This window comes from Aquarana catesbeiana, linkage group LG09 (assembly GCF_042186555.1).
Source record: "Aquarana catesbeiana isolate 2022-GZ linkage group LG09, ASM4218655v1, whole genome shotgun sequence".
Lineage (NCBI taxonomy): Eukaryota > Metazoa > Chordata > Amphibia > Anura > Ranidae > Aquarana > Aquarana catesbeiana.
In genome coordinates, this window is record NC_133332.1 from 301,539,483 (window position 1) to 301,798,212 (window position 258,730).

Here is a 258,730-nt window from a genome sequence, read left to right on the forward strand (position 1 = left end):
CTGCACTGAGAGCCACTTTACATACACTCGCAGGTATGTCCGTACTCACGAGTGTATGTAAAGTGAGTGTACTTAAAGCGGGGTATGCCTGTATAACAGACTTACCTTAAAAAGAAGCTGTCACTGCTGTCGGGGATTCCATCTCAACCCGATCTTCCTTCCAGCTTTGCAGGCTTCAGCAGTTTAAAACATGGTCAGCTGTGATGGCGTCGCTCTCGCTTGTGCACACAGGAGTTACGGCACCGTCCATTCAGAGTGCACTGCGCATGCCCCGGTGACGTCACTGTCTGCTACTAAAGTAAATATCTCCTGTTACTATAGGCTTTCCTGTAGGTATAAATCAAACAGGTGACTACCACTTTAAAAATCCCTGATTCCCAAGAATGTTCATTAGCTTTGAATTCCTTCAGCATATTCAGTCCGCATACTATTGCAGTCTTTTCACTGCACATTTGCTTTGCTAAGATATGAGGCAGCTCCTTTTAACCATGACCTGTAATTATCTTTTGACTAGATATACAGTGAAGTGAAAAATTATTCATACCCCTTGAAATTTTCCATATTTTGTCATGTTACAACCAAAAATATAAATATATTTTATTGGGATTTTATGTGTTAGACCAACACAAAGTGGGACATAATTGTGAAGTGGAAGGAAAATGATAAATGGTTTTCAACATTTTTTACAAATAAATATGTGAAAAGTGTGGCGTGCATTTGTATTCAGCCCCCCTGAGTCAATACTTTGTAGAACCACCTTTCACTGCAATTACAGCTGCAAGTCTTTTTGGGGATGTCTCTACCAGCTTTGCACATCTAGGGAGTGACATTTTTGCCCATTCTTCTTTGCAAAATAGCTCAAGCTCTGTCAAAAAGGATGGAGAGCAAGGTGAACCTCCAGCCCAGTCTCAAGTCTTTTGCAGACTCCAACAGGTTTTCTTCTAAGATTGCCCTGTATTTGACTCCATCCATCTTCCCATCAACTCTGACCAGCTTCCTGTCCCTGCTGAAGAAAAGTATCCCCACAACATGATGCTGCCACCACGTTTCACAGTGAGGATGGTGTGTTCAGGGTGATGTGCAGTGTTAATTTTCCGCCACACATAGCGTTTTGCTATTAGGCCAAAAAGTTCAATTTTGGTCTCATCTGACCAGAGCACCTTCTTCCACGTGTTTGCTGTGTCCCCCACATGGCTTCTCTCAAACTGCAAATGAGACTTCTTATGGCTTTCTTCTTGCCACTTTTCCATAAAGGCCAGATCTGTGGAGTGCACGACTAATAGATGTCCTGTGGACAGATTCTCCCACCTGAGCTGTGGATCTCTGCAGTTAATTCAGAGTTACCATGGCTGCTTCTCTGATTAATGCTCTCCTTGCCTGGTCTGTCAGTTTTGGCGGACGGCCATGTCTTGGTAGGTTTGCAGTTGTGTCATACTCTTTCCATTTTCGGATGATGAATTGAACAGTGCTTCATGAGAACTTCTCCACAACTTTATCCCTGACCTGTCTGATGTGTTCCTTGGCCTTCATGATGCTGTTTGTTCCCTAAGGTTCTCGAACAAACCTCTGAGGGCTTCAGAGAACAGCTGTATTTATACTGAGAAAAAATTACACACAGACTCTATTTACTAATTAGGTGACTTCTGAAGGCAATTGGTTCCACTAGATTTCAGTTAGGGGTATCAGAGTAAAGGAGGCTGAATAGAAATGCACACCACACTTTTCAGATATTTATTTGTAAAAAAAAAAAATTGAAAACTATTTATCATTTTCCTTTCACTTCACAATTATGTGCCACTTTGTGTTGGTCTATCACGGGGGGTCAGCAACATGTAGATCACGAACAGGTCACAGGTAGGTCGTGATCTGGGCTTGCTTACCCGCCACCCCAGAGCATCAAATAGAGTGCAATACAAAGGGACTATTTGTAAAGTTGGAGCTGTAGTAGGGAGCAAGAGATGCATAATCCGATGCCTCCTCTGTAGTGCTGCCTCCTTTCCCATGCAGAGTGATAGCAACTGCACTCCACCTCTTATCCCGGCTAGCGGTTTCCAAAGTGGTGCCAGCAGCAGGAGAGAAGAGATCCTCAGGCCAGTGTGAAGCAATACACTGGGCAAAATAGTATAGGACTGCTTTCACACCCACACCGCAGGTGCAGAGCAGCGTACCTGCAGCTTTCCTGCTGGTGTACCGCACTTAGCCATAGACTTCTATTATATCCTGGGGGTTTGGTGCACTTTCTGAATGTAGGGGTTGTGGTGCGCTGTCAGAAAGCGCACCACACCTGCAGGATATAATAGAAGTCTATAGCAAAGTGCAGCTTACCCAGGAAAGTTGCAGATGCACTGTTCTGCACCTGCGGTGAAGGTAAATCGCAGCATATCGGTGTGAAAGCAGCTTTATAGGGGGCTCAGAACACTAAAAGGTTCATTCACATTCAGTTTTTTATCACCCTACCCCAACCGCATCCCTTTTAGCTGCAGTGGGCAGGGGTGTACACATGTCGCAGGCATAGGTGTTTATATGCCCTGTCATGGTTGGTGGGTGTAGCGCCTGCCAAGCATGACCCATTCAAGTGAATGAGGCCACTCTGCAAGTGCCCTGCAACTTTGTGGAGTACAGTAAACAAGAGGTTAAAGTAGGCAGCATTGTGTTGCTTTCTCACCACCTGCTTATACCCTTTGGACCCTGCAAAAGCATGCAGTTGCAGGGCACTTGCAGAGTGGCCCCATTTACTTGAATAGGGCACGATTGGCAGGTGGTAGCACTCACCAACCAAAAGCAACAGGGGGTTTAATTCCTGCTGCGGCATGTGTATACCTTTTGGCTGCTGCCTCAGTAGCTAAAGGGGGTAGGGATTGGGGCGATAAAACCACGACTCAACCGCAAGGTTTTACCCCCCCCCCCTAATTTTATGTGTGAACGAGTCCGATGAGTGCCGCTGCTGAAGGGCTCGTTCACAAGTGCAGCAGGCACTGCTGGTCCTCTGAAAAGCAACCTGAGTGTGTTTAACAGGCGGTGAGGAGGCTACATGTTGCCTCCTCACCACCTGATTTAAACCCATGATTGCCATGCAATTCACACGATTGGGACACGGTAGTACGGCAATTAGGGGTTTAAATCAGGTGTGAAGAGGCAACACTGTGCATGGTGATCTTTGACTTCTCCCATGTACTTCAGGTAGATCTCCACCTCTTTTTACTCAATAAAATACATTTACGTTTTTGGTTGTAACCTGACAAAATGTGGAAAATTTCAAACGATATGAATACTTTTTCAACGTACTGTATTAAAGGAACTACAGAATCATAAACTTTTATCATCAATGTAAGACATTATTTATACATACAGCGGGGCAAAAAAGTATTTAGTCAGCCACCAATTGTGCAAGTTCTCCCACTTAAAAAGATGAGAGAGGCCTGTAATTGTCATCATAGGTATACCTCAACTATGAGAGACAAAATGTGGAAACAAATCCAGACAATCACATTGTCTGATTTTTGAAAAAAATTATTTGTAAATTATGGTGGAAAATAAGTATTTGGTCACCTACAAACAAGCAAGATTTCTGGCTCTCACAGACCTGTATCTTCTTCTTTAAGAGGCTCCTCTGTCCTCCACTCATTACCTGTATTATTGGCACCTGTTTGAACTTGTTATCAGTATAAAAGACACCTGTCCACAACCTCAAACAGTCACACTCCAAACTCCACTATGGTGAAGACCAAAGAGCTGTCGAAGGACACCAGAAACAAAATTGTAGACCTGCACCGGGCTGGGAAGACTGAATCTGCAATAGGCAAGCAGCTTGGTGTGAAGAAATCAACTGTGGGAGCATCAATTAGAAAATGGAAGACATACAAGACCACTGATAATCTCCCTTGATCTGGGGCTCCACGCAAGATCTCACCCCGTGGGGTCAAAATGATCACAAGAACGGTAAGCAAAAATCCCAGAACCACACGGGGGGGGGGACCTAGTGAATGAACTGCAGAGAGCTGGGACCAACCTAACAAAGGCTACCACACTACGCCGGTAGGGACTCAGATCCTGCAGTGCCAGACGTGTCCCCCTGCTTAAGCCAGTACATGTCCGGGCCCATCTGAGTTTGGCTAGAGAGCATTTGGATGATCCAGAAGAGGATTGGGAGAATGTCATATGGTCAGATGAAACCAAAGTAGAACTGTTTGGAACCAAAGTAGAACTGTTTGGTAGAAACACAACTTGTCGGGTTTGGAGGAGAGAGAATGCTGAGTTGCAACCAAAGAACAGCATACCTACTGTGAAGCATGGGGGTGGCAACATCATGCTTTGGGGCTGTCTCTCTGCAAAGGGAACAGGACGACTGATCCGTGTACATGAAAGAACGAATGGGGCAATGTATCGTGAGATTTGGAGTGCGAACCTCCTCCCATCAGCAAAGTCATTGAAGATGAAACGTGGCTGGGTCTTTCAGCATGACAATGATCCCAAACACACTGCCCGGGCAACGAAGGAGTGGCTTTGTAAGAAGCATTTCAAGGTCCTGGAGTGGCCTAGCCAGTCCCCAGATCTCAACCCCATAGAAAACCTTTGGAGGGAGTTGAAAGTCTGTGTTGCCCAGCGACAGCCCCAAAACATCACTGTGATTGTCTGGACTTGTTTCCACATTTTGTCTCTCATAGTTGAGGTATACCTATGACAATTACAGGCCTCTCTCATCTTTTTAAGTGGGAGAACTTGCACAATTGGTGGCTGACTAAATACTTTTTTGCCCCACTGTATGATATAATTATTAGGGTTATTCATTTTTAATGGATGCTCACATGTGGCCCACCAGTGCCCAGTGTGTAGCTTGCAGGTTCTGTGCACCAGATCAGGTTGGCTGCACACCGAGTGCCTATATCACTAGTATTTCTGTAGAGACTACTTTAGAGGTCAAAATGTGTTTCTTTTTTCCTTAAGGTTTTATACTTAATTTTCCATTGCAGATAGTTTTGAGCCATGTTCTGATATTGTAGCGGTTCTTATGTCTGAGATTACATTTACAAAATAAAATACTGTGCATTCCATAAATGTAACAGTAGATGGCAGCAATGTGTTTTTTTATCATATGATTGAGAATCAAACTTAAGGGTCTCCCTAATCAAAAGGTAATTTGTTTTAGTTTTGGATAGAGGCAAATCATTAGAATGCCATTTATGGTTTAAATTGCTGTCCGTGTCCCTGCTAGGGAGATTTTGTTTTATTGTCCTTGTGACCACTGTAACCAGGAAAAAAGTGATTGGAAATAAAAAAAAAGAGGTGAGAAGAAAGCTTCCAATGGGGACACCTGTTCTAGTCACATTAAGTGACACAGCAAGCTCTGTCAGATTGGATGGAGAGTGTCTGTGAACAGCAATTTTCAAGTCTTGCCACAGATTCTCAATTGGATTTAGGTCTGACGTTGACTGGGCCATTCTAACACATGAATATGCTTTGCTCAAAACCATTCCATTGTAGCTCTGGCTGTATTTTTAGGGTCGTTGTCCTGCTGGAAGGTGAACCTCCAGCCCACTTAAGTCTTTTGCAGACTAGCAGGTTTTTTTCTAAGATTGCCCTGTATTTGGCTCCATCCATCTTCCCATCAACTCTGACCAGCTTCCCTGACCCTGCTGAAGAGAAGCATCCCCACAACATGATGCTGCCACCACCATGTTTCACGTTGGGGATGGTGTGTTCAGGGTGATGTGTAGTGTTAGTTTTCCGCCACACCTAGCGTTTTGCTTTTAGGCCAAAAAGTTTAATTTTGTTCTCATCTGACCAGAGCACCTTCTTCCACATGTTTGTTCTGTCCCGCACATGGCTTCTGCAAACTGCAAATGAGACTTCTTATGGCTTGCTTTCAATGGCTTTCCTCTTGCCACTCTTCCATAAAGACCAGATTTGTGGAGTGCACAACTAATAGTTATCCTGTGGATCTCTGCAGCTCCTCCAGAATTACCATGGGCCTCTTGGCTGCTTTCCTGATTAATGCTCTCCTTGCCCGGCCTGTCAGTTTAGGTGGATGGCCTTGTCTTGGTAGGTTTGCAGTTGTGCCATACTCTTTCCATTATCGGATGATGGATTGCCCAGTGCTGCGTGAGATGTTCAAAGCTTGGGAGATTTTTTTTTTTTATAACAGAACCCTGCTTTAAACTTCTTCACAACTTTATCCCTGACCTGTCTGGTGTGTTCCTTGGCCTTTATGATGCTCTGTGTTCACTAAAGGTTCTATAACAAACCTCTGAGGGTGACTTCTGAACGCAATTGGTTCCACTAGAGCTTAGTTAGGAGTATCTGAGTAAAGGGAGCTGAATACAAATGCACGCCACACTTTTCAGATTTGTAAAAAAATTGTAAAAACCATTTATCATTTTCCTTCCACTTCACCATTATGTGCCACTTTGTGTTGATCCATCACATAAAGTCATATATTTAACTAAAATTCCACGCTTTAAACTTCACAAGTGAAGTCCAATTAGTTAATTATAAAAGGAAGGGAATTTGGTGCTGCTTACAACAAATATTTGAAAATCGTGTGGTGTCACCTGGATTCTGCACAAGTCACGTTGGGACTTTTTGAATTATGGACATTTATTGCAAATAGATCTTAATCACAGATTTGGACTTTTATATATATATATTTTTTTTTTTCATTGGTTTTGGTTTGTGAATTTTTTGTGTTACTTGGTTTATTAAGGAATTTTTTCAGGTATCATATACTGATACAACAGACACAAGTTCATCATTTTTTCAGTTTGCTTTTACTTTTAGTTATGATATAAGAAGATTTTTGGATATTCATGTATTTTTTATTTTATAAAATAATTTGTATATGACACCACAGTTATAATTATACATGATTTTTAAATATTTGTTGTAAGCAGCACCAAATTCCCCTCCTTTTATAATTTTCAAGGGGTATGAATACTTTTTCAAGGCATTGTATGTCCTGAAACTTAAGGACCGCACGCCATCGTTATACATTGCTACTTTGATGTTAAATATCGTTGTTATAGCTGCCATAACCCCGGTATTTTTAAAAACGTTCGGCGGTCCTCTTTCAGATGAAAGTGGTCTCATCGGTGGATTCACCACAAGATCACTTTTATCGGTGGCATCAAATGTCACTTCTGCCCAATGCTCTTAAAAGGGGAAATTTTTTTTTTTTTTTTTTTTTACAAAAAAAGAAAGACATTTCATTTTTTTTTAATTGCATTTTAGTGTAAATATGAGATCTGGGGCCTTTTTGACCACAAATCTCATATTTAGGAGGTCCTGTCATGCTTTTTTTTTTCTATTACAAGGGATGTTTACATTCCTTATAATAGGAATAAAAGTGACCCAAACATTTTTTTTTAAAAGGACAGTGTAAAAATAAAAAGTAAAATAAATAATAAAAAAAAAAAAAATTAAAGCGCCCCATCCCGCTGAGCTCACGCGCAGAAGCAAACGCATATGAAAACGGTGTTCAAACCACACATGGGGTATCACCGCAATTGCTAGAGCGAGAGCAATAATTCTAGCCCTAGACCTCCTCTGTAACTCTAAACATGTAACCTATAAAGTTTTTAAACGCTGCCTATGGAGATTTTTAAGGGTAAAAGTTGTCGCCATTCCACGAGCGGGCGCAATTTTGAAGCGTGACATGTTGAGTATCAATTTACTTGGTGTAACATTATCTTTCACAATATAAAAAAAAATTGGGCTAACTTTATTTTTTAAGTCAAAAAAGTGTATATTTTTTCCAAAAAAAAGTGCGCTTGCAAGACCACTGCGCAATTACCATGTGACAAAGTATTGCAACGACCGCCATTTTATTCTTTAGGGTGTTAGAAAAAAAAAATATATATAATGTTTGGGGGTTCTAAGTAATTTTTTAGCAAAAAAAAAATTATTTTAACTTGTGAACACGGAGCTTGAAAAAATAGGCCCAGTCCTTAAGTGGTTAATACGCACTCTAAATAAGCTGTTAATGGTGCCAATTGCTTGGATATACACTACCTACGGCTGTGGGTATATATCTGTTTACCTTACACTGACCTGCCTTTGTTTTTATTGTGTGCTGTGTATGTTGTTTTTTATGTAGTTAAATATGTTGAATTCTTAAAAAAAAAAGAGAAATACATGACAAAATATTCCCAGAGGACTTCGGGCTAGTTAAGGAGAGACAAAACCAATACAGTCCCTTTAAATGCACTGCTATTATAAACACTATCTGCAGTTTGGTGGTACAGCACCAGAGGTTATATTAATTATACAATTTAGCTTAAAAACTTTAAGCCCAATAGAAGTATATAAGCCTTTTTTTTTTTTTTTTTACTGCTGTGCAGTCAGGCTTCATAAAAAGCAGACTATCAGATTATTTTTTTATGTGTTTATTTTTTAGGACGCTATCAAACTGTCCTGTGCAGGCAGTATGCTAGGGTCCTGGATTGCTGCTTTCACACTGACCACAGCAGTCTGAATCTCCAGCGGTCCAACACACACTTTGCACAATGCTCGGATCAACAACGATGCCCAGAGAGCATGAATGATGTTGACTGGGGAATGTGAAGAAGATTGTCAGATCGATGGGGATTTAAGCAGCCCATAGATTAAGAAAGTTTCTTTCCTTCTAACACAGGTGGAAGGAAAGAAAATTACTTGATTTCCCCATCAATACAGTCAGTGTTGATGGGGGGAATCCCTACTGCAGCGCTATAGCAGCCAAAAAATCAGACAGGATGGATCGACTTCAGTACAACAAGTCGGCCCATAGATAGATCGAAACTCGACCAGTCCCTGCGGAACCGACTGAGATTCGATCTATGGCCAGCTTTAGAACTTCTATGCTCTACATTACATGAGAGCAGCTACCCAGATCTAAAGCTTGCTGCCGGCTCAGTACAGTTTAAATAATTTTATTTTGTTTGATCTGTAGAACGTCCTTCAATATGCATCATACTTTAAAAGCCAGTTATAAACTGGGCAGCTGCCATTTTTGTTTAGCCTGACTAAATAACAACAGAAAAAAATAGCTTTGATTTGTCTTGAGATAAAATAGAAGTTTTTGATTTGCACACTGGGAATACACTCTACCTGTTCAGCACTTTAGCTATTCATCCAGGCCAAATTTCACCAGTCCCCTACACTTCCATCTGATGGTAATCTGGTCATTAAGGAATCCATTCTGTTTACAAATCTGCAACATGGAAGAGATATTCTTAAACAAACCAGGGGTCCAATCATAAATGTTTTCCAAGGATCAAACAACTTTCACACATTTTCCTAACTGGGTTTAATTGGGGGGGGGGGGGGGGGGGGGATACAAAATAGGCCTTCTAATGTAGGATTCCTTGCTGGCTCTCACATACAGAGAGCCTGATACATCAAAATGTATGTAGAAAAGAAGTTTCTCCTGGACACCAGATTTAAACTTGCCTTGGATGTCAGATAAAAATTCATAAAGCAGAGGAAGAACAGTACACAATGGGCTGCAGGACGCAGACTCACCCACCAAAGAAAAAGAGGTCTGAATTCTGGAGAATATAGATCTAGAGGTCTGAATTCTGGAGAATATAGATCTAGAGGTCTGAATTCTGGAGAATATAGATCTAGAGGTCTGGATTCTGGAGAATATAGATCTAGAGGTCTGGATTCTGGAGAATATAGATCTAGAGGTCTGGATTCTGGAGAATATAGATCTAGAGGTCTGGATTCTGGAGAATATAGATCTAGAGGTCTGAATTCTGGAAAATATAGATCTAGAGGTCTGAATTCTGGAAAATATAGATCTAGAGGTCTGAATTCTGGAGAATATAGATCTAGAGGTCTGAATTCTGGAGAATATAGATCTAGAGGTCTGAATTCTGGAGAATATAGATCTAGAGGTCTGAATTCTGGAGAATATAGATCTAGAGGTCTGGATTCTGGAGAATATAGATCTAGAGGTCTGAATTCTGGAAAATATAGATCTAGAGGTCTGAATTCTGGAAAATATAGATCTAGAGGTCTGAATTCTGGAGAATATAGATCTTATTTGTTGAATGGTCTTAAATTGTTTCAGTGGAACTATAAGCAAATTTAAAAAAATGAGATATTATACAGTCTGTCACCAACTTTACCACAGCAGTTTTGGCTTTTCTGATTCCCCTCAGGTTCTATTACCCGTTGATCCTGCTGGTAGGCCTGGCATGCACATGTCAAGGACCTTTTGAAGCCACAATCCATACAGTGTTTGATCAAAGTAAGATGAGAGGGGGCTTACAATGACCAAAGGGATAGTGCTGTAAAATGTTGTAAAAGTCACCAGCAAGCCAATAAATTTAATTTCACTGTTTTAATGTGAGAGCCATAATTGTCTCCCTCATTTCCGGGCTTTACAGACTCTCTTGTTCAGGACAACATAGTGACTCATTTTTGTTTTAGAATTTTGGTGATTTTTGCAACATTCTATCCCAGCAGACTTCATGAACATTAGACCTACTTATCAATTATAAACATTTTTATAGTGCAGAAAATGTATGCATAGCATCAGCTTTGCATTCTGTATATTTCACAGTCCCTACCCTCAGGGAGCTAACAGTCTAAGGTTCCCATCACACATGTATACATATAAGTACACACAGACTTGGACTAATTTTGACAATAGTGAGGGGGCGCTAATAATACAATGTTTTTAGCACAATTAAATCGACAGTAACAAATTAATAGTATAACATTGTTAAACTTCATACATTATATACATCAAAGTGCAACTTGCTAAAAATTATTGTGAATATAAATAAATAAAAACGTCATTTGTAAAGTCCATAAAATCTTCAGTGATAAGTTACCAATGTAGTTCTGGGCTGATTCCTCACTGTTCTCATGATCATTGAAACTCCACGAGGTTAGATTATGCATGTAGCCCCAGACCGAGGGAGATTGACAGTTATTGTGTTTCTAACATTTGCAAATAATCACACCAACTGTTGTCACCCTCTCACCAAGCTGCTTGGCGATGGTCTTGTAGCCCATTCCAGCCTTGTGTAGGTCTACAATCTTGTCCCTGACATCCTTGGACAGCTCTTTGGCCTTGACCATGGTGGAGAGATTGGAATATGATTGATTGATTGATTGATTGGACAGGTGTATATTATATAGCTAACAAGCTGAGATTAGCAGCACTCCCTTTAAGGCCCCTTTCACACTACCGCAATTTCAGGGAATGCCTGTGTAAACTTGAGGTCCATGGACCTCAACTCGAATCAAAGTCAGACCTAAGCAGTACAGGGATTACTCGCACAGATATGAACGGTACTCATTGAAAATCATGGGGTACGACTTGTCATGTGACTTTGCAGTCCCAAGTTGCAGGACAAGTCATACAAGTGTGAAAGGGGCCTAAGAGTTCTCCTAATCTCAGCTCGTTACCAGTATAGAAGACGCCTGGGAGCCAGAAATCTTGCGGATTAATAGGGGATTAAATACTTATTTCACTCATGAAAATTAGAATGTAAATCAATTTATAACTTTTTTGAAATGCGTTTTTCTGGATATTTTTGTTGTTATTCTGTCTCTCACTGTTAAAATAAACCTACCAAACGTACAAAATCAGCAGGGGATCAATACTTTTTTCTCTCACTGTACACACTTGTTCCAGCTCCCCAAGTATTTAAAGAAAGTGTACAGTCTGGAACAGGGATCTCCAAACTATGGCCCTCCAGCTGTTCTACACATCCCATGAGGCATTGTAAAACTCTGACAGTCACAGACATTATTAGGCATGATGGGAACTGTAGTTCCTGAACAACAGGAGGGCCATAGTTTGGAGACTCCTGGTCTAAAAGATTGCACCATAAAAACAAATGAGCAACAACAGCCGCTACAGATCTATCCAGAAAAGGTCCCTTTTGATTACCAAGCTCAACGTCGATCAACCAAACATTTTACAGGTCAACCTTTCTGGAGGTGCAATGCATTGACAGGCATGGAGGGAATGCCAAAGTGCCTGTGCTGCACAGTGTGTTCTGCCCCACTTTCTTGTAATTGTTGTATTGAACTGCATTAGGTTAGTGCTTTGTAGTATGCTAACATTTAGTGGCAATATCTGGCCACTACATCTTGGTATCTTTCTCTATCTTCCCCTCCTGTTTAGTGTTAGTTGGTTTGGCCCTAGCTATACTTCCCCTCTTCTTCCATGTTCCCCCAATCAGTGATAGTTCTTTACAGAAAGAGGGCTTAGGAAAGTTACTGTTTTCTTACATTTCATTGACCATACCGTCCAGACAAATTAGAGTCGATTTACTAAAACTGGAGAGTGCTAAATCAAGTGCAGCTGCGCATGTTAGCGAATCAGCTTCTAACTTCAGCTTGTTCAATTAAGCTTTGACAAAAAACCTGGAAGCTGATTGGTTTCTATGTAGAGCTGCACTAGATTTTGCACTCTCCAGTTTTAGCAAATCAACCCCAATGGGTCAAAGAAGGTATTGTCAATGCATAAAGCAGCATTTAAACCAGAACAGTAAAAAGGCAGATTTCTAAAGCCTTTACACTCTGTGCTGCATCTGTTGAAGTTTTTACACAGTCTCTTTTTCCACTGTTTACGAGCACAGGTTGCATTACAGATGCTAAGGCTCGGTTCACACTGCCCACTGCCATAACTTGGGATCACACTTGTGAGACCCCAAGTCGCATTACATGTGAAATCCCATGTTAGTCAATGAGAGTGATCTTAATTAGCACTAGTGAAGTCGGTCCGACTTTAGAAAAGGTTCCCGTATTACTTCAAGGAGACGGCTATCCAACTTGTGCCCATAGACTTTAATGGAAGTCACCTCAAAGTCAGATCTGCATCTATATTGATGTGATTTGGATCAGACATTACAGGAAGATTACCCAGGCATTCCTGAAAGTCGTTTCTAAAGTGGCATCAAAGTAGTATTCAAGTCGCCAGGAAGTCACCTGGCAAAGTAGGTCGTAGCAGTGTGAACCGACCCTAGGCTATGCTTAGAAGCAGCTGGGGATCAGATTACATTCTACAAGTACAGTCATTAAATTGAGACAATTGGAAGAGATAGCTATAGGCTTATTCATGCAAGAAAATGAGGAAAAAAACAATAAGAAAATAGATTGCATGAAAAAAAATTGGAGGTAATTGCACCGAAATATGAGAACATCAAGGCCTCATATGCACACTAAGCTTCAAAAACAAAACAAAAAAACCCAAAAACGGTGCTTTTACAGGGCTTTTTTTTTGGCGTGTGCAATATGCAGCTTTTATTACATTTTTTTTAACCAGCTTTTCTTCTGCCAGACGTTTCGTGTTATTCAGAGAGGCTAAATAAATATCCCATGTGCATGAGACCTAAAGATAAAGTCAAAATTTGTTTTAAAAATGTTGGATGTAACGGCCTCTGATTTTACTGCTGTCTTTGTCCTCTGTTGGGGTTATCTCCCCTCCTTTCTTGTTGTGACACCAGGAAAGGACGTGAGGGGGGAATTCCAAAATGGGAAAACACACACACCGCAACAAAAACTTGAGAGATTCTAACATACTATAGCACATTTATGAACAATGTTGATATCTTTGTTCAGTGACTGAGCAATGTATATATACGACATGGCTGAACACACTATATAACCAAGTGACACCAAGTTATAAAGTTTGTCTACTCACTGTAAATGAAAAAATGCTTAAAGGATAAGTGCATGTCAAACTAACTGCATTTATTCTTTTTTGCTCCTTCCCCTGATCTAACCCAACCCCATTCTCCCACTCCACAGATGCATACCTAGGTAAATCTGACAGCTGTGGCTCCACTCAGAGTGGTGCACGTTTTCACTGTTCCGGCCATGCCTGCACGTTACAGCACCATAAATATCTACAAAGCCGTGTCCTGACGTGTCAGGAGATGATTCCATAATAAGGGTCTGAAAAGCAGAGGCTTGGCCAGATACTGAAGACTTGTGCCGATGGATGTAAACAAACAGTGGAACCACGCGTCTGATCGAGGTAGGTATGCATCTGTGGAGGGGGAAGGTGGTTAGGTGACGTTCAGTCGGGAAGAGCGTAAGAAGAGTACATGCACTTTATTTTAAAATCCTTCAAATAATTCCTTGTTAACTTCATATGATCAGGTAATCCCATTCCATGCCCACATGCAATCAAGTCGTGATTGAATTTCATTTTTTTATTTAAATTAATATTTCTGTAACCTCATGACCACCATACGTTTTACTTAAGGTATGTAATGGTACTTTTTGGTGTGAGAGGTCAATGTACACAGGTCCTATAAGTTCAGAATTGTCACAATGGATGCAGAATCGCCATGTCACTACTTTCGGAAGTGGTGACGCATGACTACGTTTAAAACATTTGACCTGCCACATAAGACAGTTTTTGTTTTCACTTTCTTCGCCTGCCCATGTCTCGGCTGGCACAGATTCTAATGTCTGTCTTGTGTTTTACTCTCCTATGTACATTACACACTCAGTCTTTGTATATTCAACATGCAACATAAAAAAAAATATAATAGTACATCACATTTATCTGCCGTCCCGACCCAAATACTGATATATATACAGGAGCACGCTGCCCTCTGCTTGTGGATGGAGGGGAAGCGTTGGCAGAATTTAAAACAGAATATGAAGTTGGCAAATAAAAAAAGTTTACAATGAATATCTGGTCTCTGCAGCTAGTTTTTACTAGCCTGATGATGTCCCATAAGTCCTTAGGTAATGAAAGGGCAAGTTCGTTGTGATCACTCGAGCCACAGAGCGATACCCACCATGTCTGCAGTCCACATTTGGTGATGAAAGGCAGGGAGGTCCAGAGTGACATGGCACAGAGATCTGTGACTCCTGATGGTACTCAGGGGTCACTAAATAACAGAAGACAACTGTGGGTGGGGTGACCCATGTCTTTGGGAGAGGGGTAGGGAGTCAGTGACAACCAGTAAACAAAGAATATCCCCTGTAGCCTCTTCAGTTGCCTTCAGCCCCCCCTTTACAGGAGAGATTTCTTCTTCATAGTCCTTGTGGCAGTCTTGTCTGCCTCCCTCATATCTTAGGTCTTTTCATCTCTCTCTGTTTTCCTTCGTGTTATATTACGGGGTTTGATTTTTAAGGACAGTTCCCATAGAGCCTCCTCGGCCAGGTGGTCGCTGAAGTCGTTGAAAAAAGAGATGATTTCGTCATTGCGGCGAATCTCGTAGTGACTGTGGGAGAAATTGTGATATCTGTATTAAATTCATTAATCGGTTTAGATCAACCAATTCTTTAGAGCTTTACACAAGCTTAGATGACCAAATTTAACAGCAACTATATGCATTGGTTAACTTGACAATAACCCTAAACAATTTAAATATTTTTATTAATGACAAAAGGCTTTAATTTGGCTTAACTTAAAAAACTGCCCTACTCTTTATAGGAGTGTGTGTATATATAACTTTTTTTATTACGAATTATATAGCTGCCAGAGATCACATGATCAGGAACAACTGTTCATAGCAGTATAAAGCCAATGTATTTCGGTGCCAAACACACTTCAGGGGACACTCATTTAAAAGGGCTCATTTGCACTAGGTTGATGAGCTGCGTTGATGAGCCCCGAACAATGCAGGCTCTACGAAAGGACACACAGAAAACAATTATTCTCTGTGTGCCCTGTTCATTCATGCGTGTTGTGTAAAAATGCTTGCATTTTTAGATTAGATTCAATAATGCTGTGGACTTTCAGGTAGTCCTGCTCGAGAAGTACCCTGTATTTGTGTCTGTAAAGTGAATACATATACCACAAGAGCGCCTTACTTTGATATATTTGACTCCTCTTAGGGCTTAGTACTAGTGTTTGTGGTGTACGGCTACAATTCTTACATAGGTAGCACAAGCCTCAAAGTAAAACATTTCTTTACTTCCTCTGAGACAGTCCCATTGCTGCTCATGGTGGGGGATTTCAGCAGCAGAGGCAGTTCTAACAATCCAAAAAACAGTGGACAGTGCTAGGTACAGTCAGGTGCTGATTGACAAACTACAAGCCTGTAAATCTGTAATAATGCTGATAGCCATGTTGCTGGAGCGTGCAAAAACAGATCGGACTACAGATGTGCATACATGGGTACATGCACCCAGCTGCAAGAGGGCCAGGCAGAGCATTCTGCCTGAATGTGCCCTGTATGACCCTCTCATGGCTGAGTGCATGTACCCTAAAAGCGTAACTAAAGTTCTACTATGCAAAAGTGTATTGAAGGGGTTAGGGAAAAGGCCTGGAAGTTTTATTTTTATATAATAATGAATTTGTTCTTTGAATAAGAGAGTGAATTTTAATTACAAGCCCGCTTTAATAACCATTTGTCAAGGACAGAAGTCAAGATGTAACCGGGTAATAGAGAAACAAACTATTAAATACAGTGAGAAGACCATGTAAATGGCATTGTACTTACACTTGCTGGAACCGCCTCATACTATCTAGGATATTAAACTGCTGCCATCTCTTGGAGAAGTTTACTTTGCCATCAATATGGTCTGGATTCCCCAGGTGCACAAAGGTGAGGTCCTGCAGGATCAGACCCCTAGATGAAAGGAACTAGAGATCAGCACAGGTCTAGTGAATAGTATTTTCAGCTGCTTGTAGAGAAGAAAACTTACAAGTAGGGTATACATGGGGGCTCCACCTCAGAAAGCGCTGCCCGGTATGCTCGGAAGGAAGACGAGCTGTCTATCAGTGTGCAGTATTCAGCCAAGCCCTATGGAGATCAAGTTCAATGTATTATTCCAACAGGTACAAGCAGAAATATACAATACCATTAACACAATCCCAAAACTCACCTCTGATGTCTGCTTCTGCCACTCCAGACGGCGGATGGGAGCAGAGTCCAATGCAGAGAGGATGGCAAGGTAAGAGTTGAAGTTGTTCAGTTTTCTCAGGTGCTGCAGAACAAAATGTTACAAAAACAGAGATCCTGAATCCATGTCTTTAACCAATGTGGGGAACCCCCTTTGCTAAATAACGACAACATACCAAGTAAGTTAAGTATAATGTATTTCAAGTATGAGCAAGGCAATCAAATACTATCCAGCATGAGACAAAAGAAAATTAAATTCAAAGTTCCACTGCACAAATTTGAGGGGATGCATTGTTCAACATGCAACCCCACATGTCCTCGCTATATGCGCTCATCTTCTAAAAGCGATCAGCAGAAAATTTAGAGGATAAGTTCATCTTTTTAACCACTTGACCTCTGGAAGATTGACCCCCCTTCATGACAAGGCCATTGTTTGCTATACGGCACTGCGTTACTTTAACGGCCAATTGCTTGGTTGTGCAGCACTGTACCCAAATAAAATATATGTCTTCCCCCCCCCCCCTAAACAGAGCTTTCTTTAGGTGGTATTTGATCACCACCGCTTTTTCTATTGTTTGCTATAAACAAAAAAAGACCAACAATTTTGGGGAAAAAAAAAAACACAATTTTTTATTTTCTGCTAAAAAAAAAAAAAAAAAAAAAATGAAAAAAAAATAAATAAATAAATAAATCTAATTTCTTCATCAATTTAGGCCAATATGTAGTCTGCTACAAAAAATCCCAATAAGCCTAAATTGATTGGTTTACTTGAAGGTTTTTGTGTCTACAAACTATGGGTTGTGTTTATGGAATTTTTTTTTATACTAGTAATGGATCAGCGACTGAGATTTTGCAGAGGACATTCTGACACTGACACTTTGCCTGGAACCAGTGACCCTAATATAGTGATCTGTGCTAAAAATATGCACTGTCACTATACTATGACACTGGCTGAGAAGAAGTTAAACATCTAGGGCGATCAAAGGGTTAACTGTGTGTGTGTTAACTGTGTGCTGCTTTTACCAAGGGAAGTAATGGATTCTAGTCCCTGCTTTGCAGGTACACAGAATTAATTCCCTCCCTCATGTCAGAACTGGGATATGCCTTGTTTACATAGGCATATCTCAGTCCTCTGTGTACTGCTGATGATTACAGCAAAAGCATGTGCGTCCCCTGCAGGCGGATGTCTGGAATTACACATACATACATTATATATATATATGTGATTTGGTGCACAGCCGCCACTCTGTAGAGGTAAAACTACTATAAGGCGGTAGGCAAGCGGTTAAAGAAAATAAATGCACATCTTTTTGCAGGTTAAAAAAAAATGTGCATTAATATTTTTTTTTACTTTGAGCCTGTGTAAAGCATTGCACCAGCAATAAGCAGATCGCGGGTGCCATACAGGACTCCTGCAGACTTGTCAGTGTATCTGTCTGCTCGTACCTCGTTTGGGCAGACAGATACACACTTACAGGAAGAGCCAAACTACCAGAGTGCTCAACAGTGCCATGGTAGTTCATTGAGGACTACAAGCCAATAGCCAAAGGCTGTCGGTACTTTTAGTTTTCCATTCACAGAACTCTGTAAGTGAATGACGCGGTCGGGTGAGTGGAGCCCTGCGCGGCTGCGTTTTTTCATTTTAAATAGCAAAAAAGATCCCCCACTTGCTTTTACTGGAGGTAGCTGAGCGGACAGTGGCTGCAATAGTTAGAACATGTTCCACCCTAAAAACGGGTGAAACATGTAACATGTTTCTGAAGGTGAACTTATCCTTTAAAATGCAACTGTCCATGGATCAAAGGTGTCAGAAAGATTTGCAGATCACAAATGAGATCCTACAGCGCTGAGCATGGCTAGGAACCAGACAGACAACCTGCCTAACAAATTATAGCTTAAAGGAATCTAGTGTTTTTGCATATATACATACTACTGTTCAATGCTATAAAATACTCAATGCTATACTTCCCACTTGTAAGCTAGATGTGGAATCATCTGAAACAGACTTGAACTGCTGCCAATGTTAGCTTTTTTAATGCTGTCTAAATCCCTGCTGAAGAGATTTTCTTGTCAGATTTTAAAAGCAGTCTTGTATCCTTATAGCAGATTTTTCTTCATTGTCCATCACCTGGACCGGAACTGAGGTGAAATCTCACTCATGGGACACAGATAACAATAAAATCCTGATAGAGAATCTAAACATTCCTAATCAGACTAGAAAATTAGTTTTCATCCCTGCTCATGTCCCTGTTGGGAGTATTTCTCCACAGCCATCAAATAGACAGGAAGTGACGAGAAATCTCCCACACAGGGACAGAGACAGCAAGAAAGCTCTCCCCCACTCTATCCAAATTAAAGTGTTGGCTGAAATTTGAGTTAATTTAGTTCCCAAACATGGCTCCTAAACTCTATTATTTGCCCATCCATGGACCTAAATATTAGCTGGTAATAAAGAAAGGGCAGCTGAGCTGATGATGTGTTGCTCACCTTCATAATTTTGATGAATTTCAGCAGCAACCTCTCTCGGTCTTGTGCCTTCTCTTGCAGCATGATGATGGATCGCACCCTGTAATAGAGGGGGCAGAGCTCAGCCTTAACAGTTAGGGTTTATTTTCTCTCTTACGCGAGTCTCTTATCAATCCATAACAATTTTGTATCTTACCAGTAGGACATGTTGTTAAAGTGCTCCGTGAACTGTGTCAGGTTTGGGCTTTTCTCCTCGTTTTGCTCTTTTGCCCACAACAAAACCTCAGGGATCTAAATAGGAAAGAGCAGATTAAAGTTCTGACATTTCAGTGCAAGGAGTCATTTTGTGCTTTGGTGCCATATCTATGAAAATTAAAATCAGTGCAAAGTGTACAGCGTGGTTGGCGGAGAAATTAAGCACTCGGACTGTGCTGACAGTTTGAACTGGAATCTGGATCTCCGAAAACAATGTAAACATTATTAACCACTAGCCAATCGCTAGCAGTAGATTTAATGCTGGTGGGTGGCTCCCCCAGGCACTGCGACATATCCGCACGTTCCATTGCACATGTGCACTGGCAAGTCCCCTGGGGCGCACTCTGTGACTATTGTGGTACACAGTATTGGACTGCCCTGAGCAGACCGGATACCACGTCATCGATATGCAATCACACCTAGTGGAATCCATTCATGACAACATTATTGCTTACTACTGTGTGTGATCTGTGATTGGTTACCAGTGATTCACATGGTACCAGGGCCAGTCACAGCACCCTGTACCATGTGATAGCTGTGGGCCAATCAGAGTATCACAATTGTAAACACTGAGTCATGAATGAAAGCCATTCATGACAGTTCAAACGATTGCTGTTACAGTGATCATGTATATACTCCTTTATGAATGCCAACATTGCCAGATACTTCTATTATTTAACACTTTCTAGAAAGCTAGTTGCCTGGCTGTCTCCGGCTGCAAAAGTTTGAGATACCAGCCCAGAACTGGTAGGCAACAAGTGAAGTCAGAAATCCTGATTCTGCATACTAGTATGAGGTCTTTGGAACTCCACGACAACCAGAACTTTCAGCGATGAGCGCAGGTTTCCTTTATCGATCAGTGAGCATTTTTTGAGGTGTGATAAAGTAGTTTGATTGTGTGTGACATATATAAGTGTTATTAGTGTTCACGTTTCTCGCCTTCAAGCTTTTATGGAGAAATCAAGCAAGCTGATCTGCAAGGTAGCACAGCTTAAACACCACAATCCGTGTTTTCCCAGTAAACCCACCTCAATCTTGTAGAAAAGCTCTGCATCCAGAAGGGTCAGCTGTTCTGCAATTTCATGACTGTGGAAGTCATGGAGGGTCCCAGGCCTGTAAACGCACAGATTCCAGAATTAGTCTCCTGGTTATACCACCACAGACACAATTATACAACACAGATAAGGTTTGCTGCAGAAATTGCATGGCAGAGGAATTCTGAGATGTTGAAACAAAAGACCATCAACCACTGTACAGGAATTACATATGAAAGCGAACACCATATTTTTTATACATGGGACAAAATGCTGTTAAATTGGAAGACATTCATACCTTGCAGCAACGCCCCTGGCAGCAAGTGGTCTCATGGCGGAGTTGCAGTGACTCTGCATCCTCTTGTTATCTACTTTTTCCAGGATGTTCTTCCGCAGTACTCGGGCCAGACTCAGCTCCCCTTTACACACCAGCTTGAACACCAATTCCATCAGCAGCTTCAAGATTTCATCCGTCAGCTCTACCAAACTACAAAAATAGGGGGGGGGGGGGACAGTAAAAATCTCAGTCCAAAGAAACACCACTTGGCCAGTTATACTTTCAGTGCAAACATATGCCCATCATTCAGCAAGGAGGAGGCTGTCAATGCTGTCCACCTGCTGAACACTCTAGTTATCTGGTTGTTATCTTCACTGACTGGCTTCAACACTATGAATCAATGGCTTGCAGCAGCATGCAAATCAGGAAAATCTAATTTCTTTACCTGCATTTTTCATTTGCGATAGTGTCTTAGAGTACCAAAGCCAGAAAGCCAGCTCAATCAGTCAGACAACTTACATGTTCAGAACTACTCCACTACTCCTCTAGCACTTTGCAGGGTGTAAGGAGGAGCCCCGAGGCAGAGCATGTTACTACTGCCTATGTGGGTGGGATCTGTACTGCTCCAATCACAGAGCCTGGAGAGGCGAGCGGAGCCATAGACATCCCTCCAGCACAAGTAGCAGTGGTAAAATAATGCCCGGATCTAGGGGGTACTGGGAGGGGTGGGCCTGCCCCCTTCCATTCCAAGCCCTCCACCACCCCCGATGCTTGCTGGCAGTCTCCCATCCCCGCATGGTACACATCAGCATAGCTGCACTAAGAGTTTCTCCTCCCCATCCCATTCGCTTACAGCTACAATGTGCACAGTATATAGCTAGCTACTGCCACTAAGTTACCATTCCTACCATGGAAAATTACAGGTCAAAACTGCAACCAGTAGCTAGAAATACACTTCGCACGGAATTGGATTTCAGCTCCAGTGTGTGCTGTGTGGGGAGCGGCAGCTCTGCTTGTGTCCAGGCTGTGTACAATGCAGGGATGGGAGACAAAGCTCTGCCTAATGCACTGCAGGGACCCCTGTACTGTGCCCTCCTACACCCCCTTACTGTGCATCCTACCACCCTGTACTGAGCCCTCCTACCTACCCCCCCTTACTGAGCCCCCTACCCCCCTGTACTGAGCCCTCATACCCCACCCCCCTTACTGTGCATCTAACCCCCCTTACTGTGCCCTCCTATCCTAACCCCCTGTACTGTGCCCTCCTAACCCCCTGTACTGTGCCCTCCCTGTGTTGTCCCTTTTTGTCTCCACCAGCTGTCACCTCTGGCCCCATGTCTCCCAATGACCCTCCCATCCCCTTCTGCCCAGTGATCACAGCCTTTTCCATCCCAACTCCCCCACCCCACAATCCTTATTTCACCCCACCCTCAACTACTCTAACCTCACCCCAGTTTCACCCAACTACCCCCCCCCCCCCCCCCCCAAAACCACCCCTCTACCTAGGCGATGGGTATCTGTAATTTGTATCGCCGGGTACTAGAAAGAAAAAAAAAAAAGTATCCGCACTCGGTGTTAAAAAAAAAAAAAAATGGTATTGGTGCATCCCTAATTGTAACCTCTGTTTCCCAAAGAAAAGGTTCATAATAATTGCTTGCTAATCTGAAACAAGTTTACAGGTTGGTGTGTTCATCTTCACTGGCTCAATACTGGTTGTTTGCTCAGTGATGTCATGGTGAGGAGCGGGGCTAAGCACCAACTTGGACAGATGTTGAAATCCTATGCAGAGCATGTTCCTAGGATCAAGTGATTAGAAGATTAACAAAGGTATTTGCAGGAAAAAATGCCTACAAATGTAGTTTTATCAGACCAGACACTTTATGGGACCTGACAAGTTCACATTAGAGATAAAAGCCTTGTAATTAATTCAATTAACACCAGTCGCACTGTTTACACAGCAATGTGAAGATTGGTCCTATAAAATTGAATTTACTACCTGTCAGAGGGACCACTTCTGAGCAGGTCACGATTGTATACCAATAAATCATTCGGCGTCAGTCTGATAACTGCGTGTTACTTACCAGAGTTCATCCACCACTCTCACCAGCACGAAGAAGGTGTTCTTGCTCACTCGCTGCTTGAACGTGTCCTGGAAGTGGCAGAATCTCTCATACGTTGAACGTAGTTAAAGAAAACAGTCACCAATTCAGTTTTATATAAAATATCTTAAGCAATTCAGCGGGAGTAGTTTGTTTTCTAGAAATTGTAAATCCCATGTAAATTATTTATCTTTTACTGGTTTAGCCTATTATTCAATAATTGGTTTTAACAACTCCAGGTGCAGAGCGATAATACAGGCATTGGTCTGGGAAACATTCAGAAAAATATGGTTCTCCTACTCTGTACATGCTCTGGAAATGTAATTGGGGTGTGTTGGTGACTGCACTGCTATAACTTCCATGGGCTTCTGCATACAGTTGCCACACACATTTCTCTGCTGGCCCACATAGACTGTCAACAGAGGAAACCAAGTCATTTCTGATACAAATCAGTGGAATTCACAGGTAATATAAACATTTCACAATATAACTGGTATCATAAATCTTACTTTCCTGGGGGGACTACAAACACATTTTAAAATTAACCAAATTTTCTGTACGCTTTTTCTATATACCTTTCCTTAAACATCATCTGTACTATTATACTTTGTCACAAACCCAATAAAAATATATTCATCTAATAGAGGACACCTTTTCAGTGGGCAGACCTGAATGATAAAGAGAAAGTTTTCCTTTGAGAAGAGTAAGAGCCCATTCACACAGGGGCAACACGACTTCCAGCACGACTTTGGGAGGCAACTTGGACACGACTTGAGTATGAATCACAGCACGACTTGGGGCAACTTACAACACAACTTGAAGTCGCCTCCAGGACAGGGAACCTTACAAGTGGCCAATCAGAGCTTATCAGCTGTGTGTGAGAAGGAGGGGGCTGGCTGTTTAGTGGAGGAAATTACTTTCTATTTCTTTTCTGCTTCCTGTAAAGTTGCCTCAGTATGAACAGTGATCAGACTTGGAGGCAACTTCCATTGAAATCAATGGGTACAAGTTGCCTTCAAGTCGGATTGAAGTAGTACAGGAACCTTTTCTGAAGTCGGAGCGACTGCAGTAGTGTGCATTAAGACAGATCCATTCACTTACATTGATTTTTTCGTGTAGCGCGACTTGAGGCGACTAGGGGCGACTTGGGGCGACTTGAAGTGGGATCCAAAGTTGCCCCTGTGTGAATGGGCTCTAAGAGTCCAAACATGGGCAGAAACAGCCTTCTCAACAGCAGGGGGCAGCACTAGTCCATAGCTTGTGTTACTGGTTGCTGAGCACACTGCATAGGAAAGAAAATCCAAATATAGGAAGTGCTGTCAATATTAAAATCCATTACCAATACTATGCTCCCATCCCCCTTCCCAGTCAGTTAAACCAATTCTACCTAAAGGGAAGCCCATAGAAACATCTACAGTTTTTAGTGTCACTGACCTACCGCTGTATGATTGTTCCAGGTTGGTGACCCCCAAGGTAGTGAAGCAAGAATTAGTATCGGAGCCTGCACATTTAAAAATAAGTCAGAAATGGGAGTTTCCATGTTTCTGAATTTACAGGGTTCACTGGGAAAGCAATACTGGAAAAATTGCAGAGGCTACCATTGCCGAATATCTGCTAAAAATTACAACTTGTCTGGCCATCTCTGACTTTTGTGAGATGCTGACCTGGAATAAGCCATTAAACTCCTAATCAACATACTGGTTTCAAGTCAGTAACTTAGCATGTACCAAATGCATTGTTCACCATGATAGCCAGGGAATTAGTATTTTCAGAATAGCAAAGGCAGGCTCAATAATCCCTTAGTGCAAATTTCTTGCATTCTCTTAGAAATTGTCTATCAAGGCCTTTGGTGTCAGGGAGATTGTATGAAGGGGAATGAGAGACACTAGCTGAACAATGCTACCTTACTCAACCATTAAAAACTCTACGACGACAATATCACAGCCTGCATGATGTTTCCTTGCCATATGGAAAGGATATCTGTACTGCAGCTTCTCAATCAGCTCCTCCGGTGTAATGAATGTCCGGTAAGTGGTCAGGAAAGCCTCGCAATAAAGAACCAGATCTGCAGGAGAGAATTCAGCATAAAAATATATTTTACCGTGTCTCAGAAACATCACATGTAAATAGACTAGCTGTGTGATTGTGGAAATCTGGAAAGCTGGATAAAGCATCTCGTCCAGAGTCCACCCACATCTCAGAACTCTGAGATCATACAGACACACGCTGTAGCAAGAAGAGCCCCGGGGCAACCCTTATCCGAGAGGAAACTCCTTGGAATGTAACCCGGATCTGTGCACAGCTCTCCTCTATCAGCTGATACATTGAACTGAGCGCTGACCGCCACCCATATAATCAGCTCTTTTCCAAAAAACAGGAGTACTGAATATAAGACTATATATAGTGGCAGCCTTCACAGACAAATAATTTACAGAAGGTTAATTTAAAAAAGGGCAATATCAGGCAAACCAGCACAGAGCTGAAACAATTTTTTACATGACACTATAATAATGGACCTAATTTTGTGATTCAAGTGACCTTCACCCAAATGCCTCCCCTTCCTGGGCACCCTCAAGGTAGTGACACAGCGATGTCAAAAATGCTACAAAATGTAAGTCAATGGTAAGAGATTAATGCCTCTCTCATTCAGCAGATGAGGGAGAATAAGATGAAAACAGATGGGGTTTGACATTAGCCTAACTGATGGTGTGAATATTTCCTGATCGATGTGAAGGTGGTGTAGAAAAAGGCTTACCTTTTCGGTCCGTCTCTGTGGCATGGACAAGTAAGATATCTCCAGAACCACCCCTGACATCTGGTCCATCATCACCCTGCATGTACAAAGCTCATCAGTCACTTTTACAAAAGAATTAAAAGGGGATCAGCCACTTCCACCATCCACTATGAGCTGGCTCACCTCTTGTTTCAGCGTCAGTTTTGCCATGATCTCATTGTGGTCTACAAGGGAAAGTTCATCCAATTCCTCGCTCTCCTCTGCCTCTGGTATTTCATGATTATGCCCACCAGGAGAATTGGGGAGCCTGTAAAATTAAGGTTATCAGCATGTTATGAATGTGGATCAACAAGGCAAAAGATAGGCTGCGACTCTGCACAGGATCATGATATACATATAGCATCCCTGGGGCCATGGGATCAACATGCTGTGACCTAAATACCCCTGCTGGTTCCTTTTATTAGATCAATCAATAGAATATTACACAGCTAGTCACCACTGTATCGGTTCAACTGTCATTTAAAGAAACCCGCACTGAGAGAAATAAAAGGTTGCCTCCATTTGAAAACACTGCTTGGCTGTCACGCTGATTCACTGGCTTTTGTGTTTTCTGAGCCACTGGTCTGGAACAAGCATTCGGGACCAGGAGTTTTGATTTCACTCTTAAAGTGGTTTTAAAGGCACAAGGCTTTTTACATGTATGCATGAAGGTAAACAACCTTCTGTGTGCAGCAGCCCCCACCCCCCCTCCCCAAATACTTCCATTAACACCCTCTGGATCCAGTGATGTCCATGAGAGCCTTGTCTCTCTGGGGTCTCGCACTCCTGGTTGCTTTCGGCAGCAGTGGGAGCCATTGACTCTCGCTGCTGTCAATCACAGCCAGTGAGCCAATCAGCAGACAGCGGGGGCGTGACCGAGCCATTTATACACGGAGCCGCGTTTCGGAAGTGCGCCTGCCTGGGTGCCCCCACAGCAAGCTTAACCACCGGAAGAATGGAAAAAAGAATACAATCGACCCTTATGTGGTAACAGTGAGGCCCATTCACCTACAAACTCCGGTACCTTGATGCCAGATGCAATGTTTGAAGGTAACAGCCAAACTGACCATTTTTTATTTTCTCAGTGCAGGTCACAGAATGTAAAGTCTGATTGATTGCTATGGTCACAGCTTTCATTCTTATTTTGTCGTCTTTCAATTACAACAGCCTGCACTGCTACCTATATGCAGTATAAATTGGGTAAGAGACACATGCTAAGACAGTACATTTTATTACATCTCCCTCTATAGCAGAGAGCCCAGCCCACTTCTATTACAGAGCAAGCACCACGGACAGCCTCACGGCAGCTGTATAAGGGGTCATTAATGAACCTATCATTAAAACTAACACTGCGTGTGAAATAACTGTAATTAACTGGAGTCTTTCTATGCATGGCAATGAGCAGAGGTGGTAAATGCTTCTTAATAAGGAACCGACACGGTGGCAAGTGGAATGACTGGAAGCCACAAATAACACAAGCTGCTTGACATGGAAATGTAATCGTTTAGCATGCTATTATTTGCCTGGATGATGAAAGAGACAAGGTGAGCGAGGAGGAGGAGGAGGCAATAGGGAGAGAAGCACAGAGGACAGGCTAGACAGATAGAACAAGAATGAACTGAAAGATCACAAAGCAGTGAGCACACAGAGCAAAGTACTGGAAGATAAGACACATGAGGGGGGAGGTATGACACAGGAAATGCAAGCTGTGTCTATAAATGACAGGGTCTTAAAACATTATAATTAATTAGAGGCCCTGCTGGCTCTTTTATGTTAATGCGGTAGTAAACTTGGGCATTTAAAAAAAACGAACTCCCCTGCAAGGCAATGACATATGGTGTTAGTATGCATCCCATACTAGCACGTTATGAAATACTTGTAATCTAATAAAGAAAATACCAGAATCCTCACTCATTATATGTAATTTAAACAAAAATAATTAATTGTATGAATGTATACTGTATCGTCAATCTGACGGGATACCTCCCTGAAAGCCGTGGGCTATATATGGAAACAAAAAGAGAAAGAGGGGACAAAGATATGTCCCCAGAAGGCAGTCCAAGGGAGAATCAACCACCATGGTTGATTCTCTCTTGGACTGCCTTCTGGGGACATATCTTTGTCCCCTCTTTCTCTTTTTGTTTCCATTATGAAATACTTACCTTAGAACAAAGCCCTCCCGTGGCGCACTGTCGCAGGGGCTCTCATCTTTACCAAGTCTTCCTTCTGGGTTTGCAGGCTGTATGAATTGGCCGAGCCGCGATGACATCACTCCTGCAAGTCACAGCCCTGGCACAGGTCTCTGAAAGTACGGCATGGGTATGCCATCCCTTCAGAGTGCATGCGCCGGTGATGTCACCAGCTGCATGTTGTGTAAATATCTCCTAAACATTTAGGAGATATTCACTGCACCTACAGCTAAGCCTTATTATAGGCTTACCTGTAGGTATACGTTCAAAAGTGGATTTTACTACCACTTTAAAGTCAAAAAATATTTTCAATGTCCCAGCAGCAAGTTAGTTCTTGTCTGATACCAGGGATAAACACGATAGCTGCACTTACTAAGTCACCAGCCAGAGTAGTGCGCCCAAGCTCCTTAAAACAAGAGGTAACCATTTGTCATCTGTGTCACAAACCAAAAAAAAAAAGAATTTAATAAGGCTGCTGCTGCATCACTTTTCTGGCACTTATCCCTCTGGATAATGCACCAAATTAATAAGGCATTTGTGACACTTCTGGTTCTGACAGCTACTCATGCACCAAATTCAGGTAGTTCTGAAATGAAGCACTTTTATAGTGTCACATTGAACGCGCCATTTTTACATTATGTCACATTGAACGCGACAAATGTAAAAGCAGTGTTAATTAAGACCAACTCTCTTTTGGCCTATTAAGAAAAAAACTGTCTCAGACAAATTATGTGAAAGCGTCTCGGGTGCATTCTAAAAGTAGTGCAGCATGATCCAAATTCAAGTACACATTCTAGACAGGTATATGAATTTGGCACATTCTTCACTACTTAAAAGTCGGTAAACCTGATTACAGGAGAATATGGCACATAAATGTACTCAGGAGTGCGCTGTTTCTTCCTCATTGTCCAAACAAATGTTCAGATGAATTTGGGACAAAGGTGTATTGCTAACCTGCCATATGGCCCGCTTTTAAAGGTCCAATAACAGGCAGTGCTGTCTAGCAGACACGCAAAGATTACAAAACTGGTTCAGCACATAATTCCTTTGGCATCTACAACAGTTTAGATGCATATGCATTTTGATTGTATGTTAGGTTGTCTGTCTGGAGTTAAGCTTTGAAAATAAATGAGAATAAAGCATGTGGATCAAATGTTTCGGGTATAAAATGAACAGGAAGGAAGAACATGAATGTATTGCTTTATGTGGGTCATGGGACTAGAAACAAGGAAGAGGAAGGACAGAAATAGTACAGTACCTGTCCGTGGTTTCGTGGTTCTCACTGCCAGGAGCGCAAGGCTGAGAAGAGGAAGCTCTCTGATGTTCGTCATCAATTAAAGGAGATTCCTGCAGGAGACCAAAGCCATTACTTTCACTATAATTCATACACAATATATTATGGTAATGTAAGCTAGATCATGGGACACTTCCCCTTCTCTACAGGTCACACTGATCATTCACTGCTGTTATCACATTTACCAACACACAGGCGCCCTTCTCACCACACCACATTCTTCTACATCCATGCAGAATTACATTAGTATTATATAGGAACTAAACCCTGACACTTCCCTACAACTCCCTCAACTAAAATAACAAAAACAGCAACTACTAAAACACACAAATTCAAAGGTACTTTTCCTTTATGCAATGCAAAATTCACAGGACACAAAACAAGAAGCTTTCCAGGGTAGCATGTACCTGTTCCTTATACTCGATGAGGCAGCCATTTTAATACAGGGGTGCAAGGTGACATCACTGAGGCCTTAAGCAGAATGGTAACCAGGAACATTACTAACTAGCTTAACAGGGCCTGGGCCTCCTCCAAACTAATCTCTAACCCAAACTCCTACATTTTGTATGCCCCAGGCTGTCCAAGCTCATCTCTACTGGCCATCATGTGCATCGTTTGTGCTGTATAAGGGGTAATTTAGTAAGCAATAACTTTCTGCTGTAATGGAAACTTCTGGATTGTTGATTTAACTCAGCTCTTCATAATCCTTCAATGATTTTTTTTTTTTATTTCTAAAAGCAGAATGGAAACTGCAGCACTGGGTGGATTTTTTTTTATTAATTGCCTGTCTGAACACAAAAAAAAAGGTTAGCAGTGTGTCCTTTTATTTCTAAAGTTTACAGACTTCATCCAGCTGGCTCCTGCCTTTTACAGTACAAACCAGTGGCTTTTTATCATTCAGTGTTTGATCTGTCTTTTCAGGTTTTGTGCAATGATAAAGGCAGAAGAAACAAAGAATGAAGCAGGAAGTGTTGTATAAAAGATTGATTATTTGTGTACATACAACCTTATGGGTGGTCATGGATAAAGGGCGACGGTCATTCATGCAGGTATGATATAACCAGCCTCATTATAGACCCTATTTCTAACAGAGACATGTACACTGGGTGCGCATCTTCAACTGCGTGGTGCGGGGGGGGGGGGGGGGGGGGCAAAGGTTCTGACACACAGAACCAATGCCAGTTTATCTTGGTAGAAAGACAAATATGCACACACAGCCTTTAAACAGATATGCAATTAGCGGACTTCCGGCTGTTGCAAAACTACAAGTCCCATCATGCCTCTGCCTTTGTGTGTCATGCTTGTGGCTGTCAGAGTCTTGCTATGCCTCATGGGACTTATAGTTCTGCAACAGCTGGAGGTTCGCTAATTGCATATCCCTGGACTAGATTATTGTTATTCCTAGTGATCACTGGCATAGGATTTGTCCTCCCTATGGCTTAACCCCGGGCTCACCAATGATATTCAGTACAGAAAGTTTTGACTAGAAACATCCTCAACACAGGCGGTGATATGAAGCTGCACCCACATGGCAAAATAGCTGTTTGCACCAAGTGAAGTAAAAGGTACATGTGACCAATCGGAAATCATTTTGCAGTGATCTTCCAAATGAGGTGTTTAGAAAACCAATATCTATCACCTTCTCTGCAGTCTATTAGAGGGGTACCACTCACTGCAACCCAAAGAATTCAGGGTTCCCATTACAAGCTCTGCAATCCATTATTCTTTTCTTTAAGGTTATTCAGGTATACGTTGTGACCACATTAGAGACAAATAAATTAGTCTTAAAATCACAAAGTCACATTTATTCCTCCAACATTAGGTCACAATTATATATGCCTGGCATCCGCTTTCCGCTATTATCAGAATATAACAAGACATGGCCACAAAGGAAGCACAGACTGTAGCAACTGTTTGGCAGCACAGTGATAAAGGATGTGGTGAAAACATGGCAACAATACAGACAGCAAGCAAGCAAGCACAGTTATATTGACAAGCCGCTGTTAGAAGCAATGAGGTGATGCAGGACATCCAAGAGTGGAAAGGGAACAACCTCAACTCATATAGCAGAAGATATGAAGTACCTCAGGCTTTGTGATTGTATAACTATTGCTGTGTATACTCGAGTATAAGCCGACCCGAATATAAGCCGAGGCACCTAATTTTACCACAAAAAACTGGGAAAGCTTTTTGACCCGAGTATAAGCCTAGGGTGAGAAATGCGCAGCTACTGTAAGTGGAAAAGAGGGTCAACAATGCCCATTTGCAGCCTCACTGTGCCCATTTGCATGCCATAGGTCCCCCGAACTTCAAACTCAGTAGTTAAGGGTTCCTAGATGCCCCCTAGCTGCAGCCAAAATTTGGGGTCTCTGGACCCAAAGGGTTTCAAAATGACATTGCTGCAGATGGACACAGTTGACGATTTTACCAAGTGGCCCCGTACCTCTGGGCCACTTGGTGCTAGGAACCCCAAATTTGGTGTGCAAACCCAGTGGAACTAACACTACAACATATCCAAAGCTGGGGTTACGGGGCCCCAAAATCGGTTCAGAAAATGTCAAGCACTTCTGCAGCATAGAATGACATTTTCCGAACCGATTTTGGGGCCCCGTATCTCGGGGGCCACTTGGTGCTAGGAACCCCAGCTTTGGATATGTTGTAGTGATAGTTCCACTGGGTTTGCATACCAACATTGGGGTTCCTAGCACCAAGTGGTGCCGAGATATGGGGACCCAAAGTCAGTTCGGAAAATGTAATTTTTTGCTGCAGAAAAGTGCTTGACTCGAGTATAAGCCAAGGGGGGCACTTTCAGCACAAAAAAATGTGCTGAAAAACACGGCCTATACTCGAGTATATATGGTACTTAACAAGAAGTGCATTACAAAGACATTGCATGGTATAAGTATTCCTTTGGATACTTATAAATGTTCAATAGCGTTTGGCCAAATTGACTTTGTTAGTTTATCAACTATTTTATTTATTTTTCTAAATTTGTACAAAATCTTTATAACAAATACATATTTTTGTAAAACATCCTGACCGTTTATTTCTTTTTTTTTTTTTAATAAAAGGTGCTTACCTGCAAGCTTGCTAGCATCCTGTGTATACCTGACTAAATCGGATGATGCATCCCTCCCCTGATTTATTCACTAGTCTGATCTCTCCTACTCTTCAATTCTATTTTAGCCCACTAGCTACTAAAGCCATAGAGTAAAGAATGGTCAGAACATTTTTTGCTATCTGTGGCTTTCTTCTCACTTCCTGCCCCCAGTGAAGTTGTCACCAGGATAGAAAGTGAGGGGAACCCTTCTTAGCAGGGACACAATAAAAATACCTTATCCCCCTCACTACCTTCCACAGTGACAACATTGTTGCCTGGGCAGGAAGCAAAATGGTTATCCCCCCCAAAAGAAAAGACACAAAGAAAAAAAATGTACAGGGGGTTCCCTCTTGTCTCCAAAACTAAGGAAAAACCCCTTTTGGCTAGATGTACAATAAGAAAGGTTGTGCTTCTGTCTACAGCTTACCACAACCTGACTTTGAAGTGATTTTAAAGCCTATTTTTTTTTTTTAATAAAATAAAAAAGTGGTCATATATACCTGCTCTATGCAATGGTATAACACAGAGCCTCCCTTACCTCCACTTCTGGAGACGTCTGCTCCTTCTTCCTGTAAGTGCGCCCATAGCAAGCCGTGTTATATGGGGGCACCAATATAGGTACGCTCCTGAGTTGGGCTGTGTGCATCCATAGATACACACAGCCTTGGCTGGGTCATGCCCCCCACTGCCTCTTCTCAGCATTTGACTGACAGTAGCAGGAGCCTATGGCTGCCTGTGTCTCCTGTGAGACCAGGAAGTCAAGGGAGAAGAGCTGCAGCCGGGACAGCACTGACTGCTGACAGAATTCAAGGAAGTGTTGGTGGGGGGGTTAAGATGAACAGTTAGTGGGGGGGGGGGGGACATTTTATTGCCTTAATGCAGGGAACGCATACAAAAAGGAAAAAACTCTTAGACCTTAAAACCACTTTAAGCAGTAAATATGAAATAGTCATACACAAATTTCATTTCATATTTCCCCATTATTATTTTTGCCTTGACTAAAAGTAAACAGTAAACTTATTATAAAAAAATAATACATTGGGCTTTAATATTGTTTGTTAAAGGTGGATGCTACATCTGTCCCGCCTAAGACTGAGAACTGAACGATCAAAGACTACTGATCACTCGGTTTTCAGAGCTCCGTGAGTCAGCGGCTCTTTGTTCTGCAAACCCTACTGGAGCGCTGGGCTGTGGAGTGGGCGGGAACGGCTGGCTCAGGCTCTCTGCAACTCGCTGAGAGGCTGAGCCACATGCCAGTCCAGGCATCTGGGTGGATTTCGAACATATGGTCACAACCTTTCCCCAGCCTGGACTGGCTCTGTGACTTTAGCCGACTTCAGCCCGCTGCCTGCTGAAAACGGGTCACAGGAGTGCAGAACGAACTGCACTTCTGTAATCCACAGAAGTACAGCTCAAAAATTTTGAAAAATGTCAACAGGCAGGTCTCTTCTGTCATAAATGCTTCCCCCAGCCTGTCGGTGGTAATGTACACCGAGCAAAGCATGCGCAGCTCAGAGTACAATTACAGCACCGCTCTGCCATGATGAAGAAATGACTACCACGTGTGGGAATGATGCCATCGCAGCACGGCCATTCAAGCCGTTAGAGGTAACCCAGAAGGAAGACCTGGTGAAGATAAAGCACCTGAGACTAGCTGAAGCATTGGCACCACAGGTAAGTCTGCCATAATGTGATAATATGTGATGCATACTAGCACATTATGGCATGAACCTCTTGGGGGCCCATTAAATAGCAGCGTATAGTTCTGCTATAAAATAAAAACATATCCAGTAAAATTTTGATATTAAAAACATGAGTAGTAAAGTAATTGACACATTGGTCTTTTCAAACAAGCCAACAATGTCATGAAAAGATATTGGAAGTGGTCATTGCTAATCACTTTCTGAAAGCTAGACCCCTGCTTACCATGCTGACATGCAGATCGAGAAGTCAGAACTCTGTGTCTGATTATTGTTCTAAATCAATGACTCAAGGGTTTAAAGAAAGAGATTCAGAATGACAGCCAACCAACTAGCATTATAAAAGGGAGGTCCCTGGTGGCAGCCTGTTTTTCATGAAAGGGTTCATTTAACCATCACTGACCTCAGCACAGGGCCCTTGTTTGTATTTGTCCTGTATGGTGGTTGGTAGGCAGCCTTGGCCATAAACTATCTGTTTCAGTGTTTACTCCTGACAGCTTAAACATTTCAGGGCATCATAAACCCAGCACTGATACTGATGTGACTTTGCACAGAACTACAATAGTCTAAGATGCTTGCTGGGAGTGCCAGGGACAAAATAGTTTTATTTTTTGTTTAGAAAACCTGGTAAAATACATATATGGGCCTGTCATTGTTAACTTTTTTTTTTTTTTATCACCTCTTTACTATTTGCTGATCACCAAGTATATGCGTATCAGGCAATTTATATGTCCAATTTATATGTCCATGCTTGTTCCTGGTCAGTGACACACTAAGTAGAGATTATAGAGGTGGCTGAGAAGAGCTGTGCATGAATAACGTCTGGGAAGCTCCATCTGGTTAAAGAAAAATGATCAGTTAGTGTGTGACAAAACATTTCCAATGATTTTCAGGGGATTGGGACATCCCCTTCCTCAGGGTTTTTGTAGAGTTAGATCTGGTAGTTGTGAACATTGCAGTCTGTGTGCGAATATGATAACGGTGATCCACAGTTTTGTTTTTTTTTTGGTGTGCAAAAACAAGTCTGAAGTGGCAGCTATTACATATTTATCCTGAAATACTGTATAACCTTTAAAACATCATATAAAGCTGGATGTCCCTTACAAAGAGCAAATGAAAACGGACACTCTGTGCAAGAAGGATGAACGCATAGGTAGAAGGTAAAGTGATTGTGAAGATAACTAAAAAATAAAAATAAAATAACAAAACATGTCTATACTTACCTGCTCTGTGCAATGGAATTGCACAGAGCGGCCGCGAACCTCCTCTTTTCGGGCCCCTTCCCTCTGTCCAGTGCCCCCATGGGAAGCCGCTTCCCATGGGGGCACTCAAGCCCCATTGCTGCGTCTATTGACACAGACAGCAGGATTAGGCCCCGCCCCTCACTCCCTTGTCACTGGCTTTGATTGACAGCACTGGGAGCCAATGACTCCTGATGCTCCAGCAAAGCCAGCGAGGCCCAGAAGTGAAGGGAGAGAAGAGCTGCAGATGTGCATGGATCGAATGAGGGCTCAGTTAAATAAAAGACAACTAAACATTTTTTAGGAATGCATTAAGGTAAAAAATGTTTAGGCTTTATAACCACTTTAACTTCAATCAAATCAGAGGAGACAGAAGGGACATAACTACAGCTGCCTGTATCTCGATCTATTGACTCAGTAAGGCTGTCTGTCACACTAAGGACCAGTGTTTATAGGCTTCTGTTTACATCAGAACAGCTTCTTTCTCTCTCTCTCTCTATACAGTCTATAAGAATAAAAGCAGCTTGAAGCAGAATAAATGTGGGTCCGAGGTAGGTCAAATGCACCTGCAATAAATCCTGAACTGATGTCTAAATCACGCTGTATTTGAATCCCAAATACAAGCAATTCTAACGCTCAGGAGACTGCTGGGGGCAGGACCAAATCCAACCCTTACAGGAAAAGTCACGGTTTGCCTAGAAAGTCAGCGGCCTATATCTGACATGCAGATTTCACTAAAGGTAACATTGGTATCCTCATTTTTCCATCATATGCTCATACCGCCCAGGTTTGTGAAAGATACAAGCCTGGGTGGTACAAACACATGAAGGCATTTATGCATAGATTATTATTTTGGTACAAGATGTCTTTTGAGGGTACTACTGGCAGTGACAATGAATCCAAGCACTAATTATAATAATCTGTGTAGAAACAAGCGATCGACAATGAACACTTGTTTGTAAAGTCTGCTGTTGCTGTAGATCAGGGGTCTCAAACTGGTGGCCCTCCAGCTGTTGCAGAACTACAATTCCCATGAGGCATTGCAAGGCTGACGGTTACATAAATCCCATAGGCAGAGGCATGATGGAACTTGTAGTTCTGCAACAGCTGGAGGGCCACCAGTTTGAGACCCCTGCTGTAGATTCTCAAGCATGCTTGAAACCTGCATATGATCCATGTGATTAAGAAGCATTAAGAATCATTCACGTTGGGTTCTGAATGGTCATATGTTTGATCTGCTGTTGCATCTGAAGGTGAAGGTACTTCCGAGTTTGTCACCTAACCTGTCAAAATTTCTGTTTGGGGGTTGGTTGCAAGTGGCTCTTTGCCTTTTCAATACCTACTTTGATTCTAAACAAGTAGAATGGGAAATCCAACTGCACAGATCTGTTTATATTGTCTATGTGCCAGTAAGAGGTATTAATACGGATAATGGATGTCCAGATCTTGTATACATACTCAATCAGATGTGTGGCCAAATCTGCTAAAATATAAATGTCTGGATGTTCATTCCTTGTAATGCTGACTAGCTGCTGAGGACAAACACAGTGTGCTAGTAACCATCTGGTGGAAGAGTTAAGCCTGGTACACACGATCAGACTGTTGGCCAACAGAGTGCCAGACTTTTGTCAAAAGGGCGTGTGCCTGTATCTTGTCTTGCATACTAACGGCCTAATTGTCGGCCAACAAACACGAGCTTAGTGACGTACTACGTGGAATTTCAGCTCTTGAGTGCCACCCTTTGGGCACCTTCTGCTAATGTCATGTTTGGTGAGCATTGATTCTGAGCATGTGTTTGTACTTTGGACTTTTGTGTGACGGACTTGTGTACAGACAACACGAAAATCTGACAACAGACCGTTGTCCACAGAAAATTTACTAGCCTGCCAACCAACATTTGTTGCCCGAAAGTTGGACAACAATTGTCTGAAGGAGCGTACGAATGGTCGGATTTTAGGCCAACAGTCTGTCATCACACAATCCCCTGCCAACAATTGGATCGTTTGTACAAGGCTTAACTATCAAGGCCTTCATCACATATTTGGGTCAGCCTCTGAGCCGTCCACTTCCAATTCTCTATGGATAACTGTCTGCAGCTGGAACTACATTTCATTAGTATTCCTTATGTAAAGTCAATTGCCAATCATTATGCAGCGTGTTTAAGGCCTGACAAACAAATCCTTATTCCAAGCTGCATACAACGGACTCAGTTCTGTCAATCTAATAATCAAGTTCTCTAGATACTTCTCTATGAGGGAAGGGCTCAAATAAACACACTATTTAAAAAAAAGAAAAGAAAAACACTTTACTAGCAGTATGTGTTCATGTCCAAGACCCCTTTCACACTGTGCCACCACAGGCGTCAGCGGTAAAGCGGTGCTGCTTTACCATCGTTTTAGCGGCGCTATTCAGCTGCTAGCGGGGGTTTTTAACCCCGCGCTAGCGGTCGAAAAGGGGTTAAAAATCCACCCGCAAAACGCCACTCTGGTGGGGAGCAGCGGCAGAGGAGCGGTGAGTTCACCGCTCCTTCACCGCTCCAAAGAAGCTGCTGGCAGGACTTTTTCTGACGACCTGCCAAGCGCACCGCTCCAGTGTAAAAGCCCTCGGGCTTTCACACTGGATTCAATGGAGCAGCTGTTTGCAGGCGCTATTTTTAACGATATATTGCCTGCAAAACGCTCCAATGTGAAAGGGGTCTAAAGGAAGAATTTTGTATAGTTTAGGTACTCGATTTTCACAGTTCACTAACTAACCAATTGCACCATTGAAGGATCAGCATTTCCAATGAAAACTATAATATATATATATATATATATATATATATATATATATATATATAAATATAATACTCAATCCCTCTGTATCTATTCTTCTTCTGAATCTATTTCTCCAAACTGCAGCCCAAACATTTTATGATTTTTTTTGTTTTTTCTTTCAGTTTGTGCACAGTGGATAGGGGTCCAAACCTATTAAGCTTTTAAAAATGTGTTTTCTGTTGGGGAGATTTCCCATCACTTCCTGTCTCAGTGACAACCTAACAATCAGGATGACATTGGAGTAGAATGTGAGGGCAATATTCTCAATGGGAAAAGAAAAAAGTAAAAAAGCAGAGCTCCTCACAATATACAAAAAACAAAACACTGTTATAGCTCATCTTTGAAAGAATATGGGAGCGCTACGTAAACTGTTGGCGCTATATAAATCCTGTATAATAATAATATGGGTATTTTAAAAAAGAATCCAATGACAAGAAGTATCATTGCCTTGGAAACTTAAAACATTACATTTGTGTAAAAAAAACAAAAAAACAATGGCTTGCATGTTATTACTTATTTGAGGAACTTATTTGAGGAACTCTGCTTCCATTTGCACAAAATCTATTTTGAGACTTCCCTTTCTTGAAAATACACTCTTGCTGGGCTGCTTTAAGAATTTAGAGGATATGCATAGCAGTGATACATTAGCGGTTTATAATCTTAAGCTTCTATATAACATCTCAAATGTCTCAAGGTTGGTCTTTCACTATATTGTCTGCATAGGGCATTACTCACTGACAAAGGACAACTTAAAAGCCTTTTGAAGCTATTATCGTTTTAAGTATTCATAGGTTGGTGCTAGGATAATGTTGACAGGGTCAGGCAGCTTATTAGGGAATACCTAAAATTATCAAATGTATTATGAATAGAAGTGATAGCCACACAGAAAAAAAACTTTTTTCGCACCACCACTACATGTGCTCCATGACGTGATCAACAGCTAGTTAAGCTACTTGAATATCATTTTGGTGCCATGAAGATGTTATTGTTCATTAGCCTTTTTTGAAATGTGTATTCAATTTGGAGTGCGTTCAATCAATCCTATCGACCCCCAGGCAATATTGGCAGCTGGATGGATGTCCCAAAGCCTCGAAAAACCAAGGACAGCTCTTTCCTGGTCACAACTGGTTGAGGCTGTGTGCCAGTGCACATAACATGCGATGTCTGTGCGAACCGAATTCAGCCATACAGTTTGTTGGTTCATTCTAATGGAAAGAAGCTTAGAGGATGCCTATATATTTGCAGGTTTTGGGTTTTTAAAGCATTGTTGGTTCTATGAAATCAAGGAAAAATTACCAACAAACAGATGCGAAAAAACCTATTAGAGCAACCACTGGGTAACGCTTATCTTAAAGGGTCTTTAAAAATTCTTTTTACTGGAAGCAACTGGTGCTTAAATAAATTTGCCAGCAAAAATAATTGCCTGTCCACACTGCTCTATTATAGAGAAATTCTTCACTGAAGGTTCATCTGTAATTGTTACTTCCAGGGGTGTCAATCTCCTGTGTCACTACAGTCTCTTGTATTTACATGGGAGTCTGCAGGAGAAAGCACTGAGCACAACACGGGACATGGGAGAACAAAACTCCCGGAATTGTTGGTAAGGGTGTAGCACGGGCAGAGGTGACGATATTCTCAGATATATTACAGATATTCTTTTTTAGCACCTACAATTCATCCAATGCTTTGCATATAAACAGTGGACATCTTTCACTTTTTATGCTCAAAAGGTTCAGTAATCCCAAAGCCAGCAGAATTAGACACAATGGGTTTGGTTTACTAAATGAGTACAGCCATGATCATCAAAGTGAATTTTTACTTTGCTTAGGAAACGGCTAAAGCTGAGCTGACTTCAGTCATCTGAATATAAATCAGCATGAATGTTTAAAAAAAAAAAAAAAAATCTCAAAAATCCCAAATTTTAATTTAACATGGTATAGCATACTATTCAAAGTGAATTTTCACTCAGCTTCACCTCATTTACTAAGGCAAGTGAAAATTCCCTTTACAAAATTATCATGTTTTACTCCCAAGTGCTGGTTCACACAGGGGCGACTTGTCAGGCGACCTAGCCGCCTGACAAGTCGCCTCCCATTCTGTACAATGGAACCGTTCTAATAGGAGCAACGGAAGTCGCTCCGACTTAGAAAAAGGTTCCTGTACTACTTTGGGGGCGACTTGGGGCAACTTGCATAGACTTCTATACAGAAGTCGTTTTGCAAGTCGCCGTGGCAGTCGTGTGCAGGTCGCCGCAAGTCGTGCCGCCCCTGTGTGAACCGGGGCTTAATTAAATTAACCCCACCACCTCTATACTGCCATGAGTTGTACTCGTTTCTTGGACAAACCTTTAATAAAAAGTTTTCAGTTTAAAAAAAAAATAAAATAAAAAATCAACCCCACCAACCATTTATTTTTCGTGATTTTGCTGAATACTATGGGGTGAATGGAGCAGACAGCATCTGGTGCAGTTGTTCACAGCAACCAATCAGCTTCTAATTTCAGCCTGTTGAGTTAAGTTTTGAAAATGGAAGATACTGATTGGTTTGCCATGCACAGCTGTACTAGAATATGTCTGCTCCAATTGTAATAAATTCCCCTCCCTGTATGTAATCATCAATCTCAGTGCTGAATGGATGAAAAGGTGTTATTTTTTTAAAAACCAGTGAGCCGTAGCTAAGGGTTCTTTGTGCTGAAGACCAAGCAGAGAAATCTTCAGCCTTTGCTCTTTCACATAACATTTGAGTAAAGCAGCAACCATTAGACATACAGTAATCACACATAAGAATGCACTATTTAGTTAATACCATGGTACAAATGAAATTATGGTGTAATTCTTAAATGGAAAACAGGTTATGGGTAAAGTCATGCACAAAATGTTAATTTCAGGAAGTGCATGGGTATCTTAATCCTGGACTCAAAAAGTTAGTGTTAGGTAAAGGAGGGGTCGGAGAAGGAAGGATGGTACTTCTCTTACACAGTCATGCGGTGCAGTGGTCCGGCGCAGCAGGGAGGACAGAGGAGGGGGCATGCGTTGCATTATGCTGGGCATGCAGAGGGCTGGGTTTATCTTTAACCCCCGTTGGTGCCCCTTTCACCCCGGCTGCGTCTTTACTTACACCATCACTGAGCAGGGGAGCTCCGTTGCCTTGCCCGGAGGAATACAGGTTGACGTATTCCTCATCGCCCGCCTCCTCATTGGCATTTTCATTCTATGGTGGGAATAATTAGGGTGGAGGGAATGGTTGGCAGTGGATCTGTTATGCTGGTTCAGATGTTTTCAGATCAATAATTAATTCCTTCAGAACAAAAGGGGGTCTCTAAACCCAAATCACAATTTATGACATAACACTGTTGAACATATTGACAAATATTTAAATAGTTATGTAAAATGTTGAGAAGCACTAAGGATGTTTGTGCCGAGAGAGAGATATGTATATTCTGACTTACAGCAAATTACTTGTTGCATTCCTTTCAATCCCCTCATGGTTGACAACGTGGTACAAGGGATTGTGTTCAACTATACAGCAAGTGCAAATATCAAGATGTGCAATAGCATGACATATCTGTGAATGTAGTATTTATTATAGTGTCTAATGTCAGCTGAAATCTAGAAAAACCTGTAAAAGCTCCTAACAGCTTATGAGTGTACATGATTCTCCGTAAGGCTAAATGGATCCATAGACACAATTTGATTGAATATGGCTGGATTGGGAAACACACCCGTGACCTGTGCAGAAGCTGACTGCTTTAACATATGCTTTACCTAGCTGAGTGACCTACAAAAAACAAACATGTATGCTCAGAAGCTTCAGGCTACCTCATTGGCCACTTCCATATCTTTAAAGAGGTTGTTCACTCTGAGGAAAAAAAAAGTAAAAGCAAGCAGCTACAAATATTGTAGCTGCTGACTAATTTTAACAGGACACCCACCTATCCAGAAATCAAGCGCCATCCTCACCCAGGCTAGTTCTTTACTAGGGTTCCCGATGTCAGCATCATAACTGTGGGCAGTCTGTTTTGCTGCTTGCAGCTTCACAGCCGCCCATTGCACATGTACAAGCTGCGATGTACTTTGTAAATGGTCCCGCAGTCTTCTGAGACCTGTGACGTGTCCCAGAAGACTGTGGGGAGGGAGGGGGAGAGGAGAACTTCCACTTGGATCACCTAGGCAATCTGAGTGGGTACCTGTCAAAAATAGGTACCTGCCCTGCCCTCCCACCCCCCCCCCCCCCCCCCCCCCAAAAAAAAACAAAAAAACGGACATGCCAAATGTTGCAGAGGGGGACTTGATGCAAAACTTCCCCTTTTGGGTTAAGTTCCGTTTTAAGAAAAAAAAATTAAAAAAAGCATACCAAATCCAAAGCAATGCAGTTTAAAATGTTCCAATAGTGGCACCATACCGCTCACTGATAGGCCATTAAATCTAAAGACCCGTGAGTGCCTCTATGCTAGTTCTGGATTTGTATGGATTTCTTTGTGAGTGAGCACCTGGGCATAGGGTATCGTGACTACGTTTGGGACACACACACACACATATTTTATAATTATATATATATATATATACACACATATATATACACACACACACACACATACTTAAGATTTACCAAAACTAATGTGAGGGTCTTCCAATTATTTCAACGTGTATCCAAATCAGGCAGGCCTATGCACTACATAGTTGTTAATTTTGCTAGAGAGGACATTGTACAGATGTGTGGTTGGCTTTAGCAATCTAACCCTAGTGCGCATTGTACATTGCACATTAACTTTTTGTAGAAAAGGTGGGCTTTAGATTTAGACCACACTTATGATTTCCAATACTGAAGGCTTCATTACCTGAATCAGGAAACTAATACCCATGGTAGCATATTCCAAAAGTACAAATTCACAACTAGATAAAAATAAATAACACTCTGGATAACATTTAATACTTAAAACAAAGTTTTTGGAAGATCACCAGCATTCTTTCACAATCTATCATGAGTCAGATTAGTCCCTAATTGAGAAGTCATGTTATATAATCAGATAAGGGCATTGACCTAGACTCAGGAAAGGAGTTGGTGATACTAATGGACATATTCTTACATCAAAAATGATTACTGTATGAGTACAATGAGCACACTAGGCACACTGACAGACAGCACAGGGAGGCAATGAAAGCTGGAGTAGCACAGCGTAGGCTTGATGAGAATGGAAGACAGACAAGAAGCTGGTTTGCCATTCACAAATGCCCCCATTAAACCCGTCCAGCCGAGCCCCCTCCCGTTCTCACCGCTGATGTCTGGAGAGAGCCGCTGAAAGGCAGCTCAAAAGGAAGGCAGGCAGGAGGGGTCCCGCAGGCACTGCCACCCTGAGAGGAGGCTAGAGGAGGACAGAGGGAAGCTGGAGGCACAACAGGAGGAGGGGGCACAGAATCTGGGAGGGGGTATCGGGAGGAGTAGAAGATGGCAGGACTCAGCAAGGGAAGGGCAGGAGCCTGGCTATGAGGAGCAAAGTCCTGGGAGTAGGAGCGAAATACAGATTTGTACTGGGGAGAGAAGATGGGCAGGAAGACAAGGGAGAAAGAGAAAAGGTAAAAAGAAAAGCAGATTAGTGTAAAAGCAGTTTAGTAGCTGGCACAAAAGGAAATTCATTGATTCTAAAAATGTCACCTAGAGTAGGTTCATCTAACCCTAATAGAGACACACATGAACAGATTCCACAATTCACTCTCAATTCATTCACTATAAGCATGTATCTGTATATTAGAGCATAAAGGTTAACAGCACCAAGACACTACCTGTCATTCTACTAAATCATATAGAACCACTGTGCTCTGGTTGCCACGCAGCAATGGTGATTGTGTAACAAAGTTTGAAAATTGCAAATGGGTTTTACTTGGATGTCACCTCTCTCATTCCCCTTATTTGTACTAATACAATGAGACTGTTGTAAGTCTCTTGAGTAAATAATATTACACAAACTGGAATACATAATGCATTTCAGCATCTGCCACTTGCATTTTGACCACACCAGAGGTTCAAGTCAAGACTGCTCACAATAGGAGGACCCCATGGTGGACCCAGAATGCTGACAGACGGCAGTCCTGGTTGCCATCTTCCCTGTGTTCCTGATCTGAATGGACTATGCACTGAAGAATCATCTTTACTCTTGGCAGGAATGTAAAGATAAGAGGCATAGAGGTTTCACCAACCCACCGATCATTTGTACGAATGCATGCTAGTCTTAAGCTAGTCTACATGCCTGAAGCGCTCTTAAGGACTATGGTCTACAGTTTTGGTCTGATTGCTCTAAATCAATGAAGGGAGATTTCTAATTGGCCAGTGTGGACGACTGCATATTACTGTGGCCAATATGGGTGACTACATGTCACTGCATTACTGTTGTACTCTAAACACTAAGCCCTCAGATAAAGAAAGTATTGTCATTCTCAGTCTTGCTTTACTATGGAGTCCCTGACTAGGAACAAACACCCAGTAAATGCTTGGCTTCCATACTTTCGAATCAGTGACTCCCTATGTAGATAAGTGAGGATGATGGCCTGCACAAGTCAGATTTCACATTTTCTAAGAATTTACCAACAAAGTGACATTTGCTTGAGCTAACCCCTTAGCAACCCAAAATCATACCAAAGTAGAATTTAAATGGTTGTTCTTGGCAACACAGCTCAGCAATCTGCCAGTGTAACAAGACAACTAGCGTGTGAGAAATATAGTGTTGTGCCCACAGACATATAACAATCTTTATTATATTCTTCATATTTTATGTGCCCACTGGCATATTATACTTTGTATCATATATATACACACTGTTATATTCTACTCTGTATACTATATGTGCCCACTGGCATATTATACTCTGTATCATATATATACACACTGTTATATTCTACTCTGTATACTATATGTGCACACTGGCATATCATACTCTTTATATTTAATGTGCACATTAGCATATAACAATCTTTATTATGTGCTTTATATTTTGCCCTCCGTCTTCATCCCCAGCTTCCTTCCTTTCACACATCCCCTCCTTTCCTTGCCTGCCTCCTTCCTTCCTTCCTCAGATTCTTGCATGCCACAGTCTGCCTGTGGAATCCCAGCTATGCGCTCTCACAGTGGGGAAGCTGGAACCCGGCTGAATTCCTCCTTCCTTTCCTTGTATTAATCTCCTTTCCATATGCTGAGCATCCCAGCTCTGGCTAAAGCAGAGTGCTCATAGCTGGAGGAGTGTAAAAGCTGACTGAGCCGGGTTATTTTTTTACTGAGAGTCTAGTTACCAACAGGTGAGTGTCTGGGTACACCAAAACAAGCTGTTCACAAGCTCCCTCCAGCAATACAATCAAAGACAACGTGACAGCTTGAGAATGTCTTAGGAGTTAGAATCTCATGATTCTCTGACTTTTTTCTCTAGTATTACGCCTGGGAGTTATAACTTAAATATAACTGTCAAGAAAAAAAGGCAATGATTATATCTCTAAAGTATCACACCACTTTTCCTGAACATAAAATAAAAAACAATCCTCTCCAGGCCTGTTTTGCAATGACTGTAGCAAATATCAATGCAGATTTTTATTTGTTGTAGCCCAGACAAACTCATACCTGGATTTCACTTACTTCCTACATCCTGAGTGCTGAGCAGAGGGTCTTGCTATAATCAGTGTTGTAATAAGAAAAACCTGCTGAGACCAGCAGAGAGCCAATCACATGAGCAGAAGGACATGACAGATCTGGGAGAGCTCTGGACGCCAACAGTGTGCAAAGCAACCCCAGAGCCAAGTACTTATTTTTTTTTAGTTCAACAAAAAAATCATTGCTGGCCATAGACTGAGCTAGAAATGTCATTTACCTTAAAACTGTTTGGCAATTATGTATGTTATATACCAAAATGCATTTTTAAGTTCAGTTCCTTTAACATACTTGTGTAAATACTTGTTAAACCAAGTCAAAACCCAAATAATTTTCTATAAAAGAAAGGGAGGGGCTGAGACCAACCTTGTATCAGAACTCATTGTTCCGAAGTAACACGGCGGCCAGTCACATGACTTCTGTTGGTCCCTCCCCCTTCAGCAGTAATTGCGATCAATGCTTAGACCTTTGGCCACAAGACCAACTGCACTGAGATCCCTTGGCTGCAGTTGTTTAAAAAGTGGGCACATTATAATACATTTATTGTAGGTTCAGGGAGTCTGGCACTGGTAGTTTTCAACCCTGGGCAAGTTAGCACCTTTAGGCGTGATTCACACTTGCAGGTAGCGCAGTCAATGGATTCCTATGTCTGGGGTCACAGGTGGTGGTGAATGGTGTCACTGGGAAGTCTGCATAAAGCAATTACAGATTGACAGGAGCTTTGGCTGTCTGTTACTGTTCACATGTATCTGCACATGTTTTAAAAGCCAACTTTGCCCAAAATTGATTACCTTTGCGATCCCATTGGTATGACATACTGTACCTACTGCAGTTTGTACCTTAAACTTGTCCTTCATGGCCATAACACAGGTGTCACACCATCATTTGTCTTTGTAATGACTGTGGAAGTTTGGCTGTACCAGATTTCTTAAAAGGGAGTTCCAGCCATTTTTGTAGCTGCTGACTTTTAATAAACACACACTCACCTGTCCCACGATCCAGCGTTGCGCCGCCTCAATGGCCGGGCAATCTTCCAAGACCTGTGACGAGTCCCAGAAGATTGCCAGGAGGGGGAGAGGAGCACTTCCGCTCGAGTCACCTAGGCGGCCCGAGCGGAAGTGGGAGCAGGTTCCTGTCAAAACTAGGTACCGTCTCCCCCACCAAAAAGAAGTAAGGAGTGCTTAAAGCGGAAATTTCACTTTTGGGCGGAACTCCATTTTAAGGGGAGATCTCTCCCATACATTAAAAAAAAATAAAAAAAGGTGGTCAACATGGGATTCAACTTTCACTTTTGGGAGGGTCTGGCCTTTAGAAAGAGAACTGTAGTTGCTTTTGAAGGATCAGCTTCCAGTGAGAAATGCTCACATCTGCCTCATCGCCTGCAGGGACAGCAAGGCTGCATACAGCTATTTGCAGAACACTGCCATGCACTTGGCAGAAAAAAACATTGCTAAATTTTATTACCTCCCACTGGGCTGAAGAGATACTTCAACAGCAAGCACAAGCATTAGGATACAAGATAACAGGAATGATTCAGAAAAGTGTATGGCCTAGTATACAAAGTTACAATTTTCAGAAACAGGAGTATAAACTTGACACCACACCATCCCTTAAACACAGTGGTGGCAGACATTTTGTGACTGCACCAGAAAAGCATTAGGAATTAGGGGCATCACTGGAGGCCAACACATTTCAGATGAAGCAGCATTCTTGTGTGCTCTGCTTCAGTGACATCCCTAATTGCTAACAAAATTAATTGCTTGCCACGGGCGAAAAAAAAAATCCCACATCCACACATTTGAGGTGGATGAAGGAATCCTCCCCACTGTGCTATTCTATTCTGACAGCGAGACTCCTCTGCTGCCAAAATACACTCATCAACACTGCAGCCGCATGTGCAGACTGAACGAAAATTTTCCAACATTCCCGTTCAAGAAGACTTGATCACTAGGTCGACTTCTCTGAAAACAGGAACGGCCATAGATGGATAGAAATTTAACCGCTCCCTGCTGAAGTCAGATCCATCTATGGCCAGCTTAAATGAGGTATCAGCATGTGAAAATGGCTGCTGTCATTGCATTCAGGTCATGGGTACTAGCTAGGGTTAACAGTATACACAGTATGTGCTTAAGTCAAGAATAGACAAATAAGTCAAGCAGTAAACAGAGCAAAGTATTGGTCTTAGGAAAAACACAGCTAAACAGCCCCGAAACCAATCACATGCAACAGTCCTCCCCTCACACTTCATAGAGGCAGCAGGCAATGGAGCAGACACTCACCGAAGGCACAGGGAAAGAGCCATGGCGGCTCAGAAAGCAGTTAGAGACTGAGAGACTGATGCCCTGAGGGTGGCTGCTGTCCTCAGGTACGTTGAAGACCCCTTTGGCTGGTTGTGCACAGTACGGGACAGAGGAGAAGGAAGAGGCAGCAAAGGGAGCCTGCTGGAGAAAGTGATATAGAGAGGCAGGTGGAAGAGAAAAAAAAAAAGGGAAGGCAGATACAGGCAGCACCACATCAACATAAAGCCTGAGCGCTAATCAAATGAAGAGGATTTAAAGTGAACTTGTCATTAAGCAACTTAATATGAACCAGCATTTTCAGGCAGTACAAATCACTGTAAGGTTCCTAAAATGGCCTCTGGCTAGACTGAGCTCCAAGGTACATGCAGCATATGCAATACGTTTCGTCATGTTGGTGCATTAAACTCAAACAGATATTCAGACAGACATTGTACTAATAATGACCATGTACATATGTCCACCTCAATGTTAATGTCGTTGTGAAGTGTGTCAAAAAATTGCTGTAGAGTCCAATAGGCACCCAAATTCAATCTCATTGTGCCGGGTTACCAGGCCTTGTTAGACACATACCCTGCTTTCTCACCACTGGAAGGACACTTGTGATAAAGGGGTGAGCCCCACCGGTCTCAAAACTTGGAGAAGCTCGAACATGCAAATTCCAGTTCAGACAAACAGCAGTTAGTGCCTATCTACCTCACACACCCTGTCATCAGTCAGTGAGGCTGCCTGTAACACTGATAGGCCAACAATGACATGCAAGTAGTACAAAGGGTGGGCAAGGGCTCAAATGTCTGAGCTAAAATCTGCAGCTTTGGAGCGCTTACATACAGGCACCTCTAGATGCTTACTGTTCAATCGTGTAAACAAGTTATTACAGTCTTTGAAGTATAACTAAAGGCAAAACTTTTTTTATTTTTATTTTGGATAAAGTAGAGATGGATTAGAACACTTGTCAGTGTTTATTGCTGTCTGTGCCCGTTAGGGAGATCTACCCTCGCTATATCTCCTGTTTACCATTAGTTTAAGTAAAACCAAATCCCAAATTTTGGGAAACGTATTAGAGGAGAAATCTTCCAATGGGAACACTAGTTCTGGTGACCTGGGGGTCCCCAAGAGATTCCCTCAATTTGCAGGTATTTCCTCTCACTTCCTGTATTGCTATGGGAAAGGAAGTGAAGGAAAGTCTCTGCACTGGACACAGATGGGAAAAAAAAAAAAATCTGACAGGGGTTATAACTCTCCCGGGCTCTATACAAAATGAAAAATATATTTTTTGCCTATAGTTCCACTGCAATGCTGGCTGCATGTTCCACGGAGTTCAGTTTAGCTAGTGTATGTAAGGACATGTTATGGTGTTCTTTTTTGTATGATAAAGACTGATTCATACTAAGCTGGGAAAGAACAGTGGCCACAAACAAAGCTCCTATAGGTTTAAATTCAGTCATATGTATGACTGTTCGCGTCACCATGGACCTCAAATATGTTTTTCTAAGCAGTAATTGCACTGGAGTTATGTTGTCACTTTAAATTCAAACACTGGTTAGAAGAATTCCTCTTTAACCTGATTAAACAGTAATATTTCTACTATGGTTGAGCCATAAATGCTCTTTTACATAAAACCCAGGGCACTGTGATTAAAGGCCACAATGTGGGACAGTGGACACATTTCCTGTGAAGAATGACAAGCGGTGATCATCTGAATCACTTTCCTTTTAACTCCAGCTGTTAAACACTTTAAGGAAGGCAAACAATTCACCCTGTTACAACCAAAATGTGCTTCTCTACTTTAGATATTCTTCCAATTTCTTAGGGCAGGCAAGACAAAAAGACATTTTAATGGGGCTGCATAGTGTCCTCTTATTAATTCTTCATTGGTCCTCGATGAGTTCTACAATGTCAATTGGATAAGTCATTAAGGCTAATTTTTCATGACAGTCTGGCTGCTAAGAAGTAGGTTGACACATTGCAATGATAGACTACACAAAATGTCTACATTTTAAAACCCACAAAGCAGACATGGAATTCATAAGTTAAAGGGTTAGCTACCAAAAACTGATTTTAAACTTTTAGAACGGTGGAGAATTGAAGCATGTTAAAAGACAAAATTTTACATTCTACTGGTGTTTATTTTGTCCATTACAGAGAGTAATGGAAAATCTAAAAATTTTAGTTGTCACTGAAACATAAAATGACTGGAAATTTTCCAATGGGGACAACTGGTCTGGTGACAGCAGTCATAAGCAATCTGTACACAAATCGAATGTTGGCTGATTGCTCCTGAATAGGCTGTAATTCATTTAGCAGATGGTCCTGACCGGCAGCTCTAGAAAAGTTGATCTTTCAATCGACATTTGTCCAAGAGGCCGGGTGGATAATTCTTAACCGAACAGTGTACATTTAATCAGATGCAGGCACTGTTTGGGTATTCTGGCAGTTGCCTATCAACATAAAAAAGCCGACACTGCAGATTCCTCCATCCAGGCTGTTTAGTATGAATGGCACATTGAGCAATCCCTCTCACTCTGCCCAAGGGGCTCTACGAGTGAAATCTTAATATGTATGACTTGCTTACAGAATTTCCCCTCACTTGGAAACATTTCTTCCTATTCTGACTACTCAATCCAAAACAAAAAAAGGAAATGTTTAGGCTTTATACACCTAAAGATCTCCTATATGTATCTGGGACTCCAGTGGTTACAGATTCCAGGGTACACAGTATACAGCCAGGAACTAGAACAAAGTTGCTGGAGTTCCCAATACATATAAAGAAGCCAGCAGTGACCCACCTAACAGATAACTGAAACAGAAATGTAGGATGGGTCAAACCCCTCCAAAGACTAATATTACAGATATGCAGTAATATTCCACATTCTTACATCTTTCAGTGATTCCAGGTTTGAACTATCCCCAGAAGAATGCTAAGTTCTGTGGTTTTTACAAAAGCAAGTGATGGTGTCACGCTCCCACGATAGACTCTCTACAGTGTAAAAAAGTAATAACGGCACATTCCATATGCAAGAGAGGAATGCTTTGTTGTGGCCTTGTGGGAAGGGATGCAGACACAAACTAAATCAGAGAAAATGTATCACTTTGGCAGCCAAAAAATACAAGAAAACATGGGGCGATTCAACCCAGCAGTGCCCACCCAAAAAAAAAAAAAAATCAGTTGTGGGTGGAGTTGCCCTTTAACAGTTCTACAACTGGAGACCTTAATACCCAGATTCCTGATTTTTCCTGATCAGTGTGCATAATGCTGAATAAACAAATTGGCTTAGCAGTATTATCTGCTATTATTAATAGACAGTTCCTAAAACTATATAATGATGTCAATTTTAAAATGTTTATATATGGATATTGATGCAGGAAGGCACTGTGGCTGTGACAGCTGATTCACATATTGTGAAATAACTGCTGCGTTCATTGACTATTTTTAGAAAGCATTACTCAATATAATGTCTAATTCATCTTATTAGGAAACTCTTTCTTAGCTCCACGATAGATTATTTTTAAAGCCCGATGCAGGGGCAGAGGAAGTGTAATCCACAACAGCATACAGGGTGCAACTCTAACCTATACTAGCAGTTCAAAGGGTTATCCTGGTGTTCTTGGAATATGGTCTTCATAACCGGATCCACTTATGTTTCAGTCCACAGAGGATCCAAAACATGCAATAATAACTTCTCCACACACTTTTCCCCCCTCCACACTGCTCAGGACCCCTCTGCTAACCCATATCCTTAACCTGCTGTCTAAAGCTGCTCTTTAAGGTACGAATAGACTCACCTGCCCCTTTGTACATATCTACAATCCCTTTCAGTCTACTTCATTCGGCTTCTGGGAGTGAAGGAAAAACCTTTGGTATGGGGGCCATGTGATTCACTCCCTTCCCTCTCATGTGACAGGAACAGGAAGAGACTCCTTAACCCAGTAAGCTCTAAGTTGCTTCCCCTCAATGCTTCTAGTGGACAAATAAGAGTGGCAAGGAAGCAAATAGAAGTGGGTTATGTGTAGCTGGGGAGGGCAGCAGTTAGGTGAACCTGGTGCTTTGAGCTCCATGGAGTTCTGCCTTTATGGTGGCTTCCTTTCCTGCACGGATGTTTTGAACCGGCGACTCAAAGTTTTGTAGCCACACCAGCCCAAAAAAGATATTTGTATTTTCTGCAGGAGATGCAGCAGCTTCTGTATTTAGGCAAAGTTTTCTTAAACTCGACAGAAATGATGAGGATCGCCACGTGTAACTACATTTGCAGTTGTAAGTGAGGTGTAATCAGTAAAAAAAAAAAAAACACTAATCATGATACACAAGTAAAGGCTACATATATGAGGACAGCCTATTAGTCTGCAATATATTTCACCGACATGCTTGCACTTACCAATTGCCTCTGTTTAGGGGGTAGGGCAGGTGGCGGAGCACGTTCCACTCCGGGGTCTGCATTACTGAACGAATCATGAATGCCGTACACCTCCCGCAGAAGTTTGTTCTTCTGCTGGTAGATGTGCTCGTTCTGCGGAGTTTGATAGAAGACAGATGGCTGGGGTTCTGAGTAGTCCTCCACAAAACGCATATACGTCATCACTGGAATATAAGATTGGGTACTGTAATAGATAGGCAAAACAGCTGAGGAATCTAAACATACAATACAATCTATAAAAGGACAAGTGCACTTATTGTCTTTGCCCATTTCACTGTGCTAAACCAGTTCACCTTCCCCAAGCACATACTTCCCTCACAAAAAAGCCTGCAACCTCTGGTGTTTGTATACATCTTCAATGCATGGCTTTCCACAGAGTGACCATCTTCAAAGGAAGGAGACTGTCAGGTGATAGCTTCATAGGACCCTATAGGACGCTGCTACTCTGACATAAGGTAAACACCGCAGGCGGCAGATAAAAGTTTTGGTTGGAGTTCTACTTCAAAATCTCTAAACTAGGGTGTTGCTCTTACAGGTTATATGGCACAAATCAAGAACTATAGAATAAGCAAATATATTACAGGCAGTCTGACCGCACACTTAGAGCCTTGAGATTTTCCACATTTTGTCATGTTACAACCAAAATTGTATATGTATTTTATTGGGATTTTATGTGATAGACCAACACAAAGTGGCACATAATTGTGAAGTGGAAGTTACAAATTACTGCATTCAAATTTTTTACAAATAAATATGTGAAAAGTGTGGGGGGTACATTTGTATTCACCCCTCCTGTCTTTTCGGGGATGTCTCTACCAGCTTTGCACATCTAGAGTGTAACATTTTTGCCCATTCTTTGCAAAATAGCTCAAGCTCTGTCAGATTAGATGGAGAACGTCTGATCAGCAATTTTCAAGTCTTGCCACAGATTTTCAGTTGGATTTAGGTCTGGACTTTGATAGGGCCATTCTAACACATGAATATGCTTTGATCTAAATCATTCCATTGTAGCTCTGGCTGTATGTTTAGGGTTGTTGTCCTGCTGGAAGGTGAACCTCCACCCCAGTCTCAAGTCTTTTGCAGACTCTAATAGGTTTTCTTCTAAAATTGCCCTGTATTTGGCTCCATCCATCTTCCCATCAACTCGGACCAGCTTCTGTGTACCTGTTGAAGAAAAGCATCCCCACAACATATTACATAGTAGGTGAGGTTGAAAAAAAAGACCATCAACACCAACCTATGTGTGTGATTATATGTCAGTACTATTACATTATATATCCCTGTATGTTGTGGTTGTTCGGGTGCTTATCTAATAGTTTCTTGAAGCTATCAATGCTCCCCTCTGAGACCACCGCCTGTGGAAGGGAATTCCACATCCTTGCCGCTCTTACAGTAAAGAACCCTCTATGTAGTTTAAGGTTAAACCTCTTTTCTTCTCATTTTAATGAGTGGCCATGAGTCTTACTAAACTCCCTCCGCAAAAAAGTTTTATCCCTTTTGTGGGGTCACCAGTACGGTATATATAGATTGAAAGCATATCCCCTCTCAAGCGTCTCTTCTCCAGAGAGAATAAGTTCAGTGCTCACAACCTTTCCTCATAACTTATATTCTCCAGACCCTTTATTAGCTTTGTTGCCTTTCTTTGTACTCGCTCCATTTCCAGTACATCCTTCCTGAGGACTGGTGCCCAGAACTGGACAGCATACTCCAGGTGCGGCCGGACCAGAGTCTTGTACAGTGGGAGAATTATCTGTGGAGTTGATCCCCTTTTTAATATTTGCCAATATTCTATTTGCTTTGTTAGCAGCAGCTTGGCTTGCTGCCACCACCATGTTTCACGGTGAGGATGGTGTGTTCAGGGTGATTTGCAGAGTTAGCTTTCCACCACACATAGCGTTTTGTTTTTAGGCCTAAAAGTTCAATTTTGTTCTCATCTGACCAGAGCACCTTCTTCCACATGTTTGCTGTGTCCCTCACATGGCTTCTCACAAACTGCACTTCTTATGGCTTTCTTCTTGTCACTCCTCCACAAAGGCCAGATTTGTGGAGTGCACGACTAATAGTTGTCCTGTGGACAGATTCTCCCACCTGAGCTGTGGATCTCTGCAGCTCCTCCATAATTACCATGGGCCTCTTGGCTGCTTCTCTGATTAATGCTCTCCTTGCCCGGCCTGTCAGTTTAGGTGGACGGCCATTTCTTGGTAGGTTTGCAGTTGTGCCATACTCTTTCCATTTTCAGATGATGGATTGAACAGTGCTCCATGAGATGTTCAAAGCTTGGGATATTTTTTTTATAACCTAACCCTGCTTTAAACTTCTCCACAAATGTATCCCTAACCTGTCTGGTGTGTTCCTTGACCTTCATGTTCCTGTTTGTTCACTAAGGTTCTCTAACAAACCTCTGAGGGTTTCACAGAACAGCTGTATTAATACTGAGATTAAATTACACAAAGGCTGCCTATTTACTAATTAGGTGACTTCTGAAGGCAGTTGGTTCCACTAGATTTTAGTTTGGGCTATCGGAGTAAGGGGGGCTGAATACAAATGCACGCCATACTTTCAGATGTTTATTTGTAAAAAAATTAGAAAACTATAATTTTTCTTCCACTTCACAATTATGTGCCACTTTGTGGCACATAAAATCCCAATAAAATACAACGTTTTTGGTTGTAACATGACAAAATGTGGAAGATTTCAAGGGGTATGAATACTTTTTCAAGGCACTGTACTATCTGTAGAGCTATACGGAATACTGTGCATGTGCTTTAAAGATTGGGGGTTGGGATCTCAAAATGCAGCAAACACTAAACTACGGACCAAATATATGAAGGCCTACAGAAGAGCCTTTTACTGGCAATAAACAGATGACTAGTGCAAGTAGAATGAACTTGAAATTATACACAATTAGTGTAAGCTATCCGCTATGATTAGACAAGGGCTCTTACATCCGTGGGAATGCTTCCTTCTATGACGAGGCCTGGCACGCTACATTTCCATTGTGGACTTCGAGTGTACAGCACAAGGAGGCCGGGGGAAGGGATATGGTGGCAGAGGAACAGCTGAGAATGCACACCACTCCACGGCACCATCATCATCCTTCTTGTGACAGAGAAGGCAGATGGGAGGGAGCTACAGCAAATTGAATTGAAAGGTGCTGAGATTCTATTAAACCTAGCCTGGAGACATGATAGTCCACATATGCTGTCACACACAACACATTGATGCTCTGGGGTGGCAGGTCAGCAAACAGAGTGCAATGCAGAGGGACTATTTGTAAAGTTGGAGCTGTAGTAGGGAGCAAGAGATGCATAATCCGATGCCTCCTCTGTAGTGCCGGTTCCTGTCCCATGTAGAGTGATAGCAACTGCACTCCATCTCTTATTCCGGCTAGCAAACTCCAGAATGGTCCAAGCAGCAGGAGAGAAGAGATCTTCAGGTCAGTGTGAAGCAATACACTGGGCATAATAGTATAGGACTGCTTTCACACTGATGTGCTGCAGTTTACTCACACCGCGGATGCAGTGCAATGTACCTGCAGCTTTTCTGCGGGTTTGCTGCACTTAGTCATAGACTTCTATTATATCCTGCGTGTTTGGTGCACTTAGTCATAGACTTCTATTATATCCTGCGTGTTTGGTGCACTTTCTGAATGCAGGGGCTTTAGTGTGCTTTCAGAAAGTGCACCAAACCTGCAGGATATAATAGAAGTCTATGGCAAAGCGCAGCTAACCCAGGGAACTTGCAGATGCACTGCACCCGCGGTTTGGGTAAACCGCAGTACATCTGAAAGTAGCCTTATACAGGGCTCAGAACAGTAAGGGTTCATTTATATTTGCTGTTTGGGGGGTGGTAAAACCCCATAGTTAAGATGTGTTTTTCTCACCCCCACCCCAAACAAGCCATCTACCACCCTTGGGTTCAGACCATGCCGAATCTGACTGGTGAAACTAGGCTATAAATTGATAGCTTCAATGTGGGTTATTGAGAAGACTAATTGAAATTGGGAAAAATACTTTTTTTTTCAAAGGGTTTAAAGGGATCTTCAAACTACGGCCCTCCAGCTGTTGCAGAACTACAAGTCCCATGAGGCATTGCAAAACTCTGACCTTCACAGACATGACTAGGCATGATGGGAATTGTAGTTCCTGAACAACTGGAGGGCCGTAGTTTGAGGACCCCTGGTTTAAACCAAGGAAATTTCAATCTCATTTCTTTGAAATCAAAATTACTAATCACCATATTTAATTGCGCAGTGGTTCAATAAAAAAGTAGTTGAAATTGCAGGAAAGTTGCAGTGTGTATGGCTAGTTTTAAATTAAAGGGGTTGTAAAGTCAGAAGGTTTTTTTTATCTTAATGCATTCTATGCATTAGGATAAAAACCCTCCTGTGTGTAGCAGCCCCCCCCCCAATACTTACCTGAACCCCATCTCTGTCCAGCGATGTCCGCAAGTGTCTCAGCCACACGGCACTCAAGTTCCTGATTGGGTGAGAGAGAGCAGCGGTGCCATTAGCTCCCGCTGTTGTCAAAGTCAGTTAGCCAATCAGGAGAGAGAGGGGGGCCAAGCTTTGTGTCTGAATGGACACAGGGAGCTGTGACTTGGCTGCCCCCATAGCAAACGGCTTGCTGTGGAGGCTCTCAACAAGAGGGAGGGGCCAGGAGCACAGAAGAGGAACCTGAGAAAAGGAGGATATGGGCTGCTCTGCGCAAATCCACAGGACAGGTAAGTAGAACATGTTTGGTATTTTTATAGAAAAAAACACCAAGCCTTTACAATCACTTTAAGGCTACTTTCACACTGAGATGCTTTACAGGGGTTACTTTGCTAAAAATAGCTCCAGCATAGAGCCTCTCCTGTCTCTCCAGTGTGAAAGTCCGAGAGCTTTCACACTGGAGCGGTGCGCTTGCAGGATGGTAAACAAAAGTCCTGAAAGCAGCATCTTCGCAGCGCTGTAGGAGCGGTGTATACACCGCTCCTAAAGTGCCCCTGCCCATTGAAATCAAAGGGGCAGCACTGCCAAACAGCTGCTGCAGCGCCGTTTTGCGGGCGGTTTTAACCCTTTTTCGCCTGCTAGCAGGGGGATAAAACTGCCCAGCTAGCAGCCGAATAGCGCTGCTAAAGCAGCGCTAAAAATAGCGCCACTTTACCGCCGACGCCCGCTCCAGTGTGAAAGTAGCCTAAGGCTCGATTCACACTGCAGCGATGTGGGAACCCTGCAATTCCACTGCGGGTTCCTGCATAGCATGTCTCCCGGCGGCAGTTCACACTGCCCTATGCGAACTGCTGGGAGTGTCAATTGAAAGTTAATGACACCCCAAAGTAGAGGTCAGCCGATATATCGGCCGATATTTGGCTTTTTTTTACTTAATCGGCCTCAGCCTGGGACTTGCAAATGACTTCTGTAATAGAAGTCAATGCAAGTTTCCTAAAGTTATCTGTGGAGAGGATTCTCTCCTCCTCTGGGCAGCCTGCCAAGTCTGATAAGATACATTGTATCTCTTCAGGTTCTTTTATAAATGAGCTGAACTCTGTGTGTAGAAGTTCTCAGTTTAACCATTTAAAGACTAAATCTTTTCTGACACTTGTTGCTTACAAGTAAAAATCCTGTATTTTCTGCTAGAAAATCACTTAGAACCCCCAAACATTATATATATATATATATATATATATATATATATATATTTATTTATTTTAGCAGAGACCCTAGGGAATAAAATAGCGGTTGTTGCAATATTTTATGTCACACGGTATTTGCGCAGCGGTCTTTCAAACGCAATTTAAAAAAAAAAAAATACACTAATGAAATAAAAAAAAAAAAAGCAGTAAAGTTAGCCCATTTTTTTTCGTCCAAAAGTTTTGATTACCTGTTTTTCTGTATTTAATATTTAAGATATAGTTATTTTTTTTTTCTTTTATCTAAATTATACATACAAGTGAACTGATTGGACGTTTGTTTTGTTTAACAAATGTTTAAATGTAAAAAATTTCTGTATCACTTATTACTTAAGGCTGCTTTCACACAGGGCAGGCGTTGACGGTAAAACGCTGTTAGTTTTAGCGGCGCTTTACCGTCATTTTAGCGGCGCTATTCGGCTGGTAGCGGGGCGCTTATAACCCAGCTAGCGGCCGAGGACGGGGTTAAATGTGCCCATGAAGCGCTGCTGCCGAAATGCTTTGTGGGCGCTTCGGCAGCGGTGCGCATTCATTTCAATGGCAGGAGCGGTGGAGGAGCGGTATACACCATTCCAAAGATGCTGCTTGCAGGACTTTTTTTTAACATCCTGCCATCGCATCGCCTCAGTGTGAAAGCACTCGGGCTTTCACACTGAGACTGCAGGGGAGCCGTTTTACAGGCACTTTACAGGCGCTGTTTTTAGCCCAAAAGCGCCTGAAAAAAGCCCCAATGTGAAAGGGGTCTAACTGTCAGATTTTATGAGATGAAGGGAAAAAAAAAGAAAAAAAAAAAAAATCGGCCTAATATATCGGCCCAAAAAAATCGGCATCATATATCGGCCATCGGCCACCTTGATTTCTAAATATCGGCATCGGCCAGAGAAAAACCCATATCGGTCGACCTCTATCCCAAAGCAATTCCCATATTGCAGTGCGAACTGCAAATTCAGACAGAAATCGGATTGCATGGGTGTGAACACCCATGCGAACCGATACTGCTACGGACCAAAAAGGGTCCTGTGTGAGTTTGGTCTGAATGCGATGCGAATTCAGCCATACTATGTGTATGGCTGAAATCACATCGCACAGAGATCGCATGTGATTTGCACTGCAATGGGAATCACATCCGATGTCAGAATTTGCACTAGCCCTAAGGGATAAGTGAAACTGCTGCACAATGAACACCGTCATTTCCAGATATGTACACCCCTGTAAGCAGGCCCATTTCAGCACTGCAGTTATAGTAAGCCTTGTAAATACAGGAAAGAGCCTAGAGAAACATCAACTGGCTCAGAATAGTAAATATGACACACAGAAAATATATTCAAAAACATATTGTAGTCCCAAAAAAAAGAGTAAAATTAGAGGCCAATACCAGCCTATTTCAGAGTTGTAACAGCAGCAGCTGCAGCATTTTTCCTTACATCTCAAAGCAATAGCACCAATACTGCAGGATAACCCAGGCATCCTATTTGCCAGTAACAAGACCTGCAAGAGCTGCCTAGGCCTTCAGCATGTCTGCAAGTATTTCCCAAAGGCTGGGCAGATGCTTAGACACTTAATCAAGACAATTGTGGATGGCTTGTGTCCAAGGGCACGGGATTCCTTATATGGAAGTTCAATTACACAAACCTGAGGCAGCCAAAAGGCATCTCAAGTCTATCACAGCTGACTAAATCATGCAGACAGTCTCTGAGCAGCATGATGTGAAGAGACGAGCACTCGTCCAATAACATCCCAAAGTGTTACAATAAAAACTGAAATCTAAGGCACGCCATTATATGATATGAACCATGCTGGACACTGATGGCAGCTTGGAAGGTAATCCCCAAACGGAGCTAGTGAGAACAGAAATATGGAAGCTGCTATTGCCGACTTGTTTTATGGGCGTCATGTTTCTGGCTGGTCACTTGACCTTGTCAGATAAAGCCTGAACACCTATCCAGTGCGTACTTGTTCCAGGTCAGTGGATAACAGGGTAAAAAAGCCAAGATCAAGATGAAAGCCCTGGAGGCTGCAATTTCAGAGGGTACCTGTACTGAGCAAAATATGGAGGCTGCCTCTTCTAACTCCTCTTTCAAAAGGCTCTGGAAGTCACTGGACCAACATGACAGCTAAACAACTAGCATTTAAACTGACTAGGTGATAAAAAAAAAAAAATGAAGCCGCTAGCGGGTCTTAAATTCACCTCTAGAGATTTCCTTTTAAAACCAGTTCACAATGGCTCCCTCATAAGTAACCTTTAAAAAAAATAATTTATGATGATTTAAATATCCCATTTCATCTCATCATATTGCAGTCCCCAGATTCCATGCATTCTCAGGGTAAAATGGAGCACCAAGCTGCTGTTTCTGAAGCTTTAAGCACAAGGCTTACCAGGGAGTGATCTAACCAAGTCCAGAACTAATTCTCCTTCAAGCATAGTAAATGTGGTAAAGCTCTGCTGACTCACCATCCAATCATGTGCTGTTTTTTTTTTTTTTTTTATTCTGCTTGCATCCAATTGGGTATTCTTCACAAAGTGAAGATTTAGGCTCTTCACACCTGGGAGATCTAAATTGCAGGCAGAATTGGCACGATTCTACCTGCGATTTCAAAATGCTCTGTCAAATGACAAATCGCACAATGTGAATTTCAGATGCCATTCATTTCAATGACACCGGAAAACGCGGTGCAGTTCTGCCATGATTGACATGCAATAAATGGCTCTGCAATCATGGCAATTTGCATTGCGTTAAGCTTGTCACCCAAAAAGGGCATCAAGCTTTGTGCAATGCAGATTTTTCCTGCGATTTAAAAACACCCAGGTATGTAAATCCACCCCAATGGCTGTAGAGACAGATCTTTCTGCATATGCCACTGCTTAAATCCACACAGCAGCGGGCACAAAGATTTTGCTGCAAAAGCCACTTTTTGTTTTAGCTGTAAAAGCTTTGTGTCACTGGTAAGCTACACTTCCTAGCTGAAAAGGAATTATTATTCTCTGGTTTAGCTTTACAGAAACCTGTGCCACTTTGCCTGTGCACAAGATAGTGAATTAGTACTGTGATCATGCTAATTAACTGTCCAAAAGAAAATCTGGGATGCAGAGAGGTGACAGGGGAAAGTGCAAAAGCTGAAACAAGAAATAGATTTGTAAACTACTTGGGTGTACAATGTGGCAGAAATTTTAGAATAGTAGAAAGCAAAAGCAGAGGGAGCACCAGCCTTGTGCATTACCTTTGCAATAGCTTTTTTATAAAACAGATGTATACTCACAAACAGCATCAGCAATAAAGCATATCAGTATCCACAATGTCCCGACGACCTGGTCAACTGAACAAGTTCCAAGAACAATTAGACACTCAAAAATGTCTAACACATTTATAAGGGGGGGGGGGGGGGGAGGGGTTGGAGAAGCTTCTGAGGTACCATGTGATGTGATCTATATGTTATGCAAGCTTTAACTTTGCAATAGCTAAGAATGGCTCTAAAGGAAGAGGGGTTTCCCTCTCAAAACGCGTTTCGGACTTTCAGTTGGCTAGGTCTTCAGGACACTGGGGATACTGATGTGCTCGATTGCTGATGCCATTTGTGAGTATGCCTCTGCTTTACCAATATAATAATGCTATCACAAAGGTAATGCGCAAGGCTGGTGCTCCCTCCATTTTTGTTTAATAGTATGACTTCTGGCTTTCCCCAGCTCTCAGGGGTCAGCAAAGCTTTGGCAACATTGAAGTAGCTGAAGAATCTGTGGTCCATCATTGCCGATGCATTTTTCTTGAGCGCGGGAGATTGATCTTTTTGTTCACAGCAATGACAGAATCACAAGACTGACTTCACAGAATTACAATTTTTTTGGTGAGTAATACATTATGTATTTCAACTACATACATAGCTGTATGACTAGACTTTCATTTCAGGTAGGCAAATATGAAGAAACATGGAATTAATGGCAGTCCTTCATCCCTTGACATTCTGCTACCCTAGGTAATGCCCAAATTCCTGCCAAACCCTAAGGTTCTGTACAGAGGGCACCACAGTACAGAACATTGCATTGTGCAGCAATAGGAAGATCATGAAAACTCACTGTGTTTGTTCTTCTTCTCTGGAAGAGGCGGAGGCTTTTCTGGAATGTCATTATTCTCTGTTCCTACAAAATCACCAAGGAAATCCACCTGGGGGGTGTTCCCGGGTTGAAATGGGGAAACAGCAGCAAACGGAGTACTAGAGGGGGGGAGCAGCAGATCATCCTCAGAAATATTGTCATACTGGGAGGGATGTCTCTCGTAGGAGACTCGGGAGCCATCCGAGTTATGGGTAACGGCACTTCTGCGTTTCTTCTCGGGGAGGGCAGGAGGGGTCTCTAAAGCGAAGGGGTGAGTGGATTCTGAGTGCTGAGGGGTGCTGGGAGGTAATTGGAAGCTTTGTCCGTGAAAAGGGGAACCGGTCTCTCCTAAAGATTCGGGGAGAGGGCTGAGGACTCCAGTTACTTGGCCCAGTACTTGATCTGTGCTAGAGAGGTCTTGCTGCAGGAACTCGTAATCTGGATCATAGTTATCTGTAATGAAGGCATAAAAGTACAATTACAATACAATGCTTACTAAAACCAAGGGTTCCCACCCATAATAGCAAATCTGTCCCTCACCTTACATTCTCAATTAACTAAAATGCAATAAAAATACCACAGTGTATGACCATTGCACAAGTTAACACCTTTAAAAGTGAAGCATGGGATTATAAAAAAATAAACAAACAATCATACTCACCTAGATGGCTGCAGCATTGATCCCAGCTGCATCAGCCCTCCACTGCCTCTGAGAACTGAGCGATCAAACACTGCTGGTCGCTCAGCACTCGGTCTTCAGCCTGCAGGGAGCCAATGACTGTCAATCACCAGCTCTCTGCTCTGCCCCTCCAGCGCTCACTGGAGCACTGAGCTGTGAAGGGGGCGGGAGAGGCTGGCTCAGGCTCTCACCGGCTCGCTAAGAGGCTGAGCCAGCTGCTGGTCCAGGCATCTGGGCGGATGGTCGGGATCTTTTCAAAGCTTGAATTGGGGCTGTAACGTCAGCCGACAGCAAGCTTTAGCACAGAACTAACCTGTACTCCTGTGATCCATAGGAGAAGTATAGCCAAAAGAGCTTTAGCTATGCTTCTCTTTTAATCCTTGCATATGTAAAAGGCTTTTTTACTGTATGAGCTGTAGAAATAAGGAGCAATTTTCACCTGCAGCTGGTTCTAGCCGACCAAGTACATGGTTTCCAAAAAGGGGCTAGGTGTGTTCCCAAATACACAAGGTATATGTTGTGTGTTACAGATATTTAAATAGCACTGACAATTTACTAAACACTTAACATACTTGTACATTCACATCAGTCTCTGCCCTCAAGGAGCTTACTATCTAAGATCCCTATCTCACATGCATACATACACATACTAGGGTCAATTTGTAAAGGAGTCAATTAACCCAGTGTTTCTCAACTCCAGTCCTCAAGGCGCACCAACAGGTCATGTTTTCAGGATTTCCACTATTTTGCATAGGTGATTTGATCAGTTTCATTGCCTTAGTAATTACCACAGCCGTTTCATCTGAGGGAAATCCTGAAAACATGACCTGTTGGTGCGCCTTGAGGACTGGAGTTGAGAAACACTGAATTAACCTACCAGCATGTCTTTGGAATGTGGGAGGAAACCGGAGTTCCTAGAAGAAACCCGCACAAGTACATGGAGAACATGAAAACTCCATAAAGATAGTGTCCCTAACCAGGTTCAAACTGGGAACCCCCAATGCTGCAAGGCAAAAGTGTTAATCACAAAGCAACAGTATATTATTATTATTATTGTTATTATACAGGATTTATATAGCGCCGACAGTTTACGCAGCGCTTTACAACATTAGGGCAGACAGTACAATTACAATACAATTCAATACAGGAGGAATCAGAGGGCCCTGCTCGTTAGAGCTTACAAGTATAAATGGCTATTAATAATTATAAGGGGTAACGTAAAATGTTTATCAGGGAGTATCCAACAGACTTTGGGATCAGGTAGGATTTTTCCCTGTTGGAGCAAATTAAAGTACTTGGACCACAGTTATAAGGCTTTCCTCAGGATTAACAGAAGGATTTAAAGTTTGTTTTTTTTATCTTAGGGGTCAGTTAGCCTTAAGATGCAAAGACCTCAAAAGATATAAACCAGTAGTGTAAAGCCCCGTACACACAGGCAGAATGTTGGGAGACATTTGCTGGTACAAAAAAATACCGGCCGACATTCTACTCATGTGTATGCCGGTCTGTTCAACTGGCTTCTGTTGGACGTGGATGCTAAAAACCAGCAGCTGACCGACTCCCAATCAGCGCTCTCGGCCAATGGCAGGGAGCGCTGCTCCGAGTGTTCGGAGGAGTGTTCCCCTGTCAGAACACAACAGCTCAGCGGAGAAGATAACTGGACTAACCTTGCATCATGTTTTTTTTCTCGAAACCCCTGGGGTTGCACGAAAATTAAAACTAGTGTGTACCAGACTTAACTCTCCCGCACTGGTTCAAGGTACTGATGTGTTACATATGATTGTAAGCTTCACGAGCACAGCCCTCCCGTTCTTTCTGTATTGTAATTGTACTGTCCCCCCCTCTACATTGTAAAGCGCTGCACAAACTGTTGCCACTATTTAAATCCTGTATAATATAATAAGATGGTACTTATGTCAGTGGCTCCTTGAGGCCAGTGGTGAGTTACCCCTGCCCCCTTCCCTTAGCTAGCTACAAGAATAAATCTGGAAATTCAGCTTCTGTTCAAAAGGATTTTATTTAGGATTGGTTCATAAAGCTAGCAACATCTCTAAGAGACTCTAGAGCACTTTACATGCAAAGATAAAGAATTCAAGAGGAGCCCTAATGTAGGGAGCATTTAGATGACTAATGGAGAGTGAGATGCAATAAAAGTTGCTTCCTCTGGTTTTTCACCCTTCTGTCACAATACAAGGCCTGTGTCTCTTTTCTTAGAACTGTCACTTTTGTCTTTTAACCTGTGTATGAGAGACCTCAAACTCCCAACAAACCACAAACAGGAAACAGTCTCCTTCTCAGAAAAGCAGAGTAAGTAGGCTAGCATTACACTTAAAGTGATAAAGTTTTTTAAAAACAACAAACATGTTATACTTACCTGCTCTGTGTAATGGTTTTGCATAGAGCAGCCCAGATCCTCCTCTTCTCGGTTCCCTTCGCTGAAGCTCCTGGTCCCTTCCTCCTGCCGAGTGCCCCCCACAGCAAGCAGCTTGCCCCTCCCCCTCTCATTGGCTTCCTTTGATTGACAGCAGCAGGAGCCAATCGGGAGGGAGAGTCCCGGAGAGCCGAGGCACTCATGCAACACTGCTGGATTGAGATGGGGCTCAGGTAAGTAATAAGGGGGCTGTTGCACACTGAAGGTTTTTTTTTATCTTAAAATGGATGTAAACCCCAAAATTTTTTTGACTAGATATTAGTGATCATGGGGCATAATCCACGAGAGCAGCAGAAGTTCAGTGTGAGAAATATCGATGCCTGGCCAAGGGGAGTGTAGAGTTGGGTGGGGAGTCTACTGACATCACATCTTCACCCACCGAGCCCTGGACAACAGACCTGCCCACAGAATCCGGAGTATTGCAGGGCTTCAAACAGCTAAAGGGTAGATATTTGACAGGTGTCAGAAATGTGGAGATATGTATATAAGGAGGCATGTATAGCCTTATAGATCAGCACTATGGAAGCAATTTAGAAATGATGAGAGAGTGTTTACATCCACTTTAATGCAATGCATTAAGATAAAAAACCTTCTGCCTCAAAGGGCACTTTCACACTGGGCCGTTGGAGGCGTCGGCGGTAAAGCGGCACTATTTTTAGCGGCACTTCACCATCGTTTTAGCGGCGCTTTTCAGCCGCTACCGGGGGGCTTTTAACCCCCACTAGCGGCCGAAAACTGATTTCAATGGGCAGGGGCGCTTTAGGAGCGGTGTATACACTGCTCCTAAAGCGCCTCAAAGGTGCAGCTTGCAGGACTTTTTTTGCGTCCTTACAGCACGCCGCTCCAATGTGAAAGCCCTCGGGATTTCACACTGGATTGACAGAAGAGGCGCTTTACAGGCACTATTTTTAGCACTATAGCACCTGTAAAGTGCCTCAGTGTGGAAGTGGCCTTAGAGCCACTTTAAACAATGACAATGATCTGTTCTTTTTTCTTACCTAAAGTCTCACAGCTGGTGTTTCGGGAGCATTGGCCGCTGTCTCTGTCCAGGGAAGAAAGTTGTTCGTCAGACTTGCTAAGTTTTCCTATACTACTACATGGAGAAAGGCGCGGGGATTCGCCACCATACGACTGACTACCTCCGGATAACCGCCGATGTGCGTAACAATTCACTTCAAAATCCTTGAATAAAGTAGAAAAAGGACAGTCAGAGAGCCATGAACATACCTCACCATCCTTTTTGAAGCAGGATTTTTCTTTTACCAGTGACTTCTTACCGGTGTATTGATGCCTATAGGTAAACTGGATCCACTTGTAGCTCGGCTCATAGGTGCTACTACGGCCACACGAGTGGGAGAAGGTGCAGATTGTCTTTTCTTTGGAGGTAACGCAGGAGGTGGCCTGTAAGTGGCAAAAAGTACAGAACAGGAAAACTTATTTCATTGTCAGGCCATGGCTGAACCTTTGTAGATCAGATTTACTATTCGATGACCATGCACAAAGCTACTGCCTGAAAATACCAAATTGTGGAGAGGGGGGGTCATCAACAGTTTGGGAATTCTGCTTAGAAACAGGAACTTCTATAGCTAAATTACTTAGAGAAAAAAAAAAAATTCAATTACCCATTTTCTATAACCCGTATGCCAGGTAATGGGGGTTTGGGTGGAGCAAGCTCATCAGTCTCCAAGCAGTCTACTGGAACATCTTTACAAGGTGGCTCAGGTGACTTGTTAAGAATCTCCAGCTCTCTCTCAGACAAAGGCAAATCTTGCGTGCTGCAAAAAAGAAAAAAAAAAATCTAATCTAGTGACCAAGTCTATTATTCTACTCCTAATCAAAAGGCACATACCACTTTCTGAGGCTCACCTGTCTGCTTTGCACGCAGGTAAGGCTGGTTTCACGGGACTGGTCGGTGATGGGCGCTCTTGCTTCTCAATCATCAATCGCACCAGCTCCTGAAAGAACCAATTACTAGAAATCAGCATGCTGACACAATACAACAGCTATACCCAATATATGATGAGATAAACATGGAACAAGGACAAAGAATAGTATAATGTGTGTGACCCTCTTTACAGTGCCAGGATCAATAATTTGGTAAATTTGGATATCAAACTATATAAAGACCCAAATTCAAGGGCGGGTTTGAAATCGTGCGACTTTAGGTGAACGCGCATGATTTCAAACCGGCAAAGCAGTTCGACTTCGGAGTGATATGACCGACATCTGTGCGGGTTCATGCACGAATGTCTATTCAAATCGCCCCCGAAGTAGCCAAAAGTAGTACAGGAACTATATTTGGGAATCGGAGCGGTGCCGCAAAGTCCAACCCCCCTCTTATTCCGCCCCTATGTGAGCTGGGTACCTGTATGGCTAAATGCCAGCGCAGTCACACAGGAGGAATGGAAGTAACATGCTTCCCCATACCCAGAAACTAAATGAGTTTCATGATTTTTTTTATTTTTTTGTATGAACCTGAAGAATATAAACTGCTGAGGACAAACTCTGGATCAGTAAAGCCAAAGAAATGCCGCTCTAGGTGAGTGACTGTCTCTCACATGTTGTAAACTGAAACCCAGGGTGCTGCACAGCTTGTCTTTTTTTTTATTTTTTGTTTGTTTTTGAATTTTTGGACACTATCTCATCTAACATATTTTGTAATTTTCCAAACCATTGTATTAAGTTGTTATAGGTCACCATTGGCTGTCTGGCGTGCTGTGAATGGCTTGTTTGCCACACAGCCTGTCATAGGAGGAAACAACATTATGTGTAACCCTCATATTGTGACATTATGTGCACTTAGTGAGGGTGTCCTGCTATAGTTGGCTGACTGTCTCCTTTCCTGTGCTCTACCGCACAATCATCCAGCAGTGGCTGCAGGATCTGTGTTGGTGGGTGACGGGTTGGAGGAGATTTGTGCCTTGTTTTGTTTGTAATTTTTTTGGTTTTTGATTTATGTGTTATATGACGTTAGTATGGGAAGGCAAGGAGCATAGGCTCTCAGTGTAGTGGGAGTGTATTTCTAATTGATTAATGATTCAATTGCCAAATCATGCTCACTTGTATCATGTCTCTATACATATATATATACATATATATATATATATATATTTTTTTTTTTTTTTTTCATGCAATGTATGTGTATATGAGGTTTGAGTAAGCGCTGACTTTAGCATGAAACGCATTACCTTTTATGTTCCTGTCATACCTGTGATGTGATTTTAATGCTTCAATAAAGATACCAAGGAGTGCAGCAATATTCTGGATTTTGCATGTTGCTGAGCAAAAACTATGACAGTTTCAGGATCCTTTTTTTCCCGATGAACTTGAATACTATAAGCTGCTAACATACATTAACCCTTTACTTTTTTTGTGTTTTATACGCATAAGGCACATTTACCCTTTAACCTCTTCATGCCTGGCAGCATCACTTATCTCAGGTAGAATATTGAGTGGAACTGGTTTTCTAGCCTGGTTGAATGACCAGAGAACAGTCAACTGGCACCATGCCTGCCACTGTTAGGTAGAAGTCAATCCTGCAGGTCAGAAAACCTATTCCAAGCTCTCCAGTTTTTCTTTATGGGCCAAGTTAGTCAGTAAATAAACCGCTCTGCATTACTATGAGGACAGTTTGCCCAGAGGGGTGAATTTCACTCCTGCACAATTGAATGACTACTAAAAGAAGATATACAGCAGATGAAATCTGACGTGGATCATTAGCTTTTCTGCAAGCTAGAGCACCCAACATCAAAGTGCATGTCATTAGCTGCACATGGCCTATTCACGGCTTTCTTTGGAGTTCCATTTGTAGTCCACTTTCAGTAGAAAATCTGAAGAATTCTTACAACAATGTTGAATGCAATAGGAAATCCAGCTATATGAAAATCAAACTACACAGCTTCAACGCAACAGGAAAAGAAGAAGAAGAAAAAAAAAAAAAAAAAAAAAAAAACAACAAATGACTAATAAAGGCAGCTCAGGTGTTGATAAGCTGAGAGCTCCTTGGATCCTGCAATCTGGTGTAAATTTGTTTTCACAGTAGACAGATGTGAGCCCCACTGTGCTGCAGCAAAGATTTGCAAACATCTGAGCTGGCATTAAAGTAAAAATAGGAAGTCAATGACAGATACAGGAAAGCAGTACATGCACAGTATTGTGAGGATCACATATTGTACTATAGACACAATATAAAAAAATAAGGGATGCAGAGACCACCAATTGCTTACAGACAGCAGGAAAGGATGGGGGGAGCTGAGAGGTTAAAAATGGGCTATATAGTGCTGAGCAGGGAGGGAGAGGAGGCCTGGAAGTCTCCCAAATATCTGACTTCATTGCCTGGATGACCTCACGGATGCAGACTCCAGCTGTGTCTCCCCAGAGGGGATGTGCAGGCTGCCAGGCGCATGGCTTGGTTTAACCCCTTGGTTACTGGGGAACATAAGGGCAGGCTAGCACTTTGTACATGTTCAGACGGAGTACCCACAGAACATGCTGTCATTTTAGGATTTTTGTAATGTGCACTAGTTCATAGAGTGAAAGGGGTGTGCACTAGCACCACAACCCCTTACTGGAAACAGCACAATGTAATAATTATATCTATTTAAAGGAATACTCTGGTCATGCATTAAATTAGTGCACTGAAAATAAAAGCGTATATCCTGCCATGTTGATGGCTTTAACTTTCATCCTGGGTTACAATTCATCTTTCCTACCTAGCCACTACACTGAATCGCTGCTAGCCTGTGATACCCTTCATCTTCTGATTGCCTGTGAATGTAAGCCTATGAAAATGCAAGCAAATCTGATCTATCAGGAAATACTCGGACACCGGCTGTGAACTGCACACCTGAGGGTATAGAAGTGAATGCTGATTTACAAGGAATCATTAGGGAAAAAAAAACGAACAGCATCTGTCCAAAAGTTGCTTTGTCATTTTTAGACCAGCTGCAGGCATAAACTAGGCATGAATAACAATGGATTTCTGGACCTTCGAGATTAAGCTTCCGCTGGCTTGCCTTCTTCCCATACTACATCCTGGCACCATCTCTTACCCAGATAAGTGAGGCACACGCACAGCCATCCACATGAGGTAAAAAAAAACAAACCTGATTCATCAGACCAGGGCACCACCTTCCATTGCTCTGTGGTTCAGTTCTGATGCACATTTGCTCATTGTAAATAATTGTGGCTGTGGACCCCAACTAGTCTGTGGCTAAGCAGCCCCATACACAGAAAACTGCAATGCCCATTGCAATGCCCTTTTTCGAATACATTCATCTCAGGGACAACATGTTTACTTGCTGCTTAATATATCCGCCGACCTTCAGATGCTGTTGTAACAAGATAATCAATGTTATTCCACTTAACCTATCAGTGGTCATAAAGTTATGGCTGATCGGTGTGTAAAGATTCAAATTGTATGTGTATGCAGCGCAGAGTGCATTTCCAAAAGGCAACTTCCCTCTAATAGCCCCCAATGAAAACCCCCAAAAGCTAATTCATATTCTGCAAGAAAAGTCCTGACCTTGACACCATCCAGCACAGCTTTTATGACGTCTTTCACAGTGGATACCATCTCCTTGTCCTCACAGTTGACACCCTCCAGCATGACTTGATCAGACCAGCGAATGAGGTTGGCAAGAGACTGGTACACTCGGCTGTAGCAGGAGGCGATAGCAGTACTGTGAACAAGGAGAAAAAAGAATCAATAACGCATGGAAAAAAATGAGAAGACTCCTCTCTAAAAGACAAGGATGAAATGGCTACACACAAACTTTGTTCAAACAATGAGATTTACCAACAATGCTTTGAGAACATGTAGCAGATAAAGCCCTGCACACACGGGCCAAACATCTGGAGACAGCAGGGCGTTCAAAAAAACAAAACAAAACGGCCAACATTGTGTATGTTGAATGTGCATGCTAGAAAACCAGCAGCTGACCGACTCCAGATCAGCACTCCCAGCCAATGGCAGAGTGCGCTGACTGGAGCATTCTGGCGGAAGGCCGTCCCCCCCGCTGAGCTGTTGTGTTCTGACAGGTGGAGATGGCTGGACTAACCTCACATAGTTGGTACAGTGGTTCCGACTGAAGTCAATTTTTTTTTTTTTTTTGGGTTGCACTAAAAAAAAAAACTAACGTATAGTGTGTACCCGGCTTTAGATTTTAAAATTAAACAAATTGACAGCTGGTGTTACATGCAGCCATGCAAAGGTGCCAACCCCTACCTTTCGGCACACTGATGGGTGCTCCAGGACACAGACACATGGAGCACCATATTATGCAAAGTTATTATGCAGAAGTTTCGTAGATCGCTGGGGAGCGGATACCTGGTTTTGACAGGTATCCGCTCCCCCCCCCCCAGAAAGGTGCCAAATGTGGCAGTGGAGAGGGGGGAGGAAGCAAACAAGCTGAGCTTCCCCTTTTGGGTGGAGCTCCACTTTAAGTTTAACACAGCCTGGCTTTCAGTGCTGCTGTGAAAAAACTATTTGATTCACTGGAGAACGAAGATAAAGCAGTAAGATATTAGGCAATGCTCAGTGGCAAAAAGTCTCCTCAAAAGTAACTTCAGAGTACAGGAAATATTCAATCGAGATGCCTCACCTACTGCGGTCTTATAAAACATTATCAGGATAAAAGTGGAGTATTAGTTCCTAGGTAATACTGCCTGTAGTACCCCAATTTGTAGTACCCCACTTTTTTGCACTCCAGTGCAATAATTTCAGTGGTATATCACATGATGAAACCTGGCATCCCTTACTCAGGCCAAAGCAGTGCTGTCCACAGACACATTCAGAGACCACAAAAACTTTACTGAACTTTTCAAGCTCAAGCTAGGAGTGAAGAGATCCAGACAGTAACAGATAACTGTCCACAATCACCCAACCAAGCCTGTACCTCATCAGACAACTACCCCATTGTCTGGGCACAGCTGGGGGAAGAAGGGGGAGTGGCTGGACGGACAGGTATGCTTTGCTTGTATAGTTGCTATTCTTCCACTTACCCATCCCTGGAAAAAGCTGGTAATGCAGGTGACTTGCCATATCAATACTTCCCTTCCATTCAGATAAAAATGCACTCTTAGGCACACTTGGAAACGCTAATGGTGCATTTTAAACAAGAAAGATGACCTGCATGATTAGGGGACCATTTAGATTATTACTAAATATCTGGCTGGCCTTTTAAGTCTATTATAACCAATATCTTCCATGCAAATGAAATCTGTGGAAAGAAAAGTATTGTAACTGCACAAGAAGCCCCTTTTCAATGCCTTTTTGCTATTCCCATTCATAAGTATACATCAAACCTAATAAAACAATAGCAGACTGCAGTGATATCTGCACCAAACTAAAGACTAAAGAATTTACCTTTGTTGTGTGTGTGTATCCGCCTGCACCAATGGAAGAATGGCTTCCAGGACTTTGCTGGCAGAGCCCGGTAGCATCACCAGCACCATTTTGTCTACAGCCATTTTATCTACAATAGTCTTAAAGTAGCGTAGGGCATTGACCACTTCCTTCTCCTGTTCTTCCAAGCGGCTCAGAGTCTATAAGAAAGAATGGGCATGTGTTCAGAACATTTAATATAATTTCACTCAGCACTAAAGGAAGATCAGTTTGATGCAAATGATAATGTCAATATGTATTTTAAAAAAAAACTTTCTATGTATACAATGTAAATCAATTCGTACATGGGGGCAGCAATAACTGCTCATGATGTAAGCAGATGCTGCTTCAGGCCTTAAAGGGGTTGTAAACCCTCACTGTTTTTTTACCTTAATGCATTCTATGTATTAAGATGAAAAACCTTCTGTGCTGCAGCGGCACCCCCCCTTATCCTTACCTGAGCGCTGTAACTCCGACGGGAATGAGCACACCAGCTCTGGCCGGTGTCTTGTGTCCTGATTGGAAAGATAGCAGCGCAGCCATTGGCTCCCGCTTCTGTCAATCAAACAAAATGAGGTGGGCGCCGGGGGGCGGAGCCGAGTCCTGCTGTCTACGTACACGGACGCAGCAGCAAGACACGGGAGCATGCCTGCACGGGTGTCCACAAAGAAGAACGCTTCTCCGATGAGGCACTCGAGAGGAGGAGGAGCCAGGAACACTGCGGAAGGACCCCAGAAGAGGAGGATCGGGGCCACTCTGTGCAAAACCAACTGCACAGGGGAGGTAAGAATGACATGCTTGTTATTTTTTTTTTTTTAAACCGAACCTTTACAACCACTTTAAGGCAAGATACAATGTTGTACATTGTTATTCCTTCTCAAAATCAAAATTTTCCCCGTGTAGCTGAATTATCACAGGTCTGCTTTTCATCAAATTAATGCTAAACCCCCTCCTCAAACTAAAGAAAAACTTCAAAAGAATCCTGTCCTGAGCATAAAGTTGGTCATAGACTTTTTTTTTTTTCAGTAGATAAACTGTATTGAAAGATGCAATATAACAGAGGACAAAAATATGTACCACAAATCATGTACAGCACACACAGAGTCATATAGAAAATACATATTACCTATATAAGCCTCACAGTGACCAAAATTGTATAGGATCTAGCAGGTTAAGGTCAGTGCAATATACACCAAGACATATCAAACCCCTGAGAAAGAATTGGGGGGGGGGGGGGTATTCGAATTGAAGAATGCTCCCCTTTATGCTGTTGTATTTTGACAGCAGTACTCAAAATATACAGTTGTGCTCATAAGTTTGCACACAGAATTTATAATTTCTTGGCCATTTTTCAGAGAATATGAATGATAACACAACAACTTTTTTAACTCATGGTTAGTGTTTGGCTGAAGCCATGTATTATCAATCAACTGTGTTTACTCTTTTTAAATCTACCCAAATGACCCTGATCAAAAGATTACATACCCTGGTGATGTTGGCCTGATACCATGCACACAAGTTGACACAAAGGGGTTTGAATGGCTATTAACCACTTAAGGACCGGGCCTCTGAGATTTGTTGTTTACAAGTTAAAAACAGTTTTTTTGCTAGAACATTACTTAGAACCCCCAAACATTAAACATTTTTTTCTAACACCCTAGAGAACAAAATGGCAGCTGTTGCAATGCTTTGTCACACTGTATTTGCGCAGCAGTCTTACAAGCGCACTTTTATTTGGAAAAAATACACTTTATTGAATTAAAAAAATAAGACATCAGTAAAGTTAGCCCAATTTTTTTTTATATTGTGAAAGATAATGTTACGCCGAGTAAATTGATACCCAACACGTCATGCTTCAAAATTGCGCCAGCTCGTGGAATGGCGACAAACATTTACCCTTAAAAATCTCCATCGGCGAAGTTTAAAAAAAAATCTACAGGTTGCATGTTTTAAGTTAGAGGAGGTCTAGGGCTAGGGCGCTACTCACGTATGCGTTCACTTCTGCACGCGAGCTCGTCGGAATGGGGCGTGTTTAAATTTTTTTTTTCCTTATTTATTTTACCTTTTATTTTTACACCGCTGTTTTTTTTTTTTTTTTTTTTTTTTAAAGACCGCAGATCTCATATTTAAACTAAAATGCAATAATAAAAAAAAAAAATTCTCATTTAAAAAAATAATAATAATAATTAAAAAAAAAAAAAATATGGCCCTTTAAGAGCTGCAGGCAGAAGTGACGTTTTGACGTTGCTTCTGCCCTGCATTGTTATGGAGACGGGTGGGGACCATCTTCCCCTCACTCTTCTCCATGCCCAGTGAAGATCTGATCGTCTCTGCCGCTGGCTCCGGTAAGCAGCGGAGGGCACCGGAGCGCGGCGGGAGGGGCCCTCTCCCGCCGCTGATAAAAGTGATCTTGCGGCAAATCCGCTGCAGAGACCACTTTTATTTTAAACCAGACAGTGGTGGGCAGTCCGAAAGTGGTTAAAGGTAACCATATTTACCTGTGACCCGTTTGCTTGTAATAAGTTTGTGTGTGTATATAAGGTCAATGAATTTCTGGAATCTGACAGACCCTTGCATCTTTTATCCAGTGCTGCACTGAGGTTTCTGGATTCTAAATGATGGGGAAAGCAAAAGAATTGTCAAAGGATCTGCGGGGAAAAGGTAGTTCAACTGTATAAAACAGGAAAGGGATATAAAAAGATATCCAAGGAATTGAGAATGCCAATCAGCAGTGTTCAAACTCTAAATCAAGAAGTGTTAAATGAGGGGTTCTGTTGAAATCAAACCACGGTCAGGTAGACCAACTAATATTTCAGCCACAACTGCCAGGAAAATTGTTCGGGATGCAAAGAAAAACCCACAAATAACTTCAGGTGAAATACAGGACTCTCTGAAAACATGTGGTGTGGTCGTTTCAAGATGCACAATAAGGAGGCACTTGAAGAAAGATGGGCTGCATGGTCAAGTCGCCAGAAGAAAGCCATTACTACACAAATGCCACAAAGTATCCCGCTTACAATATGCCAAACAGCACAGAGACACTCAAACCTTCTGGCACAAAGTCATTTGGAGTGACGAGACCAAAATTGAGCTTTTTGGCCACAACCATAAACGCTACATTTGGAGAGGAGTCAACAAGGCCTATGATGAAAGGTACACCATTCCCACTGTGAAACACGGAGGTGGATCGCTGTTTTGGGGATGTGTGAGCTACAAAAAGGCACAGGAAATTAGGTCAAAATTGTTGGCAAGATGAATGCAGTATGTTATCAAAAAATACTGGAGGAACATTTGCATTCATTAGCCAGGAAGCTGTGCATGGGACCTACTCGGACATTCCAACATGACAATGATCCAAAACACAAGGCCGAGTCGACCTGTCATTGGCTACAGCAGAATAAAGTGAAGGTTCTGGAGTGGCCATCGTAGTCTCCTGACCTCAATATCATTGAGCCACTCTGGGGAGATCTCAAACGTGCAGTTCATGGAAGACATCCCAAGAATTTACAGGAACTGGAGGCTTTTTGCCAAGAGGAATGGGCAGCTTTACCATCTGAGAAGATAAAGAGCCTCATCCACAAATACCACAAAAGACTTCAAGCTGTCATTGATGCTAAAGGGGCAATACACGGTATTAAGAACTGGGGTATGTAAACTTTTGATCAGGGTCATTTGGGTAGTTTCTGTTGTCATTATGATTTAAAAAGAGTAAACCACGGGGGGGCGTGGCCAAGAGCAGCATGTGAGAGGATGTGGCTCACAGCACTCTCGTTTCGACATTGATCCTTCTCCCAATCTGCAATCCCACTGGATTTTGCTCCTGCACTTACTGGTACACTCCCCTGACACACCCGGTATTGCTGCAGAACTCCGTGGACGAGATGCTGACCCGCAAACTAACGAAAACAGGAGGCACGCTGGAGATACAATATGGCGCCACAGCTCCGCTCTCCCAGCGCCCACGTGGAGCAGACAAGCCAAAGGACCAGGGTAAGCCCCCTAAGACACCCAAGGGCACCACAAAAGACCCCACCCCCCAGGACATGCTATACTATACCCAGAAGCTGTCGGGCACTGTTGGGCAGGGGGATGGGAACGACATGTCCGTTACCCACGCTGTATTCCACACCCAGCCGGAGTATGCGCAGCCTACCCAGGGCCCCTCGGGCAGCACTGACCAGTCCCCTCATGATATGGAGGAAGATGAGGAAGGTGACGCGGCTGACCAATCCCGCTGTGCACAAGTGCACTGCATCAGTACACACTCTCAGGAGCATTTTGGGGGTCTCAAGGAGGCATTGGGGTTCATCCGCCATGACCTACAGAAAACCAGAAAGCGCACAACAGCAGCTATGGGGCATATTAGCGATATAGAAGACAAACTGACCCCGCTCATAAGAGACATGCAGATTACAGCCAGGCTCGCAAGGGTGAACAAACTCAAATTACACGATATTGAAAACCGCCTGAGACGAAACAACGTTCATATAGTGGGGCTCCCAGAAAAAAAAAAAAAAAGGAGGGTAGAGACCCCACTGAATTTGTTGAAAAATGCCTTCTGGAACTTTTTTGGAAGGAGGTGTTTACCCCACTATACTCAGTAGAACGTGCCCATAGAGTGTCACCGATGGCCCTCCCGCCAGGATATCCCCCACGCACCCTATTAGCCAGGCTGCTTAACTACAAAGACAAAGGAATTGTGCTTCGCCAAGCAAGAGAACGGCGCAATATACAGAATAATGGAGGGCGTGTTTCATTTTACCGATTATTCTGCAGAAGTTCAACGCCGCCGAGCTAAATTCGCTGACGTGAAGAAAAGGTTGGATGACCTCGCAATTTAAGATTACCCAAAGCGGGCCATTGCTAGTGCCTTTTTTCAAGCTTGCAGGCTCATCCTTCGACATTGGAAGGCAGTCGACCCTCCAGCAGTGACAGAATGAATAGTTCAGTTGGGGGACACTCTACAACTGGAGAAGTTTATTTTCCAGCATAGAGGATCGTTTGGCAAGTCTGATAAACTGTGGGTGCCCTGGTTGGATACCCCTAACCTTTCTCCGGTAGATCTAGTAATGGATAGACTACTACTACAATGAAGCTGAACTAGCAGTTTGTGAAGCGGGGAATGCCTACTAGCTAGATGTTCGGTAATTCCTGAATATACTCCGCATTGGCAGTATACATAGGTACTGCTTGACCCATATCATAGGATGTTGTGATGCGATTGCTGCATATATTGAATATGAAGTATTCTCTGTAACTGAAATGATGAAGGATACTGCTGTTTTTTGTAAGTTTTAGTTTTCTTTAGTAAACTTCTTTGAGATAAAAGGAGTAAACACAGTTGATTGACAATAAATGGCTTCAGCCAAACACTAACCATGAGTGAAAGAAAAGTATTTGTGTTATCATTCATATTCTCTGAAAAATGGCCAAGAAATCATAAATTCTGCCAGGGTATGTAAACTTAGGAGCACAACTGTATTCAAATTGAAAAATGCTCCCCTTTTATTCTGTTGTATTTTGACAGCAGTACTCTACTGCACTGCAGCACTGATCAAAAAAACAAAAAACATTTGGAACATTCCCGTCAGTTTCTGGCTAAAACGAGAATCACAATTTTTTTGCTTAGAATAAAGATCACGATTCTCTCACGATTCTCACGGCGTAACATCATCTTTCACATTATACAAAAAATTGGGCTAACTTTACTGTTTCGTTTTTTTTTTAAATACATTAAAAAGTGTATATAAATTTTAAAAAAATAGTGTATGAAAGACCACTGCGTGAATACAGTGTAACATAAAATATTGCAACAACTGCCATTTTATTCTCTAAGGTTTCTGTTAAAAAAAAAAAAAAAATCTTTTAGAGTTGAGTAATTTTCTAGCAAAAAAAAAAAAAGCAAGAGTCAGAAAAAGGTTTAGTCTTTAAGTGGTTAAACTGACCTCATTTACAGACTGAAGTTAATTCCTTTGACCTAAAAAGAACAGAATATACGTTTCTCCACCTAAACAATGTTGTGATAAAACTTGGCAGGCTGCCTGTATTTTTTCTTACATAGTAGGTGAGGTTGAAAAAAGACAAGTCCATCAAGTCCAATGTGTGTGATTATATGTCAGTATAACATTGTATATCCCTGTATGTTGTGGTCGTTCAGGTGCTTATCTAATAGTTTCTTGAAACTATCAATGCTCCCCGCTGAGACCACCGCCTGTGAAAGGGAATTCCACATCCTTGCAGCTCTTACAGTAAAGAACCCTCTACGTAGTTTAAGGTTAAACCTCTTTTCTTCTAATTTTAATGAGTGGCCACGAGTCTTGTTAAACTCCCTACTGCGAAAAAGTTCTATCCCTATTGTCACCGGTATGGTATTTGTATATTGAAATCATATCCCCTCTTTAAGCGTCTCTTCTCCAGAGAGAATAAGTTCAGTGCTTGTAACCTTTCCTGATAACTAATCCTCCAGACCCTTTATTAGCTTTGTTGCCCTTCTTTGTACTCACTCCATTTCCAGTACATCCTACCTGAGGACTGGTTCCCAAAACTGGACAGCATACTCTAGGTGCGGCTGGACCAGAGTCTTGTAGAGTGGGAGAATTATCGTTTTATCTCTGGAGTTGATCCCCTTTTTAATGCATGCCAATATTCTGTTTGCTTTGTTAGCAGCAGCTTGGCATTGCTTGCCATTGCTAAACCTATCATCTACTAGGACCCCCAGGTCCTTTTCCATCCTAGATTCCTCCAGAGGTTCTCCCCCCAGTGTATAGATTGCATTCATATTTTTGCCACCCAAGTGCATTATTTTACATTTTTCTACATTAAACCTCATTTGACATGTAGTTTCCCACCCCATTAATTTGTTCAGATCTTTTTGCAAGGTTTCCACATCCTGCGGAGAAGTTATTGCCCTGCTTAGCATTGTCCGCAAATACAGAGATTGAACTGTTTACCCCATCCTCCAGGTCCTTTATTAATAAATTAAATAGGATTGGCCCCAGCACAGAACCCTGGGGCACCCCACTACCCACCCCCGACCATTCTGAGTACTCCCCATTTATCACCACCCTCTGAACTTGTCCTTGTAGCCAGTTTTCAATCCATGTACTCACCCTATGGTCCATGCCAATGGACCTTATTTTGTACAGTAAACTGTTGTGGGGAACTGTGTCAAATGCTTTTGCAAAATCCAAATACACCACGTCTACGGGCCTTCCTTTATCTAGATGGCAACTCACCTCCTCATAGAAGGTTAATAGAGTGGCTTGGCAAGAACGATTTTTCATGAATCCATACCGTTCTCATTACTAAAATCTTGAATACAGTCCCTTATCATCCCCTCCAAGAGTTTACACATTATTGATGTTAGGCCAACTGGTGTGTAATTCCCAGGGATGTATTTTGGGCCCTTTTTAAATATTGGTGCTACATTGGCTTTTCTCCAATCAGCTGGTACCATTCCAGTCAGTAGATTGTCAGTAAAAATTGGGAACAATGGTCTGGCAATTACCTGACTGAGTTCCACAAGTACCCTCAGGTGCAAGCCATCTGGTCCTGATGATTTATTAATGTTAAGTTTTCCAAGTCTAATTTTAATTCTGTCCTCCGTTAAGCATGGAGGTGCTTCCTGTGATGTGTTATAAGGATAAACACTGCAGTTTTGGTTACTGAAGCCGATTCCCTCGTGAAGACTGAGGAGAAGAATAAATTCAATACCTTCGCTATCTCCCCATCCTTTGTAACCAGATGTCCTTCCTCATTCTTTATGGGGTCAATATGGTCTGTCCTCCCTTTTATACTGTTTACATACTTAAAGAATTTATTAGGATTCTATTGCTCTCCTAAGCTATGTGTCTTTCATGTTCTATCTTAGCCGTCCTTATTGCACCCTTAGATTTCTTGTTGCATTCCTTATAAAGTCTGAATGCTTTTTTTTTTTTTTTTGTCAGCTGTCTGAAGTGCGCAGAGAACTATCTGCACTTATTACATAGAATAGGGAAAAAGCTATTTTAAGATCTGAGGAGAGTTGAATCGTGATCTTGATTCTTTAACGATTAATGGTGCAGCTCTAAATCCCATTCATAAGAAGCTGCTCATTAGATCTACTTCTCAGAAACGGCCACAGATATATTAAAATCCGTATGGTCTCTGCTAAACTGGCCCAATTTCAATGAATCTATGGCAAGCTTAAACGTACAGGAAAGCAAACTAAAATTTATAAACTGCAGATGGAAGAAATCAGAAAAAAAACCTTGTATGGTAGAGATGTTGTGGATGAATATTCTATGGTTTTATATGTTTTGTGGGGCTTTGAAGGTTTGTGATTTCTAGTGGCATACAGGGAGGTGTTATAAAGAAGGAAAGCAGCATAACAGAAGCTCGAGATGCAAAAGTGGGGAAAAAGGAGGTTTGACAACCATTAATGTATAGCCTGGATATGGAGGAACGAGACTGACAAATGGTAGAAGGACACGTGCATCTGACCACTGATATAGAATTCTCCATCCATATGTGTCATAGGAGCTCCCTGAATTCCACACCCCACCTGTCACTTTCCAAACTACATTAGCCTACAGAACTCTGAAATCAAAGATGACTCAATTTTCTCACAATAGGGGACTGAAAGTTTCACTATGATATGGGAGTATTTTACAGTCATTGTGTGAGCTGACTCTGTACTTTCCATACTCATACATTCTGAATTACACCGCAGGTGGCTCACACATCAAAAATCAACTTGTAAAACTATAATGTCACACATCACCAGAGCTAGTGACTTTACCCATAGTAATGAGTCAGCCGAGGAGCTAAAGCTGATGATTAGATGTACAAGAATATTAACATTTAAATCAAACACAAAATAATGGGTTTCAGACATTACAATGCTAGAAGTAATCTATAATGAAAGCTAAAGTACATGCAAACCATAAACCTATCAGTCTGCAGGTTTGTTGTGATTATCTATCAGGAAAGCAGCTCAACAGTCAACTGAAGGCGAGCACATGGCAGACTGGCAGGCTGACAACCTTGATGTTAATTGTAAAGCTGCCCATACACTCCTGAGGAGTCACCCTGCTCTCCACATAATTTGTGTCTGACCAAAGACGGGCTCATCGGACAAGGCTTGTAATCATAAGATTATACATGTAACATCTAACCTGCCCAACCTCTACTGAGCTCAGGAGAGGACAGGCCCAACCTTTAACAGATGTATCCATGTACACACATGACAAAATATTACAGATCAGGATGTTCTGTCCCTGTATTGAACTTCTGAATAGTGGAGACATATTGAGGTCATCTAGGGTCATTCTGAGGGTCACCTGGTAAGAATCCAATTGCACCTAAAAGATTAGGTGGAAGAGTCTTTTTGTTAGGCAGGCCATAAATCAGGGGTAGGCAACCTGGGGCCCTCAAGCTGTTGTGGAACTACATTTCCCATGAGGCATTGCAAGGCTGGCAGTTACAATTACTCCCAGAGGCATGATGGGACTTTTAGTTCTGCAACAGCTGGAGGGCCCCAGGTTACCTACACCTGCAATAGATTATGCAATTGCTTATTCCCTCATCAACAGTTAGAATCCCTCCTGCAGCACTACTGTGTTCTGCCGGAAGAAAACAATGGATTAGTGTTGCCGGCTATAGCTGGTGGCACAAATCGTTGGGGAAAACCCGACAGGCTGCCCATACATAAATCGAAATTCGTCTGGCCCCTGCTGAACCAGACGAACTTGTATCCATGTATGGCCTGCTTTATTTATAGGTGTTACAAAACAATGATCCAATGTAGAGGATAACTGGACCATGTACAGAGAATATTTGCAGTTTTGGGAAGCTGGGACATGTAGTTAAAGGTCGGTCAATGGCCTTAACACTTAATGCACTCTTTGCAGGTTTTATGTAACCCTGTAAACCATACACAAGTGTTGTAAGCAGCGCTGACCTCCCCCCCCCCGATGCATGTATGGAATTAGAACGCTGCCAGACTGCACCAATTATTACAGTATGACAATATAAAAGGGAGAGACATGAACCAGCTGAAGCTTAGCTCTCTCCGCTGGGATGTGAACATTTGGCTACAGAAGTTTGAGCCTTTCAAGCAGTTGGGTGAGGCCATCCTCAGCTGTGGGGTGTGGTGGAATACCATTCTCCCAGGAATACAACTAAGATCCCATCCTACAGCTGTGGGGTGGGAGATCAAGCAACAAGACCAGATAATAGCACAGGGCGATACAATCCACATTGCCCGATAAAAGCAAACAAATGTACAGCAGCTCAAAATGATGTGCAAGTAAAGTTCAGGCCAAGCGTGCACATTCTTAGAAGCAGAGGAGAGCAATTACAGTGCACAGCTTCAGATCTGCAAACATGTTTCATGTCAGACTAAAAGCACAGAAATTAGTAGAGCTCAACATGGCAGCCAGGGAAATAGCATTTTTCAAAGAAGTCCGCATTGGCAGCCTCCTTGTTTCTATAATGACAGGTTACCTTTAAAGGTTAAGTCCAACTTTTTTTTTTTTTTTTTTTTTTTTTTAATTCCAGTTCCCCAATGAACCAATATAGCATTAATGTACTTATTTTGCAAAAATAAAACAGCTTTCCATTAATTCTACACCGGCTTACCCCACTCCCTTCATAGCGTTTTAACAGCTTCTGGACCACCCCACGTACATTTACTGCGGCAGGGCGGCCCAGGTGCGCAAAACCACATACCTGTACGTGATTTTGTGCACGCTGTTTAGGGGGTGATTTGACACAGCGGGAGCCAATCAGCGGGTCCGGCAGCCGCCGTGACCCGCCAACTGTTTACAGAAGAAACGGATCAGCCGTCTGCCTGTGTAAACAAGGCAAATGGCGGATCTGTCAGGAAGGGAAAGAGATCTTGTGAAGCTAAGCCGAATCACAGATCTCTCTTTTCCTTCAGTGTGACACTACTCCACACAGATAGTAAGCACCTCCCTAGGGAACATTTAACACTTTGATCGCCTCTGGTGTTAACCCCTTCCCTGCCAGTGCCATTTATACAGTAACCAGTGCATTTTTATAGCACTGAATTGGTGTCATTGGTCCCCAAAAAGTGTCACTCAGTGTCAGATTTGTCCGCCGCAATCCCCTAAAAAAACACAGATCGCCATTACCAGTAAAAAAGAAATAAAAGTCCCTAAATCCATCCCGTAGTTTTTAGACGCTATAACTTTTGCGCAAACCAGGATACGCTTATTGGGATTTTCTTTTTACCAAACATATGTAGCAGAATACATACTGGCCTAAACTGATAAAGAAATGTTTTCTTTCTTTCTTTTTTTTGGGGGGGGGGATATGCATTATAGCAGAAAGTAAAAAAATAGGTTTTTTTTTTCAAAATTGTGGGTCTTTTTTTGTTTATAGCGCAAAAAATAAAAAGTGCAGAGGCGATCAAATGCCCTCAAAAGAAAGCTCTATTTGTGGGAAATAAGGCACATCAATTTAGTTTGGGTACAGCGTTGCACGTCCGTGCAATTGTCAGTTAAAGCGAAGCAGTGCCGTATTGCAAAAAAAATGGCCTGGTCAGGAAGTGGGTAAAACCTCCTGAAACTGAAGTGGTTAAACACACTGTTTGATTAATTCTGCCTTACTTCCTGTGCACACACCCTGCATCATCTATCCTCAGATGGCCAACTCCTTCCTGTGTCATGACCTAAAGTGGCAGAAGTAATCGAGCAGTGTGTTTAAACAGCTAAAGAGTGAGGTAAGTGTGTGTAGAATTAATGGAAAGCGGCCTTATGTTTGCAAAATAAATACATTAATGCTATATTGGTACATAGGGGAGCTGGAATTTAAAAAAAAAAAAAAAGAAAAAGAAAGGTGAACTTAGCCTTTAAAGAGACTGGGTCACTTTGCTCATTTAAGAACAACCCGCACCCACTGACACACCCCTTCCCAACACTCTGTTTTTACTTCAGAGGTGAAAGTCATAACACATTGCAGACTTACACAGGTTTAAAGATGAATTCCAGGTATTGATATTTTATACATAGTTACCTGGGTCCAGCTTTTAACTATGCATATATCATACTTGGCTGATGCCCCTGGAAACTGGAAATCACTGAAGTACACATCGCTACTCCAATGATCTCCAATTGCTTCCAGGTCCTACGGCGAGCTGCCCCGAACGTAGGTGTCGGCCGCTCAACACAGGCACCATTCAAAATGCAGTTGCATTTTTGAATGAACGCAAAGTGCTCTCTGACTGGACAAGGTGGAGAGTGTGACATCACCACCCCGCCTCTTCACTTAAACTAATCACAGATCACTTTGCAGCCGACCTGTTGTGTTCAGTAAGCAGAAGTGCAGCTGCTCAGCATGGTATCCAGAATCAGGTGGAGAGCACTGCAGTAGTAGTTTCAACTTCAAGGATTACAAGCTTTCAAGAGCATCAGCCAGATATGGTGTGTGTAGAGGTACACTGGTCCAAGCTGGTATGTGTAGAGGTACACTGGTCCAAGCTGGTATGTGTAGAGGTACACTGGTCCAAGCTGGTATGTGTAGAGGTACACTGGTCCAAGCTGGTATGTGTAGAGGTACACTGGTCCAAGCTGGTATGTGTAGAGGTACACTGGTCCAAGCTGGTATGTGTAGAGGTACACTGGTCCAAGCTGGTATGTGTAGAGGTACACTGGTCCAAGCTGGTATGTGTAGAGGTACACTGGTCCAAGCTGGTATGTGTAGAGGTACACTGGTCCAAGCTGGTATGTGTAGAGGTACACTGGTCCAAGCTGGTATGTGTAGAGGTACACTGGTCCAAGCTGGTATGTGTAGAGGTACACTGGTCCAAGCTGGTATGTGTAGAGGTACACTGGTCCAAGCTGGTATGTGTAGAGGTACACTGGTCCAAGCTGGTATGTGTAGAGGTACACTGGTCCAAGCTGGATCAATGTAACTGTGCATAAAATATCCATACCTGGAATTCTTCTTTAACTTCTCCCTCATCCTCACGACAGCTTTCTGTCCTCACAACTGGATGCTTAGGCCCAGGGACCGCACACTGGGAGGAAGCAACATGCTCTTACATAGTCAGACGATGCGGGTATTTATCAAGGGATTCCAAAAGAGCAAAGTAGTGGCAGGGGAGTGTGAGCGAGGTGGTGTGTACCAGCTGGTGGGGGGGTTGTTCTTACAAAAGAACCTGTCACATTTTCCATTCAGGACTCTTTTAGCCGAACACATTAAATTCTCAAAACAGACAATACTTCATGTAAAAGAAAGTGGATCACTCACTTTGTTGACAGGTTTTTCTTCGGATTTTACAGTCAGGTCGGCAGGTTTCCCTTTCTTAGAGGGTGTTCTCTTGATGATCTTAGGAGAGTGGAACTTGTCCTTCAATTTCATGGTGAAAGATGAGAGGTGGGAACGCTGACTATCTACAAATAAAATAAATCAAAGAAAAGCATTAGAAGACATGTTCTATAGACTGGCAAAGGTTTAAAGAGAACCAATTATTATTTGTGCACAAATGTGGACTTACTTAAGATAAATGTCTATTTTATGTTTTTTATTGCCCATTTATTTAGCATTACTTGCAGTGTCTGAGTTGACCACCGCTACTAAGAATCAGGGATGAGAAGCCCCTCTGAGGTCCAGCAGCGGGTGGCCTGTCACCTAATTTACCTCATACCGATAACACACACACACACTGTCTCACAGATTATGAGTGTATAATTATGAGGCAGATTATGAGGCTCCTGCACATTCTTCCAGCTTTCGGTCCATACCTCAAATTAGAAAGCTGGGAGGAAGAGAGGAAGCGTGAGTGGACTACGAACGTGCTGACCAGCAAACTCGGTCAGTTGAGAACTACAAGATGCCTGTCATGTCTCTCCCCTGCGCAGCCGCACTGATTTTAAATCTGTCATCCAGTGCAGGGGAAAATAATTCCATCCACTGTCACAGGCAAGGTGGGCTTGAGGGGGGACGGCTTGGTGCTGGAACATGTTACATCATAAATATGGGTGTGATGTGTAAGTTGTTCTTAAAGCGGAGTTCCACACAAAAATGGAACTTCCGCTTTTCGGAACCCCCCCCCCCTCCGGTGTCACATTTGGCACCTTTCAGGGGGGAGGGGGGTGCAGATACCTGTCAAAGACAGGTATTTGCACCCACTTCCGGCATAGACTCCCATGGGAGTCTATGCCTCTTCCCGACCGCGCTGTCTGCTGGGAACACACAGCTCCCAGCAGAGAGTGGGGACCACTAGGGACGCGCCTGCGCAGTAGGGAACCGGGAAGTGAAGCCGCAACGCTTCACTTCCTGATTCCCTCACCTAGGATGGCGGCGGCAGCTGCCGAGAACCGAGCGGGTTCTCGGCGTCCCCTGCCGACATCGCTGGACCCCGGGACAGGTAAGTGGCCATGTATTAAAAGTCAGCAGCTGCAGTATTTGTAGCTGCTGGCTTTTAATATTTTTTTTTTTTTGGCGGTGTGGGTGAACCCCCGCTTTAAGGTGAACTTAGCCTTTAAAATGAAGGAAGGAACAGACACAGTGATGACATGTTCCATGCTGTCGAAGAATTGCAGGCCCAGCTGTTTATAGAACACCTCATTCACTCACACACAGACGTCTGCATCACCAGCTCCCATCACACGAAGAGAAAAGGATTTCTCACTGGCCAGAATGTTCTACATAAGCCATAGACACCAATATAGGCAAATACACACCAATTTGAACATTGACACAACTTCTGTGGAATTGAGCTTTAAACAGGGCTGTGCTGAATGGCTTTGCAGCTTGCTTTTGAGTTTAGTTTTAGACACTTCTGAGGTCATTTATGGCTCATGTAGAGGGGCAGTTTGGCATGTACAGCATAAAAGCCTTGTGTTTTGGGGCAGAAGGGAGTCACAGCCATGGAGTACAGCCCGCTATCAGGAACCTATCAAAATGAGTGTCCATTTGAATTAGGTAGCGGCTGGACGAAGTAGTACTCACATTTAGGGTTGTATATCTGCGTGGGTTTCCTCCGGGTACTCCGGTTTCCTCCCACACTCCAAAGACATGCTGGTAGGTTAATTGGATCCTGTCTAAATTGTCCCTAGTATGTATGAATGTGAGTTAGGGACCTTAGATTGTAAGCTCCTTGAGGGTAGGGACTGATGCGAATGTACAATGTATATGTAAAGCGCTGCGTAAATTGACGGCGCTATATAAGTAACTGAAATAAATAAAATAAATATGTGAACACATGCATTTAACCTCCATGTAAGTGGTATCAACCGACTTTTGCATTTCCATTGACTTGTTTTGAGTTAAGAAGTCGTTTTGAAGGCTTTAATCTCTTGCGGGGTATAAGGTTACCAGCACAGGCCCAATGACAGCTGCTGTAAGAATATGCACAGATGCAACAGCATCAAGGTGGGCTTGCAAGCAGCAGGTCCTTCACAACCAGCCTGACTTCAGAAAGGACCATCCTCTTCCAAATGAAATCCCTTTTCATGGGAGGATCATCTAGCAGTTGCCTTGGCTCACTATGCCTTAGGAGAACCTACATTATCTTCTAATGCTCCTTCATAGTTGAAGATAGTGAAAAGCAGAAGTGGGCACAATATGCACACTCTCATTATATCTCAGCACCTGCTGCAGGCAGGGAGGGACAGTACCAAGCATGAGTAATTTAAAGAAGCTCTTATGATAAACCACACAACTAGAAATAGTCTGCACAGCCACCATCAAGCACATAGCGGCTTACAGACCACAATCCTGTGCTAAATATCACTTCTCAACAACCACAACACAGCAGCTGCTTTATCGGCTGAGTGCTGAAGAATGCACTGCAGGGTATATGGGAGGGTGAATCACAATACAGCCAGGGATCATCATAATAAAAATGGCATGTACTGAGATGTTTAGTGTTATGACTGTATGAAAAAGTAAACCAAGAACGTCGGTCTGATGACTCCAACAGGAATACCATGCAGCTATCAGCATGTGGCTGAAACATAAGCAGGACATAAAGTGAACCTAAGCTCATTTTAAATCTTCTACACTGTGGGCAGACATGTACAGCACATACATTAATCTAAAGCATTAATGGTTCCCAAAACAGCCAATGCGTTTCTGAGGCAAAACATGCAATCAGGATGACAAAATAAATGTAAAAAAAATATAAAAATAACTATAAATCAATGGAGTCTGTTTAGTGTTTAAGTAATTGGTCAAGTAAATGTGACTAATTAAGAAGCATGTATAAGTCTCCATGTGATCTATTATATTGGATATTTGTGTATACTTTTGGTTTTCATGTGCTTATTTTCTGCTTACATTATGTCGTTGGACAAGCTTTTGACTTTTGAGATGTTCTTATATGGTTTTCACTTGTATAATACATGCATCCCTCAGATAATGTCACAAATGACGAAACGCGTCAGCGCGTGGCTATACAACAACTTGGAATAGTGTTTATAATCCATTGAGAAAACTTGTTTGAGTTTGAAAATCGCGCTGAATGTTTTGGAGATATCGTTATGCGAACTCTTTGGATGGAACACTGTGTTTAATGCCAATTTTACTTTGAAAGATTGTAAGTGTATTTCCTACAGGGGGATTTGTATTTAAATAAAATTCTTTGAAACGGGATCACACTATGGAGCATTTTGTTTTTTCTCCTCCATGTGAATGAGCTCATCTAGCTCAAGACCTGTCCCGCCTGTCAGCAGCTGACCCTGTGGTTATCATCCCGAGGAGAGATTTGAAATCATAAATGAACCACCTCTTTACATGCCTGTGACCCAGCTTCATCTGGTAAGAATTAAATCTAGAAGGGGATCCATCTCCAGTTTACAGAGTTGTACGGATGGAAGGAACAGAAAATATTTAATTTGATTGTTCCACTCCTAGGGATTTTTACCACGGCTCTATCTGCAGAGTGGACTGAATACCAATACAACATAATATATTGCACATAGAAAGTGAACGTTGATACACACTTTTCTTTTTCTCTGATGGTTAAGTCATCTTATTGTTGAAATTAATTACAGTATATTTTTTAATATGGTCTATGTCAGCACCTCGTTGGTTAGTGGCGTTTTATGTAGTGCTGCCTACGCAGATTATTGCTCTGTGTTTCTTATAAACGTATGCATCGCCTTTTTTTTTTTGCAATAAAACAAATTTTTAAAAATAAAATATAATCAATGGTCTTTCAGTAAAAACCAGACTGATTATATATTGGTTTATTTTTTATATTTTAAATTATATGATGCTATGATATATTATTAGACCATTATAATTTATTTTTATTAATGCTGCTCACAAATTTAAAGTGTTTGTAAAGTCTTGTTTAAAAAAAAAAAAAAAACAAAAACAAAAAAAACACAACACGTTATACTTACCTGCTCTATGCAGTGGTTATGCACAGAGCAGCCCAGATCCCCCTCTTCTCTGGCCCCTCTTCTGTGCTTCTGGCCCCTCCCTCCAGTCGAGTGCCCCTACAGCAAGCAGCTTGCTATGGGGGCACCCGAGCCAAGCTCTGTGTATCCATTCAGACACGGAGCTGCCGTTCGGCCCTGCCCCCTCTTTTTCCTGATTGGCTAGCTGACTTTGATTGACAGCCGAGGGAGCCAATGGCTCCACTGCTATGTCTCAGTCAATCAGGGGAGAGTCCCGGATGGCTGAGGGACTTGTGGACATCGCTGGACAGAGATGGGGCTTGGGCGAGTATTAGGGGAGCTGCTACACACAAAAAAGACTTTTTATCTTAAGGCATAGAATGCATTAGGATTAAAAAAAATGCTTTTACAACTCCTTGAATTAGGTACTTATATACAAGACATGTTTTGGCCTTATTTGTAATATACTGGTTCTAGGCACTATGTGGAAGTGGATATTTATCCCATAACTTTTTAATTTACAATTTTAAATGTTTACATGTTTGTATTGGTCTTGCAACCCTGATGAATGGGGGTGCATGCTGCCCCCAAAATGACTGTTTTGTGAGTCATGAAAGGGGTTTTGGACACCTTCAGCAGAGTTTCAGTCTATGTGGTATACTCCTCTCTGTTCAACAGAAGTCAGCCTAATGACCAGCTTCCGTCGAATAGTCATGTGGGAAAACCAGCATTTCATCAGTGCTTCAGCCACGAGCTGCAATCTGACTGGGTGAGAGGGGGGGTAGCCCTTGCTGTCAGAACACAACAGCGCGGCAGGGGAGATCCCTGCATCCACATTAATGGGGTGGGCAACTACATGGCAAATGAGGTTCACTGTAGAAAAATTTAAAATAATGCATTTGGGTGGCAAAAATATGAATGCAATCTATACACTGGGGGGGAGACCTTTGGGGGAACCTAGAATGGAAAAGGACTTGGGGGTCCTCGTAGATGATAGGCTCAGCAATGGCATGCAATGCCAAGCTGCTGCTAACAAAGCAAACAGAATATTGGCATGCATTAAAAAGGGGATCAACTCCAGAGATAAAACGATAATTCTCCCGCTCTACAAGACTCTGGTCCGGCCGCACCTGGAGTATGCTGTCCAGTTCTGGGCCCCAGTCCTCAGGAAGGATGTACTGGAAATGGAGCGAGTACAAAGAAGGGCAACAAAGCTAATAAAGGGTCTGGAGGATATTAGTTATCAGGAAAGGTTACGAGCACTGAACTTATTTTCTCTGGAGAAGAGACGCTTGAGAGGGGATATGATTTCAATATACAAATACCGTACTGGTGACCCCACAATAGGGATAAAACTTTTTCACAGAAGGGAGTCCAACAAGACACTCATTAATATTCGAGAAAAAGAGGTTTAACCTTAAACTACGTAGAGGGTTCTTTACTGTAAGAGCGGCAAGGATGTGGAATCCCCTTCCACAGGCGGTGGTCTCAGCGGGGAGCATCGATAGTTTCAAGAAACTATTAGATAATCACCTGAACGACCACAACATACAGGGATATACAATGTAATACTGACACATAATCACACACATAGGTTGGACTTGATGGACTTGTGTCTTCTTTTCAACCTCACCTACTATATAACATCGCTTGTGTGGACATGGGGATCTGTCAGTTTCTCTTGTTCAACCCGCTGTATACCCTCAAACTGTGTGTGTACACCTGGCTGTAGTTTAAAGCCCCAGCACCTCTTGGATGCATCCCTTTGAACCCATATACTCTTTGAAGAGCTCTAACTGCTGACAGCAACTTCAGTTCCTTAAAATATTTTTTATATAGTTTGAATAATAAAAGAAAAGTGATCTTTGCCATTAAAGTAATTTTGGCAGGACCCCAATATGTTCTCTTGGTGAATGGCCATGTAATCAGACCTACACACATCCTTGTGTCAGCAGGCGTATCAGTAGAAAGGAAATCAGTAAATCCCACAAGCTGGGCTGTAATATCCAACTTCCTACCAGACACAATAATGTCAACAGCTGTTCCCTGAGGGAAGACACAAAACACCTTTCCTCTGCTGCTGTCCAGAGTCCATCTCCCCAGTAATATACGCCGACAGGCAGCCAACGGCCACCGCTAAAGAAGCTGAGGCCACTGGATGGACATGACAGCTGTTCACAAATTATTAGGTGAGAGAGCGTATGACGGGCACAGGATAATAATCATGAGAATGTTATGAACCCCGCACAGGACATGGCACTCCCAAAGTCACATACTGATCATTTTCACAAGTGCCATAACCTTCACAAAATGCTACAATGATAACTAGGAATCAATTCTGTCATTGTAATAGATCTGGTCTTTTTAAAGGGCCAGGCTAGCCAAAGCTGATATTAAAGATTTGGATTTATGCTACAGACCTAGATTATATCTAAAGTCAGATTTGTGCCCCATTGGAGAGCTTTCCCTTCACTTCCTGTCCTGGGTCGTCACTCCTGTACGTTATGGACAACAGCAGAGAGTTGGGTTTCTGCAGTTCTATCTTGTGTCCATTGTCCCAATACAGAAGAGTGAGTCAGTTTTGTCATCTTGGGACTAGTAGTTCATTACTGGCAGAATAAACAAAAGTGATAAAAAGGGGGAAAAAGATTGAAAAATACCAATGCAGCCACCACATAGATGGACTGGTAAGACAGCATCTTAATGTTTTGTGTTTAAAGTGATACTAAAGTTTCTTTTTTTTAGTTAAAAATAACAAATATGTTATACTTATCTGCCCTGTGCAGTCAGTTTTGCACAGAGCAGTCCTAATCCTCCTTTTCTCTGGTCCCTCTGCGCTGCTCCTGGCCCCTCCCTCATGTTGACTGCCTCCACAGCAAGCAGCTTGCTATGGGGGCACCCGAGCCACATCTCCCTGTGTTCATTCAGACATGGAGCCGTGACCCGACCAGACTTTTTGCAAGAGAGTTACATAGAAACCCTATATTTTTTTTTTTAGCAGACATGCTAGCGAATAAGATGGCGGTCGTTACAACTTTTTATCTCGCACAGTATTTGCGCAGCAATTTTTCTCTATGGTCAACATCCAGGCCCGGCGGATCTGTTCTCCGATTTACCGATGGCAGAGGTGAGTCAGTAGAAGCACCAGAGGGTGGCGGGAGGGGGCGTCCCCTCTCGCCGCCCCTAGGAATGGTCAAGCGGCTGAACCGGCGGGTAGGAAGTGGTTAAGGGAACTTCAAATGGCTGGTGTGAAATGACAAGGCCCCTTTTTGCTAAGAAAAATGAAGGAAAGTAGAAGTGAGAAACACAGAGCAAAATAAAAGAAAAAAAGCCATCCCTACAGCTGTCCAAGTAAAGTTCTAAAAGTTTTACTGACCAGATTAAAGAATTTAAGATAAAATAATACAGTAATTGAGCCAAGTGTAGTTTCTCTGTGAAGGAGAAGCAGTCCATCATCTGGGGACTCGTGGAGTAGGGAAGGTTTAAAGAGAAACTGCCCAGGGGGCGTGTCCTCAGATATTTTGCCAATGGCCAATCAACTGAAGGTATAAGCATATAACCCAGGGTCTAGGAATGCTCAGCCTGTGTCCTGCACCTTACGATTAAGATAAAACCCTTCCCCACTCTCTGCAAAACGTTAAAAGCTTTGGTTGCAGATGGGTTTGACCTTTAAGCAGATGTACAGTGTGAGGGGCTCTCTAAACAGTCCATTCCATTTACATAATTAGGTTGAAAAAAAAAAAAAAAAAAGACAAGTCCATCTAGTCCGACCAATACGAAATAAAACACCCCAAACATATACACAATCCTATAGCCACAGTTGATCCACAGGAAGGCGTAAACACCAAAATACCCCCCAAAAAAAATCAGGTACTACATAGCTGAATGTACTGACTGTACAATACAGATAATATGCCATATTCTTGCATTAACATTGTTTTTTCTCTCAATAAAACGGATTGTAAACCATGGCTGCTTTTTTCCATCCACGGGAAAACTAAACTTTTCATGGCATCAGACTCATGATAACTCTTCTTACCAACCTGACATATCTGTGCACCAGAACACTGCAAAGGCTTTTCTTTAAAGAAGCAGCTTAGACACAAAGACCAGGAATGGTGTAATGAGAAAGGCATTTTAAGAAGGTGACTTAATAAGGATTGAACAGATTTTAATGCATGTTTGTACCAGACTGCACACGCAGGCAGTATCATAAAGCCGGATATAATATACAGAGGAAACCTGCAAAAGAAACGCGATTCTAAATAATCTTATTCAGTAAATGAACATGATGTGCTCAATTCTAAGGGGGACCTCCAGGCCGCTCTCTTTTCTTTGTTTTTACGGAGCACATGGAAGGGTTAGAATTTTCGCCAGCTTGTTAGGGATTTTAATTGGGGTGATTTGTTCTCACTACCTGATCAGGTGACCACACAGGAAGTGTGAGGAAGTGAAATAAAGGAGAATAAGAGACAATAAAATAACTCACCTGTGAAATGTTGCTTCCCCATTGTTCTGAACCTCCCAGTATACATTTTGTAACAAATCACTTTCAGAATATGTTTATTTGCTTAAGGTTTTCTATGCGGTTACACCGCAAAGCTTTGACACTCCAGCTTATTCCTCTCAGTCAACACATTAAGAGCCCTTGCACACTGGGGCGGGGGCGGCGTCGGCGGTAAAACGCCGCTATTATTAGTGGCGTTTTACCGTTGGTACTCGGCCGCTAGCGGGGCGGTTTTACCCCCCGTTAGCGGCCGAGAAAGGGTTAAATACCACCGCAAAGCGCCTCTGCAGAGGCGCTTTGCCGGCAGTATAGCCGCGCCGTCCCATTGATTTCAATGGGCAGGAGCGGTAAAGGAGCGGTATACACTCCGCTCCTTCACCGCTCCGAAGATGCTGCTGGCAGGACTTTTTTTACCGTCCTGCCAGCGCACCGCTCCAGTGTGAAAGCCCTCGGGGCTTTCACACTGAATACACAGCAGCGGCACTTTCAGGTCGGTTTGCAGGCGCTATTATTAGCGCAATAGCGCCTGCAAACCGCCCCAGTGTGCAAGGGCTCTAATACTAGGAACTATGGATGCCAGTGATGTCACAGCTCCCTGATATCCAGAAGTGTTGTTGGACCTCAACAGTACTGATACTAGGAGGAGCTTTGAAATTATAAAAATGCATAGAAAACCTTTTTTTTAAAAAAAAAAAAGTACTTAAAAAGCAATTACAAAAAGTATACAGAGAGGTTTACAGCAAAGAGGTAAAAAAACATTCCACAGGTGAGTTTATTGCAATGCGTTTTCTTCTATTATAGGACTGCGTTATATACCTGACAAAGGACTAATATTTCCCCAACCCTAAACAAGACTATAAAAAATTGCAGTACTACAGTACTAGTTACAAGATGCCAAATTGTTGGTGCTGAAAAACTTCTGCCAAAAAAGTTTAAACAAAATGCTACATCCGGAACCAAGTTTTGTAAAATAATGCATAACTCCAGGCAAAGATGGACACAAAGGTAAAGTAGATCAAGATTGCCCCAAGACTGCTATTTCTATTCAACCAGTCATGTGATCCAGGTACCCAGGACAGCACTCCCAGGCCCTGAACCCAACTGCAGACATTAGTGTACAACAGGGGTGCTCATCCTTTTGAAGCGCAAAGGCCACTTAAAGAGATTGTAAAGCAAAAAAAAAAACCAACAAAACATGTCTACACTTACCTGCTCTGTTACAGAGACAGAGCACTCGCAAACCTCCTCTTCTTGGGTCCCCCGCCGATGCCCCTGGCCCCTCCTCTCTGTCCAGTGCCCCCATGGGAAGCCGCTTTAAGTTTAAAAAGGCTTTTGAGGCACCTTAAATGATTCGGGTCACATTAACTATAGGGTTTTACTCCCCCCCCCCATGTAAATTAGCCCTTACTGTCCTGAGCCCCCTATAAGGCTGCTTTCACACTGATGCCCTGCGGTTAACCCACACCATGGGTGCAACACAATGCACCTGCGGCTTTCCTGCGGGTTAGCTGAACTTTCCTATAGACTTCTATTATATCTTGCAGGTGTGGTGCACTTTCTGAAAGTGCACCAAACCTGCAGGATATAACAGAAGTCTATGGCTCAGTGCAGCTAACCTGCAGGAAAGGCACATGTGCACTGCACCTGTGGATCAGTGTGAAAGCAGCCTAATAACCCTTTTTTTATAAGTGCTAATATGCCCATTGCAAAAGTGCAGTGTATGTGTTAATACAATCGTTCCCTCTTCCTACTTCTGCTGGCATCGCTTTACAGGCTGATAGAAAGGCCCCAGGAGAAGTGCACTTGGTATCACTCTGCCTGGGACAGGAGTCAGCGCTACAGCGGAAGTATCTGCTTATGCAGCTGCTGCTCCCTCCGCTGCTGGTCAAAGCTCCATGTACTCGATGCTGTGAAATGCAGGTTGGCAACTCGTTGATCATGATCTGAGCTTGCCAACCCATCATCCCAGAGCATGGGTATATGCTTCCATGGCTTGAAGTCACGGGCCACAACAGAGGGGTCCAAAGGCCACAGTTTGAGCACCCCTGGTGTACATGGACATGACCTGCTTACTGAATAAAAGAATTAGGTCATCTCTGTACTGTCCCCTCTTGTAAGCATACGCTGTGTAAACAGGGTGGATTTGATTTAAATCAACTCGCTTTAAATCAATATTTTTAAAGAGCAACTGTCATCTCTGCCCCACAGCGGCTCCTCCTCTGACCCGCTGTTGACTCACCGACAGTCCCATTCACTTTAATGGGACGGCTGGTGATGCGGCAGTGACACAACAAGGTGAGGGATGTGGTGGCAGCAGGTGAGTGGATGCCCGCTAACAGGCGCTGCCATGATGGATCTGAAATGACAGGTGCTCTTTACATGTAAAGTGTAATATTATTCTTGCTGATAGTTAGAATCGTTAATATTTGCAAACAAAATGAAGGTTTCCCATTTAGAATAATAAGCTGTCAGGTTAGTAAAACAGCGATATCAGAACTGATTTATTCATACAGTTTGTAGTGTACATAGATTTGCAAAACAATGGGATAAAGGAATATTCCTGAACTTTGTTTTATCTCATGGTTACTGGGAAATTGTGTGAATGCATCAATGCAGTGCATGTTATCTCAGCTTGCAGAGCTTGGATTAATTGAATGAGTTTACCAAAAATGTAAAAACTGCAGAATATACAGCCTCATGCTACATAACTAAGCTCCATTTCATGCTGAATAAACAAAATTATTAATGTATCTCAAATGGAAAACTATATTTCGATAGATTTTTACTCCAAAAGCATTTTATTAAAATAAATAAAAATCGATTTGAATAAAAAAAATTTGATTTTTTAGATTTAAAAAAAAAAAAAAAATTGATTTATGTCCACCGTGTGTAAAGTGGTAGAGCCCTGTTTTTGCCTCAAAGTGATGCCCCAGTGCTGCTGTAGAGGCAGCTAAACTAAAGGCAGATCTATGTAGATCTATGTACATATGCTAGCAATAGATTTTAAATTTTTGATGAATAGGGGACTCAAACAATAGTGTTTATTTTTATAAATGCTTGTGGTTCAGCTCTAAAGCATTATCATATTATAGGTCTGCTTCTCCATAGCCATTAAAATGCCAGGAAAAAAAAAAAAAAAAAAGAGTGCCTGCTCGTAAGTCTACATGTACCCAAGTGCATTTTAAATCGACTCTTTCTGAAATGCTAAAAGCGCTGCGTAAATTGACTGCGCTATACAAGTACCTGAAATAAATAAATAAATAAATGCTTGACTTTGTCTCTATTGGCTGCCAGGAAATTGTCCTGTGATATGCTGGAGTGAATTGATCGGATCCATGTCTACATAGCCAGCTGTATTTTAAAAAACCAAACCTATCATCTATAAAAGACGCAATATTTATATAATCTGAATTTCTTCCCTGTAAGCTGTTGGCCAGAGGTCACTGGCAACATAACTAAAAATGACTTGATGAGAGGCGTCTGTCTGACAGAAGCACAGCTGTCACTGTTATACTGGCGATCTCTGAGCTATCCCATGACCACAAAATGGGATTCACACCTTAAATTAAATCTCTCAGCTGGTGGAGGAAGAGGCTCTGCTGAGAACATGATGTGGTACATTCCTGATGTGTGCACAGAACACAGTCTACAATTGCTGAGCCCAGAAACAATAGCTACTCATATCAATGGCAGTCCAACACCGACTATCATTCCAAGCAGCACACAAACCATTTGGTTTAAATTGAATGTAAAGCTTTTATTCTTATCTGTTGCAGTGGTTATAGGCTTACCTGTAGATAAAATTCACAAAGCGGGCTTTACTACCGCTATAATTAGATAGAGAAGCGGATAAATCATTTGGTAAAGCTGGATATATACTAGTAGAGCTGCACAATTAATCATTAAAAAATTGTGATCTCGATTCCACCCCCCCCCCCCCCCCCCACGACGATCTCTATTGCAGAGTTTGCCAATTCTTTCATATAAAGAAGTGGAGAGACTTATCTTCTCACTCAACTGTCAAAAGAAAACATCCGGGCAGTCTGCCAAGTTTTTCATGAAACATTGTAACTAACTCTTCCTTCTTAGATCAAAGGGATAAAACTTCTGTGTGAAAAAAAAATCCAGGCAGTCTGCCAAGTTTTTAAACAACGTGTAAATGCAGGAAGTTTAACCACTTTAAGTCTAAATCTTTTTCTAACACTTGTTTAAGTTAAAATCAATATTTTTTGCTAGAAAATTACTTGGAACCCCCAAACATTATATATTTTAGCAGAGACCCTAGGGAATAAAATGTCAATTGCTGCAATATTTTATGTCACACTGTATTTGCCCAGCGCTCTTTCATACGCAATTTTTTGGGAAAAAATACACTTCAATTAATAAAAAAATTTAAAAAAAAAACAAAAGTTAACCCAATTTTTTTTGTTTTAATGTGAAAGATGTTACGCCGTGAGAGAATCGTGATCTATCTTCTAAGCAAAAAAATCACGATTCTCATTTTAGCCAGAATCGTGCAGCTCTATATACTAGTAGAATTTTGTTTGAAAATTATTGTTTTAGGAACATTTGTTTAAATTTCTAACTATTACTGAGTTCAACGTGATGTTTGTTTTCAACCACAGTGACAAGCAAAAGCAGCGGAGCGGGATGAAAAAAATTTCACATGATACTCCTGTTTGAGCATCTACTTTTTCAGACTTTTTTTTTGTATGTATGTATTTGCGCACAAGTTGTGAAAAATGTATTCCCGCATTTTGCACAATATGTAAATGTGCATTTGCACGCATGAGGTGTAAATTACTTACAAAAAAAGCTGATTTTTTTTTTTTTTTTTAACTGAAGAATGCATGGCGCTTGTCTATGCACCTCTGTGCATAAGCACATTACAATTAATGGGCCGTATTTTAGCTCAGTATAAAAAAAAAAAAAAACAAACAAAAAAAAACTGTACTGAGCTTTTTCAAGCTTCAGTGTGCAAGCAGCCTTAAGAGTAGAGGCCGACCGATATATCGGCCGATATTTGGCGTTTTTTAATTAATCGGCATCGGCCGATTGTGCTAATTAAAAAGGCCGATTATAACTTCAGCACCACTTGCAAATGACTTCTGTAATAGAAGTCAATGCAAGTTGCCTGACATCTTCTGTGGAGCAACTTCTCTCCTCTCTGGGCAGCCTGCCAAGTCTGATAAAAGAAACTAAAAAGATACAATGTTTCTACTTCAATGAACTGAACTCAGTGTGGAGGAGTTCTCAGTTTAACCATTTAAAGACAAAGGCCTCTTTCACACGGACTGTCCGTTCAGGTCCGTCTGTCAGTTTTTTAGGCAGACCTGAGGTCTATGGAGCGTCGGATGTCAGCGGTGACATGTCCGCTGACATCTGACCCGCTTCGATTCGAAAAAGTGCAACGGAGGAAAAAACTACTTTTCCATCCGTTTTCGGATCGGATCGGGTGACGACGGACTCTACGATCCGTCGTCATCCGATCCCCCATAGGGGAGAGCGGCGCTCTGACAGTGTGCAGCGACGGACCTGTCATCTTCCTGCTCAGCGGGGATCGGCGGAGCGATCCCCACTGAGCAAGCGGATGTTCACAGGGCGGATCATCACTGATCCGCCCCATGTGAAACAGCCCTTAATCTTTTCTGACATTTGTTGCTTACAAGTAAAAATCCTGTATTTTCTGCTAGAAATTCACTTAGAAACCCCAAAAATTATATATTTTTTTTTTAGCAGAGACCCTAGGGAATAAAATAGCGGTTGCTGCCATATTTTATGTCACACGGTATTTGCGCAGCAGTCTTTCAAACGCAATTTTTTTTGGAAAAAATACACTAATGAATTAAAAAAAAAAAAAAAAAAAAAAAACTAAGCAGCAAAGTTGGCCCATTTTTTTTTCGTCCAAAAGTTTTGATTACCTGTTTAAATGTAAGACATTTTCTGTATCACTTATTACTTAAAGGGGTTGTAAAGGTAATTTTATTTATTTTTAAAAATAACTAACATGTCATACTTACCTTCACTTCACTTCACTGTGCAGCTCGTTCTGCACAGAGTGGCCCTGAACCTGCTCTTCTGGGGTCCCTCGGCGGCTGTTTCAGCTCCTCCCCGCAAGCATTACCCACCTTAATGCGAGCTCCCTCGCATGGTGGTTAGTTCTTGCGGGCGCGCTCCCGTGATACAGCCGGCGGCTATAGCCGCTCACTGTATCACTCGGCCCCGCCCCCCGGCGCGCCGCGTCATCGGATGTGATTGACAGCAGCGCGAGCCAATGGCTGCGCTGCTTTCAATCTATCCACTGCAGCCAATCAGTGACCAGGCTGAGCGGCAATAGAGATGACGGGAACGAGCAGCGGAGATTCGAGGTGTCAGGTAAGTAAAACGGGGGGGCTGGGGGCGGCGGTATTGTCAAAAGTTTTTTCACCTTAATGCATATAATGCATTAAGGTGAAAAAATTTTTACCTTTACAACCCCTTTAAGTTTGCTTTCACACTGGAGCGGGCAGGCGTTGACAGTAAAACGCTGCTTGTTTTAGCGGCGCTTTACCGTCATTTTAGCGGCGCTATTCGGCTGCTAGCGGGGCGCTTATAACCCAGCTAGCGCCTGAGGAAGGGGTTGAATGCGCCTGTGAAGCGCCGCTGACGAATCGCTTTGCAGGCGCTTCGGCAACGGTGCGCATTCATTTCAATGAGCAGGAGTGGTGGACTAGCAGTATACACCGCTCCAAAGATGCTGCTTGCAGGATTTTATAACATCCTGCCAGCGCATCGCCTCAGTGTTAAAGCACTCGGGCTTTCACACTGAGACTGCAGGGGAGCCGTTTTGCAGGCACTTTACAGGCATTATTTTTAGCCCAAAAGCGCGCGAAAAACACCCCATTGTGAAAGGGGTCTAACTGTTAGATTTTATGAGACGAAGGAAAAAAAAAAAAAAAAAAAATCGACTTAACATATCGGCCCAAAAAAAAAAAATCGGCATCATATATCGGCCATCAGCCGCTGCTATTTCTAAATATCGGCATTGGCCAGAGAAAAACCCATATCGGTCGACCTCTACTTAAGAGCAAACTAAATTTTGATGTACTTTCCATGAAATGCATCCAGTCATTGAACGTACAAAGAATATTTATATGGATGTTCACATGCACGTTAGTTTGATAATCTACTAGTGTGTAGCCAGCTTTCATCAGAAGACCCCTGTAAGGTTAATCACATAACTGTGCACATCCATACTCTGTGTGTGTGACCAGCAAGGTTCATTATGTAATGGGAAATATAAACCATGTCTACCCTGCAGCTTATGACCAGAGTCTTATTCAGGCTCCCAGTATAAAACTAGAGTTTGCAAATGGACTGCACAGCACAAAAAGGTTTGTAAAGAAAATGTATATTATTTGTGTGAAAAATCGTTATCTTGTGTGTACGGGTAAGCTGGCCATACAGATTTCTTAATCAATATCCTTTAGATTTACCTTCAACTATGTAGTACAAGGGTCTGCCTGATTACATACAAATTAAAAGTGTTTAGGTTTGACCTCATATTATATTATATGGTTATATTATATATTAATATATATATATATTATATATATTATATTATATGGTTTTGGTAAATTTAAAGGAAAATTGTATAATGTATGGCCACCAGCCTTAGGACGTGGGAGCTGTAAGCTACAAATAGTTAAATGGGACAGTAAACATAGAAATCAGCTTTAAAGTAAGAAAAAAATAAAAAATAAAAAATGTAGCATTAATTTGCACAATAAATACAGAACGCATTACACAGATAAAGCCTAACCGTCGTCTAACTGTCTGCATGTCACAATACCAGTACAGAATATTGTTGAGTCAGCAAAGTGCCATGTAGCATAGAGCTGACAGGACAACGCAGCATCTTTCTATGTAAAAATATAAAAGTCAGGAGAGTAAAAATAACTCACCAATTTCCCAACACATCACAGAAGACAGTTTACCCAGACAGTCCAGGAATCACTAGAAGAGCCCCTGTTTTCTAGTAGAATGTTTATGTAAAAAAAAAAACACAATTGAGGCAAATATTTTACGCTATTAATGTGTTTTTTTTTCTGCCATGTGGTTATGAAAAAACAAGGAAAATCACTGATAAAAGGACATTTTGCACAAGTGTTTGTTAAAGTGGACCTTCTCTCCTCTTTCAAACATTATTTAAATGTACTCCTCCTCCCCCCATCTCCATTCATCAATAAAATAAGTAAAAGGGGGATTGCCCTTTATGCTTTTATTAGTGGAGCATAGCCTGCGCTTTTGTATTTTTGGCCTAGGTCAGAATGACTCCCCCACCTGAAGTCTCCTGGGATACCCACACCAAGAGTCTCAAGTGGCTTCGGGGCTGTGTAGAACCCACTGCGCATGTGCAATGAACGTCATCAATAGCAGAAAGGACCCAGACAAGACAGACGGTTCCCAAATGATAAAGACGACAGTGTTGTGGGACCCGGAGTGCGGCAGCTTTGAGCCAATCACAGCTGGACAGCACTGGATTGGCAAAGCAAGCGATTATGCTAATCTGGCTCAACCCACCACCAGTGTTAATTTCAACTAAAATATTTTAGTCGACTAAATACTATTTTAGTTGACAATCAATTCAGATGACTACAATACGACTAATACTAAAATGACATTTTAGTCAAAAGTCTATAACTAAAACTAAATTGAATTTATATCACGGCGGCTAAATTTGTGTCTGTAGTGCATGTTCAAACCTTAATACCATAAATAATAAACATGTTATTAGATTTTTACTCCAGGATTATAAATGTTTGGCAGTTCTACAGATATAGTCGACTAAAATGTACTAGAGATTTTAGTCGACTAAAATAGAACAACTAAAACAACTCAGATGATTAAAATACGAATAAAACTAAATTGGCATTTTAATCAAAAGACTATGGAACTAAATCAAAATTTGATGTCAAAATTAACACTGGCCACTACACCAGGTAAGAAGGGGTAAAAATTACAATGGCAGGTTGGGTAAAGTTCCTCTTTAAAACATTATCAGTAACAGATACACATGGTGTTAAATACACAGGCGCACAAAGTTATCTATAATTTTGTGTAAAGTTCATAGGTACAAGATATAACTAATCTAAAAATCATGTGCTTGTGAAAATATGATGCACAAAATAGTAGAAGGGTGACAATCACTTTATGGGTAAACCTAGATGATTTTTTTACTCCTGGCATGCGTGGAGATACCGAATAGTTTTCGCATAATAGGCATTTAGGTAGGTTGGCACATCCCGCTTGTATGTGTGTTGGGGTTGATTTAAATTTTAACCCCTTGATAAAAGGTGTCCTCTGGACTGGAAACATCCATGTTCCAAAAGTATTAAAGCGGGAGTCCGGCGACCAATCTTTTTTTTTCAGGTCATTGAGACACTTTGCTAATCCCAAAATGCTCACAGTTTGGGTGTAATATTTCCACCTCTGTCTGTTTTCGTACTGAAGAATAACTTAAAAAATGTGATGCTGGCTGTTTCCATCTTGCTTGTGGGCATGTGAAGCCCACAAGCATGGATTTCCTGGATGCGGTGAATGCTGTTCATTCACAGCTTGTGGAAGCCTGACACTAAGCTCCCAGGAGACAGTGCGGCGCCGGGGAAAGGCAATAAACACACCTACTCCCATGGGAGGAGAGACAGGAAGTGCCACAATAAAGTACAATATAAAGGTAATTACAGCGATAAAAAAAACATTTTGTGTGGCATTTGAACATCTATGCAATTAACTGAAGGGGGTAAGATTAAGTTAAAAATTTGAGTGGAACCCCGCTTTAAAAAGACTGCCAGGTCAGCCGTACAGCCAGGCAACTGGGATTATCAGGAGAGAATAGCAACTAAAGCCCAGGTAAACAAACCTGCAAATTAACCACTAGAGGGAGCTCTGTATTGTATTTACCCCATTTTAGGTCCCTATGACAAATGTTGGGATAAGATACTACCAATGCCACCAGTATTTATTTATTTCAGGTACTTACATAGCGCCGTCAATTTACGCAGCGCTTTACAAATACATTGTACATTCACATCAGTCCCTGCCCTCAAGGAGCTTATAATCTAAGGTCCCTAACGCCACACTTTGGAAACCAGAGTACCCCGGAGGAAACCCACGCAGGCACAAGGAGAACATGCAAACTCCAGGCAGGTAGTGTCGTGGTTGGGATTCGAACCAGCGACCCTTCTTCTCAGTAAAACAAACCACTGTGTGTTATGGTAAAGCAAGACCAGAACATGTAAAGAGCAAATAGGAATACCAACAAGATAAAACTACAAATTACACACAGAAACAAAGCACACTAAAACATTAGTGAACACAGATTACAGTCAGCTATCTCTAACTTCTGGTACCTGAAGCCCACAAACTTAGGGCTAGTTAACACTTGTTTCAAAACATGGCTTTGGACAGGCTTTGTTAAAGGGGTTGTAAAGGTAAAAATTTTTTCACCTTAATGCATTCTATGCATTAAGGTGAAAAAACTTTTGACAGTACCACCGCCCCCAGCCCCCCCGTTTTACTTACCTGACGCCTCGAATCTTCGCTGCTCGTTCTCGTCATCTCCACTGCAGCTCAGCCTGGTCGCTGATTGGCTGCAGTGGATGGATTGAAAGCAGCGCAGCCATTGGCTCGCGCTGGTGTCAATCACATCCGATGACGCGGCGCGCCGGGGGGCGGGGCCGAGTGATACAGCGAGCGGCTATAGCCGCCGGCTGTATCACGGGAGCGCGCCCGCAAGCACTCACCACCATGCGAGGGAGCTCGCATTAAGGTGGTGAATGCTTGCGGGGAGGAGCTGAGACAGCCGCCGAGGGACCCCAGAAGAGCAGGTTCGGGGCCACTCTGTGCAGAACGAGCTGCACAGTGAAGGTAAGTATAACATGTTTGTTATTTTTAAAAAAAAATAATTTTACCTTTACAACCCCTTTAAAGCTCTCTGAACGCCAGTCAAGCTCCTGTCACTAAATAAAATGGATAGCTTAAAGTCCTGTTTACATCCTGCTTTTGCTTTGTGCTTCGATGAGGCTTCAAGCGAGCTTTGCCATAGACGTCTATGGAGGCTTTGAAGACGCTTTGAAGCACCACTGAAGCTACATGTGGTATAATTTTTGAAGCGAAGCCGAAGCAAAGCAAGGTGTACAGTGCCTTGCAAAAGTATTCACCTCCCTTGGCTTTTTACCTATTTTGTTACATTACAGCCTTTAGTTCAATGTTTTTTTAATCTGAATGATATGTGATGGATCAGTACACAATAGTCTAAGTTGAAGTAAAATTAGAAAAATATATACAAAAAAATATTTTTCAGAAATAAAAAACTGATAATTTGAATGTGCGTATGTATTCATCCCCTTTGTTATGAAGCCCATAAAAAGCTCTGGTGCAACCAATTACCTTCAGAAGTCACATAATTAGTGAAATGATGTCCACCTGTGTGCAATCTAAGTGTCACATGACCTGTCATTACATATACACACCTTTTTGAAAGGCCCCAGAGGCTGCAACACCTAAGCAAGAGGCACCACTAACCAAACACTGCCATGAAGACCAAGGAACTCTCCAAACAAGTAAGGGACAATGTTGTTAAGAAGTACAAGTCAGGGTTAGGTTATAAAAAAAAATATCCAAATCTTTGATGATCCCTAGGAGCACCATCAAATCTATTATAACCAAATGGAAAGAAAATGGCACAACAGCAAACATGCCAAGAGACGGCCGCACACCAAAACTCACAGACCGGGCAAAGAGGGCATTAATCAGAGAGGCAGCACAGAGACCTAAGGTAACCCTGGAGGAGCTGTAGAGTTCCACAGCAGAGACTGGAGTATCTGTACATAGGACGACAATAAGACGTACGCTCCATAGAGTTGGGCTTTATGGCAGAGTGGCCAGAAGAAAGCCATTACTTTCAGCAAAAAACAAAATGGCATGTTATGAGATTGCGAAAAGGCATGTGGGAGACTCCCACAAAAATCTCAGTGGTAAGATGTGGCAAGCTCATAGAGATTTATCCAAAGCAACTTAAAGCTGTGATAGCCGCAAAAGGTGGCTCTACAAAGTATTGACTTTAGGGGGGTGAATAGTTATGCACATTGACTTTTTCTGTTATTTTGTCCTATTTGTTGTTTGCTTCACAATACAAAAAAAAAAAATCTTCAAAGTTGTGGGCATGTTCTGTAAATTAAATGAGGCAAATCCTCAAACAATCCATGTTAATTCCAGGTTGTGAGGCAACAAAACACAAAAAATGCCAAGGGGGTGAATACTTTTGCAAAAGCACTGTAAACAAGACTGTAAGCTAACCATTTTATTTAGTGACAGAAGCTTGACTGGCGTTCAGAGAGCTTTAACAAAGCCTGTCCGAAGCCTTGTTGAAGCTGAAGCAAGTGTAAATGAGCCCTTACTGTTTTCTCCAAGCAAGGGCCCCACTCCACAAACACACAATCACAACAGACCTGATGTAACCTTGTTGCTTAGCATGGAATGATCCAGGGAATAGAATACACAAGCCAATTCCCAATAGACTACACAGATCCACCTGAGGACTTCAGGAAAGTCCTTGGAGAAAAGACCAGCAAGGTTTGACGCATAAGGATATTTTTCATTCACGCTGACAAAGCATAAATAAAGGCAGTAGGACTAGAAATACAAAGTCTGCATTTTAAGTGGGTGAACATTTTGCCTTTCAATTATACAGATTATCAAGAGTGTAAAAAGCATTTGTCCTGTTAGGCGACACATGAGGCGTCGCTGCTGCTCTTCTTCTGGAAATGCAACAAAGTCGGAATCCCTCATCTCTAAACTTGTCCAAGTCAGTGGCAGAAGGCATCGAAACCAAAGCACCAGCATGACAACCAGGCAAATAGCATGTTTAGGAGCAGTCAGCCTACATGCACACCCCATGACAGGTCCCCTTTAATCACTATAATGGTCAATGCACTATACTATCCCTAAGACTTGACACTCAGGTTGCCCTACTGATATAAAGGTTTTGGTTCACACATGAAAGTTGCTTTAAGAGACCAGAGTGACAATGAATGAAAGTGAAAGATAACCAGAGGTAAAGCCTGCATATTTCTCCTTCCTTACTGCATGAATCACCCATCAGAAATCCATGGCTGGAAGGCATTCATCTATAAGCTGACATCACAGGCTGAGCTCTAGGTGTGACCGTGTTTACTACAATGACATCAACTCCCACCCAGCTATGGTGAAATACACACATCCTTAGGTGGAGGACACATACTACAATCGCATTCTTCATTCTACTACGTTTAGCTTCAATTATACAAAAATCTTATTAAGTGTATGTGTCATGTACAGTCTAATTCTACTATGGATATGGAATACACTTGTATTTGGAGGTAAATGTGTCAGTCCACCCAAATGTTATACCTTAGTTACAGGGGGCCCCCTATAATGGTGGACCGCCTCTGGTTTGTAAAACATTGTGGAAATTCCAACAGTGAGACCTCCCAGACGTAATTCCAAACTCTGCCCCTGCCCATCTGTGTGTGTTCCAGCAACTCCTGTTATATCCTAGTCCATATACAATATATAATCCAAAAAGGGGAGCTCACTATCACAGGATATTGGGTTTAAGGCAGAGCCACTTATTTCCTAGCTTTTGTCTAAATGTAACCCTTCAAAAAAAAAAAAAAAAAGAAGCATACAAGCTGGAGTTGGGTTGAAGTGCAGCAGCTGGATGGAGCCTGGAGCCGCTGATACACAAGTATGACAACTTTTAATATTGCTGGTGGGGGGCTTCAGTGCACCAACAATGCAAGTTATTTTATATTGCTGCAATGCAACATTAGTGTGAAGCTTTCACCTAAGATAATCGATTTCCCCATGTCCATGCAACCTCACTGCACTAACAGACGACTTCTGGTAGAAACCAGACCAAACCCTACTGCTATAATCCCAACAAACAGGCCCCAGCCACACGTCTCACCCAGAAAGCAATCCAAAGAGATGCATGACATCATTCTTCATGCCAAATCATCCTGTCTTACTTTCTACTGTTGCCTAACAGTCCTTCTGCCACATTCCGATGACGTGTGCGTCCATTTCTCCAAGAGAACTTGGAAAAACAGCACAAACACATGTTCTCTGGCAGGAACCTCACACTTCTGAGCGCAACGTTTTTTTTCTTTTACCATGGAAACCAGCGGGTGATGTCACTGGCGACACCAGCTGCATGATTTCTACTGGATGAGGGCTGGTAGTGTCGCGTTTCTGAACAGGAATGCAGAGAGATGGCCAGAGTTTGATATAAACCGGCACATTTCCACTGGCACTATCTGACCAAAGCAGCTTTACACACTGAGCAGCAGTCATGGTATTTTCTACTGTCTCTTCACAGTATTATTTCGGTCACAGTGACAGCAGATGGCGCTTTAAAGTATATGCCCAGACATTACCTAAATGTGTCCTGAATTCTCACTCTACTCATCTAGAGCATGTCACGGCATTATATTTTTCTTTTACCTTGTCCCTGTAGCGAGAAACAGATTTAATGACTTTCTTTGACATCAGGCTTGTAAAGTCTTGTAGGGGCTGCTGCTGGGAGATCAGTTCCTATTGATGTAAGCAACCCCTCAAAACTACATTTCCTAACAGCCCATTACACGGCAATTGGGCAAGCTCCAAGCAGCAGTAGTTTTACTGGGAAATAAATCAATTTATGCAAGTGGAGAGGAACAAAGGGGTGGGGAAAACATGGAGTTTGGTCTCCCAAATAGGACGTTTTGAGAGCAGATCAGCAGGTACTTTTCTGTACCTGCAACATTTTTTAAGCCCTGGTTCACACCGATTGCAACTTTGAAGCCGCGCTACTTCACCTGATACAACTTCAAAGCCACAGGTCAGTGCAATTTCAGGTGCGACTTGCCTGATATCTGTGCAAATTCATGCATAGATGTCGTTGCAAGTCAAACCTGAAATTGCAAAAAATAGTGCAGGAACTTTTTTTTTTTTTTAATTGGTGCGGCACCACAAAGTTGGAATTGCACCAAATTTGAACAGTTCCATTGCCGACAATAGGATGTGACTTGTCATGTGATTTGGAACTGTTAAATTGCATGACAAATCGCACCGGTGTGAACAGGGGCACAGTGAAAAGGTGTTCATATTGAAGAGATGTAGGTTTTATTTTTTTTACCTGACATACATTATAATTAGTCAGCTCTTGCTCCCAAAGATGCACAGGACCTGTTTGTGGCCGAATCAGGTGGTGTGTGAACCGGCTCCAATGAGAGCCGGTCATACTCTCCTGTCATGCGAATTGGAATTGGATGCAGGGAAACCCACTACCAATTCACATAAGTGTGAACCCAACTTAAGGCCTCATGCACACTGCACCTATTAAAAAAAAAAAAAAAAAAAAAAGCTGCTTTTACAGGCATTTGAGCTTTTATATCTCTGCTTAAAAACTTGAAGAAGCTTGCATGTTTTTACTGAGCTTCTTTGAGCATAAGCTTTTTTTTCCCCACAAACCCTCCCCTCATTTTTTGTGCATTTGAGCCTTTTGGTGCTTTTTCGCGCACTTAGGCATCTTTTCTGCTCGAAAGCTTCTCTCAAAAACGTGAGTTTGGTGGGGGGGTTTCTGCCTGCAAGTAAACTATGCTGGTAAACTCTTGAAAAAGCTATTGTGTGCATGGACACATTGGCTAACATGGACGGGGTTTCCAGGCAGAAAAAAAACGAGAACTCAAAAAAAAAGCTTTAAAAGCCTATAGGAGCCGCTTCTTTGAGATGTAGTATGCATGAGCCCTAAAAAAAAAAAAAAAAGACAAAAAACTGCAGACTTTAAACAATGGAGTCAACCAAAATGATATAATGTGGCAGGCAAGTGTATATCATGACACTGGCTAAACAGAATTACAAATCCATTGTTAGATAAAACAGTTTAAATAAATGTACTTCCTAGAGTACCTGGAGTTCCACTTTAAAAAAGGGAGTAAACTGCATGTAACCCAGGGGTTAAATTAAGCACAGAGCTTTGATTAATCCTGCAGGGTAACTGGTGCTGGAGTTCACGCTAGGAACATCCCCATAATCATCGCTTCCACCAGTCTAATGAAACAGTCTTGTTACGAGCCATCCATGCGTAAGCAGGACCGAACAGGCTCCTACGCCTATGGCTCTGCTGCAGACCTTTCGTTCATACTGGATGGTTATTAAACCATACTAATTAAGCTGATGAAGTGATGCAGACTGCCATTAACTTGCACTCTCACTGGTCATGGCCTTGCAGGGAGAAAGATTTTTTCCATTAAGATCTTAAAGAAAACTAGATGTCAAAGAGGGAAAAAAAGAGCGGGTGGGGGTGGATCAATAAATGTGAGAAGGGGATAAAAGGGTGAAAAAAAAGACAAAAGGGGAGAATTTGTCTGTTTGGCATTGTGAAGACTGATTAGCACTCCTATGTAAACATACCAATGTCTGTTCCTGCCTACTGAATTCACCTCTTCAGAGAAAACAAAGCAGATTGGGTTAGTGTACACACCAACCAATAAACCCTGTAAAGTCAATGGACCAGAAGCCCAGACAGCCGAGGTCAAGCTAGGGGCAATACCATCATTACTAGTCCCTGTGCCTATCAGTCATGAGGGAAAGAGGGAAAGCACCCTGACCCCTTTCACCAATTGGGGGTCGGCTAGTACTTCCCGAATGTAATTAGATGGGAACGGTGGGAGTGGTGGGGTCCTTTCCTCCTGTGTTGAATCTGGCCTTGTGCACAAGGCTTGTCCCCAGTTGTAGGTAGGTCTCTCCCTAAGCTCCCCAAGTTCTGATGCCTTCCTGGTAGGCCTAGGGCCGGGTTGCACTGGTCTGGCTGAAGGCTGGGATCTGAAAGAAGCCTGTGGTGGAGTGGCAGTCTAGGGGTACCATAAGCTCACTGTGGGTAAGGGTCACATGAGTTATGGCACCAAGGTCACTGCACTTCCACACTTTTTTCTGCACCTGCCTCTTGGGTCAAGCCTTTTGGCTAGGACCAGAGGAATTTTGTATTTCTGGCCGGAGGGCGGCCATTGTTTTACACAGTGGCACTTTTTTTTTTTTTTTTTTTTTTTAATTTCTTTTATTGAGATTTTTCCACAAAACATAAAACAAACAACATCCAGGGTGTATCAACATGACACTCCCCCGAATGAGGCCTCGCAGGGCCCAACATGAACAAAATATCACTACTGACTAACATAGTTGTCTATCTAGAAAAGGGGTCTTCAAACTGCAGCCCTCCAGGTGTTCAGGAACTACAATTCCCATCATGTCTAGTTATGTCTGTGAATGTCAGAGTTTTACAATGCCTCATGGGATGTGTAGTTCTGCAACAGCTGGAGGGCCATAGTTTGAGGATCCCTGATCTAGAATAATAACCCCCACCCACCCCCTTGTCACAGCTCAGTTATGCAGGATAGATTGTTATTTGTTTATGAGCATTTTATCTTTTCCCAGGTATCACTGCTGAAGCCTTTTTACCATTGAGCAGAGTGGTTCATATGTTATTTTATGAAACTTTTAATACTAAACATTGCTCAAGTACAATACAATCACTGTCATGTTAATTGTTCAAATACCAAAACAGCTACATTTTCTAAATACGCCTTAAAGTCTGAATATTGAAATGGTTCTCCAACATAGTCCACTGTACTATCCGAGTTGAACCAGGCCTGCCATACTTTCTCAAATTTCTTTCCACAACCCCTGGCCCTGTAAGTTGCCTTATAATAAGGCATCATGGAGTGTATCAATCCTTCCCAGAAATGTATGTCTAGAGCCCTCATATCCTTCCATTTAAGCAATATAGTCTTCCTCTAGGGCTGGGGAAAAAATCGATCTAAATCTTGAGTCGAGTTGAGAGGTCAAATCGATTCAAAATTTAAGCAAATCGATTTTTTTAGATTTTTTTTTTTCACTGCATTGGTCCTGAGGAGCTGCGGGCAGGAGGTTTTAGGCGAGGCCGTGGCTTCGGCCTAATCCACGGCGTCCGGCCTCGCGGACTAGGCCGAAGCCGCAGCCTCGCCTAAAAACTCCTGCCCGCAGCTCCTCAGGACCAGCGGTGTCCAAAAAAAAAAACCTTGATTCGAATCGTGAATCAAGTTTTTTTTTTTTAAGAAAATCACAGATTTTTTTTTTTTTTTTTTTTAGAAAATCGCCCTGCCCTACCTTCCTCCCATAAAATAGTAAAATAGAGAGAAGTGTTCTCAGCGCTCTGGACGGTACCACCTCCTCTACCAGTCCTAACAAACATACTCTCACGGCCATTGGTATAGGTACTGACAGGAGATCTGAGATGCATGTAGTGAGTGCAGCCCAAAATTGCTGAATTTGAGGGCATTGCCAAAATATGTGTTCTGCATTGGCCGTAGAGAAAGAACATCGCCGAGACTGTACCAAAGATTTTAGCCAGTCTAGCCGAGGTATAGTAGCTTCTATGGATTAATTTAAATTGGATTAGTCTGTCCCTGGCTGATACTAGGTGTTTAAAGGGCTGATTCCATAAGTCATCCCAGTCCTCTTCCTGCAAGTCTGGGACTTCTGCCTCCCATCTACTCCTACAATTGGATACTGCCTTTGGTGTCGTCTTAAAAAATTCTTTATATATTACAGAGAGGGGCTTAGCTAGTTCCTCTGCTGTCAGTAAGGATTCAAGAGCCAAGGGTAGTGATTCTACTCTCACCTCTCGAAATTGTGTCTGGTAGGGATGTCTGAGTTGGAGATAGCGAAAGAGATAGGAGTTGACTAGGTCGTGTCTCGTCTTTAACTGGGGAAAAGTCAGGAGTTCACCAAAGGAGGTGACGTCTTTCAGAGTTTTTATCCTTTTTACTGCCCAGATCATAGGATCAGGCAGGTTATAAAAGTGGGGTAATGTGGGGTTCATCCACAACGGGTAGATGGGGAAATCCCCTGACACAATGGCACCTTTACACCTTCTCCACTTTCCTTCCCCCCACTTTTATTTGTATTTGTCGTGTCTTGTCACTTTCTCTCTTTTTTTTTTTTTTATTGGTTGGATGTACACTTTGTTTCACATTTGATGAGTAGGGTGTAGGTCCTCGGCCTGCCCTGAAAGTCTTGGGAGGGGGTGGACATGGCCTTCTAGCTTAGTTCGCCCTCTCTCATGGGGTCTCCCTTCGGGGGAGCCCCACCTAGTACTTGGGGTGGTCTGTTTCAGCAGACCTCCCAGAGAACGGGGTTCATCTGGTTTCAGCCAGATGGACCATGTGAAGTACCCCAGTCCACGTCTGGAGCCTAACTCCCCGGGGATCAGGGCAAGGGTCCCTTCTCTTTCGAGGGCCATGTGTACAGCTCGTGCCGTTTTGCGTTTCACTTTTTTGGTGTGCACTTTTTTTTTTTTGCACCGGGTGGAGTCTGAGTGTGTTCAGACACCACAGGCTTTAAAAAAAAATAAAATAAAACTACTATCTGCTGTTGCTGCCTGAAAACATACAGCAAGCAGATAAAGAACATTTTAAAGGCCAATTCAGGATTCCAGACCTCCTCCTCCAGTTCCCCTTAGCAGTATCTTTACTATATATAAAGATACTCACACATAGACACTCAACGGCCATTTTATTGGGTATACCTGTTCAATTGCTTGGTAACTCTAATTGCTAATCTGCCAGTCACATGAGAGCAACTTATGCATTTAGTCATCTAGACATGGTTAAGACAACTTGCTGAAGTTCAAACCGAGCATCAGAGTGGGGAAGAAAGGAGATTTAAGAGACTTTGAACATGGCATTATTGTTGGTGCCAGGGGTATTTCAAAAATTGCTGATCTACTGGGATTTTCTTGCACAACCATCTCTAGGGTTTACAGAGAATGGTCCTAAAAAGAGAAAATATCCAGTGAGCGGTAGTTGTCCGGACGAAAATTCCTTTTTGATGTCAGAGGAGAATGGTCAGATTTGAACCATGAAGCAGATGCGCTACAGCAGAAGACCACACTGGGTCTCACTCCTGTCAGCTAATAACAGGAAACTGAGGCTACAATTCGCACAGGTTCACCAAAATTGGACAATAGAAGATTGGAAAAACGTTGCCTGGTCTGATGAGACTTGATATCAGCTGCGACATTCAGATGGTAGGGTCAGAATTTGGCGTAAACAACATAAAAGCCTGGATCCATCCTGCCTTGTATCAACAGTTCAGGCTGGTGGTGGTGTAATGGTGTGGGGGATATTTTCTTGGCACACTTTGGGCCCCTTAGCACCAATTGAGCACCATTTAAATGCCACGGCCTACCTGAGTATTGTTACTGACCATGTCTATCCCTTTATGACTACAGTGTACTCATCTTCTGATGGCTCCTTCCAGCAGGATAATGCATCATGTCACAAAGCTCAAAACATCTCACCACTGGTTTCTTGAACATGACAAAGAGGTCACTGTACTCCAATGGCCTCCACAGTCACCAGATCTCAATTCAATAGAGCACATTTAGGATGTGGTGGAACTGGAGATTTGCATCATGGATGTGCAGCCGACAAATCTGCAGAAACTGCGTGATGCCATCATGTCACTATGGACCAAAATCTGAAGAATGTTTCTAACGTTTCTAATATATACAAACACACACACACAGCATTTATAAATAGCATGCAGACTCTTCATTACTGGGTGGGCATCAACAATCCAAAAAGTGGCACTGATGCAAAATTACACTAAGTGCAGGGTGCCATGGTGATGCTCGCTCACCACCCCAGTGGGCAAGTCTATGACACTCTGTACTCACATTGTATCCTCAGTCTTCCAGGTTTAAAGACCGTAGGGGCGTTATTTACTAAAGGCAAATCCAATTTGCACTACAAGTACACTGGAACTGCAGTCGCTGTAGATCTGAGGGGGACATGCAAGAAAAGAAAAAAAGCATTTTATCTTGCACATGATTGGGTGATAAAATGAGCAGAGCTTCCCCTCATTTCAGATCTACAGTGACTTCACTTACAAATGCACTTTCAAGTGCACTTGTAGTACAAAGTGGATTTGCCTTTAGTAAATCAACCCCCTAGTGTAGTGGGGGTACATTTAGCTATGAAAAAGAATTGCTGGTCAGTGCTGGAGAAAGATTTTTTTTATTTTTTTATTTTACCTACTGCTGGGGAACCATTAAAAAAATTGCCATGGCTTTAAAGAGGCATTTATGTAAACCAGCTTATCCCTAAAATACTATTAGGATATAAAGGATATTTGGGTTGAGACAAGGTATTCTAAAGAAGCCTACAGAAACATGGTGGGCAGATATGCATGCATCTATCTGCTAAACGATTATGAGTCAAGGGGAGAACAGGAACTGACAGCTTGTCTTGGGGTAAAGCAATTCCGAACAGCTGGAAAAATTAATCCCATCGAATTGCTCTTCCCTAAGCAGGCAGGGTGACGGAAGACCTAAAAAAAATATGCCATTATTCCTCAATCCAAATAAAACCAGTCAAGCAGGTAAACATTCTAGTATACCTATAAGTACCTTACAAACTCTGGGCTTAGCCTCCAATGTTCCTCAGTGCTTCTACCTTCAATGTTGCTTTTTTTTAATCATTTTCCTGAAGACCCTCGGGGGGCGGGTTCATGACTCCTTGCACTCTTGGTAGGTCCTCTAGGCATCACTCTACCCAGAAGACTGAGGACATCTTGAGGCAGGACAAGGTAGTGGGGCTTCTTGAAAAAGCCAAATGACTTCATGCGCTAACCCAGGACCACTCTGCAGGGGAACAGTACAAACCACTTCTGGACATACAGGGGTTTATCTACTAAAACTGGAGGATTGCAAAATCTGGTGCAGCTCTGCATAGAAACCAGTCAGCTTCTAGTTTTTTTTTGTCAAAGCTTAAAGCGGTGTTCCGCCCAAAAAATAATAAAAAATTTAAAGCCAGCAGCTACACATACTACAGCTTCTGGCTTTTAACAATAAGACACTTACCTATCCTGGAGTCCAGCGCTGCCGCCGCCATTGCAGGTAAGGGTACCCGGCAGTGTAGCCTTAAGGCTTCACGCTGGGAACCCTACTGCACATGCGCGAGGCCCCACTCCTCTCTCCTACTGGCCGGGCGACAGGGAGAGGAGGAGGGAGGGGAGAGGAGGAGGGAGGAAGAGGAGGAGGAGGGAGGAAGAGGAGGAGGAGGGAGGAAGAGGAGGAGGAGAGACCCCCACGGTGATGTCACGGGCCGTGGCCTGGACTCCCAAAAGTGGGAACAGGACATCCTGTGCCCCCCCCCCCCCAAAAAGGTGCCAATTGTGAATCGGGAAGGGGAGAGGATACAAATGAGTGGAAGTTCCACTTTTGGGTAGAACTCCGCTTTAATTGAACAAGCTGAAGTTGGAAGCCGATTGGCCACCATACACAGCTGAACCAGAATTTGCACTCTCCAGTTTTAGAAAACCAACCCCACAATGTCCAAATTGTGTCCAGTTCCCGATGAACCAGTGGAAATTCTGTCAGTGGGTGGCCCTTTTGGTTGCTTCCCAACTGACCATTTAAAAAAAAATTGAGGAATCTGGGTGGAAAATTGTCGGCAGCATTCAAACAGATGCAGAGCTGTTCGGGTATACTGATAGACAACAGCGTCAGCTGTCAAAATACATTAGGCATGGGGAGTTTTGTCCATCTGTGTTGTATAGCATGGCTGGAGCCCGCAGGCTGCATGAAAGAAATCTGTAGGCGTATTGCCAGATTTAGGTTAGTACTGGAAGCCCCCTTATAAGCATTACAACAAATTTTGCTGTTCGCGTGTCTAACTCACCTCATCTTTCAGGATCAGGAAAACATGCAACAACCAATTATGCAGTGACAGTAAAGCCCTGTGCACGGCCAGGATGTCAGGAGACATTTGCTGGTTCAAAAAAAAAACAGCTGACATTCTGCCTGTATGTTGGTCTGTCTGACAGTTCGGCTGGCTTCTGTCGAATGTGCATACTGGGAGACCAGCAGCTGACCGACTCCCGATCAGTGCTTTCAGCCAATGGCAGAGAGCATTGATCGGAGTGTTATGGCGGGGAGGGGGCGTCCCCGTCAGAACATAACAGCTCAGCAGGGAAGATCGCTGTACTAACCTTGCATAGTTAGTACAGCGGCTCCGACCAGAGCTGACAGTTTTCAACCCACGGGGTTGAACGGAGAAAAAAAAAAACAAAGTGTGTACCTGGCTTAAATTTACATTCTGAACAGACTCCACCATTAATACCTGTGAGCTAATTCTATTAAGTGGAGGTAAGAATATCTACGTGACTCAATAATATTGTCTGACTGTACTGTATTATCAAGAAATCACACGAGTGCTTCCTACTGGGAATTCTCATGTAGGCTTTTGTTTAGCCATTTCCTTATTCTCTGGTTAGCAGTGGGTGTTAAAATTACTCAGCTCATTCTCCTCTCCCACACTGTGACAATGAGAGTGCCCCCCACCTCTTCCATCTCACCCTCTTTGTTCTGGAGAGGAGATGAGGTAACTGTTGTGTTCATATCACTTCCTATTATGTGAAGGATGTAAGGTGGAGAGTAAACTGTTCTCCGCCAGGGCTACAAAGTCAGTGGCAGAACGGTTTCACACAGGATTGTATCGGACAACCAATCAAGTTTGAATGCAGTTGACTAGTGTGTGGCAATGTAGACTGTGTGACAATTTGACCCATACAACGCCCCAGATCATTTTTGTTCTCTACAACCAACTGTTAGTCCCAGTGGCTACAGAATAATTGCTGTTCTGTAGCCATTGGGACTATACGGTCACAGAAAGGCACTAATGGAGGCACAAGCTGTAGCAAACCGCTTTGTTTAAGGAATGGTAAGAACGCCTTATTACGGTCAGTGCCCGAGTTAGGAAGATTTCTTCATTTCCTGTTTGATCACCAAGTCAGACTTCAATGGAAACACCTTGAAAAAAACGTGACATGAGCATTTTCTTCAAGCCTTTTTTTTTTTCGCACGATTTTCTGCTCAAAGCCCTCCACCCATTTTTCAGCAGCACTCCACACCTTTTAGTTGAAAAACGCCTGAAAAAATGCCTATATTTGCAAATCTGCTAAAACAAAACAAAAAAAAAAAAAAAAAAACCCCAACAACAAAAAAAATGCTCAAAAACGTAAAAAAAAAAAACCCTCAAAAACATAAAAAAAAACCCTCTAGAAATAAAATGCCTGAAAATGCTCAGCTAAGCGTGAATGTAGCATATGAAGACTGAGCCAGAGTGTGACCACAAGAGAGGCAAGGACGACAGCTAGAGCCACTGGTTATGATTGCGAATGGTAATTTGACAAAATAAAAAACAAACAAATACAGCGCTGATAAACCACACCATAAATAAATATGAAGTGCTACGTGCAATAGTGGACAATAAATGTGAATTATGATGACAGTAGGCGCAATACTCAAAACAACTAATAATTGCCAATACTAGTGCAGTTTACAAAAAATAAATTGATATGCGCAATTGTTGCTATCAATTGCTAAAATACAAATACCATGAGTGTTAAATATTAGTGTATAATGAATGCAATACACAAATTACCAAAATGCCATATAAGTGGAGTGCAAATCTCAAAAATATATAAATAAATATATAAGCCGTTGGTGCTACCAAATTACTAAAAAAATGAAAAATAAATAGATATTGCCACAATGGAATGATATATACTTTTGAATAATCCCCAAGAAATATCACCAACTGGGCTAGCACTATTGAAATGATAACTGCTTGCACAAAGTCCCAAAGTAAATACCACCAGCTGTGCTAGTCCCAGGGCTCTTTGATAGGTAGCTTTGCCGGAAACCAGACACCAACTCTTCAGCCTATGCTATCAGTCAATCCCCATAGGTATTTACAAGGCGGTACCTCTGGCGTGAATATAAATGTGAAATGGCTGATGTTCAGATCGGAAAGGCCATAAGCTTGCAGATGTCCACCCAAAAGTAAAGAGAGAAGCAATATGGTGAGATATTGCGGAGCTATAGGATCACTTGCGCTATAAAGCGCTACTCACAAAATCCTCGGTTGCAAACAGGCATGTCAGTAAGCTTCCGCGATCGCCGCTGGTAGCGTGCGTTCCACGGAGCCAGGAAGAAAATGTCACTTGGTTAAGGCATAAGCCGGATGTTTCGTCGACGCGTTTCGCCCCTCCCCCAGGGCGTCATCAAAGGACTTGTAGGTTTATCAGCGCTGTATTTGTTTGTTTTTTATTTTTTCAAGAACTAGTACTTTTTTTACAGCAGCAATAATATTTATTTGGTTTATTTGTCGCCAGCGCTGCTTCTTTCATATATTATTTGGTAATTTGACAACTCACCGGAACTTGTGTTCCAGACAGGCAGACAGCACAGAGCCACAGCGCATGCAGACTGGGGGGAGGTGAGCCTGAGGCGGCAGTGGTTGATGGGCAAACCGCATGTGATTCAGGCAGGATTCATACCGCATTCCTTTTCAAATCACATGCGATTCTTTGCACTGCAATTTGAGCCCATTCATTTTATATGGGCTCAAATTACACCATAAAAAAAAGGATGGGTTTTAGATATCGGAGCATTTGCTCAAATACAATTACTAGTACAAATGCTTAGTATCGGCACCAATACCAGTGCAACCCTAGTTATAACTCCTGCTCAAGCAGCAATTACCTGAGAGTGACCAGTCCTGGATCCAGACTGTCAGCGTCCAAAGCTGATCATTCACAGGTAATCACTCCATGGCCATGATTAGCTGTGGGAGCCGTCGGCCTCCCATTACTTTCAATGGGGCTTCCACAGTTTATAGCCCCTGTTCTCATATGTAATTACATATGAAAGGGGCCTAAATCAATTCGACCAGCTATAAGATGTGCACTCACCATTTATACTTAAAAAGTATTTTCATCCATAGGAATGGATAGAGAATGACAGTGCATGCTTGGACCTGGCACAGAAGGTTTTGACAAGTGGCTTTTCTGCCTCATCTTATTGGATCATGTAAAGGCAAATATAAGACTGGTGGGAAGGCAAGGGCCACAGCAAGCCAGGGAAGACTGGTGGAAGAGGACTGGGGCTGGTAAAGGTTCAATAAAAGTTTTACTGCACCAAAAATGCACATTTTAAATACAGGTAAGCAATAGTAACTTCAGAACAGGCAGAGAATTTAGTGTATTTTTTGAGCACTGGAAACCCTTAATGGGAAAGTAAATAATTTAGAAACAGCAAAAAAAAAAAAAAAAAAAAAAAAAAATCAACAAAACCTATATTAAGAAGCTAAGGACTAGGATATGTTAAAGAAAAATCTGCATACTAGAGTAACAGGAGGTTAGGCATATTAAAAAAAAAAAATAATTGTATTGAGAGAATTATGGGGAGCTCATTGCCAACCTCCACCCAATTATAATAGTTACCTGGCTTTTTTAAGGCTTTAATGCTTTAAGCATTGGCTGAACAAACAGGTAGTTAAGAAAAGTCCGAACTCCTGATCTTCATACTTGCTTCAAGTTAGTGCTTCAGAAAATACCGAAGAACTGGACCAGCCAGGCCCCTAGCATGTTCAGAGAAAGAAGGTTGGAAGCCTCCATATTCTCTCTGAAAAGGTTTCCTTTGAATATAAAACTTCAGTTCAATGTTGCCTTTTCTGTTTATATTCCAGACTGGATAGTTTCAATGGAAAAGTGCTGGGTTGTCCGAATGAAAGCAAATAAACAATATATAGATGTACACTATCCAGATGTCTATATGCTGGGGGACAGAATGGGGACCTTTACTGTTAATGCTTATGTTATACAAGATGTGAAGATTTGCAGAACATGCCATGCATCCTTCACATTGACATAACTATGTAAATGTGGACATGAACATATTTAAAATGATATGCTGTTAGCAAATAGTGTTACATTGTAAAATAATAAAATATTTATCAGAGTTGTCACAAAGGATTAGGTCTGCAACCCACACATTCACGAAAGGGCCTTTCCTATCATCACAGCATATCTCGTCTGCTTGCTGTTCAGAACTACTGTATATAGGCATCTCTTGGTTTACTGAACTCTAGGAAGAATGTGAAGTAAAAAAACAATGGCGGACTATGGGTAAGATGTAGAAAACTGCTTTAGGGAACTTTAAGGCAAAAAAATGTAGGCCCTGACTGGACAAAGCACAGCTCTGCTTTAAAATGAACTATGCAGGATAAAGCAACTGGTTCACTTTAACCACTTAAAGCGGAAGTAAACCCATCCATTTAACCATTTCAAAAAAAGTTACATTTCCGGCACATGCCAGGAATGTAACACTCCCATTGGTTGTGCTCTCAACCAAACTGTCAAACCATCCAATGGCTGGTGTCATAAGGGATCACATGTGCAGCATCATGGCAGTTATAGATCAAACAGAGGCCAAGATGGCAGCTTCCTTGGCTGAAAAAGATAGGAGGGTTTACTTCCACTTTAAGGACCGAGCCTCTTTCTGAGATTTGTTGTTTACAAGTTAAAAACAGGTTTTTGTTTTTTTTTTTGCTATAAAATTACTTAGAACCCCCAAACATTATACATTTTTTTTTCTAACACCCTAGAGAATGAAATGGCGGTCATTGCAATACTTTCTGTCACACCGTATTTGCGCATCGGTCTTACAAGCGCACTTTTTTGGGAAAAAATACACTTTTTTTAATTAAAAAAAAATAAGACAGCAGTAAAGTTAGCCCAATTTTTTTATATTGCGAAAGATAATCTTACGTCGAGTAAATTGATACCCAACATGTCACGCTTCAAAATTACGCCTGCTTGTGGAATGGCGACAAACTTTTACCCTTAAAAATCTCCACAGGCGACATTTAAAAAAAATTCTACAGGTTGCATGTTTTGAGTTACAGAGGAGGTCTAGGGCTAGAATTATTGCTCTACCGATCGCGTTTTCATATGTAGGCGCTACTCACGTTAACCACTTCCGGACCGCCGCAAAACATCAGAAGCCAAAAACAGCTGCTATAAAAACGTTCAAAAACATCCAGTGTGCATTTAATCAGTACAGTTGTCCAAAAATACAATACAAATACAGTGGCTTGCGAAAGTATTCGGCCCCCTTGAACTTTTCAACCTTTTGCCACATTTCAGGCTTCAAACATAAAGATATAAAATTTTAATATTTTTGTGAAGAATCACCAACAAGTGGGACACAATTGTGAAGTGGAACGAAATCTATTGGATATTTTAAACTTTTTTAGCAATTAAAAAACTGAAAAGTGGTGCGTGCAAAATTATTCGGCCCCTTTACTTTCAGTGCAGCAAACTCACTCCAGAAGTTCAGCGAGGATCTCTGAATGATCCAATGTTGTCCTAAATGACTGATGGTGATAAATAGAATCCACCTGTGTGTAATCAAGTCTCTGTATAAATGCACCTGCTCTGTGATAGTCTCAGGGTTCTGTTGAAAGCGCAGAGAGCATCATGAAGACCAAGGAACACACCAGGCAGGTCCGTAATACTGTTGTGGAGAAGTTTAAAGCCGGATTTGGATACAAAAAGATTTCCCGAGCTTTAAACATCCCAAGGAGCACTGTGCAAGCGATCATTTTGAAATGGAAGGAGTATCAGACCACTGCAAATCTACCAAGACCTGGCTGTCCCTCTAAACTTTCAGCTCAGACAAGGAGAAGACTGATCAGAGATGCAGCCAAGAGGCCCATGATCACTCTGGATGAACTGCAGAGAACTACAGCTGAGGTGGGAGAGTCTGTCCATAGGACAACAATCAGTCGTACACTGCACAAATCTGGCCTTTATGGAAGAGTGGCAAGAAGAAAGCCATTTCTCAAAGATATCCATAAAAAGTCTCGTCTAAAGTTTGCCACAAGCCACCTGGGAGACACACCAAACATGTGGAAGAAGGTGCTCTGGTCCGATGAAACCAAAATCGAACTTTTTGGCCACAATGCAAAACGATATGTTTGGCGTAAAAGCAACACAGCTCATCACACTCAACACACCATCCCCACTGTCAAACATGGCGGTGGCAGCATCATGGTTTGGGCCTGCTTTTCTTCAGCAGGGATAGGGAAGATGGTTAAAATTGAGGGGAAGATGGATGCAGCCAAATACAGGACCATTCTGGATGAAAACCTGTTGGAGTCTGCAAAAGACCTGAAACTGGGACGGAGATTTATCTTCCAACAAGACAATGATCCCAAACATACAGCAAAATCTACAAAGGAATGGTTCACAAATAAACGTATCCAGGTGTTAGAATGGCCAAGTCAAAGTCCAGACCTGAATCCAATCGAGAATCTGTGGAAAGAGCTGAAAACTGCTGTTCACAAACGCTCTCCATCCAACCTCACTGAGCTCGAGCTGTTTTGCAAGGAAGAATGGGCAAGAATTTCAGTCTCTCGATGTGCAAAACTGATAGAGACATACCCCAAGCGACTTGCAGCTGTAATCGCAGCAAAAGGTGGCTCTACAAAGTATTAACGCAAGGGGGCCGAATAATTTTGCACGCCCCACTTTTCATTTTTTTATTAGTTAAAAAAGTTTCAAAAATCCAAAAGATTTCGTTCCACTTCAATTGTGTCCCACTTGTTGGTGATTCTTCACAAAAAATAAAAATGTTATATCTTTATGTTTGAAGCCTGAAATGTGGCAAAAGGTTGAAAAGTTCAAGGGGGCCAAATACTTTCGCAAGCCACTGTATACTACAACACATGACATCACTTCCGTTTTTTTATTCTGTCGTACAAGAAATTTCGTAACCTTAGTAAACTCTTCAGGTTCGATCAACGACTAGCAGGCAAAAAAAAAAAAAAAAAAACATGGACGATCTGTTGTCCGATTTTCAGTTCATGTGTATGGGACATTAGGCTGTTTTCAGCAGTTTTTGGCTGGGGCGTTTTGTTGGCTTAAAAAAAAAAAACAAAAACAAACAAAAAAAAAACTAGTAGGTTCTAAGAATAGTTTTTCAGCTGTAAAAATGCTCCAAAGTCAAAAAACACTGATAAACGCTCAAAAACACGTCTCACCTGTGTTTGACATTCTTGATCCATTGAAAGACAAAAAAAAAATAATAAGGTTATAGCTGATAGCTTCAGTCATAACCCCGGTAAACCACCACACACACACACACTATACACATATATATATATATATATATATATATATATATATATATATATATATATATATATATATATATATATATATATATATATATATATATATATATATATTTTTTTTTTTTTTTTTTAAATCCACTAAATACATTCCGGGTGCATTAAAACAAAAGAAATACAAAGTCTTACGGTTCATTTCAGAAAGCAACCACAGCCCAAGTGGACAAGCCAGTCCGCTGCCAGTCTACTGCAGAGAGGGACCCTTGTACTCATAGTGGAAGCAGTGGTCTTTCTGCAGAGGTTTAGCACACCCCCTGCTAGGGCAGACCTATATCTTCTCAATAAGCAAAGTTTACAGTTACTTCTAATTACAGAGCTCCAAGAACTGCATGCTGGCAGGGGACAGGCTTTTCCCACTCAGACTAGGTCTGTTTTTTAACCAAAGGAAATTAGCTGTAGTGCAAAAGGGAGGTTCCTATGTCTGTCGCTGGAGTCAGGGTAGCGCTGTGCGACCCATCTCTAGACACCATCCACATGTCCCTCCTCCTTCACCGACCCCCCACCCCCTCAGCGAGTCCCACTAACTTGGTTTTTAGCTTGCAGCAAAGGTCTCTACCAACTCCAGAAAGATCACATGAGCAAACATGAAAAACCCAAGCTTAACACAGGTGTGTATGTAGGGGAAGGAATCACTGAGGGCTGGGGGCTACTGGAAGGCTTTTAAACGCTTTGGGTCTTTCCTGGCATTATCTGCGGGTGGGCATAACCATATTAATTAAATCGTCCTGGGGGGCTCACTTCCAGAAAAACGTGATAGAACTTTGGTAATTAAAGAAAGTCTCTGGTCACAACCTTCAGCTCATCCACTCCCCATTAACCCCGAAAAGCCTCAGTGACAACGTTGTAGTGAATTTACTGTAGGCCATTCAGCATGGTCATCCTGGAAGAGAAGGGGGATTCCATGTCAGAATCACTGGGTATATTGGAAAGGGAAAAAAAAAAGAAAGAATAAAAAGTATGTTTTGAATTATGCAGTATATTATTTATTCAGTATATTATTTATTCAGCAACAAAACAGACATCTGTCGAGGTAAATAGTTCAGGAGAGGTTGTAAAAACGTCCCGTGTACATGAAGCCTAAGGCCCCTTTCACACTGGGGCGGTGGGGGCGTCGGCGGTACAACAGCGCTATTTTTAGCGCTGCTGTACCGTCGTTCCTGCAGCGGTATTCGGCCGCTAGCGGTGCGGTTTTAATCCCCACTGGTGGCCGAAAAAGGGTTAAAATCCCTCGTACAGCGCGGCTATAGCCGCGGTATTGCCACGCTGTCCCATTGATTTCAATGGGCAGGAGCGGTGAAGGAGCGGTGTATTCACCGCTCCTTCACTGCTCCAAAAAAGCGGTTTGCAGGACTTTTTTCACCGTCCTGCCTGCGCACCGCTTCAGTGTGAAAGCCCTCGGGCTTTCACACTGAACAAACAGCGGAGGCTGTTTAGGGGCGGTTTGCAGGCGCTATTTTTAGCGCAATACCGCCTGCAAACCGCCCCAGTGTGAAAGGAGTCTAAAGGAGTGAGTGGACCTCAAGTGGCCAAAAGAGCAGCAGCCTATCAGGTCTGCCCTAATGATACAGAAAGCAATTCTATCCCTTCATTACACTCCAATACAAACACAATTTTAATAACCTTCATTAATAATTTTAGGTTGTGACCTATAATCAGAATTTCACTCACTGCATGCAATAAACATTTGGAAAACCACAAGCCAAAAAGGATGTCAGGAAGGATCAAAACAACATTTACGTATGAAGGATAACAAACGCCTTGCAAGGATTCAAAGCCGTGGGACAACCAGCATCCCATCTGCAGGCAGTAAAGTGTCTGCCAGCTGTGCCTTTTGCTCATGAAAACTTCCACAGGTAAATAAAAGTCGGGCCAAAAGATCCCTGTTAAGTAGATGCAGAAATCTGCCCCAACTTGTAAGCTTCCAGGAGGAGAATATTGAGCAAACTGTTGACACAAAAGTGCCAATTAGTGTGGAACAGAGGCTGCATTCCCTCCAGACAGTCTGTCCCCTCTGCCTGAGACCCCATGATACCAAGGCGAGAATGACAACAGCTTTGTGAACTATGGTGCAACTGTTTACAGGCAGCAAATTCAGCACTGTCTGAACAAGATGTATATAAAAAAAAAAAAAAAAAAAAACCACAAGGCTCACAATTATCAAAATACAAAAACACAATGCAAATACCATGAAACAGCCTGAAATTCTGCAATATCAGCATAGTGCAATACCCCCAGAACCCCACACATGATGCAAGCCTTGCACAGTTCAATGAACAGTTATCTACATTTGGGTCCAGCTCACAGAGATCAAAGGAGTCATTGACTGCAACAAAATGAGGACAGCTATTGATAAGAGTGGCTGTGAAGGATACATTTCCTCTGCTAGAGAAACACTGCTGACCTCCCTTCTCCTGCCTTCCCAGAGCACATATCCTCTCAGATAAGGGTCCAGGCAACACTTCACCCTGAGAGGGTCTTATCCTGCTTCTGGCTAGCTACAGCATACTGATTAGCTCTGCTGTCCTTCACAGTGGGTTAAGGTCAGAACAAACAAACAAAACACCCTCCGATTCTATAAAGATGACAAAGACTGCTGGTACAAAGACCAGTGTCTCACCTAGATCAATAGATGGTGAGAGATCTGCTTCTTATCCTGGGGATCTATGAGGATGTAAGCTCTCGTGACCAGGGCCGACCAAAAGCTCGGTACACACTAGCAGTTTTTTTTTTTCATTCAATCCAGCGTGCTGAAAAAATAAAAAAACTGAAAAGTTTGGAAGGAGCTATGCGATGTTAGTACAGCGATCTCCTTCTGCTGAGCTATTGTGTTCTGACAGGGGGACTGCCCCTGTGGCCAGTTCCCTATAGCCAGCAGTAGAGCGGCACGATTCTGGCCAAAATGAGAATCACAATTTTTTTGCTTAGAATAAAAAGATCACGATTCTCGCGACGTAAATTTTTCACATTATGCAAAAAAAAAATTGGGCTAACTTTACTGTTTTTTTTTTTTTTTTTATTCATCAAAGTAATTTTTCTCCAAAAAATTGCATTTGAAAGACCGCTGCGCAAATACAGTGTGACAGAAAATATTGCAACAACCACCATTTTATTCTCTAGGATGTCTACTAGAAAAATATATATAAAGTTTGGGGGTTCTAAGTAATTTTCTAGCAAAAAAAAAAATATTTTAAACTTGAAACCAACAAATGTCAGAAAAGGGTTTAGCGTTTAAGGCCCCTTTCACACGAACAGACCGTTCAGGTCCGCCTCTCAGTTTTGTCGGCAGACCTGAACGGGCGCTCCATGCTAGTCTATGGAGCAACGGATGTCAGCGGTGACATGTCCGCTGACATCCAACCCGGTCCGATCCGATTAATCAGATGATTAATCGTGCAGCTCTAGCCGGCAGCACTGGTAAAGCATTAATTCAACAGGGAGGTTGTACAAAAGTTGACCAGTAGATCAACTTCTGTACAACGACCCTGCCCAAACATTGATCGAAATTCATCCAACCAAATTTAAATCCAATTATGCCTAGCTTAACCCTCTTATTGAATTGTATTGTAACTGTACTGTCTTCCTTATAATGTAAAGTACTGGATGGACAAGGTGAAGGAGGTGGGGAGGTGACACCACCTACACCTTGTCCAATCAGAGAATGCTTTACATTCACTCAGAAAAAAGCAAATCATTCTCTAAATGGCACCCATGCTGAACTGCCAAATTCCTGTGTTTAGAATGATGTAGGGCAGTCACTTGGCACAAGACACAGAAACTAATGGAGATCATTGAAGTAGGAAACCCATTCAGTGAGTTCCAGCTTCTAGAGGGAAACCACGGGTATCGTATATGCAGAGTTACATTTGTCCAAGCTGGACCAACATAACTGTATAAAAATGCCACACTTAGAATATCGTCTTTAATGTTAGCAAGATCTGCATCCTTGGAATGTATACAGAAGACCTAATGGGAGAATGGTTGGTTCTCAGCAATTTATCTGAAGTTTCACTTTAAAGGGATATGTAAGGGTCCTGCATATCAGGAAAGCAACAAAGCAAATGGACAGGCCCCAGCTGGTGTGATCAGTCGGCTAAATCGGCTTCCCTGTGCCAAACTTCCCCACTCACAGATCATAACTGGCGCCAGAGCTCTGCCCAGATGTCCCCCTTTCCCCATATACACAGTTGCTGTGGGAGCCTCAAGTTTTCACTCTCATGTGGTTTCAGCACCTGTTGAGTCTGAAATTAAAACAGATTCATCAGGAAGATATTTGACTGTTAGTACTGAGCGCTCTCACAGTAGGGAGGATTGCTCAGTCTTTCCCTAACGCCCTTCTGCCATTGAGCTCCAGTATCAGAGCTCTAACTGCAGCTAGCACTTTCCTTGAAAATTAAAATCTGCTAATAGTACTGTATTGTACTGCAATCCAACACTAATAAATAAAAAACTAGGAAAATTAAAGTGGTTCTAAAGCCATTTTTTTTTTACCTTAATGCATTTCCTGCATTAAAAGGTAAAAAATAAAAAAATAAGGTTTTATAGAAGTTCCGTCCTCCCCCTTCCCTGTGTGAAGAGAAAGAGGGGAGAAGAGATCCATCGCTGTGTACGGCTGCATCTCTTCTCCCCTCTCTTCCTCTTCACACAGGGACTCGGGGTAGCAGCAGGAGCCAATGTCAATCAAATGCAATGAGGAGGAAGTGGGGGGCAGGACTAAGCCCCGCTGTCAGTCATAGCTCTCTGGTCCCTCCTCACTTATTGGAGTGCTGGGCTGTGGAGGGGGCGGCCAGCTCAGTCTTTCAGTGGCTCGCTGAAAGGCTGAGCCGGGTGTCGGTCCAGGGATCTGGCGGATCCAGACTCCATTGTCGCAATGACGTGGTGCCTGGACCGACTTCTGTGACGTTCAGGGAGTGGACTTCAGCCCGCTCTATGCTAAAAACGGGTCACAGGAGTTCAAATCAAATTGCATTCCTGTGATCCATAGGAGAAGTACAGCCAAACAAGCTTTGGCTATACTTCTCCTTTAATGCTGCCTTCACCTTTTCATCCAGGCAAGCATGGTTGGGTGCCCAGGCTGCATGGTCATCCAAAATAGAAACAGATCTTTAAAATTCAGGAGCATACACTGCAACAAATCAATACATAGTGGATGTGTTTTAGCTGTACCCAGCCTGAGTCATAACCAGTATAAGGCCTCATGCACACTGGACGTTTTTTGACGTTTTTACAGCAGCTGTTTTTGGCTTGAGACGTTTTTTTTCTAGGGTCATTAAACTCTCCATCATGTTATCCTATGTGTCCATGCACACATAGGCTGTTATCAGCAGTTTTGGGCAGTAGCATTTTTGAGCAGTAAAAAAAACACAAAAACAAAACAAAAAAAAAAAAAAAAAAAAAAACAACAACAAAACAAAACTAGTGGGTACTGAGAGATGTTTTTCAGCTGTAAAAACGCTCTAACGCTAGATAAACGTCGCTAAACGCTCAAAAACGTCACTCACCAGCGTTTTTTAACCCATGAAAAAAAAAAAAACGCTTTTCTTCAAAAACGTGTGCACAAGGCCTTAAAGTGGAACTTCAATCTCAATCAACACAGACTATTTTTAATCCTTATACTGATAGTATTAGTAAATAGATAGTATATTATATTTACTTGTTTTAACCTTTATTTTGCATTTCTTCAGGTAATTCCTGCTTTCCACGCCAAGGCAAATGACTAAAAAAAAAAACAGTAAGTACATAGATCTTTTTTTATGCAGGATAGGTGGAAGGAGGGGGAAAGGAACATCTTTAAAGTGGTTGTACACCCTGTACAACCACTTTTACCTACAGTGCTGGATATATCTCCTAAACCTCCACGGTTTAGGAGACATTTACAATAAAGCCATGCGCCGATGTCTACGGCACATGCGCACTTTAGAAAGGGCAGATCGTGCCATTTCTAAAGGGCTCATGCCGTGACTGGCGTGAGTGACATCACATGACTCCGACCAGTCACAGTGCGATGCAACGATGCATAGTAGTAGCCCATTATGGTTTGGGAAATAAAGGGGAAGTAAAACCCATTAGGGTTTACTTCCTCTTTAAGAACAGTTAAAGTGGTAGTAAGGCCTAACTCTAAGACCCCTTTCACACTGGGGCAGTTTGCAGGCGGTATTGCGCTAAAAATACCGCCTGCAAACCGCCCCTAAACAGCCTCCGCTGTTTGTTCAGTGTGAAAGCCCGAGGGCTTTCACACTGAAGCGGTGCGCAGGCAGGACGGTGAAAAAAGTCCTGCAAACCGCTTTTTTGGAGCGGTGAAGGAGCGGTGTATTCACCGCTCCTGCCCATTGAAATCAATGGGACAGTACGAGGGATTTTAACCCTTTTTCGGCCGCCAGCGGGGGTTAAAACCGCATCGTTAGCGGCCGAATACCGCTGTAAGAACGACGGTACAGCAGCGCTAAAAATAGTGCTGTTGTACCGCCGACGCCCCCACCGCCCCAGTGTGAAAGGGGCCTTAGTCAATTTGCCACTACAAAAAAGGGACTTCTGACTTTATCCACTTCATGAAACTCAACAGCTGTACATTATTTTAAACAAACTTCAACTCATTTTTCCCAGTGGAATATGCTGCTAATTTATGACATTCTTTAGATAGTAAAAGCATGCACAACAGGAAGTTATACTGAATTCTTCTGTCATTGGAATGTGCGAGTGGAAACATTTGGAAAAAATCACTACCTTTACAGTGCAATGACAGCGCTGACGGTTTAGTCACATCACTGAGTTGGGCCACAAGATCTGATGGACGTACTGCTGTTGGTCTCCCATTCCCCATACTGCACTGAACACCCGAAAGGAAAAACTTATTGGGGCCACGAGAGCGGTTCCTCCATCAGACACTTTGAATCAAGAGGCACACACCTGGGTCAGTTTATGATAGGAAAACATCTTTTCTCTGAAGGTAGAATATGGGTTATTGAGAGAGAAAGACAAAAGACCTGAGGGGGTTTTTCGGCTTTAAATCTGAACTTCAGGGAAACAGCTATATAGTATTATGAAATACATAACAGAGGCATTTCACCTGCCAAAAGAATTCAAATTCTGTCCATCCAGTACTGAGATACAAAGCCATGACATGCAGCACAACAAACACTGTTTGGTAGGGCAAGAGACCTGATTTTATTCTGCAGCAGTTAAAAGGGAATCTTCAACCTCTTTTTTGAGCTTAGGGCATTTTTTAGGTGTTTTGCTTCAGGTGACAAAACGCTCAGATGTGAACAGGTGTCATTGAAATGAATAGGATTTTGCGTTTTCCGGGCGTTTTATGAGCTGAAAACGTTCAGGTGTGAATGCAGCCTTAAACACCTAACGATATTGTCGCCCCCCCCCAGCCTGTGACTGGACAATAAAAAGGAGAAGTGACAGGCTGATGAGCTCATCTCTCTGTCACTTTGCTCTTTTCTCATATTAGCATGCCTCTTGTTAGCATATGAGTGCTGCAGAATACCCAACTGACTCCTTGTGCTCTCCCTCCCACTCCCAGTCTGAGCTCTATTGTAAAGGACTGCAAGGAGGTTGATACCAAATAAAATTCAGCTACGCTGCCTGCAATTAAAAAAATATATGCTTAAAGCTCAACTCCAGGATGCTTTACATTTTTTCCTCTAAGACTTCTGTGCCCCATTTCACAAGATAAACAACTTCAAATCCTTATTTATTTGTGCTGAAATAATTTCTATAAGGGTCCTTTCACACGGGACGGATCCGAGATGATCCGCCCCGTGAACATCCGCTTGCTCAGCAGGGATCGCTCCATGGATCCCCGCTGAGCAGGCAGATGACAGGTCCGTCGCTGCACACTGTGCAGCGACGGACCTGTCACAGTGCCGCTCTCCCCTATGGGGGATCGGATGACGACGGACCGTAGAGTCCGTCGTCACCCAATCCGATAACGGATGAAAAAGTAGGTTTTTCCTCCGTTACACTTTTTCGGATCGGAGCGGGTCGGATGTCAGCGGACATGTCACCACTGATATCCAATGCTCCATAGAGGTCTATGGAGGGTCCGCTCAGGTCCACTTAAAAAACTGACAGGCGGACCTGAACGGATCGTTCGTCTGAAAGAGGCCTAAAAAAGCAGCTAATGTATTCATTCTGAAATTATAATGGAGCTACATCTGGCCGCTTGAAGAGGGATCATCAAGGCTCCCTATGTCTATAGATGTGTCATCCATGTCCCATTGGGACATTAGCAATGATGGTGGATGGGATTCAGAATGGTGGAGTTGGGAAGTGGGGTGGAGATAGTCACCCAGAATCCACCTGATTTAAAGTGGAGGCCCACCCTGAAAAAAAAAAATTGCACAAAAAAATACCTAAAAAAAAGGGAGGAAAAGAAAAAAAAAAATTTTTTTTACTTACGTGAAATGGCTGTTGCTAGGCAGTCTTCCTAATCTGCCTCTTCCTACGCCACAGTGATGTTGTCTCTTCTCCTCCCTGCGTTGTCTTCCGGGGAATGGGGCGCAGTGTGTTATGGGAACTGTGTGTGTCCCACAACACATCATGTCCCATTCACAAAGCGCTGCGCGACTCGCGCATGCGCAGTAGGAAACGGGCAGTAAGACCGTAAGGCTTACCCTTAGTTAGGATGGCGGTGGCGGGACCCGAGAGCCGAGGGATGGGTCGGCCTCGGGCGGTCGACATCGCGGGCACCCAGGACAGGTAAGTACTTATTTAAAGTCAGCAGCTACAGTGTTTGTAGCTGCTGACTTTTAATTTTTTTTACGGCCAGAATCCCGCTTTAAATAAATGCCCAGTGAACAGTTTATGCAGAGGTGGTTATGGTGACATGTCTATGCAAGCGAGTCCAGTTCCTTGGACAAGAAAACCTGCAGAGAGAATTTTTTTACCTATTTTGTCACATTACAGCCTTTAGTTCAGTGTTTTTTTTTTTTTATCTGAATTATATGTGATGGATCAGAACACAATAGTCTAAGTTGGTGAAGTAAAATTAGAAAAATATATACATAACACTATTTTTCAGAACGAAAAAACTGATAATTGGCATGTGCGTATGTATTAACCCCCTTTGTTAGGAAGCCCATAAAAAACACTGGTGCAACCAATTACCTTCAGAAGTCACATAATTAGTGAAATGATGTCCACCTGTGTGCAATCCAAGTGTCACATGACCTGTCATTACATATACACACCTTTTTGAAAGGCCACCAGGGCATGCAACACCTAACCAAGAGGCATCACTCACCAAACACTGCCATGAAGACCAAGGAACTCTCCAAACAAGTAAGGGACAATGTTGTTGAGAAGTACAAGTCAGGGTTAGGGTATAAAAAAAATATCCAAATCTTTGATGATCCCTAGGAGCACCATCAAATCTATCATAACCAAATGGAAAGAAAATGGCACAACAGCAAACATGCCAAAAGACAGCCGCACACCAAAACTCACGGACCGGGAAAAGAGGCCATTAATCAGAGAGGAGCACAGAGACCTAAGGTAACCCTGGAGGAGCTGCAGAATTCCACAGCAGAGACTGGAGTATCTGTACATAGGACGGCAATAAGCCATACGCTCCATAGAGTTGAGTTTTATGGAAGAGTGGCCAGAAGAAAGCCATTACTTTCAGCAAAAAACAAAATGGCACGTTTTGAGTTTGCGAAAAAGCATGTGGGAGACTCCCAAAATGTATGGAGGAAGGTGCTCTGGTCTGATGAGACTAAATTGTAACTTTTTGGCCATCAAAGAAAACGCTATGTCTGGCACAAACCCAACACATCACATCACCCAAAGAACACCATCCCCACAATGAAACATGGTGGTGGCAGCATCATGCTGTGGGGAGGTTTTTCAGCAGTCGGGACTGGGAAACTGGTCAGAGTTAAGGGAAATATGGATGGTGCTAAATACAGGGATATTCTTGAGTAAAGCCTGTACTACTCTGTGTGTGATTTGAGGTTAGGACGGAGGTTCACCTTCCAGCAGGACAATGACCCCAAAAAACACACTGCTAAAGCAACATTTGAGTGGTTTAAGGGGAAACATGTAAATGTGTTGTTATGGCCTAGTCAAAGCCCAGACCTCAATCCAATAGAAAATCTGTGGTCAGACTTAATGATTGCTGTACACAAGCGCAAACCATCCAACTTGAAAGAGCTGGAGCAGTTTTGCAAGGAGAGGAATGGGCAAAAATTCCAGTGGTAAGATGTGGCAAGCTCATAGAGACTTATCCAAAGCGACTTGGAGCTGTGATACCCGCAAAAGGTGGCTCTACAAAGTATTGACTGTAGGGGGTGAATAGTCACGCACATTGACTTTTTATGTTATTTTGTCCTATTTGTTGTTTGCTTCACAATAAAAAATCTTTAAAGTTGTGGGCATGTTCTGTAAATTAAATGATGCAAATTCTCAAACAATCCATGTTAATTCCAGGTTGTGAGGCAACAAAACACGAAAAATGCCAAGGGGGGTGAATACTTTTCCAAGGCACCGTATGGGGAACAGCTCCTAACACTTCACCGCCCAGGGGCCCTCCTCAATCAGACCCTGGATGAGCTCCTCATGTCACCCATGACAGCCACCTCACCAGAGCCTAGTGATCCCCTGCTTGTCGCGGGAGAACTCCCCTCACAGCCACAGGACATAGCATTTATTTTTGCTAAGTTTGCAGAGATGCTTTATAGGGGCTTGTCCCTAGAGAAAGAATTCTTAAGCTGCGTACACACGAGCGGAATGTCCGACAGAAAAAGTCAGACGGAAGCTTTTCATCATATATTCCGATCGAGTGTGTGTGCCTCATTGGACTTTTGTTCGAAAATTCTGATGGACCTAGAAATAGAACATGTTCTAAATATTTCCGACGGAACCCATTCCTATCGGGAAAACTGCTGGTCTGTATGCTGTTCCGACGGACCAAAAATGACGCATGCTCTGAAGCAAGTACGAGACGTAAGCTACTGGCTATTGAACTTCCTTTTCCTAGTCCTGTCGTACGTGCAGTACGTCACCGCGTTCTGGACGTTCGGACTTTGGTTTGACCGTGTGTAGGCAAGACAGCTTGAATGGAATTCCGTCGGAGAAACCTTCGGAGTTTATTCCGACAGCAAAACCGGTCGTGTGTACGCGGCATTACTCCTTAACAAAACATAAACGAGACCCCACTAGATGCTGCACGCACAGCTTTGAACTTAGCTCTAACCGCTGTTGCCGAAAAAAAAGCTTACACTGGAGTGGTGGCTGTTTTTATTATCACAGGGATAAGGCGGGATCACTGTTGGCTACCAGATTGACTCCTAATCTAAAGACACATACCTTACCAAAAATCAAGATAGGGAGTAATACTCTCTCCCAAAATCCTCAAAAGATCATGGAAGCCTTCCATGACTTTTACAAGAAACTATATAGTATGGGAAAAACAACCCAGGATAAACTCCTTAGCATCCTTTCTCAGCTCCATTAAAATCCCCAAGATCAAGGACCACCAGAGGGATAGGTTAGAGGAATCGATATCGGCAGAAGAAGTTTCACAGGTTATTAATAATCTAAGAAACCACTCTGCGCCCAGAACGGAAGGATTCTCCATCCCATATTATAAACATTTTTCCACTACCTTAGCTCCCTACTTAGCCTGCTTTTTTAATCAGCTAAGTACAGGAACCCTGCTTGATAAGTCCCTAACTCGGCCTTCATCACAGTGCTTCCAAAACCAGGCAAAGACCCTAGCTTAATCACCAACTACCACCCCATATCCTTAATAAATAACGATCTCAAAATTCTGACCAAAATCATGGCAGACTGTATTTCTTCCTTCGTTAGTCTCTACGTCCACAAGGGCCAAGTCGGCTTTATACCGGGGCGACAAGGTCCTGATCAAATTTGAAGAGCAATTGACATCATCTCTCTCCTGAGGTCCAGATGGGATGGTAATCCTCCCCAAACAGGCTTTCTGCACTCCCTGGACCTCCAGAAGGCATTTGATCCTGTCTCCTGGTCATTCCTTATACCATATTCTTGCACCGCTGGGGATTTGGCCAAACTTTTATGAACATAATAGGGGCCATCTACTCAAACCCTGAAGCGAAAATTTGACTACAGGGATACTACTCTGACTCCTTCCCGATCTTTAAAAAGGCACACGGAAGGGATGTCCCTTGTCTCCCCTGATCTTCACTATTGTCATTGAAACGCTGGCTATTGCCATTAGGGACCACACGGACATTCATGGGGTACAGTGTGGCCTGCAGACTCACAAGTGCACCCTCTTTGCAGACGATATCCTACTCTTCGTCACTTCTCCCTTAATCTCGCTACCCAACATTTGCAAGCTAGTAGGTAACTTTAGTGCAGTTGCAGGTCTCAAGGTAAACTTCTCAAAACCTATGGCATTGAATGTAAACCTACCAGAACACCTTATCGCAAGATTAAAAGAAAAATTCCAATTCATATGGAGCGATTTGTGCATTTCCTATTTAGGGGTCAATCTGGCTGCTTCGGTGGACCACTTATATGTGCCACCAATGTACCATAAACTAGAGGAAGATCTTACACTTTGGGGCAAATTGGGGATCTCTTGGTTGGACAGGGTTAACTCTGCAAAAATGACACTACTGCCACGCATCCCATCTCTCTTCAGGTCACTTCCTATCCCGATCCTTAAGAACCAACTCTGGAAATTTCAATCCAAGACCCTCAGGATTTATTTGGGGTGCAAAAGGACATAGAGTTGCCATGGGGACCCTATACCGAGCTAGACATAAGGGCAGAGCGGGTCTACTGAATCTTGTCTGGTATCACCAGGCTGCTCAACTGACCCAACTTTCAACCATTTACTCCAAGTCAGCCCATCCAGAATGGGTCCACATGGAAAGGCAAGCAATCCCTCACTACACACTAGACTACCTCCTTTGGTGCTCTCTAAAACTAGACCTGCGATTATGGTATCTACACTCTCCCACTATCCGGTAACATGGGACTCCCTCAAAAACAACCCACACTTAAATTTCTGATAAGAGAGAAAAAGAGCGCACCGGTCTAGTGCATTATCCTTGAGAAAAATGTTTATTAAAAACAAGATTAAAATCTACTCACAAAGGCAGGAAGAAATTATCGCACTGTATACAGTCACAAGGCAATTAATCCGCTGGTAGCAGTTTCCAGGTCCTAGGAAGAGGACGTACGAACCGCTGCTGGCTAACGCGTTTCGAAGGTGTCCCTTCATCAAGGCTCTGATGAAGAAGGCACACCTTCGAAACACGTTAGCCAGCAGCGGTGGCTACTATGGATTTACTGTTTCAATGTACAACAGAATGTACCAATGTTTCTTTAATCTTTCTGAAAAAAAAAAATGAGAAAAAAAAAAAAAAAAACATTAATGATTTAGTTTACTCAGCATGAGGCTGTATATTCTGCAATATTTACATTTTTGGTAAACTCATTCAATGAATCCAAGCACTGCAAGCTGAGATAACATGCACTGCATTGATACATTCACATAATTTCACAGTAACCACGAGATAAAACAACGTTCAGGAATATTCCTCTATGTACACTACAAACTGTATGATTGAATCGGTTCCGATATCGCCATTTTACTAACCTGACAGCTTATTATTCTAAATAGGAAACCTTCATTTTGTTTGCAAATATTAAAAGATGCTACCTACCAGCAAGAATAAGTCCTTACATTTAAAAAGCACCTATCATTTCAGATCCATCATGGCAGCGCCTGTTAGCGGGCATCCACTCACCTGCTGCCGCCACGTCTCTCACCTTGTTGTGTCACTGCCGCATCACCAGCCGTCCCATTAAAGTGAATGAGACGGTCAGTGAGTCACCAGCAGGTCAGAAGAGCCGCTGCTTCAGGACAGAGATGACAGTTGCTCTTTAAAAATTATGACTTAAATCAGGTTGATTTAAATGCAGCCTTTTTACTAGGAATTTACATCAAATCCACCCTGATCCTTTGCGTGTGCAAATTAACAAATCTTGGTTGCAATTAATGCCCTGCATTTGTGGCAGTATTTTGTAGAATAGTGCCCCATAGAAAATGTTGATTCTGAAGGGAAAAGTGAAGGTTTTCTGACAAATCTGTTAGGTATACTCATTTATGCTGAGCACTGTATGTCTGTAAGACTTGGGATGCATACTATGTAAAGTCTTTCAGTGCATGCACCACTGCCTACAAATTGATATTTACATCTCTCGGTCTGAATGAGTCGTTCACATGGCGGCAGAGTGACTTCAAAAGTGCTATGTGTGTGGATGCGCTGCTCTCATTTATACTCTCTTTCCTATCTATGTATATCCTATCTGTTAGACATAATCTTATTCACCATCCACCTATTTAAATATATCACATTAAACAACGATCATATGCAAATTGTGTAAATCATATATAAGTCCGGTGACATGTATCACATGATAATAAAGTCCCTTCATATATGCTTGCAAATCTTCCGTTAGTTTGCCGTGATCGGCGTGCTCTTGTGTTTAATCAATTTAAAGTGACTTAGTGCTTCACCACCACCTGTGAGATTGGCCACTCACCAGATATTTCTTTGAAACTGCACCTTTGGTTCATTCATAGGGATAACCACTCCACTCAAAGGGAACTTCTCCAATAGCTATACTAGGGCCTTAGTGTTCCTCATAAAAATGGATGAAAACGATCATCGCACAATAACGTTTAAAACCTTTATTTCATAAAACACAAAAAAACTATGCACTCACATTTCCAAGTGCCATTATGACGGCACAGAGCTTTTCCAGCAGTTAGGGACAGGGTGGGCGCTGCAGCCCGGTTCGCCTGGTGTATGCTATGCTGTCTCCGTGTGCCGCTTGCGTTCCCCCCTTGTGTTCGTTCGCGTCCTCACCAATCACGCTCGTTCCCGGTCACGTGGGTGCAAAAATCTCCCAGCAGCCTCTACGCGTTTCGCATTCCAATGTGCGTCATCAAGAAGCTGAGTGACTTCAGCCTGCCGCTGAGTGAATGAATCATTCATGATGAGATGTAAACATCAATGTGTAGTCAGCGGTGGCGCATGTACAGATGGACCTCGGCATTCACTCATTCTGGATGATCAAAAACCAAGGTCACCCTGTGCTTTTGCCGCTGCTGCTGACTACACATTCTTTGTGGATACCTTGGCCCTCAAATTCACTATGCAGTGGCACTGTCGCATATGGGCCATCTAAACTGTACGCATGTACATTTTTGCGCAAAAAGGTTACTGAGAAAGCAATACACAGCAATGAGGGGGAAACGTTTTTATAGAAGGACAAAGAGTGAAAAGGTAAACTATTACCAACACCTATGTAAAACTGATTACAGAGCTGCATTCATTTGTGTCTTTTACATCTGCCTGGAGTTCAGCTTTAACATTTCCCTACAGTCCATACAAATGCTACATTTGTGGAAGTGAAAACAGTCTTTACTTGATAAACAGATAATATTTGGATTACCAGAAGAAAAAAAATTGTAGTTAATCATAATTTTAATCAATGCATTTCCTCTTTTTACTTCAAGCCTAAACATAGGATAACATTCATATATACCACATGACCAGCTAAAGGCAGAGATAAGGAGGCCTGTTCGCCCACAAAACCTAGAGAGGGACATCCAACAAAATGTTTTAACTGTAGAGGGAATCAGTTATGCCGTGTACACACGAGCGGAATGTCCGACAGAAAAAGTCAGACGGGAGCTTTTCATCGTATATTCCGATCGTGTATGTGCCCCATCGGACTTTTTACGAAAATTCTGACGGAAAGAGAACATGTTCTAAATTTTTCCGACGGAACCAGTTCCTATCGGGAAAACCGCTCGTCTGTATGCTGTTCCGATGTACCAAAAACGACGCATGCTCTGAAGCAAGTACGAGACGGAAGCTATTGGCTACTGGCTATTGAACTTCCGTTTTCTAGTCAGCGTCGTACGTGTTGTACGTCACCGCGTTCTGGGCGGTCGGAATTTGGTGTGACCGTGTGTATGCAAGACAGCTTGAGCGGAATTCCGTCGGAAAAACCTTCAGAGTTTATTCGGACGGGAAAATCGGTTGTGTGTACAGGGCATTAGAAGTTTCTCTGATTTTTACTGATGACTGCCTCTAACTGGGGAAGATTTCCCCTCTTGTCCAGTTTGAAAAAAAAAAAAAAAAAAAAGACAGACCCCCCTGGGAAGTGGGATTTTAAAAGTGACCAAAAACAACAAATATAAAAAAGGTTTTTTATTACAAAAAGTATAATACAAATCATAAAAAAAACTGTCGATTAGACAAAGATGCACAAAAGCATAAAGACGAAATTATTACGATACATATACAGACACGTGACATCTCTGATGAACCTGAAGTTTCTGGCTTTATGCCCTTCTTCAGGGTTTTTTTTTTTTTTACAAACAGAGCAAAGTGTCTCTTAAGAAAACATATATCATTATAATGGTAATACATAAACATCTGAAAAGCACATCAGAGGCAATACATATCACGTACTGATAGTATCAATAACTTGTGCATAGGTATAGGAACCCTTAAGTTCCATGTAGCAGAGAGGCTGGACGGATGAGATCCAGTCTTAAATAGCCCCACAGAAAGTTTGGATACCTCAACGAAGGTCCAAAAAAGAAAAGGAAGGCCACAAGGAAAAGGTCAAGTCTGAACCCATCTGAAATATAAAGCAAAGTATAGCACTATCTTATAGTTGGAATCCAAAACCAGATAAAATTGCACATGGTTAAATATATCAGGCATACATATCTGGATGGAAAATATATACATAGATTCCACACAGGAAGATGTCCTTTGTTTAACAGTCCCAAAGAATTGGCTGGGAAAATTCACATGAATCCCTGCCTAGGAGGTATACCTGTATGGGATGTAAAAGAGGTGGTATTATAAAGAAGGAATCACATCCAGCTTGCTTGAGTAAATCAAGAAGACATAGCAAACCATGTCCTGTGTGTCCATCTTACCTCCGCTGGCGTGTTTCAAAAGAACGCCAGTAATCAGAACCATTGCGGCGTGCAAACACAGCTGAGTCGGATCTGATTACAGGCGTTCTTTATATCCTTATATTGATGTTTATGTATTACCATTATAATGATATACATGTTTTCTTAAGAGACATGTCCTCAGGACGCCACCCCAAATGAACGTGATGGCGCTCTGCGCTCCAAGGACACTGATGCAACATTCACAGCCTGCCGACAGTGGACGGGACTCAAAGGAGAGCCCGATCATGTCAGCGATGTGCAAATAGGGGGACCCAGTGCTAACAGCACAGAGCACCCCCTTTGTGCGCCGGGTGAGATAAATCCAAAACCAAAAAGGGGGGCAGAAAATTGAGGTTCTCATCATCAAATTCTGTAAAAAGGAGGAAGAAAAAGGAGGAGGAGAAAAGAGGATGATTATGAGAGGGGGCTAAAAGATATGATAAAGTGGCAGCATTATCAACATGTTATATTATATTAGATGTTGAACAGGATGAAAAACAAAAAAGAGAGAAAGGGGGTATATAAATAATAGACTTCTTAATATTAAACATAGAAAAAAAGATAAGAAAAATTAAGAAAATTCTTAATAAGGCTTCCTATCAGAATGCGTTATTCAAACAAACGGCACCATACATGTTGCCCTATACTATAAACCAAAAATAGAAATTGGGAGTAAAGGATTTGCTTTTTGTTGTGGCAGAAGACTATGGAGTCTTCAAGATTCCTATTCTTCCCATTCCCCAGATGAGAAACTCTCTAAGACCCTTTTCACACTGCCAGCGTTTTTCAGGCGCTACAGCGCTAAAAATATCGCCTGTATAGCGCTAGAGCTGCACAATTAATCGTTAAAATTCACCCCCTCTGATGATCTGTCCTGCTGAGTTTGCCGATTCTTTCATATAAACAAGTGGAGAGATTATCTGCTCACTCAGCTGTCAAAAGAAAGCATTAGGGCAGTCTGCCAAGTTTAGAACTTGAAACATTGTAACTAACTTCCTTCTTAGATCAAAGGGATATAAACAAATAACAATCTGCCAAGTTTTAAACAAAGTGTAAATGCAGGAAGTTTAACCACTAAGGTCTCCTTCACACGGACGTGTCCGTGTACGGAGCCCGCTCTGCTCAGCGGGGAATCGCTCTGCCGATCCCCACTGAGCAGGCAGATGACAGGTCAGAGCGCCGCTCTCCCCTATGGGGGATCGGATGACGACGGACCGTAGAGTCCGCCGTCACCCGATCCGATAACGGATCGAAAAGTAGGTTTTTCCTCTGTTACACTTTTTTGGATCGGAGCGGGTCGGATGTCAGCGGACATGTCACTGCTGACATCCGACGCTCAATAGAGATCTATGGAGGGTCCGTTGAGGTCCGCCTAAAAAACTGACAGGCGGACCTGAACGGATCGTCAGTGTGAAAGAGGCCTTAAAGTCAATCTTTTTCCGACACTTGTTTCTTAAGTTAAAATCAGTAATTTTTGCTAAAAAAAAAAAATAAATTACTCGGAACCCCCAAACATTTTATAAATTATATATATATATATAATTATATTATATATATATTTTAGCAGAGACCCTAGCGAATAAAATGGCAATTGCTGCAATATTTTATGTCACACTGTATTTGCCCAGTGGTCTTTCAAATGCAATTTTTTTTCTGGGAAAAAATACACTTCAATAAATAAAAAAAAAAAATAAAAAAAAAAAAACAGTAAAGTTAGCACAATTTTTTTGTTTTAATGTGAAAGATGATGTTACGCCGCGAGAATCGTGATCTATCCTCTAAGCAAAAAAAAATCTCGATTCTCATTTTAGCCAGAATTGTGCAGCTCTATATAGCGCCTGAAAAAAAGCGGCTCCTTTCACACTGGAGTGGTGCGCTGGCAGGGCGTCACAAAAAGTTGCTAAAAATAACGCCGCTTTACGGCCGACGCCCCCGCGGCTCGTGTGAAAGGGCTCTAAGAAGGGGCGATAGCTCACCATGTCATTAAGGCCGGGGGGGGGGGGGGGCGAAGGCATTCAGACTTGTTATTTAGCGTGTTTTACACTGGAGCAACAATCTGTTCCAGTCTCCACCCTGGGTACTGGGATGTAATCGATCGAGAATGAGGAATTTTATCTGCGGAAATTTGCCCCCATGTACATACCTAACATGTCTGCCTACTGGAAGATCTGGGCTTGATTTCCGCATACTAAGAATGCAGACCCTTTTGTGAAATTCTTGTTTGGTCTTCCCTACGTAGAAAGATCCACATTGACGGGACAGCATATAGATCACCCCCACTGTCTTACCGTTGGCATAATGTGTGGGTTTGAAAATCCTACCATTGGGGAGTCTAATATTGCTTCCTGTGCACATATAATGGCAATAGCCACATCCGCCGCATCGGAAGGTGCCCGGACACTTACATGGGTCCTTGCGGAATTCTCCTGTGAATTCGCTATGTACAAGTATATCTTTTAGGGATCTAGTTCTACGATATGTGATAGGTGGACTCAATGAAATGAAGGGACTCAGAGGGATCAATGCACAAAAGGTGCCAGTATTTTGATATAATGGTTCTAATTCTATTGTGTTTAGTATATCGCATAATGATCCTCAAATTGTTTGGCTGATCGTTGCTTTGTTAGAAATTTCCTTATTAAAAAGCAAATCTTGTCTAGATCATTTTGTAGCTTGTCTATGTGCCTTTTTCTTGCACATAGAAGAGTATCCTCTATGCAATAGTCTTTCTCTGACCTTCCTTTTCTTTTTTGGACCTTTGTTGAGGTATCCATACTTTCTGTGGGGCTATTTAAGATTGGGTCTCATCCTTCCAGCCTCTCTGCTACATGGGAGTTAAGGGTTCCTATATCTAAGCACAAGTTACAGTTACTATTGGTATGCAATATGCATTGCCTCTGATGTGCTTTTCATGCCTTACATTGATGTTTATGTATTAGCATTATAATGATATGTTTTCTTGATAGACACTTTGCTTGGTTTGTAAAAAAAACAAAAAACCCTGAAGAAGGGCATCAAGCCAGAAACGTCGGGTTCAGAGATGTCACATGTGTCTGTATATGTATCGTAATCACTTCATCTATCTTTGTCTAATTGCTTTTTCCCAACCTGGCAGGAAGGCCTGCAACCTCCCGCCTACTGGTAGATGGTCGTTCATTGCTTTTTTGAGGTTTGCTCAGGGGGTGTAAAGAGCACCCCGCCTCTGCGTCTCCCCCTTTGAGGATTCCAGGGTCTTTTCTGGGTCTGATCTAGGGTTGTCCCGATATCACTTTTTTAGGACCGAGTACTAGTACCAATACTTTTTTTCAAGTCGCCGATACCGATTACCGATACTTTTTTTATAATGTCACGTGACAGTTTTTTTTTTTTTTTTTTTTTTTTTTTTTTTTTTTTTTAGGGGGGGGGGGGAGTGAACGGTGTGTGTGTGTGTTTTTTTTTTTCATTTACATTTATTATTTTTTACAATTTAATTTTTTTTTATTCTTTATTGCACTATGTGTGTGGTTTTTTTTTTTAATCAGCCCTGTTGGGGGGCTTTGGTGAGATATCAGGGGTCTTAACCCCCCTCTGATATCTCCCCCTTGAGACAGAGAAAGAGACCGAGGATAGAGATTGCCCAGTCCCTTTCTCTGCAGCCTCAGCTGCACTGAGAATGAATGGAGAGAAGACAGCGACTCCTCTCCATTCATAAACTGACACATCGTAATCACAGGTGATTACAATGTTTCAGTTATGTGAATAGACAGAGTCAGCTGACTCTGTCCATTCACACAGCGGAGAGACAGCAGAACGGAGGGGACAGAGGAAGAGAGAGGGGGACAGCGGAAAGCCGGAACGGATGGGGACAGCGGAGGGGGAGAGAGTAAAGAAGGAGGACAGCGGAGGGGGTCAGAGGAACGGAGGGGGACAGAGCAAAGAAGGAGGACAGCGGAGGGGGTCAGAGGAACGGAGGGGGACAGAGCAAAGAAGGAGGACAGCGGAGGGGGTCAGAGGAACGGAGGGGGACAGAGCAATAAAGAGGACAGCGGAGGGGGACAGAGCAAAGAAGGAGGACAGCGGAGGGGGTCAGAGGAACGGAGGGGGACAGAGCAAAGAAGGAGGACAGCGGAGGGGGTCAGAGGAACGGAGGGGGACAGAGCAAAGAAGGAGGACAGCGGAGGGGGTCAGAGGAACGGAGGGGGACAAAGCAACGGAGCAGGACAGCGGAGGGGGACAGAGGAACGGAGGGGGACAGAGCAAAGAAGGAGGACAGCGGAGGGGGTCAGAGGAACGGAGGGGGACAGAGCAAAGAAGGAGGACAGCGGAGGGGGTCAGAGGAGCGGAGGGGGACAGAGCAACGGAGCAGGACAACGGAGGGGGACAGAGGAACGGAGGGGGACTAAGGGGGATGAGGTGACAGTCAGCGGTGATCGCGTGTGGGGGAGTTACAAGCACCGATCACCGCTGTATGTCACTAAAGCAGCTGAAAGCCGCGGGGGGAGAAGCTTGTAACTCCCCCACGCGCCGATCACCGCTGACAGTCAAGGTATTGGGGGAAGCATCGGGAGCATTTGCCCGAGTACAAGTACTTGGGCAAATGCTCGGTATCGGTATCGGGACAACCCTAGTCTGATCTATGGCTGAAGACCTGGCCGACATTCTGATAGATTCCGCCGAGGCATCTGCCATGTATTTGACCGCTCTTAAAGGGGTAGGGAAGGACTCTAGCAAATCTTTCCTAGAGGTGCCTGCTACCACATGGCCTTTACGTTGTTCCAGACAGCATTCCATGTTTCTGGCTACTACTGTAGCGGCCATTGCCGGCTTTAGGTTAGATAAGGATAAGTCCCAGGCTTTCCCTAACAGTGCGTCTGCTCTTTTGTCCATGTCTTTAAAGAGGAGTTCCACCCAGGGGGCCGTCAAAAAAAAAAAAAAAAAAAAAATTAAAAGTCAGCAGCTACAAATACTGCAGCTGCTGACTTTTAATTGGACACTCACCTGTCCCTGGGTCCAGCGATGCGGGGGATCGAGGCCCCGCTCGTCCCCCCCCTCCGCTCGTCGGCATTTCAACTGTGGGCGCCGGGCTGTGGCTTCACAGCCTGGCACCCACTGTGCATGCGCGAGCGGCGCCGTGATTGGCCGCTCAATCACCTGGGACCTGTAATGGGTCCCAGATGATTGACAGGAGGGAGGGAGCAGAGCGGAGCCCTTCCTGTGCCTGGGGGGGAAGTGATATCACCAGCCCAGGCAAAGGAACAGGCAGACTACGAGGGACCACAACAGGCATTTAGAGGTAAGTGAAAAAAAAAAAATATCCAAGTACTTTTTTCCAGGTATTTTTGTTTTTTGGGTGGAACCCCACTTTAAGTACGCCCATGTCCTCAAATGCTAGATCAGTCCATCTAGACGCTTATGAGAAGGTGGCATCAATTTTTGGTCTTTTATTCCACACCAATGCTTCATCCGCCTCAAAAGGAAACCTCCTTTTGAGGGCTCTAGAAAAAGAAAAAAAAAAAAAGTCCTTTTTCTGGATCCTTTCATTCCTTCTTAATTGTACCGGTCAGAACTTTATGGACAGGAAAAACTGTTTTGTCTCCTCTAGCCCCTGGTACATTTTGTTATGTAATGCCAACTGGGTTTTCTCTGCATCCGCCATTGCTGCCGACGACTGTCTCCCCCATCATGAGCTCCATAGCAGCCGCCTATGTGCTCCTTAAATGCAGCTCTTCTGGCGTCCACCACTCAGGAGCAGAAGGAAGTCCGCACAGATGACCCGCCCCTTCCTCCTGCGTTCCAGCAGCCAGAACCACACACTGCTACGCCCCGCCGGAATTCTCTGCCCCCCCCCCCCCCGTAAATGACGTCACCTGACATCCGGGACTCGGAAACAACATGCCGAGATCTGGCACGGACGCTCCAACTGAGCACACCTGCGGCCCCTTGAGCACCCAGGCGGGCGACCACCAGCGGACCCTTACTCCTGTGCGCTGGCGAAGGAACAGGCACCGGAGCAACCCCCCCTCTCGTGCTGGAGGGAGCTGGGCTAATCTGATGACTAAAACAAAAAAACAAAAAACACACAGGTACTGCCAAAACCCCCTCCTTGGAGAGAGCGCAGCCCCTCTAGTTCCCCAGCAGTGCTTCCACCATGGCGGAGGACACTAAAACTGATGGCATGGTGGAAGCAGCCGATTTTAAAGGGGCCTTGTCACGCAGCGTTTCCTGTTAAGAGGTGGAGCTATGCTCCCTCTAAAGGTGCTGTCCTGAAAGGCAAAGGGAGAAAAACGGTGTGGGGTCCCTCCAAGACCAAACCAGACCTAAGGGTCAGGTTGAGGGGAAACCCTACACAAAAAAAAAAAAAAAAAAAAGTGTAGTGTTACAAAAAACAAGAGACGCTTTTCGAAGTCTTTTATTATAAACGTCCCCCGTCATAGCCATGTGTTTTCCGGTTCTTCTCAGTCTGCTTCTTCTCCCTGCGACACTGGCTCCTGCTGTTGTGTCAGGTCCAGTGTCTGCCAGCTCTTATGTAGCCATGGGGCATTGCCATCCGGAGAACTTACCCGTATCCCCCACCACCTTGTGATGTCACACTGAGAGTTCGCCCCCTCGGGACAGGGGGCAGGGTCTCTACATGATGTCCCCAGATGGCCACGCCCCATGGCTAAATAAGAACTGTCAGACACCACACCTGACAACAGCAGGAGCCAGCGTCAGAGGAAGACCAGGTCAGCGGAGGAAGAAGTCATCAAAAGAGAGAGAAGAACTGGAAGAAGCAGATGGAGAAGAACAGGGATAAGAAGCGGACAGAGAAGACCAGAGGAAGAAGAACTGGAGAGAAAGGTCCAGAGGAAACAGACACGGAGCTATGACAGGGGCAATTTTTAATAAAAAACTTTTATGGTCTCTTGATTTTGTAACAGTACACTACTTTTTTTTTTTTTTTTAAAGTATGGGTGTAATGTACTCATTCACATAGGAGGAGGCAGGATCTGAGGGTCCCCTGGTTAAAGGGGGCATTCAGATTCTGATAAGCCTCCTGCCCGCAGACCCCCACACCCACTATCCAGGGTTATTGGGAAGAGGCCCTTGGGGTTTCTCCTCAAAATCCATACCAGACCGAAGGGCCTATGCTGATTTTTTTTTTTTTTTTAATTTTGGTGTGGGGTTTCCCCTCAAGATCCTCAGAGCACAAGTCGGAGCAGTTAAGATGATGATCCTGATTTCCATTGAAATCAATGGGCTGAAATCGTACCCAAGTCGGATCAGTTAAAACTGCTGTCATAGGGAATTTGACGTCAAGCGACTTATGCTCTTAAACTCGAAGCGCATGTCAGAATGGCCCTAAAGTCAATGAGAATAACCATCCCCAACAGGAACACAGATTACTGACCATTCCTCCCTTCACTTCCTGAGGCCGAATACTGCAACGAAGAAGCAAGAGGATTAGATTAAGAGCAGCTGGCAGAGCTGTCGTTAAAGAAAACCTGTTGCTTTGCGCTGCATAGCCAAGGATCTCTTTAACCTGCCAAAATTTAGTGAAGGGACGGTGACGTCACAAGAGGCAGGGTCTCCGGATGATGTCACTGGGTGGCCACGCCCCATGGCTATAGAAGACTCTGCAGAGAGCGGAGCCCGCACAACTGTGGGAGCTAGGGTTGGGAGAAGATCGGAGGAAGAACCGGCAGAAGAAGAAGACAGCGGAGCAGAAGAAGAAACGGAGGAAGAACCAATCAACTTTTTTGTGCAGCAGCAACCACAGCCTCCCAGACATTGTTCAGAGAGATGTACCGCTTTCCTTCACTATAAATCTCCCGTTTAAGAAGGGCCCAGAAGTTCTCAATGGGGTTTAGGTCAGGTGAGGAAGGGGGCCATGTCATTATTCTTTTGTCTTTAAGGCCTTTACTGGATAGCCACGCAGTGGAGTACTTTCGATGCATGCGATGGAGCATTGTCCTCTTGAAAGATGCAGACTTTTTCCTCTACCACTGCTTAAAGTGTCTATCAAAAACTGGCAGTAGGTTTTGGAGTTGATTTTGAGACCATCTTCAACCCAAAAAGTCCAACTAGCTCATTTTTAATAATACCAGCCCATGCCAGTACCACACCTCCACCGTGCTGGCCTCTGAGTCAAAGTGAAGCTCTGTGCCCGTTACTGATCCAGTCACAGGCCCATCCATCTGGTCCTTTAACAGTCACTCTTATCTCATCAGTCCATAAGACCTTTGAAAAATCTTCAGATATTTCTTGGCCCAATTTTGACATTTCCACTTATCTTGTTCAGTGATGGTCAGGTTTCAGCCCTCCTTACCATGGCCATGTCTCTGAATACTGAACACCTTGTACTTCTGGGCACTCCAGGTAGGTTGCAGTTCTTGAATATGACAGCACTAGAGGATAATGGGTTCCTAGTAGCTTCACGTTTAATTCTTATCAAATCTCTGGCAGTTAATTTGCGTCTTTATTTCTCAACACATTTCTTACAACCCCGTTGACTATTTGCAACAAAAGGTTTGATAGTTTTATAATCGCGCCCCAATATCTTAGCAATTTCAAGAGTGCTGCATCCCTCTGAAAGACTTTAGTTGATGTTTCAAAGTCAGTTAAATCTCTTTTTTGGCCCATTTTGCCTGAGAAAAATAATATAATAATATATTGATATAGGTGTTGATCTCCTTAGGCCACACCCGCCCTTATTACACATCACCTGATATGCTTACATCCAAAAAGCATTCAAGTTTATACAGCTTGGAGTTGGACAACATGCATAAAAACTGTGATAAGGTAAAAACCTCTTCACCTCGGACAAAATGGGTTGTAGGCTCAGCAGAAGCTTAAAAAATAAATAAAAAAAAGGGCCAGGAAGTGGATACCGCCAATGTCTGAAATGTCTAACCTCAGATGTATCAGATTCTTGATCTGCGTGGACAGAGGTTAGTTCTGGATCAGCCAAAAAAATGACTTTGGTGAGATGTAGCAGTGTTTACAGATTGCAAGCCATTCCATGAATTCTCTCATTGCATGTCAGGTGCCAACATCTGGTGAACAGATGTCAGTGTGCATGAAACTGGATGAGCTACTGACATACCAAGATTCCACAGTACAGCCGGATGCTCCAAAGGTGCACAATCCAGTTGTAATGCAGTTTTTAATGAAATGAATGTTGTGATGTTTTCAGATATAGTCAGAATTTTAAGTCACATCAAACTGAATACGAGTTGATGCCATTGTGCCCCTGATCAGACATGGAGATAGTCAAGATTTGCTCCATGTTCCTTAGGTGCTGTCTGGCACAACCAATGGTATATAAAAGGTTCTTTATGGCGATTGCTATTTTGCTGGTTTATGTATTATATCATGAAACGGGTACACTTTAAAGACATAATTAAAAGCATTATTCCTCCTACTACTACTTTTTTATTAGAAAAACCAAAATGCTGTAAAGTAGTTGTTCATATCTGGGGTTTACACTCTACTTGTACAACAGGTAATGTTTATCCAAGACTACCCCTGAGTACACGAGGCCAGGACTTTAGGGCCCAGTTCACACTGACGCGACTTCGAACCTGACATCCCAGCGTGACTTCGGGATGACTTGCATGCAACTTCTTTAACAGAAATCAGAACAAAAGTAGTGCAGGATCCTTTTTCAAAGTCAGAGCGACTCGAGCCGCTCCTATTAGAATGGTTACATTGCACTAAATGGGGCGTGACTCCTCATATAACATGTGCTCCCAAAGTCGGAGCTCATGTCGCATCAGTGTTAACTAGGGCTAAAAGTCCAATTGAACCTTCAGCTTAAATGGGCTAAATACATTTCAGGTTCATCAAAACAAAAAGGTGTGCACAGTTTTACAATGTTTCTTTCTAAAGCAGCCACAGCATAAAGCTACATGCACACTGGCAGTCTGGTCTGTCAGCACCTGGACACTTTGCCGAGCAGTACTCACATTTAGAGCCATATACTTTCAGGGATGTATTGCCCTGCACACATTCCTAAACATATTTGCTCAGTACAGCACCCAAGTATTTCAGCTTGTCACAGTTTTTCACAGGCTGTTGGCAGCGGGGCTGGACACTGCACCTATGCATCCCGGGTGCCTGAAAACACTGAGATTTGATGCAGACGGGCTAAACACCTGTGTACATGAGGCCTCAAGAGAATACCATGTCCTCTGCCAGCAGAAGCAGAGTGGGTCCTATGCTCTCTGTTTGGAAGCAGTGGTTTCTTTGAAGAGGTCTGACACACCCCTTTAACCACTTGAGCCCCGGACCATTATGCTGCCTAAGGACCAGAGGTCTTTTTCCAATTTGGCACTGCGTCGCTTTAACTGCTAATTGCGCGGTTATGCAATGCTGTACCCAAACGAAATTTGCGTCCTTTTCTTCCCACAAATAGAGCTTTCTTTTGATGGTATTTGATCACTTCTGCAGTTTTTATTTTTTGCGCTATAAACGGAAAAAGACCGAAAATTTTGAAAAAAAATGATATTTTCTACTTTTTGTTATAAAAAAAATCCAATAAACTCAATTTTAGTCATACATTTAGGCCAAAATGTATTCGGCCACATGTCTTTGGTAAAAAAAATGTCAATAAGCGTATATTTATTGGTTTGCGCAAAAGTTATAGCGTCTACAAACTAGGGTACATTTTCTGGAATTTACACAGCTTTTAGTTTATGACTGCCTATGTCATTTCTTGAGGTGCTAAAATGGCAGGGCAGTACAAAACCCCCCCAAATGACCCCATTTTGGAAAGTAGACACCCCAAGGAAATTGCTGATAGGCATGTTGAACCCATTGAATATTTATTTTTTTTGTCCCAAGTGATTGAATAATGACAAAAAAAAAAAAAAAAAAAAATATTTACAAAAAGTTGTCACTAAATGATATATTGCTCACACAGGCCATGGGCCTATGTGGAATTGCACCCCAAAATATATTCAGCTACTTCTCCTGAGTACGGGGATACCACATGTGTGGGACTTTTTGGGAGCCTAGCCGCGTATGGGACCCCGAAAACCAATCACCGCCTTCAGGATTTCTAAGGGTGTAACTTTTTGATTTCACTCTTCACTGCCTATCACAGTTTCGGAGGCCATGGAATGCCCAGGTGGCACAACCCCCCCCCAAATGACCCCATTTTGGAAAGTAGACACCCCAAGCTATTTGCTGAGAGGCATATTGAGTCCATGGAATATTTTATATTTTGACACAAGTTGCGGGAAAGTGACACTTTTTTTTTTTTTTTTTTTTTTTTTGCACAAAGTTGTCACTAAATGATATATTGCTCACACAGGCCATGGGCCTATGTGGAATTGCACCCCAAAATACATTTAGCTGCTTCTCCTGAGTATGGGGATACCACATGTGTGGGACTTTTTGGGAGCCTAGCCGCGTACGGGGCCCCGAAATCCAATCACCGCCTTCAGCGTTTTTAAGGGCGTGAATTTTTGATTTTACTCTTCACTGCCTAACACCGTTTCGGAGGCCATGGAATGCCCAGGTGGCACAAACCCCCCCCAAATGACCCCATTTTGGAAAGTAGACACCCCAAGCTATTTGCTGAGAGGCATGGTGAGTATTTTGAAGCTCTCATTTGTTTTTGAAAATGAAGAAAGACAAGAAAAAACTTTTTTTTTTTTTCTTTTTTCAAATTTCAAAACTTTGTGACAAAAAGTGAGGTCTGCAAAATACTCACTATACCTCTCAGCAAATAGCTTGGGGTGTCTACTTTCCAAAATGGGGTCATTTGGGGGGGTTTTGTGCCACCTGGGCATTCCATGGCCTCCGAAACTGTGATAGGCAGTGAAGAGTGAAATCAAAAATTCACGCCCCTTAGAAAGCCTGAAGGCGGTGCTTGGTTTTCGGGGTCCCGTACACGGCTAGGCTCCCAAAAAGTCTCACACATGTGGTATCCCCGTACTCAGGAGAAGCAGCAGAATGTATTTTGGGGTGTAATTTCACATATTCCCATGGCATGTTTGAGCAATATATCATTTAGTGACAACTTTGTGCAAAAAAAAAAAAAAAAAAAAAAAAATTTGTCTCTTTCCCGCAACTTGTGTCGCAATATAAAATATTCCATGGACTCGACATGCCTCTCAGCAAATAGCTTGGGGTGTCTACTTTCCAAAATGGGGTCATTTGGGGGGGTTTTGAACTGTCCTGGCATTTTATGCACAACATTTAGAAGCTTATGTCACACATCACTCACTCTTCTAACCACTTGAAGACAAAGCCCTTTCTGACACTTATTTTTTACATGAAAAAGTTTTTTTTTTTTTGCAAGAAAATTACTTTGAACCCCCAAACATTATATATTTTTTTAAAGCAAATGCCCTACAGATTAAAATGGTGGGTGTTTCATTTTTTTTTTTCACACAGTATTTGCGCAGCGATTTTTCAAACGCATTTTTTGGGGAAAAAACACACTTTTTTAAATTTTAATGCACTAAAACACACTATATTGCCCAAATGTTTGATGAAATAAAAAAGATGATCTTAGACCGAGTACATGGATACCAAACATGACATGCTTTACAATTGCGCACAAACGTGCAGTGGCAACAAAATAAATACATTTTTAAAAGCCTTTAAAAGCCTTTACAGGTTACCACTTTAGATCTACAGAGGAGGTCTACTGCAAAAATTACTGCCCTCGATCTGACCTTCGCGGCGATACCTCACATGCATGGTGCAATTGCTGTTTACGTTTGACGACAGACCGCCGCTTGCGTTCGCCTTAGCGCAAGAGCAGGGGGCGACAGGGGTGCTTTTTTTTTTTTTTTTTTTTTTCTTTATTATTTGTTTGCTTTTTTATCTTATTTTTAAACTGTTCCTTTCATTTTTTTTTTTTTTAAATCATTTTTATTGTTATCTCGGGGAATGTAAATATCCCCTATGATAGCAATAGGTAGTGACAGGTACTCTTTTTTGAAAAAATTGGGGTCTATTAGACCCTAGATCTCTCCTCTGCCCTCAAAGCATCTGACCACACCAAGATCGGTGTGATAAAATGCTTCCCCAATTTCCCAATGGCGCTATTTACATCCGGCGAAATCTAAGTCATAAAATGCTCGTAGCTTCCGGTTTCTTAGGCCATAGAGATGTTTGGAGCCACTCTTGTCTCTGATCAGCTCTATGGTCAGCTGGCTGAATCACCGGCTGCATTCTCAGGTTCCCTGTTGAGACAGGAGAGCCAGAGAAAAACACGGAAGACGGTGGGGGGGGGGGGGCATTCCCTCCCACGGCTTGTAAAGGCAGTCTAGAGGCTAATTAGCCGCTAGGATTGCTTTTACATGAAAGCCGACCGCTGGCTGAAAAGAATGATACCAAGATGATACCTAAACCTGCAGGCATCATTCTGGTATAACCACTCAAAGTTGTGAATGGCGTACCTGAAGACAAAAAAATGGTTAACAATAAAGCACAGTAAACAATAAAGTATAAATAATTACATGCCTGAAAAACAAACATGATAAAACATAATAACAATAACAATAACAATAACAATAAAACACTGCAGAATAGAATACAGTAAAAAAAGAGCAGAACAATAGAGAGAGAGAATAGAGAGAGAGAACAATAAAACGACAACTATTTTTTTTTATTTTATATATATATATTTTTTTTTTTACACTTTTTTTGTAACTAACTTTTATAACTGTAACCGGTTCCAGGTTCGGGTCTCTCAAAATGCGATGGCATCTTGGGAGACCCTGTGAAAGTGCGCCTAGTCTGTGCAATGCTGTACCCTACGCTAATACTCAACTAGTGTATGGTAGCGTTCAAAACATTCACCAATGCAAAGACCAGGATTGTCAGGACAGAAGGGACAATAATAGCGGGTGTCACGCTTATATCCGCGTTTGCTGCAGACACAACATCTTTTTGGGGGGGGTTCGTTGGGTAGGGGTACTCGGGAGCACATAAAAATGCCTCTCATGCAGCCGACTGCATTTCGTTGGGGGATGTGAATGGGGGAAGTACGGGCGCTGCAGAAGTGGTGGGTTCCCAATTAGGATTGGCGAATGCAGCAGGAAGGGCACTATGGGCACGACGGGCCTGTGTTTGTCTTTTTGGTGGCAGCGGGACACTACTTGTGCTTGTCACCTCACCAGCTTGAACTGCACTTATGGGACTCGCCACGTCACCAAGTGTTACTGCAGTGCTGGTTTGACTACGACCGGGGTGTACTAGGCCGCTGGTGCTTGCCAGTTCAATAAAAAGCTTCCAAAAAAACTGTTAGCGATCGCAGGGATCAGGCCTGACTCTGCGAACGCTGCAGTTATGCGTTTAGTGTTTTGTAAGTGACAGTGATCGATCGATACTGCACTTGGGTGGGCTGGACTGGGCCGGGCGGAGGGGCAAAACGCAGGTGCTAGCAGGTATCTGGGTTGATCCCGCTAACACTGCGTTTTTGGGAACCCTAAACTGCTGGGGACGCTAGTATAGATCTGATCTGATCGGATCAGATATTGATCCGTTCAGATACTATACCACTAAAGGAGGCGTATGCTGCGTGCGTGGGTGTTAGCGGTACTGGCGCTAACCTGACGCTGCCTGGGGCCGGTGCTTGCCAGTTCACCAAAATGCTACCAAAAAAACTGTTAGCGATCGCAGGGATCAGGCCTGACTCTGCGAACGCTGCAGTTATGCGTTTAGTGCCTTGTAAGTGTCAGTGATCGATCGATACTGCACTTGGGTGGGCTGGGCTGGGCCGGGCGGAGGGGCACAACGCAGGTGCTAGCAGGTATCTGGGCTGATCCCGCTAACACTGCGTTTTTGGGAACCCTAAACTGCTGGGGACGCTAGTATAGATCTGATCGGATCAGATATTGATCCGATCAGATACTATACCACTAAGGGAGGTGTACGGTGCGTGCGTGGGTGTTAGCGGTACTGGCGCTAACCTGACGCTGCCTGGTGCTTGCTTGCCAGTTCACCAAAATGCTACCAAAAAAACTGTTAGCGATCGCAGGGATCAGGCCTGACTCTGCGAACGCTGCAGTTATGCGTTTAGTGTTTTGTAAGTGACAGTGATCGATCGATACTGCACTTGGGTGGGCTGGGCGGAGGGGCAAAACGCAGGTGCTAGCGGGTATCTGGGCTGATCCCGCTAACACTGTGTTTTTGGGAACCCTAAACTGCTGGGGACGCTAGTATAGATCTGATCAGATCAGATATCGATCCGTTCAGATACTATACCACTAAGGGAGGCGCATGCTGCGTGCGTGGGTGTTAGCGGTACTGGCGCTAATCTGACGCTGCCTGGGGCGACGCATATCACCGCCGGGCGATCAGGGGGCTAAACCTTTATTAGGTAATAAACGGCGGGTGCCCTGACACTATAAAAAATAAACGAACTAACCTGCGTCACCCGTAACGGTTATACGGTGATCAGTGGTGAAAGGGTTAACTAGGGGGCAATCAAGGGGTTAAAACATTTATTAGGTAGTATATGGGGGTCCCTGTCACTATAAAACGCTGACGGCGAACCTAAATATTTACCTCACTAACTAGCGTCACCAGCGACACTAATACAGCGATCAGAAAAATGATCGCTTAGCAACACTGGTGACAGGGGGTGATCAAGGGGTTAAAACTTTATTAGGGGGGGTTAGGGGGGTACCCTAGACCTAAAGGGGGGTAATACTCACTCTCCCAACACTGTAACTGTCACAAACTGACACTATGCAGTAATCAGAAAAAAAAAAAAAAAAAAAAAAAAAAAAACCTGCTGGTGTCAGTTTGTGACAGGGGGGGGGGGTGATTGGGGGGGGATCGGGGGGCGATCGGGGGGGGGATCGGGGTGTTTTGTATGCCTGGCATGTTCTACTGTGTGTGTAGTGTGTTGTGCACTCACATTGATGTCTTCTCCCCTCGGCGCTGGAACGGAAAATACCGAGCCGAGGGGAGATGACATCATTTCCTTTGCTGCTGTTTAGCATACAGCAGCAAAGGAGTGTTCCCATTGGCCGGCGGCGATCGCGAGGGGGGGGCCACGAACGGATGGCCTCCCCCTCATCTCGGATCGCCGGGGAACAGATCGGGACCGCTTCGGGCACCGGGGGGGGGTCCGATCGGACCCCCCACCCGCGAGAGGCAAATCACGTACATGTACGTGATTTTGCCTGCCCGTGCCGCCTTGCCGACGTAAATCGGCGTTAGGCGGTCCTTAAGTGGTTAAAGTCAGAGCTCTCCAATCAGCATGGAGTATGAACTTCGCTAACTCAGTAGAGGACATGTCAGACCTCTGCAACAAGACCACTGCTTCCCCACAAAGAGCAAAAGGGACCTTCTCTGCAGCTGCTGGCAAGGGACAGACTTTTCTACTTTACAATGAAAATATACAGAGACTTTGAACACCTTTTGTTTTGACACACCAGAAAAATATATAGCCAACTTAAACTGAGGGTTCATTGTGCTCCAAAATCCTTCCCAAGACAGATGGGGCATGAAGAAATCAGCCTAAACCCCACTGGTTCCTGTTCAAGCCAAATAAAAGTAGATTCATTCACTTTAACTAGAAAAAAATTGTGACATTTGAAGCCAAGGGCAACTTGAGAAATAAATGACAATCTGACAAAAATGTCAAAGAAATGCAGAATGAACAACGCTTGTCCGTAAATATTATTAGTTTGCATATAGGGGGGGTGCACTAGAAAGTAAAGTACCTAAAGCTAGAGCTTGCAAGTGCCATGTAGATCCCCAGGGAACTTTCAGAGAAATCCACCATTTAATATGGCACCGTGACTAGATGGAGCAGTCTACGACTGATGTGATCACTGAAAACAGGAGAAAAACAGGGACACATCATTTTTATGAACCAGCAGATTCTATACAGTAAAGTGTTTGTTCCCCAGCATTTCAAATTCCTAAAATGTGACTGCTGTACCATGTACTTGTATGAAAAAGGATCTGGTTCTCTTTTTTACTTCCTTTATGAGAAATCCCTGGTGCTTCTGTTAGTCCCTCTGCTTTCCTGTTAAAAGCAGGACAGCTTATCATGGTCAGTTCTGGGAAGTCAGGATACTCTCCTCCAAGGATCAGACTTGATCAGTGTATTGTTGCTTCTCCTCCCCTCAGCCCTTATGCAGCTGAGAACAGAGGGAATGCGATCACTTATAATAAAAAAAAAAAAAAAAATAATATTATATATATATATATATATATATATATATATATATATATATATATATATATATATATATATATATATATATATATATACATACATACACACACACACACACACATACAGTGGGGACGGAAAGTATTCAGACCCCCTTAAATTTTTCACTCTTTGTTATATTGCAGCCATTTGCTAAATTCATTTAAGTTCATTTTTTCCCCTCATTAATGTACACACAGCACCCCATACTGACAGAAAAACACAGAATTGTTGACATTTTTGCAGATTTATTAAAAAAGAAAAACTGAAATATCACATGGTCCTAAATGTTCAGACCCTTTGCTCAGTATTTAGTAGAAGCACCCTTTTGATCTAATACAGCCATGAGTCTTTTTGGGAAAGATGCAACAAGTTTTTCACACCTGGATTTGGGGATCCTCTGCCATTCCTCCTCTCCTTCGCCATTTTTAGGTCTCTCCAGAGATGCTCAATTGGGTTTAAGTCAGGACTCTGGCTGGGCCATTCAAGAACAGTCACGGAGTTGTTGTGAAGCCACTCCTTCGTTATTTTAGCTGTGTCCTTAGGGTCATTGTCTTGTTGGAAGGTAAACCTTCGGCCCAGTCTGAGGTCCTGAGCACTTTGGAGAAGGTTTTCATCCAGGATATCCCTGTACTTGGCCGCATTCATCTTTCCCTCAATTTCAACCAGTCATCCTGTCCCTGCAGCTGAAAAACACCCCCACAACATGATGCTGCCACCACCATGCTTCACTGTTAGGACTGTATTGGACAGGTGATGAGCAGTGCCTGGTTTTCTCCACACATACCGCTTATAATTAAGGGCAAAAAGTTCTATCTTGGTCTCATCAGACCAGAGAATCTTATTTCTCACCATCTTGGAGTCCTTCAGGTGTTTTTTAGCAAACTCCATGCGGGCTTTCATGTGTCTTGCACTGAGGAGAGGCTTCCGTCGTGCCACTCTGCCATAAAGCCTCGACTGGTGGAGGGCTGCAGTGATGGTTGACTTTCTACAACTTTCTCCCATCTCCCGACTGCATCTCTGGAGCTCAGCCACAGTGATCTTTGGGTTCTTCTTTACCTCTCTCACCAAGGCTCTTCTCCCCCGATAGCTTAGTTTGGCCGGACGGACAGCTCTAGGAAAGGTTCTGGTTGTCCCAAACATCTTCCATTTAAGGATTATGGAGGCCACTGTGCTCTTAGGAACCTTAAGTGCAGCAGAAATTTTTTTGTAACCTTGGCCAGATCTGTGCCTTGCCACAATTCTGTCTCTGAGCTCTTCAGGCAGTTCCTTTGACCTCATGATTCTCATTTGCTCTGACATGCACTGTGAGCTGTAAGGTCTTATATAAACAGGTGTGTGTCTTTCCTAATCAAGTCCAATCAGTATAATCAAACACAGCTGGACTCAAATGAAGGTGTAGTACCATCTCAAGGATGATCAGAAGAAATGGACAGCACCTGAGTTAAATACATGAGTGTCACAGCAAAGGGTCTGAATACTTAGGACCATGTGATATTTCAGTTTTTCTTTTTTAATAAATCTGCAAAAATGTCAACAATTCTGTGTTTTTCTGTCAATATGGGGTGCTGTGTGTACATTAATGAGGAAAAAAAAAAAAATGAACTTAAATGATTTTAGCAAATGGCTGCAATATTACAAATAGTGAAAAATTTAAGGGGGTCCGAATACTTTCTGTCCCCACTGTGTGTATATTATATATATATATATATATATATATATATATATATATATATATATATATATATATATATATATATATATATATATATATATACATATATACATATATACATATATACATATATACATACACACACACACATACATACATACACATATACACACACACACAGGTTTGCCTTCATTTTATTTTTATGGCTCATGCACGCAGGACATTTTTACAGCTGCTGTTAGGGGTGTCTGACGTTTTTTTTAACTGCCTCTAAATGGTCCTCCATGTTAGCCTATGTGTCTATGCACACAAACTTTCAGAGGCATTTGGAGGCATAAGCGTTTAGGGGCAGTAGAAAAAGAGGACAGCCTGTGTGTCCAGAAGAGGCTGTTGAGCTGTAGAAACACCAAAAAAAACGCTGCTAAACGTTTAGCCCATTTGGTGTTTTTAGGTATTTTTATATTATAGGGAGTGATTTTACTGGAAAAAAAAAAAAAGCCAAAAGGCACTAATGCAAAAAATCCGGCTAACAGTGCGCTTTTAACACTGCTTTTTCCTGGTAGCAGCGCTGGAGTTTTTAAAACCTCCTGTGTGCATGAGGCCTTAAACTGAATGGGTTGTTCTAACCTATGTGACAATACGGAATGAAGCTGATAAAACTGTCCCCTTTTGGTCTTCTGACCATCAACCGCTGTTATAAGTACTTTGCTACTAATGATCGCATAAATTGTTACATACATTGTACCACTTTCTGTACTTGATGCTTACGGTTATTACTCTTTACTTTATTCAATAAAATAGTTTGTATTAAAAAAAACTGAATGGGTTGTTTTACCAGATGATAGTTTACAATCACTTTAATTCTCCATCTATTACTTTCCTAGGTTATCATTGAACTATCCCTCTCAGATGTAATTCAGATTCTGCATCAGTTCTTGACCCAAATATTCCCATAGGCCCACAGTTCTACAGACAAGACTGCAATTGGAGATGTTCTCCTTGAAGGATCCCACCATGTGTAACGTCACAAATCAGCATCAACATGGAGAATGACATACTAAATATGTTGTGACTGTCACAATGGGGAAACTCTAGCATGGACGGTCTTTACTGACTACAATACTCAGTCTACTAGGTAAATGGACATATTTGATTTGTATTTATTTGTACACTTCTTCCCTAGAAACCAATAGTTTTATAAACTGAGTTAAAACAAGCTGCACGTTTCTCAGCATAAGAGAAAATCATTTTCTGAAGCAGCGAGTGATCTTTAGGGCCCTGACCATTATGAAGAAGGGAGAAGTTTGGGGAGCTTTCACCCCTGGAAAGAATAATAGATCTTTACGCAGGCGTAGCCTAAAAGAGAACACAGTTGAACTCTGCCCAGAACCTTTCTGCAAGTCAGGCGGCTGGGCACGCCACTCAATCCCATAATGGGAGGCTGGTGTCCCAGCAACCTACTGAGAGCCAGGCACACTGCACTGTGGGATACACGGGGCACCAAATGTCCCACCATCAGAAAGGTCAGTATGTACAAACTAAACACAAGCCCCGAAGACCCACGTGGAGCCTGGAGGTGTGGATTAGTAAGTGAGGCCATGCAATGGCACCTTCTACTGCCTATTGTTACATAAACACCTAGAATTTACACAGCCTCACATGACAGGTCTACTTTAATCATCCACCTATCTCTCAATATTTTGTACCTGTACAGTGGACTGCTCAGTCATAATACTAGAGTCCACAAGATAAAAAAAGGCAGATCTAATCTTTATTAAAATGTCCATTGGCCCACATTATAATATGGGTTGGGAGGAGGCAACAGGCCAACTTATTTTGCTGGTCTTCTGCTAAACACAATATCTAAAAGGGGAAGCAAGGAAAAGGGAATTAGGGCTTGTGTGCATCGCCACCATCGTAAAATGGGAACTTTTGCATTCAAATGCAGCAGCTCCCAAACACACGATTTTTTTTTCTCAGAAAAATTAAAGTTACGTACCGGTAACGTCTTTTCCTGTAGTCTTTCAGGACAGCCACAATAGAGAGATAGTCTCCTCCCCTTCCTCTGGAAACACTGCGCCAGCCCATAAAATCTCTCCTCCCCTGCCAGACCTCAGTTCTTTCAAGAGTACCTCCGGTCAGCTGGGGAGACACAAGAACACATTAATAACATACCAATCAATATCATTACCATATTGCGTTCTGGTCTTTAATAAGACCCCCCCAAGCTTAGGGTGGGTAACTAGGGCTGTCCTGAAAGACTACAGGAAAAGACGTTACCGGTACGTAACTTTAATTTTCCCTTTCCGTCATTTCAGGACAGCCACAATAGAGAGGATAATCGAGCACTTACCAATTAGGGTGGGACTACAGCTTGCAGAACTTTTCGCCCAAAAGCCTGCTCACCTGCCGCCACCAGGTCCACTCTGTAATGTCTAACGAAAGTGGAGTAGCTGGACCATGTCGCTGCCTTGCATATTTGCTCTGGCGTTGCTCCAGCCTTCTCTGCCTGGGAAGTTGCCACTGCTCTGATGGAGTGTGCCTTTATGCCTCTAGGGACCTCCTTCCCTGCTAAAGAATATGCCTGCCCAATAGCTAATCTAAGCCACCTGGCAATCGTGCGTCGGGACGCTCTGAGACCCTTTCTGGCCCCAGAAAGTAAAATAAATAGAGAATCAGACTTCCTTATTGTTTTAGTCATCTCTAGGTATTGTAGGATACACCTCCTTACATCTAAAAAATGAAATTTTAGTTCCCTTTCACCTGAAGGATTGGGACAAAACGAGGGTAGGACTATTTCCTGGCTTCTATGAAAGCCTGACGCCACCTTAGGCAAAAAAGCTGGATCAGTCTTAAGGACTATCCTGTCTGGCAAAATAACACAAAAAGGAGGTCTAATTGATAACGCCTCAATTTCGCTGACCCTCCTGGCAGTTGTCACTGCAACTAAAAATACTGTTTTTAGGGTAAGTTCCCTTAACAGACACTTGTCCAATGGCTCAAAGGGACTTCCCGTAAGGCTCTGTAAAACCAGAGATAGGTCCCACCCGGGAAAGGGAGGACCCCTGGTAGGTCTCTGTCTTGACAGTGCCTTAAAGAATCTGACCACCCATGGATTGGTAGCCAGAGACTTCTCCAGATAAGCACTGAGTGCTGAAACCTGACTTTTAAGGGTACCTACAGATAAACCCTTGTCCGCTCCACACTGCAGAAATTCCAACGCAGCTACGGGACTCTGCACCGAGAAGGAGTTTTCTATGCACCATTTGTTGAAAAGGAGCCAGACCTTTTTGTAAATCTTACGGGTCTCCTTTTTCCTACGGTTGAGGAGGGTAGAGATCAAGCGCTCTGAAAACCCCTTGGATCTTAATATACCCTCCTCAGTAGCCAGGCCGCTAATTTCCACTGTTGCCCCTGTGGGCAGAGGACTGGACCCTGCGACAGAAGATCCTTTCGAGGTGGAAGGAAAAGGGGAGGTTCCGCTGCTAACTGACTGAGGATTGAAAACCATGCCCTTTTCGGCCAATGTGGAGCTACCAGAATAAGAGAGGTGCTCTCTAATTGAAACTTCCTCAGAACCGCCGGTAATAGTACCGGAGGAGGGAAGGCATAACATGTCCTGAAATGCCAATTCTGAGATAATGCGTCCACTCCCAGTGCTCCTTTCCCTGCGTTTAGGGAGAAAAAACAGGGGGTTTTCGCGTTGTCTTTTGAAGCGAAAAGATCCACTTCCGGGGGTCCCCATTTCTCGGATATGAGATTGAAAACCTCCTGGTTGAGGGCCCAATCTCCTTCCTTTAGACTCCTCCGGCTGAGAAAATCTGCGATTATATTCCTCTCCCCTCTCAGAAAAACCGCTGAGAGTGAGAGAGTGTTGGACTCGGCCCAGCTTAGAATGTCTTCTGCTAGGGCCAGCAGACTTCCGCTCCTGGTGCCTCCCTGCTTGTTTATATAGGCCACGGTGGATGAGTTGTCCGACCGTACCTGTACATGGTGGCCCTGGAGTTCCTTTTTGAAGAATCTGAGGGCTAGGCCTACTGCCCTCAGCTCTTTCCAGTTGGAAGACCTCTGCAGCTCGTCGCCCTTCCATGTGCCCTGCGCTAGAAGGGATCCCAGATGTGCCCCCCAGCCCTTGCCACTTGCATCCGTGGTTAGGATCTGTGGGACTGGGATGAGCCACAGACGTCCCTGTGACAAGTTCACTTCCTTCCTCCACCACCAAAGAGATCTCTTTATTTGATGGGGAACCTGTACTAAGGTGTCTAGATCCCTCTGACTGTGGTCCCATACTCTTAGTACATATGATTGTAGGGGGCGAAAATGTAATCCTGCCCACTGCACTGCTGGAAGAGTAGAAGTTAGAAGGCCTAATGTTGACATTATGGACCTCTTGGACACCAGATGGTTGCACTGGAGGGAGAAAACTGCTCTGTCCAGTTTTAGAATTTTTTCCCTTGGAAGAAAAACTCTCGAGAGCGTAGTGTCCAGCAGGTACCCCAGGTACACAATGCGCTGTGAGGGAATGAGACTGGACTTTTCTAAGTTCAGCAGCCACCCCAAACCTGTTAGAACCCTCTTGGTTAGATCGAGGTCCCTGATCAACTGTTCTGGGGATACTGCAAAAAGAAGCAGGTCGTCCAGATAGGCTATAACTGATACCCCCTGGAGTCGCAGGAAGGCCAACGCCTCTGCCAGTACCTTTGTGAATATGCGGGGCGAGGAGGATAGCCCGAAGGGCAGTGCTTGAAACTGCAGATGCAGTATTGTGCCCTGCAGGTCTACTGCTAAACGGAGGAACCTCTGGGAGGTTTCTGCGATAGGGACGTGTAAATATGCGTCTCTGAGATCCAGAGACACCATATAACAGTTGTGTGGTAGCAGGGCCCTGACCGTAAAGATTGACTCCATGCGGAATCTTTTGTAGCAAATTGACCTGTTTAAGGGTTTTAAATTCAGAATCAGTCTGAATTTTCCCGAGGGCTTTTTCACCACAAATACGTGGGAATAGAACCCCTCTCCTTCCTGCCCCCTTGGTACTCTGTGAACTACGTTCTGAATCTCCAGTTCCTTCAGGGCGTCCACCAAAGCTTCGGCCTTTGCTGAGCAGCTGGGAAGCTTCGTAACAAGGAACCTTTGCGGGGGTGGTCTTGAGAATTCCAAGAGATACCCCCTTCTTATGACCCCCAGGATGAATCGATTGGGTGAGAGGGTCTCCCACTGTGGAAGGAAGGCCCCCAGTCTTCCTCCCACCGTCCCTAGAGAGTCATTGATCTTTACGGGCCTTCTCAGGAGGGCGAAAAATCGCCCCTCCTCTGCCCTTGCCTCTTTGGCCCCAAGTTTTCTTCCCTTGCTTGGGAGATTCCTTGCCTTTTTTCGGACGAAACCCCTTTCTCGTCTGAGCTGGGGCTTTCCTCTTAGGCGGAAAGGACTTCTTTTTGTCCGCTGTACGGTCTAAGACCGTCTCTAAACCAGGGCCAAAGAGTAGATCACCTGTCAGGGGAATCCCGCACAGTTTGACCTTGGAGGCGGTGTCCCCCGGCCAAGTTTTCAGCCAGAGCGCTCTTCTGGCCGAATTCGCCAGCGCCGCTGATCTGGCCGACATACGGACTGACTCTGCTGAGGCGTCTGCAATGTATGCGATTCCTCGCAGAATCGTGGGGAACGAGGCTAGGATAGTCTCCTTGGCTGTGCCAGCTTCAATGTGCTCCTGAATCTGGAAAAGCCAGTGCTCTAAATTGCGGGCTACGACCGTAACAACCATTTCTGGCTTTAAGTTACCCACAGTTGAGTCCCACGTCTTTTTTAGAAGTGAGTCTATCCTTTTGTCCATGACATCCGACAAAGCCCCCATATCCTCGAATGCCAGGTCTGTGTGTCTAGAGACCTGAGAGAAGGCGGCATCCAACTTGGGATTTTTATTCCAAATGGACGCTGGATCCTCTGAAAATGGAAACCTTCTCTTAAGGGAGCTAGAAAAGAAGGGTTTCCTCTCAGGATCCTGCCACTCCTTCTTAATAGTTTCCACCAGCACTTCATGTACTGGAAAAAACTTTTCTTTTTTTGATCTCCCAAGCCCTTATACATAAGGTCATGGAGAGATAGGGGTTTTTTATCCTCGTGTATCCCGAGGGTTGTATATATTGCCCCCAAGAGATCTTCCACCTCATCCAGGGACAATTTATACCTGGAGATTTTCCTGGACTCCCCGTCCTGGTCCTCCCCTTCTGATTCCTCATGGGAATCAGACGTGCCACTGTCCGGTTGCCTCCGCTCCACCCCGGAAGGGCCTGACATCTCCTCTGCCATAACTAAATTGGTAGATCTGGCAGGTGCAGAGCCCTGAGCATGAGGCGGGGTTGTGTCCTGCTGAATGGGTTTAGAGGGAAGCTTGAACGTCTCAAATAAGGTTTTAAAAGATGAAAAGGTGGATGACAGCTCTTTCACAGAAGCTGCCAACCCAGACTGCTGTTCAGATTCCCTTTCCTTAACCAGGGAGTCTATGCACTCTTTACACAAAACTTTAGTCCATGCTTCCCCTAAACTGTCTCTACAAGAGGCACACTTCCTTTTAGAGACATGAGTGGACTTTGTTTTTTCTGTAGATTTCTGAAAATACATACAAAAAAACACATATTACTTCCAGCAAGTTTAAGTGGAAACAACCCTGGGGGTGTACCAGATCCACCTTAAGGGAACTGCGCTCACCCCCCCACCCCCTGACCACCCAGGGGGACTGCCCTCCCTCTAAGTAAGGAACCATACATGAGGGAGAGCAAACCTTAGATAGAGAGGACCCCTCCCCAGGGAACTCTTACCTTTGGAAGGCTGGAGACAGCGTCCGAATGAGCTGCAGCATCTGCCTCAGACATGACTGCAGGTGGTTGCCTGTGTAGAGTCTCACACTGTGTACATGTGAAGCGACTCACTCCAGCCTGAGCCCGGCCCCCTATCAGCCCCGCGACCCGGAACCGGAAGTCGCGGGTCAAAGGGAAAGCGTCCGCCCCCCCGCCGGAAATGACGTCACCCGTCGTCCGGCCCGCTGGTTCCAAATTTTTGCGGCCTGTATGGATACAGGGGAGAGCGGACTGTCTCCATGCTGCGGCCCTGTGGACGCGATAGGGGTCCCCCACGACCTGATGCCGCGCTCGGCAAGGAAGGGGTGGCTTCAGCTGCGGTATGTACCGCCACTCTTCATCCTGGAAGCCCCTGCTTCCCTAGGGATGATTTTTTAGAAAGAGGCCACAGTCTCCCTGACTGCACCCGGCCTGGTTCCTCTGCACAGTGTCTCCCCACCGGAGGAAACACTAATAACTGAGGTCTGGCAGGGGAGGAGAGATTTTATGGGCTGGCGCAGTGTTTCCAGAGGAAGGGGAGGAGACTATCTCTCTATTGTGGCTGTCCTGAAATGACGGAAAGGGAAAATAAAAGTTTACCAAAAGAACTCAAGGTACAAACATGTCAAAAAATTCCAGTTCCATCAAATCACATTGTACATACATCATTTCTTGTCATCTCTATCTATGGCATGGTAATTTCAATGTGCATTTTTGTTCATTAGTGTAGGGAACATTCCCTAAACACACAATTAAATGCAAAGTACAGTAGAAGACTGTGTTTGGTCCCATTTTCCTTCAATGTAAATCTCATTTCAGTCGGATGTTCTGCATAGAGAGAAAGCAAATCACAAACTGCTCAGAGCGGTCATCCACACTGCACCATTGAGGTAAATTGGAGCCGTCAACCTGCGCTTGATGAGCATTTCACAGGCAGGAAAACATTGTCCATGTACATAGAACCTTATATCATTGCAGCTATTACCATTGCTTCCCCCTAAAGTCACTTAAAGTGGTTCTAAAGCCTCAAGTTTTTTACCTTAATGCATTTTAATTCAGCATTAGTCCAAGGCTCAACAAATCACAGTCGCCAGGTTGCCATGGTAACTGGAAATTGCATCCTGGCACCAGAGCTACACTGCAGCAGCAGTCTGGATTCGGTCTCCCCATGTGGCCCACCCCCGTGGATGCGCAGACTAATGCCGCATACACACGGTCGGACTTTTCGACCAGACTTGTCCGACAGACGCCGTGAGCTTCACCGGACTTTTCCAGTCGCAAATCTGACAGACTTTAGATTTGGAACATGCTTCAAATTTTTACGTCGTAACTCCACCGGACCCAGAAATCCGCTCGCCTGTATGCTAGTCCGACGGACAAAAACCCACGCTAGGGCAGCTATTGGCTACTGGCTATCAACTTCCTTATTTTAGTCCGGTGTACGTCATCACGTCCGAATCCGTCTGACTTTGGTGTGATCGTGTGTAGGCAAGTCCGGTCGCTAGAAAGTCTGTTGAAAGTCCGCTGAAAGTCTGTCGGACGGGCTGTCAGACTTTTGTAGCTGAAAAGTCCGACCGTGTGTACGCGGCATAAGAGGTTAGGTTGACCGGTGAGGGAGGCTGTGGCTTTGTAGCATGCTGGAGCGGCATACAGCACTCATTTGTGGAAACCGGCGTCCTTCTCTTGGTGGGTAGGACTGTGATGAGTGCGGCACACCTGCCATTCTGACTGAGGGCTTCCCTTGCTTGCACTCACTGCCCACCTCCGACATCTTCCCAGTTTGACAGCTGGGTGCTGGGGTTGCGGGCTTGATCTGGCACCCTTTCCTAAGTGCTGGTAAGTGGACAGAGTGTGGCAGGAGACATTTCATACAGATAATCAGGGCACTGAAACAGGGCCGCCATATCAGCCCACCTTAGTAAAGGGGAAAGAAGTTATTTGCATAATCTTATAACCGAAAAAAAAAAGTTTTGTTTTTTTTGCTTTAATTTACGGGGTTTTTTTGTTTGGCACCAGGCATGAGCAATTCGTATTGCCCGACACTCCGGGCATGCAGTTCCGAGTGCCAGGCAGCCGATTTAATAAACTGGCTTTTAGCTGGCTGCTAGATTCAGCCCTCGTTCACACTGAACTGAACTTCAGCTGAACTCGCACGATTTCAAACCCGCATTTCAGTGCGAGTTCAGGGGCGATTTGAAAGACATCTGCGTGGGTTCATGCACAGATGTCTATTGAAAATCTCCGACAAAGTAGCGCAGGAACTACTTTTGGAAATCTGTGAGGTGCCGCAAAGTTGGCGTGGCGCCGACTGGGAAGGTGTGGTTGCCGGCAATAGGCTGCGATTTGTCATGTCAAATCACGTTGAATCATGGCCGATATGAACAGGGGCTCAAAGCAAAATTTTGTCAAGCCCTGCATTAGCTTATCAGAAATCACCCCACACTTGAATTGTGTAACGTGAAATCAGTTGCCACACTTCTACACAACTTCCCTGAAGTTCTCAGCAAAACTACAGCTACATGGTTCAACACTAACCAAAAAAAAGGAAAATGTATTTTAAACCTAAATTCAGAATACCGGCAGATTGGCCAACAGGAAACAATTCCCAATACAAAGAGGCATACATTATACAATTTTCCTTTAGATTTGCCAAAACCATATAATATGTGATGTCAAACGTAAAAACTGTCAATTTGTATGCCATCAGGCAGGCCCTTGCACTGCACAGTTGAAGGGAAATGTAACAATAAAACTGTACAATATATCGTCAGCTTAAAGTGTTTGTTAACTCAAAATGATAAATTATAGGCAAGCATACCACACTGTGTAAGTCTTTTCTAAAACGAGGATTGTAAATACCTTTTTAAAGGGGATCTTCAGGCCATTCACGTGACTCATGGCCACTTTACAGATTCGATACATAGCTATTGCAGGAGGGGCCGAGACCTCCCTCTGACGTCAGCAGGGGTGGTCATGTGGCCGCTCAGCCCCTCCCGCAAAAGCCCTGTCTTGGAGACGTAAAGCAACCGCGAGTCCAGTGACCGCCCTGAAGATCGCTCTAAAAAACGTATGCACAATCCTTGTTTTTAGAAAAAAAAAAAAAAAAAAAAACTTACACAGTGTGGTATGCCTATGTACTAATAGCGGTGGGGTTTGGGGGGGTGGGGGGGGGGGGGGTGGCGCAGAGAAAGAACCCAGAGCTGACAGGTAGGGAGGAAGGGGGTGAGAGGAGAGCAGAGATGACAGCTGCGGATGACAAAGGGACATACTCTGACCAAGGTGGTCCGGGCTCAGCAACCCCGATTATCGTGGTCAGTGCTGAGAGGGGGACACAGGAAGTGGCAGAATCAGGCAGGTTTTTTACAGTTTAGAAGGGGGCAGATTACACAGCACAAGCACTGTTTTAAGGGAATAGGATCTGAAGTTTTTTGGGGGGTTAACAAACACTTGAAAATTATATTAAACTGCTCAGCCACAATTAACAATTAGCCAATAACAAGGAATGTTTAAATATATGAGAGTCTGGTACTCAGCTGCAGACATGGTCCTTGGGGTTTTCCTGCCCATCAACACCTCTATAAGTCAAGTGCTCTCATTCATATTCTATGGAGAATCCCAGTTGAATCATTCACCTTTCATTAGACCTGGGCAGTGTGTGGCCAAGAATGAGATCAAGAAGCCCTCAAATCTGTCATCACCTTTCTCAGGATGACGTCACCCCCATGTATTAATTACCTTGTTTACTCACCATTACCCCCAATATTCCCTCTGCTACTGCTATTCCCCTTCACTCCCCTCTGCACTTCTCCCCTTTATTATTACTAACATCCCCGAATGTTCAATTCCTAACAATTAATGCTGTTCCCCGCAACCCACCCTCCCTACAAACTTTGCTCCTCAGCTACCTCTATCTGCTATCCCCCCCCCACACATTATCCCCTGCTATCAGTAACTGTCCTCCCTCAATCTTCTCTCCCTGCTACTACCAATACACCACTCTCCCCTTCACAAACACTGTCCCCCCTCACCTCTCTAATCTACAGTCACTGCCCCCTCTCTACAGTCACTGTCTCCCCTCACCTCTCTCCTCTACAGTCACTGTCCCCCCTCACCTCTCTCCTCTACAGTCACTGTCTCCCCTCACCTCTCTCCTCTACAGTCACTGTCCCCCCTCACCTCTCTCCTCTACAGTCACTGTCCCCCCTCACCTCTCTCCTCTACAGTCACTGTCCCCCCTCAGCGCTCTCCTCTACAGTCACTGTCCCCCCTCAGCGCTCTCCTCTACAGTCACTGTCCCCCCTCACCTCTCTCCTCTACAGTCACTGTCCCCCCTCACCTCTCTCCTCTACAGTCACTGTCTCCCCTCACCTCTCTCCTCTACAGTCACTGTCTCCCCTCACCTCTCTCCTCTACAGTCACTGTCTCCCCTCACCTCTCTCCTCTACAGTCACTGCCCCCTCTCTACAGTCACTGTCTCCCCTCACCTCTCTCCTCTACAGTCACTGTCTCCCCTCACCTCTCTCCTCTACAGTCACTGCCCCCCCCTCTACAGTCACTGTCCCCCCTCACCTCTCTCCTCTACAGTCACTGTCCCCTCTCTACAGTCACTGTCCCCCCTCACCTCTCTCCTCTACAGTCACTGTCTCCCCTCACCTCTCTCCTCTACAGTCACTGTCCCCCCTCACCTCTCTCCTCTACAGTCACTGCCCCCTCTCTACAGTCACTGTCCCCCCTCACCTCTCTCCTCTACAGTCACTGTCTCCCCTCACCTCTCTCCTCTACAGTCACTGTCCCCCCTCACCTCTCTCCTCTACAGTCATTGCCCCCCTCTACAGTCACTGTCTCCCCTCACCTCTCTCCTCTACAGTCACTGTCTCCCCTCACCTCTCTCCTCTACAGTCACTGTCTCCCCTCACCTCTCTCCTCTACAGTCACTGCCCCCCCCTCTACAGTCACTGTCCCCCCTCACCTCTCTCCTCTAGTCACTGTCCCCCCTCACCTCTCTCCTCTACAGTCACTGTCCCCCCCTCACCTCTCTCCTCTACAGTCACTGCCCCCCTCACCTCTCTCCTCTACAGTCACTGCCCCCCCTCACCTCTCTCCTCTACAGTCACTGCCCCCCCCTCACCTCTCTCCTCTACAGTCACTGCCCCCCCTCACCTCTCTCCTCTACAGTCACTGCCCCCCCCTCACCTCTCTCCTCTACAGTCACTGCCCCCCCCTCACCTCTCTCCTCTACAGTCACTGCCCCCCCTCACCTCTCTCCTCTACAGTCACTGCCCCCCCTCACCTCTCCAGTCACTGCCCCCCTCACCTCTCTCCTCTACAGTCACTGTCCCCCCTCACCTCTCTCCTCTACAGTCACTGTCCCCCCCTCACCTCTCTCCTCTACAGTCACTGTCCCCCCCTCACCTCTCTCCTCTACAGTCACTGTCCCCCCCTCACCTCTCTCCTATACAGTCACTGTCCCCCCTCACCTCTCTCCTCTACAGTCACTGTCCCCTCCTCACCTCTCTCCTACAATCAATGCCCTCTTCACCTCTCTCCTCTGCAGTCACTGTCCCCCCTCACCTCTCTCCTCTACAGTCACTGTCCCCCCTCACCTCTCTCCTCTACAGTCACTGTCCCTCCTCACCTCTACAGTCACAGTCCCCCCCTCACCTCCCTCCTCTACAGTCAGTGCCCCCCCCCTCACCTCTACAGTCACTGCCCCCCTCACCTCTCTCCTCTACAGTCACTGCCCCCCCACCTCTCTCCTCTACAGTCACTGCCCCCCCCTCACCTCTCTCCTCTACGGTCACTGCCCCCCCTCACCTCCCTCCTCTACGGTCACTGCCCCCCCCCTCACCTCCCTCCTCTACGGTCACTGCCCCCCCTCACCTCCCTCCTCTACGGTCACTGCCCCCCCCCTCACCTCCCTCCTCTACGGTCACTGCCCCCCCCTCACCTCTCTCCTCTACAGTCACTGCCCCCCCACCTCTCTCCTCTACAGTCACTGCCCCCCCCACCTCTCTCCTCTACAGTCACTGCCCCCCCCACCTCTCTCCTCTACAGTCACTGCCCCCCCCACCTCTCTCCTCTACAGTCACTGCCCCCCCCCACCTCTCTCCTCTACAGTCACTGCCCCCCCCACCTCTCTCCTCTACAGTCACTGCCCCCCCCACCTCTCTCCTCTACAGTCACTGCCCCCCCACCTCTCTCCTCTACAGTCACTGCCCCCCCCACCTCTCTCCTCTACAGTCACTGCCCCCCCCACCTCTCTCCTCTACAGTCACTGCCCCCCCCCACCTCTCTCCTCTACAGTCACTGCCCCCCCTCACCTCTCTCCTCTACAGTCACTGCCCCCCCCCCCTCACCTCTCTCCTCTACAGTCACTGCCCCCCCTCACCTCTCTCCTCTACAGTCACTGCCCCCCCTCACCTCTCTCCTCTACAGTCACTCCCCCCCCTCACCACTCTTCTATAATCAATGCCCCCCCCACCTCTCTCCTCATTGTCCCCCTCACCCCTCTCTCTTAGTCATTGCCCCCCCTTCTCTCTAGATCACTGCCCCCCCCGCTCTCTCTCCAAAAACTGCCCCCCTTCTCTCCTCTATAATCACTGCCCCCCCTTGGCTCGCTCTCTTACAATCACTGTCCCCCTTCTCTTCTGTACAATCACTGTCCCCCCTCACCTCTCTCCTCTACAATCACTGTCCCCCTTCACCTCTCTCCTCTACAATCACTGTCCCCCCCTTCTCTTCTGTACAATCGCTGTCCCCCCTTCTCTCCTCTACAATCGCTGTCCCCCCTTCTCTCCTCTACAATCACTGTCCCCCTTCTCTCCTCTACAATCACTGCCCCCCCCTTCTCTTCTGTACAATCACTGTCCCCCCCTTCTCTTCTGTACAATCACTGTCCCCCCCCCCTTCTCTTCTATACAATCACTGTCCCCCCCCCTTCTCTTCTATACAATCACTGTCCCCCCCCCCTTCTCTTCTATACAATCACTGTCCCCCCCCTTCTCTTCTGTACAATCACTGTCCCCCCCCCCCTTCTCTTCTGTACAATCACTGTCCCCCCCCCTTCTCTTCTGTACAATCACTGTCCCCCCCCCCTTCTCTTCTGTACAATCACTGTCCCCCCCCCTTCTCTTCTGTACAATCACTGTCCCCCCCCCCTTCTCTTCTGTACAATCACTGTCCCCCCCCCCCCTTCTCTTCTGTACAATCACTGTCCCCCCCCTTCTCTTCTGTACAATCACTGTCCCCCCCCCCTTCTCTTCTGTACAATCACTGTCCCCCCCCCTTCTCTTCTGTACAATCACTGTCCCCCCCCCCTTCTCTTCTGTACAATCACTGCCCCCCCCTTCTCTTCTGTACAATCACTGTCCCCCCCCTTCTCTTCTGTACAATCACTGTCCCCCCCCTTCTCTTCTGTACAATCACTGTCCCCCCCCCTTCTCTTCTCTACAATCACTGTCCCCCCCCCTTCTCTTCTCTACAATCACTGTCCCCCCCCTTCTCTTCTCTACAATCACTGTCCCCCCCCTTCTCTTCTCTACAATCACTGTCCCCCCCCTTCTCTTCTGTACAATCACTGCCCCCCCCCCCCTCTCTTCTGTACAATCACTGCCCCCCCCCTTCTCTTCTGTACAATCACTGCCCCCCCCCTTCTCTTCTGTACAATCACTGTCCCCCCCCTTCTCTTCTGTACAATCACTGTCCCCCCCCCCTTCTCTTCTGTACAATCACTGTCCCCCCCCCTTCTCTTCTGTACAATCACTGTCCCCCCCCCTTCTCTTCTGTACAATCACTGTCCCCCCCCCCCTTCTCTCCTCTACAATCACTGTCCCCCCTTCTCTTCTGTACAATCACTGCCCCCCTTCTCTCCTCTACAATCACTGTCCCAGCCCCCCCTCTCTTCTGTACAATCACTGTCCCCCCTTCTCTTCTGTACAATCACTGTCCCCCCTCACCTCCTGTACAATCACTGTCCCCCCTCACCTCTCTCCCTTACAATCACTGCCCCCCCCTTCTGTACAATCACTGCCCCCCCTTCTCTTCTGTACAATCACTGTCCCCCCCTTCTCTTCTGTACAATCACTGTCCCCCCCCTTCTCTCCTCTACAATCACTGTCCCCCCTTCTCTCCTCTACAATCACTGCCCCCCCCCTCTCTTCTGTACAATCACTGTCCCCCCTTCTCTTCTGTACAATCACTGCCCCCCCTTCTCTTCTGTACAATCACTGTCCCCCCCCCCCTTCTCTTCTGTACAATCACTGTCCCCCCCCCTTCTCTTCTGTACAATCACTGTCCCCCCCCTCTCTTCTGTACAATCACTGCCCCCCCTTCTCTTCTGTACAATCACTGTCCCCCCTTCTCTCCTCTACAATCACTGTCCCCCCCCCCCCCTTCTCTTCTGTACAATCACTGTCCCCCCCCCTTCTCTTCTGTACAATCACTGTCCCCCCCCTCTCTTCTGTACAATCACTGCCCCCCCTTCTCTTCTGTACAATCACTGTCCCCCCTTCTCTCCTCTACAATCACTGTCCCCCCCCCTTCTCTTCTGTACAATCACTGTCCCCCCCCTTCTCTTCTGTACAATCACTGTCCCCCCCCTTCTCTTCTGTACAATCACTGCCCCCCCTTCTCTTCTGTACAATCACTGTCCCCCCTTCTCTCCTCTACAATCACTGTCCCCCCCCCCCCCTTCTCTTCTGTACAATCACTGTCCCCCCCCTTCTCTTCTGTACAATCACTGTCCCCCCCCTTCTCTTCTCTACAATCACTGTCCCCCCCCCCTTCTCTTCTGTACAATCACTGTCCCCCCCCCTTCTCTTCTCTACAATCACTGTCCCCCCCCTTCTCTTCTGTACAATCACTGTCCCCCCCCCCCTTCTCTCCTCTACAATCACTGTCCCCCCTTCTCTCCTCTACAATCATTGTCCCCCCCCTCTTCTGTACAATCACTGTCCCCCCCCCCCCTTCTCTCCTCTACAATCACTGTCCCCCCTTCTCTCCTCTACAATCATTGTCCCCCCCCTCTTCTCTACAATCACTGTCCCCCCTCACCTCTCTCCCTTACAATCACTGTCCCCCCCCCCTTCTCTTCTGTACAATCACTGTCCCCCCCCCCCTTCTCTCCTCTACAATCACTGTCCCCCCTTCTCTCCTCTACAATCACTGCCCCCCTTCTCTCCCTTACAATCACTGTCCCCCCCCCCCCCCCTTCTCTTCTGTACAATCATTGTCCCCCCTCGGCTCTCCCTTACAATCACTGCCCCCTCCCAGCATGCAGACAGTGTGGCGGGGCGGAGGTCCGGTAGAATGTGCTCCCCGGGGCGGTGCAGGGAGCGGCCTGCTGCAGATCCGATAGCCGCCAGGCTCGGGCGGGGCTCCGCTCTCTCTCTCCCCTCAGTACCGGGGCCTCCTCTCCTCCGTACTCTCTTACCTGCTTTCTCTATTTTCCCGGACATGTCCGCGGGCAGGCCTCCCCTGAGGCCCGGGCTTCAGCTTCCGCTCCGGGGACGGTCCCCGGCCTAGTCCACAAGCGGCGGCGGTGAGAGGAGCAGCATGCCCCGGTGTGGCTGCTGTGTGCGTGTGAGAGGATCTCCCGGTGCCGCCTCCACTCCGGAGACTCACCGCGCCCCCAGCGGCCCACCCCGGTACTGACCTCCAGCAGCACCCGCGTCACGTGACCGCCGACCTGTCATCTACGCCTGGAAACTCCGCATATAGCAAAGCTTCTCCCCCCTGTAATCCCCCAATATTCAATAATAAGACCCCTCCCATCAGATACAGACCTACCTCACAGATACAGGCACCCCCATCCAATTCCACACACACACCCCCCAACAAAAATTCACACAGACCCTCATAACAGCCATCCTCCGCAGAAATACAGAGACCCCCCCCCCCCAGAAAAATAATGATCACAGTAATGCACCCCAAAATTACAGACTTAAATAATAATTAATAATAACAATAAAGACCCCCAGCGCAGCCATCCCCCCTAAGAGACCCCCATTACAGCAATTCTACCCCCACCCCCTCAAGAAAAAATACAGAGACCCCCGTCACAGCCATACATCCCATAGATACAGAGACCCCCCATTACAGCCACCCCCTTCAGTTACAGAGACCCATATTACTACTCCCCCCTCCAAAAAAAAAAAAAAAACAGACCTCTATCATATCACAGCCATACATCCCAAATATAAAGATCCCCCACCACAACCATCCCCCCTCCCAGAGACCCCCATCACAATCATACCCCTTTCCACCGCAGAGACAGAGACCCACATCAGACCAGGCCTCCTCAGGTACAGATAGCCAAACCCAGAGCGACAGAGACCCCCATCACAGCCATACACCCCAAATATAAAGATCCCCCACCACAACCATCCCCCCTCCCAGAGACCCCCATCACAATCATACCCCTTTCCATCGCAGAGACAGAGACCCACATCAGAGCCATCCCCCTCAGGTACATATAGCCCCCCCCCCCCCCCAAGCGACAGAGACCCCCATCACAGCCATACACCCCAAAGATAAAAAGACCCCATCACAGCCATACACCCCAAAGATAAAAAGACCCCATCACAGCTATCTCCCCTGCCCCAGGATATACAAAGACCTGTACAACCTCCCCTCAAAAAAAAAAAAAAAAAAAACAGAGACCCCATCAGAGCTATCCTTCCCACCCAGAGATGCAGAGACCCCCCCCCCCCCCAGACCACTCTTCCCAGAAACCACCATCACAGCAATCTCCACCCCGCAAAAACACAGAGACCCCTAACACAGCCATCGCCTTGAGATACAGAGACCCCCATCACAGCCACCCCCCCATAACACACAGAAATGTGCATCATAGACATCCCCAGAGATACAGAGACCCCTATCACAGCAACCCTCCTCCACCCCAAAAAATAGAAAGATACTCATCACAGCCACCTCTCCTTCCTAGAGATACAAAGACCCTATCATTGTCATCTCTACACAGAGATCCCCATCCCCCAGAGGTACAGAGACCCCTATCAGAGCAGCCCCCCCCCAAAAAAAATAGATCCTCATCACACCCACCTCCTCATACCAGAGATACAGAGGCCCTATTATAGCCACCCCCCAAAATATAAACACCCCTATCAAAGCCACCCCCCCTCCCAGAGAGACAGAGGCCCCCATCACAACCACCACCCTGAGATACAGAGACCCCTATTACAGCAACACCCCCCCCCTAAAAAAAACACAGAGACCCCATCACAGACATACACCCCAAAAGATACAGAGATCCACCATCACAGTCACCACCCCCTCCCATAGAAACAGAGACCCCCCATCACAACCATCTCCTGAGAAATAGACACCCCTAGTACAGCAACACCACCCCTCCAAAAAAAAAAAACACAGATAAAAAGACCCCCATCATAGCCCCCCCCCCCCCCCCATAGAGACAGAGACCCCATCTTAGCAATCTCCTGAGAAATAGACACCCCTAATACAGCAACACCACCCCTCCAAAAAAAAAAAAAAAAAACCACAGATAAAAAGACCCCCATCATAGCCCCCCCCCCTTAGAGACAGAGACCCCATCACAGCAATCTCCTGAGAAATAGACACCCCTAATACAGCAACACCACCCCTCCAAAAAAAAAAAAAACACAGATAAAAAGACCCCCATCATAGCCCCCCATAGAGATATAGAGACTCCCCCATTATTGGGGGGTGTGACACAGATGTAGTACCACCCTTGAAGGAGCTGCTAGTTAAAAATGTGTCCTCTGTTCCTGGTCTGACACACCAACCTGAGTATTCAAACACACAATTTCACAGAGAAATCACTGAAGTGATATTAGTATCCAGCTACAATGCTATTTTAACGAATGCAAGCACCAGACCATTTTGTAAAACTAGCGAAATATATTGTCATGCAATAAAGTAAGTAAAGGTAGACAGAGATAATGGATGAAATGAATAACAAAGGTAGTGATACACTTAAAATAAAGGATACTTAAGAGTAACTGGGCCCGGGTTTTACCATTCAGCTTAAACTGTAAGCAAGTCCCCTACAGCAATCTTTTTTAACCAGGGTGTCTTCAGGTTTCTTCAGGGATGCTTTGGGAATATGCCTAAAATTGCTTAACAACTGTGTACAAGCCAGTGGGTGGAACAAGCCTGCTTTTAGTTACACACACCCCCGGGTTTTTATTGTACACCGTTACAACCTTCTAGCCACCTGTCCTAACAAACAATGACATCTTCAGTTAATAGGGAGGATGTTGGATGTACTATCCTTGTTTGCTCCACCCCTTCTCCTCTCCATCATCATTGGGGTCACTTTAGCTAAGTTAAGGAGAGAAACTGATGGAGAAGAGAAACATTGGGATACTAGTCAGTACCAGTGTGCAAAGGTGTATTTGCTTTGGAAAAATAAATCACCTCTAATGATGGATGTCTTATGTCTGGATGTTGCTGCATTATATGAAACTATTAGTTCAGTTTTTACATTTTAGAATGGGGTGCCTGTGCAGAATTTTAAAGGGTGCCTTGAGTGAACAAATGGATAGAATCCCTGAAGGCTACACTGCCATTAGCCCTGGAGTGACTTTCCTAGGTCCAAGTCTGTCTGCAGGACTTCAGTGTTCCCAGAAGGTGAAAATTGCTAAAGACTATGTAAATACTATGAACAGGGAGTAAAAAAATCTGCAAAAACCCTAGGTGGTTGGGGCCTTTTCGGTGGTGCACTAATGGTGATGCTAAGTGGCTTCCAGATAATCCCAGTTCGAGAAGGTGATAACTTGAGGAAGAACTCTTGCAGGAATAACTTGAACTAGGCTTAACAGTAATGAAAAGGGCAAGCAACAAGTGTAGGAAGGTGTAAGTGGATCTGAGCTAATAGGGTAATCCAGAAGTGGTGATGTGGCACTGCTCAATGCTATGCTGTATGAGTATGGTAGTGTCCAAAGAACTGGATGGCAAACTGCATTAGCCAGACTCTTGCTTAGTTTTACTGTACAGCTGTGAGTACCCTCATGGATCAATGACTTGACTTTGGCAAACCGGCTCTGTACCTGTAGATGCAAATGAAAACCAGCGAACCTGCCCCTTGTGGCTGACAATGCTGCTGCTGCTCTGGCACACCTGGCAGCAAGTGCCTGTGGATTCAGTACTCTAGCTTGGATGTCTGCTTCCTTCCGTGGTCTGAGGCCCAGTTCCCCTCTCTTACTGGCTCTTGGGTGAGAGGAAATGACTGACAGAGGTCCTGGATCCTGGGTGCAAAAGCCATACATTTTCCCAGGCAGTACAGTAAAAGAATCCACTCTCCTCCTCCTATTGTCTCCCAGTCTATTGGGATCTGTAATTATACAGATATACTCTAGAGCAGTGGTTCTCAACATTACTAGTGTCATGACCCCTGGATAAAATTTCCCAGGTTGTGGGGACCCCTAACAGTAAAATTATTTTCGTAGAGTGGATGTGTCAGCACCCAAGGCAAGACAAGTAATTTGCACACCTAACCCACAGATATTTAGCACTCCCTGATTCCCTACCACTCGTACAGTATTAAAACCCCTTATGGTACATTTTAGGATGTACCACTCTTTCTCTCTTTCTTTGTTCTCTTTCTTTCCCTTTTATCTCTCACTATCCTAATCCCCCCCCCCCCCAACTCTCTCTCTAGCCGTCTTTCTTGTTCTTTGGAATTGGAGTTGAAATGAGTGGCAATGCTGGTGTGGAGATGGGATGAGTGGCAATGCTGGTGTGGAGTTGGGATGAGTGGCAATGCTGGTGTGGAGTTGGGATGAGTGGCAATGCTGGTGGGGAGTTGGGATGAGTGGCAGTGCTGGTGGGGGGTGGGATCAGTGGCAGTGCTCGGGGGAGTTCTGATCATCCAACTTAGGTGCTCTTGATCAAGGTCATCTGCTGATCTGAGAACTGTAGTGGGAACTTTTAATGGCAATCACAGGTAGTGTTACTCACTGTGTCTCCGACTTTGTGGTGTCTCGCAGCAGTGACACCTATGCCAAAATCAGAAGATAGGGTCTCCTCCAGCCCCTCCCACTTCACATTCTTCACCAGTCAGCTGACTTCTAGTCTCTGACCCCCAGCCATGCCGTGAACTGAATGGGCGGCTGCGAAGAGGCTGGGTGGGCGACCACGCTCTCCAGGAACAGTCCAGCTGGGCGGCTGCAAAAAGTCTGGGAGAGCAGTGCAGGCTTCAGGAACAGCCCAGGATTCGGTGACCCCTGGCAAATCGTCATTCAACCCCCTCTGGGGTCCCGACCCCCAGGTTGAGAACCGCTTCTCTAGAGTGCAGCAGTCTCTGCAAAGGACTACATGTTCTAGGGTGCAATGCAGCAGCCCAATGTCCTCCTCCTTGGTCCTTTGCTCTGCTATCAGAAAGAGGGGGTGATCTGTGGGGAGAAGTCTCACACAAAGCTGCAGCACAGCCAGCATGAGAAGAGGATTTTACATAGGCTGCTCTGGCTCCCAGCATAACAATGTAGGAAGGCAGAAGAATTGGCAGCTACATGGAGATCCCCATCATAACATCCCCCCAAAATAATAGGGAGACCCTTATTACAGCCATACTCCCCAAACATACAGAGACCCAAATCACAGCCCCCCCCCCAGAGATACAGAGACCCCCATAACAGCCACTCCCCCTTCCCAGAGACCCCCATCACAGCAACCTCCACCCCAACAATACAAAGAGACTCTTTCACAACCAGAAACACAGAGACCCCCCCATCAAAGCCACACCCCCCAAGATACAGAGACCCCCTGGCACACATACCCGCATCTTGGAACCACAGAGACCCTCATCATAGCCATTCTTCCCCCGCTAGATATAGAGACCCCATGACAACCATAGCCCCTTCCTCCAGAGATATAGAGACCCCCATTACAGCATTCCCCCCAAATGCACAGAGACTCGATTTTAAACCCCCCCCCACACTTTTCCTGAGAGACAGAAACCCCCCATCACCCCCCCAGAGATACAAAGATCTCATTATAGCCATTCCCCCAAACACAGAGACCCCTTCACAGCCAAAAATACAGAGACCCCTAGCACAGCCATACCCCCCTAAAGATACAGAGACTCCCATCAAAACCATACACCCTTCCCCCCAGAGATACAGAGATCAGATCACAGCCCTCCCTACCTCAGAGGCCCCTATCACAGTCATCACTCAGAGAGATACAAGACCCAATCACAGCCATCCCCCGGGGATACAGAAACCCCTATTACAGGTCTAACCATCACAGCCACGTTGCCCCAGAGATACAGAGACCCCATTACAGCCATACCCCACAAAAATACAGAGACCCCCATCACAGCCACAGCCACCCTTTCACCCACATAGAGATGTAGCGGTCTCCCGACTTCCAAGGGATTGATGGTGACCCCCGAGCCATGGAGAACTGACATTCCTCCTCAGGGTGCAGATTACTAGGCATAGTGGGTGTGGTACAAGGTGAAATGAGTGGGCGCCAGTCACTTTTTGTAAAATTGAACAAAGAGAGTGTTTTATTTCTCTTAACAGGAACGTTGGGGAGAGAGGGTTTAGGGCACAGGACACCCTTAGGCAAATGCAATAGCAATTAAGGCAAAATCTGCAGACAAAAGTAGAACTAGGCAGACAGCAATACAGAATGAGAGCCTTTAAGCTGAATGCAGCAATCTGTATCTTGTAGCAACCACTGTCCCCTATAACAACAAATGCTCTCACAGTATCCTACTGCAGATCTTCCAGTTTAACTCACGGTAACCCACTGTAGATCTTTAAGCTCAGCTCGCCGTCTCTCTCTCTAGACTTCCTGGACTCTCAGCCACCCGCTGGATTCCCCAAGCTTCACTCACAGCTAACCGCTGTACTTTATCTTCAAGCTTTACTTACAGCTACCCGCCATACTCCTTTAAGCTTTGGTCACAGCTAACCGCTGCATTCCTGGATGAGTCTCTACTGAAGCTTTCCTACCACTTCACTGTCCCCAGCTAGTGAAGCGTCTGCTCTGGTACTCCTTCAGAACTTCATCCTTTCCAAACTTGCCACCGGTAACAGGAGAGATCGCCCCTTTGTGGCAACTGCTTCTCCTTTAGGCCCCTTTCACACTGGGGCGGTAGGGGGCGTCGGCGGTAAAACAGCGATATATTTAGCGCTGTTTTACCGCGGTATTCGGCCTCTAGCGGTGCGGTTTTAACCCCCCGCTGGCGGCCGAAAAAAGGTTAAAACCCCTCGTATAGCGCGGCTATAGCCGCGGTATTACCGCGGTATAGCCGCGCTGTCCCATTGATTTCAATGGGCAGGAGCAGTTTAGGAGCGGTGAATACACCGCTCCTTCACCGCTCCAAAGAAGCGGCTGACAGGAGATTTTTTCTTCTCCTGCCAGCGCACCGCTTCAGTGTGAAAGCCCTCGGGCTTTCACACTGAACAAACAGCGGAAGCTGTTTAGGGGCGGTTTTCAGGCGCTATTTTTAGCGCAATAACGCCTGCAAACCGCCCCGGTGTGAAAGGGGTCTTACCTCCGACAACGATCAGGCTCCCCTCAGGCCGAGCCTCTAACACATGCGGTTATGTCCCAGGCTTTGGGCTTAACCTTGGCTGCTCCTCCTTTCCGGAACCCCCAACTTCTGGATAGCCCTTAACCACTTGCCAACCGCCCACAGCCGAATGACGGCTGCAGGGCAGCTGGATAACTCTGGGATCACGTCATATGACGTGATCCCGGAGAACCGCTCCCGCGCGCCCCCCCGGGCGCGCACACAGGAACATCCGTGTTCGCCGGGTCCAGGGGACCCGGCGCAACACGGATCGCGGTAAAGGGCCAATGACAGCGGCCCTTTACCATGTGATCGCTCCGTCCAATGACGGAGCAATCACAAATGTAAACAAAAAGGGGAAAGCAGGGTCATCAGGAGGTTACAGCTCTCCTCTTCTCACACCGATGCAGCATGAGAGGAGAGGAGAGCTTTACGGTGAAAATCAGTGAGTTTTTCTACCTGTAGCAGTGCCCAATAGTGCCACAGTAGTGCCCAACAGTGCCACAGTAGTGCCCAACAGTGCCACAACAGTGCCTAACAGTGTCATCTGTGCCCAACAGTGTCATCTGTGCCACATCTGTGCCACCTGTGCCACCTGTGCCACCTCTGTGCCACCTCTGTGCCACCTCTGTGCCACCTGTGCCACACCAGTGATAATACAGTGCACACCAGTGCCACACCTGTACCACACCAGTGCCACCTGTGCCCATCCATGCCACCTGTGCCCATCAGTGCCACCTGTGCTCATCAGCGCCACTGCAGTGCCACATCAGTGCCGCCTGAGCCCACCAGTGCCGCCTGAACCCACCAGTGCTGCCTGAGCCCACCAGTGCCACCTCTGTGCCACCAGAGCCACACCAGTGCAACCAGAGCCACACCAGTGCAACCACAGTGCACAAGAGTGCCACTAAAGTGCACACCAGTGCCACACCAGTGCCCCATCAGTGCCACCTATGCCCATCAGTGCCAACTGTGCCCATCAGTGCCACTTGTGCTCATCTGCGCCACTGCAGTGCCACATCAGTGCCGCCTGTGCCCACCAGTGCCGCCTGTGCCCACCAGTGCCGCCTGAGCCCACCAGTGCCACCTCTGTGCCACCAGAGCCACACCAGTGCAACCAGAGCCACACCAGTCCCACTACAGTGCAACCAGAGCCACACCAGTCCCACTACAGTGCAACCAGAGCCACACCAGTCCCACTACAGTGCCACATCAGTGCCACCTGTGCCCATCAGTGCTCATCTGCGCCACATCAACCTCACCAGCCACCAGTATGGCAAAAAAATTATTTACGGCCGAGGAGGCCTACCAGCGTCTCAGCATGACCGATGAGAGCAGCGGGGAGCTCTCTGAGTCTCTGTCCGATTCGGATTCAGCCTATGAACCCGTGACAAGCAGCGAGTCTGATACAGATTTGGAAGAGGAACGTGTGCCCGTGAAAAGAAGGCGTTCTGGCGTGGAGCAGCAGCCTACTACCACCTTGAGCGCAGTGCCGTCCACCTCAAGAGCTGTGCCATCCACCTCAAGAGCTGTGCCGTCCACCTCCAGCGCAGTGCCGTCCACCTCCAGCGCAGTGCCACCGCAACAAAGGCCAGGTACCAGTAGGGTGTCCTCTCAGCCACAAAAGGATAGAGGCCATGCCACCCTTCCCTATGCCCTTCAAAACCCCCTGTGGCTTCCCCCTCATTCCGGAGCAGCAAATATCCCCCCTTTTACCGCCCAGCCAGGTGTCCAGGTGAACACCGATAATTTTGTCATGCTTGATTTTTTTTATTTGATTTTCACCGACGACTTACTATCGTCCATTGTGGCCCAGTGCAACCTCTATGCACAGCAGTACATAGTAAGCAACCCTGGCTCTAGTTATGCCCGTCCCTTTGAGTGGAGAGAGCTTACCTTAAAATTTTCTTAGGCCTAACTTTTACAATGGGACTCACAAAAAAAACGAAATGTACTCATATTGGTCAACTAACCCTGTCCACCACATGCCACTCTTCTCTTCGATAATGCCAAGATCAAGATACCTTATGATTTTGCGCTTCCTCCACTACAATGACAACACCCAGTGCCCTCCCCGAAATAACCCAGCATTTGACAAATTATTCAAACTTCGGCCACTCCTAAATTATTTCGCTGAAAAATGTCCCCAATTATATACCCCCGAACAGAATATTTCTGTGGATGAGTCCCTTGTAAAATTCTCCGGCAGGCTCGGCATCAAACAATTTATCCCCAGCAAAAGGGCCCGATATGGGGTAAAAACGTACAAACTTTGCGACCGAGCCACGGGGTACATTTACTCCTTCCGAGTGTATGAAGGGAAGGACACCCAACTGCATCCCCCTGAATGTCCAGAATATATTGGAGCCAGCGGCAAAGTTGTCTGGGAGCTTGTTTATCCACTCCTTGGAAAGGGGTACCACCTTTATGTGGATAACTTTTATACAAGTTTGCCCCTCTTCCGCAATCTTCACCGGAGAGACACCCCAGCATGTAGTACTGTAAGAACGAATAGAAAAGGCTTCCCGCAAAAACTGGTCAATGAAAGGCTACGCCGAGGGGATATGGTGGCTTTGTGGAACCAGGAGCTATTAGCTGTCAAGTGGAGGGACAGACGAAACGTCCACATGCTGACGACAATCCATAATGACACCTACGTGGAAGTCCCAAGAAGAAACGGCCCAGTCCAGAAACCTGCTTGTATTTATGATTACAATTTATTTATGGGGGGAGTGGACTTCAACGATCAGATGATTGAACCCTACCTTCCCACAAGAAAATCCCGTCACTGGTATAAAAAAGTGTCCATTTATTTTTTCAGTTTGGCCATGTATAACATTTGTTATCTACCAAAAATCTACAGAGAACCCCGTATCCTATCTGCACTACCAGGAACAAGTAATCTCTGCCCTTTTGTACCCTGAAAGCCCACCAGAAATTATTCGCTCTGATTCCGTGAGCAGACTCCACGAACGCCACTTTCCTGACAAAATCCCCCCCAGTGAAACAGGCCAGAGACGTCAGAAGAGATGCCCGGTGTGCTCCAGAGGAGGAATTAGAAGAGACACCTCGTTTTATTGTCCCGATTGTCCTTCCCAACCAGGCCTCTGTATAGGTGAATGTTTCCGCCGTTACCATACTTCTCTACATTATTAGGGAAGTATGGTAAACGTAATTCCCATTTCCTGTCATTTTCCTCCACACCCCTTATGCCACTGCGCTGAACTGTACATACCTCTGCCTTCTCCAGAATCGACCCTGGCCTGTTATACGACCAAGCTTCTGCCTAACGATAAACATACCTCTGCCTTCTCCGGAACTGACCCTGGCCTGTTATACGACCAAGCTTCTGCCTAACGATAAACATACCTCTGCCTTCTCCGGAACTGACCCTGGCCTGTTATACGACCAAGCTTATGCCTAACGCTAAATTGTACCACCTCTGCCTGCTCTGGAACTGACCCTGGACTGTTTGACCACGTTTTTTGCCTGCCTCTTGGACTGATCATTTACCCTGCTATGCTAGTGGGAAAACAGGGGTCTCACATATGTGAGGGGCTCCAGAAATGTTTTTCTGGATGAAGAAAACTAATTTTTTAGTTTTCTCATTCCCAGATTTAGGGTCTGGAGACTCGGAGGCTTCAAAGAGATTTGGGTGGGAGAAGCCTCTACCCCTGTCCCCATTCTTTCCTGGCCTGCTACTTGGACCATGTTCCTGCTTACTACCAGGACCAATATTTTGGCACTGCTGGCAATGTCTCTACTTGCACTGACCCTGGACTGTACAAGGACATTATCCCTGCCTGTACTATGGACAATATTCCTGCCTGCTGCCTGGACAATTCCATTCACTGTCGCTGACCATGTCCCTGCCTGCTGCCTGGATCAGGGCTCTCCTCCTGTGGACAACTGCACTACTAAAACCACAGGTAATCTTTTGTTTACCCTTTGCTCAGCAGAATGTATTTTAGGGTGTAATTCTTGGTATGTTCATGCTATGTGTCAGAAATATGAAGGGCCTTCAAAAATGTGATAGATTGTAAGGAAATTAGATGTGTAATTTATGCTCCTAGAACGCCTGAATGTGCTACTTCAATGTTGCGCCTCTGTATGTAGCCAGGCTGTGTAAAAGTCTCACATATGTGGTATCGCCATACTCAGGCGGAGTAGCAGAATATATTTTGGGGTGTCATTTTTGCTATGTACATGCTATGTGTTGGAAATATCTTAGAAATGGACAACTTTGTGTAAAAAAAATGCGTTTTCATTTTTTTTCCACATTTTCCAAAAACTTCTGGAAAAAAATTAACCATTCAAAAGACTCATTATGCCTCATAGATTATACGTTGGGGTGTTTGCTTTCCAAAATGGGGTCACTTTGTGGGTGTTTCCATTGTCCTGGTGCTCCAGGGCCTTCAAAAGTGTAATAGGTGGTTGAGAGATTAGATGTGTAATTTATGCTCCTAGAACGCCTGAATGTGCTACTTCAATGTTGCGCCTCTGTATGTGGCTAGGCTGTGTAAAAGTCTCACACATGTGGTATCGCCATACTCAGGAGGAGTAGCAGAATATATTTTGGGGTGTCATTTGTGTAATGTACATGTCACGTGAGAGAAATAACCTGTTATAATGACAAATTGGTGTGAAAAAAAATAAAAATAAAAAAAATCTTAAGTTTGCAAAGAATTGTGGGAAAAAATAACAACTTCAAAAAACTCACCATGCCTCTTACTAAATACCTTGGAATGTCTACTTTCCAAAAAGGGGTCATTTGGGGGGTATTTGTACTTGCCTGGCTTGTTAGGGTCTCAAGAAATAAGATAGGCCTCAGTACATCAGGTGTGATCAGATGTGATCAATTTTCAGTGATTGGCACCATAGCTTGTAGACTCTATAACTTTCACACAGACTAAATAATATCCACTAATTTAGGTTATTTTTACCAAAGATATGTAGCAGTATAAATTTTGGCCCAAATTTATGAAGAAAAATTACTTATTTGCAAAATGTTATAATAAAAATGAAGAAAAATTCATTTTTTTTTAGAAAATTTTCGGTCTTTTTTCATTTATAGCACAAAAAATAAAAAACCCAGAGGTGATCAAATACCACCAAAAGAAAGCTCTATTTGTGTGAAAAAAAGGACAAAAATTTCATATGGGTACAGTGTTGCATGACTGAGTAATTGTCATTCAAAATGTGAGAGCACCGAAAGCTGAAAATTGGTCTGGTTAGGAAGGGGGTTTAAGTGCCCAGTGGTCAAGTGGTTAAGTGGACATAGCAGCCAGCATGCCTCCTGGATAGGCCTTAGGCTTTAGGCCTAGCAACCAGGAGCTTCTCAACACACACCTATCCAAGCCTCAGCCTCGGGCGGGTAGAACCCCAATCACCTGACTATTTCCAAATAAATAGCCCATCCCAGCATACACAGCGGCCAAAAAACTCCTGCCTATTGGCTGAGAAAACCTAGTTACCCATTACCTGAATCTATGGTAATTCATCTTTCCAATGTCAAAAGCAAAAGTGCCACCTATTGACAGAAGAGAGAGACTTTCCCAAACTCAGACTTAGGACAGGAATCAGTGGATCAACCTACCAATTAGCCAGGCTAATTACCACCTAGCACAACTACATTTATTAGCAGCCCTGTTTAGGACCAGGGTGCTACAGAGATTCAGAGACTCCCATCAAAGTCATCTCCCCCCCAGAGATACGAAGACCCCTTAATTACAGCCACACCCCCTACCCCCCCCCCCCCAGGGAGACAGAGACACAACCATCTTCCTCCTTAGACATACAAAAACCCCAATTACAGCTAATATTTCCTCTTTCGCCCCACAGATACAGAGACCCTATCACGGCAACCCCCACAAAAACACAAAGACCCCGTCACAGCTATCCCTCCCAGAGATACAAAGATCTCATAACAGCCATCCTCCAGAGGTATAGAGTGCTCTAATGCAGCAACTCCCCCCAAAAAATATAGAGAATCCCATTACTGCCTTGCCCCAAAAATTACAAAGACCCCCATCAGAGCCATCCTTCACCCATTCAAAGAAATACAGAGACCCACATCACAGCCACCCCCCCACCTAGAGATACAGAGGTCCTCATCACTGCCATTCCCCAGAGACACAGGGACCCCTATCACAATCATCTCCCCCCCAACCCCAGAGATACATAGACCCCATCACAGCCTTCTCACTCTCAGAGAGACAAAAACCCTGTCACAGCCACCCCCCCTCGTGAAATACAGAGACCTCCATCAAAGCCATGCTCCCTTCTGTCTCAGAGGTACAGAGAACCCTAACGCAGTATCCCCCCCAAAAAATAGAGATTTCCATCACAGCCTCGTCCGAAAAATTACAGAGACCCCCATCATAGCCATAGGTCAAGTATGCCCCCAAGGCAACTTCAGCCTTGTCCCAGGGCATTGATGAAAATGGCACAAAGCAAAGGTACCCCATGTGTAGTAAAGTGACCCCATACAAGGTGCATAGCATAGCCCGCCCCCAGGTTAGGCCTCTTATGTGACCTTTGCTTGGTGCCCAGTGAGGAGGGAAACATGTAGGATGTGACAAACAACAACCCCCCATCACAGACAGAAACACAGAGACCCCCATCACAACAACACACACACTCCCCCCCCCCCAAGATACTGAGTCCCCTATCACAGCCATCCCTGCCTCAGAACCACAGAGACAGCCCCCCCCCATCACAGCCATCCCCTGGAGATACAGAGACCCCCATCCCCCCCAGAGATACAGAGACTCTCATTACAGTCATCTTCCCACCCCAGAGTTAGAAACCCCCATCATGGCCAGAAACACATAGGCCCCATATCACAGCTGCCCCACTCCCCAGAATACAGAGACTCCCATCATAGCCACCCCTGCCTCAGAACCACAGAGACCCACATAACAGCCATCCTTCCTCCCCCAGAGATAAAGAGACCCCCTTTACAGCCACCCCTAAGAGATACAGAACCCCCCTTTACAGTCACCCCACCCCCATCACAGCCGTCCCCTCCAGAAATATAGAGAACCAATCACAGTCACCCCCCTCACCTTGATACCCCCATCACAGCCATTCCACCCCCAGAGTGACAGAGACCCCCATCGCAGCCATCTCCCCCAAAAATACAGAGACTCCATTGCAGCAACCCCCCAAAAAACACAGAGACCTCCATCACAGCCACCCCCCTAAAGACACAGACACCTTGTCACAACCATCCTCCCCTCTCCATCTTCCAGGGATACAGAGCCACAGCCAACCCCCCCTCACCAGAGATACAGAGACCCTAGCTCTGGCCAGGGCCTGTGGTCCATCAACCCGCACCCAACAGTCCATGGGGTCCTCACTTATCATTGCTTTGCCAGTCCTGGACCCAATGTTGTCATCAATCATGCAGTTTATTTAATTTTACCACTGACCACCTATTAAAAGAGGAGGGGTAATTATTAATGTCTCTGAAGATCAATGAAATGGGGGGTGGGGGGAGGGGGGTTAAATTATTATTACCACCGACCATCAATTAATTTATACTGCCACTGACCAAGAAAAAAAGTTGTGTTCCAGCGTGCCACTGGCCACCAACTAAAAAAAAGGGGGGGGGGGTAACTATTACTTCTCTGGACCACCAATGCAAGGGAGGGGTAGGTTTAATTGTTACTGATACTGACCACCAATGAAGAGGGGGGTTGTTAAACTAGTTGTAAAAGCTCAAGGTTGTTTACCTTTATGCATTCTATGCAGTATGCAGCCCCCCCCCCAATACTTACCTTATGTCTTATGGTCTTGTGGCTTGCTGTGGGTGCACTCAGCAGGGGGGAGGAGCCCAGAGAGCTGGCAGGGGACCCCATAAAAGGAGGATCAGGGATGCTTTGCCACTGACCCCCAATTAGAGATGGGTTCATTACACTATAACTGACCACTAATGAAAGGAAGGGCTTTGATATTACTGCTGCTGACCACCAATGCAGGGGGTTTATTATTGCTTTCACTGACACCAATGTTAGGGGTTACTATTACTGCCACTGACACCAGAGATGGGGCTTATTTTATTCCCAGTTTGCTCTTCAGTATACCCCTTGGCCATGTGCATAGTATAGCAAACCTAAAGAAAGAAAGGTGCCACACTACAAGCCTTACACCATAAAGTGACACCCACTTTATTAACCACCCCAACTTTACCCTATGATGTCAGCATATGACTGCTAGACAGAGTGCCAAAGGGAAGATGATTCGGTGGGACAAGTCGCACTACAGGGCCGTCTTTAATAATGATTTGTCCCTGGGCAATTTCTTGCGACCCCCCCCCCCGTTCTGAGACATACAATAAATAGCAGCTAGACTCAAAATCAGTTTACGGAATCTGATCAAACAGCGATTGCAATTGGTTGCCAGAGGTTACAGTGTATCATTACCGCTCACAGGCTGGCTGCTAGAGGTTACAGCACACATTACAGCTCACTGATTATTTGCTAGAGGTTACAGCACATGACTTCTGCTTGTTGATTGGTTGCTAGAGAATACTGTACATCAATACTGCTCACTGATTGGTTGCTAGAGGTTACTGGACATCCATACCACTTACTAGTTGGTTGCGAGGGGTTACTGCACATTATTACTGCTCACTGATTGGTTGATTGAGGTTACTGCATATCCTTACCACTCAATGATTGGTTGCAAGAGGTTAGTGCACATCATTACTGCTCACTGATTGATTGCTAAAGGTTACACTACATCATTCCCTCACTACCTGCACACCATAGACTGGGGAGGTAAGGGGACCCATCAATAGACAGAAAACTCCTAGGGATCCTAGGACTCCTGGGAACAGTGGCAATGCTGGGGGGAGGGGGGGGGTTGATTAGAGGCAATGCTGGGGGGTTGATGGGATCAGGGGTGGGGGGTTGGGATTAGTTAGGAGGCAGTACACTGTGGCAAACTCTGGATCATTGACAATTATATGTGGGGCATTCTAAACTGACCACCAATGTAATGGGGAATTTACAATGGCCAGCAATGTGAGGGAGGATTTATACTGACCACTATATAACAGAAGATTTTACGTCACCTACCAATATAAAGATGGATTTCTACACTGAAACCAATGTAATAGGAGCATTTACACCACCCACCAGTGTAAGGGGGGAATATACAATGACCGCCACATAAGGGAGAATTTACACTGACAAGTGACAATCACTGTCAAGGAGATTTGTACTGACCACCAATGTAAGATGACACTTCTACACCGACCACCAATGTTAGGGAGGATTTACACTAACTACCAATATAAAGGGGATTTACACTGACCACCAGAGTAAGAGCAATTTTGCACTTACCACCAATGTAAAGGGAAATGTATATCACCAATGTAATGAAGAATTTACACTGACAAACAATGTAATGGGTGATTTTACATGAAAAACCAATAAAAGGGGATTTCTACACTGCCCATCAATGTAAGGGGGGATTTACACTCATCACCAATTTAAAGAGGGCTTCTACATGGACCACCAATGTAAGAGAGGATTTAAAACTGACCACAAATGCAAGTTTGGATTTTTTTTTACCGATTACCAAAATAAAGAGGAGTTTCTACACTGGCCACCAATGAAATGGGGATTTACACTGATCACTAATGTAATAGGAGCATTCACAGTAACCACTAATATAAGTAGGGATTTACACTGACCACCAATGTAAGGGGCAATTTCATACCTTCCAACTTTCTGAGATGGGAACAAGGGACACCTATTAGCAAAAGTATGTAGGCATACACCCTGCCACGCCCCCTTAAAGGAGAAGTATGCAAAAGAAAAAGATTAGTTATACCCACAAGTGTTTTTTTTACCACTACTATTCCTTTATAGTGGCTTTTGAAATTTACAAATGCAGCAATTTAAAAATTGGATGAAAGGTTTAGCACTGGGAAACACTTTTTTAAAGATAAATAGTGCTTTTTATATACAACTATATAGATCAGACCAAAATTAGGGACAAATGAGGAGGAAAGAGGGACAGTGGGACTTTATTCCAAATCAGGGACAGTCCCTCAAAATCAGGGACAGTTGGGAGATATACAGTTTGCTTACCTTTGCAGAACAGGCTGATGTTAGGCTTAATGACCACAGTTGTAGGCAGGAGTTTCAAGCATGCCCCTTTACCTCCCCAGTGGGCAGCATTCAGCAGAACCGATGGTGAATATGACTACAGGGGGGCATAATATGCATATGAATACAGCCTCTATTTACATAACAATGGCGTTGATCTGTCACTATTTACATATTAAATCCCATAACAATGATGGGACTCAGGGCAACTGCCCCTTTTGCCCTGCCTTAAAGACGGCCCTGGTCACACAGCCTGCTGGAAGTCTGCTGGTGCATGTAAAAACGTATCACAGCTTATTTCTCTACCCCTAGACTTAACAAGCATCAAACCCTTGCATTTTGCAGAGGATCCACTAAAATGGTAATATTTTTCTGCTGCTCTGGGTGGAGCATTAAGGAGGCACCATCTTCAGAAGCACAATGGAGTTTCTCTGTTTGTGAGGGAGCCACACTCATCCAAGATTTGCTGCGTGCACTGTGTGGTCTCTGAGCGCACATGATGGATACAGCTGCCCATAGATGCACATGCATGCAGAGCTGCATGTACCATGCATTTTGTGTCTTGAAGGAAAGGTCCGCATCAAGTGCTGAGCTTTTTGCACTACAGTAATTATAGGACACCCCGGTACATCTCCAATATCTCTGCATTTCATGTTTATTGTACTTTACACACATACCGTCTGATATTTTTTGACAAGTGCCTTTATACTTCTTTATCAGATACTGTACTGCTTTTAGGTCTATTTTGGGGGCCTGTTTTACCATGCAACATCATAAAGCACTAATCCACTTCCCCATAATAAAAATAATGCCTGTTTTTAGTACATTGCAAAGCCTGTAGAAACACTAGTTATGTATACGTCTTGGTCAATGGCTCTTAACGCTATCCATGACAAATCCTAATTTCGAAATACATGTAAATACCACATGTCACCGCACAAAGTAAACGCACATCGATATATGACAATTCACTAGTCAGGAAGATCAAGCGCTTGGCTGTGCCTGAAGATCTGTGCATGCGCACAGAGCAGTTCATTGACCAGTACACGGAGTCAGGGCTCTGCGTGCATTCACCTGTGTTCGCGAATGTGCATTAATGTGTAAGTCTGGCACTGGCTTTTGGCACCCAGTAGCCTATTTAGGGCATAACAGTACTAAAGGGAATTGCTGAGTGATCATCAGCTTCAGGGACCTGTGACCGCATCATGATTATCCTGTGCTTTGACCCAGCTTTGCCCTTGACTCAACTTAATTCTAATCTGCTGCTGTTGACCTTGGCTTGTATCCTGACTCCATCCTCTGCCTGCTGTTTTAAACTTCTTTTGCCCATTTAATATAAACCCTGGCCTGGCTTGTGATCCTCCTTCTGCATTCTGAATTGGTACCTCTTCTGCTGGTTGTTCCTGACTCTGTCTTGCTTTGACTCCTGCACGTTCCTGTGTTCCATCTGTGTGAGAGCATTCTGCACAAATTCCAGTCCAGCCTCAACAGCATTTCAGCAGTATTCAGATTGTCATCTAGCAGCTCACAGTGTCAGGACCTACTACAAGCTCATGTGTCACTGCTTGTCCTGTGACACCCTGTCACCATAGGCGTGCGCACAGGGTGTGCCAGGTGTCCCGGGCACACCCTAATCACGCTGTGCAGCACAGATCCCTCCTACTGCCCTGGCCCCCCCTCCTTCCCCTCGCAGTGCTTCCGGCTTCCCAACTCTCCTCTCTCTCCGGCTATTGCTGTGGGGATGTTTTAGGATGAGTAGGGGAAGGAGTCGGTAAATATGTAACCTCCCTTCCCTTTCATCATGAGTGATCAGTAGTATGTGTTTGAGCTTTGGGGTGCACACCCTAATGTAATAGGTTGCGCACACCTATGCCTGTCACCAACAGGTACTGGACAGGAGGTGTAAGGAAAGCCCTTTCAACAGCTCATCCTCTCAGGGTCTACCAGGTACATGATAGCATACAGTGCCTTTGAAAAATATTCCAACCCTTTGCAATTTTCCACATTTTGTCATATTACAACCAAAAACATAAATGTATTTTATTGGGATTTTATGTGATAGACCAACACAAAGTAGTACATAATTGTGAAGTGGTAGGAAAGTGATAAATGGTTTTCAATCCTTTTTACAAATAAATATTTGAAAAGTGTGGTGTGCATTTTTTTATTCTGCCCCCCTAAGTCAATACTTTGTAGAACTACCTTTCGCTGCAATTACAGCTTTCTGGGTATGTCTCTCAGACATGTGCAGGATGAAAAAATTCGTTTAGTTTAGTTTCATTTCGATTCGTTATTTAACTAAATTCGTTTAGTTAAATTCGTTGCATTCATTACATTCGTTTTCGAAATTTGTTTCGTTTCGTATTCGAATTCGAAAAAATTCGACCGCATTCGAAAAAATTCGACCGTATTCGAAAAAAAACTATCAAATTCGAAAAAATTCTAACAAATTCGAAAAAAACTATCAAATTCGAAAAAATTCTACCACATTCGAAAAAAACTGTCAAATTCGAAAAAATTCTACCACATTCGAAAAAACTGTCAAATTCGAAAAAATTCTACCACATTCAAAAAAAACTATCAAATTCAAAAAAAATTTTACTACATTCGAAAAAAATATCAAATTCGAAAAAATTCTACCACATTCGAAAAAAAACTGTCAAATTCGAAAAAATTCTACCACATTCGAAAAAAACTGTCAAATTCGAAAAAATTCTACCACATTCGAAAAAACTGTCAAATTCGAAAAAATTCTACCACATTCAAAAAAAACTATCAAATTCAAAAAAAATTTTACTACATTCGAAAAAAATATCAAATTCGAAAAAATTCTACCACATTCGAAAAAAAACTGTCAAATTCGAAAAATTTCTACCACATTCGAAAAAAACTATAAAATTCGAAAAAATTCTAACACATTTGAAAAAACTATCAAATTCGAAAAAATTCTACCACATTCGAAAAAAACTGTCAAATTCGAAAAAATTCTACCACATTCGAAAAAAATATCAAATTCGAAAATATTCTACCACATTCGAAAAAAAACTGTCAAATTCGAAAAATTTCTACCACATTCGAAAAAAACTATAAAATTCGAAAAAATTCTAACACATTCGAAAAAAACTGTCAAATTCGAAAAAATTCTACCACATTCAAAAAAAACTATCAAATTCAAAAAAAATTTTACTACATTCGAAAAAAATATCAAATTCGAAAAAATTCTACCACATTTAAAAAAAACTGTCAAATTTGAACAATTTCTACCACATTCGAAAAAAACTATAAAATTTGAAAAAATTCTACCGCATTTGAAAAAAACAATAACTGAATTTGAAAAAGTAAACTATATATATGGTTTTATATATATATATATATATATATTCTGTAATAGTCTTTTAAATTCGAATTCATTCTATACGAAATTCGAATTTCGGTACATGGTTTCTGAAGTTTGAATTTCGTATAGAATGAATTTGAATTGAAAAGACTATTATAAAATATAAAATAATAGAAAAGCATAAAAAAACAATAGAAGAGAATAATAAAAAAAAAAAATTATATATATATATATATATATATATATATATATATATATATATATATATATATATATATATAATTTTTTTTTTTTTTTATTATTCTCTTCTATTGTTTTTTTATGCTTTTCTTTTCTATTATTTTATATTTTATAATAGTCTTTTCAATTCAAATTCATTCTATACGAAATTCAAACTTCAGAAGCCATGTACCGAAATTCGAATTTCGTATAGAATGAATTTGAATTTGAATTGAAAAGACTATTATAAAATATAAAATAATAGAAAAGAAAAGCATAAAAAAACAATAGAAGAGAATAATTTAAAAAAAAAAAAATATATATATATATATATATATATATATATATATATATATATATATTTATATATATATATTCTATTGCTTTATTATTTTATATTCTATCTTATTGTTTTTTTTTAGAAAAACGTTTTCTATTTTTTTCGAATTCGAGTATGTTTTCGAATTCGATTCGAATATGTTTTCGAATATGTTTTCGAATTCGATTCGAATATGTTTTCGAATTCGATTCGAATATGTTTTCGAATATGTTTTCGAATTCGATTCGAATATGTTTTCGAATTCGTTCGTTTTTTTTTTCGGATTCGTTTAAATTCTTTACTTTTGTAATTCGGAAATTCGGATGCATCCGAATTTCCGAATAATGAAAAATTCGTCCGAATTTCGATTCGGAACGAAACGAAATGCACATGCCTAATGTCTCTACCAGCTTTGCACATCTAGCCACTTCATCCCCGGAAGGATTTACCCCCTTAATGACCAGAGCACTTTTTACAATTTGGCACTGCGTCACTTTAACTGCTAATTTCGCGGTCATGCAATGCTGTACCCAAACGAAATTTGCGTCCATTTCTTCCCACAAATAGAGCTTTCTTTTGATGGTATTTGATTTTTGCGCTATAAACGGAAAAAGACCGAAAATTTTGAAAAAAAAATGATATTTTCTACTTTTTGTTATAAAAAAAATCCAATAAACTCAATTTTAGTCATACATTTAGGCCAAAATGTATTCGGCCACATGTCTTTGGTAAAAAAAAATGTCAATAAGTGTATATTTATTGGTTTGCGCAAAAGTTATAGCGCCTACAAACAAGGGTACATTTTCTGCAATTTACACAGCTTTTAATTTATGACTGCCTATGTCATTTTTTGAGGTGCTAAAATGGCAGGGCAGTACAAAACCCCCACAAATGACCCCATTTTGGAAAGTAGACACCCCAAGGAAATTGCCGAGAGGCATGTTGAGCCCATTGAATATTAATTTTTTTTGTCCCAAGTGATTGAATAATGACTAAAAAAAAAATTACAAAAAGTTGTCACTAAATGATATATTGCTCACACAGGCCATGGGCATATGTGGAATTGCACCCCAAAATACATTCAGCTGCTTCTCCTGAGTATGGGGATACCACATGTGTGGGACTTTTTAGGAGCCTAGCCGCGTACGGGGCCCCGAAAACCAATCACCGCCTTCAGGATTTCTAAGGGTGTAAATTTTTGTTTTTACTCCTCACTACCTATCACAGTTTTGAAGGCCATAAAATGCCCAGATGGCATAAAACCCCCCCAAATGACCCCATTTTGGAAAGTAGACACCCCAAGCTATTTGCTGAGAGGCATGTTGAGTCCATGGAATATTTTATATTTTGACACAAAATGCGGGAAAGTGACAATTTTTTTTTTTTTTTGCACAAAGTTGTCACTAAATGATATATTGCTCACACAGGCCATGGGCCTATGTGGAATTGCACCCCAAAATACATTCAGCTGCTTCTCCTGAGTATGGGGATACCACATGTGTGGGACTTTTTAGGAGCCTAGCCGCGTACGGGGCCCTGAAAACCAATCACCGCCTTCAGGCTTTCTAAGGGTGTAAATTTTTGATTTCACTCTTCACTGCCTATCACAGTTTCGGAGGCCATGGAATGCCCAGGTGGCACAAACCCCCCCAAATGACCCCATTTTGGAAAGTAGACACCCCAAGCTATTTGCTGAGAGGCATGGTGAGTATTTTGCAGCTCTTATTTGTTTTTGAAAATGAAGAAAGACAAGAAAAATTTTTTTTTTTTTCTTTTTTTCAATTTTCAAAACTTTGTGACAAAAAGTTAGGTCTGCAAAATACTCACTATACCTCTCAGCAAATAGCTTGGGGTGTCTACTTTCCAAAATGGGATCATTTGGGGGGGGGGTTTGAACTGTCCTGGCATTTTATGCACAACATTCAGAAGCTTATGTCACACATCACCCACTCTTCTCACCACTTGAAGACAAAGCCCTTTCTGACACTTTTTGTTTACATGAAAAAATTATTTTTTTTTGCAAGAAAATTACTTTGAACCCCCAAACATTATATATTTTTTTAAAGCAAATGCCCTACAGATTAAAATGGTGGGTGTTTCATTTTTTTTTCACACAGTATTTGCGCAGCGATTTTTCAAATGCATTTTTTGGGGAAAAAACACACTTTTTTAAATTTTAATGCACTAAAACACACTATATTGCCCAAATGTTTGATGAAATAAAAAAGATGATCTTAGGCCGAGTACATGGATACCAAACATGACATGCTTTAAAATTGAGCACAAACGTGCAGTGGCAACAAAATAAGTACATTTTTAAAAGCCTTTACAAGCCTTTACAGGTTACCACTTTAGATTTACAAAGGAGGTCTACTGCTAAAATTACTGCCCTCGATCTGACCTTCGTTGTGATACCTCACATGCATGGTGCAATTGCTGTTTACATTTGACGCCAGACCAACGCTTGTGTTCGCCTTAGCGCACAGGGGTGCTTTTTTTTTTTTTTCTTTATTATTTTTTTGCTTTTTTATCTTATTTTTAAACTGTTCCTTTCATTTTTTTTTTTTTAAATCATTTTTATTGTTATCTCAGGGAATGTAAATATCCCCTATGATAGCAATAGGTAGTGACAGGTACTCTTTTTTAAAAAAAATTGGGGTCTATTAGACCCTAGATTTCTCCTCTGCCCTCAAAGCATCTGACCACACCAAGATCGGTGTGATAAAATGCTTCCCCAATTTCCCAATGGCGCTGTTTACATCTGGCGAAATGATAACGAAGTCATAACATGCTCGTAGCTTCCGGTTTCTTAGGCCATAGAGATGTTTGGAGCCATTCTGGTCTCTGATCAGCTCTATGGTCAGCTGGCTGAATCACCGGCTGCATTCTCAGGTTCCCTGTTGAGACAGGAAAGGGGTGGTGTACGGTGCGTGCGTGGGTGTTAGCGGTACTGGCGCTAATCTGACGCTGCCTGGGGCTGGTGCTTGCCAGTTCACCAAAATGCTACCAAAAAATTGTTAGCGAACGCAGGGATCAGGCCTGACTCTGCGAACGCTGCAGTTATGTGGTTAGTGTTTTGTAAGTGACAGTGATCGATCGATTCTGCACTTGGTTGGGCTGGGCTGGGCCGGGGCAAAACGCAGGTGCTAGCAGGTATCTGCGCTGATCCCGCTAACACTGCGTTTTTGGGAACCCTAAACTGCTGGGGACGCTAGTATAGATCTGATCGGATCAGATATTGATCCGTCCAGATACTATACCACTAAGGGAGGCGTATGCTGCGTGCGTGGGTGTTAGCGGTACTGGCGCTAATCCAACGCTGCCTGGGGCGACGCATATCACCGCTGGGCGATCAGGGGGCTAAACCTTTATTCGGTAATAAACGGTGGGTTCCCTGACACTATAAAAAATAAACGAACTAACCAGCATCACCAGTAACAGTTATACGGTGATCAGTGGTGAAAGGGTTAACTAGGGGGCAATCAAGGGGTTAAAACATTTATTCGGTAGTATATGGGGGTCCCTGATGCTATAAAACGCTGACGGCGAACCTATATATTTACCTCCCTAACTAGCGTCACCAGCGACACTAATACAGCGATCAGAAAAATGATCGCTTAGTGACACTGGCGACGGGGGGTGATCAAGGGGTTAAAACTTTATTAGGGGGGTTAGGGGGGTACCCTTGACCTAAAGGGGGCTAACCCTAACTGCCCTACCACACTAACTGTCACAAACTGACACCATGCAGTAATCAGGAAAAAAACAAAACAAAAACAAAAAACTGCTTGGTGTCAGTGTGACGGGGGGGGGAGGGGTGATCGGGGGGTAAAGGGGGGTGTTTTGTGTGCCTGGCATGTTCTACTGGGATGTGTTGTGTTTTACACTCACATTTCAGTCTTCTCTCCTCGGCGCCGGAACGGAAAATACCGAGCCGAGGCGAGATGACTTCACATCCCCTGCCTCTGTGTACTATACAGAGGCAGGGGAAGATTCTGATTGGCTGGGAGCGATCGCAAGGGGGGGGCACGAATGGATGGCCTCCCCCTCATCACTGAACGCTCCCAGACCAAAGCCGACCGCCTCTGGCACCGGATCGGACCCCCCGCCCGCGGGAAGGCAATCACGTACTAGGTACGTGATTTTGCCTGCCCGTGCCATTCTGCCGACGTATATCGTCGTTAGGCGGTCGGCAAGTGGCTAGAGAGTGACATTTTTACCCTTCTTCTCTGATACCCCTAACATTGCCTTCAGAAGTCACCTAGTTAGTAAATAGAGTCCATCTGTGTGCAGTTTAATCTTGGTATAAATACAGTTGTTCTGTGAAGTCCTCAGAGGTTTGTTAGAGAACCTTAGTGAACAAACAGCATAATGAAAGCCAAGGAACACACCAGACAGTTCAGGGATAAAGTTGTGGAGAAGTTTAAAGCAGGGTTAGGTTATAAAAAAATATTCCAAGCTTTGAACATCTCACAGAGCACTGTTCAATCCATCAACCTGAAAATGGAAAGAGTATGGCACAACTGCAAACCTACCAAGACACGGCCTTCCACCTAAACTGACAGGTTGGGCAAGGAGAGCATTAACCACTTGCTGACCAGCCGCCGTCATTATACTGTGGCAGGTTGGCTATATTGCGCGAATTGCAGTAGCTGTACGTTGATTCTTACAATAGATACAGTGGGCGCGCGCACTGCACAGTGCCCCGAAGCTGCTGTTAGTGACCGGTGGCCGCAATGTCCACCGGCCACCAGCAATCGCTCCACAGAGAGCCAGAACAGGGATCTGTCAATGTAAATAAACAGATCCCTGTTCTGACAGGGGAGTAGAGAGAGATTATCTGTTCCTAGTGATCAGGAACAGCGATCTCTCTCCTCCTCCAGTCAGTCCCCTCCACCCCACAGTTAGAAACACCTCCCAGGGAACACATTTAACCCCTTGATCACCACTAGTGTTAACCCCTTCCCTGCCAGTGTCATTTATACAGTACTCAGTGCATTCTTATAGCACTGATCGCTGTATAAATGTTATTGGTCCCCAAAAAGTCAATTGTCCGATCTGTCCGCCGCAATGTGACAGTCCCGCTAAAATTGGCTCATCACCACCATTACTGGTAAAAAAAAAAAAAAATGTAATAAAAATGCCATAAATCTATCCCCTATTTTGTAGACGCTATAAGTTTTGCACAAACCAATCAATATACGCTTATTGTACTTTTTTAACCAAAAATATGTAGAATACATATTGGCATAAACTGAGGAAGAAATTTGTTTTTTTAAATATATTTTTTGGGGGATATTTCTTATAGCAAAAAGTAAAAAATATTGCTTTTTTTTTCAAAATCATCGCTCTTTTTTTGTTTATAGCGCAAAAAATAAAAACCGCAGAGGTGATCAAATACCACCAAAAGAAAGCTTTATTTGTGGTAAAAAAGGACATACATTTGTTTTTGTTTGGGTACGTCGCACGACCGCGCAATTGTCAGTTAAAGCGACACAGTGCCGTATCGCAAAAAATGGCCTGGTCATTAATGGGGTAAATCCTTTTGGTCCTTAAGTGGTTAATCAGGGAAGCAGCCAAGAGGTCCATGGTAACTCTAGAGGAGCTGCAGAGATCCACAGCTCACGTGGAAGAATCTGTCCACAGGACAACTTATAGTGGTGCACTCCACAAATCTGGCCTTTTTGGAAGAGTGGCAAGAAGAAAACTATTGTTGAAAGAAAGCCATCAGAAGTCCCGCTTTCAGGAAGCCATGTGGGGGACACAGCAAACATGTGGAAGAAGGTGCTCTGGTCAGATGAGACCAAAACTAACTGCACATCACCCTGAACACACCATCCCCACTATGAAAAATGGTGGTGGCAGCATCATGTTGTGGGGATGCTTTTCTTCAGCAGGGACAGGGAAGCTGGTCAGAGTTGATGGGAAGATGGATAGAGCAAAATACAGGGCAATCTTAGAAGAAAATCTGGTAGAGTCTGCAAAAGACTTGAGACTGGGGCGGAGGTTCACCGTCCAGCAGGACAACGACATTAAACCTACAGCCAGAGCTACAATGGAATGGTTTAGATCGAAGCATCTTCGTGCTCATTAGAATGACCAAGTCAAAGTCCAGACCTGAATCCAACTGAGAATCTGTGGCAAGACTTGAAAATTGCTGTTCACAGACGCTCTCCATCCAATCTGACAGAGCTTGAGCTATCTTGCACAGAAGAATTGGTAAAAATGTTACTCTCTAGATGTGCAAAGCTGTTAGAGACATCCCCAAAAAGACTTGCAGCTGTAATTGCAGCGAAAGGTGGTTCTACAAAGTATTGACTCAGGGGGGCTGAATACAAATGCACGCCACACTTTTCACATATTTATTTGTAAAAATGTTTGAAAACCATTTATCATTTTTCTTCCACTTGACAATTATGTGCCACTTTGTGTTGGTCTATCACATAAAATCCCAATAACATACATTTAAGTTTTTGGTTGTAACATGACAAGGGTATGAGTGCTCTACACACACCACTATGCATCCCAGGCTCTGCTTGCCCATCTGGGGACCCTGGACTGGCATAGTGGGTGCCGCTGAGTAGAGGGGAGGGAGGCGAGCAGACACACGTCTGCTCTACACCCCTCCTTGTTTCTGACACGTCACATGTCACTTCCGGGTCCCCGTTGACAGTTTCCCCGGCCATCAAGGCCAGGAAAGAATAATGCAGTGCGATGTGCATTGTATTACATTCAGTGGAACACAGGGGAGACATGCTGGGTCTTTTAGACCCTGGATGTCTCATTAAAGAGAACCTGTCACCCAAAAAAATCATCACATAGGGACTTTTTGTCCCCTATGTGATGGAAAAAAAAGTTAAGGAAACTTTTTTTTTTTTTTTTAATTGTAAAAAATTAAAGTTACCCAAACACATAAAATCCACCCCACCCCTGCCAACTTTTCTTTGTATTATCTTTTTTTTCCTATTAGTGATACCTTTGCACTACGATGCTCCAGTTGCTCTCCAGTCATAGCAAGGAGCCTCTATGATTGCTACCTGTTCACTACAAGCATGGTGCCTGTATCCTCCAATTTATTTTTGTAACTGGAAACATTTTTTTTAAATTGTTAATGAAACCCCTCCATCCAAAAAAAATTAAGACTCCCTACTCCCACATATACCCATTTACAAATGCCTTAAAACGTTGATTGCAATACACATGTTACATATCGCAGCCCATGCCGGAATGAGAGCAATAATTCTAGTATGGAAAATATAGGGTACTGAAGTTTTTTGCCATTTCACGGGTGCATTCAAATTTAAGGTTTGACATGTTGGGTTTCTATTTACTCGGTGCAACCTTGCCTTTTAGATTTTACCAAACAATTGGGTAATTTATTGCATTTTTTGTGCCTCCCTAAAATTAACTTTTAATGTGTTTTTTTTACTAAAATGTTATGTTTCCTAGACCTTTGCGGTAATATCATGTGTCTGCTAGGGTGTGTCTAGGATGTCTGCTTTCAGAAAATATATCATGTTTGGGGGTTTTATGTAATCTTCAGGCAAAACATAATTTTTTAGTACATGTGCAAAAAAACACAAAAAACGGCTCTGGCTGTGAAAGGGTTAAAGGATAAGTTCACCTTTGGGAACATGTTACATGTTCTATCCATAAGCTTTGTTAGTTAAAAAAAGAAAATCTGGCGGAATGCGCATGCACACGGGATCCAAGATGGATGCTTAGTCCTGGAGCCGCGCACCCGGCCAGCCGCATAAAGCCCTGCACGGGATCCCGGAGCCTCGTAATCCCGCTGTCCTGGGCTGCTACATCTCCCCAGGGACACCCGCATATGGCCGAGGGGGGGCGATCATCAGGCCAGCTACCGCCCTCAGCCACCGCCAACTAGGGCTGCTGAAATTAATCGCAGCATCGATGCATCGCGATTCGGGTGTCCCCGATGCGGCATCGATGCATGCGACCCGAAAAATCGATGTCTGGCCCCGCCCCCTCCCGGGAGAGCGCTTCATGCATAAAGCTGTTTTTAGTGTGTGTATAATCCGGTCATGTGATTCTCAGCCGCGCCTCCCTCCTCTCAGTCTCACCTGGTGTCAGCTCCGCCCACTGACTGGAGCTATCAGGTCGGAAGAGAGGCGGGCGGGGCTGACATCAGGAGAGACGTGAGAGGAGGGAGGCGCGGCCGAGAGTCACATGACCGGAATATACACACACTAAAAACAGCTTTATGCACGGAGTGCTCTCCCGGGAGAATTCACTGCAGATCCTGAGATGTGACAACCGGCGGAACACCGGCCAGAGCAGCATGTAAGTAGGGAGGGGGGGGAGGGCGCTGTGTCTGACCATCTCCTGTGCCATGTCCCCAGTGTCTGACCATCTCCTGTGCCATGTCCGCAGTGTCTGACCATCTCCTGTGCCATGTCCGCAGTGTCTGACCATCTCCTGTGCCATGTCCCCAGTGTCTGACCATCTCCTGTGCCATGTCCGCAGTGTCTGACCATCTCCTGTGCCATGTCCGCAGTGTCTGACCATCTCCTGTGCCATGTCCGCAGTGTCTGACCATCTCCTGTGCCATGTCCGCAGTGTCTGACCATCTCCTGTGCCATGTCCGCAGTGTCTGACCATCTCCTGTGCCATGTCCCCAGTGTCTGACCATCTCCTGTGCCATGTCCGCAGTGTCTGACCATCTCCTGTGCCATGTCCGCAGTGTCTGACCATCTCCTGTGCCATGTCCGCAGTGTCTGACCATCTCCTGTGCCATGTCCCCAGTGTCTGACCATCTCCTGTGCCATGTCCCCAGTGTCTGACCATCTCCTGTGCCATGTCCCCAGTGTCTGACCATCTCCTGTGCCATGTCCCCAGTGTCTGACCATCTCCTGTGCCATGTCCCTAGTGTCTGACCATCTCCTGTGCCATGTCCGCAGTGTCTGACCATCTCCTGTGCCATGTCCGCAGTGTCTGACCATCTCCTGTGCCATGTCCCCAGTGTCTGACCATCTCCTGTGCCATGTCCGCAGTGTCTGACCATCTCCTGTGCCATGTCCGCAGTGTCTGACCATCTCCTGTGCCATGTCCCCAGTGTCTGACCATCTCCTGTGCCATGTCCCCAGTGTCTGACCATCTCCTGTGCCATGTCCCCAGTGTCTGACCATCTCCTGTGCCATGTCCCCAGTGTCTGACCATCTCCTGTGCCATGTCCCCAGTGTCTGACCATCTCCTGTGCCATGTCCCCAGTGTCTGACCATCTCCTGTGCCATGTCCCCAGTGTCTGACCATCTCCTGTGCCATGTCCCCAGTGTCTGACCATCTCCTGTGCCATGTCCCCAGTGTCTGACCATCTCCTGTGCCATGTCCCCAGTGTCTGACCATCTCCTGTGCCATGTCCCCAGTGTCTGACCATCTCCTGTGCCATGTCCGCAGTCTCTGACCATCTCCTGTGCCATGTCCCCAGTGTCTGACCATCTCCTGTGCCATGTCCGCAGTCTCTGACCATCTCCTGTGCCATGTCCGCAGTCTCTGACCATCTCCTGTGCCATGTCCGCAGTCTCTGACCATCTCCTGTGCCATGTCCGCAGTCTCTGACCATCTCCTGTAGCATGTCCGCAGTCTCTGACCATCTCCTGTAGCATGTCCGCAGTCTCTGATCATCTCCTGTAGCATGTCCGCAGTCTCTGATCATCTCCTGTAGCATGTCCGCAGTCTCTGATCATCTCCTGTAGCATGTCCGCAGTCTCTGATCATCTCCTGTAGCATGTCCTCAGTCTCTGATCATCTCCTGTAGCATGTCCGCAGTCTCTGATCATCTCCTTTAGTATTTAGGAAGAGAGCCTGGAGCTCCTCTGCTGTCTCTTTTTTTCTTAAGAACAGATAGAATAAAAAAAATGGAGTTCTCCTGACTACTTTTTTTTTTTTTGAAAGCCATGAGCACCTGCGGACTTGCGCTGTAATCGTGATGCATCGTGATGCATCGCGGAATCGAATCGAATCGAATCGTTGACTTGATAATCGTAATCGAATCGAATCGTGAGGCCAGTGAAGATGCGCACCCCTACCGCCAACCCGCTCCTCTGCCAAAGCTGCCAAGATGGTGTCAGTTTCTGAACAGGGAGGGACACTTGGAGCCAGCTAAGTTGGATCAGCTGCATGTGCAGATTCGCAACTCTCTCCTCGGGACCTGCTGTCGCCAGCATTAACAGCTGCACAGGTCAGTGCCTCTCCTGCTTCCACAGAGTCCCTTCTAGAGCAGACTCTGTATTAACTGTTACTAGCAGAGGCACCATTTTCCCCTGTCAGCATAACTGCATAAGACCCCTGCCCTGGCTCCCCTGTGGTGGATATGGCCCAACAGACTCTGTTTGTTAGATTGGAACAGGGTTTAGCCAGAACAGTACAGCAAATCACCACCTCTATTAAGGCAGATTTGCAGGGGCTAGGGGCACAGATTGACACTGTCGAACGTAAAGTTGATGAAACGATTGCCCGCACCAATCAGAACATGATGTGAATTAAGAGCCTCCAACAATTAGAGAAAGGCCTAGTGAAAATTGAGGATTTAGAAAATAGATCTCGGAGGTATAACTTCCGCATACGAGGTCTCCCTGAATCTGTTAGGGTTGTGGATGCTGCGGTGCATACCTTCTTCTGGGACCTGCTCCCTGACCTGCCTCCTCATCATCTGGACTTGGATAGGGCTCATCGTGCCTTACAACCCCCGTGCCCTGAGGGTCTGCCACGGGACATAAAAGTCAAGCCTCATTACTATGTGACTAAGGAATTGGTGATGCAGAAAGCTAGAGAGGCTTCTGCTGTCTCCCTCCTGGGTCACGACATCCAAGTGTTTGAGGACATTTCTCCTTTTACAGCCCAGAAGCGTAGGACCCTGAAACCCCTCCTAGCGGCTCTCACGGCAAAGCAATCAAATACAGATGGGCATTCCCATTCACCTTGTCCTGCACCTAGTCTAACAGACAGCATTCCTTTGCACCGTTTGCAGAGGGAGAAGCCCTTGTACTGATGCTGGGAAACATCTCTCATGACGGCTCGTATCTGGGACAACCCCCTTCTACCGACCTGGATCTCCCTGGGAGCTCAACTTGTCCACTCTTTCCATTGTGGCAGCAATGTCTTCTGGTCATCGTGGAACTTCCAAGCCACCCTGAAGCCTATGTTAAGCCCTGCTGTTAAGCCCTGCTGTTAAGCACCTTTTCTTACTACACCTTGAATAGCCGGGAACTTTGACATCCTTATGGGTTACCCCTTGGAATTTACATGGAACTTCTATGCATGTTATGGTTTTAGTTCTATAGGTTTAGGACCATTTACTTGTCTGCACCTCCTAGCATTGGTGCTTCCACATTATTATCGTTATATACTTGGAGGCGGTTAGCATTGTGATGCCTAGATGCCTCAGACAGGGTGTTGCTACTTTCTTATGATTGGTGGGGCTTATCTGGATACGTGGGCCCTTGAGAGTTAACCCCCCCTTTTTCACTCTGGGGGGTCACAGACTTGATCTTAGAACTCATCCCAATGTAAGCCATCTCATATGTTTTATAGTTCCATGTTACATATGCTTAAGTTGCTTAGGCCTGGCCGGGTAGATTTGTGCACTCACTCAAGCTGATTCCCTGATGTTTCAGGCTTTTGGCCCGACTTTTGTGTCACGACAGGTCAGGACAGAACCCTTTTTGCCCTAGCCTGGAGACCTCTTTTTCCCCCTGGCTGAGGTCCTTGTTGGTCTCTTTTTCTTTCTTCCTCCCCCTTATTTTAATTTCTTTTACCTCTCTTCTTTTTCTTTCCATTTGGAGAACTAGGTCACATCTTGGATGTTTTGTGATGAGGAGCCTCGGTACCTATCCCAAGCAGGAATCCATACTTTGGGTTGGGGTGAGTGGCGATTTAGAGCTAAGTGTTCTTGTTACCCTTGCGCACCATGAGTACCCATCCCTTAGTCACCTGAGGCCCCCCTGCAGGGTGATATCTCACAACACTCAAGGCCTGAATTCCCCTACTAAACGCCAGAAGGTGCTTCAATACTATTATTTTTGAAAGGCTGATATTATTCTCCTACAAGAAACCAACTTTCCTAAGTCTTACCGACCGTCCTTTCTCCAAAAACCATACCCACTATTCTTTATGGCTAATGCCACTGATAAAAGTAATAGGGTGGCTATATGCTTCTCAAAATGCATCTCTTTCACTCTTAAACAGGAAATCAGAGACCCCAATGGTGATTCCTTTTGGTAAAGGGTATGGTGGGAGAGCAACTTTGCGCTTTTGTCACTTATTATGCTCCTAACATCGGTCAGGCCCCTTTTGTTACCAAGATGCTAAGGTGTTTTAATGCCTTCTTTAGAGGAACAGGTTATATGTGGGGGGGACACTAACCTTGCTTTAGATCCATCCTTAGATAAATCCAACCCTACTCGTACATGCCTTAAGCAAGCCCCAAAGGTGGGTTTACATTCTCTTAACCTAGTTGATGCATGGTGTGAGTCCCACCCTGAGAAATTACACCCTTTTCTCTGCACCCCACGCAACATACTCACGAATTGACCATATATTTGTCTCGTGCACTCTGGTACCCAGTATTTGTAAAGCCACTATCATAGAAACAGCATGGTCAGATCACTCTATGGTCTCTGTGTCTTTGTCAGTGTTATAGGGTCCTCCTCGTTCTAACCAGTGGAGGCTCAATGAATCTCTCCTATCGGATCCATGTTGGTGTGAGGACGTACAGATCAGCTTAAGGCAGTACTTTAGTGAGAATACGACGGAGGGTATATCCCCTGTTAGAAATTATAACATAAAGAATAAGGCGCTATACATGTTCATTAAAAAAAATGTCACAAAGAAAAACACTGCATCTAACTCAAATGTGCACATTAATGAGAAAATAAGCAAGCATAAAGTCCATAAGTGAAAAAATCCCAACACCAAAATGGAATGCTCCACCACGAGTGCTCAGTATGAAGATGGCCACTCACCAGAACTGTTTGACCCCTTTTTACAGGAAGGTCAAGAAACACTTTGGGAACCCCGAATTGGTTCCACTAATGACATGAATCCACTCCAATGGCCACTCAGGAAGGAGCTAGAATGTAAAAAATGACTCCACAGGAGACACAGATGAAAGTCTCATAGTGTAGTAATTTTTAATAGCGTAAAAACAGCAGCAATAATAGCAGTTACACTCACATGTGCTAGTGCCTGGCCTGGCACTAGGTGTAAACACTGTGTGTGAGTCAAGTGATCCCTGGAGTTAGCGTGCATTCCACGTCTCACTCTGAAGGTGCAGAGCCTGGTGTATCAAAAATGGACCCAGAAATTACGGATCTTCCACTCCGACATATGTTTCACCATGAATGGCTCTTCAGAAAGTACCCTGTTACTCTATGGGCAGCCCACAAGGCAGTAGTACGTGGGAAACTAATCCAGCTATTATCTCAAATCCATCAAACACGGAAGGCGCAGATCCAAGCATTGGACACTGAGCTGCAATCCAAAAAAAAATGATGTCCGGGTTCCCCCATATTTCATACCAAGCCCTTCAGGACTGATTTTAAAGAGGAACCCCTGCAAAAATCAAGAAAAAAAAACAAACATGTGAGGTATGCCTCAAAAATCTATACCAGACATTACCTTATCTGAACATGGAGTGTGGAAGTCCAGGAAAGAGGGGAACAAGATTTTTTATGTAAAATAATTTTTTGTTTATATCAGCTGTTATTTGGCAGACTTGTCATTCAGCAGGAGTGAAGCAACGGGACCAGACCTGTGTCAATGGATTTTTCCTTCCGGCAGGTTGGGCGTTGTGATTGATGTGGATATACTTGGGACTTTGTTTTTTGTTTTTTCGTTTTTATAATACAGGGCTCAAAAACTGTCTCAGTGTTAATTTTTACTTTACAATTTTTTTTTTTTTTTTTTTGTGAATGAGCGGGGGTATTCATTCACATAGGGGAAGGAGCTGATATCTTGGGGCCCTTATTGTTAAAGGGGCTTTCAGATTTCTATAAGACCCAAGTCTGCAGACCTCTACAACCATTGGGTCAGGATTGTGGGGAAGAGGCTCTTGTCTTTATCAACACCCCCCATAGAGAGGGCATGTGACCTGGTATGGTTTGGGGGGGCACACACACTTGTCACACTTGTTTTCCCTCTTTCCTGGTTTGCCAGGATGCATACTTGAATAGGGGTCTGGTATAAATTTCTAGGGGGACCTCACACTTTTTTTTTATTTTTGTGTGGGGTTTCTCCTTAATATCCATATTAGGCTCAAAGGGTCTATTATAGAATTTAAGGGGACCCCAGGGGAGCATAGAGTGGTAAGCAGACCTGGTTGTGTCCAAGGCTGCTCATCCATCCCTGTACACATATAACTACTCGAATTTCCAAAAATATGTAATTACCATCAACCTGTCATTGATTTGTACAAGCTGCTGGTCACAGCTAAAGTATACACAAACACATGTAACTCCTGGGTGCAGAAATATGCTGAATTCTGTGGGTGTATAGCCCTCTACAGCTATGTAAATGAGCCCTTACTAGTGCAATATAGCATACTACTACAAACTGACAAATGGCTGGCCCATTATTGGCCATTCTAACCCATCTGATCACAGTTCAAAGGCCTCACGGTAGTAGAGACAGAATGAGTTTCCTATTATTTCAAATTATTTAGTAGCTTGCAGTCTGCCTCAGGACTTTAGTTATACTGTAAGTTATACTGCCCCCTCCCCCCTTTCCCCCAAAGTTTTATACTCACCGGTCCACACTGCACAGCCGAAAATTCCAATCATTCCTATAGAGAAGCTATGAATATGATTTTGTGGGAAGAACCTAGGGTCTGAGTAGAGATTTTGCAGCAGTGGTTGAACAATGGGAATCCTGGACAGAAGCCTGAACATGAGTATAAAGGCCCGTCCGTACACACAATATGAAAATCGGAAGTACAATTTTGTCCGACAAACGATCTGCCGATTTTCGGATCGTTAGTACGGCCCTTTCGACAGCCAATTCTGGTTTTTCGTCAGACAAAAGCTGGATGTGCAGACTAGAAAATTTTTTTGGTACATGAACTCAATGCCCGATTTTCGTTTAGTTAGTACAGTTTTCGTACAAAAAAAACCGTAGGAGCAATCTCAGAAACGAAAGAACACATAAAAAACTATTCAACACACGACTTCACTTCTGAAGTTGTATTCTGTCCTACGAGAATTTTCGTATGGTGAGTAACCTCTTCACTTTCAAAATGAGACTAGCATGCAACAAAAAATGGACGAACGATCATCCGAAAATCTGATCATGTGTACGAGGCTTAAGACTTTGGGGGGGGGGGGGGGGGTTCAGGTCTAATAGAGATATATAATATAAGAATTGAACTGTTGTGTCATTTTATTTTTTTTTTTTTTTTTTACAGGTTTCAGAGTTAAAGAGAAAATTTGTAGAGCATTGGTGCCCTCCAGTGTAGAAATTGGGTATTGCATGAAAGTGTTACATCATTTTGTATTCTCTCCAGATGCTGACTCAGGAAAAAGAGATAGGTGGGCAGTGAATACATTTCATATATAGTGATGGAACATCATGTTTCAGTACTTAGCAGTCTGTACAAAAATATTTTTTTCTGGATAATTGCCTGATTATGTTTTTTTGTTTTGTATAGAGTGGGAAAGGGTAAGAATGTCAGGATTTTTTGCTGTCCTTTTCCCCACTGGGGACATTTCCCCACACTTCAGGGAAATATATCCCACTTATAACTAACAATTGAACTTTTTACTCTTCCATCAGCTCATCCCCCACCGTTATTACCTTTTTTTACGACTTGCCCCACCCAGCGGCATCACTAGGGTTGGTGTCACCCGGTGCGGTACAACATGGTGTCACCCCTCCACCAACTATATTCGCCCCTCAGTACAGACCCCCATCCACTAAGTATAGACCCCCCTCTGTCAGTGCAGACCCCCCCACTAAGTATAAACCACCTCCATCAGTATAGACCCCCCTACTAAGTATAAACCCCCTCCACTAAATATAGACTCATCTCTGTCAGTGCAGATCACCTCACTAAGCATAAACCCCCTCCATCAGTATAGATCCCCTCCATCAGTATAGACCCACCTCAGTACAGACCCCCCTCCATCAGTATAGAACCCCCTCAGTAGAGACCCCCCTCCATCAGTATAGTCCTCCCCCTCAGTATAGACCCCCCTCCATTAGTACAGACCCCCTCCTCAGGACAAACCCACCCCCTCCTCCAATAGAACAGACCCCCCTCAGGACAAACCACCCCCCTCCTCCAATAGTACAGACCCCCCCAGGACAAACCACCCCCCCCATTAATACAGACCCCCCTCAGGACAAACCACCCCCTCCATTAATACAGACCCCCCCAGGACAAACCACCCTCCTTCATAAGTACAGACCCCCCTCAGGACAAACCATTAATACAGACCCCCCACCTCATGACAAACCACCCTCCTCCTCCAATAGTACAGACCCCCCCAGGACAAACCACCCCCACTCCATTAGTACAGACCCCCCTCAGGACAAACCACTCCCCTCAATTAGTACAAACCCCACCAGGACAAACCACCCCCCCCTCTATTAGTACAGACCCCCCCTCCTCCAATAGTACAAACCACCCCTCCCTCCATTAGTACAGACCTCCCTCAGGACAAACCACCCTCCTCCATTAGTACAGACAGCCCCCCCCCAGAACAAACCACCCCCCCTACATATAATATAGCTATGTCCAGCAGCAAAAACCAACCTCATCAGCAAGCCCCCCCATCAGAGGAGAAGACAGTGTGCAGCTGCGCCGCCCGGGTGGAGAGCAGATCGTGACAGGTTTAGGCAGTAGCACAGGAGTGAGAGACAGAGAGGAGGAGGAGAACACATGCCAGGCACAGCTGCGGCGCTGGAGGTGTGTTCCTACTGAATAAAAAAAAAAAAAACTGGCAAAAGGGAGCCAGGGCTTTCGTCACCCTCGGGATGGTGTCACCCCTGTAGCAGGTGGCACACGGGTGCGGACTGCACCCCCGCCCCCCTAGCGACGCCACTGATGGTGTCACCCCTGTAGCGGACCGCACCTCCCGCCCCCCTCTAGTGACGCCACTGGCCCCACCCTATTAGATTGCAAACTCTTATGAGCAGGACCCTCTCAACCCTCTTGTATTTTATTGTATTATAACTGTACTGTCTCCTTTTAAATTATAACGCTCTGCGCAAACTGTTGGCACTATATAAATTCTTATAAATTTTGTAAAATAATTTCCTTTGTAGTTGTTTCAACAGGAAGGGATCAGAATCTCTGTAACAGGAGCATAGGCAGCAATAAAGGTATTTATTGGTAGATTTTTTTTTTAAGGAGTAAAGATTTATTCGTCTTACAAAGATGTACAGACAAAGAAGCACATTAGCCCATCTAGAGACAATCTCTTAATACATGCAAAGTTCAAATCTCAGTGTAAACATCATCTAAGAAAACTAAACAAATGATATGCTATCAAGTTAGGGTTGTCCTGTATCTCTTCAGGGTCAGGCAGTGCTTGGAATTTTGTAAGTTTCTAGTCCAATAATAACATTTCAAAAGAATCTTAGCTCAGTTTTGCTATCCTGGCTTGTGGAACCAAAGGAAAAAGTAACAGCGAGAAATCAATAAAGGAAAACCCCAAAGGGTAACTTTCAGCAAGTACAAAAAGAGTGTCATACAGCGGTTAGAACCAGGTGAGGTTAGAGAAAAAAAAACAGGGTTGGGTGGGAAGTAAAAGGTAAATCCATGGCTATTCATGTGTGGCTCCGGCACGTATTGGACAATAGCTTTGAATCATGGGAAACCTGGGAAGATGATCCATGTGATCCAGTGTAGACACGTGTGGTTTGTTTTGTTCCAAAATTTAGGTTAATTTAATTAATTTGTTTCATTCAGATGTTTGAATCATCTGAATGAAACTAATTATTTGAATTAATTAGATACTAGCTGTTTTTTATGGAGTGGGGCGGCTTTCTGGCTGCTGCATCCCTAACAACCATGACTCATCTGCTGTCAGCAGTCAGAATCTAAAAAAAGTTTTAAAAAAAATGGCGTGGGGCCCCTGACAAAATTTATGCCAGACCCTTATCTGATCATGCAGCCTGGCAGGTCAGAAAAAAAGAGGGACGAGTGAGCACCCCCCCCCCGAACCATACCAGGGGGGTGCTTTGGGGCAGGGCCTCTTCCCCACAACCCTGAGTGGTGGATGTGGGGGTCTGCAGGCAGGGGGCCCCCAGATCCTGGTCCACCCCCCTATGTGAATGAGTACCCTACTCATTCACCAAAAAAAAGTGTCAAAAATAAGTCCTTTATCAAAAAAAAAGAAAAAACAATGTCCCCCAAAGTAAATCCAGCGTCAATCACAATGAACACCGCTGCTGCTGACCTGAAAGAGAAAAAAAAAGCTCCACACCCGCCACTTGCCTTCCAGCATCTGACATGTGCGGTTCCCACCGAAGTTAAATAAAGGGACAGGTTCACAGATGACCCCGTCCCTTTATTTAGTGTTGCTAGACACTCACCAACTTACAGCTCCAGTTCCCAGTGCTGTTCCCAGTGCCCGCCGACTTACAGCTCCATTTTTTTTTCTCAGTTTAGGCCGATATGTATTCTTCTACATATTTTGGTAAAAAAAATCGCAATAAGCGTATATTGATTGGTTTGCGCAAAAGTTATAGCGTCTACAAAATAAGGGATAGATTTATAGCATTTTTATTTATTTATTTTTTCCTAGTAATGGCGGCGATCTGCGATTTTTATCGGGACTGCGACATTATGGCGGACACTTCGGACACTTTTTACACATTTTTGGGATCATTGGCATTTATACAGCGATCAGTGCTATAAAAATGCACTGATTACTGTAAAAAAGTCCCTGGCAAGGGAAGGGATTAACACTAGGGGGCGATCAAGGGTTTAACTGTGTTCCCTGTGTGTGTTTCTAACTGTAGGGGGAGGGGACTGACCTAGAGGAAATGACAGATCGTGGTTCCTAGCTATTAGGAACTCACGATCTGTCTCTCCTCACAGAACAGAGCAGGGATTTGTGTGTTTGCATATACACGTCCCTGTTCTGCCTCTTGTGCCCACGATCGCTCGTGGCCGGCGGTCATCGCGACTGTCGGCCACGAGCACCTCCCCGAGTGCAGCAAGCGCGCACGTGCAACTACTATCCCGCTTAAAGGAGCCGACGTATAGCTACGACGGCTCGCGTGCCGACCTGCTGCAATATAATGATGGTGGCTGATCGGCAAGCAGTTAAACCACACTTCTACTTAGTGAAGGAGGCGATCATGAAAAAATCTAGCACGCAAATGTCTCTGCATTGCCGAAACCATCCAGTGCAGATTTTTGCAGACATCTTCCCATCGACCATACAAAGACGGCGGTCATTGAAACCACTGCTGAATGTCCTCACACAGAAAGGCATCAAATACCGGTGGGCCTTCCCGTTCACGCTCAAATTCTCCTTCAATTCCAAACCATACTCCTTCTCTAGCCTACAAGAAGGGGAGAAGCTGCTCCTGAGCTTATCACACTTAGCCCACCGCACACCCCCCCAACCTCCATAAAGGGAGCCTCCAAACGTCAGACACCATCCAGCCCTATATCACCATTGTGGAACAAGAACACCTTCAAGCGTCCTAAGGAAGGCAGACCTCCCTGAGCCAAGATGTACCCGAATTGCCTCATTTACCATACTGGATTCAACCAGTTTCCAAGAATTACACCGTCTATACAATCCTTTTTCGAGACACTCGCAAGTTGTTTTATGGTTGTTCCCTTTTCCCCCTTTTTTTTTTTTTAAATTCATAACTTTCTGGCCAGATGACCACCAAGTTTTCTACACATTCCATACCGGATGCTTGAGACCCAGGAAGACATTCTTTACATTCCAATACCTGGATCCAAGCCCTGACCCAGGAGATCAGGAACTGTAGTACCCTACAAGCATCTAGTACTAGAATAAAACTTCCTACGCAACGCCACACGTGTTTACTTCACCATGTTGCTTTACCCACCTTACCCCAGTCCCTCACCCTTTCCCTCCTCCCTGAACCATAAACAAGACTATCACCCTCCCACCCTCCATAACTACCCCCAGTAACACTTGATCCTCAGCAACCCCTCCTGACCCCCTAACCTCTACTGAATGAATCCGATCTTTGTGTTTATCTCAACATGCTAGCTGCAGTCAGATGTTTTTTATACATTTTCATATGTTTTGGTGTGTCTTGGCTGGGGTTGCATGATTTTGAGCCTCCCCCTACCTGATGGTTATGGATTCTCCATAGCCACCTGGTGGGAACTTAACCTCGATTGATGAGGTTGAGATAATAGATGGTATTAGGGGTGAAGAGAACACTTTTCTCTTTGGCCCATCGGGGCCCCGAGTAGGCTCCCCTCTAAACTTTTCTCTTTTATTTTTCCTTGCCTTTTCTTACCTATTTTCTTTTTCAGCCGGTCTCCATGAGCTCTCCATCTTTACATCGACCAAGGTCCACTACTCACAGTTGGGATACCACATGCAGTCTAGGTGATCCTCTGAGGGAAGTGACAGAATATCAGGTGAAATTCTTTCCCCTCTGCTGGATGGCTAACGACTCTATTCCCTGTCCTCCACTAGGTGTTGCGTCACACAATGTGCAGGGGATGAATTCCCCGATAAAACGATGGAAAATTTTACAACCTATGCATTCCCAAAAAATGGACGTTGTCCTACTTCAGGAGACACATTTCCCGGTGCGGTATAGCCCCTCTTTCCTGCATGCTGAATTTCCCACTTTCTTTCTTTCAAAAGCAGAAGGAAAATCCAAGGGAGTGGCAATCCTAATATCTACCAACTGCAAATTTACACTTCAGCTAGAACACACAGACTCAGAGGGCAGATATATTCTCATAAAAGGCACCATAGATGGCCAATTGTACTCCTTTATTTCATACTATACGCCCAATCTGGGACAGGCACCTTTTTTCCAATCAATGCTTAAAACGATGGACCCCATGGTGGGAGGGATCATGATATACGGGGGCGACTCCAATACTGCCCTGGACCAAGGTCTAAACAAATCCAAACCCCCTGGATCCCAACTTATCAGACCCCCCAAACGAAGCCTAAACATAGCCAAGCTGATTCACCTACACGGTTTAGTCGATGCTTGGAGGGAAATTAATCCAACTAGCAGAGATTACACACACTTCTCATGCCCGCACCAATCCTATGCTAGGACTGACCATATTTTCATTTCCACTGCCAACATCCCTGCCATAGTTAAATCAGCAATAAGGGACATAGTGTGGTCGGACTACATATAGTCACGCTCACCCTAAAAAGAGGCTACAATTGCCCTAATCTCCTCCAATGGAGACTTAACGAATCTATCCTCAGTGACCCGGTCAAGGTTTTGGAAATAGAAGTCATATAAGAATATTTCCTTCTCAACAGGGGTGACGGGGTGTCAGCTGAAACTCTATGGGCAGGACACAAGGCCACCATTCGGGGCAAAATAATCCAAATCTCCTCCCAAATTAAAAGAGAATGAATGGCAAACATCGAAAGACTAGAAAAAGGATTCAAAAACCTAAAAAGCCTCCATAAACAAAACCCCAAACAGGTGCCCACAGATAAAATGGATGCAGCCCGACTCTCCCTAAATCTGGCTCTTAAGGCCAAGGCCGAACAGAGCATCAGATGGAACGGAGCAAAATTTTATCACCACAGAGATAAAATAGGTTCCATGTTAGCAGCCAAACTTACCCCTTAGGCTAGACAATGCTCCCTACCTAAAATACGCATCCCTGATGGGATATGCACTCTAAATCCGCAACGCATCATGGAAACTTTCCATGCATACTACGAGAGATTATACAGCGGGGGGAACAAAGACAACGAGTCCCATCGGAACTTACTTCTGGATTCACTCCCAATCCCAAAATTAGAATCCCGACACCAAGAAAAACTGGAAGCTCCGATATCAGCGGAAGAAATAACCCAGGTTATTAAGAACCTCAAACAGGGTCCTGCTCCTGGGCCGGACGGCTTTTCCACGCCATATTATAAAATGTTTGCGGAGACCCTAGCACCACACCTAGCAAACTTCTTAAATTCTAAAACTTCAGGGGCCCCGCTAGAGAGACAGCTTAACGTGGCTTTCATCTCTGTTATACCCAAACCAAACAAAGACCCAGGGGGGTGAGGAACTATAGGCCAATTTCTTTAATCAACAATGACATGAAGATCTTGACCAAGATCCTAACGGATTGCATGGCATCCTTCATTGATTCAGTCTCTTGGCCCTACTTATTCAACATTTTGCACCACTGGGGTTTTGGTCAGAAATTCATGGGTCTTATGGGGGCCCTCTACTCCAAACCAGAGGCACGAGTCCGACTACAAAGATATTACTCTGAGCCTATTAAAATAGCTAGAGGGACAAGACAGGGATGCCCCTCCCCCCCCCCCTTATATTTGCAGTGGCAATGGAAACCCTGGCAATAGCCATTCGTAACCATCCTGATATTCAGGAGGTCAACTGCAGACAGCAGACGCATAAATGCGCCCTGTTTGCAGATGACCTATAACTATTTGTCACATCACCAACAATCTCACTCCCGAACATCTGCAAATTACTGGAAGTCTTTACTAAGACCTCGGGGTTGCAGGTCAACTTCTCTAAGTCCCAAATTCTAAATATAACAATCCCTCATCAAACTGCTCAGACCCTTAAAAATTTCTTCCAATTTAAATGGAGTGACTCCACCATTCGTTATCTGGGAGTAGAACTCTCCCCGAAAGTGGAACATCTTTATCAGGTTAACTCCCCCCCGCTGTATAATAAGCTTGAAGCGGAGCTCAAAGACTGGAACCTACACGAATTGTCCTGGCTAGGAAGGATAAACGCGATCAAGTTGACGCTCCTTCCCAAATTACTATATCTCTTCAGATCCCTCCCGATTCCCCTGAGGACAGATCACCTACGAAAAATTCCAAGGCAAACTTTTGAAATTTATCTGGGGAACCTCAGGCCACCGTATCACAAAGAGAACTCTATATAGACCAAGAACACAGGGAGGATTGGGGGTTCCTAACTTACTGTGATACTACTGAGTGGCACGCTTGGCACAACTATCAGTAATCTACACGCACCTGGAAAAACCTGATTGGGTACATATAGAGCAACAAGCAGTTCCAACTCACACGCTGGACTTTCTTCTATGGTGTCCTCCATGAGACCGCCCACCAATTATGTCTCCAGTGCTGTCTAACTCAATAGCCCTTTGGGATATCCTGAAAAACCTCCACTTCCTAACTTCAGATATTCAACCATTAGCACATTTTTTTCATAACCCCAAATTTACCCCTGGTATGAACATACAGGCCTTCGGCTGGTGGTTGGATAAGGGGTTATACCGCATTGGACACTTTCTAACTCCTAAGGGTCCGCTCTTTCTTAATGATTGCAAAAAGGAACTGGAAATGCCAGAATCGGAGCTGTATAGATTTCTACAGATTTCCCATTTCTTAAATTCCCTATGGAAGAACAAATCAGAACCCCCAAGACTAACGACATATGAACAATGGTGTGGCCAAGCCACAGAGCGCGCGCGGGGGGGGGGGGGGGGGGGGGGGGGTATTTTGATTATTTACCTGTCACTGGCCACAGATAGCACCAAACTACCATGGGATAACGAAATCCAAGTCAACTGGAATATCGAAATCTGGAATAAAAACTTTCCTGACGCCTTCATGGCAGCACACACTGGGTTGTGACTCCGTCCCCACAACCTGACAGGATTGGTCTAGCTATAAAAGTTGAAGAGAGATGACCCCCACCATTCTCTTTTTTATCCTCACCTGACAAGATGGTTGGACATCGCAGAGCCTCTTACCGCATCACCCCAGCAGGTTCAAGCCTCTCCTGTTTGGAAGTCCCTCCTGTACAGTCTCTAAAGGAGCTTCTATGGAGGGAGCCCCCACTATGGTGGTCTCAGGGGCAGCAACATGGATCATCTGGCACAGAGTAAGCTTTAAAGAAGCTTCGGTATTGCAGTGGTCTCCACTTCTTAATCTCATTTTCCCTGTAAGTTATTTTTACTGATCTTTTTCCTGGAAATTCTTGTTTTCTTATTCTGGGCTCTGTAGTTCCACAGCGCTCATGATGGCCGTCGGCGCGTCTCGTCCCGCATTGCGCATGCGCGGGGGAGTCAGATGGGGACAGCTTACAGTTTTGCCAGCTCCCAACATGGCGCCGGAGCCGTCGCGACGCTTCTGCGCATGCGCGGAGCGTCATTTTTGGTGCGACGGCGGCGGTCTATTTAAAAAAGGGCTCTGGCTTTTAAAAAAACAGCAGTTTGGTATTCTGCTCGTTTTTGCCTGCTCTTTTTTGCATCCTGGAACAGAATTTCTCTCTGGAAGCTGGTAAGTCCTTGTTATCCTTCCTGATCCATCGTTACAAGGGTTTTTTTTAAAAAAAAAAAAAAAAGAGAAAAAATTTTTAAATAAAAAAAAATAAATAAATAAAAAAGTATATATATATATATTATTATTATTATCTAGGCATGAATATATATATATATATATATATATATATATATATATATATATATATATATTTGTCTTCATCTTTTAACCCATTCCAGACCTCTTTTATTCCTGCCTGCCTTCTTCCTCTCTGCTCATGGAGACCACTGCCCAAGCAGACCACCCACGTCCAGTAAGGTAAGAGGCTGTCCGTATGGTAAGTACCGAAGAGAGAGAAAAAAAGAGCGCACATCTGCTGACAAGACTCCTTCTATCAGTCCTTCCAGGTCTGAATCAAGACGCAAGGAGAGATCAAGCCATGCCTCAAGCAGAAGATCCTGCAGAAGCCGATCACGCTCCTCATCTCGTCACAGGCACTCACGCCGTAGCCATTCTCGTCATGGTCACTCACGCCACAGTCGTTCTCGACGTAGCCGATCTCATCATAGAAGATCACCTTCGTCACATCGCAAGCAAACCCAGCACACTCGTCCCGCAGCCAATTGCTGCTGGGTATGTGGCGCTACTGCTTTGCCAGATAAATTAGTATGTCGCTCGTGCTTCAATGAAGCTACCAAGGATAGAGAATCAGACGTCAGAGAAGTAACTGACCTGATTCGGGAATCAGTCAGAGAATCTATAATGGAGTCAACTGCACCCCTGCCGACCAGGTCAGACCCAGGTACTTCCATGGCTCCTCCTCGCTCAGCGATCGAGGCAGGGGCAGAAGAATCTCCTTCAGAAAACGAAGATCCAGAAGTACCAACAGGTTTTGACTTCACCTTGGTCGAACCCTTTGCAAAATCTGTCAAAGAGGCCATAGGTTGGGAAGAATCCGAGGAAATACCTCAGAAAACGCGGAAATATTTTCCGAACCTGAAGAGGGATCCAGAAACCTTCCCCTTCATTGAGGAGCTGAATGATTTAATAAAAGATGAATGGGAAAGATCCGACAAGAGGCCTAACTTAAACAATAGACTTGCAAAGATGTATCCTTTAAGAGAACCTAACGTCACCTCCTTAATTAAAGCCCCGGTTGTGGATGCCTCTTTAATGCGTCTGGCAAGACATGTCACCCTACCCATTGAAGATGCTGTCTCCTTCCGCGACGTCCTAGATCGGAAAATCGACCTAGAACTCAAAAAAGCCTACTCCACAGCAGGAGGCGCTTGCAGACCAGCAGTCACCACGGCAGCGGTTGTTAGAGCCATTACAGGCTGGACTGTCAATACTGAAAAATCTCTTCAGGGAGAGATAGACTTGGAGAAGGTAATTTCATCCCTACAGGAACTTAAATTAGCAGGCGATTTTATCGCAGAAGCCTCCGTGGACATTATTAGGTGCTCGGGCCGGGCAATGTTAGCCTCGGTGATGGCAAGACGAGCTCTGTGGCTAAAACCATGGGTAGCCGACGCAGCATCGAAAACAAATTGGTGCAGAATTCCCTATGATGGTTCCAATCTCTTCGGCTCCAAATTAGATACAGCAATTTCTAAGGTGACAGGAGGAAAATCGGGGCTCATTCCCTCTGACAGGAGACCCAAGAGACCAAGAGGCCCTGCTTATAAAGGTAACCTTCCCGAAAGGTACAGAGAAGCCAAAACCTACAGACCAGGCAGAGAGTTTAAGAGAAACTGGAAGAACACACAGTCTTCCTTCCTGAGGATGCGAAAAACCAAGGCCACCCCTTCTACCGAGCAACAGAAGTCCTTTTGAAGGTACGCCCGCCCATCCTCCAAGGGTGGGCGCCAGACTAAAGAAATTCATACAAATATGGTCAGAAAACATCAGCGACCATTGGACCATTTCTACGATCAAGTATGGTCAAAGGTGGAGATTCCTGAACGAGATCCCCAGGAACCACTTTCTGCCAACCAAACTCCCAGCTTCTCCAGACAAGAAAAGAATCCTTCTGAAATACATTATGGAACTAAAACAAAAGGAGGCAATTTTGGAGGTTCCACCATGTCAAAAAGGCAGAGGCTTTTACTCCCCTCTGTTTTTGGTAAAAAAGAAAACGGGGGATTTACAGCCAGTACTGGACCTAAAGAGACTAAACAAAAATATCAAGTTAGAAACCTTCAAGATGGAAAGCCTACAGTCCATACTACTAGCAGTGAATCTAGGAGATTGGATGCTGTCCGTAGACTTATCAGACGCCTATCTTCACATCCCAATACACCCTGCTTTTCAAAGATTTCTCCGCTTTTCAATCAAACAACATCACTTCCAGTTCCAATGCCTACCCTTCGGCATCTCATCAGCTCCCAGGACCTTCACCAAAGTTCTCCTGCCTCTCATCGCATACCTCAGAGAAAAAGGTCTAAGAGTACATCATTATCTGCACGATATACTTCTTCTAGCAGAAAGTCGCCAGGTCTTGATACAACACCGAGAGATCCTACTATTAACTCTGCAAAAATTTGGTTGGCTGGTGAACTGGCAGAAGAGCAAGCTTCAGCCCACTCAGAAGATGATTTTTTTAGGTGCGGAACTAGACACCATCCTGAACAGAGTACAGCTTCCTCAGGAGAAAATCATGCCTCTGATTCAGAAAATTCAGAGGCTAATCTCGGTTACACACTTGCCAGCCAGAGTATGTATGAGTATCCTGGGCTCCATGTCTGCAACTCTGCCCATGATCCAGTGGTCTCAATGGCACACAAGAATCTTCCAGAATTCCTTTCTGAGGCAGTGGGATGGAGTATCAATGCTTCAGAGAATCTACATACACAGGTATGTGAAGCAATCGATGTGGTGGTGGACACGACCCAGAAATCTCAAGAGATACAAACCTCTAGTTCCTCCACAACCAGAGGTGGTCACCTCAGATGCCAGCCAGCTAGGATGGGGAGCCCATTACCAGAATCTAGCAGCCCAAGGGCAGTGGAAGTTTCAGGCCCATGGGACAGTATCCAATATACTGGAGCTCAGAGCGGCTTTTCAGGCACTTCTGGCCTTCACTCCATACCTGGTAGAGAAGAATGTCGTAATTCGAATGGACAACAAAGTCGCTGTAGCGTATATCCAGAGGCAAGGGGGTACGAGGAGTCGCACTTTGATGCAGGAGGTACGCCCTATCATGGAGTGGGCTCAAGTGCACCTAATAGACCTGAAAGCGGTATATGTCCCAGCAGCTCAGAACATGCTGGCCGACTATTTGAGCAGGGAACTGCTCTCGAACAACGAGTGGTCATTGAGCCAACAGGCCTTTTCCCTTCTTTCGAGAACCTGGGGAACACCAGAGATCGACCTAGCAGCCACACCTGCGAACACCAAATGTCGGAGATTCCTGGCAAGAGCAGCCTTCCCATCGGCCGAGGGGATGGATTGTTTGACCCATCCGTGGAATTTCAAGCTGGGTTACATTTTTCCTCCAGTACCCTTAATTGCGAGGTTCCTATCCAGGCTTCGGAAATCATCAGCAACAGTAATAGCCATAATTCCCTTTTGGCCAAGGAGACCATGGTTCACAACCCTACTACAACTCAGCTTACAACAACCGCTTCCTCTCCCAGTAACATCGGACCTCCTGTCCCAGGGTCAATTTCTACACCCAGCTCCAGAGAAGTTACACTTGACAGCATGGAAATTGAAAGGACTCGGCTGTTAGAGCAGGGATGCTCGCAGGAGGTCATTTCTACTCTTCTACAAGCAAGAAAAAGCACCACCAACAAGACATACTCACAAGTATGGAATAGGTTTTGTTCTCTGGCCCAACAAAGAAAATGGAACCCAGTATCACCAGAGACACCACAAGTTCTGGAATTCCTTCAGTTGGGTATTACCAAAGGCTTAAGCTCAAGTACTTTTAAAGTCCAGATTTCGGCTCTTTCGGATAAAACAGGCATTAGATGGGCACTACATCCGCTAGTGATTCAATTCATGAGGGTTTGCTTAAAAATCAGACCTCCAAAGAAACCCACATTTCCATCTTGGAATCTCTCCACAGTACTCGATGCATTATCTAAACCTCCTTTTTGGCCAATTGAGTCAATCTCACTGTGGAACCTGACTTTAAAGGTAACCTTCCTTATCGCCATTACATCTGTGAGAAGAGTTTCAGAACTTAAAGCGCTATTAATAACAGAACCTTACCTAGTCTTCTATCCCGATAGAGTGGTACTAAGACCCTCGGAACGTTTCACTCCCAAGGTATCATCTTCTTTTCATTATAATCAAGATATCAACCTTCCATCCTTTACTAACGACCGGGGTAAACCTCATGCATTGGATGTTAAAACTATCATTACCAGCTATTTGGAAGCTACAGCCTCTTTCAGAAAATCAGATACTCTTCTCATAATCCCTCACGGTCCCAGGAAGGGTCATCCAGCAACTTCCCGAACAATCGCATCCTGGCTGGTCAACACCATTAAAAAGGCATATTCGTCTCAGCAGCTAGCCATCCCAGAAGGCATCAGGGCACACTCAACCAGGGCAGTGGCAACCTCATGGGCAGCATACTGCAGAGTTTCACCGGAGACAATCTGTAAGGCAGCTACCTGGTCATCAAGACATACATTTACTTCTCACTATAAGATTGATTCTGCGCATCTAACTACAGCGGACTTTGGCAGATCCATTATTACAGCCAATTCCACAGCTCTTTAGAATAATAAAACTTTAATTGCACCCTCCCGACTGGTGAGTTATTTCCCAGTGTGTGCTGCCATGAAGGCGTCAGGAAAACGGAAAATTGTATACTCAACTTTCCGTAATTTTCCTTTCCCGACGCATCTTCATGGCAGCACACAGATTCCCACCCTGTCTTAAGATGATATATACTGAGAATGGTGGGGGTCATCTCTCTTCAACTTTTATAGCTAGACCAATCCTGTCAGGTTGTGGGGGCGGAGTCACAACCCAGTGTGTGCTGCCATGAAGATGCGTCAGGAAAGGAAAATTACGGAAAGGTGAGTATACAATTTTCAATTTTTTTCGAGCCTATAGAGGCATACAAAATATCCCTCTTATAGAGGCGAACTTTAAAGTGATTACCAGATGGTACTTAGTCCCAACTAGATTAGCGAAAATGTTTCCCTCCTTCTCACCTCTCTGCTTCAGAGACTGTGAATTATCAGGATTAATGATCCACGTATGAAGAGAATGCCCGAAACTGAGGGGATTTTTTAACAGAATCTTCTGCAGGGTAACAGGATACCAAATCCTCAAGAGCCCCTCTATAGCCTTGCTTAATGAGCATTTACCTAACACCAATAGAGCTACTAGGGACTTTATCTTCTTTATCTTTTTGGGTGCCAAATTGACCACAGCAAGAGCGTGGAAACAACCAAAGGTCCTTTTTTCGGCAGCTAAATGGAAAATTTCCTGGATAATGGCCCAGAAGAAAATGGTGAGCTTCCTGACTGACACGGCAGCTAGGTTCAATTCTACATGGGACCCCTGGGCGACCTATCTGGGTATTCCAGGATGAAAATGTAAGCTTCAGAAGATGTGGAGAGCTCATGGCAGATTAGTTGAATTGCTTCCTTTTTTCCTTTTTCTTCTTCTTTTCTCCCACTTTTTCCCTTCTGAAAATCTCCTTTGTACTCTCTTGTATTGCACTTCAGTAATTGATCTTACATGCAAGATCAAAGATCAATCTTACAGCAGCATTCCTAATGTAGCCCTATTACCATGCAAGTTTTGTTCATTAATTTTCTCCGTTAGTATTTTCTTTATTATTGAGCAAGGAGATACTCACCGCTTATTACAGATAGTCTAGGCAGGTTGCCTAACATGCGAGAGTAAAGATGAGACACGTTGACTGAAACGTTCTGTAGATCTTGATCCTCTTTAATGTCATATGTGACACGCAGGTAACACCTATCGTTTAACCGTATTAGACAGTATCACCTCTATTGCATTTCTGCAAAGTTATATGTATGGAAAATTTTGCCTGCTCTGTTTGATATAATGCTCAATAAAAATGTATTGAAAATAAAAAACCTTGTGCCTTTACAACTCCTTTACAACACCAAAAATTACATTTTTGTTGCAGGGGATGCCTGATATATGACTTCTATCTTAGTGCAGACTTCTGGGAAAATTGGTGATCCAATCACACAAGCCAGAAATAATGTTTCTGGGGGGGTGTTCTGTAGACATTCTGTGTACAGAATGCCTCAAGGTAGCCATATTGCATTTTCAGAACATTATAGAGCCGCAGATTGAAAAGGAAAAGTAATTTTTAATATCATTAATTTACAATATGACTTGTGTCCCAAATGTACATGCTATATTATTTTTTTTCTTTATTTGCTATTTTTTTCCCCCACAAAAATGGAGTTACCCTTTAAGGCTGATCCAGGCCATGAATTCTGTAACTAGCCTACTCAACAAACTGGGAGGCATGGGGGTTGACTTACTAAAGGCAAATCCACTTTGCACTACAAGTGCACTTGGAAGTGCAGTCGCTTTAGATCTGAGGGGTAGATCTGAAATGAGGGGAGGCTCTGCTGATTTTATCACCCAATCATGTACAAGAAAAATGCTGTTTTTTTTTTTTCCTTGCATGTCCCCCTTGGATCTACAACGACTTCTTTTCCAAGTGCACTTGCAGTGCAAAGTGGATTTACCTTTAGTAAATAACCCCCGTGGAGTTATATAGCGAAACTTTTTTTGTAAGGAAGGGTTATACCTGCTGTCAGGGTTTTTCCCCCCCATCTGTGTCCCATCGGGAAGATTTCGCTTTACTTCTTATCCCATAGTCAAAACAGGAAGTGATAGTAAATCCCTCCAAAGGGAGGGAAACATTGGTTGTCACCAGGGTCAGAATTAGTGTCCCAACTGTAAGATTTCCTAACTATTTCTGTTCTGGTGACAACCCAAAATTTGGCAATTTCTTTCTCTTTTATTCTTGGTGATAAGGGCCACCAAGACAAATATAGAACTGTGAATCTCGCTAACGGGGGCACAAAGAGCAAGAAACACACTCTATCTAAAAAAAAGTTATGCCTTTAGTTGTACTTTAAGTCTGGAAAGGAAAATTACCATAAGTATGCATAGCCCTCTTTTGTGGGGGGTATGAGAAATGGCCCTACCCAAACAGGTTATTGCACTAAGCCTGTGGGTAAATAAGAGAACCAGAACCTTCGCTAAGTGGAAGAGTGGGATTTATTCTAAAGTTGGCAGCATAGCGTGGCATACAAACTTTATATAAGATTAATAACAATGCATGCATCAAATGTACAAACTGGGGATGCAATGATATATCGGCTGCCGAAAATTATTGGCCGAAAATGGTTTTAACTGCGTTTTGGCAATAAAAAAAAAAAAAAGGTGGCAATAATGGCCGCCAAAAATAGCCACCTGCCGACCGCAATACGCATATATACGTTGCAGTATATATACATTGCAGATTAGAAACATCGTGCATAAATACCTACCAATTTTATTTGAAGATCGGGTATGTGCTGACCTCCTGAAGGAGGGAATCAATTTTGTTTCCAGACATGCTCTGACACTGAGCAATTCTTTGTCTCCTAGCTTTTTTAAACCTGCCATTATCAGGTCCACCACCTGATTTTTCATCTTTTTGAAATAATGCTGGAAGTTTGATCGTATGTCTGGTGTGTGTGTGCGCCTGCGTGTGCCTGTGTGTGTATGTGTGATTTGTATCTCGAATGTTTGTGTAAGGAGACTGTGTGCTGTGTGTATGTGTAAGTAACTGTATGTTGGGTAATAAGTATATGAGAAATAGAAATGTATGAATTGGGATTATTTGCAGCCTGCAATGTGTGTGTGACTGATGCTGTGTAACAAGTTTGTAATGCATGTGAGAAATGGATGAATTGTAATAATTATTATTTATGTATGGGACAAGTAGATTGCATGAGTCTTGTAGAGTGTTTAATTGTCTCAAGACACAGATGGTTAGTGGACTTTGATAGTTGTTTAGAAAAACTTTTGGTTTGAAAATGGCTGCTGCATTTTCAAGTGGCCATGCGGCCTGGGGGAGGGGCGGCCAAGCATAGCTGATCCATCATTTACAATGGTGAAAGTTGGCTACTCTCTGTGGACAATAGAAAGGTTTTGTTTTGGGATGAAAAGAACATGCAAGCATCACTGGTTGTATTTCTCAATGTCTTGTTCCTGTGAAAGCTGATGTGAACTTTGTTTAAGAAAAGAGGGTATGTTTCAGCCGTGTGCTTGTGTTTTAGTGTGGTCTTTTTGTCATCGGCCATCTTGCTGTGGTCCAGATTTCATCTACCATTTTGTTAGAAGTTACGAAAAAGCACAACTTAAAACAAGTGTTGTAAGTGTTCATTTAGTATCTCAAATGTGTAATTTTGTGGGGAGAAATGTTGGTTTTGGCGGGAAAATGCGCCATTTTGTCGTGGCCTGGTTTTTGTCTGCCATTTCCTTTTGTTGTTGTCTGCCATGTGGCTACGGTCGGCCATTTTCAATTTCTTTGTATGTGAAACCATGTGATTTCAGTTTTGGCGGGAAAATGCGCCATTTTGTTGTGGTCTGGCTTTTGTTGTAGTCACCATGTGGATCGTCGGCCATTTTGAGGACCTGTGGGCCTTCCTACAGGGGGAGCTCCTCCAATTCCTTTGTGTGTGTGTAGTCATGCGGTCTGGGCCACCACCTTCTCTCTAGGTACCATTTCCTTTTAAGTGGATTCTATTTTTGTACTTTTTACATACTTTTAAGGGAAGCTATTGCGTTTTCTGTATTGAATTTTGGTTTTGAGTGAAATCTCTACTTTGCACTGAATTTCAATGGATAACAAGACTAGCTTTAACTGAGTTTTTGTACTTCTAGCGTTGTGTGTTTTTAAATATTTTGGAGTTCCTCAAAGGGCAATTCATTGTTTTGAGGCTTGTATCGCTTTAGCTAGGTTTCTATTGTATAGTCTGCAGTATATGAAACTAGGCTTACCCACCCCTCCCTTTTCCTGTACATTGATATGTAAATAAACCAGTTTGAGGGGTTTGTAGAGCTGGGCATGCAACAGGAAGTTCTTCTCAGCATTCTATGTATCCACAGGAAGTTGGTGGGGAGAGCTTGGGGTCCTATGACACAAGCAAATGAAATCTGTGCTTGGAAGGACAATGGGAAAATACTGGCGTTTGAAAGTGTTTTAAATTTAATTCCAGTTGTCTTTTTTAGTTTTATACTGTAATACAGTTTTGGGTAGAGAGCAAACGGGAGGCATCCACGTTATTGTTGTAATATCTAGGTACAGATAGAAGCCATAATATTGTTTTGAATAGTGGAGGATTTCATGGTGCTTTGTAGTTTGTCTGACAACACATTTATAGGGCTGCCGATAACCAGTTGTAGAGCATGTAAATGTGAGTATTAGTACGCTAGCACACTGGGAGGCCGTGTAAAATAATCGGAGAACACCGGGTGCCAGTACTGTAAAAATAGTCACTAAGCAGTACTGATCCGAAAACTAGTGCAAGGGTGCCCTGGACGCAGGGACCGTCATAAGCGATTCGAATCGTCATGGGTAATGTTGGTCCATGCACCCCAGTCAGACAGCTGAATAATACATGAAATCTGAGTATGGGGCTAAAGCCATTAGACTCCTTAAAGATTGACATAGGTGGTCCATTTTGGGTATCCCTCTGGAGTTGATGTAGCGTTACTGTGGCTTCAGAAATCTGTAATGTTGAGTGAGTTGATGGATGCGTAGTACATGTTTGTGTGATTAAAAATATACAGGCCTGTATTTGAACTTTGTGTGGCTGGTCCATGCAAAGATTTTGAGATACTGTCGTGCTTTTCAAATTGTATTCTTTTTCTATCGCTAAAATAATGACGGCAGCATTCCACCTGGTCGTTTTTATGTTTTCATTTTCCTTTTTGGGAACTATGAAATATCTCACCCACATTTGTATCTAAATGTTTGTATGTGGTAACAAGATGTTTGAACCTACCGCGACAGCCCTCTTACGAGTCGCGTGTGTTGTATTTTAGTAAGAACATGAAAAGTTAGAGGGTTTAGTTATTATCGGTTTTGAGGAATGTCAATGACAATTTACCAATGTACACGAATATTGTATTGTTTACCATTCTTTGAAGGATAGAGTAATAACCTTTGTTTATAAGTATCTTTTCAGGTCCAAGGAGTTTATGTACATAGAAAGCAGGTGTAAGAAGGTAAAAGTGTCATAGGCTGTTTCAGTTTTTTTTTCTGCACCCTTCTAAACCCTGCATGTCTTCCTCCAGTTTGTAAGAGGAGGAAGAAAAGGGGGGATGAGAGTGGTGAGAATGACAAATTTTCAAACCAATAATACTAACCGCTCTAACTCTAACCAAGTTTGTGCCAAGACTGTCTTTGATGGAATTTGAATCAGCAAGCAGCAGTCTGGTGAAGTAGGCTCCCATCCCAGATGCTAAGAACCTTTTTGTCACTGGTTCCAGGTATTACACCCCAGATGGTAAGCCACGCACAGGTTATGCAATGACCACAGTCCCGATGTCTGGGTTATTGTCATATGAGGTTTGTTTGGAGGTCAACCAAAAACAGAGTTGTACTTTCCTCATTAGCTGTCACCTACATTCTCAGTAGATGGGGTAGGTGCAATCACTGTAACATGAACTTCAAAAGGTCTGCCACAGGGTTCACAACACAATAACCAGTGTACATTCTTTCCAACCAGGTGACTGGGTCATTGTAAAGAAGCTTGAGGGATGAGACCACGCCAGCCACTGCAAGAAGTGGCTCAACCACAAAGAATAGAGGAGTATCTTCGTTTATTTATATATATATATATTTTTTTTAGTAAATTTTAGCAAGGGTAACGATGAAAAGCATCCCAACTAGCTAAGAAAGTGAGCAGGACACATGGTTGGGTCTACTAGTGCCCCAGCGATTAAGGCGGCACATGATATATAGGATGTTCATATTGGTGTGAGGAGTTTTGATAAACTAGTAAAATCCAAACAGACACTTGTCAATAGAACTTAACAAAACTTTTCTAGAGGGTAAAATTAGTTATAATTTTAACAATAGCTCTGGTTCTTGCCAGCTTTGGTATCGGGATAACTAGGTAGCCCACATGTGTGCTTCAACTGTAGTTTGGTATTAATGTGGATCTACAGCTTATAAGGTAATTCCCGTAAGGCAAGAGGTTCATGTGTGCTGGTGAAACTCGTCCCAGCATCTTATGTCGCGGCCGATTGTGAGGATCTGATGGCGCGAGAGAAGGTAAGAATGGCAGGGACAGCTAGAAGGGAATTGCTTGTACACGGTGGGGGCTTGAGCTTATGAAACGCTTGAACAATTTCTCATCCACTGAGGATGGGATGTTTTCATGTAACTGTTGAAGCTACAAGGAAGTTCCCACAGTCCAAGGGTTTTCTGGGAATTCATAAGTAAAGAGTGTTATACCTGGATCGGGGATAGTAGTGACAAAGTTTAGGCCCATATGGATAAGGTTTATATCCCTACAAGGCAAAGCCAGAGCTATAGCTAGTGAAGGTTGGAATCCTTTTAAGGGTTTGGGAATCTTTGGGGATTTAATTTTTATTTTGCAGCGGATCATAGTTGAAGGAAGTAGAGGTATATATACTCATGTTGTTTTTGTTTCTATTCCTTCTAAATGCCGTGATGAGGTGCTCCTGTTGCCTGATTGGACGCGTGACCAGAGCCTGAGCAGATGACCACATCTTCCCTAATGAGATGCCCCGAAGCCCAACCCACGTACAAGATACAGAGGATCCAAGACCGACCGGCGACTACTGCAGCTCACCATGTCATCTCTAACAGAGTCTACATGTCAAGCCGTGTTTTACTTTTTATGGACTAAGAAGATCAGGATTCATCGAAGGACACATGGGATCTTATGATAAGAGGAGGGACTGTTGTGGAAAACTTTATGAAGATGTATTCTAATGTATTGTCATAAGAGTCTCCCAGTGTCCGTTCTCTCGCAGCCCGCTCTAAAGAGCTGACTGGGGCAGACTGACACTGGTTGAGACCTGTTAGGTAGTGGAAAACTTCCTGTTGTTTGGAGAGAGGTGTTTGCGGAGAGAGGACATGTCCGCCAGCAAAGGGCCCCTGTGCAATGCACAGAACGATCGTCTGGTGGGGGTGTGTTCGCTCTACAAAGACATTATCGGTTTAGTGGATGTGTGCTCTTGTCACCCCTGTATGCCTGATCAACATATTTGGGGTGCCATGACGTACACCTGCACTTAATCTCCCATCCACGAGGAACTGTAGTCATCGTTATTTGGTTATTGTATATTGTATCATGTCCTGTGCTTACATCCTGTGTTAAATCCTTATATGGTCATTTCCTCTGTATTGTTCACTTCCTGTGAGGTCACAAACTTTGTAGGAGGCGTTTGGCTGTTGGAGGCACAACCCTCAATTTGGGACTTCCTGTTGATATGTTAATAAAAGCAGACTCAGGGCTGAGGGCCAGAGAGAGAGATGCTGAGATGAGAACGTAAGAATGTGTTGGTGTCTGATTACTTGGATGTGTGAGATTTTAGGTAAGATGCATTTATATCATTAAGACGGAAATGGGTGTTTATTAGCACAGGAGATATAACTGTGTGCATAGCATACAGCCATCTTTCCACGACAGCTGCATTTCAAAGGCAACTATGGTTGTGAAGCTACAGGCTGTTCATGTTGCAAACATATTATTAAAGGTGATAAAGTATGTTCATTCTCCAATGAAAGGGAGCACCAAATAAAATCCTTTTATATAATACAAAGTAGCAGCGCTGACCAAAACGTGACCAAATAAGTGTAAAAATGAAAAATAAAAAATGAATTAGTCCAAATCAATGGTTTTGTACCAATGACGTAAGTAGTAAATAAACAATCCATAAATAGCACATAAAGTGAGTGCTTAGAAATAACAGCTTTTGACGACAGTGTACCTCCACCACATAGATTATGCGCTTACCAGAAGGCAAGTTTTAAGGAGCCTGCTGCCAGCCGGCCAGCAAGTGAACACCTGTCCACTGAGAAAGCACGATGACGTCAACACGTCAACCTCCCAGGTTGACGTGGGAGGTTGATGTGCTGACGTCATCGTGCTTTCTCAGTGGACGGGTGTTCACTTGCTGGCCAGCTTTTTGTTATGATCGTTTTTGTCTTCTTATTTGTAAGTACAATCCTTTAATTCTATTAAACCCTTTTTGGTATGGTATACACTATGGAGTCTCTCTTTATATTTTCTGGGTAATAGCTGAATTTGCTCCTTGGTGGCTGATGCTCGAGTACTCCAGGCTATTTGGTGCTCATTATAAGCTCCTTCCCATAACTAGCGATGGATTACCATCTTCCCTTTGGATAAAGGCCCTGGCTGGGTATTTAGCCGCAGCTCCTTAAAGCTTGCCTTCTGGAAAGTGCACAATCTATGTGGTGGAGGTACACTGTCGTCAAGAGGTGTTATTTCTAAGCACTCATTTTATGTGCTATTTATGGACTGTTTATTTACTAATTACGTCATTTGTACACAACGATTGATTTGGACTAATTTTTTATTTTTTATTTTACATTTTTACACTTATTTGGTCACATTTTGGTCAGCGATGCTACTTTGTATTTACCTGTTTCTGTGTGTATCTCACGGTTCTAGCAGCTGCTCTTCATACACATTTTTTTTTGCATTTATATATGTTCTTCAGCACAGTATTTTTCTATTAAAATCCTTTTATAATTGCAACACTCAGTACGTTATATATATTATCACATGCAGCTTGTGCAATGTGCAATACATAGGACTTACCATGAGACGATTTAGGGACAGATTCCAGGAACATCTGTACAGCATTGAGAAGAATCGATCCACTAATGTCGCCTGACATTTTGACAGGTTTCATGATGGTAGTAGTTCAGCGATGGGTGTCCAGGTTCTAGAAAAAGTTCAAGTTCCCAAGAGAGGTGGTAATATATTTAAGCTCCTCTGCAAAAGAGAGGTTCACAGGATCTTCCACTTTAAAACACGTATGAATTTTGAGTGGGACATTACACATTTTTATAATTAATTAATTGATTGTGTATTATTCCCATTTGTGATGTTTAGCGTATCTCTGGATGCACAATACTCACACACATGCATGTGTATGTGTGTTTGCATCTACAGGCTTAGCTGCATGTGTATATTGCTTATAGAAAAAACTTGTTCAGGACTGTCCTGTATTTCCAGTTATTTGTCTCTTTTCAAGCCCCCATTTCCCATATATATACACGTGTGTGTGCTTTAGATATTTATGAGTGAGTTACCTTTTTGGAGGCTCAATTCTTTATTGTCGTTTTTTCTTTCTCTTTCATCTTTTGCTTTTATTATATGAGGTTATTTGATGGGCAATGTGATGATGTCTTTTCTGTTGCCTTTTTAACCTATGAAATGTTTTTACCATATCAGTGGAGATGTTTTCATGTATGCATGAGCTGCTTTTTTGGTGCAGGTGTGTTTTTGGGTGTGCCGTGATTCAGGGTGGCGCCTTAAATTGCCTGCCTAGGAGATCAGACCGATGTTGTTATCAAGCAAGATACATTCTTATGAAACGTGTCAACTGCATTCCCTGTCATTTGTCTGGCTTTGACAATAAAGTATTCATCAAGCAATTTAAGATTTGAGTGTGCTACCATTCTGTTTGGCCTTCTATTTGCTGTGGACGGTGGTGAGCCAAGGTGTGCAGCTGGGACCTGTTTGCACCCGTGGTTAGTCTAGAGCGGTTTGATCTCTGTTTTACGTTGCAGTTTGCAAATGGTTTACCAGGGGTTATGGCTGAAGATGACAGCCATAACCCTGGTATTTTTCTTCCAGCTGGCGACTGGCTTTCTCATGAACGCATTCTCTGGACTGCTTTCCGAAGCAGCGGGAGGGGTCGCCCACACCTTCCGCCGCTTGCCGGAGTTTCTCTGGCTTACTGTTCTTACCGGCGAGCCCAGGAAAACAATCTGACAGGTAGTGCGACTGGCCAAAGAGGTTACCAGAGACCACATCGCCTCTATGGTCTTGGAGGACTGGAGCGACATCATGATGCCACTTCCGGTCTAGGCCCGTAGTAAACATTTTTATTTTTTAAGCAGCAGATCTTTTTTTTGATCTTTTGCTTTTAAAAGTAGAGAGACTTGGGGTCTTATTGACCCCAGATCTCTCCATAAAGTGGAGTTGTCATCCCTTATTTCTATTACAAGGGATGGTTACATTCCTTGTAATAGGAATAAAAAGATAAAATAAAATAAATAAATGTAAGGGGCAATGTAAAAATAAAAAAATCAATAAATAACAAGTGTTTTTTTTTTTTTAAGTGACCCCCACCTTTACGCACGCATATGTAAAGGGTGTCCGCAGCACACATGTGAGGTTTCACTGCAAACTTTAGAGTGAGAACAATAATCCTGGTGCTAGACCTCCTCTGAAACTCTAAACAGGTTACCTGTAAAAAAGTTTGAAGCGTCGCCTATGGAGATTTTTAAGTATTGAAGTTTGTCGTCATTCCACAAGTGTGCGCAATTTTTTGGTGTGACATGTTATCTATTTACTCAGCATAACATCATATTTTATATTTTACAAAAAATTGGGTTATGTATTGCGTTTTTTTGCATTAAAATTAAAAAAATATAATTTTTCCCCCAAAAAAGGGTTTTAAAAACCGCTGCGCAAATACCGTGTGACAGAAATTACAATGCAGGAAACAGAGGAGCGCCAGACTAAGTGCAGCATTAAAATTGTAAGTTTAAAGGTAAAAAGCAAATACGCAACTCACAAGATGGATGAATCATATAGGCATATATAGTATTCGCCAATCCCGGAGTCTCTCCAGATTATCCTGAGAGCCGTGGCAACCTCATGCACGGATAATGTTTGTGAATAGAACCAGGAACCAGCTGATCACCGCCGTGACCAGTGTGAACAATAACATGGTGCCAGGCTGGACGTGACATCACAGGAACAGGATATTTGTCGTGCTGACATAAAATGGGCGGTAATGCATTTGGAAGCAACTGCTTCTTCTTCAGACCCTAATTGGCTAACACATCTATCAATCTTATAGAGGAAACAAGGTCTTGGAAAAAGTATGATAGGCTGGCAGACCTTTCAATTAAGCGAGCTAATAGAATAAATTGTGAAAACAAACATGAAAACTAAAATGAGTATACTCGCTGATGTGGTGATGAAAGTATGAGTATACTCGCTGATGTGGAAGAGAAAAGTTTAGATAAATAAATTTAAATGGGAAAGGGAATGGTGACCTATATATTCTTCTGAAGGTTATGTATCTCTCTCTCTGACACCTACATGTCTTTATTTTTTTAATTAATTAAAAAGGATAAATATTGGATAAATATTTACGCTATCTTATCATCATATTAATAATATCTAAAATATATACAAAAATGATAAAAAACATAAAAAATATATATACATGTGTGTGTATATATATATGTATATATATATCTATAGATATATATAGATATATATATATATCTATATATATCTATAGATATATATAGATATATATATATATATATATATATATCTATATATATCTATAGATATATATATATATATATCTATATATAAAAAATGTTTGGGTGTTCAAAGTAATTTTATAGCAAAAAATATGGGTTTAAACTTGTAAACAAAAAGTGCCAGAAAAGACTTGGTCAGCAAGTGGATAGGGTTATCTGTGTTTTGCCGATAGAAAATAAGGTGCCCATAATGTCTGAAAATAATTTCATATTCATTTAAATCCAAGATATTAATTAAAAAGTTGAATATTATCCAATTACCTATAAAAAATATATTTATTAAAAAACTGTCCATTTTGGTTTTCGGCCAAGTGTATCCTGAATTTTCGGTTTCGGCACCAGAATTTTTATTTTGGTGCACCACTAGTACAAACAGGTATTATCAGGAAAAGGCCTGATAGGTGTCCTGGTAGAACTTTGCACATTTACCTGGTTATACAGTATCTATACATTTGTACAGTATATACAGTATATTAGGCATGCTCAACCTGTGGCCCGCAGGCCAAATGTGACCTGCAGAGCCGTCTGATGTGGCCCACCACCTTAAACCAATGGCAACCCCCAAAGCCTCCTTCGGGTGCTCGCTGCTCTACTGAATAATTGCCGGTCCTCCATATTCCCAGCGGCTGTCATACACAAGTGGCTTTTACAGCTGGCTCCCCACTCTTCTCTTTTGTTCCCAACACACAGATGCAGGGAGATAAGTCTTTAGCCGAGTGGATTACATCTAGTGGCATCCATACAGGGATTCTGAAAGTGGATTCTCAGAGTTATGTGATGAGCTTGGTGCCATTCTGGGAGCATGTTAGTGCATTATGTGTTATTTTATCTTTGTTTAATGAAGAAGTTTATTGCACTACTAGGGTATGCGATTCCTTGGTCTGTTGTTGTTTGTTTAGACTTTACGCAAATAGGGTGGCAGCATTCTTTATAGAGCCTTCAAACTACCGCATACTGTAGTTTGTAGGCTCTATACCTTTCACGCAAACTTAATAATAGAATATATGTTGACCTAAATTTATTAAGAAAAATTAACTATTTGAAACGTTTTATAACAGAAGATAAAGAAACTTTTGTTTGAAAATGTTCTGATTTTTTTCCTTCATATACTGTAGTAAAAAATAAAGACCCAGTCATTATTAAATACCACCAATGCCCCTATGGTGAAGTGGGTTCAGTGGAAGATGTGCATTTTCCAAAAGAGTTTTATCCCACAATAAACACCAGGGGACATGCACAAACCTTTTTTTTTCACAGACAATGAAAGGAATGTTGCAGAAATAATTTCATCTGCTAAATAAAAGTGGCTCAAGAGCAATGGAAGTTCTCTACTTATGCAGTGTACACATGGGCAGACTTTTCGACCGGACTGATCCGACGGAACTAATCAGTCGGACAGTTGACCATGTGTGGGCTTCATCGGGCCTTCAGCTAACTTTTTCTGTTGAAAATCAGACGGACTTTAGATTTGGAACATGTTTTAAATCTTTCCGATGGACTCGAGTCCGGTCGAAAAATCCGTTCATCTGTATGCTAGTCCGACGGACAAAAAAGGATGCAAGGGCAGCTATTGGCTACTGGCTATGAACTTCCTTATTCTAGTCCCTTGGTATGTCATCACGTTCATACCAACGGACTTTCGAACGGACTTTAGTCCGTTCGTGTGTGGGAAAGTCCGGTCATCCAAAAGTCCATCGTAACTCAGTCAAAAGTCCGTCGGAAAGACCATCGGACGTTTGATGCTGAAAAGTCCACCCGTGTGTACACGGCATTAGAGAGTAGTCTTGAACATCCTGGAACTTTGAGCAGCCTTTTGCTTTCTCTCTCCGTGTTTTCTGTCACCTGACCTGGGCAGAGAAGGATCTCTCCAGCATTTCTTCAATCTCCATGGTTCAGAACACCCAGGCAAACATCCTATTTCATTTACCAAATGGACAATGAATGGTCCTATATTCAGGCTCCTTCACTGGATTCTGTCTCTCAGCATGATTCCAGAGGTGGAAGAGGCCAATGCCAGCATGCACTGGAAGCGGATGCACTGATACATCAGTGACTATTTCATGAGCTATATACCTTCCCTCGAGTCTTCGACCATTTTCAGAATATCAGAAGACTACTGTCTGAAACAGTGGATATTGTTGTTATAATACATACTGGCCAAACAGGACTTGGATCCCTCTTCTACTTCAACTCAGTTACTGGTAACTCTTAAACTTCTGTTTATATAATGTAATACCCCATCCATGACCATTCTGCTTTCAGTTAACAGTTTGTTTCTTGTGAGGGAAGGACTAGCCAACCTTGGATGTTCTTCTAACTGGAAAACTACATTGATGGGCTCTAATAAAGTTTACAGAATTAGAGAATTTGAGTTGGTGAGATTCATCCAGTTTGTGTCTGCTTCTGTCTTTGCTTCAATCTTCAGGTCATTAACATTCTGAGCTATTTATTAGGTAAATATTATCTTTCTTGTAGTGCAAGTCCTATGGGTAAATATCCCTTTTGTCACCCAATTCTTTAAAACGTGTTGCATCTTAGACTTAAGAGAAAACCAAGATTCCCAAAGTGGAATTTACCATTTGCTCAGGACATTCTTGCCTTATGCAAGTTTTATCATTCTCTGTGCATTTCAAATAAGGTTTTATCCATCAAGACAGACGGCAAAAGGCTTGGCTTCTCCAGAGATAGTGAAAACACACTTAGCCAGAAGTTTGCAAGCCAGTGATGTATGCTGCCATTAATACCTTGTTGGCTCACTTCAGCATGGAGCTAGGATCTTTGTTTACTGTTAATTTTGGACTGTAATTGATATTTAACTTTTTTTTCATGTCACCCTTATTTGTGGTGAGTTATTTCTCAAATGTATGCTGCCATGGTGTTAGTCAGAAAAACAGAAAATTCCCTGTTAACCACTTGACCTCCAGAAAACGTTACCCCTTCATGGCCAGGCTATGTTTTGCACTACTCTATTTTAACTGGCATTTGCGCAGTTATGCAATGCTGTACCCAAACAAAATTTGATAACCTTTGATCACCACTGGGTTTTTTGTGTGATATAAATGGAAAAAAAATATATTGTTTACTTTCTGCTACAAAACATATTAAAAAAAAAAAATCTAATTTCTTTATACATTTTGGCCAAAATGTATTCTGCTACATGTTTTTGATAAATAAAAAGTGTATATTGATTGGTTTGTGTGAAAGATATAGCGCCTACAAACGCTAAAATGGAATGGAAGTGGGGGCGTGGCTTGACTATGGAGGAGTGAGGACGTGCATCCCCTCAGCTCCGTACCCACCGCCGCTATATCACCAGCACAAAGGGGAGATATCACCCCCAGAAAGGCAGAGAACAAGTCCCAGGGATGGCGGGCACTCTCCCAGCAGTCGAGGACAGACGGGATAGCTAGACGCTTTCTTTAGCAAGACCCGCGGACCGGGACATGAGGCCTCCAAGATGGCGCAGACGCCGAAAGCTACTAAGGCCGCAAAGGCTGTACAACGAGCCGTGACCCAGCAGCAGAAACTTGTGGAGTCCCAGGTCCCCTCTCCAGAGGTTGGTGAGCGACTCTGCCCCTCCCTCCCCGGGATCCTCGGCCTCACACGACAGGGGCTCTGACATGGCGGACTTCCTAGGGGATGAGGACATTAAACACCACATCTAGTCCCTCCCCACCCGGGATGACCTAGAGAAATTTATCACCAAGGTTGAGAAGGCTTTTAAGGAAGACATAGCATAGCCCAGCTGAAAACTGATACTATTCAACTGGGGGTCAGGGTGGAAAACCTGGAACGGAGACTTGAGGGGTCCCTGCTTGCCATCTTTATGCTCCAGGACAGATGCAACACCCAGGATCAGAAAACTGAGATGTTATTGTGTCAGTTGGATGACTTTGAGAACCGCAGCCAGCGGGCAGATATCTGCATTCGCAGCCTGCTGGAAGCCACGGCTCCTAAAGATATTGTCCCTACTCTGGAGGACATATTCAGGGAAATCCTAGGGTTGCCTGCTACAGGGTGCTCTAGACGCGCCCTTATGCAGTGCAGAGCACTCCGCCCTCTGCTAAAAGCTCTCCAAAAAGCAGTCCTGCCTTACTGCTGGGGCTTCCCCTTCTATCTTCAAGACACCAAAGATGGCAGACAAGTTACATAGTTAGTAAGGTTGAATAAAGACACCAGTCAATCCAGTTCAACCTGAGTGAGTGTGGGTGCGTGTCTACAATTGTCCCTATTCCTGTACATTGTGTCTCATTAAGATGCTCCTCTACTAAATATTATTTTATTTAAGGTACCCATATAGCGCCGTCAATTTACGCAGCGCTCCACACATACATTGCACACTCACAGCGGTCCCTACCCTCAAAGAGCCCACATTCCAAAGTCCTCAACTCACATTCATATACTAGGGCCAATTTTGGACAGAAACCAATTAACCTACCAGCATGTCTTTTTAGTGTGGGAGGAAACCAGAGTACCCGGAGGAAACCCATGCAGGCACAGGGAGAACATGCAAATTCCAGGAAGGTAGTGTCGTGGTTGGAATTCGAACCAGCGACCCTTTTTACTGCTAAGCGAGTGCTACCCACTACACCACTGTGCCGCCCTTATGGGCGTACCAAAGATGATCTCCCACACTTCCTGACCACCCTGGGACTAGAACCAGTTGACTTTGTGGACTAGAGAGGACCGCAGGAATACCCCCTCGTTCAACTCCCTCCGCCCTGGCTGCCAGTCAAACGCAGAAGTCGCAAGAGGGACTGCAGGCGTCTGCCCTCTGCCTCTCCCCCAGGCCATGCGTCTCCAAGGGACTGAAAGGACACTCTCCGGCATTCCTCTCCCCAGATATGTTTTTGCTGGACTTGACTCCGCCAAGATGTGTGCCAAGATGTGTGCCTTTGTGTGACTCCCTAGTGGCACACACGATACTATACTACTTAAACGCACAATGATTTCCCTTGTTGCCTTTTGGAGAGGGCCAGAGTTATGCCAAAGTATTCTCCCCCCTTGTCAGCAGACAAAAAGCCGAAGGGCAGTGGTGGACTGGGGGCTGAACCTCACGACCTTCCCTCTCATGTTGGTCCACGTTCCCCACGTAGGCCGTACCTTACTAGGTATATTTCCCTTTTGGGTTTTGGGGTCAGGTTCAAGGGGCTTCTCCCTAACGGGGGTGTTCCCGCCACCCGTCTCCTAGGTATTTCATGATGTGGTATTGTTAGCAATGACATGTTATGTTTTTTTATGTCTGTTCTGATGTTTCTAACCACTTCTTCTTCTCTCCCCCTCGTTTCCTTTCTCTTGCTCCATACCTCTTTACAGGAACTGCTTCCTGCTCCACCTCTCACGCCTTGCCTCCCATCGTAGCACACAACTCACCTGTCCCATGGATCCCCTATGGCATCTCTTAAGGTAACTTCCTACAATGTACGTGGTCTTTGTTCTCCATGCAAACCTAGCAAGTTGTGGTGGGAACTGAAGCGAATGGGAGCCCAGGTGGTTTTCTTGCAGGAGACGCACTTCACCCCCCAGTCAATGCCCAAGCTGCCTATTCCCCTGTATAACCAGTGGTTCTTGAGGATCCTCAGGGTCAGTACGTTTTCTTAAAGGGGACTATTGCGGGACAGAATTTCACATTTTCTACTATCTATGCCCCCAATACCAACCAACTTACCTTTATAGACAAATTTCTAGACTTCAGAGGGGGCCAAGCCTGGATTGGCCATAGGGCAAACCGGGCAAATGCCCGGTGGGCCGGGGCCGCATGTTTTTGTTTGCAGGGCCAAGGCAGGCTGCTCTTTAAGCCCGCGCCAGTCCACGACCTTTCCGCGGCCGCCCGGCTGCCAGTTCAGCTCAGGCTCAGCCATCGGCAACAGGGGGATGGAAACATGAAGGGGGGAGGAGCTAGAGGAGACACCTCTCCACGGCCGCCAGTACAGTTCAGCCGTTGGTGCCGGGGGGCGTGACCACGAAGGGGAGAGGAGTCTGCTGCAGCCGGATCAGAGAGAACGTAGGTAAGTGTGGCGCCCTGTAACCTGAATAGGAGGAGCGGTGGGGGCGGCTGCATATAGAAGAATTATTCTCTCCATCTCCCTCCCGCAGTCTCTGAATGCCTGCTTCTGCTCCTCTCCCTCTCGCAGGCTGTCAGGTACTGCGGGAGGAAGATGGAGAGAATAATTCTTCTATATGCAGCCACCCCCACAGCTCCTCCTGTCCTGCTTATCTCTGATGCCCCCACAGTGTTCTCTACCCCCCACAGTGCTCTCCACCTCCCCCATGCTCTCTGCTGCCCCTCTGTGCCCTCTGCCTCTCTCCATGTGCTCTCCACCTCCCACCCTGTGATATCTACCTCCCCCATGCTCTCCACTGCCCCCTGTGCCCTCCACTTCTCCCCCAGTGCTATCCAGCCCCCCCTGTGCTCTCCACCTCCCCCCATGCTCTACGCTGCCCCCCGTGCACTCCGCCTCTCCCCCTGTGCTCTTCACCTCCCCCAATGCTCTCCTCCCCCCCATTGCTCTCCACCTCCCTTCTGTGCTCTCCACCTCCCCCCATACGCTCCACTGCCCCCTGTGCTCTCCACCTCCCCCCTGTGATATTCACCTCCCTCCTGTGCACTCCACCTCCCCCCATGCTCTCCACCTCCCCCCTGTGATATCCACCTCCCTCCTGTGCTCTCCACCTCCCCCATGCTCTCCACTGCCCCCCTGTGCCCTCCAGCCCCCCCTGTGCTCTCCACCTCCACCCAGTGCTCTCTAGCCCCCCCCGTGCTCTCCAGCCCCGTGCTCTCCTCCTCCCTTCTGTGCTCTTAACATCCCCCATGCCCTATGCTGCCCCCCTGTTCCCTCCGCCTCTCCCCCTGTGCTCTCCACCTCCCCCTGTGCTCTTCGCCTCCCCCCAATGCTCTCCAGCCCCCCAGTGCTCTCTAGCACCCCCCCAGTGCTCTCCAGCCCCCCTGTTCTCTCCACCTCCCTCCTGTGCTCTCCACCTCCCCCATGCTCTCTGATGCCCCCCTGTACCCTCCACTTCTCCCCCAGTGCTCTCCAGCCCACCCAGTGCCCTCTAGCTCCCCGGTGGTATCTAGCCCCCCTGTGCTCTCCTCCTCCCTTCTGTGCTGTCCACATCCCCCATGCTCTATGCTGCCCCCCTGTGCCCTCCACTTCTCCCCCTGTGCTTTTCACCTCCTCCCATGCTCTACGCTGCCCCCCTGTGCCCTCTGTCTCTCCCCCTGTACTCTCCACCTCCCCCGTGCTCTATGCTGCCCCCATGTGCCCTCTGCCTCTCCCCCTGTGCTTTTCACCTCCCCCTGTGCTCTCCACCTCCTCCCATGCTCTATGCTGCCCCCCTGTGCCCTCTGTCTCTCCCCCTGTACTCTCCACCTCCCCCGTGCTCTATGCTGCCCCCATGTGCCCTCTGCCTCTCCCCCTGTGCTTTTCACCTCCCCCTATGCTCTCCACCCCCCCATGCTCTATGCTGCCCCTCTGTGCCCTCCGCCTCTCCGCCTGTTCTCTCCCCCTCCCTCCTGTGCTCTCCACCTCCCCCATGCTCTACGCTGCCTCCTGTGCCCTCTACCTCTCCCCCTGTGCTCTCCACCTCCCCCTGTGCTCTTCACCTCCCCCAATGCTCTCCAGCCCCCCCGTGGTTTCTAGCCCCCCCAGTGCTCTCCAGCCCCCCTCTTCTCTCCACCTCCCTCCTGTGCTTTCCACCTCCCCCCATGCTCTACGCTGCCCCCCTGTGCCCTCCGTCTCTCCCCCTGTGCTCACCACCTCCCCATGCTCTACGCTGCCCCCTGTGCCCTCTGCCTCTCCCCCAGTGCTCTATAGCCCCCCAGTGCCCAGTGCTCTCCAGTCCCCCCTGTGCTCTCCACCTCCCCCATGCTCTATGGTACCCCCCTGTGCCCTCTGCCTCTCCCCCAGTGCTCTCTAGCCCTCCCAGTGCTCTCCAGCCTCCCCTGTGATCTCCACCTCCCCCATGCTCTACACTGCCCCCCTGTGCCCTACGCCTCTCCCCCAGTGCTCTCCAGCCCCCCCATTGATCTCTGCCTACCCCCTGTGCTCTCCACCTCCTCCCATGCTCTCTACTGCCCCCTGTGCCCTCCGCCTCCCCCCCAGTGCTCTACAGCCCCCCCAGTGATCTCCACCTCCCCCCTGTGCTCTCCACCCCATGCTCTCCTGCCCTCCCTGTGCTCTATGCCCCACCCTGTGTTTTTGCTTCCCCCTGTGCTCTCCAACCCCCCACCCCCTGTGCTCTCCAGCCCCCCATGCTCTCCAGCCCCCTTGTGCTCTCCTCTTCCTCCCTGTGTTCTCTGCCCCCCATGCTCTCCGCCTCCCCCCACAGTGCTCTCCAGCCCCCCTGTGGTCTCGCCCCACCCCATGTTCTCAAAGTTCTTCCCTGTGCTCTCTGCCCCCCCTGCTGTTTCCCTGTCCCCCTCGCCCCCCGCACCTTTGCCGGGTTTCCCCCTCCCCTCTCCCAGGGGATCCATCAGGATGGAGAGTGGGGAAGGGGCCAGTTAAGATGTCATGGGCTGCTCATTCCAAAATGCCCGGGCCTATTTTTTGTCCCAGTCTGGGCCTGGAGGGGGCTCTCTGATTATGGGGGGCGACTTTAACATTAGTCCAAACCCATTGCTTGACACGTCACACCGGCATCCCTCTCACTCCCACGCCTTCCTTAAACACTTTCACAGATCCCTACAGACTCACCGTCTGATAAACGGCTGGCAAGTGCTTCGCCGGGACTACAGCTACTAGAAGGTACATGATGTATATACCCGTATAGATCTTCTCTGTGTGGACCATCTGACTCTAGAGCTGCTGCAGGCTTCCTCCATTGAGAATATAACTATTTTTGATCATTCTCCAGTGATGGCCACACTAGCCTTGCTGCTGTGTACCCATAGGGCCTGGTCATGACGACTGAATGAATCCCTGTTGGATGATGTGGCAGTGGTTTCTGGAGTCAAAAATGTCCTGACCCATTACTTTAAAGAGAACAAAACAGAAGGTATGAATAAGGGGATTATCTGGGCGGGTCATAAGGTGGTGGTGAGAGGCGAACTGATCTCTTTGGGCTTCAAGCTCAAGAAAGCCCGCCAAGCTGACTTCAACAGGGTACTTCAGGCCCTCCAACAGGCGGAACTTCAGCATAATCATGACGGAGACTCAGAGGCTCTGACTGAATTGAGAGAACTATTTCTATGTTTACTAGATTGACAGGCACGTAAACAATTATGTTACATGTCGCATAAATATTATGAGCACGGCAATAAATGTGGCCAAATGTTGGCAAGAGCTCTCAGGAAGAAACGTGCACTGATGTATGTACATAAATTGAGCCAATCCTCTGATGAGCTCTCAGTCAGGTCCTCTCAAATTGCCTCTGGGTTTCGTGATTATTATGCTACCCTTTATAACTTAGGCTCCGACCAGACTCCAGATGCTCAGGCAGCGAAACTGACTGCCATTCTAGCTTACATGACCGCTTCTGGCCTTCCCCCGTTGACTGACGAGCAGTGCTCTACCTTGGAGTCCCCCATTACCCTTACTGAGATAGCGTCAACTGTGAAGTCCTTGCCTAATGGGAAGAGCCCTGGCCTCGACGGGTTCACCAGGGCATACTATAGGTTATTCCTACCCCTGCTGTCAGAATCGATGTGTGGTTACTTCAACTCTATAGCAGAAGGCACCGCAATCCCTACAGAAGCACTGTTGGCTCATATTTCAGTGATCCCCAAAGACGGGAAGGACCCCACTATGCCCCAAAGTTACCAACCTATATCCCTTCTTAATGTGGATATTAAGATTTTAGCGAAAATCCTTGCGACCAGACTGAAACACCTGGTTCCACTTATTGTTCACCCTGACCAGACAGGGTTCATCGCGGGTCGGGAGGCTAGAGACAACACCATCAGGGCAATACAACTTATCCACTGGGCACGAACCTCCCCGGACTCCCCTCCCTATCTGATCTTGTCCACTGATGCGGAAAAAGCATGTGCCCGGGTTGACTGGACCTATCTGCGCGCAGTGTTATGCCATGTACACACGAGCGGACTTTCCGGGAGACATGGTCCGGCGGACCAGACTCCGGCGGACAATTCGATCGTGTGTGGGCTCCAGCGGACTTTTTTTCCCCAAAAGTCCGACGGACCTAGAAATAAAACATGTTTCAAATCTTTCAGACGGACTCGAGTCCGGTCGAAAAATCCGCTCGTCTGTATGCTAGTCTGACGGACAAAAAAACGACGCTAGGGCAGCTATTTGCTACTGGCTATCAACTTCCTTATTTTAGTCTGGTTGTACGTCATCACGTACGAATCCGTCGGACTTTGGTTGATCGTGTGTATGCAACTCCGTTCGTTCGAAAGTCCGTAGGAAGTCCGTCGGAAAGACCGTCAGACCAGTCCGGTCGAAAAGTCCACCCGTGTGTACGCAACATTAGAGACCCTGGGACTACGAACGCATATGCTGACATGGATCATGGCCTTGTATTCTGACCCGAGTGCTCAGGTCAAGGTCAATGGACTCCTCCCCCCCAGATTCTCGATCAGAAACTGCACTAGACAGGGGTGCCCATTCTCACTCATTCTTTTTGCCCTGGTGCTTGAACCCTTTCTACGCACAGTGAGGATGAGCATAGATATCAATGGACTGATGGTTGGTAATACAGAGCACAAGCTCTTGGCGTATGCCGATGATGTGTTATTTCACCTCACGGACCCCCTGATCTCATTGCCTAACCTGATGTGAAAACTGACATTTTGGGACACTTTCTAACTTTAAAATTAATTACACAAAATCTGGGATACTCCCTATTCAGCTGTCACCCTCCCTGGCTAGCAGAATACAAGCAGCCTTCCCGTTCACCTGGGTTAAGTCATCCCTAAAAAATTTGGGCATTCAGCTGATGGATAGATTTGACAATCCTTATATGCAGCCAATAACCCCCCCTCCTTAATGGGAATAATAAAAAAGGACTTAGCTCACCGGACTAAGACAGCCTTCAACTGGTTAGGATGAATCAACATTGTAAAAATAAATATACTCCCACGAATACCGTTTTACATGCAGATGATACCTGTCCCCTTGCCTAGAGGTTTTTTCACCCAAATGTCCAGCATGCTATCGGGCTTTGTCTGGAATAAGAGACCAAGAATTGCGCTTAGAGTGCTAAGCCGCCCAAGAGTCGCAGGAGGTCTAGGCCTACCAGACATTCAGAGGTATTATAGGGCAGTTGTCCTCCAGAGGATACTCAACTGCGCTTCCACACTCGATGCAAACTCTGGGTCTCCCTGGTGAAATACATGGCAGGTAGAAACCTGTCTTATGCCCCGTGGTTGGCTCAAGAACACAGGGGGTTGTCGGACTTTACCTTCCCATTGAAGACTCTAGCAGCCTGGGGTCGCCTCAACTCTAAACTGCCCTGGCACCCCCTGTGTCCCCATTGGCCCTGATGGGGGGTTTCTATGGTTCCCTCCTGGGGATCAGGTGGCTTTTTGTCGACCCCTGGGTGGATGATAGTAATGCCAGCTGTGGTAAACTTCTGCAGAACAGTAAACTACTTCCCTTGGAGACCCTACGGGACCGACACAGGAGTTTCCCTATGGACTTCTGGAGGTATAGGCAAGTTCACCACTTTTTTGAGACACATAGACGCTCCATACGGGATATCTCTACCCTTACGCCCTTTGAACACCTCTTTATAGCAGAGGAACCGATTCCGCATATGGTTTCCGAACTCTACCATTTGATAGGCTCTGCCACTTCCACAGCTAAGCCCACATGCATCAGGTCCTGGGAACAAGACTTTGGGCTTGTTTTCACCCCAACCCAATTGGCCCACCTCTACCAATTTATCCGGTTCAGCTCTACTGACTTCAAAACCCAGGAAACTAACTATAAGATTATGTCGCGTTGGTACTGCATACCAGCAGACTTGGCACAAATTTAATGGGAGTATGGACTGTGGGTGAGATATCAGGGGTCTAAACAGACCTCTGATGTTTCATCTTTGAAACAGAGAAATGAGATTGAGGACACAGCCCACAATCTCCATCTCTGCAGCCTCAGCTCCACAGAATGAATGGACAGAAATAGCTCCATACAGAGCTTCCTGTTCATTCACAAACTGAAGCATAGTAAACACAGTTTACTATGCCTCAGTTAGAAATGAACTGGGTCAGTGATCCCTGCGGATCACTGACTCTATTCATTAAGACATGGGAGGAGCCAGTAAATTACACATTTACCGGCCCCTTCCCCACTCTCCATCCACAAAGCATTCCCCCCCGCAGCAGCCGGGAAGGAGAGGAGAGGGGGGAACCCAAAAGCACTGTGGGGGATGAGGGGGGCCAAAGAGTACACAGGAGCTTGGGGCAGCAGGTGGTGGATAGCGAGGGGCGGCATATAGAGGAACAGTTCCCCTTCATTTTCCTCCTGCAGCCTTTTAGCTGCAGGAGGAAAATGAAGGGGAACGGTTCCTCTATATGCCACCCCTCCTATCCAGGTGTACAGGGGGCTGCACGGGAAACCTGGAGCATGCAATTGTGATCCCGGCAACTCCTGTACATACACCCCTGCTGGTGGGATGGGATGAGTGGCAGCGGTGGGTGGGTGGGATGAGTGGCAGTGCTGGGGGGGATGGGATGACTGTGCTGGTGTGGGGGGGGTGGAATGAGTTTCAGTGCTGGGGGGTTGGGATCAGTGTCAGTGCTGGGGGGATGAGTGTCAGTGTGGGGGGGATGAGTGTCAGTGCTGGTGGGGGGGTGGAATGAGTGTCAGTGCGGGGTGGATGAGTGGCTGTGCTGGGGGGTGGAATGAGTTTCAGTGCTGGGGGGTTGGGATCAGTGTCAGTGCTGGGGGGATGAGTGTCAGGGCGGGGGGGGGGGGATGAGTGTCAGGGCGGGGGGGGGATGAGTGTCAGTGCTGGTGGGGGGGTGGAATGAGTGTCAGTGCGGGGGGATGAGTGGCTGTGCTGGTGGGGGGGGTGGAATGAGTGTCAGTGCTGGGGGGTGGGATCAGTGTCAGTGGTGGGGGGGATGAGTGGCTGTGCTGGTGGGGGGGGATCAGTGTCAGTGCTGGGGGGATGAGTGTCAGTGCTGGTGGGGGGTATGAGTGTCAGTGCTGGGGAGGTGGGATCAGTGTCAGTGCTGGGGGGATGAGTGTCAGTGCTGGGGGGATGAGTGGCTGTGCTGGTGGGGGGGTGGAATGAGTGGGGGGTGGGATCAGTGTCAGTGCTGGGGGGATGAGTGTCAGTGCTGGGGGGGTGGGATCAGTATCAGTCAGTGCTGGGGGGATGAGTGGCTGTGCTGGTGGGGGGGTGAAATGAGTGGGGGGGGGTGGGATGAGTGTCAGTACTAGTGGGGTGAGTGTCAGTGCTGGTGGGGGTGGAATGAGTGGGGGGGTGGGATCAGTGTCAGTGCTGGGGGGATGAGTGTCAGTGCTGGTGGGGGGGTGGAATGAGTGGGGGGGGTGGGATCAGTGTCAATGCTGGTGGGGGGGTATGAGTGTCTGTGCTGGGGGGTGGGATCAGTGTCAGTGCTGGGGGTGGGATCAGTGTCAGTGCTGGGGGGATGAGTGGCTGTGCTGGTGGGGGGGGGTGGAATGAGTGGGGGGGTGGGATGAGTATCAGTGCTGGGGGGATGAGTGTCAGTGCTGGTGGGGGGGTGGAATGAGTGGGGGGTGGGATCAGTGTCAGTGTGGGGGGGATGAGTGTCAGTGCTGGTGGGGGGTATGAGTGTCAGTGCTGGTGGGGGGTATGAGTGTCAGTGCTGGGGGGGTGGGATCAGTGTCAGTGCTGGGGGAATTAGTGTCAGTGCTGGTGGGGTGGTGGAATGAGTGGGGGGGTGGGATCAGTGTCAGTGCTGGGGGGATGAGTGTCAGTGCTGGTGGGGGGGATGAGTGTCAGTGCAAGGGGGGTGGGATTAGTGTCAGTGCTGGGGGGATGAGTGGCTGTGCTGGTGGGGGGGGTGGAATAAGTGTCAGTGCTGGGGGTGGGGGTGGGATCAGTTTCAGTGCTGGGGGGATAAGTGTCAGTGCTGGGGGGGTGGGATCAGTGTCAGTGATGGGGGGGGGATGAGTGGCTGTGCTGGGGGGGGTGGGATCAATGTCAGTGCTGGGGGGATGAGTGTTGGTGCTGGTGGGGGGAGGAATGAGTGGGGGGGTGGGATTAGTGTCAGTGCTGGGGGGATGAGTGTCAGTGCTGGTGGGGGGGTATGAGTGTCAGTGCTGGGGGGTGGGATCAGTGTCAGTGCTGGGGGGATGAGTGGCTGTGCTGGTGGGGGGGTGGAATGAGTGTCAGTGCTGGGGGTGGGGGGTGGGATCGGTGTGAGTGCTGGGGGGGGATGAGTGTCAGTGCTGGTGGGGGGTGGAATGAGTGGAGGGGGTGGGATCAGTCTCAGTGCTGGGGGGATGAGTGTCAGTGCTGGTGGGGAGGGTGGAATGAGTGGAGGGGTGGGATCAGTGTCAGTGCTGGGGGGATGAGTGTCAGTGCTGGTGGGGGGGTGGGATCAGTGTCAGTGCTGGGGGTATGAGTGTCAGTGCTGGTGGGGGGGGTATGAGTGTCAGTCCTGGGAGGGTGGGATCAGTGTCAGTGCTGGGGGGATGAGTGGCTGTGCTGGTGGGGGGGTGGAATGAGTGTCAGTGCTGGGGGTGGGATCAGTTTCAGTGCTGGGGGGATGAGTGTCAGTGCTGGGCGGAAGGGATGAATGGCTGTGGTGGGATGGAATCAGCGGTGGTGGTGGGGACTGGGTTCATTGGCAGCGCTGGGTGCCGGGATGATGGATCAGAGACACTTACTTGCTGTCAGCGTCCACTCCGTTTCCCCTGCATTGCTCCGTGTCTCTCTCGGCTCCCTGCGCTCTACATGTCACTGTCTCTACTCCTTACACAGCGGCCGCGACCTCCTGCAGCTTCCGTCGGGCCACTCTGCCATAAAGCACCGACTGGTGGAGAGCTGCAGTCATGGTTGACTGTCTACAACTTTCTCCCATCTCCCAACTGCAACTCTGGAGCTCAGCCACAGTGATCTTTGGGTTCTTCTTTACCTCTCTCACCAAGGCTCTTCTCCCCCGATAGCTCAGTTTGTCCGGACGGCCAGCTCTAGTAAGGGTTCTGGTCATCCCAAACGTCTTCCATTTAAGGATTATGGAAGCCACTGTGCTCTTAGGAACCTGAAGTGCAGCAGAATTTTTTTTGTAACCTTGGCCAGATCTGTGCCTTGCCATAATTCTGTCTCTGAGCTCTTCAGGCAGTTCCTTTCACCTCATGATTCTCATTTGCTCTGACATGCACTGTAAGGTCTTATATAGACAGGTGTGTGTCTTTCCTAATCAAGTCCAATCAGTATAATCAAACACAGCTGGACTCAAATGAAGGTGTAGAACCATCTCAAGGATGATCAGAAGAAATGGACAGCACCTGAGTTAAATATATAAGTGTCACAGCAAAGGGTCTGAATACTTAGGACCATGTGATATTTCAGTTTTTCTTTTTTAATAAATCTGCAAAAATGTTAACAATTCTGTGTTTTTCTGTCAATATGGGGTGCTGTGTGTACATTATTGAGGAAAAAAAGTGAACTTAAATGATTTTAGCAAATGGCTGCAATATAACAAAGAGTGAAGAATGTTAGGGGGTCTGAATACTGAACACACCACTGTATAGTTAATGTGATTTTTTTATGGTTCCAATAGAACTGGAATTGGGTTTTTGGTGCTGAGGTACTTGTCACTACAGAAAACAACTGACGTTTGTAAAATATTGGAATGTATTGGAATCAATGAGGGAAAAATTCACTTATTGCCTAAGCAGTTTGATGTATAAAAAAGAAAACTTTTTTTTTTACTGCCCCTGCCTCTGTCAGCAGAAGTGAGGAAAGTTTGAATTTATGTATGGAAAAAATAGTTCCCACAATGCAAGGCAAGTCTTCAGGTCCTTGTTGCATGTAGGCTGTACTGCATGGGGGTAAGCAAAGTTATTTAAAGCCCCCGTGATTCAAATAAGCTGTCCGTCCATTATATGGAAGGAGGCAAAAGCATGGCCATATTTTTTTCAAAGGAATCCATAGGCTGCAATGGTCGAAGAGAACTGAACTCTGAAAGCTGTGCCCAAAAAAAGCAAGCAGAAAGTAAAAAGGACTTGTTACTAGTAGTGTCTTCGGCCTACCTGCAGCTTAACTTTCCCCATTACTGACTTACTATGCCTTGTTTTGCACTGTCTTTGTCAAAGAGGGAGGGATTTACACATTGCCTTTTGTGTAGTGTTGTCCAAAGTACTCGAAGACCAAAAGACTTAATGGCCTAGAGCAGGGATATGCAATTAGCGGACCTCCAGCTGTTCCAAAACTACAAGTCCCATCATGCCTCTGCCTCTGGTTGTCATGCTTGAGGATGTCAGAGTCTTGCTATGTCTCATGGGACTTGTAGTTCTGCAACAGCTGGAGGTCCACTAATTGCATATCCCTGGCCTAGAGGGTCTGTTCTCACCTCAGTAACCTTGCAAAGTTTTGACTATAAGAATATAAAATCCTTTGAAGAAGGAGTAGTAGTTGGCATGAATGCTGTGTCCTATTAATGGCTTTTTGAGAGCCATAACTTTAAAACCAACCAGGTATGTCTATTGAAAAATTATTACATAGCGTTTAATTCCTTTAATTTGGTTGGACATTCCAGGTCAAAAGTTTTTTCATCACTCTTGTCGTTAAAGAGTCTCTATGATCAAAATGTAAAATCATATATTAATTTTCGCATTACAGTTCAATTATTTGAAGCTTACTCCTATTACTCTGAATAATCTTGAAGTTTGTAAACTTACTTTGTGAAGATGCTCACACATTTACTTCCTTGAATTCTGTCTGTGACATGTTTAGTATTCACTATGCCATGTAGATATGCACTGCTGTGTCACACATTTCATAGAAACCTGCCTTCTGAACTACAGAGTTGTTGAGAGAAGGAGTTTCAGGAGGTTGAGTCAGTACAGGAATCAGATGTTACAGGCAGTAAGGTACCATGGGATATGTAGTAATTAGAAATGGAAAGTAAACAGCAGAGGAGAAGTTGCAAAGCATGCAGGGAATACAGGAAGTTGTGGAAAGAGATGGTCAGCAGACAAGCAACACTTACAACATGAAAGAAGATTTTTAAAGTAAGCTTATATTGCATTGTCAAAAATAACTGTTGTTTGTATTGCTACTGCTATGCTGATGGTATAAAATGAAAGTGTATGCTGTGGCCATAGATCTCCATTAAGTAAGATAACAAGGTCAGCAGGCAGGTTCTGTAAAAGGCTGGCTCAATTAACACCTCCTCAATGGCACACAGAACAAAGTCCCAACTTTGCCCTCCCTGCCCATTGCCCCAGCTTGCAGGTAAACTTTGCATCCTAACAAATGCTGGTTTGGGAGCACATGTTCCAACTCGCCCGACTCACTCCCCCCAATTGGTGTTAGTTTTAATCATAAACCAGAGCAAATGATAATGAGTGGAAAGTTTGCTGAGAAAGACACACACAAACGATTAGTTACCATCAAGTGCCACCAAGTGGTAAAAGCTTTGCAATTCAGGCAACCATAGAGGGGTATTTGAAAAAAAAAAAAGAAACAATATTAGTAGTAAAGTTGTCACAGCTGGTCAACATTTGTGGTGAGAAGAAGAGGTATTATATCCAAGAACTGTTGTGCAGTAGGGGTCTGGTATTGAAGGAAGGACTGAGATTAGGGTTTTGAAGAAGTTTTGTAATAGTTATGTAGCACCCTCCAGTGTGCTACCAGTGCTGGTGTAGGCAAATTTATGTTATGATTCATGGTTAGTTTGTGAGTCAGAAATTGAGTCAGGGTTACTGCAGGTCAGGTTGGATGGCTCACAGAGGCAGGTCTCTGATAACTCCCCTGGATCTAGATGTTTGGAGAAACTTCTAGAAGTTAGTGGGCAGAGGCCAGGAGGTACCGATCTGCATACTTGCGGGAACTTGGCCTTATCCCAGGCAGAATGTCCTGGCAGGGTGGCTAGGTTTCCGGGACCATGAATCAAACAAGACAGAAGTATAGTTAAATCACACTTGTTTATTAATAATAATAATAATAATAATAATAATAAGGTAAACAGAGTAAGCGTAGTCAAAACAAGCCAGAGTTCAGTAACCGGATCGGGTAGTCAGCCAAGCAAATGTCTGCAGCGCCAGAGTCAATTAGAGCCTGTATCTCGATTGACGACTCAGCCCAAGAAAGGGTGACCGAAACCAGGGGCTTATCCTTCTGGATAACTGGGGACGAAACAACGCCACCTAAGGTCTGTCCATGACAGGACCTCAAGGTTCGGGTGTTCCCTGGACGGGTAGGACAAGACTTCAAAAAGTGACCTGCCTGGCCACAATAAAGGCACAATCTCTCCCTCCTCCTAAAGGCTCTCTCAACCGCAGAGAGACACATGAAACCCAAGTGCATGGGTTCATCTTCACTGACTACTTGGTACCAGGAGGCATGGGAGGTGAGGGATGCACAGTTGGGACTGCAAAGCTCGGAGGCAAACGTACAGGAGGCTTCCGCCAGCGCTCCTTAAAAGAGAGTCTTTCTCTGAGTCTGTGGTCAATGAGGATGGCAAACGTGATCAACCTCTCCAGCTCAGTGGGTATATCTCGGGCTGCTATCTCATCCTTGATGGAATCCGAGAGACCATGAGAAAAAGCAGCCACAAGGGCCTCATTGTTCCAAGCAACCTCTGCTTCCAGAGTACGGAATTCAATGGCATAGTGGGCAACAGTTCTCGTACTCTGTTTAATGGACATGAGGCACTTGGCAGCAGAAGCGGAGCGTGCGGGAACGTCAAATACCATTTTAAAGGAGGCCACAAAGTCAGGGTAACTTAAGACAGCAGGTTTTTGCGTCTCCCATAGAGGGTTTGTCCAGGCCAAGGCTCTCTCAGAAAGCAAAGATATCACAAAACCTACTTTGCTTCTGTCTGTGGGAAACGCCTGGGGCAGCATCTCAAAGTAAATCTCAAGCTGGTTGAGAAACCCTCTGCATTGAACTGGATCGCTCCCAAATCGCTGTGGAAGTGGAGCGGAACCAGACATACCTCTTATAGAGGTAATACTCGAGGCGGATGCCTGCACAGAGACTGGCACAGCAGCAGGGACAGCCTGCAACTCAGGTTGTACCGAAGCAGCCACAGTGGGAGTTTCCAGGTGACCTGTGTGACTCAGGAGCGCTTGTAGCACTATGGCAAACTGATCCATGCGGCGATCTTGCTCATCCAATCTGGAAAAGATATTACCAACAAGTGGATTGACTGTATCCTCTGAATTCATGGCCTTCGCCTACTATCCGGGACCATGAATCAGACCAAGACAGAAGTATAGTTAAATCACACTTGTTTAATAATAATAATAAGGTAAACAGAGTAAGTGTAGTCAAAACAAGCCAGAGTTCAGTAACCGGATCGGGTAGTCAGCCAAGCAAATGTCAGAGAGCCAGAGATAAACGTAGTAGTACAGCAAGCAGGATCAGGAGCCAGAAGGAATGTCAGCCGTGCAAGTCTTCAACAGGATGTTGACAAAGCCGAAGGCAGAGATCAAGTGAGCTGGACGACTTAAAGTATGCAGGACTGACGAGCAGAATCAAAAACAGCTGGGTAACTGTGGAGAGAGATGGGAGCTGGCAATTATCCAACAGCTGAGCAGCCAGCTCAGAGAAGGAAGGGCTGAGCCCAGCCCTGACATTAGGTCAGCTCTTAAATATGAAAGAGCCATGCAAGCAGGAGAGTCAGGTGAAAGAAGGAGTCTGTTGGTGGTCTACCAGGGACTCCTGGGTCTGGGGATGGGGGGGCTCTGCCTTGAGGCTGTGTTCAGACAGGCTTGGGAAGATCCTGACAGCATTACGGTTTGAAAGAAATCTTGCCTTAGGAGC

General features: G+C 44.2%; 1 protein-coding gene across 8 annotated transcripts; it reads right to left on the minus strand.

The window, feature by feature from the left end:
• Window positions 1-14,141: 14,141 nt before the first annotated feature.
• RAPGEF1 (Rap guanine nucleotide exchange factor 1) lies at window positions 14,142-176,965 on the minus strand. 8 transcript variants are annotated; one of them, XM_073600514.1, is made up of 26 exons: window positions 176,728-176,965; window positions 85,901-86,043; window positions 72,629-72,807; window positions 70,787-70,943; window positions 67,129-67,217; window positions 66,885-67,037; window positions 66,540-66,663; window positions 66,261-66,444; window positions 62,135-62,605; window positions 52,354-52,556; window positions 47,960-48,118; window positions 43,325-43,579; window positions 41,169-41,261; window positions 29,160-29,248; window positions 25,857-25,980; window positions 25,695-25,770; window positions 24,920-25,004; window positions 22,922-23,014; window positions 20,862-21,050; window positions 20,558-20,642; window positions 19,471-19,565; window positions 19,296-19,374; window positions 16,792-16,893; window positions 16,612-16,709; window positions 16,407-16,535; window positions 14,142-15,182 (listed from the first exon to the last, which is right to left on the minus strand). In XM_073600514.1, the coding sequence occupies exons 1-26, from the start codon at window positions 176,750-176,752 to the stop codon at window positions 15,032-15,034; spliced, it is 3,630 nt and encodes a 1,209-aa protein (XP_073456615.1). In that variant the 5' UTR covers window positions 176,753-176,965; the 3' UTR covers window positions 14,142-15,031. The 8 variants fall into 8 exon arrangements, with proteins under 8 accessions (XP_073456615.1, XP_073456614.1, XP_073456616.1 ...); XM_073600513.1 differs by having other exon boundaries at window positions 47,960-48,121; XM_073600515.1 differs by lacking the exon at window positions 176,728-176,965 and adding an exon at window positions 170,930-170,951 and having other exon boundaries at window positions 47,960-48,121.
• Between the last annotated feature and the right edge of the window lie 81,765 nt (window positions 176,966-258,730).

Bases quoted from the DNA above. Each gene is read 5' to 3' on its own strand.
- RAPGEF1 (XM_073600513.1), bottom strand. From the start codon at position 176,752: ATGTCCGGGAAAATAGAGAAAGCAG. The intron at 41,262-43,324 runs GTGAGAACGGGA...TTCCCACCATAG, and splicing joins GCTCTCTCCAGACATCAGCG to AATGAAAATGCCAATGAGGA. The intron at 29,249-41,168 runs GTAAGTAAAGAC...GGTCTCCTGCAG, and splicing joins CTCCCCTGCTCAGTGATGGT to GAATCTCCTTTAATTGATGA.